The sequence below is a fragment of the Acanthopagrus latus genome, chromosome 1, assembly GCF_904848185.1.
Source record: "Acanthopagrus latus isolate v.2019 chromosome 1, fAcaLat1.1, whole genome shotgun sequence".
Lineage (NCBI taxonomy): Eukaryota > Metazoa > Chordata > Actinopteri > Spariformes > Sparidae > Acanthopagrus > Acanthopagrus latus.
The window spans coordinates 16,455,240-16,682,231 of record NC_051039.1 but is presented as its reverse complement, the minus strand read 5'-3'; the positions used below and the strand labels follow the sequence as shown (position 1 = coordinate 16,682,231).

The window sequence follows — 226,992 nt, the reverse complement described above, 5'->3', positions numbered from 1 at the left end:
AACTTCCAAAATGTGAAGTGACCTGCCTGTGCGAATGGAATGCACTAATACACTGCAAGTTGATGTGGCAACAAGATAACAACAGTTGCCAGCAATTCTGGAGCAACATTAGCATTTATTTGCAAATAAGTCCAATGTCGAGCTGTACTTTTAGCTATACGTTTGTCTCCATCAACTCCTATATCTGCTCCACTGTATCTTCACCAGCTAATGATCATGAATATTATATTCCATGTCTGCCAATAGATCCCCTAAATACAATCTTATTCACTGGATATTTACTAATAATGCACATATATTATGTATGCTGGTGTTTCTTTATAGATGTTCTCTTCCATTGTTTGTTCCTGTCAGAATGAGGAAGTAACACTGACAACACATCTATGGGGAAATATATTTATTGATACTTCTACTCAACTGCTCAACAGTCCCATATCAATTGTGCACACAATTTTACATTAATTTCATAAAAATAAAAATATATTTATGTCTCATCAGCAGCAGTGCATTAAAATAATAGAATAGCTCCAAAGACAGGGTGGTTCATGGATTGGAAAAGGCAGAGTAGGAGAGAGAATCAGAGGTCAGCCATTTTAGGAACAGTGATCAAACCTGTTCACAGGTTTAGTCCGGCCAAGTGCCAAGGATGGGGGAGGTAGCTGGGGTTGTTTTGCTTCAAGCAGAGACACCTCAGTGAAGCATATATAAATAATTAAAATATATAACTTTTTAAATGACATTTGCCAATTTTAAATTAGCTTTGGCGCAACATTTTCCCAAAACTCATATGCACACAACAAAGGACATCAGGTCAGATATTGTGGGAGGTGAGGGAGAACAGGACGAAAAAGGAAGACCGGGCAAGGAAAATCAGTACAGGGAGAAGACCTGCTGGGGTTTGTCTAGACAATTCCGTATTTCGCCAGGTCGCTGAGCTCCATGTCACCAAAGGCTTCCCATGGGCAAACCACTGTGATGTCTGTGCCAAGGCCCTCCATGCCGGGGATGTCGTCTCCGAATCTGAAACAGAAAAAATAAATAAATAAATAAATAAATAAATAAATAAATAAATATCCTGTGAATATTTCACTTGAGTTCTTTTATTTGATATGTTGCCGATGGGGTACTCTGATCCTTAAGTAAAATCACCAATACAAACAATGGGACCATTCAAATCCATCTTACCCCTTCTGGCCTGGCTTAGGGGCCTTGCTTTTGAAGGTACGTGCAGTCCTCTGCTTGAACTTGGGTGGTGCCTTCTTGTCGGCGGGAGCTGCGACGGCTGTGTCTGCCATTTCGATGAGTTACTGCAAGAGAAAAAGAGGAAAACAACATCCAATTAGCCTTCATATATAAGAACCTTCCTCCTCCTCCCCTAATAAGCCCCACTGCTCAGATGATACAACACCTGCAGGTGAGGTCAATTTATAGACTAAAGCTACTGCTCCTTAAGACCCAGTTACACAAACGGCTTTGACTATTTTTACTCTCTGGCTTTAAAGATTAATCTTGGCCAAGTTACAGACTGTACACCATGAGACCAGAACACCGCTAAGTTTACCTAATGCCAGATTTAGTCCAAAGTCAACACACTCACTGGACGTGTGAGATTTTCCCTCTGAACAACTAATTTTCAATCGTCCCTAATCCGACTTTTCTCTGACCTCTCTCTGGTCTTATTTTATGGGAAAGCTCAGCGGTACTTTGGACAGAAATAACCTCTGACCTCACTGATGGCCCCTTGGAACACGCAAACAAAACATGTTGACAAGCTCAGTTGATCTTTAATTTTCAAATCCTGATATATTTAAAAAAAAATAAATAAATAAATACAAAAATTCAAAGCCAGATATGACCAATGTACAACTACATCTGTGTAATATTCTTCTGGTGAGCATCGGCACAACTAATGGCATTCGTGTTATTTCAAAAACATTAAGTGGTAAAAGTCAAAATCTTCATTTATGAGGCACTGAATCACAAAAGAAGTGAACTTGTGGCAGCTTTCGGGTCTAAATAATGAAAGCCATCTTTTTAGAATATATTTTACCTTCATTAAACCAGGATTGTCTCTTGAGATCTAAATCTCAGCCCAATTATAAAACATAAACCAGGAGAGATTCAACATTTACTGACAGAAGAGTAGTTAAGATACAATGCACCAAACCACCGTAGGAGGAATAGTTTGATAAGTGCCCCATGGTAGTAAAGCTGCAGTACTGACATCGGACGTGTTGAAAAGGACAACAGTCACAGATCATCCCTCTACTTCAAACATTCACATTAAATCAGACTTTTCAAGCACCTCTCTCTCTCTCTCTCTCTCTCTATATATATATATATATATATATATATATATATATATAGCATCACAGTTTGTTTATCCTACAGATGATTCTGTCCTTCTGGACCTTCCCTCAGAGTATTTCTTTCAATTTTTTGAGGAAGGTCCAGTCATGTGCACAAACTTTAGTTTAAATATGCCTTAAACCTTCAGAATGATGGTGTTCTGAGGTGTCCCCAGCGCCCAAAAGTTAAAAAGTCTAAATTAATTCAGTACATCTTGTGTTAGAGAATTCGTATTCTATCTTAGAGAGGAAACTAAGGGTCAAAGAGACAACCAAGTTTGTGCACTGCATTAAAATATGTACACACCACAAATATATAGCGAAGAAACAGCTAGAGAATAAACCTGGCTCTTTGTCTGGAAGATAATTTATCTTTAAACAATTCAGAGATCACATTCCTGTCATGTGCATCTCACAGAATCATCTGAGCTCAGGTCTCTGGCCTCTCATGTTCTACGCTCTGTCCTTCCATTCGGCAGGTTTGGAAAGTCAACCGAAGTTTGCAGCAGAGTGAAGGTGTGAGTTGGATCTTACCTGTTCTTGCAGTTGCTTCTGCTTCTCTTGAAAGTCTCTGTTGGTCTGGGTGTTTCTGGTCTCCGCCCCGCTCCCTCCTTATATACTTACCCCTTCTAATCCCACTGACATGCTCATCCACAACTTTCTGTACTGTTTTTTTCTTTTAAGCCCCATCCTCTAATTGGCCTCTGGGCTCTATAAGACTAAGTAGAGGGCTCAAAGGAACGACTAATGTGTTTGGCCATGTGAGGATTTTTTTGTTTTGGAATTTACATAATGACAGCATGTCAGAGAAAAACGAAATTGGACTCAGTGAACAACATGACTTGTTTTTTGGACCTGAATCTGGACATGTTGTTTTCTGAACGGGTGCATTTTAGAGGAGTTTAATGTTACTGTGGAATATCTAAATGAATTCAATTCACAGTTTTGTTTAAAAAGTTTTTCTTGACCTTGCAAATAATGGTTTGATCGAAAAATCTTAACCCAAGGTCCACTTACTAGTTTTTGCCAGAGCTTTCCCAAATCTCACACGTCTTATCGGCTGATAAAAACATTCTGAAGCTCAAAAAAGGTAGAAATTGGGTTTAAAATTAAGCTTTTCTCTATCAAATAATACACATTCGGGTAGAGTCGGGTGCATGTTTTTTAGATTTTACCACCCTCAGACACATTTCTACATGTTCCACGTTGATAATCTTTCTCTTTAGTTGGCTGTTGATAACCCAGTATTGTCCCGCTGTTACCTGGGTCCAAGCCATGCGATGAGAGCTTAAGAGCTGAACCGATAAGTGCTCTTTAATTAGTGATCAATCACCTGCATGAAGCTCATGTCGCTGCTCTTACATCACATGCTCCAGATCCTCGTGCAGGCCGCTTTAGGACATATGCTTGTTTACAAATAATCTGAATGTATCACTCAATATGTCATAATCTATGACTATTGCTGCTTTCTTGAAGATACTGAAAACGTCCATCATGTTTGAACACAAAGACAAGAGAACAATGATCGTCAAAGTAAATCATTATATTTTGTGTGTGTAATGTACAATGCAAAATGAGGTCTGTATCTGAGAGCGCATGTATTATTGGGAGATTGCTCTTCTTATGTCTCTCATCAGAGGGATCTTTTTCAAGAACTGAAAAAATTAGTCTATTATGCCAAAAGTGTTTCTTGCTCCTACCGCTGAATGTTCCAGCTTCACAATGTAGAATGATGTGTGTGCAGAGTTTGACACTAGAAGGCTGTATTCAGATTTGTCAGCTAAAATGTACACTGTCTCTGAGCTCAATATAAAATCAGATTTGAAGATGGGGCCTAAGAGCATGATTTGTGACATCACAGATAGATTGAAAGACAATCTCTCAATGCACAAAACTAACTACTAAAAATGTTCTTTTCATTTTAAACATGCAATATGTGGCTGTTGGGGGGCTCTTGTTCCCAAATTTCTTTGTGGGCCCCCAGAAAAATGCTTGCTTTGTCTCTACTGACCTCCATCTCTGGGAACCTTTATATATTTATAAAACAAAAAAAAGGGTAAAATGATGTCAATTACATCTGTTAGAAATTACGGTGCATGACAGTAAATCTACTGTTCATCTCATCAGACATATGAAGTTTTACGGAATGCAGTGCTCGTGAGATGCAACAAATACATTAATTTACCAATTTACATAAAGTAAAACACAATTCTTATGACTAAACCAAGATGCAGTTACATGTGCTGTAAAAACATTGTTGAATTGAACGTGAGGCGTTCAAATCATGATTCAGAGGGTTGCAGCAGTGTGTGTGGTTAACACACACTGCTGCATGTGGTGGGCTGTGACAGATAGACACACAGACAATGAATATCTGTCAGCACATTTTTTGGCTTCAACTTGATCATCATGATAATTACTGTCACTCTCTCTGCTTCCAATAAATGACACCTCTGTAATTTAGTTGAATTCACAGGTTGGCAGACACACATCTGACTCGAAAAACACCTTTTATTTATATCTGGTTATCCCTTAACCCGTCTATTAGTGGCTGAGCTGGTACAGAAGTGGACAGAGCAGAGTTGGCACATGAATGAATGACTTAGTGACCATCTGACGGGATTAGCAGCTCTATATAAAGGGACTGTCGGACCGAGAGCGGAGTACCAGAAAGCGAGAAGCAAGCTCATCAGCAAAAGAAAGGACACTTTGAGACCTCAACAAAAGGTAAGATGAACTACCATTTTCTCAACTCTGGCACTGGAGGCTTTGATAACATGTTACCAACAGAAAGAAAAGACAGATAGAGTGATGGCTTTCTAGCATCTTTCTTGAATATTTCATTTGAAATGGAGCTGAAATGAGATATGAGATTGCTGCTGAGAAGATTTCAGACAATCTTCTTGTTGCTGCTGCTCGAGGCCACGTCACTACTTCTTTATCTCTTGATGGTTCTGGATGAGGCAAGAGGACTTTTGAACACGGCTTCTGCATGTTTTATCGATGCTTTTTGCATTTTAAACTTATGTGATATGTCAGATATTTTATCAGCTTGATGAAGGGTACGAGTGATGCAATTTTAAGAGTAACATGCTCACATTTTTGGCTGATGGTAGTGGAAGACTCTGAGGTGTATATTCATGTAGCAGGCCATTCAAAGTGCTGCATGCACAACGTAGCATGCATTACAAGACAACACAAAAGGGCAAATGTGAATTGGAAAGTAAAACTTGATAAAATGTCTGAATAAACACAAATTGAATACATAAACACAAAACAGTGACAAACAGAAAAGTTTAAAAGTGAGAGTTGCAGGGATCTCATGTATTTTGTCCCTTCATCTTTTTCTCTTGTAGTAAATCATCGAAATGGCAGACACAGCCGTCGCAGCTCCCGCCGACAAGAAGGCACCACCCAAGTTCAAGCAGAGGACTGCACGTACCTTCAAGAGCAAAGCCCCTAAGCCAGGCCAGAAGGGGTAAGATGGATTTGAATGGTCCCATTGTTTGTATTGGTGATTTTACTTAAGGATCAGAGTACCCCGTCTGCAACATATCAAATAAAAGAACTCAAGTGAAATATACACGGGAAATTGATTTTTTTCTTTTTTTTCTGTTTCAGATTCGGAGACGACATCCCTGGCATGGAGGGCCTTGGCACAGACATCACAGTGGTTTGCCCATGGGAAGCCTTTGGTGACATGGAGCTCAGCGACCTGGCAAAATACGGAATCGTCTAGAAAAACCCCACCTGGTCTTCTCCACAATGGTTTCCTCCCTGTGCTGTTTTCCTTCGCCCAGTCTTCCTCTCTCACCCTGTTCCAACTCTTGCCTGCTGAAGATGTTTTATCAGTACGCTCTCAAAGGAGGCAGCTTCTGAAAATTAAGAGGTTTGACCTGGAAAAAAAAAATAAAATCCAGCACACTCTCTTGTCTCATGCACTTTCTTCGCCCCTGCCTTCCCAGCCATCCTCCACAGTCCTTGTAACAAGGCGTGTGAGCAGCTCCGAGCTCGGAGCCTGAACTGTCCACTGAGGAAAAATATATATGTATTGAGTATATACAATGAATGACTGTTTGATATCTGTTGTTGTGATATCCCTTCCTCCACCTCTTCCCCTCAAAGTTGCTCATCCAGCATGCACAGATGTCTATTTTGTGTATTAGCAAAATCAAAATATATTTTTATGGGAAAGTCCATAATTCTGTTCACTCTGCAGTGAAAGAGATCAACTCTCTCTGTTTTGTCAGTACTCCATAAACACAATAAAGTTTCCTATTTTCCATAGAACTTCTGTTTTGCATCCTTCCTATCATCATTAACACATGCTGATGCTGTTGTTTGGACTCTTGATGTGCATAGTGACTAAGTGAAGCCGTAGCTAGATAGTTTTCAATCTTTTTGTGCCAAAAACACATAGATACATAAATATACAATAAATAATACTTTGATTTGTCATACATCGTCCTTCGTCCATTGTAGCAAGCAGACAAATCTCTCAACTCTCAGTATCACTGGCTGTCTCTACACTGACCGTTGTTGCCTGTCATTCATCTGCCTCCGTCCCTCCCACAACTTCCTGTTCCTCAACAACCAAACTTGCTGCTTGGACACTTTTGTGACAAAAGCCCGTTTGTACCGTTTCTTCCTGCACCAGACACAAAGCAAACGTAACGGCAAAAGCGTGGCAGACATTATTTACCCTAAGTCCAGTTTTGGACCTGCTGGTGCGTCCGTTGACTCGGGAGGTGGGCCTCATGGGTGGCCTAGCGGCTGGCGGCTAGCTTCTAGCTACACACGAACATCCACAGATTCCGATTCCACTTTGTTGTCCATGGGACCGAACCGCCGGCAAAATCCTGCTCCAGCTTGCACTGCTGCAGGTATAAATCTGCTTGTTTCTTAAGGTATGTTGTGGGTTTAAGCTCTGCAGTGATTGGCTCTGGTGCGCACATGACTGTGGTGGCTATGGTTAGCAATGCTAGCGGAATTGGTAAAGCATTTATGAAATAAATTATTAACGGTATTATTGCAGTCCAAACAAATGCGATGTTGCACATCCTTGAACCAAGCAGCAGCCATGTGGAAACTCTCAGGTCAGTCTGATCCTGATCCACAGAGTTATTTGAGGAACACATACACAGACAGACAGACAGTCAGACAGACAGACAGAGATTCCTTGCTTATATAGAGAGATTTGTGATAACCACACACACTTTGATTTTGAACGTCACTGTGCTTGCCCCCCGCCCCAAAGGTGGTTAGCTGTCTCCAGCAACCCAGGTGTTCATAACAAAGTCTCTGAGGTGTTGGGGAAGTCGACGTGGTAGCTGGTTTGACCACGTGGGCCCTCTCAGCGGCTGTTGGTTTGGACCACAATCGCCCTCCCGATTCTCCTTGTCTCCTTGTTGAAGGGGTGGACCCCTTGGTCTGAAGCCTCTGTTGTAGTTCTGCCTTACTGGTCTATTGCCCTGGTCTGGACCTTCCTGGTTCTCGTCACCCCCACGTCCAAAGTATGGCAGATAACGCCGTCATCCGGGTTGAGCGGGCCTGTGCTGCTCCCCAACGGGGGCACTCTCTCCCCCATCTCGACTGCCTTTGTAACGACTGCCGCTGCCTGGCTCATCCTCTCTGTCACTCCGGTAGTTATGTGGATATTCTCCACCACAGTGAGGGCCCCTTCTCCGGGGATAGTGCTTGTAGCGGTCAGGTCACTGATGTACTTATTTCCGTGGACTGCAGCGCCTCCTGGGTCAGTGACCTTTGCTGCCTTTGCCCCCTGCTCTCCCTCAACTACATCAAACTCCACAGTTCTCCCATGTCCAACACTGTGAAGGTATCTCTTTAGGCTGTTCTTTTTGATGGCTGTCAGGTGAACAAAAACATCCTCTTTTGTGTCATTCCTATTGATGAAACCGTATCCATTCCTGACGCTGAACCATTGTACTGTACCAAGGACTTTTTTTCGCAATTACCTTATCTCCCGCGGGAGCAGCGGCTGCTGGACTGGATGGGCTCTCCTCATCGGCAGCAGGCTGCGACGGCTGTTGACATGCCAGTGTAACAGGCCCCCTAACTGCAGGTGGTGGTGGCATGGCAGCAAATCACAGTCCTTCTTCCCCAGTGGTGTTTAGCTGAATGGCCTGGGAACCCAATTAGAGTATGGTCCTGGGTACATCCACCATGGCCTCCCACTTAGCGAGCAGATCCAGGTCATTGATGCAGGGGTCTTGCATGTCAGCTAACCTGAACTTGTTGTCAACAATGTGGTTAGCCGCAGTCACTTGTAGAAATCTGTCTTCTTGCATCCTGGCACGTTCACCAGTGATGGTGGACCCCGTATTCACCAGGGCTCTGCATGGGGTGCCATTAAGTTCGCAGTTAAGGTAGAGTCCATGTGTTCGACCAAGTCTACCCAGTTGTATTTGAGGTGTGGTCAAGGGGAAAGGGTTTGTTGTGGGTGGCTGAGGTGCTTGGCTCCCTGGGGTAGGGGCTGGGCAGTGGCGTGCAATGTGGCCTATATCCCCACAGTCTTCCAGGAACTGTCTGGGCAGCTTCCTGGTCCCACGCTGTAATCTTTGTGGGGCTGTGGTTGTAGTGTGACAAGAGCTCCCGTCCTCGTAACTTTCCCCATAATCAGTCCATCTCACCCAGTGTCTCATAGAGGAGGTATGATCCCCTGTGTTCAAGACATGTTCAACCCGCTAATCAAAACCCCACACTACACCTGGACTTAGCTATTGTTGCCACGGTTCTGTTGGAGTTTCTTGACGCAACAGGAGGTTCAATGCCAAAAATATCAGTTTGTCACTAATTTTAGTTATCTGCTGTTTTAAAGATGTTTTTAAAGAACAACTTCGCAAGAGACTTAACAATTATTCAAAAAATGTTTTGGTTATCTGGGGTTATTTCTAATTTATCTATCTAGTATATTGTATGGTGGAAGAAGAAGCAGTCATATCCCACACATGTGGAGAGGAAAAAATAGTTAAGATTTACAAGTAAGTTTTCATATTTTATTATATAATTGCAGTTATTATAACTGATGCATCACAATGTACAGGAAGTAGCATTTTGCAGTCGTAAACTGAGACAGACACACAGTCAATGAATGTCAGTCAGCACATGTTTTGGCTTTGACGTGATCATCGTGATAATTACTGTCATCCTCTCTGCTTCCAACAAATGACACAGGTTGACAGACACACATCTGACTCGAAAAGCACCTTGTATTTATATCTGGTTATCCCTTAACCAGTCTATTAGTGGCTGAGCTGGTACAGAAGTTGACAGAGCAGAATTGGCACATTAAAACATGACTTAGTGATCATCTAATGGGATTAACAGCTCTATGTAAAGGGACTGTCAGACCGAGAGCGGAGTACCAGAAAGTGAGAAGCAAGCTCATCAGCAAAAGAAAGGACACTTTGAGACCTCAACAAAAGGTAAGATGAACTACCATTTTCTCAGCTCTGGCACTGGAGGCTTTGATAACATGCTACCAACAGAGAGAAAAGACAGATAGAGTGATGGCTTTCTAGCATCTTTCTTGAATATTTCATTTGAAATGGAGCTGAAATGAGATATGAGATTCCTGCTGAGTAGACTTTAGACAATCCTCTTGTTGCTGCTGCTCGAGGCCCTGTCATTACTTCTTTACCTCTTGATGGTTGTGGATGAGGCAAGAGGACTTTTGAACGTGACTTCTGCAAGTTTTATCGATGCTAGTTGCATTTCATACTTTGGTGATATGTCTGGATATTTTATCAGCTTAATGAAGAGTATGAGTGATGCAATTTTATGTATATTCGTGTAGCAGGCCACTCAAAGTGCTGCAAATACAACGTGGCATGCATTACAAGACAACATAAAAGGGCACATGTGAATTGGATTTTAAGAAGTAAAACTTGATAAAATGTCTGAATAAACACAAATTGAATACATAAACACAAAATAGTGACAAAGTTTAAAAGAAGTGAGAGTTGCAGGGATCTCATGTATTTTGTCCCTTCATCTTTTTCTCTTGTAGTAAATCATCGAAATGGCAGACACAGCCGTTGCAGCTCCCGCCGACAGGAAGGCACCACCCAAGTTCAAGCAGAGGACTGCACGTACCTTCAAGAGCAAAGCCCCTAAGCCAGGCCAGAAGGGGTAAGATGAATTTTAATGTTCCCATTGTTTGTATTGGTGATTTTACTTTAGTGAAGGATCGAAGTATCCCATCTGCAACATGTAAAATTAAAGAACTCAAGTGAAACATTCACAGGAAATTAAAACATTATTTTGTTTTCTGTTTCAGATTCGGAGACGACATCCCTGGCATGGAGGGCCTTGGCACAGACATCACAGTGGTTTGCCCATGGGAAGCCTTTGGTGACATGGAGCTCAGCGACCTGGCAAAATATGGAATCGTCTAGAAAAACCCCACCTGGTCTTCTCCACAATGGTTTCCTCCCTGTGCTGGTTTTCCTTCGCCCAGTCTTCCTCTCTCACCCTGTTCCAACTCTTGCCTGCAGAAGATGTTTTATCAGTACGCTCTCAAAGGAGGCAGCTTCTGAAGATTAAGAGGTTTGACCTGGGAAAAAAAATAAAATTCAGCACTCTCTCTTGTCTCATGCACTTTATTCGCCCCTGCCTTCCCAGCCATCCTCCACAGTCCTTGTAATGAGGCGTGTGAGCAGCTCCGAGCTCGGAGCCTGAACTGTCCACTGAGGAAAAATATATATGTATTGAGTATATACAATGAATGACTGTTTGATATCTGTTGTTGTGATATCCCTTCCTTCACCTCTTCCCCTCAAAGTTGCTCATCCAGCATGCACAGATGTCTATTTTGTGTATTAGCAAAATCAAAATATATTTTTATGGGAAAGTCTATAATTCTGTTCACTCTGCAGTGAAAGAGATCAACTCTCTGTTTTGTCAGTACTCCATAAACACAATAAAGTTTCCTATTTTCCATAGAACTTCTGTGTTGCATCCTTCGTATCATCATCATCATCCTTCCACACATGCTGATGCTGTTGTTTGGACTCTTGATGTGCATAGTGACTAGGTGAAGCCGTAGTAGTAGACTTGTAAGAAAGGCTCTGTGGCATGTGTTGTCTAATCACTCTTTATTTGTATCTACTAGTCCTGAAAAGAAGTTAATGAATTCACTTGAAACTTTGTTAAATAACAGCTCTCACATTTAAACCAGGCAGGTCATAAAATGACAATGAACAGATAGATAGATAGATAGATAGATAGATAGATAGATAGATAGATAGATAGATAGAGACTTTATTGTCATTGCATAAAATACAATGGACTGGGCTCAAAACACACAAATAAAAGTAAATAAATAGATAAAATACCCTAATATACAATAAATAATGCTTTGATTTGTCACTCATTGTCCATCATCCATTGTAGCAATCAGCAGCAATAAGGAGTAGCTGACACTGACAAGTTGCAGCTCCAGAGTGCGACCAGGCTAGCAACATGCTAGCAACCTAGCAACATAACTTGAGTGACCTACCATTTAACTAATGGTGTGATAACCACACACACACTAAACCACACCCACTTTGATTTTGAATGTCCATGTGCTAACCGAAGTGGTTAGCTGTCCCCAGCAACCCACGTTGTCAGAACAAAGTCTCTGAGGTGTTGGGGAAGTCAGTGCGGTCACTGGTTTGACCGCGTGGGCCCTCTCAGCGGCTGTTGGTTCGGACCACCTTCGCCCTCCTGATTCTCCTTGTCCTCTTCACCATCCCAAACCGGTCTGGGATGGGGTGGACCTCTTGGTCTGAAGCCACTGTTGTTGTTCTGCCTCGCTGCTCTGTTGCCCTGGTCTGGATCTCCCTGGTTCTCATCACCCCCATGTCCAAAGTATGGCAGATAACGCTGTCATCTGGGTTGAGCAGGCCTGCTGCTCTCCTTCGGGGTCACTCTCTCCCCCATCTCAGCTGGCTTTGTCATGACTGCCGCTGCCTGGTTCACCCTCTCCGTCACTCCGGTAGTTATGTGGATATTCTCCACCACGGTGAGGGCCCCTTCTCTGGGGATAGCGCTATTAGCGGTTCCGGTCAATGGCGTACTTACTTCCCAGGACTGCAGCGCCTCCTGGGTCAGTGACCTTTGCTGCCTTCGCCCCCTGCTTTCCCTCAACTACATCAAACTCCATAGTTTCCCCATGTCCAACATGTGAAGGTATCTCTTCAGGCCGTTCTTTTTTATGGCTGTCAGGTGAACAAAAACATCCTCTTTTGTGTCATTCCTATTGATGAAACCGTATCCATTCCTGACGTTGAACAATTGTACTGTACCAAGGACTTTTGTTGCAATGACCTTCTTATATGCCATGGGAGAAGCGGCTGCGGGAATGGATGGGCTCTCCTCATCGGCAGCAGGCTGCGACGGCTGTTGGTATGCCAGCATGGCAGGCCCCCTAACTGCAGGTGGTGGTGGCGTGGCGACAAATCACAGTCCTTCTTCCCCAGTGATGTTCAGCTGAATGGCCTGGGAACCCAATTAGAGTGTGGTCCTGGGTACATCCACCCAATGGCGCCATCAGCCAGTGGCCTGGGGTGGCCGCGGCCACCCCTACAAATCTGCTGGCCACCGCACTGGCCACCCCACTTGCCAGTCACAAAAATATTGATTGCCAGTTAAACTCACACACCGCGGCAAGGACAAGGCTCAGATGGCGCACACTTAGCCAATCGGAGGCGACAAAGACGGTTCCTTCCCCCCAGATTGGCTCATTGTTTAATCATGTCAATCACTCATTCATTCCATTGGTTCTGAATAGGTTGCAAACTCCGCCAGCATCGTCATTCGTCATTGATCCGCATCGATCAGCAGCATCGACCAGAAGAGAGAAGACTATGAGTAAGTCATAATTTCTTTTGTAAAAAGAAGGGTGAGAAGTAATATTCTTCATGTCGTGTGCTTTTTAAGGGCCAAAAGGTGCTGCTACAGCAACCTGTTAGACCAGCACTGCTGTGCTTTTGAGTTAGCCTACGTAACGTTACAGTACGTAGCATAGTCAGCTAACGTTAGCTGCTGTTATTATTTCAATTTGCAGACCATGAAGAGAAAGTCAGAAGACATCGCTTCTTACTTTAAGAAGAAAATTAGCGCAGGAGGAGAGAGAGAGCCGACGGTTGAGCAGAGGCATAGTGATGAGGAGATGGAGGAGGAAGATGAGGGGGAGGAGCAGACAGAGCAGCATGAGCATGCTGGAGAGGGACAGTTAGCAGAGAGCACAGAGGCGAGGCAGGGGTCAGCAGCAGGTGTTCGATCTGCTCCTGGACCAACAGGTAAAATTATGACAGTGTGCCATTAATAATGAAATTTATTGCTAAGCTAGATGCTAACATCATCTGGAGAAATGTATGTTTAAAGAGTGTGTTTATAAGTTATTAACTATGATAAAATCATTTTTATTTTGTTTGATTAGTTTGAATATAAATGCATGTAGATTATTAAATAATTACTATAGAGCGGGGCCAAGTATTATTATTACTATCATGATAATTATTTTAATGTCAGCATAGCTGATTTTGCCTCTTGTTGCATCATAGATATCTCGCAGTCAAGAGCAGAACAGCCAAAACAGCCACATCTGCAAAACTTCCCGCGAACCCATCAAGGGGACAGAAGACGGTGTTTTTCAAAAGACTGGTACAGCAAACATAAATGGCTGGAATATTCTCAAAGTAAGGACTCTGCCTTCTGTTATGCCTGTCGCCATTTCAGTCTCCCCAACTCAGGGGATTCGGCGTTTACATCTGAAGAGGGTTTTAAAAATTGGAAAAAGGCAACCTTCAAAGATGGGGGACTTTTAGGCCATGCTAAATCCGAAGTACATACTAATGCAATGTTAGCATGGGCCGAATATCAAAAGTCTACAGAAAGCATGTCCTCTCTCTCAGCCTCCTTAAATGCTGAATATAACAAGTTAGTGAGGGAAAACCGAGAATACATAAAAATTGTCGGGGAAACCCTGCTCCTCACTGCTACACAAAACATCGCACAAAGAGCACATAAAGAATCAGAGGGTGAGAATAAAGGAAATTTTCTCTCCATCATGGAGCTGATGGCCAAACACAATCCCATGGTAAAAAAAAAAAAGGCAGGTCAAAGAAACGCAACGTACCTTGGGCATGAGACCCAAAATGAAATTCTTGATTGTCTTGCTGAAATGGTCCGCACCTCAATAACTACCGAAGTAGCCCAAAGTGAGGCTTTTAGTATTTTGGTTGACGAGACCAAAGACATGAGCAAGAAGGAACAGATGTCCTTTGTAATAAGATACTATGACAATGGGTCAGTATGTGAAAGCTTCCTTGCCTTTGAGGCAGCACAGCGCCTGGATGCTGCAGCACTTTCACAGAAAATAGTACAAATTTTGCAGAACCATGGCCTTGACTACAAAAACCATCTAGTAGGGCAAGCATATGACGGAGCCTCAGTCATGAGCGGAAAGAACACAGGTGTGCAAGCACGCATAAAATCAGAGGCCCCGTTAGCTTTTTATGTACACTGCAACGCACATTGTTTAAATTTAGTGTTAGTTGACAGTGTGAAATGCATCCCTGAAGCTAACTGCTTCTTTTCGCTTCTGCAGAAACTTTATGTCTTTGTGTCAGGGTCATATGTGCATCAAAGGTGGCTTGAGATACAGAGGGAGATGTTTCAGGGCCCCCCAAGAGAGTTACAAAGGCTGATAGACACACGGTGGGCATGTAGGTATAATGCTTGCAAGACAGTGAGAGACAGACTGCCAGCCATCATGCGTCTACTAAAAGAAATATCAGAAGAGCAAAATGGTGACAGAGCTACAGAGGCAAGAGGTTTATTAGCCCAAATAGATCTCAAGTTTGTTGCCCTCCTTGTAACATTTACCAGTGTTCTTGCTGAGATCAAATATCTGTCAGATATTTTGCAGTCCCCACAACTGGATTTGGGCACAGCTGTCACACTTGTTGACTCTCTTGTTGACACATTAGAGAGTTACAGAGAAGGCTCTCTCTTTAATGACATCTGGGACAATACTCTGACCCTTACTGACCAATGCAACATCAGTGTGACACATCCTCCAGGCCGTCAGGTCAGACCAAGCTCTCGGCTTGAAGGGCATTACACGTTCAATCCAATAGTCCAAAGACAAGTTAACACAGAGAAGGAGTCATTTCGGACAGGTTCATTTATTCCAGTTATTGATGTGCTTCTCTCTGAGGTGAGGAGAAGATTTTCCAAAGAAAACTGTGTCATAATGAAAGGGATACAAGCCATGAATCCTAGCAGTCCCACATTTTGTGAGAAAGATGTAGTGTTTCCATTTGCCTCACAATACAACTGCAGCACTGAGGATCTGCAATATGAGATCCCCCAGCTCAAGCGCATTCTTGAGAGGAAGCGAACTAGTAGTCAGGAAACACCAAAGAGTTTAATGGAGCTCACTGTCTTTCTGGAGCCATATAGGGAGGTATTCCATGAGATGTTTAAACTGTGCAAAATTGCACTTGCATTACCTGTGAGCACCGCATCCTGTGAGCGCAGTTTTTCTGTGCTAAAGCTAATCAAAACAGCCTTGAGAAGTACCATGACTGATGAGCGTTTAAGCAATTTGGGGGTGCTCAGTGTGGAATCAAGAAGGGCTAAGGCCATAAATCTTGATGAGTTTGTGGATCTGTTTGCCAAAAAACACAGCAACAGGCGAATAAAGTTGTTCTGAAAATACAACTGCAGCATTGAGGATCTGAAACAGGAGAAAAAGTTGTTCTGAAATGTAAGCCTGGTAATGAGAAAGATGATTGGAAATTTGTATGTTTACAAATAGCAAAGTTATGACTGTGTCTAAAACATGTCAGAATCAGAATAAAGGGTTTCTGTTTGTATCTGGTAGTACCTGCTGTTTCTGTTTTGATTGCAATAATTTACACTGTAAGTGAATAATGATAACATAACTAGCCAATTTGAAAAAGAATCACCTAACACATATACATAGCAAAATAAAACAGTTATTATGTTGTGAGACTCAAAATGTTAACTGTACTGTTATTAGTCTATGCACATTAGATCATTAGTGACATTAAATATAGCATAATAAAGACAACAAGTTTATCAATAGGCGCTTCCTCAGGTTTTTCTGATAGTTTTCTGCCAGCCTATGTACTACAGTATAATAAAAAGACAGTAATAATGGCACTAATAAAATAAAATTTCTTGAAATTATGACTTTTTAGTTTCGGTGTGCCACCCCAAGATTTTAAGTGGCCCCACCTGGCCACCCCTATGAAAAATTTCTGCAGGCGCCACTGCATCCACCATGGCCTCCCACTTAGCGAGCAGATCTAGGTCGTTGATGCAGGGGTCTTGGATATCGGCTAACCAGAACTTGTGGTCAACAATGTGGTTAGCCGCAGTCACTTGGAGAAATCTGTCTTCCTGCATCCTGGCACGTTCACCAGTGATGTTGGACCCCGTATTCACCAGGGCTCTGCATGGGGTGCCATTAAGTTCGCAGTTAAGGTAGAGTCCATGTGTTCGACCAAGTCTACCCAGTTGTATTTGAGGTGTGGTCAAGGGGAAAGGGTTTGTTGTGGGTGGCTGAGGTGCTTGGCTCCCTGGGGTAGGGGCTGGGCAGTGGCGTGCAATGTGGCCTATATCCCCACAGTCTTCCAGGAACTGTCTGGGCAGCTTCCTGGTCCCACACTGTAATCTTTGTGGGGCTGTGGTTGTAGTGTGACAAGAGCTCCCGTCCTCGTAACTTTCCCCATAATCAGTCCATCTCACCCAGTGTCTCATAGAGGAGGTATGATCCCCTGTGTTCAAGACATGTTCAACCCGCTAACCAAAACCCCACACTACACCTGGACTTAGCTATTGTTGCCACGGTTCTGTTGGAGTTTCTTGATGCAACAGGAGGTTCAATGCCAAAAATATCAGTTTGTCACTAATTTTAGTTATCTGCTGTTTTAAAGATGTTTTTAAAGAACAACTTCGCAAGAGACTTAACGATTATTCAAAAAATGTTTTGGTTATCTGGGGTTATTTCTAATTTATCTATCTAGTATATTGTATGGTGGAAGAAGAAGCAGTCATATCCCCCGCATGTGGAGAGGAAAAAATAGTTAAGATTTACAAGTAAGTTTTCATATTTTATTATATAATTGCAGTTATTATAACTGATGCATCACAATGTACAGGAAGTAGCATTTTGCAGTCGTAAACTGAGACAGACACACAGCCAATGAATATCAGTCAACACATGTTTTGGCTTCGACGTGATCATCGTGATAATTACTTTCATCCTCTTTGCTTCCAATAAATGACACAGGTTGACAGACACACATCTGACTCGAAAAGCACCTTGTATTTATATCTGGTTATCCCTTAACCAGTCTATTAGTGGCTGAGCTGGTACAGAAGTTGACAGAGCAGAATTGGCACATTAAAACATGACTTAGTGATCATCTAATGGGATTAACAGCTCTATGTAAAGGGACTGTCAGACCGAGAGCGGAGTACCAGAAAGTGAGAAGCAAGCTCATCAGCAAAAGAAAGGACACTTTGAGACCTCAACAAAAGGTAAGATGAACTACCATTTTCTCAGCTCTGGCACTGGAGGCTTTGATAACATGCTACCAACAGAGAGAAAAGACAGATAGAGTGATGGCTTTCTAGCATCTTTCTTGAATATTTCATTTGAAATGGAGCTGAAATGAGATATGAGATTCCTGCTGAGTAGACTTTAGACAATCCTCTTGTTGCTGCTGCTCGAGGCCCTGTCATTACTTCTTTACCTCTTGATGGTTGTGGATGAGGCAAGAGGACTTTTGAACGTGACTTCTGCAAGTTTTATCGATGCTAGTTGCATTTCATACTTTGGTGATATGTCTGGATATTTTATCAGCTTAATGAAGAGTATGAGTGATGCAATTTTATGTATATTCGTGTAGCAGGCCACTCAAAGTGCTGCAAATACAACGTGGCATGCATTACAAGACAACATAAAAGGGCACATGTGAATTGGATTTTAAGAAGTAAAACTTGATAAAATGTCTGAATAAACACAAATTGAATACATAAACACAAAATAGTGACAAAGTTTAAAAGAAGTGAGAGTTGCAGGGATCTCATGTATTTTGTCCCTTCATCTTTTTCTCTTGTAGTAAATCATCGAAATGGCAGACACAGCCGTTGCAGCTCCCGCCGACAGGAAGGCACCACCCAAGTTCAAGCAGAGGACTGCACGTACCTTCAAGAGCAAAGCCCCTAAGCCAGGCCAGAAGGGGTAAGATGAATTTTAATGTTCCCATTGTTTGTATTGGTGATTTTACTTTAGTGAAGGATTGAAGTATCCCATCTGCAACATGTAAAATTAAAGAACTCAAGTGAAACATTCACAGGAAATTAAAACATTATTTTGTTTTCTGTTTCAGATTCGGAGACGACATCCCTGGCATGGAGGGCCTTGGCACAGACATCACAGTGGTTTGCCCATGGGAAGCCTTTGGTGACATGGAGCTCAGCGACCTGGCAAAATATGGAATCGTCTAGAAAAGCCTACCAGGTCTTATCCACAATGGTTTCCTCCCTGTGCTGTTTTCCTTCGCCCAGTCTTCCTCTCTCACCCTGTTCCAGCTCTTGCCTGCTGAAGATGTTTTATCAGTACGCTCTCAAAGGAGGCAGCTTCTGAAGATTAAGAGGTTTGACCTGGGAAAAAAAATAAAATTCAGCACTCTCTCTTGTCTCATGCACTTTATTCGCCCCTGCCTTCCCAGCCATCCTCCACAGTCCTTGTAATGAGGCGTGTGAGCAGCTCCGAGCTCGGAGCCTGAACTGTCCACTGAGGAAAAATATATATGTATTGAGTATATACAATGAATGACTGTTTGATATCTGTTGTTGTGATATCCCTTCCTTCACCTCTTCCCCTCAAAGTTGCTCATCCAGCATGCACAGATGTCTATTTTGTGTATTAGCAAAATCAAAATATATTTTTATGGGAAAGTCTATAATTCTGTTCATTCTGCAGTGAAAGAGATCAACTCTCTGTTTTGTCAGTACTCCATAAACACAATAAAGTTTCCTATTTTCCATAGAACTTCTGTGTTGCATCCTTCCTATCATCATCATCATCCTTCCACACATGCTGATGCTGTTGTTTGGACTCTTGATGTGCATAGTGACTAGGTGAAGCCGTAGTAGTAGACTTGTAAGAAAGGCTCTGTGGCATGTGTTGTCTAATCACTCTTTATTTGTATCTATTAGTCCTGAAAAGAAGTTAATGAATTCACTTGAAACTTTGTTAAATAACAGCTCTCACATTTAAACCAGGCAGGTCATAAAATGACAATGAACAGATAGATAGATAGATAGATAGATAGATAGATAGATAGATAGATAGATAGAGACTTTATTGTCATTGCATAAAATACAATGGACTGGGCTCAAAACACACAAATAAAAGTAAATAAATAGATAAAATACCCTAATATACAATAAATAATGCTTTGATTTGTCATTCATTGTCCATCATCCATTGTAGCAATCAGCAGCAATAAGGAGTAGCTGACACTGACAAGTTGCAGCTCCAGAGTGCGACCAGGCTAGCAACATGCTAGCAACCTAGCAACATAACTTGAGTGACCTACCATTTAACTAATGGTGTGATAACCACACACACACTAAACCACACCCACTTTGATTTTGAATGTCCATGTGCTAACCGAAGTGGTTAGCTGTCCCCAGCAACCCACGTTGTCAGAACAAAGTCTCTGAGGTGTTGGGGAAGTCAGTGCGGTCACTGGTTTGACCGCGTGGGCCCTCTCAGCGGCTGTTGGTTCAGACCACCTTCGCCCTCCTGATTCTCCTTGTCCTCCTCACCATCCCAAACCGGTCTGGGATGGGGTGGACCTCTTGGTCTGAAGCCACTGTTGTTGTTCTGCCTCGCTGCTCTGTTGCCCTGGTCTGGATCTCCCTGGTTCTCATCACCCCCACGTCCAAAGTATGGCAGATAACGCTGTCATCTGGGTTGAGCAGGCCTGCTGCTCTCCTTCAGGGTCACTCTCTCCCCCATCTCAGCTGGCTTTTTCATGTCTGCCGCTGCCTGGTTCACCCTCTCCGTCACTCCGGTAGTTATGTGGATATTCTCCACCACGGTGAGGGCCCCTTCTCCAGGGATAGCGCTATTAGCGGTTCCGGTCAATGGCGTACTTACTTCCCAGGACTGCAGCACCTCCTGGGTCAGTGACCTTTGCTGCCTTCGCCCCCTGCTTTCCCTCAACTACATCAAACTCCATAGTTTCCCCATGTCCAACATGTGAAGGTATCTCTTCAGGCCGTTCTTTTTGATGGCTGTCAGGTGAACAAAAACATCCTCTTTTGTGTCATTCCTATTGATGAAACCATATCCATTCCTGACGTTGAACCATTGTACTGTATCAAGGACTTTTGTTGCAATGACCTTCTTATATGCCATGGGAGCAGCGGCTGCGGGACTGGATGGGCTCTCCTCATCGGCAGCAGGCTGCGACGGCTGTTGGTATGCCAGCATGGCAGGCCCCCTAACTGCAGGTGGTGGTGGCGTGGCGACAAATCACAGTCCTTCTTCCCCAGTGATGTTCAGCTGAATGGCCTGGGAACCCAATTAGAGTGTGGTCCTGGGTACATCCACCATGGCCTCTCACTTAGCGAGCAGATCTAGGTCGTTGATGCAGGGGTCTTGGATATCGGCTAACCAGAACTTGTGGTCAACAATGTGGTTAGCCGCAGTCACTTGGAGAAATCTGTCTTCCTGCATCCTGGCACGTTCACCAGTGATGGTGGACCCTGTATTCACCAGGGCTCTGCATGGGGTGCCATTAAGTTCGCAGTTAAGGTAGAGTCCATGTGTTCGACCAAGTCTACCCAGTTGTATTTGAGGTGTGGTCAAGGGGAAAGGGTTTGTTGTGGGTGGCTGAGGTGCTTGGCTCCCTGGGGTAGGGGCTGGGCAGTGGCGTGCAATGTGGCCTATATCCCCACAGTCTTCCAGGAACTGTCTGGGCAGCTTCCTGGTCTCACGCTGTAATCTTTGTGGGGCTGTGGTTGTAGTGTGACAAGAGCTCCCGTCCTCGTAACTTTCCCCATAATCAGTCCATCTCACCCAGTGTCTCATAGAGGAGGTATGATCCCCTGTGTTCAAGACATGTTCAACCCGCTTACCTTCCACTATGGCATCTGTCAGGGTCCTTGGAGCGTACAGGCGGAGATGTTCCCACAGTCGCTCTGGCTGCAGTCACCACGTGAAGGCTTGAAGGGAATGTTCTTCTTGGGCCCTTGTGTCAAATGTGGGATACCCCAGGTATGTGTGATGGAGGAGGTCTGCTGCGTAGAGACCAAGGCTCTCTCCATCCATCCTCCTACATCCAGCCAGCTTGTCTTGGGCCTCATCTGTATGAGTTTGGTGGCAAAATCAACGCTGCATCGCCCTTTCGATGGCCGGCCAGACAAAACGCTCTTTTGGCTGGAGATCTGTCAACACCTGCAGGGCCTTTCCTTCCAAAACGAGGGCAACTTGCACTGCTGCACGGACTTTTTATCTGCTGCAGAGCTGCCACCATACCACACCAGGTTGCCATATGTAAGGACACTCTCAATTGAACAGTGGTAGGAGGACTCCAAAAGCTGTTGTGACAGGTTTACCTTCTTTAGCTGGCCTAAGGCAGGAACACACCGGCCCAACCATTGGATGTCTGAAGAGTTTGGGGGGACTCGGACAAGGTCGGGAACAAATATGTTCAGTATGTTCAGCTGCGTTGGAAGCTTTTGGAGCCACGCGGACGTTGTGTGCTCCGATTCAACATGCGAAGTCTGAGGAGGTTGGCTGTCGGCCATCTGGGCCATTGGATTCTGTGATTGGAGGTATGCAAGCAAATCAGCATAGTGTGTGGGAGGGGCAGAATACTGTGTGCGCTTTGTTTTTCCATACACTCTGTTCTGTCATTCCCTGTTTTCATGTTTTGGAGTACTGGCACGAGACTAGCTGTTATGTCTGTTCAGGAGGAATGAATCTGTGTTTGTAATGCCTCACTGCATGTTTAGTATGCAGCTGTTTCTTTCAGAAATATTCAAGTTTCTTTTTGATCGAAGGTAAAGACAGTTGTGTGCATAAACCTCTCGTCCAGCGTCTTTTTTATACACTAGCGCCACCTGCATATTGCATCTCACGCAAGTGCAGAATGTACACGCTGCTGTGGAGCTTGCAGCACGTCGAAGCGGTCCATCAGCACCTTTGATGTGTCCCACCACGTGACTGTGACAAACTGGGGTTCCCTGAAAGGTTTTTTAAGGTATCAAAATTACTTCTGTATTCGGAAATGAATGCATAAAAAGCATGTCATGTCATTGTCCGTAACCGCTTGTCCCTTTCCAAGGGGTCGCAGGGTGTTGCTGCTGGAGCCAATCCCAGCCTTGTCTCAGGGCGAGGGCAGGGTACTCCCTGGTCAATTCGCCAGGTCATCGCACTGATGAGCAATGTGGGGTTCAGCATCTTGCTCAAGGACACTTCCACATGCAGCTCAGCCCTGCCGGGATTTGAACCAGTGACCTTCCAATCACATTTCGACCTGCTTTACCTGCTGAGCAACAGCCACCCCACATAAAAAGGATAAATATAGTAAATTATAAGCTCATTCATTACTTGTTATTGTATGTTGCAATACTAATGCGTGGTTGTAACAAAACCCCAGGCTACACCTGGACTTAGCTATTGTTGCTACATTTCTGTTGGCGTTTGTATAAAAGGAAACAGAGGACGATCAGTTTTAGTCTTGATGCAACAACTGGATATCTGCTGTTTTAAGGATGTTTTTAAAGAAGAACTTCACAAGAGATTTAGCAATTTTTTGGTCATCTGGGATTATTTTTAATTTATCTATCTAGTATATTGTATGGTGGAGGAAGAAGCAGTCATATCCCACACAATAGTTAAGATTTACAAGAAAGTTTATAAGTATTCATATTTTATTAATTATATAATTGCATTTATTATAACTGATCACCATGTACAGGAAGTAGCATTTTGCAGTCGTAAATTGAGACAGACACACAGCCAATGAATATCAGTCAGCACATGTTTTGGCTTCGACTTGATCATCATGATAATTACTGTCACTCTGCTTCCAATAAATGACACCTCTGTAATTTAGCTGAATTCACAGGTTGGCAGACACACATCTGACTCGAAAAACACCTTTTATTTATATCTGGTTATCCCTTAACCCGTCTATTAGCGGCTGAGCTGGTACAGAAGTGGACAGAGCAGAGTTGGCACATTAAAAAATGACTTAGTGACCATCTGACGGGATTAGCAGCTCTATGTAAAGGGACTGTCAGACTGAGAGAGGAGTACCAGCTAGTGAGAAGCAAGCTCATCAGCAAAAGAAAGGACACTTTGAGACCTCAACAAAAGGTAAGATGAACTACAATTTTCTCAGCTCTGGCACTGGAGGCTTTGATAACATGTTACCAACAGAAAGAAAAGACAGATAGAGTGATGGCTTTGTAGCATTTTTTTGTGGCTGAAATGGAGCTGAAATGAGATATGAGATTGCTGCTGAGAAGATTTCAGACAATCTTCTTGTTGCTGCTGCTTGAGGCCCCGTCTTTACTTCTGTATCTCTTGATGGTTCTGGATGAGGGAAGAGGACTTCTGAACACGGCTTCTGCATGTTTTATCAATGGTAGTGGAAGAATCTGAGGTGTATATTCATGTAGCAGGCCATTCAAAGTGCTGCATCCACAACGTAGCATGCATTACAGGACAACATAAAAGGGAAAAGGTGAATTGGATTTTAATAAAATGTATGATGTACAAATTGAATATATAAATACAACACAGTGATAAACAGAAAAGTTTAAAAGAAGTGAGAGTTGCAGGGATCTCATATATTTTGTCCCTTCATCCTTTTCTCTTGTAGTAACTCATCGAAATGGCAGACACAGCCGTCGCAGCTCCCGCAGACAAAAAGGCACCACCCAAGTTCAAGCAGAGGACTGCACGTACCTTCAAGAGCAAGGCCCCTAAGCCAGGCCAGAAGGGGTAAGATGGATTTGAATGGTCCCATTGTTTGTATTGGTGATTTCACTTAAGTGAGGGATCGAAGTATCCCATCTGCAACATGTCAGATTAAAGAACTCAAGTGAAACATTCACTGGAAATTAAATTTTCTTTTTTTTTTCTGCTTCAGATTCGGAGACGATATCCCTGGCATGGAGGGCCTTGGCACAGACATCACAGTGGTTTGCCCATGGGAAGCCTTTGGTGACATGGAGCTCAGCGACCTGGCAAAATACGGAATCGTCTAGAAAAACCCCACCAGGTCTTCTCCACAACGTTTTTTTTCTCCCTGTGCTGGTTTTCCTTCGCCTGCTCCAACTTGTGTCTGCTGAAGATGTTTTATCGGTAAGCTCTCAAAGGAGGCAGCTTTTGAAGATTAAGAGGTTTGACCTGTAAAAAAAATAAAATCCAGCACTCTCTCTTGTCTCATGCACTTTATTCACCCCTGCCTTCCCAGCCATCCTCCACAGTCCTTGTAACGAGACGTGTGAGCAGCTCCGAGCTCGGTGCCTGAACTGTCCACTGAGGAAAAATATATATGTATTAAGTATATACAATGAATGACTGTTTGATATCTGTTGTTGTGATATCCCTTCCTCCACCTCTTCTCCTCAACGTCGTTCATCCAGCATGCACACATGTCTGTTTTGTGTATTAGCAAAATCAAAATATATTTTTATGGGAAAGTCTATAATTCTGTTCACTCTGCAGTGAAAGAGATCAACTCTCTCTGTTTTGTCAGTACTCCATAAACACAATAAAGTTTCCTATTTTCCATAGAACTTATGTTTTCGCGTCCATACTATTATCATTAACACATGCTGATGCTGTTATAGTGATAAGTGAAGCTATGGCTAGATAGTTTTCAATCTTTTTGTGCCAAAAACACAACAAAGGGCACAACAAAATCTTACGGCACACTTGTATGAAAGGCTCTGTAGCATGTGTTATCTAATCACTCTGTATTTTTACCCACTGATCCTGAAATAATTTTGATAAATAACAATATTACTCATGAAAACTAACTAACTAAATTAACAAAATGATTAAAGAATGAATTTTGTTAAATGACACAAAAGGAGTAACACTCACATTTAAACCAGACAGGTCACAAAATGTAAAATGGGGGGAAGTGATCCTCTTGCTTGTTATCCTCCTTCACACCGACTGTCACACCTTCGCATCTTTGATGTTTCACACTAAAATAATTCCCACCACAAGACCGTTGCTCAAACTGTGACAAACTGGGGTTCCCTGGAAGGTTTTTAAAAGATTTTTTATGGTATGGAAAATTCCCTCCGTGTTAGGAAATGCATGCATAATAAGCACTGATATAGTAAATTACAAGCTCATTCATTACTTCTTGTTGTATGTTGCAATACTAGTGTGTGGTTGTAACAAAACCCCACACTACACCTGGACTATTGTTGTTTGTCCCAAAGGAAACGGAAGACAAACAGTTTTAGTGTCGATGCCACAGGAGGTTCAATGCCAAAAAACATCAATTTGTCATTATTATTATTTTAGATATCTGCTGTTTTAAAGAAGAACTTTACAGGAGACTTAACAAGAGAAAACCAAATTAGCAATAAATTTAAACAAATGTTTTTGTTATCTGGAGTTATTTTTAATGTATCTATCCAGTATATTATACAGTGGACAAAGAAGAAGTCACATCCCACACATCTGGAGAACGAAAAATAGTAAATATTTATAAAATTATTAATATTTTATTTATTATATAATTGCATTTATTGTAACAGATGCATCACCATGTACATGAAGTAGCATTTTGCAGTCGTATATGGAGAGCTCAAGACAATCTCAGCTAATTTTCCTACCGGCGGGTGGTTTCATCTGTGACACTGTCCCACATTTTGTATCAAGGTTTCATTTGCAAGTACAGGTAGCTCTACCTCTATTTATTCTCCTCAACAACATTTTCTTGTGAACTCAAGGGAGTATCAATGATGTGTTATAAGTGTTATAATCAAAATGTTTATTCATTTCACGAAGGGTGCTAATCTTGCTTTTGCAAATGAATTTGAGTTACCACAGCTGCTGTATAAATTTATTGGGGAGAAAAAATATTGCTTCTAAATAGTGATGTAGGTAGAAGTCTGAAGCAGCAGAAAAAGAAAATACTCTAGCACTTTACAACCGTTGTCAAGTACAGCATTTACAGCATTAAATCCACTTAATGAAATATTTAGCATAATTTGTGTTTGTACTGTTGGTACCAGTCTGTTTGTGAGTGTGTGTGTGTGTGTGTGTGTGTGTGTGTGTGTGGCCTCTGGATATCAATGTGCATTTGTGTCACTGCACCAATTAACTGCTGAAGCCTCTAAACAGTGAGCAGAGGATGTGTAATGTGGCATAAATATAACAAACATCAGCTCAAAACCTTTGGCCTCTTCATTAGTGAGGGCCGGAGGGGGAGACATGAGGGGGGAGACATGAGGAGAGAACACAGTGGAAGGAACATGATGATTGCAGTGTCTTGTTTGAAACAGAGGAAGAGAGTTTATTGTGAGGAATTTCACCAGACTGCTGTGCTTCACATCACTGAAGTCTGAAACCTCCATGGATTAACCTCTGTGATTTATGTATGAGGGATCCAAAAATAGAGGAAAGTCTAGATCACTGACAAAAACTTTGTGCATCAAAAAGCCTCTATTTTCCTTTCTGTGACCCCTCACAAGGATCCTGCAGATTCGGATTCCCAGCTAGAGATATTGGACACAATAATCACATATGAAGGGACTGGTATGCAGAATATTTTGAAGATCAGATGGTACATTTAAAAAAAAAAAAAGGTATGGGCAAGATAAAAGCATTCACTCGCCAGTGTTTATGGGTTAAGAATTACACACTTTCATGCGTAAAAGGATGAAAGACTTCCAATTTAGATAACTAAGCCTTTCTTGTGGTAACTGTGTTATAGTTTGTCAGTGTGTTTGCCGAGTCACATTAAAATGAGATTATCAGCCTGCCAGTCAGAGCAGTGGGGAGTTTTAAAAATGGGCACTTTGTTCTTTGGCTGCAACAGCTGCATCTGCTGGTTACTGAGGGAAAGAAGAGTCAGATCGCTGAGATGTTTGTTTTTAAAGCTGCAATGATTCATCAGTGAGTTGTCAACAACAATTTTGATAGTTGATGTATCATAAAAGTCCCAATTCTCTGATTCCAGATTCTTAAATGTGAATATTATCCATGTACTTTTCCCCTCTATGACAGTGAACTGAATATGTTTTGGTAGTGGACAAAGAATAAGGCTTTGGGAAACTCTGATCTACAGTTTTCTTTTTATGTGATCATTTTTTTCTTTTTACTGACAGTTAAACATACAATGATAGAAAAATAAAGAAAATCACTGTCATATGCGCAACAGTAGTGCCAAACATTATAGTCAGAAATGGGGGAAAAAATAAGATTACTCACTAGATGGAGGGAAAAACAAACAAAACAAACAAACAAAAAACTACAGATGCCCCATCATATGGTCAACATGTTTCTCGTTATCTGTTTTAAAGTGGACTGTGTTTACGGGTACCTGCTGGAGTGAAATGAACATCTAGTGTCTATTTTTACTCTGACTTCAGGATTAGACTTTGCAAAGTCACAAGCAGCACATGTACAGTAATCATCTTGACTAAATCACACGGCGCACATCATTTTGTGCCCTAATTTCACTCATTACATCCAGTTCCTTATTCTGAGGCTGTGAAGAGACATCTCTGGTGGTCTTACCAGTTTTTATTTTTACCAAATGTCAAATACATGAAAAATTCACAAGGTATGAGCAGAGGACTGAATACACCTGCTGTATTGTTTTCTTTGAGAGATGCTGCACAAGCAGAGAAAATTCTGCTGTCATGGTTTAGTGAAATCTTATATTTATGATTCAAATTACGCAGATATGAGTCACCACCCTGTCCCTCAAACTGCTGCCTACTTGTTTCTCTTCTTGCAAATTTCGAGATGACACACTTTAAATTTCTGTAGCAGGCACACAAGTGGTCATTATCTGTCCTTTTCAGGAACATCTCTCTGCAGGTAGCCAAAAACGGAACGCAAAAGCTCACTTTTTACCGGTGTGGGCAGAAACCCAAGCTGTCAGAAAAATCAGGCTGCATTCAGGACAATGCAGCACCAGCTCTCTTCTGTGTCACTGTCAGATCAGAGTAAGGGGAAGCCTGAAGGCGTCTGAGAGGCGATACAGCAATAACAAGCTGAAAGAGAAATGATGCACTCTTGGCTCAAAAGAAGTTTACTTTGGGGCTTGCTGTCTACAAAGCTTCGGCCACCAACCTGACATTTAAATCAATACTTTTAGCATGTGTCTGCACAGCACTGTAAAGTTGTATTACTGCCCCAAAATTGCAACTTATACATCCAAGAATCACCCACAAACAATAGCATGTGTATAAGGTTAAAAATACTGAGCCTAGAGGGAGAGAGCTGATCACTGAGGGTGTTTGTTTGTGACTTTGACACGTAGACTCATATTTTCTCTGATCAATTCTTAATGTTCTAATGTAAAAAGTGTTCCTTCTCAAAGCAGCAGCTCTGCACGGAAGAAAACAAAATAAATCTCTGAAGGCCGAGAGCTTGCGGGAAGCTCAGCGTTCAGATGTAAAAAGCTCACGATGCCTGTCAGGTTCTGACCGGTGCTCTGTTGTGTATCACTTTGTTCTTTGCTCTGACACGAAGGTACGACTCCTCACTCTGACAAGCCAACAGCTTACAGGTTTTAATAGGATTGGTGCTAGTCCATCTGGGTCAGTGTAGACAGACACACTGCCTGAGAGTTTTAATAGACTATCCTGCTAACCCTGAGCTGAAAGTGGTCATGACGGCAACAAACATGGACACATTTAGAGCGTTTTTTTTTCAAAGGTCATCTGGACTATTTCTTTACGTAGGTTAACAGGGCAGAATGTTTTGTTTCATGTAAGATTAATAATCATATTTCAGATGTTGCCCCTCAACACAGATGCATGCTCATGTGCACAGTGAAAAGGTGTCTGCATGTGGTTTTGTGTAAATTATAATTCATTTTTATCAACATATTTAAGATTATGTGCACTTACAGTTGCAGTGGATTAGTGATTTGCAGTTTACCCTGAGAGTTAGTATTTGACAACCTGTGAATGAGACTCAACTATCCACTGACTTACCTGAGAATTGCTTATTGCACCTTTAATGCACATCTTATATCTGCAGGAGTTCGTGTTAAGAAGCAGCTGCCATTTTGTTCCATTTCTCTGATTATAAAAAAGTTATACCCCACAGATTCCAAGCCCAAAGCACAAGCCTGTTCTGCTCTCATGTTTATTGTTAATGCTGTAATAAGAGCCCTGCCTCTGTTTATAGGCCTGTTAAAAAGTTGCATAGTGCACCTTTCAACTTTTTTCTGTTTTGATTGTGGCAATTCTAAAAAAATATTGAACACATCACGACTCATATATTACATAATATTGGCAGTTTGTTATTTTTCAAATAACATCAAATGAAGGTAATTTGCTTCTTCATCTAAGCTACAAAGCTGGCAAATCATGAGTATTTTTATTTGTCTATTATTTCTTAGTATTTTATTTATATAACACCGTTTCATTACAATTCCATTTTAGTAGTGCAGAAATTAGCAGGTACTTATTATTTGTAGTTTAAAATATTACTAGGTGCTTTTGTACTCTGTTCTCACACAGACCTGACTCAAATCCTGGAGAGATGACAGATTATGAAGTGTCATGAGGGTAGTTAATGTGTCAGAGGGCTTCCCCATCCTCTGTAGACCCCTGATGTAACCATCAGACAGACTGTAAGTTGTTTCCACACCACCCATGAAATCCATACCGCAAACTTTGACCCTCATCATATTAATCCTCCAGCAGAAGGTTTGAAACATTTTGGATTTACATTTTGGGTGAGGGTTAGAAATAGTTTTTGTTAATCAAATTTAAACATATTTTTTAGTTTTCACAAAAGTGGTGCTGCTGATATGTTTTTCTCTTCAGTCTTTTGCTGTTGTTGTTGTTGTTGTTACAGTATGGTTTGCAACGTGTTTCTTGTTTCTGGATCTCCTTGATGAATGCTGAAGTTTGCATGCACACATGGCATGGGTGAAATGTTGGCAGGTTGAGGAGAAGATCATCATCATCATCAGCAGCAGCAGCAGCAGCAGCAGCAGCAGCAGCAGCAGCAGCAGCAGGGTTTCAGGATTAATAGCACATGATGCGACACACGTAGGCTGTGGCAAAGCCTAAAGGTTGTGTAACTCATGTCTGAGAAAATAGTGACAGCTTTAACCTGGCCATAATCTAAATACCAGTAATCCATCAGCTTCGGGTTTACCTGCATTACATCACTGATCTCCCCACTAAACTCAGCTCTCCTGTACATTAAGTCTCACTGGGTCTTTTAGGGACACTCACACAATTATATTTCACAGTGGAGACCCAGACTCTGCCAAACTATATATCTAGCTACTGCCTGTGTGTTTAACAGATGAAGATTTTTGATGATTGATGGTAGTTTTCCTCAACAATGTAAATAGTGTTTTAGGAGTGTTTCCTGTGCCAGTATTTTGCATGGCACAGTAATGCACTCAACAAAAATCACGAAATAACTGCTTAAAGACTTATTGTACTTCGTTTTGTTCGTTTCCTGCTGCTTTTAGGACAGATAATAAGATTTTATGGTTATGTACAAAGCCCTGAGAGGCCTCCCTCCAACATAATAACAGACCTTTAATTACCATAAGTCCCTTCCCGCTCCCTGAAATCCTCAGCTGCATCACTCATTATTCCAAGGTCTGGATTGATAATTAAAGGCCAAAGAGCCTTTCCAGTGAGGCTTCTCCACTTTGGAGATCAGGGCTGCAAACTCAGTCTCATCCTTCAAATCAATTTTGCAAACTCACTGCGAAAAAAGAAAAGAAACAAGAAGCTTTTTGGTTATTTTATTTATCTTTTGCCTTTTTTTTTCCTTTTTACTCTCATTTGTGTTTTATGTATTTAGTGTTCTTCTGCTTTCGGCTTGTTTATTCAGTTTGGTGAAGCACTTTGTTACTATGTTTTGACAGGTGGTCTACAAATAAAGTGTAATATTATTAACGTTGTTTTGTTTTATTCATTTGGCCGCCCATTTCAAGACAAAAACAAGGAAACACAGTTATTCCTGTCTTTGTTTGCCTTGGTCAGATTGTTACTGCACAGACTGGGAAGCCCACTGAGGCAAAGTGATTTGTAATTGTCCTGATAGATTAACAGGTAACCTTGAAGTCAGCATATACATTTGTTTTATTTAATCTAATATCATATGTAAAACTATATTGATAAATAGGACATTTCTGTGCAGCATTTCATGTCTGCTCAGCATCAAATGAAACAGAACTAATTTTGATGAACCCGCTTCATGAACAGTTTCTCGCCTGCATTTTTTTGCGTCAGATTTTACGCAAACTTTTTTATTGACAAACGTAAGATATAAGTCTGCTCCTCGCTTGGCTGTCCATCTTTCACATTCAGGTTCGCACCTCTGACCGCTTGAATGTTTCCACCATCATACCACATCTTCCTTCATTCATTCAGCAGTGAAGCTCCATGATCATCACCATCATCATCATCATCATCATCACATGCGTCACGGTAAACACAGGCTGCAGCTGCTGTGCAGCACACCGCACCTGCTTCTGTCATCAGGTGATCATGTGACCTCATTAGCTGTTTTTCATTAGTGCTCTACAAAGGAGCGATGACAGCTAGAGGACACCTGGCTCAGTGAAGGCCCAAAGTTTATCTTCAGCTATCGTCCATGAAACATTTTCTTCCTGATGAACGTTAAGTTACTGTGTAAGTCTGTCAGGTTGTGTCATTTTTATTCATCGTCTTTCCTTCAAAATTAAAAAAGAGGGCAAAGTAAAAAAAGACCTGTTACATGTGACAATGTTCCAGACAGTGTATTTGCAAACTTCAGACTTTATAAAAGATCAAGTGTCACCACAATCCATTCAGCGAAAACACATCACTGAGTCCGCGCAAAAATTTGGATGTTTAAATTTCTGCCACTGTGTGTGTTGTAATGATCACTTGTGCTTTGTTTATTTGTAGCACCAACCATATGAGCGAGTGAGCCTGTAATTTTAGCCTAAACTGCATCTTCTCGGAGCCCGCTCATCACTAAACACTTGTCCACAAGAGGTCAAACATTTTTTTTAGATTTATTTCTTTCCTTCCTACTTTTGTTCTCTCTTAACTTTTTTTCTTTTTGTATCATTCTCTAGTATGTTTTTTTTTTTTTTGTGAATGGGAAGGCTATAAACACTTTACTGCAAAAACATACTATGGTTTATAACTTGAAGATGGTGAAATGGGGTTTGTTGCCTTTGTCAATAAAGCTAGAGAAATGAGTCTTAGAGCAGCAAATGAAATATTAAAAGAGACATTTTCGCCGAGACGCTATTTTGATTGAAATAAACTGAAGCTCGACTAGAAAACAGACGCAAACAGAGAAAACTTCAGGTCTGTACAACATTTAAGTCACCAAAAATTCTTTGTTTTTCTTTTCAGCTGGGTGCCAGAATGAAACGTGAGCATTGCATATTATAGACCACAAATACATTGTTTCATATTATATATATATACTATTATACTGTATCTGGACAGCTTCCAGCCATGTTTGTGATGCAGATGAAAAGTTTATATATGAATTCAAATTGTACTCAATTAAGATTTTAAATAGTGGATAACACGGTGTAATGCAGAATGCAAAATTATGGACTTGAAGAAAATAACCCCCAAAAATCAATACAATTTGTAGTGTATAGTACATTAAAAAGGTGTTGAGCAATGGGCCATTTCTTTTACCTTTAAAAGATCCTCTACAAAACACTTCCACTGCCATCTCTGTCCAAGTCCTTCTTAAAAACAAAGTTGTTATACTTATTCCCTGACCCATTGTCTTTTCTCCTGTATTTAATTCTAAGACATACTTTAAGAATACCTTGTAATAATAATAATAATAATAATAATAATAATAATAAGAAGAAGAAGAAGAAGAAGAAGAAGAAGAAGAAGAAGAAACAACTTTATTCATAGAGCACCTTTAAAAACAGATGTTACAAATTCTTCGGCAAAAAAGCAAAAGCCGGAAAATCAGGAAGACGGTGATGATGAAGACTCAACAGTCAAGCCAAACACAAGCAATTCCAGTCTAAGGTGAAGCTAAAACAAGAAGGCAGAAGAGAAAAAGTTAAAACACAAATAGATATGTGTCCTTAAATGTAAAAGGGGAAAAAAGGGCAACTTTCAAAAGTCACATAAAAAGAAAGAGACAGGAGAAGTAATGCAAAAAATAAAGATGAATAAAAGAATAATATCAATAAAGGACCATGAGAGGACGACATCACACCAGAGGAATTAAGAAAAGATTAAAAGGTCGAGAGCTGCTAAAAGAATAAAGGATGATAGATTGATAAAAACAACGGTATTTATCAACACAGTAAAGGACTGTAAAAAAACAAAACAAAAAAAGACATCAGATGATAGAAATTAAAAACATAAATAGACTGAGAGCAGACAAATCAATAAAAAGATAGAATACGAATATCAGATTAAAAGGGTGACGTCACATAAGAGGCGGTATATAAAAGTGGGTTTTAGGAAGTGATTTAAAAGAAGTTAATGATTCTGGGAGACTTATCTCCTCAGGTGGATCATTCCAAAGTCGAGGGGGCCCTGACGTCAAAACCACGGTCACCTCTCGACTTTGGAACTACCGGAAGGGCCCCGCCCGACGATCTAAGGCTGATTGTGCACCCTTAATCATTACACGGTAATTGTTATAGCTGTGATCTAAAGCCTTTCACTGCTGCTGTGACGCTACAGAGAGAGACAGAGTGTTTGTAAGGAGCTTTATTTTCTCGGGTCTTCGATCTGAGGAGAGATGCATGCTCATTCCACGTCTGCGCTGACGTCTGCGTGTCACAGAAGTCATAAGTCTGTGATGCTGGCTGTCGCTCTAATTCGTGGTATTAGTGTCGCCCTGTTGGCCCTAAACCCCATGAGAACATGCGTGCATCACACAGACCAGCCTTGTCAATAAGGTGAGAGTCCTCACAGCTTGGAAACCACATGTTCTTTAATCTCTGGAGGACTTTATTGGGGCTGTGATAATCTACGAGTCTATGATAATCACTCCTCTAAATGTGAACGCCTGTATTTCAGTATTATACAGTGTAAACTACCACAGTTGTGACTTAAGGGGCTTTTTATTCCAGGACCATAAACTTTTTAGGAGAAACAGGTTTAGGAGGCTGTTTTTTATAATCTATAATGTACATAAATGTTTTGGTTTTACCATCAGAGTAACCTTTTTTAAAACGTTTAATATTTTTAGAATTATATGAAGGTACTTGCATTCTTATTGATGTATAAGGCAACGTTTACAGAGTTCAGACCAAACCTGTCACAACCATCTTGTCCTTAAAGCTTCATTGTATTTTTGTGCTCTGTGGTCGACCAAACTGTGACTCGCCTGCATTTCCTGCGTTGTTGTTTTTTTTTCAGCAGATCCCTTCTCAGTGGTAAAAAATGTTTAGAATCACTGAAGGCGTCAGGCTTCATATAAATCTCACTTTTCAAGTTTAATTTAATATTTGCCATGGTGCTGTCTATAAATAAAATGAGCATTGTCCGAGGCTTTGAGTTTTTTAGATTTAACATCAGCACAGAAAACATTTCTGTGGTGGATGCGGGAGCTGCTGTAATTTTTGTGGACTTTCTCTGCGTCTCTAGCAAGACAACGTTTTATGTATTTTGTTTCTGGCTCGCATTTTTAGATTTCCTAGTAGTTTGGTCTTTCATAGGATTCTAGAGAATAATTTGGAGTCTAGTATTCAGTGGCAGAGGAACAAACTGTCTTTTGGCTGCGAGAAACCAGTGATGACTGAGTTCAAGGCAACGTGACAAAATTGTATACGTTTTCACAGCATTTCGACAATCTGTTAACGTGATGTCACATATCAAGCTTCCATTTTATGAACTGCCAGTCCCTGAAATGAAGATGTTTATAAATTGTGAGATCGTGAATTAATTTAAGTTATTCAGTTCATCTGATGAAATCTTGTTCACATTACATAGTTTGTTTTTTGGGAAGTTTACTGGGAATTCTTCAGGTATCTCGGTTTACATTCACCGACGCCCACCTGGGATTTGAAGACTTACTCATGATGATGAATAATCGGTTGTATATTGCACATTTTACTGTAATCAGTAACTCTTTACACGATAAAACATTTTTTTAAAGAATAAAAGGCCTCATACATCTTTAATAAATATGGTAAAATGAAGAAAATCAAAGTAATAACATCACCTTGTGTTTTGTAATGACACCAGTGCCTAAAAACTCCGTATTTTTCCTGCAGTGAGACTAAATTGACATCACAAAGGTACTTGTCTGCATGTTGATGAGGGAACTGGATGGAGGTTGTGTCCCTCCTGTGGTGAATAAACCAAAACGCAGCCCAGTTAATCCTTCACTGGTCACACAGGCCTCCTCACTGGCCGTCTGCAGCCTGCCTGGGCTTCAAGCATGATCATTAACATCAAAATGACGCTGCTAAGGAAGACACATGAAAAGCTCACTCTTCATACTTCATCAATGCTCATGATGTTTAATTGTCATGATGCGTCCCTCCAAACTTCAGACTGTCAACACAGCACGGTGCAGACACACACCGACACCTCTCTCCTGTTGCACAGTGACACGTACTCCAACGTCCCAGCACCCCCACTTATCAGCAACACCTGGCTGGTTCCCAAGAAGCCTCCAATCAGATCCCAGAGAAGTCGCAGCAGCCACAGCCAGCTGCCATGTGGCGAAACATCAGATGCACCGCAGAGGTGACACCACTCACCCACACTACCTACAGCTACAAAAGTTTTCTGAGCACTGCTCGGTGAGTCTCCAGTCTTCCCTCAGAGGAATCGTTTGAAACATGCTGGTCACTCTGCTCGTCTCCCTCCTGGTGTCTTCTGTGTTTGCCACAGAGAAAGGTAAATGGATGTAATGTGTCTGCCTGGTTTTACTCTAGATTTCTTCTCTCTGCTCTCATCGATTTGTCAAATAATTAGTGTCGACACTCCAAATGTTGTTTTTTCTCTTGTTCACATTTGATCATTAATAGTCCCCAGAGGATGAATCCTAATTATTTTGTTGATCTCAAGTGCCACCATAAAGTTGACATTTTTGGATACATTTCTTGACAATTGTTCTTTGTGCAGACATTCATGATACCCAGAGGAAACATCCTAACGACTCTGGTGATCTCCTGACCTTCCCTTAAGCTCCACCAGCGGTTCAAATTTCTCACTTATCTAGTGAAGAATCTCTACATTTCCTTGACAAAAGTAATATATCCTGGTATTCAAGGTTTCCAGATGATGAACCCTAGTGTACCAATCCCCTCAGTTTTGCTTTAATGCCAGCACAAGGTTCACATGTGTGGTTTGGGGTTAAAATTTTTCAATTACTGGACGGATTGCCATGAAATGTAGCTCATACATTCATCCCCCTCAGGATGAATTGTTGTACTTTAGTCATCACAAAGCTTTTCCACCAGACCACAGCTATCATCATGTCAGTGTTTTAAGTTGTTCAGTACTTTCATTCATGATCAAAACTTGCTAATTAACAAAGGTAAACGTGCTAACACCACAAACTAAGATGGTGAACACTGAGGAAAATACACCTCCTAAACTTCAGCATGTTAGCGTTTTCAAAGTTTTAACTTTGGCATTTAGCCCACAGTCGTTTTTAAGAACACACTGCAGCTAGCATTGTCGAGACTTAAGGACTGTAACACACAAACTATGCTGATTTTCGTGTCTCGTTTGTCTTGTTCACTTCTGTTTCAGACAGTGCCCTTCCCAGGCTGACCGACACCAAAGCCGTTGAGGCCTTCATCGACTCGGCTGATGTTGTGGTCATCGGATTCCTGGAGGTCAGTAAAAGTAATTGCATGCAGTGAAAAAAAAAACAAAAAAAAAAAACGCAGTCTGGACCATGGGCACAAATAAGCTCTCAGACATCTTATAAACAAGCCCACAGGAGCTGTTTTATGGCTTAGTTTATTATGCTAACATGCCGCGGGAAACCAGACATGATCGGACTAATTAGCTGAGTGAGTGAGACTGCCCAAAAATACAACATTTGTTTGCACCCCGGTCTCGGTGATGCTGCTGTCACGAATAGATTTTGAAGAAGAATGTACTTCCTGTGGCCACACCTTTGGCAGAGCTGGTGCTGTGAGGACGACGGGGTGGCTGGCTGTCCCACAGAGGCGAGCCCTTTGGCCAGACTCTCGTGTGCGGGGGAAGATGGCGGGCCACTTGACAGGAAATACATACGTATCTGAAGACTTGTGGGATTGGCTCCATTGACCTGCTTGTAAACAAGTGCACAGGGAGACGGTTCATGAGAGGAGAGTGGAGGAGAGCAGCAGAGAGCACATGAGGATAACGCATTGCTGGACCGTGATGCCGAGGGCTAAAAGAGACAAAAATATTGGTGCTGTGACTCACTGGGAATGAACACATATTACAGACTGCAAAATGATAAAATGGACTGCCAGAGCTCATGCAATACAGTCTCAGAAATAGACGTGATTCACCTTCCGCCGAGCCAGCTTCAGCTCTCTCTTCCTGCTACATGTCTTTGTTTCTCCACCTCTCTGACTTTCTCTCTCCCTCTGCCCTCTTCACTTTTTTCAAACTTTCTTTGAAAAAAAAAAGAGGAAAAGATGGCAACACACTAGTGGTGGTCTTTGAGGAGTGAAAAAAGTCATTTTAAAGTGAGAAACATGCACCCCAACTCAGAAATATGCCCTTTTATGTCTAACTCTGTATCCATGGGTAAGATGAAAGACAGATAAAAACAAAACATATTTTTCCGGAGGGGAAATTGTTGCGCAGCAGCGAGGAAGAGTACGGAAATGAAATATAAATCAAGTCAAAGTAAGCACACTGACAAAAATATAAACAGCTTAACGGTAAAGTGCAAAATGTGGATCGTTAAGAATCAAAACGTAACGTAACAATTATAGATGCTGATGATGACATTATTCAGGGTAATAATTAATATCCTGTATTTTTTTAAGGTAAGACTGTTGTATTGTCACATATCCCTTGTTTGTGTGAAATTGGAATAACATATTTTATCTACAAGTATGAATTGTAGTATGATCCAAGAAATTCTGAAACTTTAAAAATCATCATGTGTATCAGTTTGCTTCATCTTGTCTTGATTTTCCAAAAATATCTTAATTTGTCTTTTGAAAAGATTATGTTGACCCTAATTTTACTATATTTTACTTTAAGTGTGATCCAGTTTTCCTCAAATTGACTCAACATCACCTTTTATTTACAATCAAGGATTAAAATCCTTATAATGATATTAATTATTTAAAAGGACTAAAGCATGATAAAAATGTACCACTGGGCAAGATGACGATTCAAATGTTTTACTTAAAGGTAAGGTAAAAAAGATATTTAACACCTGACATTTGTTGGATTCAAAATGTTACTTAAGTAAAAGTAAAAAAAGAATTATCAGCTAAATGGACTTCAGGGGCTGGCTCCTGTCATTAGTATGTGTATTTATCATATAATAACATTATTATTACTGACGCAATAACATGACAGCAGCAGGTAAATGTTACACCTGGCTGTTGTTTTAATATACTGCTTGGAATGTTTGATAAAAAGCAAAACCTCATATTTATAAGGTCAACTTATAGTTTGTGTATAAAACCTTAAAAAAGTTTTCAATGTAATAGTTTTTTGAAGTTGTCGAATGAATGTAGTGTAGTAAAAAGGGAATTTTCCTCTAAGATTAAAAACCATTACCTGAGATGTAGTCCAAACAATCTCCCATCTGTAACTCTGTTTCCCTCTGTGTGTCAGGGAGAGGAGAGTCGAGGCTACCAGGAGCTCGTTGCAGCTGCAAAGCGAGTCGACTCGGTCCCTGTAGCCATTTGCACTGAGAAAGAGGTGTGGGCTGACCACAGCATCTCCTCAGACACCATCACCCTGTTCAGAAAGGTATTCTACACCATCATGAGTTTGTGTACATGAGACATATGTTTGGAATAATAAACACGATGGGTGCTGTAAGTTTTATGATGATGTCTTGTTGTGTGTTATGTGATCCAGGTGGATAACCACCAGGAGAACCTCGTACTTTCCGATGCTAAGAAGTTAGACACTGACGGTCTTGTGAACTTCATCACCATCAACGAGATCCGATTCATCACAGAATACAGCCAAGTGGTGGGTCTGACTCGTGTCCTCATCACCATCACGTTAATCTTTTCTGCATTTGTCTGTCAAACAGCCATTTGTTTCTGGTCATTTATCCCTGAAAGCTTCACTTCTTTCATTTAAAGAATATATTTTATTTAAGAGAAATGAAAAATTTAAAAAATAGCGAAAAGCACAAAAATTCACTTTTTATATTTTAATACTCTTCACTCACTCACACTTCACCAACAACAACTATATTACACATATATCTATGTATGAGGACCACCTAGACATGGGCAACTCAAAAAGCTTTACAGAGACATAGAAACGCATTCAAATAAGACATTTAGAAAATGTTAGAATTGCATTTAAAATACAATTAAGAAAAAGCAAGAAGCAAAAATAAATATTTTTAAGTACATGTCACTTCTCACCCTTTTAGCATTTATTGTCATTTTTTAAAGAATATTTTGTATCAAAGAAATAAATTAATTCTGGCCAATTTTACATTGTCTATTTTTTCCCCATCACTCCTTTTTAGCAATGCACATCACTCAAAGTATTCATTGAACTTAACGAACATGAATGTCAACACAAAGAAAAAAAACCCACCATGATTTGTATGAATTTAAAATAACCTGTTGGATCCTGTCAGGTGAGAGGCCTCTGACCAGTGTGAATATAACTTTTCCCATCTTCATCCTCGTTCTCTACATTTTTCTTTTCTTTTCGTGTGTTTCTCCTCAGAATGCAGTAGGCCTGTTCGGCTCAGAGGTGAAGACACATCTCCTGCTCTTTGTCAACAGAGGAACGAAACACTTTACAGAGCTCAAGGAGCGACTGGGAGCTCTGGCCCCCGAGTTCACAGGGAAGGTGAGAATGTATATCTCGTAAAGTAAATGCTAGGATCATGATGTGCTTTATTCATATCAGCCACAAGTCACAAACACCCAAGTTATTTTACATTTCCATGGTGACTTGAGCTGAAGCTAAGCGATTCAAAACTGTGTTCCAGTTCTTGTTTGTGCTGATTAATGGAGCGCTGAAGTCCAACGCCAAGGCAGTGGGCTATTTCGGCCTAAAGTCCAAGGACCTCCCACGTGTCGGTATCTATGACGCTCAGTCTGACATGAAGTGGCTCCTACCTGAGGGAGAGATCTCCACTGAGCGAGTACGAGACTTCTGCCAGTCCTTCCTGAAAGGGGAGCTGAAGGTGAGGACCTGAAATGGTCACTGCTGAAGATTAGACAAAGGTTGTTTATCTAAACTAAAACATTTAAACTAAGTGTGGAAAACATTTTAGTTAACTGAAATTAAAATAAAAACTAGACATAAAAAAATGAACACTAAATGAAACAAAATAAAAATGTGAAGGAAATGACTTTAGTTGTTGCGTTGGTTTAATTCAATTTAATCTGTCAACACATAGGCATGAGGACGTATGATTCATTTGTTTACTGAGGCTGGGAGGTCTACATGACTGTGAGAGTTGGCTGCTTCAAATGTTGTTTTTGAACCTGCTGCTGAAAAATCCCCCTCATAGAGTAACAAAAACATCGGAATAATAAAGGTAATATTAAAACCAATAGAAACTGCATTGAAACAGACAAACTCTAAACTGAATTTAAATGAAATAAAACATTTAAAAACAAAATAAAGAAATAAAAAAAACAAATGAAAAATACAAAACTATGATAACTCTGGATGCATTTAACCTGATCACAGCTCATTATGATCAAAGGATTTCTTGTAACATGGACATTTGAACAATTTGAAGCAAAAAAAATAAATAAAAAAAATAAATTGCAAAATTAAGAAATTGAAAAACAAGACAGGAACACTTTCTCACTCGTCGTGTTGGAAAAAGTGGTAACTTGGAGCACGGCCGCAATGTACAACGAGAGTAAAAGCACCTCTTGCCGTGTCGTAAAAGTACATGTGCCACACAGCAGACAGGAAACCTCACTCTGTGCACTAATTTGCTCTGTGACACGACACGGCGCTGCAGCTGGGTGTGACGCAGAGTCTGAAGCCTCACAACAAGACTGGGGGACCAGAGCTGTGCCAGGACATCAGCAAAGGGCCACGCTATCGGCACTGAAATCATACAAGTAGATGGAGGGATATAGCATCTGAAAATGACATTGAAGCAAACATTACAGCCATATGTGATGTATAATGACAGACAAGGACCCTCAGATGTCTGCAAAGGGGTTCCTGAAGGTCCTCAACACGTTTGAATATAATTTGTTGGCACTATGATTCCATCAATAAGCAACACAATGACAGGGTGTGTCACTGTTCTGGTCGTTTGTTTCATAAAGAGTGTAACCATGTAACCTCCACACATGTATCAAAACCAACCATCGCAGACACAGTAGGATTCGACATAACCAACAAAGCAGGGCACAGTGTAATCTGCAGAACGATATACCATATTAGTTAATAGGCACAAATAAGTCGTAGATGGATCAACTGGGAAAACGTCCTGAAAACATGCAAATGTATGAGCAGCATACAAGGGATCAATCCTCATAAGCAAGGTTCAGGTTACCCATGACATACAGATAAGCGCAATCATTTCTTGTTCATCATCATCATAGACCAATTATACGCTGATAAAAGCTTAATATCACATGTGAAAAATAGAAATGCATGTTATTATGTAATTAAGTCAATATTTAAGAGAGCCCTCAAATCCTCACAAATGATGTTTTCAAGGGAGCTTCATGTCTCACTCGCCAAAAGAAGTTCACACCCTGACTTGGAACACGTCTTACTAAACTGGGATCCATGTTCTAATTTGTGTCAATACAGCGGGTCCTCGACATGAAAAGATCTGAGAACCAAAAAACATCAAAAAAACACCAAAAAACAACTTAAACCTTGACTATGTCAAAGTACTCTCTCAGGCCCAATCACAATTTTCTTAAAGTTTTTTGTTTGACATTATTTCTGGAGAATGACTGCATGTCCACCCGGCATATGCAAGTCTTCACAAGTTATCTTTCCAGTCAGTACATCATGCGACACCAGCTGCTCTCAGCCCCTCATGCTTTTCCTTGTCTGTCATATTGCTTGTGCACTTCTGAAACTGGATAATTTAGAGACACAAATCGTGACAGATAAAACCTAGAAATGCAGCACATCCAAAATAGATAAAAGAACATCCCACAACGCACCAGACAGTGTTGTTGGCGTAGACAAAGTTAATTCCTAAATGAAGGCACATCTTTGAGCTTTGAGCCAACAGCAGACTTTTAATGTCTGTGTCTGTGAAATGCTGCATAAATAAACTCGAGGTAACCTTGATACAAGTGTCATATATTCCCTCTGTGCTGTATTTCACTTATCACACCCTTATGTCTTCTTCAGGAGGTGAAGCAGGCGGGAGCAGAAGCCAAATCAGAGCTGTAGGCCTCAGAGAAGGAATGTAAATGATCTCAGATTAAAACAAACATGGAAAACTACTGTCTGAGGTGAATTCTTTCTTCTCACCAATACAAAGGAAACTATGCAAAGTGGACATGTGCTTGTGTGCGTGTGCATATCATGTGTCCTCACTCCTTTACCCATATGTTGTGTTTTGTCTGTTTACGCGAGTGTGAGCCCGTCTGCGGTCCGGTTAGCAGACCACAGGTCACTGGCCGCACATCGCAGGGATTTGGCGGAGTTTGTCAGTCTGTCCACTAAGGTTATTGTCACAACCACAACACACCGACCTCAGAGAGAGTGACAGAGAGCAGGCTGGGAAGGTGCGGCAGTCGAGGCGCAGTCATTTTCTCGTATGATTCATCCCGGAGAGAAAAAGTGCTGTAAATAAAGTGAAAAACATCGTGTGCTCTGGACAAACTAACAAGAAAACCCCTGAACGAAAAAATGTCAGAGGCAGAGCAGGGCATCGAATCAAAACGGGGTTCAAGGGGATTAAACTCAAAGACATATCAGCTTCTAAATATGGATAAAAGAGAGAGTTTTTAACAGGAAAAGAGGCTATAAAAGCTCTATAAAGAACAACAGATGGGCTGCAGACATCAAGAGTGAAAAAGTTTGGGCCTGTCCCAAAAATATTCTCTCAAGCTAGAAGGGAATTTCAAGGCCCAGACTGGGATCAGTATAATTAGTGGTGCTGCATTGCCAAGCGGATGCATCCGGCGGAATTGGGATAGCCTGGCAGGTGGACGTTTCTCAGAGACCAGATGGAAATATACAGTGTGTGTTGCCTGCCATCTGAGTTTGTTTACGGCAGCAGTTGAGAGAGACAGTGTTACATAAAGCACAGAGGGGGGTCTGTGTGCGGCGGGGAGACGACCAAATCAAAAGGTAGAGTGTGAGATAACAACAAGAGCTGGAATCATTCTGATCCGAGTGTCAGCATCTATTATGAATATGGATATTGATAATTAAAAGAAATCTGATTTTAACACTTGGTTTGTTAATTAGTATCTTGTTTTAGTAATTTAAACAAACAAGTCCTTCAGATTTCACAATCATACTTAGTAAGAACAGCTTTCAAATCATTTCTTCTTCAGTCTCAATCTAAACATTAAACATTAAGGTTCAGGATCAAAAACAAGAAATGTATCATTTTTGTTTTCATGCTGTTCTGTGATTATATCAATAATTGGGGGGAAAAAAACGGCTGTCCAGGTGTAGAAAGAGCACTGGAGGGGCACCCAGAGGGCACGTTCTCATGTTTTATCTACCAAAGGGGCATCCGAGGCACTTTCACAGTGATTTTTCAAACACTAGGGCACCAACGTCCAGTTCATCACAGCCCCCTTGTTTGGACTGTGGGTGAAAGAACTTATAAGGTTTCAATCTGTCGTTCTATAAAATAGTGCTTATACTTAATATCATGTATGGTTTTTATTTCCTCTCTGAGCTTGTGAAAAAGATATGCGGTTCTCACAGGGCAGAGATGCTTCAAACGTCTGGCGATTTCATAGAATAAGATGGTTGTCTGTAGGTTGAACTACCCAACAGTGTATAAAGAAGTGAAATGAAATCTGCAACAGTAAGAATTTAACGTACACTCAAATATCAGTCCAGAATCATCACATGACAGGAACCATCTCACTCTAGAATGAGTATTTCCTTTTGAATAAAGGACGTAGTATCCCACCACTGGTGAGAAAACAAGCCCTGGTGCTTTCTCATGTCACATGTGATGTAACTCTCCTCCTCCATCGCTCAAATTAAACACAATCGTCTCTGTTCTCCAAAACACCAGTAAACCCTGGAGATCTCACGGTGCTGTTGGTCTAAACTGAGCAGTAACTTGGCTCCTGCAGACGCGCAGGAAATCTCATAAATCTCCTTCCAATTCTGGTCTCTGAACAAGACGAGTCTCTAATAAGTGAGCAGCAGGCATACGGAAGGTCTCGTCTCTAGTCAAGTCCCTAACCAGCTATTCAAAACACATTAACTTCTTTAAATGACACATGACACTGTTAATCCTCCCATGAGGTCATCCTGATGCATTTCAGTGAAAATCGAAACACTGTACAGTATATAGCTCATTATGTAGTATTAATTTCTTTTTTTTTTTTTTTTAGCTCTGTATTATCACTGACTAAAGTAAAAGCTTTCTGGTGGTGCAGGATCACATCTTCAGAGAACCAACAACACACGTCTCACAGGGTGGCGTTGTTGCTCTGGCTGCTACAAATCACTGATCAACACAGCTGATCTCTCTTCCAGGGGTTTCACAGTATTTGCACAGCAGATAATTATTTAGGAAAATATTAAATTTAAGGTCCAGTGCCCCTCGATATGTCTTTTCTGTCATGTGTACGACTGTGAAGAATCTTTCATTCGCATCCACTATTTGACATTGGATGCGCTTTTATTTACTCACTTTGAGAAGACAGCTGACTTTTTAAATCAACCTCTCGTTGTATCACAGCATGTTTTCCATAAGTCCCAGACACCTTGCTGGGGTTACACATGTGCTCACCTATGATGTTCTCTCTCAGTCACGAGCACCCACACGCACACTGAGGTAAGGGTTTAAATAGAAAAGTCTGAGTGCACGCCTGTAACTGGTCATTTGAAAGTTGTTTGTTACAACGATGTGCTGCATTTGTATCATGCAAGTGGAACAAAGCTGGCAGGGACAAAAGAAGGTAATTTACAATTTAGATTCTTTGACATTGCATATTGCATTTAAAACAGCTCCAGTTATACAGCGACCATAAGTGGGGCCGGCGGGCAAAAGTTAACACACCACCAGATGTTTATAGAGAAGAAAAAACACTATAAACACTGTAGCTACTCGTGCTTTATTTATATTTTTTGAGATGTAAAGTGTTCTTTAAATATGTAGGATCCCTATTTAAATAATAATAATAATGATATAACCAATTAAATAAAAATAATGTATTTTCTATTTGAGAACAGCAGGTAGCGTGATACTTTGCAAAGGAAGAGAGTCAATTAAGGAAACTTGGGATCCTGAATGAATTGCAGTACAATACAGTTTGCTTTTTTTTCCCTTTTGGACATAATTAACTTTCAGGTTAGCCCTCAAGAAGAAAAGTTTCGGCACCCAGGGTCATCTCAAAGTTATTTTGTTAAAACCGTGAAATTGTTTATACCAATATGTTGTATTTCCCTGCACAGATTCCCATAAATGTTATTTAGGGAGGAGATATGTGATGCAATTGTGTAAGAAATTGAATCATTCTGTTGAGTCTCATATAAAACCCTTTATCCTATTGTGAAATGCTACTGTAACAAAGTCAACTTTATGGCGGCAATTTGTGAAACAGAGTCAAATATACTTTTGTTATATGTTGTATTATCCATCCATCCATCCATCCATCCATCAAAATCTGTTGAAACCTGACATGAGAAGCTCCCAGGGTCAGTACGTGGAACATTTGAGACTTTTGTGCCCCTAATGTACATGAAAAACAGAAATGACAAAACAAGTAAGTAGAAAACCCGTTGAATAGATAAAAAAAGGCCATAAAACTTTTTTTTTCTTTTTATTCAAATCAACTAAAATGTAAACAAGGACCACAGGACATTCTAATCAAAGGCCAGTTTAAAGGAGTGCATTTAAAGTTTTAAGACATTAACCTCCCTCTGCTCCAAAGGTTTCTGCCCTGCAGTGTGGAACAACTAAAGGACCCATGCCAGAGGACAAGCCTCGGGGGAAGTGCTTTAAATTTTGAAAATCAATAAGCAAAACCGTCAAGAAACAAATGTTGCAATCTAATCACCAGCACGCTCTCTCTTCGTGGTCCTATAAATCCAGGACCTCCTCTTTAATCACAGTATCATATCTGACCTGTGAGGAGAACTGATCACCTAATGTAGAAGAAGACTGACTACCAAGATCGCACACACATTTGTCTCTATCATGCCGTGTTTGCACACCTGTGTATGTACCTTTTCCAGGCTCACAGACTAGAAATGTATGAAGCCTAAAAAAACAAAGATTTCAGAGCGAAGACCCACCAACAAAAAAACGAAATCGGTCCAAGTTCATTCTAGACGTTATACTTTCTGCCCTTTTAGGGATGTTGCGGCAATTGTTTTCTCCAACTGTGTCCCCCACGCACTGAAATGCATCCACAAAAATGGACGCTGAGACCAGACATTGAAATTACATGGCACGCGTTCCAAGACAAATCCCTGACACCAGGAATAACGCTCGGCTCTGAAACACGAAGGACACCAAGGTCACCCTGCAGCATTCAGCCCCTTGGTACATGACAGATTAAGCTGTTTGGAGGCCCTCTGAGAGATATATATATATATATATACATGAAGTGATACGTGTGGATAAACGTTTGGTTATCTAGACCACGAGACCCATTAAACTAACTAGAAGTTGCAATATGTTGTCTCCAAATACCCTTTTTTTTATCATAAACCACAGCTGAAGCCACACTTCATCTGTATCGCACAAACAGCGAGCTGCATCCAAACCCGTATGCATAACACTGTGCATCAACCGCATGGGGGCTGCCTATATTTAGTTGTATATATGTTATGAAATAGAAAAAGCGAAGCTGTGCGTCGGGCCGCTGGTTGGCATTGGTAAGCCGTGGAGCTGGACCGAGCTGGATCTGTAAATAGTGACTGACTGCGGTACTGGCGGGCCTCTGCAACACTCTAATTAAGCTCTGTCGCATAATGAGGCTCACTGCTGTTCCGTGTCACCCGATTAGTAGCCTGTGGCCGGCTCAGGCTATGGTTTGAGGTTTGTGGGGGTGGGAGATCACATCTGGGGCAAAGAGTATAGCAACATAACAGCAATGGCAGAACTGGCAACCCTGCAGCGGGTCTCCCTGATTAAAATCCAATCACATTCGAAGGGTATTTTATAGGGCTCAGCAACACCACTTGTTTGGATTTTAAGGCGTTTTGTTGTATTATTTATACTCCGGTGATGAGGGGTGAGGATTGAGAGGAACCTGAAGAGGATGGGGTATAAAAATGATGTGGTTTGACCTCAGAAAATGACTGACAGGGAAATGGTGGCATTTTTTTTTTTTTTTTTTTGGGGGGGGGGGGGGGGGGGGGGGGGTGTTCTGTTTGCTCCAAAATCAGAGAGAAAGAGGGGCTTCTGAAATGTCAAATGACTTATTCAATTTGACATTTTTCCATGCTTTGAAATTAAATGAGAATTATCTATGTATGTATGTTAGTGTATGCATGTGATTCACAGAGAAGGGGAATCCCCAGAAGTTTACAATTACCACCTTCGCCATGTTTTTGACTTGCTTTAAAGTGTACTTAAGGCTTACATACATATAGGTTTACATACAGCACATGCACTGCACTGTAAGTACAGTTGAACGCCAGGAATGTTGGGTTTTTTGCGCGGGTGAAAGAGTTTTTGGACCCGGTGCCAGGGCTGCGTGGGTGTTTATGGGAGTTTTCATGACAAGTGGAAGCGGAAACGTTGACATTTGATTCCCCAGCCAATCAGAGGGTTATCTCACGGTGTGGGTCTGGTCTGACAGAGGAGCCAGACTACAGTATATATTGACCTCGAGTCAGAGCAAAGAATCAGAACAAGCCTTCGAAGCAAAGCTAAGCGGAGCAAGAAAAGCAAAGAAAGTGTACAGCGAGACACCAACAACAAGCCACCATGAAGACTCTCGCGCTCCTCTCCATCTGTGCTCTACTGTCGGTGTGCTGGTCCATGGGAGGTAAGGACAAACTCAACTCAATGTTGCTGTGATTCCCAATGTTTCCCTCCATGCTGCAGGAGGTTAATGAAAGTGTTATGTACTGTGATCCTCAGCTGTTGAACCAGAGGTTGTCGTGGACACTGCTGCCGACACAACTGCTGATGCTGCCCCCGCTGACCCAGCCGCTGCTGCGGCCCCATCCTCCTCATCCTCCGAGTCTTCTGAGTCCTCAGAGTCTTCAGAGTCTTCCGAGTCTTCTGAGTCTTCTGAGTCTTCCGAGTCTTCTGAGTCTTCCGAGTCCAATTCGTCCTCTGCATCCGACTCCAACTCTTCCTCAGACTCCTCAGCATCTGATTCCAACTCCAGCTCAGATTCATCCTCTTCCTCATCCTCCTCGTCCTCGTCCTCCTCTTCATCCTCCTCCTCCTCCTCCTCTGAATCTAAAGAATCCTCTGAATCTTCTGAATCCTCTGAGTCCTCTGAATCCTCCTCCTCATCCTCCTCCTCTTCATCCTCCTCTTCTGAGTCCTCCTCCTCTGAGTCCAACTCTGCCGACTCCTCTGCCTCTGACTCTGCCTCTTCTTCTTCTTCTTCTTCATCCTCCTCGTCTTCATCAGAGTCCGCCAGCGATGAGGGTATGCAACATTTTTGCTCTGAGAAAGAATCTCTGCATGATTTTAGAATTGCCTAAAAGTTTTTGTTTGACTGTAGCAAGAAAGTCTGAGTTTGTGATGTTTGTCTGTGCAGCGGCTAAGGTGGTTGTGAAGAGAGACCTGGCTTCTGTCCTCCTGAGGAGAAGAAGAGCTGCTCCAGGAGGAGACCTCACCCCTCTGCAGCTGGAAAGGTACAGTTATTCACTCGAATTAAATAGACTCATTGACTCATGGGGTGCACTTCATTAGCTATTGAAATGTCAACATTGATTCCTTGATGCAAAGTTTCTACAAAAGGTCAAACAGTCATTTTAAGTGAAGTCTAAGGTGACCCCATCTAACTCATATTCTCTCCTCTACCATCCAGCCTGAGAGAGGTGTGTGAGCTGAACGTCGCCTGTGACGAGATGGCCGATACTGCAGGAATTGTCGCTGCGTACGTCGCCTACTACGGACCCGTCCCTTTCTAAATCGAAGGCTCCGCTGTCATCCACATGGGGACTGTTTTACTCTGTCATTTTTATAATCGAATGCCGCAACAACTCCCCTGAATCTATCTGAAGGAGCAGACAATCTAAACGAGCAATTGGCCCATGTTATGATGCTAGATGGAGATTTTTTTTTTTCCTTTTTTTCTTTTTAGGCACAAATCCTTGCACAAGTGACCAGCTTTAGTGGTCCTGTATGAAAAGGCCTCCTCCAGGCTTTCAGAGAGAGGCACATGGAAACGCAAGCCTGTGAAGTATGTAGTAGCCAACACAAGATTAAATTATTCTTCACGTCTGTAGATGAATGGTGCTACTCGTGCAGATGTATTGTATGTTAATGTATTGATGTTTGTATATCGTGCTTTAGTCTTACTTTAACTGGAAGTAGTAAAAATAATACGTAGTGGATGGAGTAGACTTCTTAGAGGTACTGTAGTTGTAGAAGTAGTTTATTGTTACTGGTAGTGTACAGTGTGTGTTAAATGCACATCAGTTATCTGTAATGACTGTAACCACACATTGCCTCTGGGTTTGAAAATAATAAATTATTTTGTTCTGTCGAACTGTTGTTTTGTCCTCAATTATTAGATGATGGTTTGATGGTGTCATTTGGTTTTTGCCCACTTGGGGGCAGTGGAAACAAGCTACACACATACAATGATATCTGTCATCTGCTGTGGTGAACAGAACACCATTATCTGTATTTGTTCAACCAACTATATTATCTGTATCAGTAGCCTGACTTGGAAAGGGCGGGGCTCTAACCATAAGTGAGTCATACTAACTGGAAGTTGTTAAAGGGTAACTCAACGAATTTTGTGTCTACAGATGTCTTGCGGAACAATAATACAATTTTTTAAAAAAAAAATGAGTTAGGAATTTTGTACCTAGAAGCTGCATGTAATCTGATAAACTGCCTCCAGTGATGTCAATCAGTGGCTCGGTTGCATTGTGGGTAATGTAGGCCACAGGTTATGAAAAGCAGTCCACTGATGGAGCATTGTATTCCTGTAACGCTGCTGGACTCATGGACAGTTTAAAAAACATAACATTATAAAACATTGTCACAGTAGGTATCAACTTTTTCATTCCATGCATTCTTCTTCCTGCTGCCTACATTACCCACAATGCAATTTAGCCACTGAGTGACATCACTGAAGGCAATTTATCAGATAAAATGCAGCTTTGGTCGGAGCTACAAAAAGCTTCATACAGCATTCCTCACATATGTAGTATGTATAGAACAGCCTCAGAATTGAGCTTCAGATCAATGTTTTTGATCATAGAGTGAGGCAACTATTTACAATGCAAAAAAGTTTTTTTTTTTAATGTAAACTTGAATTAATAAACTTCAGCTACCAAATAATATTCCTTCATGGTGATTACGGATATTGATACATTATACTCAGATGGTACTTATACTCGTAAAAAGTGGATATCAAGATATTAAGTCGCTTTAACATTCACTTGGAGTAGAATCTCTAACTACCTGATGAATCTGAGTCTGATATTCACCCTCCTTTTTCTCTGTTTAGCTCCTCACTAATGACCCAGGTGAATATCTTGCCATGTTTCTGCTTGTGACACAAGTTTTGCCCTCATGTGTCCTGTGTTGCTTTTCATTTGCTCCCTTTGTGTGAATTTCCCACCATTTTTCTGTGTCCACCTGTATCTTGTTAGTAAATCACCCCTTGTGTATTTAGTCAGGAGTACGTTATCCATCTGCGTCTGTTCCTGAGCCGTCCATTGTCTCACTGTAGAATGTCTCTGGATTTTTGTCCCTCGTGTTTTTACTGATCTGAACTTTGCTTTTGTATTGTTGGTACATGTTTTGGTTTGTTGGAATCTTCCTTTTTGGAGTTTCAGCTTTTCATTAAAAGCTTGTTTTTTGTGCCTGTTTCCCTCCTTGGTGTTTTTTTTTCATTTGGGTCCTCTCCAATTTTAGCCAAATGTAACATATCAGGCTTTTTAGAAGTCTTCTAAACACATTATGAAAGATTATTCCATCTGTTGCACAATGTTTCCAAAATCTTGACTCAATTGCCATCTTTTTTTTTTTGTTTTTGATTCAACAAGAGCAAATACTTTTCATCATTTAGCAGACAGAATTTTTTTTTATTTTATTTTTTCATCCAAGTGGTTTTAGAACAGTTTTGGGGATTCTAGGAATACCTACAGGACAGTGGTGTCTTTCAAACAACTCCCTAGGTTTTTCGATCAACACTGGTTACTCATTTTTTAGAAGGAAACCCATGGTGGCCAGAATATATGCTAATAGATGAGAGTCCAAACTGGGGAAAGCTCTTCAGCTGCAAAACACGCCACTATGTTCATAAGCTGGTCACTTTGCCTGTCAGGGCAGGTAGAAAACAGCCACCTTCTGTAGAACAAAGCCACAGAACGAGAGCGGCGAGAGTAAATGTCACACATGAACATAAACAACAGAAACAGCACCAGCAGTCTCTAGCTCCCCTTTCAGCTTTCAGTGTTCCTCACATGGCTTTGACTCCCTAATACTACGGCTTTTCACATTTTTAACACTAGATGACAGTGTTTGTCAGTCAGGCAGATTTGAGCAGAAGTTCTAATCTCCACATGTCAGCACATCATTTTGTGTTTAATAGGAAAACATGGAAAAAGTTCAGCACTCTCATCCAGCGGGACCAAGTGACCAAATGTTCAACTCTTCTTGGTATTTGGTGAAGACTTGTTTGAGACTCTGAGAAGACCACGAGCTGGAATTTACTGCTATGAGCTGAGACGTGAAAAAATACACAACCTTATTCTCTGATTGGCTGATATCATTGTCATATAATGGCTCTAGATCAGTTTGAACTCCTGACAACAGCATACTGCGTGGAAAGTTGTGCAGTGCAGTCAGAGCTCATTTGATTTCCAAAAACACCAGATATGTTAAGCTGAATTCTGGCAATATGTGTTTAAAATGGAGCAGAAGTAATCTGCTTTGAATTTCCACTGGTTGCAAACGTGTTGCCGTGATAAACATTTGATATTTCACGCATGTAATCACCATAAAGAATATTTCTGCCACATAAAAGCCACTTGAGGTTGACATGCTTGATGTGCTACAGTTTCTCTTTGTTCATATTGGTGAATGTCCAATGAAGCAAAGCTGCAGTAGTTTAGTTTTCTGCAAATGCAGACATGTCACAGCCTCATGTCTCAAATTCCATGAGCAAATTAAAATGATATACTGGAATGATTTGTTACTTAGTACATTGGTGATTATACTTCAGCTGGTCTACACTTCACTCTGTGCCCAATCCCATTTGTGACATCAGCATAATTCTTCAACCATGCACACGGGTGAGAAAGAAAAAATATTAGATAGCAACAGAAAGCCCCTTTGAAAATTGTGTATTTGGTCAAACTTGAAATGATTTTCTATTTGAAAGTTTAAACCAAAGTTTAAACCTCAGAGCCAATTACTTCTGGTTAAGAGGGAAGATACAATTACATGAAATAAGACCAGGGAAAGGGTTTCAATATGAAACTTATGAAAACAGTCTACATTAGGAGCTCAGATAAGATTAACAGTGATCAGCAAGTATGTTGTTTGCTTAATCACTGCGTGGTAATATTATATGATGTTGCAGCTGCGATACACCCTGTCACGTGCTGAGATGCCATGTATACCGCGGATGGGTGCACTGTATCAATGTTTTATTATCAACAGAAAGAGCAGAAAAGGCCAGCCTCTCCTCTTGAGGTCAACATCAGCCTAGTTATAGAAAATCAAGTGAAGACTGATGAATCGCCTGAATTAAAACAGATTGCACCATGTTAAGTTCTTCTTGTGTGGAGATTAGCGGCTATAGAATATTAGTAGTGAGTAACTGCCAAGTGTAACTGGCGCGTAGCAAACTGAACCAGTTGACAAACTAACATTAGCTCAGTATCATATGTCACAGTTAGAGTGAAGAGTAAACCAGGTGAGTAATACTAATGTGTAATTATGTGTTCAATAATTGTGAAAACTGGGAAGATTCTTCAGTGACTGAATATTAACTCCTGCTGTAGTTCAGACTAAGCAGATACTTCCCACACATTTTAAACAGTATTACAGTATTTCCTTATTAAATGTAGTGGAGTAGAAGTACACAATTTTAGGAGTACCTGAGAAATGTACTCAAGCACAGTATTAGAGTAAAAGTTATTATGTGTGAGTGTCCGCTGACCATGTGGAAAGTGTCTCGTGGTTGTTGGTGAGCTTTGGCACTGTAGTTCCCCTCGATATTGACATATTGATAATCCATCTCCTGTACTTTGCACATGGTTTACTGACATGTGACAGTATAACAATCATCACAGCAGTTTCCTGTACACCGACTGTGTTGCCCTAGACACTTAAAAAAAGAGAGAGAGAGAAAAAATCAAAATAAAAGAATCATTAACAAGACATTGATTAGAAATTAATATCACTGCCATTAATCGGTATGTTGATAATGTTTATGGTACTTTGACATACAGAACATGTTTGTTACTCTGAACTCTACACTGTTTTTTATCTTGTGTCATATGGTCACGTCCTTCTCTACTGAGAAAAATCATCTGATAACACTGATAGGGCTGCAATAAATACTCTGCTATCATAATACAGGGTCAGTAAAGCAATTGTCTAAACTTCTGAATCGATGACTCTGGTAGTTTCTCCCAGTTGAGTGGAATGAAGTGAAGCAAATCTTTCATAAAGGTATAATTTTTAATCTTTCCTTTTTAAATATTCAAACAGGTAATACTGAGACAAAGTCTAAAGAACATTTAAAGAATTAAAGGTTTAAAAATATTAAGTTAGATGTACATTCATCTAATTTCCATCTATATATTCCTTGAATACAATTACCCTCTTAATTACAAAATATTTTTTTACACCTTAAAACGATGTGTTGAGGTTTTCATTGTGTCTTCTATACACATTTCTTTTTTTAACAAAGAATCTTAATCTGTAAAAAAAAAAAAAAAAAAGGATGAAATTTGAAAAAACATAATGAGCATTTTTTCCTGTCGAGGAGTTTTTGTGCAGATCTTATCATGAGTGACTCTCGTAGTGCACAGAAGCCGTGGTATATTCAGAAGTCTTCACAGTTTAATAGCATGTGCTGACAAAATGCAGCCACCTGCTGGTCATAGATGTCTTATTTGTTCAGGTGATCTCATTGTAAAATGACATCCGGTAACAACATTTCGACCATTGTGATTCATCCCCTTTGCCATCTAAGTGACAGTTTTTAACCCATCAGAGCTAAAGTCAAACGTCATAGGATAAATCTGGTGATATCCTATATTTTTCTCATTATCCACAAATCCCATTAAAAGACCAAACCTAACAATTAATTGAGCCCTCCAACAAACATGTAGCAATGTCTAATTTTTCCTCTGTGGAACTGACAAAAGGGCTTTTCACACCACACGAAGCCCAGTTAGCCCAACGTTTTTTAAATGCAGGTCCACGATTAAGTAAATTTTTCCCCACTCAAGTTAGCCAGGCACTAGACGTTTTACGTTTAGATCAAAACCGAGATGAGCCAAGCCGAAAAGAATCAGGGTCTGCTGGCCAAGTCAATTGACCCGGGTGTGTATGCCTAGTTTAGCCATTCCCATTGCACACAAAAGCCTGATCTTGGTGGGTTTCAGTGGGATTTCTGACAAGTGGAAAAGAGGTAATAGATCCCTTTTAGCCCCAGACTGAGAACACTTTTAGTGTAACGTAATCCTGCCACAGCCAAAGGCACCCACCCCCACCTCAGTGCTTTTCACACACCTTATTCTTGTCGCAGGGATTAAAGCTAAGAATTAAGCCTTGGCTAACTAGCCCTGGGCTAGGATTAATATCTGCTGGCACACAGGACTGATTTTTGCAGTCTAGAATGATTTACAACTACTGTGTTTTATTTTACACTGGCAGATTTTAGCCCTGTGTTTAGTTTTTTTAAGCGATAGACCAGCAAACTTGGAGTTAACCCTGCTATGCTAGGAATCTACGGCCATGCTAGCAGCTTGGTGACACACAGGGTTGCCTTGAGATAAATGCTAACATTAACTTGCTAACATGCTCTCAATGACAATGCAAACGTTACTGACGTGCCCTCTTCACTATTGTGTTTGTGATGATAGCAAGGTGATGATGACATTTGCTACAAAGTAGTTCTGGGCAATGCCACCAAAAATCTCAAAAACATCACAAGTTATTTGCTTAACAAAAATATATCTTAAGCACAGGATCACCTGTTGTCACAGTAGAGCTATTTAGCCAATATATATCATATATTATCAACTCTTCGTATTGAACAATAAATAGAAATTCATGGAAAAAGTAGTTCTGAAAGCCAAAGGCGGGGTATGAAAAGTAAAAATCTGTTGAGAGATCTACTAACCCTTTGTTGATGTAGTTTTTTTCCGCAGGATACATTGACAATAACAAAACAAAGACTACTGCCAGCATTATCCTTTAAAGGCAACTTCAGTTAGCACCATACAGCTGAAAGACCAACGCTTTACTGTAGGTGTTATTATGTTAATGATACGCTGAGAGTTGGAATTTTTTAAATAACCGTTTCTTAAACTAAATCTACTAAATATAAACAAAAATGTTATGGAAATTTGGCCAAATGCATTTGGTCCTTGTGTCATGACCAATACACTTCTTTCTATCACACACATGGTCACACATTTATATATAACATCTCAGAGCCGAGTCATTTTCAGAATCTCTAGCTCTATCTTTATCTCACTCTCAACTTCCTTGTCTGCGCTCATTGCAGGGTTATCGTACACCTCTGCGTGTGGTTTGTTGTTATTCTCCGCAGATTCTCTCTCTGTTTGTTCCTGATCGTCAACAGCAATCTGGCAGCATTTACAGCAGCAGCAGCATTTGGCTGTACATGCGCCAACCACTTTGTCCCAGGGAGCCAGGGAGTGGGCCCAGAGAGGCAGGAAGTCCCAGGATCGCAGTGCTGCAGGCAGACACCCAGGTTTCCGTTTCTGCAGTACGTTGATCACGATGATGATGATCAGCATGAGAATCAGAGGTACACCAACGCCTACCAGGACCTGCCAGCCAGCCAGGGACAGGCTGAAGACAAGGAGGGGTAGGACGAAGAAGCAGACGATGATGTAGACAGCAGCAAACCAGCGGTAGGATGCGGTGATGTTGCCCAGGCCTTTAGCCAGCCGGATAGGGATTCTCGTGAAGGGGATAGGATACCATAGAATGATGCCACTGATGTTGAACAGGAAGTGCACGAGGGCAATCTGGAGCAATCATCAACAAACAACACATTTTACTGATTATTTATCAGTATTATTATTTTTCTCCTATTACATACCATTACATGCTAACAGCTCTGTAACTTCCTAACAGTTTCCCCATAAAACGATTTACTTCGCTTGCTATATTTGGTACTGAATAATTAAAGATAAAATAACATTTCACTGATGTCCTTCCAACAATTTATTCTGATAAGAGATTCCTTATCGTGATCATTTTCAGGTTCACACTTTTATTTTTGGTGCCCTCTAAAAGATGTTTACATACTTTAATTTTCAAAAAACAAAATTTTCTCACAGTGTCTATTCACCCTCTGTCTGAAGATTCTGTTTTAGTACCTGTCTCCTTAACGATCTTCTCCTAAAAAAGCCCAGTCTGTTCTGATTTGACAGCTTTAACAGGCCTGAGCAGGCACCAGCCATTGTTTCTGATCCAGCACTGTTGTTGTTTTTACAACCATGGCCTTGCTAGAGTTGTGGCTGAGGACAGTGACTGTACATCAAAACCTTACAGAAGTCCTGACTGCTCATCTAAAGCTAATCACAGTTTTTGACTGCTATAAGCATTTCTCTGTTGATTAAGCGATTATACAGCAAGTAGACCTGCTTTTTAATAAAAAAGACCTCACCGCTTATACATAAACTTGCTCCCCCTACGTTCCTCTACCCAATTCAGTAAACATAATATAAAACCTGTTAAAAGATCAATCCGTTTATTCTATATGTGTGTTTTTTTGTGTGAAAACTGACCTGTAGGGCATTACCCAGGGTGTCTCCTGGACTAGCCATAGCTGCCAGGATGGCTGTGGTGGTTGTGCCAATATTTGAACCCAGGGACAATGGGTATGCTCGCTCTATGCTTATGACACCAATACCTATTGAAAAAAGAACAAGATTGTCGGTTTATGGGAATTTCAAATGCTAAAGGGAAAAAAGAAGAAATGGATGGATGGATGGATGGATGGATGGATGGATGGATGGATGGCCAACCAACCAACCAGGATGTCCTCACCAACAAGTGGAGTAATGGCAGAAGTGAAAACTGAGCTGCTCTGCACAATGAAGGTCATTCCAGCGCCGACTAAAATGGCAATGTAACCTGTGACCCAACCGAATGGAAATGGGAAATCTGCAAACACAAACAAAACACACAATATCCATGTTTTACTAACAATGTAATCACATTTATATTTATTGCACGTATATATATATATATATATATATATATATATATATATATATATATATATATATATATATATATATATATATATATATATATATATATATATATATATATATATAATGTGTCCAGTGGTGTTCACCAGTGTTGAGGATCTTCTTGATGATGCCAGCCACCTGTCCCTTCAGCATGGAATTGAGCAGCTTGACGATAAGGATGAGGCAGGAGCAGAGCACCAGCAGAGAAAGAGCCAGCAGGATCAGACCCACTGCCAGGTCAGGCAGGTTCACATTCACAAACAGATGCGTACCTGAGGACACATGGAAACACATACATGGCATTTCCTAGAAAGAGACTATGGATTAAGAAGGTGATTACTTTTATCTTTGTTTTAAAGCTGCAATAAAAGAATAAAACAAATCTAATCACTCAGGAGGGAAGAACAACACAACAAACCTGAAAAACATTTATACTTCTTTATAGTATCATTGTATAAAGTTATGGTTGGTGTCAATGGGGTCAACACTTTTTCTACCAATAAAACCCAAAATGCTGAATTACAAAAGACTAGACGGCTCAATCAAGGCAAGGAGGAGGTTACAGTAACTGCATGTTAAGGCTGACAAGTTAAACACTACCACCACACTAAACAAAGCCACACATATCGTGAAGAGATTATGCAACACTGACTGTGTATGTACAGATGACATTTTTGACATGTTTTTTTTTTTTTATATATATATAAATTATGTGAATACTGGTCTTACATTTCTTGATATTGTACGTTTCAGAAATGTTCTTCAGTGTGGTGGTGATGTTGCCATCGACCCAGCAGAGCGACGCGGATGTGCAGTTCTCTGGACCAGGGACTGTAACATTCTTTAGGGTCTGAAACAAAATGGCAGTTTGACAATCAAGATTTCAATCTAGGATGTTTTTGTTTATTTGACAGGTAACTGCTTCGGCCTTACTGTGTTGGTGAACGTTAGGCACCATCTCTTGATGAGACTCTTGTTCCTGGCTTCTGGGTCTCCGGTGGCAATCCCACTAATGACAGACTGATCCAACTAAGTCGGAGGGGAAAGAGAGAACAAGTAGAAATCAACGACCTTGATGAAAAATATGTCCAGCACTGCTTCATGGATTCATGTGTCACATTTCTACTTCTACTTTCTGTTTTTTGTTTTTTGTCAGACAAGCTCCTGCAGAAATTCAGCATTGAGCCATATAGATAACATTAACAAGTGGCCAACCCCACTATTGTTAAAGTATGTTTGTTATCTGTCTCAGCTCAAGGACGTAACAGTTATACAATCAGTTGACTTTTGACATTATGCGGTTACCCATTGTCCTTTACAGATGGGTAAAATATGCAATCAGTACAGTGTTGCATGAAGCAGTTCTTCTACTACCGTATGTTAATTTTGCACTGACTGCATTGTCGCCTGAGGCCACTTATTGTCATTCACCCTGGATAGTTAACATCAAAACTAGAATAGCACCCAGTAGAGTGCATACCTCTGCCAAACAAAATATTTAAATCCACTGTATTCCTGATTTTTATTGCAATATGCAATATTCCCTAAGAAATGTTACATGTTGCAATGTTGAAGAGTGTATTTCTTAAGATTATTACGTTGTGTCACTTTGGGTTGGTAGATCAGGTCGGCCACCAGCCCAAAGCATCAGTATTGACAAGTATCTTACTAATTGGAATATTTTCTCACTTTCTTTATAGAATGTATTACACCCCTTTATCCTGATCTGCACCAATGATGCAATGTAACTAAAGAGCTGTACTTTAGTATGATTTTCAGGTGTTTATACTTTACTTTCGGATCTCAACAATGACACCAGAAATGTAATATTACCTGTACAATTGAGTCAGTTAGAGGATCCGTGATCACATTCAACAGGTCTGGGGCCTCTCCACTCTCAATGTTGAAGGAGTCGATGATGAGCTTGGTGACTGTGTACAAGTAGCCAGAGGCGACCTCCAGAGGCAGCAGCACCAGAACAGAGAGCCAGTTGAAGAAGTCGTGCACTGTAGCCCCTGCAAAAGCCCTACAGACGTTGTGAACGGAGGAAGATAAATGCAAAGTAAGTGAGTTTTAATCTTGAGATACATATTAATGTTGTCCAGGGAGAAGTCATCTGGTAATTAAGTCGATAAGTCAATGTATTACTTGTACAGTACAGTAACTACTTTCAGATAAACCTGAAGATCATGAATTAGTGATTAAAGATTACTTGTTGTGGATTTCGTTTTGTAAATTAAAGCTGCCACAAGGCACTTTCTTTTTGTGTTGATTCTGGCAGCCCCTGTGGACAGAAGTATTATGACCGCCACCTCTTTGTATCACAGCAAAACGGTGTTCTTAAGAAAAAACGGCAACATTTTGTGGGCTTTCTGAACTACAGAGAAGGGGGTTTAATTGAGGCTATCCATTAAATACAAAAAATGATTACCTGCGAAAGGTGCTGCGTTCACCGACCTGCGTCATGGCTACAAGTGTGTTGGTGACAGAGGTGCCGATGTTGGTGCCCATGATGATGGGAACCGCCAGCTGCACCGTTAGCACTGCCAAAGCACATGATTCTCCTTCATCATCAGTCCTACTTCACCTCCACACATCAAACATCATCATCAGTCGTGCAAATGAAATGATTCCATGGATTTGTGTGTGTGTGTGTGTGTGTGTGTGTGTGTGTGTGTGTGTGTGTGTGTGCATGAGTGTTATGCAAGCTCATACTCACGTCCAGAGGAGACCATGCTGACAACAATGGAGGAGGAGGTGGACGAGCTTTGGACCAGCAGGGTGACCAGAACCCCGATGACCAGACCAGCTAGAGGGTTGGACAAAACTGAGTTGTCCTGGAAGATGTCACCTGCTGCTTTACCTGGACGAGGAGAATGCAGGAAGATGTACAATTCAAAATCATTTCAAAAGGTTTTCATCCCTTCAAAACAGCATTTTGTAAAGTTGATGAATTGTAAATCACTTTGGGTTTTTTTCACTGTGCCATTGTATGTGTAGGAAACAAAATACGGGCATATTAGCACCATTATAGGCCCTTTTCACATAAAATGAATGATGGCTAAATTGCATTTAGCTGCTTCAGTTTCAGGCTTCTGATGCTGTTCATTCTGCCTCATTTTCAAGCTGTCATTACGTTTTAGGACACTTCTTTTTAGGGTCATCCTCTGCCAACTCATCCAGATTTTAAAACTTTCCGTAGTTTATGCCATTGATTTTCTTGAAAAAACAAAAAATCTGGATAAAACTTCTAGTAAAGTAACAAAATATAAATTTCTGGAGAAATGCAGTTGATTGTTGAGTCTCATGTCCAGATCTTCAAATTCTTTTTCATAGTCACGAATTTAATTTAATAATGTTTTGCAATTCTTTGAATTTGTATTCCAAACCATTATTATAAACATTATATAATCCCATCATCATTTTAAAAAAATGTTAATACACATATCTTACTACTCTTCACTGGGTGTAATATGACATTCAGTGGCTTTATTTCATAACAGTGTTTTTAAACTGTGTTGACTTCAGGGTCCTCTGTCCTGACTGGCCTCAAATGTCAGTGTATTTACCTCCAACGAGCTGGAAAGCTGAGCTGAGGATATCGAGGGAGCAGATGAACATGTAGAGGAAGCCCAGCAGCAGGACCAGCTTCCCCACCGACACCACCACTCTCAACACCTTCCCTTTGGTGTCCAGAGCTGCCACAGAGACAACAAACCAATGGGATTGAACACAGGGGGGGAAAAGTGAAAATGTTTGACACATTATCAGTTGTCTGGGCAGGAAAAGCCTTGGTGTAATTAATCCCATAAACGATTGGCACTGCTCCATCTGAGCGTATCAGTAGGTGATGTCAGACAACCCCACCCTGGAACTGGTAAAGGTAATGGAGTACAGCCCTTATTAAGATTATCATTAATAACACCTGTGGCTTCTGCTTCCACAGGTCAAAATATATGCCATGATAGAAGCTTATGAGTCAGTCCACAGAGCTGAAAATCATAGGAAACATGAGAACAAAACCATTTCGACTGTAGGATCTGAAACTTAGTTGAGTGTAAACTGTAAGTAAAACACACAGTTTACATCAAATCCTCTTGTAGATGATAGCAGAATATACAAATATAAACTAGATTATCCAAAAGAAAATGCCGGTGTACGTATGTACATTTGAAAATCACAAAATAAATGACTCACTCTCGCAGTGAGACACAGTGACAAGTAAAACTTTCAGAGTTGCTGACTTCTCTCAACAGTGAATGAAGTGACTCTTTAACATTGACGTCCTGTCCACAGTGTGCACTGGCACTGACTCAGCTGGCTGTCTGGCTACTGTCTGGATCACATCCATTAATTTTTTATGACCTCATTGCTTTCTATATAATCAGATCAGTAACGTTGATTTGATTTACTGTACGTCTAATTAGATAATGATGCCTTGGGAGTTCAGCCAACTATAATGTGTATATAAAAGTATCAACTGCCTTTGGAAATTTGGATGTTATTAAAACACTGAATCGAGACGGAATGTGTTGGGGGTTTTTTTTAGATTAAATATTTTCACGATGTAAAATGTAAAATGTGTGTAAGTATACACCAGCAAGGACACACTAAATATTTAATATGTATAGCTATGCGTTTTACTACACAAAGACAGTGGACATGACCACTCATGTGTGGTTATGTAACAATGAAATGTGGGACACTTTCATATCTACAGTAAGGCGATGTGTTATCCATCAGAAGCCTTGTCAACGTATTGAACACTGACCACCTTTATCTAAGAAGGATGCATGTTCCTATAAAAATACAGGGATGAGACAATACTGTACTAGTTACACAGAGACATTACAACTCCTCACCTGACCATGGGACCCCTGTGTCCTTCAGCTCGGGCAGGTCCCATGGGTCCACGTCCTCCAGCTCCTCATCAATCAAAGCCACAGTGGAGTGTGCCGGGCTCGCTATGACCTCTAAGATAGACGAAGGATAAATGATTTAAATTATTTAAAACTCTACAGCTAAACAATTTACATGTGACTGATACCTAGACTCATCACACAGTATGAAAATTACCTTTACTTTTATCTCCATGTCTCTCACTGGAGTCTTCCTTGCTTTTGTTTTGATCAGCCATCGGCTGCAAAGAATGAGAAGGAAGAAATATTAGAAAGGATTAAAATCCAAAATGCTGAATATGTATCATGAAAATATGAAATGAGATGAATATGAAAAATATGAATGTCAGAGAGGAGTTCTTGTTAGAACTGTATATACAGTAAGTAATGAAGGATGAGGTGTTCGCAGTAAAATAAAAATCAGGTGATGTCATGGTGTTTGGCATCATATTGTGTCATTATCTTTAAATGGAGTCCTCAGTTAGTTAAACCAAAGTATTACAAACAAAATGAAACTATCAAAAGTTCAGCTGTCGGGGCATTAAGTTCAGAAAAATCACACAAACACACACACACACACACACACACACACACACACACACACACACACACACACACACACACACTGCCCCTCACATGCCATGGTATTGATCTTATCGTCACATGGTCCCACTGCAGTAAAATTCCATTCACACAACAGTATGACACAGAGAGGAAGTTACCAGCTGAATCAATAAAGAAAAGTGTTACATTTCACAGTCTGCTACTTATATGTATTGTTTAACTAATAATAACATTCTCTTTCATAGAAATGTACTCGTATTATATCACATTATTCTCTTTTATTCATAATTTACCCCATAACCCCATCTGCTTATGTCTTCTACAAAAAAACCCTGTATGTTCAATATGTGAGTTTCAGCGGATGCCTCCAGGATAAATGTCAGTTTGTTCTGTTATCATACAATGAAACAATTTTATATCAATATTAATGATCTATATCAGTCTTCATTGGCCTGCATCCATTTTACCATGAGTCTAGAGTCCAGGCAGACACATACTTTATGGACCATGCGGTCCGCTTGCCAACTCATAAATTTCATCGAATATACTTAACTTAAACTTAACTTAACTTATACTTACTTGAAAAATATGACTTTATACATCAAGAACCATTCTGTAACGTGTAGTTCACTCCTCGATGTTTTTAATGTGACGTTTAATGAAATAGTTTCAATCATATCCTGGTGTGTGCTGGAATATTGATTTCTTTTGGTCCACTGTGCTCTGTACCGGCTGCACCCAGGGGTGAAGCACTGCTGTGCGCCGGGTAGCTTCTGTTTTTGTTTAACCATCAGATACCTTTTATGTGATCATACCGGTAGTGAAAAATACCAACAGAAATACTGACAATCATGTTAAAAAAAAAAAAAAAAGAAAAAAAGAAAGTCTTACAATAACATTGGAACAGTGGAGTAAAACCAAAAAACATTATATTTGTTAGTCTATTATTCAGGAATTAACAATGACCCAATTCATGATAAGAATAAGAATAACATAATTCAAACTAACATACACTAAATTTATTTCAAAATGAATATCCCGAAGCTTTCAGGTGACCGCAATTGTACAGCGTGCAGATCTATAGAAGCCATGCTTGTCCTCACCTCTGGCAGGCGCAGTGAGTCCATGCTCCCTGTGTGCTGAGCTCACCTGGGCTGCAGCTTTAGAAATAGTGCCTCCAGGTAGGCAGGTGGGAGCAGAAGGTTGGAGGAGGTGGGAGTGGGCGGGTGGGAGGAATCCTTGGAGGGCAGAGGAGAGCTTGATGTGCAGCACTCACATCACCAGGAACACCGCTGTGTCAGAGATAAAGGCGAACACACCTTTCAAACCTTGATTCATCTCGCCTGCTGTAATCTCTCTGCAGGGTGTGTGTCGCAATCCAGCTCACATGGTTCCTGATAAGTCTTAAGTTGGTGGTCTCTACACCTGAACCTACACCTGCTGTCACACCCCACTAGTTCTATGCCTCAGATTCACAAGAAGTGTTTTTATTTGTTCCGGTTGCAAATGTGTCCATCCTTTTAAAATCAAAGCTCCCGTGGAAAGAAAAAGTGCCCGTCACTCTTAAAAAAAATCCTCTATTTACTCCGTTATCTGCATCGCACAGCCCTGAGAGTGATGATACCTCCAGCTGGTGGAACTTAACCATGGGAGAGGAGTGGCAGAGAGAATGGCTCCCCTGGCAAAGGTCTATCCCACAACAACAGATAGACCACATGGGGGTGGGGGGTGTGCAGGATGTGCACTGTGTCATACAGTGTATGTGGGTGTGTTCTATTTTGGGCAACACAATGAGATTTTTCTGCAGCAATCTATTGATTCTCCTAATAAAGCTCCCCATTGTTCAATACTTCAAAATATCAATGACCTAAGTTTAGGCCTGTGAATCAGTTGATGGTGCCTGAGAGGACGTAGAGGAGAGTGAGTCAGGCCAGGCCACACTGATGCATTGACTTTCCATGGAAGTTGTGACCTGATAATATTAGGTGAGGGCAGGAAGGGGGGGCATTCACCATCCTCGTCGACAGCCTCTCTTTGGCTCACACACACACACACACACACAAACACACACACACACACACACACACACACACACACACACACACACACACACAGTCCCTACCACTGCACTTTTATGTCTGAATGCATAAGAGCCCCTGGTAATACTTTATTGCACAGGTCAATCATCATGTTTGTCTTTGAAATGAGCCCCAAACAACCACTAATTACCTCAAAATGTATTTAAAAAGTTGCCCCACATTTGCTAATAATAATATTCTGCAATTTTACAACAAGCAGTTGATTGATATCTGCTGATTTCTTAAATATATTTCCATTGAACTTCCAACTAGTTTCTGCATGACTTCTGCTGAACATGACTAGTTTCTTCTCGACTCCCCTTCAGCAGGCCGCTGAACTGAAGTCGGTTGGTGCAGCTTATCATTTCCAAGTAGTTTCATTCGAACTTCTGTAGGTCAGTATATTGAAGTACATGTTTTAACATTTACACTCTCCACAATCAGTAATCAACAATCAGAATCTCTCTCTCTTTTCTGTCAGGTGATGTCATGGTGTTTGGCATCATATTGTGTCATTATCTTTAAATGGAGTCCTCAGTTAGTTAAACCAAAGTATTACAAACAAAATAAAACTATCAAAAGTTCAGCTGTCGGGGCATTAAGTTCGGAAAAATCACACAAACAGACATGCACACAAACACACACGCACACACACACACACACACACACACACACACACACACACACACACACACACACAGTGAGATCACAATTTTTTTTTACAGTTATTGATGTAGTGTTGTCTCAAACTATAAAAGGAAACTTTTACCTACATTTACTGACCTACAGTAGTTAGACAGAAACAAGTTGGAAGTTCAGCTGCAACAACTCACTTCAATTTAGTGGCCTGCTGAAGGGAACCCAGAGGAAAATTTAACTGCTCAAAGCTTGCTCCTTTATGGCAATGGAGCCATAAAGGAGCCCAATGAGAGTTCTCATTTCAGTCTCGTTGTAGTCTTTTTTGGTCTCAAACATTTCTCATTTGTTTCTCCTAAAATTCCTTAGGAGCAATAGGTGAGACTTGGAACTTTACCGCTTAAACCTTGCTCCTTTCCAGCACTGGGGAGACATTCTAAAACTTCATTGAGAGCTTGATGAGATCTCCTTTGAAACTTACAGGGAGCCCAAATTGAGATTTTCTGCACCTGTTTCTCAGGTGAAACAATTGAGGAACAGGAAAAATCAGCCACAGCCTCACTTTGGTCTCACATAGATCTCATAGTTGTCTAGGAAATATGAATGAGACACTACTGAGATCTCTTTTCCAATTTTCGTTTACTCTGGGGAAGTTAGACAGAAACTAGTCAGAAGTTAAGATGGCATGATGAGCCAGGAAATGTATTTAAAATATGGTCAGCTATCTATTTACTGCTTACTGGAAAAATTGAATTGTAGAAAACAGAATTGTATTATTAAATTTGAAATTCAGATACGTTGCTTGGTAATTACCACCAACCATACCATGACATTAGCAGACCTCTAAAATGTAACGTCATTGTCAGTCATTCTACTACATATAAATAAAAACATGTTTTCCTGTGTGTGATGCTTAGGGAACGTTCCTATCAGTGCTGGATGATGGTGACATTCTATACATGCATGGTTCAGCAGTGGCTCTAAAGTCCTTGTTTCACCATTTATCATTCTGCACTAAGATTTATTACTGTTGGTTATAATATTCGTCATCGCAATCTGTGTGTTAAGGTTGGGTGGCACTCTCTTGTTTGACGTGCGCCCTTATCGAACACACTCACACGACCAAATGATGTTGCAGGTGCCAGCTGCTTGTACTGAACTTTGAAATCAAGTTTTCGTAGGGCATCTGCAACCCAGAACAAAATGCAGAGCAATCTAAAGCTTATCACATTTCTGGCCTCAGAATTCATTTTGTCATATTTCACTAACTGTTTCTAATGTATTTTCTTCTTCTTTTTTTTTTTTTTTTTTTTTTTTTACTAATTTAGCCTTTTTCTAATAGATTTTTTCCCCAAGATTCCTGTTGTTTATCACTCTACTTCAGTGACTTTTCCATATTAAATAAAGTATGAATGAATGTCTTGATCAAACACGTCCATGCTCCATACCATGATTTATACCCTTATATGTGATTTATTACACATAAACAGAGTACAGTCTAATCAAACAATCCTGCAATATAATTCAACAGCACCACAAACTGCAGCCTCCACAGCGACTCTCTAAAACCGCATTTGTTTTAGCAAGGTGTACCTAGTGAACTGGCAACTGAGAGACATGTATGTATGTTTACTTATATGCTTAAGCACACTAATAGACATTATGACATTTTGAAACATCAATGTAAATGTCTAAGGGTTAGGTCAGCAGGTGAACTGCAGCCATGATCCAACATGTCACACCAGAGGCACCCACAGAGTGGCCTAAGCACCCATCTGGTGAGATCAAGTGACCCCACACTGACTCAGCTGACACCCAATGTCCTGTAATGACTGTCCACAGGTGCCCCTCTGCATCCCAATTCAGACACGTAGCCATGTGATCGGCCAAATGGACCAAACTGCTCCCTGAGAGCTCTGGCCCACTGGTGCAAACTGAGGACAAAATTGAACCACCTGTCAGCGAACAGATCAGGCACAAATTAATTTTAGTTTTGTACCTCCTGTCATGTGAGGTCCCCAGTAAAAATTGAATGGATGATAAACTGGGGCAACATAGGAAAAAACACACATCTATTTTTAGCTTTACCAATACATTTTTGCCTGTTGATTGTGGTCTGGTCTCTTGGTCTCTCAAGCTGCTCTAGATAAACAGATGCACTGTGTCTTTAGTCTTCTGTGTCACCAAGTTTGGAGTAAAGCATTACAGATCTTCTATCTACTCCAGGAGACCACACGTTTTAAGCAAAGTCTTCTGAACATTGTGCAAGTGCAACAGCATCATCTAGGCATCATTAAGTGCAATTACAACATTGCACTATTTGAGACACAAAGAACCAACTTACTCATTTTCATTTATTTATTTATTTTTTACTTTTTGAACACTGATATATTGTTGTCAATCCTATAAGTACAAACCTAGACCTTTTATTTCTGACCATGACATGGCTGGAACAATCATTTTACATACTCCTTTCATTTAAACCAAACCCTCCTGCAGGTACTTAAAAAATACAGTGAACCTCATATGTTACGGCAGCATAGAAGCAGGCAATGAGGTATCTTATTAAACACATTTACTTCTTTATTTAATTACAGAAAGTGAGTGACGAATATAAAAAGCTATATAAAGTACAATATGATATACAATTTCATAGAACATATAAGTCAAGCATTGCAACTCTGCCAGCCAATGATGGTGGACTACATATCGGCCTCAATAAGGTACAGTATCTCAGTATAAGTCTGAATAAATACATCAGTAGAAATAAGAATATATTCAAGCATACAGTGTTGTGTAGTATATATCAAGTTTATGTTGGAGGCACACATTATACAGTAACTACACATTACTTCAATAAACATGTAATAAGACTAGAGAGGAATACTACCATAACATAACATACATCATGAAAACGCGATTAGAACAATATAACAATACTATAGTAATATTATGTAGTGTATAAGTAATATAATGCAATGTAATATAATGTGAAATACGTTACTACTGCTCTGTATTACCATCTGATGTAGTAAAAAGCTCATGTTTACAATATCATGCTTGGATTATTTGGCATAACCACTAGAGGGTGTAGTACGTCATTTTAAAACCTTAAGTCTGGGATTTTCAAAATAAAAGCTCAAGTTTAAAGCTCTGATGTAACTAATGTAATAGTTCCGGATTTGAACATCACTAAAACAGAAATTAATCACTAAGAAAATTATTGGTCCTGTCAGTGTGTCCAGTTGTTCTCTGGGGCAATAATAAGAAAAACAACAACATCTTTCTAGCTAACGTAAAAATAACGTATTGTTTATTTCCGGGTTACGTCAGGGTTAGCTGGAGCAATGACATTGTACCAAACAGAGGCGAAGTCGGACAGCCGAGTGGCTTCAAGTTTGTTATTTCACATACTTTGAAGGCTTTGACCAGCACCGCTATTGTCGTCAACATGTCCCCCGCCACCACAGGTTTAACGGAGGATCCACAGCAGGTAGGAGGACAGATAAACACCGATACACGCGCCTTATCAAACAAGATGCTAACGTGTTAGCTAGCTAGCGGTAACTTGGCTGAACTCTAGGTAACCGGTAAAAGGCGTTGTCTGCTGTTTAAATCTCATCAGTTTGTCTGTAAGGTTTGCCAAATCTCTTGTGTCAGTAAAGGGTAATGCTGGTGTTACGTGTGTTAACCTGCAGGTTCAAGTAGGCTACATCCCCACAGAGGAAGAGAAGAACGTGTTCCAGGAGTGCAACAACGAGAGCTTTTGGTACAGGTGTAAGTTACTGTCCGTCATATAGAGTAATGGTGTCATGTCAAAATCAAATCAAATAGGTGTGACGATGTCTCTCTTCTACAGCGCTGCCCTTCTCTACGATCAGCATGGTTGTCACTCAAGCCCTCGTTTCCAGAGGTAACATTAAGATAAATATCGAGGAGTAAGCATGATATCTGTAAGAGGATCAAATAGACATACTTTGACATTTAAAATTGATCTCATGCCGTTTTATTTTGCAGGGGTTCTGACTGCGTCTCCGAGGTTTGGATCTCTACCCAAATTGGCCTGTAAGTTCATGGATGTGAAGCTGAGAGAGGACACACTCAGCAGCCTCTCAACAAATGAGTCAAGCTTAGACGTTACAGACACCCCACACTATAATGCATTAATGTACAACGATGCCACAACACTCTCTCTCTCTCTCTCTGTGAAAAAAAGATCAAGTTGAATCAACAGATCTGTAACAGTCTCAACAAAAAATATGATCTATTAGTTGTAACTCTGTGTGCCTAATAAGCGTCCAGCCGAGTGTATATGTTATCATTAGTGTGCAAGAGACGGTACTATACGAAATGATGCAAATGTCTGAACTTTTGCCAGTCAAGGTCATGGTCAAAATGATGTCATATAATTGGTACTGGGGTATTAAAGGGACAGTTTACCCCCAAATCCAAAAAATATATATACACATTCCTACCTGTATTGCTATTTATCCATCTAAACTTTGGTGAGTTGCTGAATTTTATAGAGCTTGGCTGTAGAGATGTCTGCCTCCCCTCCAATCAATTGGAACTAAATGGCACTCCATGAAATACATTAGAGAAACGGATCTTGTTGTGAGCAGTTAATGTAGGAATTATTTTCTCTCTGTGGAACAACACCTGTCAACTGTGTCACCACCCAGAAGGAAATTTGTGTCTGCCCATGGCCAAGGGGCATCTGCTTGTGACAGCTCATGATGTAAACATTAATGGTGTAACATTAACTAGATCAGTTAGCTGGTCTCTACTCCATGACTAGATGCATGCTTCCCCTTGTGCGCAGTGATAATCAGCAGGTGTAGTTCTATGTCTAAATCTCATCAACTCACACCAAAACTGTGTGGCTAAATACCTACAGGTAAGAGGAAAATGTGTTGGGGTTTTTTTTGCTTTATTTCAGATGAACTGTCCCTTTTTAAAATATTGATATTTAAAATGTGTCACATGCCTGGGTAATCATTTCTTAGAGTTTGTTTTTCCTTTCAGTTGCTGGCTTCTGTGGCTACCTGTTTGGAAAAATTACGTACATGAAGGAGTGCCAGGAGAAGTTCAAGAGGCTGTCGAACTCCCCTCTGGGCGAGGCCCTCAGACAGAAGGAAGGGCTGCCTCAACAATTGTGAGCATTACACACCACTGATCGTGATACTCTATGTTTTTATCTACCAACCACCCCTTGACCGTTTTTCTTCTCTTTTCCGCAGTTCCAAAGGTGCTCAGTCAGAGATGAGTGACCCAGACGCCCCATCATTTGACACTATGTTCCAGCCTGCAGAAGCCCCTGGCCAGAAAGGCTACAATACAGAGCCACCCATGCAAATGGGTAGATCAGATGACTTCAGAGCACCAGGTAAGTTGTAGATGAAGTCAGTGGAGGCATGATGCCAGAACTAACGCTTTCTAGTGCTGTTATGTCCTATTATGATATGTGCTTCTTACAGCTGCTAAGTTGTTTTCACTTCGCCGCACAACACCTTGAATATACCCCTGATTGAAACTTACTTCAAAATAAAACTGCTACCCTATGTCACTAAGTAACTTTTCTGTCAGTGTTCCTATATAACCCTCTTTGTCACATTCCTTGTTCCTGTCGGCTTCAGTCGAGTCACGTTTTGACGAGGATGAGCCCAGGAGGAAGGCCATCCTCTATGAGGATTTGCGGATGAAGAACAGAGAGAACTACGAGGTCACGCTAACACACAAGTCTGAAACACTTCTCAAACCATCACCTGAGAAGGGGCCAACAAGACCCAAGAAAGAGAGTGAGTTGCTACTGCAAGGATGTGTTCAAAACTTGTGGGGTTGGGAACAGTTGAGGGGTTAATTTTCAGGTACATCTGTTTTCTTTATTTGAATCTGTAAAAGACTAACTCTTTCTCCCTTTATGTTGCAGTGAAGAACATTTATGGAGACACCTGGGAGGAATGAGTCCCTATTTGAAATTGAGATATGAGGCATCCATGACACTGTGGTGCAGGGGGCAGCTCAGTGACCATAGTGCTCCTGTGTGAATAAGTTTCTGGTCAATAAGTATGTCTTTGTTGTGAGTCAGTTAAACCAAACTACATGATGATTAAATCCGTCTCTCTGTGCTTTCTTTGACTCTGATTTCAATGCACTTTTTTCCAACTTTGTACTGACACAAAATTTAATTTACAAAGGAAAAAAATATTGAAGCAACACTCGACTGCTATTACAGCAGAACTTGAATGCACACAATATAGTGTATTTTTTATGATGTGATTATTATTATTTTGATTGATGGTTACACTGTTTTCTTGTCTTTGTTTGATCACTTGACTAGGACATAAGGCTATCAATTTAGTTTCAGGAGCTTTAATGCATCATTGCATTTGATCAATTCGCTATGAAAGCACACTTATAATATAGCACAGGACGTGCACAGAGCCCTACATGTGTAAAAGATTTTTTTTTGTCTGAAGACGGGGAAATGGTACAAAAAGAGTACATTTTTAAGTTTATGTACAAAAGTCAACCTGCATAAATATTATATTAAAAAAATCATATCCTTATACAGATTGTTACACAGGCTGTCAGAAATGCCACAAACACTTCAAGAAGCTGACTGTAAGATAATCTTAATGTGTCTGAGCTCTTTACATTGTATATGACACAATCCATCCTCAAAAGTTGCTGCAGGTGCCCACAAGTGTTTAACAGTAAAAATAATAATAATAAAAAAAATTGCACAACTGATAAAGAAGCCTTTTATGGAATGTTGTACAGCAGTCAAATACATAACCACAACTATTGTTGACCGTGACTATGGTTGTGGCTGCAGCTGTGTCCAGAGCTCAGCTCTGAACTGTGTCCATGACTTAGTCCAAAGCTATGTGCTGGGCCATGTCCATGCGGAATGAGAGGTGGTGTTGAAGTGGACAGAGGGGTGTTGGTGGAATTCTGCCAGCCTTCATAAAACTTGGCAGTGGGATCAGCAGTGTTTATGCTGGACAAAGGAGCGTAAGCCTGGACTGGGTAGGACCCTGGTGTTGGATTGATTTGTGGAAGCAGGGTCTTCCTCCGCTCTTCTGTGGAAGCAGGTACAAACATGACCCCGCTGATGCTCCTCAACAACTTGAAAGGCATTGTCTTCTCAAGAACACGAGCCCTGGCCTCAGTCAGGTCCGCAAGAGAGAGTCTTCCTTTCCCATACACCCACCCGACCAGGATGCCAATGATGTTGCAGGGGAGCACACTGTGAGGGGTGAGGGCGGTGGTGATGAGGAGCAACACCCAGGGGAGAGCCATGGTGGGGAAGCTGACTCCACACAGGAACCCTCTAGTCATTTTTGTGTGCATGGTGGTTACGGCCACACATGCCAGGGCCACAGGAAGCAGCCCGTCGGCGTGACTCTGGTCGCTGTCACTTTGCATGAGATCCACAAAGCTGTAAAACAAGCCTGTGGTGGTCGACAGCAGCAGGAACACGAACAGGAAGCGGACAGTGCCGAAACCTTTCTCCAAGCTGCCACCGAGAAGCACCAGGGTTGTAACGCTCAGGAGAAGCTGAGCCAAGTCTTTGTGGTAAAGAGGGTACGTCAGAAGTCTGTGGAGGTGTCCATTTTGAAAAACAGAGGCGCCAACGCTTAAGACACCCTGGGTGAAGTTGAAATACGTCTGGACGCCAAACAAAAGACACGATAAAAGCGTCACGGTCACAATACCGCTAGTGGGGACAGGAGCCAATTCTTTGAAAACCTGAAAGATTATTTTAAAGTGCTCATTTTGTGTCATCTTGCAAAGTAACGTCCTCTACAGATAAGTCAAAGTAAACTGTTTACCACATCTGTGTGAAAATCCACTGTGGGTCAATTGTCCTCACACTCCCTGAACAGGAAGTAAGTTACTCTCTGTTTTGAACAGACAAATTATCCGTCAACTGTAAACCTCTCGGGTTGATGCAGAACATAGAAATCTTGGATAAATACAAGGTTTTCAGTCGCTGAGAAATAAAACTGACCAGAATTCTGACACGACTACTATTTAATTGCAACTCCTGGAAGTCGTTTCATGTAAAATCAGGTTAGCTTGAGCGCTGAACGACAACTTCTGGTCAAACCCTTCAAAATAAAACATGTATTAAAGCCCAGTGGTATATTCTGTGCTGAAATGACATTTAACTGCGTGACAAATTGAACTTTGTAAGCTATATGCGAATGAGAACATTATTACTCAGATATCTTCTGTTTGTAGGATTAAAAGGAAGGCTAAATGTAACTTCTTACTAATGTCCATGTTGTAATATGAAAAAAAAAATAACTACACTTCCGGTTTAACGTTCATTTCTTCTTCTTCTTCTTGTTCTTGTTCTTCTTCTTGAGTCCAACTACTATATACATAGACATATAAAGATCTTTATATATAATCTTTATATGTCTATGACTATATATAGCATGTAGGAAGTAACTTACATTTACTCAAGTACTGTACTGAAGTACAATTTTAGGTTTTGCATATTTTGGTGATTCCATTTAGAAAAGCAATAAAAGGAGAACACGATTAAGGGAATGAATAATTGTATTATATATACAGTGCCTATAAAATAATAAACAAAATAAAATATACACATATTATTGACATTAGTGTACTAGTGTATTAGTGTTGTAATAGAAGCTAATAACCCCATTTCCAAGTTAGCTGTAAATAACTTGACATGTATGTTACATAGACACTCCTCTGTAAAATGTAAACTGTCTTCTTGCAAAAAGAAAAAAAAAAAAGTCAGACGTAAGCACGTCTGTCCCCCTTCCGGTGTCGTATGGTTACTGCGGCGGATGTTGATGTTTTGTTTCGGAGCTTGCTGAACGATGTGAACTGGATCGTCTCCGGGACGGGCTGATATTTCCGTGGCTGTCTTCACGGTTCTCTCTGTTCTCTTTTCTCGCTGAGGTTTCGCTGTTAGTCGGCATCGTGTCTCTCCCGGTGTCTCTCCCGGGAAGCGCGAGGCCGAGTCGTGCGATGATGGAGGACTTTGATGAGATCTACGAAGAGGAGGAGGAGGAAGAGGAGGACGAGGACAGGGCCGCGGAGGAGCAGCTCCTCAAGTACGCTCCGGACCCGGTGGTGGTGCGAGGGTCCGGCCACGTCACTGTGTAAGCAACTAGCGACGGTTACGGGCACCGGGAGAGGAGGTGACCGTCCCCGTGACACGATTAGCAGCGGCGGTCTTCGTGCATAACTGGCTGCTAGCTAACATAGCCTCCGCTGGTGACCTAGCGTAGCCAGCTAGCTAGTAAGTTAGCAACGGGCTAACTATGAACAGACGAGGAGTGGCTGATTCGACTTAACTTTCGATTTAGCTAAAGGTTATATGACCCGATATATATGCACTTTCTCTGTATTTACTACAGTATGTGTCACGCCACTGTGTTAACTATTTACAAGACAGTCTGTTGCAGAATTTGTCTCCAGGAATTTTATCAAGATTTTATCAGACTCTCCTTGATTAGATCAGATTCGGCTGAATTTGATTGCGTGCGAACAAGTTGTAGCCTCAGTAATGCCACTGTCAGGCTAACAATGTCCAGCAAACATGACATAAAGTTGTTGTATCAGTGGGAACTGAAGTCGCTGGATGTTGTGTCCAGTCAGGGTGTGATCTGCAGGACACCAGCAGCATTTTATTGTAATTTTGTGGTAAAAGTATTTCTGTTGTAAATCACTAAAAGTACCTTGCAGTGTAAGATTAATTACATTGATCCCCATCACCACTTTTTTCCTGCCACCTAATAGTACTGGGATGTTGCACACATTTGGCTTGAATCATGACAAAAGTACATGGACATTTTTGGTTTTAAACACAATTATGTATCATCTTTGACATCCCTGAAATATATTATATAACATCCCAGATTGCCTCCAATCTGTTATGATAATTCAAATGTAAACTTGATAATTATTATTGTGAAGTGCATGTCTGCGCATGTGTAACAGTCTGCTTTTTTCCGTCACCCCCGCAGGTTTGGGCTAAGTAACAAATTCGAGTCAGAATTTCCATCAGCACTTACAGGAAAGGTGAGTGTTTTGATGTTTTACATTTGCACATATTGACTATGATGAAATGACATCTCACAGTTGTGTCACTACAAGACTTACATTACATTCTAACCACCAGCCTACACGTGATTATATTAATGTTGAATTATTTTGTGGTGTAGTATGTTGTCTTGATGCTGACGTTCACGTGATGACCAACACCATCACAGATTACTAGGGGAGGCAGGATTTCAATTTGAAATTTAAAAAAAAAAAGAAGACCAAAATGAACGTTTAATTTTGGTCGTTTTACTCATATCAGTGATACTGCTCCACCAGCCACCCCTTACAACAGCTTGCATGCGTGTGTCCAAAAAGGATAGCTAACTGGTAGTTGAAAGCCATCTCCATAAGGGTCAGATGTTCCGAAGACCCTTTATCTATTTCTTTGAGATGAAGCTTTGACTCTGGAGGCTGAACTGAACTGAACATAACTGATAACGGTGCCAAAGATCCTTTACTGATTTACTTGGGAAGATGGTTTACTCAGGGACTCAAGTCAAATCAAATCGCGGATTTGTAGAATTGTGACAACCCTACAGATGTCATTTCTGTGGCATGGATATATTGGTGTGATCACTATTAAAGCATTCTAGCCTGCTATCTTCGAACAATCAGGCATTTCTGCATTAAATTAACAATGTATGTGCACTACCCTCAGGTGGCACCAGAGGAATTCAAAGCTAGTATCAACAGAGTAAACAGCTGCCTGAGAAAGACGCTTCCAGTGAATGTGCGGTGGCTCCTGTGTGGCTGCCTCTGCTGCTGCTGCACACTGGGCTTCAGTTTGTGGCCTGTCATCTGCCTCAGCAAGAGGGTGAGACACTCATCCAGGCTGCATTTGCAGCCTCTGTGAAAATGTGTTGATCTTTTTATGGGAATGGGGGAAAGAACTTAATCTAATGTATATGTTGCATTACAGACAAGAAGATCTATAGAGAAACTTCTGGAGTGGGAAAACAGCAGACTTTACCACAAGGTGAGTAGTGATATGCGTATTAATCATGAATCTGGGACATGCTGTAAAAATGTCTGATCTGTATTGCATTCTGTTTGCAGTTGTGTTTGCATTGGAGACTAAGCAAAAGGAAGTGTGAAACCAACAACATGATGGAATATGTAAGTATCTGTTGTCAAGCAATGACAAAACACAGGAAGGCTGGTTTGAGTAGTTGATCAACGCCTTTTAAAGGGTTATCAGAGATCAGTAACCCTACGTGGTATGTCATAATACTGTGAAGAATGATTTAGAATACATAGTGGCTGCTATCATGTAATCTTCTGTTGCAACATCTGCGTCAGAACTCTTGCAGAGTCAATGTAGTAGTCTCATTAAGAGTGAATGAGGAAGTGTTAGTGTTTGTTTGAAAACTGTCATTTCTACTACTCTTCTTATATTCACAGCTTCCATTGAGGTTTTTTCCAATAAAGCTTTGAATGTCTATCATTATATTTTAAGATGCCATCACCCTAAAATAAATCAGAAATCACTGAACAAAATTCTCAATTTGAATATACAGATTGATCAGATTTCAAGTGAATTAAGTCTTTTTCATATTTTCAGACAACTTGAAGATATGTTATATTTCTGAATCAAAACAGCCAGAAATGATTAGCAATTTCTTGTATATATTTTTTCAAGGTGTGTACTTGCATTACTCCAAATGTTTCCAGCAATGTTCAAACCCAGAGAAAAACTGTAAGTTTCTTCAAGGTGATGGTGTGATCCATTTTCACAATCGAGAGCAGGCACAAAGAACATTAATTTATATTGTACTCTATACTCAGTCAGTATAAGTACCTCAAAAATGAGGTAACAAATTAATTACAGTAATTTAAGTAGTTGTCATGAGTTACTTTCACCCCTGGGCCCGATGTGACATGAGATTTGAAAGTATTTACTACTTTGGTAGAAACACTGCGGCAAAATCTCAGCTACTTGAAAAATCTCTGTTGTCTATCAGTAACAGTCTTTTCTTATGCTCTTATGCTCTGCAGGTAATCCTAATAGAGTTCTTACCTAAGATCCCCATCTTCAGACCGGACTAGCCTGACTGCGGCTGAGCTTAAACCTCCACTGCTGCACCACAATGGCTGTCAAGCTCCTGAATAAACTACCCTTCCCCAAATACTCCCACTATTTTTGTTTACAGGGTAGCATCGATCCTCCCACGTTCTCCAACACATACGTTCTTTACACCCTTGTTTACAAATCCAGCAAATAGACACTCACATGATCTTGGAGTGAACTCACCATTGAACCATGACTTTCCGGGCGTGTTGGCACACTGTCAAGCCGCACTAACCGGCAGCACCAGCCTGTGGGATGTCAGGGGAGAACCAGCCATTTGCAGCATTATGGATTTTGGACCTAGAGCTGGAGACTGGACTCTCAAATTGAATTCTGTGAGCTACAACTGGAATTTTGTCACTTGTATGTTCCCTAACCGAAGCACATGGCACAGTCAGACCATGATAAAAAAGAACAAAAAAAAAAAAAACCTTCTTCACACGTTACCTTCCATCACCCCGCCAACTTCACCTGCAAAATAAAAAAAAAATAAAATACACCCCAGTGCTTTTGCAACAGTTGGTTTGGTGCTCTAGGTTGTTACGGGAGACCGATGAGACACCATAACATGGAACTCCAAAGGAACCTTCATCCAAATCAAGTCTGCAGCGGGCAGACAAGTCTTACAGGAAGATGTTGTGGCCAGTAGCCAGAACAGCGGAACTCAATAATATCACTCTTCTTTTCAACTACAAGGCATCCGTAACCCCTCGCCTCCTTTCATATCTCTGCACACTTTACTGTGCAGCACCCTAACCCAGTGACAATCACACACTCGTGACTGCACTCTCCATAGTATGAATGGGTCTTAACGCCACAGTTTACCTGGAACAGTTTGTTTTCAACGTTGTGTGCCCAGGGGATGGGCTTCTTGCCGAGCAACTGCATCTGAGTTGCAGTGGAACAAGTAACCTGGCCGCTGGTAATGAAGAGAAAAAAAAACTCCCCCCCCCCTTTTTATTTTTTTTAAGAAAATACCACACATTTTGTTAACTGTTTTGGTGAAGGAGAGGCTGGTAAAGCTGTTCACTGTTTTGTGTGTGAGTGTGTCTGAGAGAGAGAGAGAAAACCAAGCAAAAAAAGAGACAAATCAGACATGAAGAGATACTCTTTACTCTGTAAAGCAGGGTTCTTTTGTTTGATGCTTTTTCTTTTTGCCATTACCGATCTTTCATACTTTTGCTGTAGTTATTTATAAAAGCAAGAGTGCACATGTCAGTTGTTGTTAGGGTTTTTTTTTGCAAAGGTATGCCATGGTTATTTAGTGTTTTTGTCTTTGTGGTCATGTGTCAACACTAAAGCACACAATGGCTGTGTCCTTCACACGGTCACATGGCCCCTCTTCCTTATCTGCTGACATTGGCTGTTCAAGTTAAGGATGTGGCTCTTATGAGAGGGTTCCTCTGTTTTCACTATAATCTGACTCTTTGCATTCATTACTCTGGGGTGACAGAGAGTCTTCTTTACAAGGGAACTGTTAGCTGATACTGGGGTTCTGTATCATGAAGCAGGATTACTGGAGTTAGTTTGATACCTGTGCTGAGTAAAAAAATGCTGGCCGACTTAAAGGTGCAATATGTAAGAATTGGCCACATGTCGAAGAAGGGTCTCTCCAAACAGCATATCTGTAGAGTAACCGGTAACTAGTTACCTCAGTCAAAGACAGAGGTATCTACTTAAGTCAGCATGCTAACCAGCTAGCTCAAACCTGTCCTGCTGTACATTTGTGAAAATGACTTTAAATCCCAATTCTTACATAATGCAGTGTTAAAGTTGCACTAAACAATTAAGTTGTAATGTTAAAGGGGAAAATGATGATGCAGCCATGCAGTTCTAGCCATTTTAGTGTCTTTCAGCACACTTGTTTTGGTTGTGTTGCCTGTAGTTTTCAATTCTGGATTTGCATGAATCGGGGGTCCCAAAAGCATGACTCCAAATGAACAATGAACTGAACAATGAAATGAACAATAGCGTTGCTCTGTGTGTGTAAATGGGCAACTGTTTGCTGCCAAGTTTGCCATTATCAACTTAAAGCTGCTGTAATGGTCGTCCTCGTTTTAGCTAACTTCCTGTCTGTTTTGCAGTTAGTAATCCCCTCCCTCTGCTCAACGTCCCCACTTGAAGGCACAACGACATAGCAGCAAACAGGAGGATCCTATGGCGCTCTCTGTCCTGATTGGATACAGCGAGAGGGGAGACGGAAAGAAAATCTTTCCTGTTTCACTGCTTGAGCAGGGGGAGGAAAGACGTGGGTTACCGACCAAACACGCTGTAACTGTGATTGGTGTCGGAATATATAGCTATTTTACAATTATTTTAATGGGAATTTATCACTTACTGCAGCTTTAAGGTGATAATGTGTCAATTAATGCAAGTTTAGACAAAACACCTGTTCCCAAGGCTCTGTTTAGATCAGTTATCAAGCCAGCTAACAATCCTGCTTCTTGATGAAGGCCCATGACTATTTTATTATTTTATTTTTTTAACTGTCCACATGTTATAAATCACATTACAAAGCACATCTCAGTTTAATTAAACACATGGCCCTTTGCTAGCAAGTAGAAGAACAGGCAGAACAGAAGAAGATCTTTTTTGAATTTGGCATAGATTCAGTTTTTCCCTCTCAGCTCACATCTTGATTAATAAAAACATCCAGATACTGAGACTGAGAGAGAATGGATCCTCTTGGTTTGAGGTCACTCAGCTCTTAGTGATTGTATGGCTCACACTCAGGGGATTATACTAGATAAACAACAAAATGTAGCATCAACAAATTCAGCGTCCACCAGGGTCAAGCATACCATACAGTTGACACATTACTTGAATAACTGTAAAAGGATGCATTTGGCGTTTTGTTTTCAAATTGACAAATGTCCCAAGGAAAAATTCAGCTGACCTTTCTGAGGTCTTCCTACTTGGATAGTAAATGATGCACATATTCCACAGACCCACAAAGCTCAGATGTTGTGTTGGTTTATATGTTAAAACACCCAAATCCACTTGATTACCACTGGGTTGCCTATCGGTTCATCAGTCATTTTTCTATATATTTTGATTGTGGTCTGTTCTGTGTAAATCAAGGCATACGGCCATATGCAGATATTTGTGGTGTGCGTGTGTGTGTGTGAGAGCGACTATGTGCACGGTGATGCAGATGCAAATGTTCTTCGTAGATCTCAGACTGTGATTGGACCCTGCACAGAAAACGAGTCCTTTTTATATAATCTAGAGTGTTGTGTGTGTGTGTGTGTGTGTGTGTGTGTGTGTGTGTGTGTGTGTGTGTGTGTGTGTGTGTGTGTGTGTGTGTATGTTTGTGTGCGAGGGAGAGAAAGATATTATGTACATATGACTCATGAGCAGGTGTATGTACAGTAATAAACTACCAATAAACAAGGCTATGGGCATCCTCCTCTGTAAGTCACCGTCATTTTTATTTCTGCTCGTTGACATAAAGACTGTAAGACCTTCGAGGTCACGGGATATCTAGAAGCGCTTAGTGAAGGAAAACCTGAAACTTAACTCAAGTTACTGCATCAGTTACTGCCAAGATGGCATTGGTCAGCAACCTGTTCAGAAACCTGTGGGTGTGATGCATTATAGTTAAACCCATCACATTCTCGGAAGACACGTGTGTCCATGACCATGTGTCACTATTACAACAGAGCTACAAACCTGGTACTGGCAAATGAGCTAACTAGACCACTGGCAAGAATGATTGGTTCTGTATTTACTCATGTTGACGATGAAGCATTATGCTTTAATGTCCAGGAGACCCTCCGCGTTGAATTTTGGGGAGATTGAAACTCAAGTCAGACATCAGATTCATTTAGTATCTGTTTAATTGACAGATATCTCTCAGACACAGACTGTATACAGTTAGCTCAGTCTTGATTGTAATTTAGGGATCATAGCCAGGAAATTCTTTACTCCTTCATTCCTGGTCATGATCTCATTTACTCTTGTGAAGTTTCCAAAATCCAAATACTCTCCATCGAGGTACACACGTGGCAGATCTAAATTCTCTATGTCTTGAGAGGGAGGCTCTGTGCAAAGATCTGTAAAACGAAAGCACAAATTAATTAATTTTTACTTGAGAGACAAGGTCGACTGCATTGTTTTACGGTAGAAAACAATGGAGCCATGTGATGTAGTCATACCTGATTCTGAGTTAAACCTAAAAGGCTGTAGTAGGTTAAGACATTCTGCCTGCTTCTTTAAGTCCCCCAGCTCATCAGCAGTCACAGAACGTCTCTTACCTGCAGGACAAGACAAAGAGTTGGGTCTTAAGAATGATTTGTACGTGTATATAAAGCCAGTATTAATATGTCCTTTGTTGTTCCTGTATCTTCAATGTTATTATTGAAGATACAGATATAGTTACTTACTCAGCAACTGAAGGCCACTGAGTTCACGTCCTAACACGAGCTGTTTTGTTCGAAACAGCAGACAGTCCGAACAGCCAGTTTTCACAAAGTTCATTGTGGGTATAGACCCTGGAGGACACACACATGCACACACACAAACACACACACACACACACACATATTTCAAATGTCTTAGTGCTGATATGTCACCAAATATTAGCACAGCATCTTTCATTAATATTTGAACCTACTCACCTGATGGGTCAGTGTGTCTCCGTGTCACATTAGGTAGGACTGTTGCAAAGAAGTCAGAATTGACATTAGATTTGTAGAGTTCAGTGATGTGTCAAAACACTTCAACCTCCTCTCTTCAAACCTACAAAATGCTGAATATTATCAGTTCATCACTTTGCTTAATTCCAGGATTAAGACCTTCCTCAAAGATCATGGAATCTTTTTCTCCTACCGCTCTCTCCATGACAAAAAAATATTCAAGATTGAAAAATCAGCATTTTTTTCCCCTTTAGGTGATAGGAGCAGAGTTAAAACATTAAGTTGAATAAGAACTCTTTACAAAGAGTATTGTTGCTCGTCACAATGTTTCATATATTTGCACAGCACAATGTCTAAATTCTGTTAAGCTAGCCCACTCACCTATTTGGAAAGTGCCATTTTCCAAAGTCATCTTAAGGGCAGCCGTGAAACAAATGCCAAACCTTTCACAGGTAGAAACATATGTGTTATGAAGTTATGAACCAAAACCCAGAAAGGCAAAAGAGATTGGATCTGAATCATGGCGGTCTTGATTATTGGACTTGACTCAATTTAGAAACCAAACAAAAAAAAAAAAGATATTTGAATTTACGCTTTTACAGAAGTGATGACAGCGACAGCATCACTATTGTCAATAGCAGTGACTTTCAACCAGTAGTTTTCCAGAAATTCCTTTTTCAAGTCTTCAGCTTTTTGGAAGCTCGTGCTTTCCGCTGCAACTATCCACTTGCCCAGCACCTGAAACATTATATGTCTCGGTCAGCGGCTTAAGATGACAACTGGACACATTAGGTAACGCTTTTGTTTTCAATAAGGATGAAGGAAATTATCGTTTGAAGTGCATCGACAGATGAAAAGAGAGATTGTGAGAGACAGGTGGCATGTGAGATGCAGGTGTCTTACCTGCTCTTTTGTGATGTCCAGAGTTTGTGTCAGACTCTCACAGCTGGTCACAGGAGCTGACTGTCCCACGGACAGAAGGCCGAGCAGGGCCACGGCAGCGCGAATAAACCTCATCGTGGCTCGCCTGATGATAGTGGTCGCTTACAGCTGAACACCAGTGGATATAGACTCAGAGGCTCATCCCACATGAAACGACAGAGTCCAGAGTTGTTTACGCATGTGTTGTAATCTGGTCTCAAGGTTGATACAGAGTAAAGTTTATCGGCTTTTATCCGGAAATTGCACTGCCCACAGATATTTAACGAGTGACATGTGGTCACTTATTATCATGTTTATATGTATATACGAGTCTATTATATATTATATTGTTCATTTTTTACTATTGTATTATTTTTTTTTGTAATATTCTGTCCTTTGGCTGCTGTGGCAAACAAATGTTGCCGTGTGTGGCGCAATCAAGGAATACTGATTCTGATTCTGAATACTTGCCAAATAGTGTCAATCATTTCCTAAAGCACACAAACCAGGGGTCGGATGTACAAATGATGTGCTCCTGCAAAAAACAGGCGCTTCAGTGTGCAAACGCTGCAGGTGAAATGATGAGGTGGGCAGGTGGCGTAGGTTGTTCATCAGACTGACAGTCTCCACAGTTTTCCGTAAACCTGTTTTTTAAATATTCATGAGTACTGAATTGTGTCATTCTTTTCATTTGGTTTGTTCTTTTCATATGATCTTAAATCGTGAACTGTTTCGATATTCAACACTTTGTAAACTCTGGTTTTAAAGCTGTACTATAAATGAAGTTTATTTTTGTTATTATTAGTGCATTGCCTGTAGGAAGCATGTATTCCTGTAGAAAAGTGGGAGGTTAAGTAGTTTTTTCATGGATGGCCAAATGAGGCTGTGTTTGAAGGTGGGACGTCAGGGGTGTAATTGGCTGTTTTTGACTAATTTTGATTTTACCATTATACCATTTCACCTTAAAAACGGTTTACCTTGCCTTGTTTGGCATCATTATTTTCAGCACAACCTCACATGTGTAACTGTACAGTTATTTTTTTCATTTTGACATACTGTATTAACACTATGGACCTAAAATCACAAAAACACATAAAATCAGTAGGAAAAAGTTAGATGTTTTTCTGTGAAAACCACATAATATGTGTAATGAACCAATTAGCATTAGTTATAATGCAAATATAAATTGTTGTTTGCTAGATTTTTCAAAGTTTTTGAAAAAAGTTATATGTAACTATTTACATTTAAATGCAGGCAATGCCTCAGGCTCAGGGTTCCTCAGCTCGTTCCTGCCTGTTCCACATTCAGCAGTCTTCTCCTTGTTTTGATTCACAACACAAAAAACAACTACACTACACACTAAACACACTACACCAAACACTACATAACACACTAACTATACACTCTATATACACTAACACGCTATATGTCACAAATCTCTCAACTCTCAAAACTTATTATCTCTGTTGCTGTCTGTACCAAACTTGCTGCTTGCGGACACTTTCGTGACAGAAGTCCTTTTTTACCATTTCTTCCTGCACCAGACACGAACGTGACGGCAATGTTTGCGAAAAAGCGTGGCGGACATTGTTAATCATAAGTCCAGCTGCAGTTATAAATCCGTGTGTTTTTTAAGGTATGTTGTGGAAGTGAGCTCTGCAGTGATTGGCCCTGGTGCGTACTTGACTATGGTGGCGACGGTTGATAAGGCTAGTGGAATTCGTAAAGCATTAATGAAATAATTTATTAACGGTATTATTGCGGTCCAAACAAATCCAACGTTGCACACCCTTAAACCACGCAGCAGCCATGTTGAAACTCTCAGATCAGTCTGATCCTGATCTGCAGAGATATTTGAGGCACACAGCTACTGCTGCTCATTTGGACTGTGACAAGAACTCCCACCTGAGTCCTTCACGACTTCAGTCTTCCGCAGGATTGTTTAGGCAACCAAGTGAGACAGAGAAGGTCCCATATTTTACATCACTTTACAATCCGCTCACATATGGCTAGTAAAAATGTGATTAATACATGTAAGATACTGGAGATTGTTACATAGAGCACCTTTAAGGGCGTTTGTGCAACCATTTGTGATAACTGTGAGGGGAAATGAAGGTTGTGCATGTTTGCTCATTGGCACAATGATTGAAACAGCATAAGGCATAAGGCATTTTAATTTAATCAATATCTACTGGCAGGACAGGATGTGTGCAAACAAAAATGTATATATTTAAAAGAAAAAACAGAAAAAACACAGAAAAAAGTGAAAAATGGCAGACGTGTTGATATGGTCTGCTAAGTGGGCAAAAAAGATAAAAAAAAATAATAATAATAAAGTTAAGAATGTACAGAAACACAAATCTAGTCATTGTTGACTTTTTTTGATTGTTGTTAATTTACCATGTCTCATGTATTCAGTTAACAACATGACAGCGTAAGTATTACATTCTGCATTGGCATTTAAAAAAAAAAAAACTAACAATTTGACAGTCATTAAGCAGACACGTTTGTCCAAAAGTGCATGTAGAAAAACAAACAGTCCTACCAATCACAACATAACAAGCAAACTTAAACCCCCAAACTGTGTCATTAAAAACAAAATGTACCAGCTTATAACCTTATAGCTTTTGCTTTTTTTAATTCGGACTAAACAGGGAGAGGTGTTTTAGTATAATTCTACATACACTCCCAAGAATAAGAACAGGTTAACTAGTTTTAGTTTTCTCCTTATTGTTTTGTATTCGCCAGTAGTTTCACTTCAATTATCAGGTGGTTTACTGCCTGTTGCTGTCGACTATGGCTACTTTATTTCTCTTCGTTTTTTGTCAAAGGTCTAACAACAGATTGTCCATATACAGTATGTTATTCAGAGCTGTTTTTGAAATTGAAAAAGAATAAGGTGTAGGCCACATAAAGTGAGATATCAAACCCCCCGAAAAAATAATGATGACACTAATTACAAGATTAAGAAAGCTAGTCAGTTCCTCCATCTTAACTTTTTATTTTTGTTTCAAATGTCCATCAGGAGGAAAACGTTCTTTCTCATACAAAATTACCTAGGGCGAGAATTGAAATCTAATAATAAATCAGTTCACAAACATATCAAAAAGACTGTCCAGGATTCTTGCTACTCGATGTCCCATCTTGGCTTCGAACAGGGAGTTGAGAGCACTGAGCCCCTCGGAGGGCGAGATGTCGTCCGGGCAGATTTCTGCGTACATACACGTTAAAAATAAGTCACAATATAAAACAGCTCTGTACGACATTATGGAGGCACAGTATGTGGAGGTTGAAAACTATTCTAGTCAAAATTCTCACCAGCATTTGGGTTCATCATGATGGCCGACGGCATCTGAAAACATTCTACTTGGTTCCTGAACATCTCCAGTGCGGCAGGCGAGACATTGTTTGTTTTGCCTGGGAGTAAAGGATGTCGCAGTTCAGAACAGTGAGTTGCATGCTGGGTAAGACGACTAAACCATAAAGACTATGAAAGACAGGACACCTAACAAACAAAGATGCTTGTCCCTGGAGACACCCTATTGAGTACAAACATTCACTACATCTATCAGGCTCATCTTTTGCTGAGAAGTGAGTATTTTCTTACTGAAAAGCATCACACTGGTGAACGTGTCTTCGCCGGAGGTAATTTCTTCGTGGGCGACCAGACAGTCGGCGCAGTCAGTCGGCAGGTAGACTTCCTTGAGGTAGAAAGGTTGCTCTGTAAAAGTCACACACGTACAAAAACGGTATAGGAAATGTTAGAAGAGGAGTGTTTGAATGAATGCAGGTGTCTTCTCTGAAGAATCTCTCAGCATCGTGGCTCTTCTTTAACTCACCAATTACCATTGCGTTGTTTTCAAATGTCACATTGTATATCAGGCTGGAACACTTGCCATGTCTGTGGAGGAGAAAGTACAGATCAGAAAACAATATCATCAGTCATAATGGATTCATTAGCATTTCAGTGACTCCAAGTGTATGACAGGTGTTTAACGCCGTGATGAACGCACACAGGAGGATTCACTTCACCAATACTTTTAAGTTTCTTTGAGCTTGTTTTGGGTTTATGACCTGCAACTTTACTGTTTTCCCTTCACGCTTGTCCTCTGTCTCATCCGTGTTGAATCCGGACATATTTACTAGGTGGCCCGCCGCTTCTGCTGGGTGCTCTCTGCAGATAATGTGATTAATGTTTTCCTCATTAAAAACACATTATTTCACCCATCTTCCTTTAGCTGGAGTGGGAGACCACATATTTGTCTCTTAGTGAAGATGGGTGCTGCTGTCGAAGTAGCAATCCAGGCGCATTTGACTTTTAAGGGGGAATGTGAGATGACACTCTGGTTTAGTTCACGTTACGCCCAAAGCGCACCCATTATTAATTAAAGGACTGCCTACAATCCCTTGTGCCATGTGTTTTCCGTACTCTACACCCAGATTATGCACCTTTTAACTTGCAGAAAAGGAGTTGGACACACCCTAAATGCCCTTCAGACCATGTACCATAGATGGTTTAGGGCCCACAGACTTAAAAGACATAAGTTGTATTATTAAGAAATCAAGGCCCAGTTCTTGTGAAGTCATACAGAGTGTACAGAGTGTATACAGACTCAAACATATTCACCTTATCTCTACGAGCTCTACATCACGTTACAACAAAGAGAGTTTCTTAGTTTATTACGGTATCAGCTCCACATTGCTCTTGCCATTTTGAAATAACTGAAACCATCAGGATTCATCTTTAGAGATTCCTACGGGACACTTTTGAATGTTTGAAGGTTTGAAATGACTTATTCCCCTCTACGGAAACACGTAGCCTGCAGTGTTGTGGTGTAATAGCGTTGGTGGGGATTTACATTCTGTGAGTCTGGAAGAGACTGAGGATGTTGCTCTCGGCGGTTGCAGTGACATCCAGCCAGACGCTGGTCATGAGATGGCCCAGGGAGCGGCTTCCTGGGAGGTTAGAGCTCCCCCCGATGTACAGCCATTTCCCCAACATCTGGAGCAGAGAGGGAGGGAGAGAGAGAGACAGCGCAGAATAAGTGTCGGTGTTTCTCAGCCTCTGGGCCAGGACTTGTTGTGGGCTCGTGGGAGATTTGTTTGATATACTAGATCGAATATGTAGATGTTAAATATGGGGAATGATAGATGAAACCTTCCATGGAAATTCATGGAATGTTCCCCACTTATACTATAATAATGACATTAACTTATTTGGCAGCTCATCCTAACAATGTCTTAACAAAACCTTTGAGAAAAAAAAATGTAAAACATAAACAATGCATTGCATGCATATACATTCGTCCAGAAATATTGTTTACGGTTTACTGTGTGTGCTTCTTGTCATTTAGTTTTCTTTGAATTGCTCTTATTGTCTTCTTTTCTAAAAGGGAGGGGAGGTGCGTTGTATACACCCTATGGCTTCTTGACCTCTCCTGACACAGACATCAGACCCTCCACAACTCTTATCATTTCATCATCTGGATTTTATGCTTTAACTTATTTGTGTACAAATAAAACATGATACATTTGGCTCTCTGTGCTCCCAAAACCTAATCGCTGAATGATGCCATATTGAAATTTGGTAAACAGTTTGTTTTCACAGGTCTGTAATTTGAGGTCTGGACTGAAGATGTTTCTAAATATCTTAAGTAAAGTAAATCAGGTGCACACTCACCTCGTCTTTGCTGATTGTTATTGGTTTGATCAGACTCTCACAGCTGCTCAGAGGAGCAGAGCGTCCCCGCGAGAGAAGACTCAGCAACACAACAACAGCAACACACTTCATCCTCTAGATGGCTCTGATCTTGCTCTTAACAAGCTTTCCACCTCTGTCTGTGAAGCTCCCACTTCACTTGTCTTCCACACTCAGCTTTTTATTTTTATCTTCGGATGTCTCTCTCCACTGCCTGGCTGCTGCTGACTTTTTTCAGTCAGAGTCTCCCTCACCTGCATATATTCACTTTTCTGGGAGCTGATGTAACTAAAGTAAACAGACAGGGGAGACTTTGACCGGTGTGAGGGATCGATAGAGTCTTGATCCGATCACATGTAACAGTACAGGCTGGTAATTATGCTAATGTACTTCCTTAATCTCTGTTAATTCTCTCTGATGTGTCACGGAAACTCACAAACACAGTGAGTCAGTCCAAAAAAAGGTTAATCCTTTTTTTTTTTTTTTTTTTTGCACTTGTATTTCAACATATTTTAACATTCTTCTGTTTTCAATTGAAAACCACAGCTTTCCAATGAATTAAAGCCAATTAATGCAACATAACAGGCATTGTTTATTTCATTCTTTATAGCAGTCAAATAACTTACCTATTTATTTTAACTAATGTGTTCCTATTTATCTTGCCTTGAGATTATAAGGATTACTTTAAGGTCTCAGCTTCATAACTCTTTGTTTCATTTTATTGTGCGTACATTTGTGTGTGACTTTGTGCACATATCTTTTGAAGGAGTCGCATTTTTTAATTGCACAAAAAAATGAATGAGTGTTGAAAGTTTTTAAGTATGATATCATTAATGCAACTTGAGTGATACATTTTAAATTGTGTAAAAGGTAAAACGTCATATAGTTTTTCAAATGGTACTGACAGTTAGAGGGTGAATACTAAGAACAGTAAAATGGTAACAAAACCACACTAGTTTCAAAGGCAAAGAATTAACTTCCATGCTCAAGTTAGGTGAAGTATTGTTATTTTTGACATGTTAACATAAAAGAGGAATTTTAATGTTTCAGCTGATTTATGTGGAGCTCTTCAACTGTACAGTTATGTGCTGTTGTATCTTCTATAGTACTTTATGTTTTATAAGATGATCGTTTGACCAAAAGATCATAAACACTGAGAAACCCTGTTGCTGCTATGGACTACATCCAGGACAGCAATGTGAATAAAGCTCATCACGGCCAGCCTGATGATTGTGTTTGCTTCAAGCTTAACACTGGTGCGTTCAAGCTCAGAGGCTCGACCCACGTGAAATGACAGAGTCCAGAGTTGTTACGTGTTGTTATCTAGTCTCAAGGGTGAGGAGGTGAGGAGTTTATTTGCTTTTATTCAGAAGTTTCACTCCAAAGAGACATTTATGCTCACTGCCTCTTCTACAACTGCTCTTTACATAAGAGTTCTGTTCCAAAACAAAATATTGTGATATCGTAACTCGTACAGTTTGCAGGCACATCAGGACAGTTTTCGCCAGATTAATTTTCTTTCATTGCAGCCAAGCTGCTAGAGATCAGCTTGATGAGCTCATTCATGCCACCTTCAGTGCTGATCATTTGTTGGAACTGGTCGAATACTCCAGGGTCTAAGTCCAACATCGCATCGGATAGATCAGTGCTCTCGGTTTCTTGGGAGGGAGAGTCATCTGGGCAGATACCTGTGAGGCAGAAATTAGCAGTGTTGTAAAGAGTGCTAAAAATTCAGACTTGAGTAAAAGTACAGATTTCGTTGTCATACGTTGCTTTGGTAAAACAAGTGAAAGTCACCAATGTGAATAGTACTTGAGTACTATTAAAAGTAAATTACACAGATATTTAGCTTTGATGCAGTATGTAATCTGCAGTGTAACTAGTGACTGAAGTAATCATATAAATGTAGTTTATTAGTAGAAACACAATGTTTGCCTCCAAAATGTAGTGGAGTGGAAGTATGAGGCCCCGTTGAGCCACATTTTGTAATAAACATCCAAAATGTAATAACTTTTTCATTTCATTTTGTAATAAAGCCGCATTTTGTAATAAACTGCCCCAACGCATTTTGTAATAAATTTTGCCGCATTATGTAATAAGTTATTACATTTTGAGAAGATTATTACAAAATGCACTTGCAACTTTTTTATTCTCTAGAAAATGTGATAACATGGTGCATTACGTAATGACAATTCTAAAGCATAGTTTATTTGTTTGTTAATTGTATTTTATTTTACTTTAACGTATTTGTAAAAGCTAGGCCTATTATTAGTATCACTGTATTAGCCTAGTAGCAGTACTTAGCAATTACTATCAGTACACTATTCAAAGGTTGCATTAACAGAGAATATTCTGTAAATTCCAGATTTTTTTTATTGGATACCAAAACCACATCAAGAATAGTTATAAACATCCAACAAACCTTATTATGCTTCTTGTAATACAGAACAAAACTCTGGGTATCAAAATTTAATCCATTTGTAAACATTAACATATGCACATACGAAATAGAAACGCTGATGAATAGGTAAAGAACAGCTTTATTTATGCATTTATAGAACCTTTCAACAACAATAAATGCAACCAACACATGCAGGCTTGCGGCCAATTTAAAATAATAATGAACCAATGAATATAAGTTCTACCTTAAACAACGTAAGTGTCTTCTGCTTGTTTATAGAGCTGCTGTGACCAGCAAATTTCTCCACTAAGATTAATTTTAAACAAATATGAAATTGCCTCAAAAGGCTAAACAAACAACAAAATTTCTATTTCCAAAATATATCCGTAATTTCAAATTGTCCATGTCTAATATGTCTAATTACCAGCCAAGCCATAAACCACTTGGAATGTTTCCCAAACAGCTCCTTGAGTTTTAATGCCACACCACCAAAGCGCCCTGTTGCTTTGTACAACCTTTGTACACTAATTGTGTGCTTTCCAACGACGTCCAACCCAAGGCTTCGGCTTAATGTTTCCCTTAGATAGATTGATGGATGGAATCGATCTGCAATATCTTTAAAATGTTGAGACACTCTGTTAAACGTCCCAAGCATTGACATGTCATCCTCAAGGGTCATTTTGATAATAGACTTAAAGATTTCAGTTGGTAGGACAGGCTGAACAGGGGGTGTAGTCAGAACAGGGTCCTCAGGCTCATCAGGCTGGATAGGTGGGTCAGACTCATCTGGTGAGGCAGGCTGCAGTGGTGAAAGTGTGTTGTTGTCATATAACTGTCCTGCTTGAGCATCCAAAACATGCTCCATAAATGGTGTGACTGGTCCCTCCAAACTCAGATAATGTTCTCCATGCCCCTCTGCCACATGACCAAGTACTAGCACTGGATTGCTGTGACAATATATGTTTGACTCTGAAACAATAGTTGAGGCATTGATTCCCAGAGAGGAAATTACAAGAAACTGGACCTGGAAAATTTCAGATGCTCTCTGCAATGTAATGTGGTCACCATAGGTTCCAGTTTGGGTCATTCTTTCCAAGTATCCATCCCAGTCATTGCCCTCGACAAAGCTGAACAAGAGTGTTCCATTTCCATTGTATGGATAATTCCTGAGGTCTTGGACAATTTCATCTCTTAAGCTTTCTGGTGATCTAAATATTCCAAGGGTGGATAGCTGGTCAGCCATGGCTGCAAACTGACAATTTCCATCTGGGTCAGGGTCATAGCGAATGCTTAACTCCATGGACATAAATTCCTCTAGTCTGTCTGTGTGTGTGTACTGAAACAAAAGTGGGTTTAGGCCTCTCTTTGATGGTGCTGTCTTGGGTTTTTTAGAGTGTGTCTTTTTTCGCAGCCGGGTCGCACTAGTTATATCCGATACGAAGAACCATTTTTGTGTTTGTCGGAGGGTCTTTGGGTCCCTAAAACTCACTTTGTATTTTGAGAGCTTTCGATTTTTTTTCACAATTGTACCACGCCTTACGTGATACTTTTTGGAGACTCGATGGGCACCATCCCTCATTCTGACCAAAACAGCGTCCTTAACATTGTAGTGTTGTGATAGGTTTTGTTTGAATGCACGCTTGATCATTAGTTTAGCACAGTGCTCAGAGGCCTTCCGTGCCATTCTTCTCACCCTTTTTCGTTTAGTATCAAATTTTTCTCGATGTCTCAAGGATGGTAAAGTTGAATGTTGATTCCTCACAGACTCCTTACGAACAGACGATGGAGAACCGCATAAAGGATGCCTTATGCTGTTGCTTTTTCTTCCATAGTATACTTCAAATGGAGACCTCCAGCCTAAAACTTCTTTAAGATCCTCATTTAGCACTCTTGAATATACAGGTAGGTGCTTGACCCAGTTAACTCCGTTCCCTTGAAATTTCACCAGATCATACATGATCTTATTTCTTAGCCACCTATGTGTCCTCTCAACCTTCCCTTGGCTTTGTGGATGATATGCTGAACTTTCAATTATTTTCACTTGCAGAGATGTCATTAGAATTTTCACCGCCCCTTTAAACTCAGTCCCTTTGTCATGTTGTAATACTTTGGGTGGTCCATGTTCACGATAAATCTTGGTAAGGTGTTTGGCAATTTCAACACTACTTTTTCTTTTCAATGGTTTCAGCCACATGTAACGGCTGAACACATCCATCACTGTGAGAATGTAACAGTATAAAGCCTGACCATAACTAATTTTCATTTTTCCCATGTCCAATAGGTCAATTTGGTGTCGATCTTGCACTTCTTTGGCTTGAATGGTCATCAAAGGGGGCTTATTCAGAAACTTTGCATTTTGAAGTTGGTACCACTCAGTTTTGTTCAAGATTTCCTGCACCTTTCTTTCACTTATGCCACTATGATGCATTTTCAGTCGTTTGCTCAACTTTCTTGCTCCAGAACCCTTAGTATCATCTAGACCCTTTTTAACAACACAATCAACATTAGACTGTAGCGTGACTGGCTTGCCGGCACACAGCAGTGTCTGCCCATCCTCACTGAGAGAATAGACCCCTTGATTTCTCCAGAGACGCACCAAGGCATTTTGTTGAATTCTTGTGCGTTCAGCAACTGGAACATGAAACTCTCCTCTCAACTTGCGAACTATGACATTGTACATTTCCTCGGTCATTGCTTGCTTTTGTCCATGGCCTACAATGAGCCCCAGCAGGGTGCAGGTCAGGGTTATAATTAGCAGACCTACAAGGGTGACAAAAGAGGGAAAATATTTAACTCCCAAAACTAAACTGCATTTTGTGCCTTTTTTTTGCACTTTTATTTTATTTGTGGAATTTCATTTCAAGTACTAAAATATTTTATCTTGAATTAATATTTAAGAAGGTATTTTAATTATTACAATTTTGATAACCCACCACCACCTGCGGCATCACAGTACCATAATTCAAATTGCTTTATGAATGTTGATCTTATGTTATAGCCCTAGATTTGTCTCAATAAAGGATGCTATCATTAAAGAGGACGCTGCTTTTGTAGGAATACTGAAAAACAAGGTTATTGTTTTCACACCTGTTATAACATTTTTAGCCTTTTAATAGCTATTTCGATGCTTACTATTTATGACTGTGTGAATTCATTGCATGGAATGATAGGTATTCAGCTTCACTCATTCAGCCAATGGTTTTCAGTGACTTCACACAGGGAAGGTAATGCTCTCTTATCCAACATTCTCCATATGGCTAAACTAGGAAGAAGTGAATTAGTAAGTTAAACTACGTAATAAGACTTACAGTGAAGGGTGAAGCACAACTATCAAAGCTGTTGTTCACAATGAAGATCTACCCACGGAATAACACATGAGAGGGGCGAACAGAGAGGCAAGCTTTGAAACAGCTTGGAACTGTAAAGTTTGGCATTCATCTTAAACCATTTTAGAGCAAAACAGCAAGTTATTTGTTATCCAAATTAATTAAGATCTGCAAAGTACAGTTTATGTTCTTACAATGACAAAAAAAAAGTTCAACCCCAAAGTTTTATTGGCATTTAAAATATAGATGGTTCATAACTTTTCATTCCTTCTGTTAAAAAACCCTATAATGTACACTAGTCTACTCAAAATAATAAAAAAAAAATGAAGGGTTCCACCCAGTGTGCTGGTGCAGTGGGCCCTTCCTTCTGATGCACATAGTATTTTGTTTTGTTCATTCCACTATGTAAATAATATACATTATTAACCAGAATGCCTCATTCATTGTGATCTGGGATGTGTTGTTTAAATGTTCACTTTATTTTTTGAGCAGTGTACTATTGTGTGTGTGTGTGGGGGGGGGGCGTCATGTTGAACTCTGTTGAATGTCTCAATTAAGCATGCAAGCAGCACATGATCTTTGTAGAACTGATGCAGCAGCCAATCAGATTACAGCCCGCCCTCCCCTCCCTGGCTGAGTGACAGACCATGTAGAGCTTTGAATTTGGCCACAAGTTATTGGCCTATATAATTCCAAACTTCAAATAGGCAACTAAAGTTATATTTGGCGTATTCTGTCATACATAGATTTATTGGGCTAGATAGCTCTAAGGGAAATTGCATAAAAAACAACAAAAGTCACTCCTGTATAAATTCATTGCTTAACAAACAACAATAATAGGTATTATTACATAATGCACCATGTTATTACATTTCCTAGAAAATAAAAAAGTTGCAAGTGCATTTTGTAATAATCTTCTCAAAATGTAATAACTTATTACATAATGCGGCAAAATTTATTACAAAATGCGTTGGGGCAGTTTATTACAAAATGCGGCAGTTTATTACAAAATGCGGCTGTATTACAAAATGAAATGAAAAAGTTATTACATTTTGGACGTTTATTACAAAATGCACCGTTATTACAAAATGCGGCTCAACAGTTCAGAACTGTTTTTTAAAATCTTTTGTTAGGGTTAGTTTTTTTCTTATTTTGTAGTAGTTTAAACTAAAATTCTTCTGTTTTGTACTTTGATCATACCTTTCTCTGGGTCCAGGAAGGCAGGTGGTCGGAAGCCTTTACACTCCACCTGCTTGTTGAACTCGTCCATCTCAGCAGCAGTCAACTGGTTTCTCCTGCCTGACAGACAGAATAAGTGTAGACAAAGGAGCTGTGAAGTAGCGTATGAAAATAGAGAGCGTATAAAGAACGTATGCAAGGTCACAGTGTAGACAAGACTAGTCAGGCAATCAACTTCAGACACAAGAAGATGGACTCACTTTTATATCTAGAAGTGAAAACCGGAATTGAGTGTTGCAACTTAAACCTTTAAAGAACCCTAAAGAACTTTTTAATTGCGTGGGTATATTACAAAGAAAAAGTTGCCACATAATTTTAGATTCTATAATTTGTTTAATATTGGACCAGTTCCCATTTCAGTTATTTAAATAGAATCATATGGGAAGTTCAGAGGGCAAATGTCATTACGTTGAAAATGTCAACAACTCAAAGACATCTTAAAAGGATTAACTTGGCCCAAAATAGACTCTGTCCGTTGCAGTGGTGGTCCTAGCTTGCATGAAGCCCTGGGCGAACTTCATCTTCATTATTCACGTGCATGTCCTGACTTCTGATCAACAGTGAAGAAATACAGGTTCTCTTCAATTCTGATATGACTGATGTTATAGCAGAATCTATGTTAACCTGTATAGGAGCCACCAATGTCGAATCCAAATGTACAGTCTCTTCCAGCCCCTTGTCACCTCCATGGGTTTTACACCCGACTCAACCACAGCTGTAGCTGCCAGTAGTTCCTCAGTGGACCCTGAGTGGTCCCAACCACTGTTGTTAGCACACAAGCGCATAACTTGAAACTGACAAGATGGATTCTTGTGTGTGACCTTGCAATCTCGTCTCGGGTCATCATCACCAGACTGCTATTTACAGGGACTGCATCTCTCCAGGAGAGCAGCTGATCTCATCTTAATCTGGTCGTATGAAGGCAGTATGAATGATTTCACAGCTAACACATGGCATTCGGCACTAAGTTTCTTTGGGTACTATTTGACCAGACCTCATCAAGAATGGACAAACACAGATGGATCGTGTCGTCTCTGCAGAAACAAACTGTTCCAAACAAGGGCAGGTGGACTTGGCACACCAAACAGAAAAACTGTTTGTTGGAAAATGTTTGATTAGTGTGTCAGGGGCTTAAAGTCCAGAGGGAAAAGTCCTTGAATACTATAAATACAAAATAGCATGAAAGACAGTTACTCTAGTTAAGAACCCGAAAAGCCATACTAAAGAACAGTATATAAGTAAATGTACTTAACTACCTAATATGTTGTATTGGGTCAAGATTGCAGATTGACATTATTGTATTTCCCGGAGCAGCTCATCTTATCTATTCTTTTGAATGTTAAAGCAAGTCCCTTTATTTTACATTCACTTTATCAGACTGTGAGTCTTAAGTCTTACTCAGGAGCTGGAGACCACCAAACGTGCTTCCTCCAATGGTGTAGTTCGAGGAGATAACAAGGCAGTCGGCGCAGCTAGTTTTCAGTAAGACCTCAGAAGCCTTGGCAGGTTTCTCTGTGGACACATGCATAGACCAACACACATCAACACAAACACAAAGTGCCACTGCAGTGCTGGACTCTAAATCCAAATCTGTTTGCGCAGCATGTTTCACCGATACCACTCACCCATGAAGAGAGTGCCGTTTTCCAATTTCAGAGTAGTCGAGATTGTGAAGCAGGTGCCGAACCTTTCACCAGGAGAAAGGACACGTTAGACACACACATGTTTCAAGCCTGGAAAAAAACATCACTGAACACTCTGCGTCGAGATCTTGAGTTTGCGTTTCATGATTCCAGGCGAAAGTCCTGCCCAGTCATTAAATGTAGACTTGAAGTTACATTTTCTGGGACTGGAAGACACCCAAGACGCCGCTCTCGTTAGATGCAGTGATTTTCACCCAGGAGCTCTCCACGAAGATCTTCGTCAGCTTATTGGATGCCGGGATGTTTGTGCTTTCTGCCACGATCATCCACTTGCCCAGCAGCTGAAACAGACGGTATCTCCATCAGAAGAAGAAGAAGAAGAAGAAGAAGAAGAAGAAGAAGAAGAAGAAGAAGAAGAAGAAGAAGAAGAAATATCCCAGACGGTGTGTTACTCTGTGACAAGTGATATGACAGTTTCTTACCTGGTCTCTTTGGATTTCAATAAGTTTTGTTAGACTCTCACAGTTGTTTACAGGAAGAAGAAGAAGAAGAAGAAGAAGAAATATCCCAGACGGTGTGTTACTCTGTGACAAGTGATATGACAGTTTCTTACCTGGTCTCTTTGGATTTCAATAAGTTTTGTTAGACTCTCACAGTTGTTTACAGGAGCTGACTGTCCGATGGACAGGAGCCCGAGCACAGCCACTGCGACATGGACAAACCCCATCATGGCCTGCTTCTCACACAAAGAACCTCAATCTCTGTGTCCCTTTTAGCTTGAAGCTGATTGTGTCTTGTTCAACTCACGACTGGTGCAATGAAGTTCAGCGGCGTCGGCCTACAAAGGGCCCTGTGTTGTTTACATTTGTGTTGCAATCAGGAGGAGTGGTGGATAAAGTAAAAGATTTATTGGATGAAGAAATACAATAAATTCACTCATTATCTGCTTTCAAAACGTTTCTGGGGCTTCAAAGCAAGCCGCATTCTCTTAAACAACTGAGGAAGCTGGGGACTTGTCTGATTTGTGAAATACGTTATTTACAACCTTGACATGCAGGAGAGCTTGTGAGGCCAAATTCAAATGAGTTACATGCTCACATTTTTAGATGAGAGGCTAAAGTGAAGACTTTGGCCCATAACAGGGTTTAAATAACATCTTTTCAAATATATCTGGGATCTCTGGTTTCCAGACACTTGGACTACAGCAGAAGAGGTATATGGAGCCATTTTATGCGATTTTGTTTGTTGGTGTTTTTGTTTTCGCTCTAAAACAAGTGCCTATCTGCCTCAGTTGTTCAGGAGAATGCTGCAACGCGTTTTTGCCGTGAAGCTCTGCAAATTTTACGAAACTTCACTTGGCTTTCCTCCAGAATTGGTGTAGAGGATCTGTGCTTATTTGGCAACACAGTCTCTTAACATAAAATTGGGAGTTAAAGCAATAAACTACTCTGCCCCTTAGAGGAGCATGGCAAAAACTGTATATATTCAAACATGACTTGCATATTATTTAGCACATTTTTGTAATAATCAGCTTCATACTTTTTGACCCATTTAGATATAAATAGCATAACAAATGCTGAATTTTTATTACATTTTTAATCACTCTTGTACATATGAGAGAGAACACCCTTTATCATTTGTATGTATTTGCTTTTAACAGCTGTAAACATTTATCTCCTGTGGTCAGGCAGCAGTAGTTTCTACATAAAATTCAGTGTTGCAATATTGACATATTAAGCTTGTTTCATCAGTGTTTCTCCCTGATATGACTCTATCTGCAGCGATGTCACGTGTCATGTTTTCAGTTTGCAACTTCAGTTCAGTCACCCAATTTTGCCAAGTTGTTTCTTCCTCTTAGGAGAGATGAAAAACATGACATGACATGCTGGTGATCATGATGAAGGTGATCATGGCTTCGCTTCTGCTCACTTACTATACCTACAAATCTCTCCTGTTTTTGTGTTTAAAAGATTTTAAAATCCTCAAGCAGGACAGCTGGCAGACCTCATAAATAGAAGAAAACTTAATTTCCACAATCAAATTAGCTTATTAAGATGCAAAATAAATCAGGAACACACTTATCTCTTCTTAACTGATAGTGATTGCTTTTATCAGACTGTCACAGCTCAAAGGAGAAGAAAGTCCCTCACACACTTCATCCTCTAGGTGGCTCTAAACCCGTTTCTTTATCAAGCTCTCCTTTTTTATGAGCCTTCCAGTGTGGCTCCCGCATGAAGCTTTATTTTGTCTTCAGGTGACAGACTTTTAAATCAACTGTCTCCCTCACCAGCATATATTCACTTTTCTATGAGCTCATAAAACCAAAGCAAACAGACCAGGGGGAAGAGGCTTTGACCTGTTTGAAGAACATATGGGATCTCTATGGAATAATGGAGAGTTATATTGGTCTCCTGACACATTTTGTTCTAAGTATCTAAATGTAATGTGCAAAACGTTTGTATTAAAGCACTTATACGTGACCTGTACTTTGTGCAAGGATTATTAGGCAGGCCACCTGTCAATATACTATGTAATATACTATTTAATTTGCATTGAAAATGTTTTGAGATGTTTAAACACACACACAAAAAAAAACATTTGTGTTAATTTCTTTAGTACAAGGTGCATGGTGATTTTTAAACAATCCAAAATTATTCAGATTACATTTACTTTTACCAATAACAAAAAAATGGCCGCCTCCTCTATATTCAGTGACTAACTAGATCTCAGAGTAATTTCAAATACCCTCGAATATTATGTAAAGAGTTACTGGATTATTTATTCCAAGAAAGGAAGTCACAAAAACAAATCTTATCAAAAGTGTTTTTTTTAATTGAACTTAACAAACTGAGAGCTCTCTATAGATGTCTTCATACAGCACAAGAACAAAAGGACAACAAATAAACAAAAGACAGAAAAGGAGCAAAATCTGCTGCTCATCGTGATCACACAACCAAATCTCTCAGCATGACCTAATCGTTACAGCGGTGCTCAGAGAGGAGGGCTGAGGGGCCGAGGAGAGAGGGAGGAGGAGGAGGAGGAGGCCACAGACAGATCGCGCCCTGTCTGCTGTCAGCTAGTGATGGAAAGACAGATGAAGTAAAAAGGACGGCCATCCCCTCCTTCACCACCTCCTCTGCTCCATCCTTTCTCCATCTGAAGTGATGGTGAGGATGAACGACAGGAGGATGAAGGAGAATTGAGATTGATGGAGAGGGAAGTGACAGGACGCATCGATCACTGTGACTTCCTGGTTTTCTTGGTCTCATCTTCTCCCTTTTGCTTCTTTCTTATGTTGGTGGTTGGAGACGGACAGAGGAAGAGGACAAGCAGGAGGCGGTGATCGCTACTCCATGCCCTCCTGGTTCTCTTGGTCTGCTCCGATATCCTCACTGGCCTCTTTGCCTTCCTTGCTCCTCTTGCTTTTCTTGTGTTTGTGCCTCCGGTGGCTGTCGCCCTCTTCGCTGTCATGCCTCCTCCTGCTACTGCTGCTAATCAAAGGAGAAGGACAGAGGTGCAGACAGGACAGGGGAGATTGAGAGGTAGTGGGGAGAGATCGGAGGGGGAGTAAAGGGCAGGGAGGGAAGGCCATAAAGTGAAGAAGCAGGAGAAGGGCAAAGAGAGAAAGACGATCAATGAGTGAAGGAAAGACAATAGGAAGTTAAATGGAGCCAAAAGGATGGTGCAGCATGGAGTTCCTTTTTAAACAATGGGTCCTAAATTTCAGAGGTAGACGAAGGCAACTTGTCATTTCACTAACTGCCAACAAGACATGAGAAGTTGCTCTTGCACCTGTCAGATTTTACATGAACTGTATCTAGCGAGCTAAGAGAACACTGGCTCCTGATTCCAGCTGACTTTTTTTAAATGTTTCAAGCTAATCTGCTTTAAGATGATAGAAAGTTTTTAAATGTGCAATTCATGGCTACACCCATGATGTCATGCTAAATGCTTGAGGCTAAAGCTAAGATGTCTGCATCTTCACCAGTTTGTGCTTCATGTTAAAGATGAAACAATATTTCTTTTTATTTACAAGTATAACCAGAAAAGTTAAGATCATTCTCCAACTTATTTTTGTTCAGCCGCTTTGATCACATACTTGTTAGTATGTTATATATTCAGGGGATGATTTAATGAACAATCAACTGGTCTCAGAGAGAAGTTTTCCTTGTTCTTATATTTACCTGCGAGAGGACTTGTGGCGACCCTCCTCTTTCTCTCGATGCCGCCTCTCTCTGTGTCTTTCCTCCTTCTCTCGGCTTGCTCGCTCCCGATGTCTCTCTCCGTAAGCTCGCTCCTGGTACTCACGGTAACGATATCGCTCCTCCTCACTATCGAAGTTGAAGGTACAAGTTTTACTTAATGTAATGTTTGCATGCACACCAAATAATGTACATTCTCTGGCCAGAAATGCAGCTTTTAAATGTTGAAGTAAATTAACAAATATTTTATCAGTCTGATTCTGACTGAGTGCCTCACCCTACAACATGTGGAGCTAATGTGTGCTTGTACGAATGAGAGTGTGTGTGTGTGTGTGTGTGTGTGTGTGTGTGTGTGCCCCTCTCACCTGGTGTAGCCCATAGCTGAAGGGCTGTGTTCCCTCTCTCTCTCCCGCTCATGCGTCCTCTCTCGGGGCCGTTCCCTCTCCTTTTCTCTCTTGTCATCTCGGCGGGGATAGTAGTCCCAGGATTTGGAGTTGTCTATCATGGTGGGCCATGGAGGAGGCACACCTCCAGCCATGGGTGGGGGGTAGGCACCTGGAAAATATAAAGAAGAGCCGAGCCGAATTAGAAAACACTAACACCAGCTATGTGAATAACAAGGAATTCTCATTAGCTTCCTTCTGTAAAAATATCCTTGTTTGTCTTCTTTTACATATTTTTCCGGTCATTATTTTCCACATGTATCACAACAGATCTCTTATCAGTGGACTGAAAACAAGTAATGACATTTGTTGTGTTGTTGAGGTTTTAAAATCTGATTATGTTGTACGGCTTCCTACCTTGAGGGAACGGGTAAGGAGGGAGAGACCGTCCATCATAACCTCCAGGGTGACCACTGTGGAAACAAAAGAAAAGAAACATGTTACAGTGTGTGCATGCATGTGTGAACAAATCTAACTGCCGGAATGAAAACAAGTTATATTTATTTAGATAGGAAACTAACAGTGTTCAGATGAATGGATGAGAAACTATGGGAAACATCATGAAACATACAATAAACAATATAAATATCTTCCTTTTGGTTTCCTCAAGGAGTCACATTAATATGAGTTTTCATAAAAGACACTTTCTACAATTCTGTAAAAATGAAGAATAACCTTTGAGATGCATGCAGCTTGGGAATCACTTGGCTAGTAATCTTTTCAGATGGGTGAAAGATCTTTTTATTTGTAAAAGGACAATAATGTAGTTCAGCTATTTCAATTAAACACTCTGCAACCAGTAGAACTGGAATCTGACTGGAGGAAAAAAATGGAATCATAAAAATAAAATGCATTGAGTCTCAAGCAGGAACAACAGTAAAACACTCAGTCTGTCATTATCAATAAATTCACAGAAGTTATTATTACAGTAACTGTTGCTTTTTACTGCACTAAGATTTTACTCTTCTGGGCATTAAATCTCAGTGTTGCCATCTGAAGACAGCAGGACAGATCTTTGTTGACAATCTGCAGACCCAGATTCGAGATGTGCCGCTGTCCACTCAGTTTATCCTCATTAAATCACATGCAAGTGACAGCAGGCTGCTAGAAAGCAACACCTCACACATCCCTCCGACTGGTCTGCTGTAACTCGAGTTTATAACTTCATTTATTCATTCACGGAAGATATGGTGTTCCCATTTGCAGCGTGAAATATAGCAGAATTATTACTGAAAGACTGTCAGAATGATTGGATTGTATTAACAGCTTCATTAAACTATCATTTATGATTTGCTTCTATCATTGTACTGAATAACGGTTTATAAAAAAGCTGACCATCTGTCTCTAGCTTCAGATTTGTGGTGCCTCTCTGCACCTCCCAGACAACAACATGATTTCCTGAGGAAGCCAGCGCTGCCATGTTTCACTGTGATTGGCTCCGCTGTTTTCAGAGCGACAAGATCAGTGATGTGACTGGCTGAGCCCCTCAATCCGCCCTTTTGCACCTTGCACTGTTGCACCAACTTGATCAAAGATAGCAGGTGCATGTGGATTCACCCACACAGTCTGTGCAACCACGAGACACTGCTTTGCACTCAATGCTTAGTTTGTGAGATTAAAGACCCTTAGTGTGTGCAAGTGTGTTTAACGTGTGTTACCTGTCCATAGTGGGGATAATAGCAGGAGGGGGCCCACTAGGTGGAGGAGGAAAACCAGGAGGGGGGACAGTAATGGGCAATCCTACAATGGAGACAAAGAGAGGAGAGAGGATACAAATGTTATCAAGCAGAGCTCTTTAAAAAACATCCAGCTGACAAAAAAACAAAAAAAGAAAAGAAAGGAATGACGATTATGATGAGCTTACTGGGCGGAGGAATGAGTGGGGGTGCAGCGCTGACATTGGGTGGTGGAGGGAGGAAAGGAGGTGGCGGTATGTTTGGAGGAATTGGTCCAGGAGGGAAGAAGGTAGGGATCTTAGCTGGAGTCGGCTCAGCATCTGACTGTTCAGCAATCACCTGCACAACAAAAGACAGAGGGGTTGTGATGACAAAATACACGCAGACTTCTTTTAAATCAAAACAAAATAATTTGTTTGATTCAGAGCGACAGTCTTGTGTCTGCGTACCTGGATATTGTTGCCCTCCAGATTGTGTCTGCGTCGCCCTTCAACCCTGCTGATGGTGGCCGTCCCCCCACCGATAACATCTATAGTGCCGCTCGTCTTCCTGGAAACAGAATACAAAAAATAAAAAAACAGGGCACTGAGCAGTACTCAACACAAATGACACGTTCACATACACACCCTCTACTTCTGAACACACAACAACTATTGTGCTTAAAACTAATTCACATGAAAGTGTCTAACAATGCAGTCCTCATTCATTTCAGCAGACAGCACACTTTGACAGATATATGATGACAACTACAGGCCAACTGACACCAGACATTCTAAGTTGAATAACATTGTAAATCTACCTGTCAGAGCTCTCTACTGGCCAAAATATGTGATGACAGTAACGTTTTTTAATTACCTCAAATAAACTTTTTCATATCTCTATTGCAATTTCTTGATACATAACTGCCAACATACACGATATCAATATAATCTGCAATGAGATAATATCATCTGATACATGCCTGACTAGCCGATTTATTGTAGCTCTAACATGAACCATATTCAGTTACTTTTAGGTTTGGTCAATGATTCATTTAGCTCTCTAAACTTCAAATTCATTTCTATAAGTGCCAGAAAAAAATGTTAAATGGTGACTTAACCAGGTGAATCATGTAAGAAAAATATTAGTTAATAAAAGCATCTAATTTTTTTTAAAAACTTTTTTAAAACCCATCTGTGCATCACATCAAATCAAACCACCTCTAGCCTTCTCACGAAGACCAAAGTAAAGCCGGACCACTATGCAATAAAACATTAATTTCTAACTTGACATCTGTAAACTGCAACAACAGGCGACCAAAAAAATGAGCGGTGGATTCAGCTAACAATAACCCTCTACTTCACGACACATGCACATCAATCACCCCATTAGACAGAAACAACAGCAAAAAGAAAGAATCTTTGGAGCCTTGGAAGTAGCGCCGGGAGTTTTTCTGTGGTCACGTTTCATGGTCAAGAAAAACGCCAGGCCCCTCGATTTAACACATTTCCCCATCAGGCCCATTTTACTAAGTAGGGACAAGGCCATGACCACTTACGTATAATAGGACATGTCCTGAACAGGCGGGCCAGTCCACTGAGGGGGAGAGATCCTACCATTTTGAAACAAAGGACAGGGGTAAAGGAGATGAGAGTAACAACGGCTCTAACACACACAAACACTCACATACAGCCCACGGGATGGCGACCTATCTTAACCCCGGCCCTCTGGAGGTGACCAGGTGTGTTTTGCCTGTCACTGTAAGTTTAGATGGTGTCTGAGCATAGCACCAAAAAATGTTTTCACTGTGCAGCCTTCAACACAAACTGTTGCTGCCACACAGACCAGCCTTATTAAGATGGCTAGTTCACTGTATGAGGTGTGATCACTTCCCCTAAATCTCTTCCTCTAGTCCTCCCTTTTCTAGAAACATAACCTAAGTTTCCTCTCCAAATGTAGCACAGATCTTAAATGACTTTCCAGATAATCTGCAAAAGAAAATGAGAATTATTGCATGTTACACCATACAAGACTAAATATCTGAATAAACCATTGCAAAAGAAGACGAGGATCCAGCAGGATGACATATTAAAAAAATTTTAAAAAACATGCAGAAAAGAGGATATATGTAAATACAGCATTTATGTTCGTTTACAATCTCCTCATTGCTTCAAAGAGGTTTTCAAGTGGGAAGAGGGTGGAGCAGAGGGCTCAGTGGAAATTAAAATGACATGCTTCTTGTACATCATGACTTATGTTTATGTTAAGTGCATAAAAACAGGTGGATGGAACAAAATCTGTGGTTTGCAAATCAACGTGTCTGTATATGGACTTTGTAGGGGGTACAGCAGGACAACACTTCATTGCAGGACCAACTTGAACTAATCATCTGCACTCTCTCCTCCTGTCTGTCTGGTCTGTCACAGGATGCGAATGCCACAGCTTTGGACTGTAGGGATAATTAGAGGACCAGTTGGTGTCATCAAGAGTGCTGTTGTTTCCAGCCAGAAGTACAAGAGCGGGTGAGACGGAGGCTATGTTACTTTCTCAAAGTGGTATCACATTGTGGGGCGCTATTGTGATTTGTGATATGCAGCCAAGAGAATCCTGCTGCGTTGCAGCACATCTACTGAGTACAGTCAATTCAGCCTAGCTGCTTTCGGACACAATTTTGCAAATTGATTTGTCTAAATTTGGGTGGTTATCTTTTTGTTTTTGCGACCAACGCAGCTAAAATGGTTTACGACCCAGAAAAAAATACATAAAGTGAACATGACATCACATACAGTTGTGGTTCTTGCTTACCATCCCCTGCATCTGGCTTTTTATTTTTGCAATTATTGTGAGAATCTTTTTTCTGTACACATTACTTCTAGTGGTAACTGCTTGTGCATAATATTATCAGATATCTCATTGAATGGAGATTAAAACGGAAGTGTTACCTGGTGACCTGAGTGACAGCAGACTTGTACAGGTTGACAGGAGATGTGAAGTCTGGCTTAGAGGTGTGAACGGGCAAACTGGATATGTCCTTCTCATTACCTGTCCTTCCCTGCTGAACCTAAGAAAAAAAAATATGTTCATCAGTATAGTTCAATGTGTTAGTCACTGTAGAGAAACTCTCTTTATAACAATGTAGACATAGTGGAAACTGCTTGGGTCAGAGATGATTCTGTAAAACTTCTGTTTAAATAATTTGCTTATGGTAATCAAGCAGTCTGCTTACAGTTGGGTCTTTTCATTCATAACAAGCTGTCCGTTTCATAACTTCATAATCATGATAGAAATATACAAATGTGAGACAGATGGTAAACATGAGAAATAAAGGTCAGTTAAAAGATCCTCCACATCGATTTGACCCAGACAGACGGGATCGGCATTACAGGTTTCCACGTGTAGGAAATAAAAATATTTACTTTAGTTAATATTCCTCTTACTTAAAAAAGGGAGTTAAGTGATTCTTATGTATGAAGTTTCCAGTCAGACAAGGCAACAGACCTAAAAATATATTCAGGAAGTTGGCAAACTGCCTGCTTCCAACTATGTGATGAGTGAGAGTGAGACTGAGGAAGAAAACAGACAGGGGGTGAAAGGTAACACAATTATAGAAAGAGTAAACACTCGTATCTCACAGTGATCTTGCTCGTCACTGAGCCGACAGTCGACACCTCCAGGCCCATACGCAACCTCTTCTGTTTTTCACAGTAAGCCTTCCACGTGTCTTCATTGAAGCCGTAGTTAAAGTAGTCTGACAGATCCGCTCCTACACACACAGACATACAAAGTTGTGAAATACTGAACATGCCTAGAGGAGCAGTTACACATTTTGACAGTGTATTAGCCACACAAACACAAACCTGGCTTCCTCCAGGGTTTCTCTTCAAAGGACTCCATTTCCGCCTCCAGCACTGGAACCCCATTTATGTTCCCAGGAGCATCCAGATCCACTCCCTTCAGCTTTGCTGTTAATGAGAAAAGCTGCACAGATTAGTACGGGTAATGAAAAGCTGCTTTTCAGTCCGAGAAAAAAACTAAAGAAAAAGAAGGGACCAATACCTTGTCCATATGGTCTCGAGCCTGCTGTCTTAATATTGAGATTGACAGGTGGAGCTCCATAAGTTCTGGGAGGGAAAAAAATTATTGAAAGCTGCTCAGTGATACAGTTTCTCTCGAGATCGACTGTCGGATTCACCAGATGCGGTACTGTGTGCAAGCAACGAGCAAGAACAATTAATTAGGTGGCAATTGTTCCTCTTGGTCTACCAACTGTGTAGTCAACAAATCAGTGTTGGTCTCAGTTACTTTTATGTGTCACTCCATAACTCAACAAGCTATTTACTTTATGCCAAAGCATCAACAAGCTCATTTTGAAATCAAAACTCTTATTTGAAACAGAGACAAAAGACAATGAAAATAATCAATTTCCCTCTGTTTACAACTAACATTACAGACATTAAGTCAGTTTATATTTAAAGATGCCACTGTCTGTTAACATCCTAGTTTGACTTAAACTTACGTGTATTGTGGTGCTCCGGTTTTAATGTCTCCAATGGTGACGCGGACATCATCGTCGTCGTCATCACTGTCGCTGTCACTGTCAACATCCTCACCTGCAGCTTCACCTGTGGTCTAACATACCAAGGGGGGGAAAGGATGAGACAACCATTTCTCAGAGGGAAAGATAAAAACTAAGAGAGGAATAATGTCTGAGTACATAAAAAAAAGACAAAATATACAGCACATGTTGCAACTCAAACTTTGTCTATGTGCATGACAGCGGCCTACCTCAGAGGCCACTCCATTCCCTGTAGCGTGTGCAGCAGCATCCTCTGTCGAAGCGTCAGCAGGTGCACTGATGACAAGATGAAGCATTAAACATACAGATGGCAAATAACAACCAAATACTTGCTGTTTTGTTTGTCCCCAGCTCTGTGTGAAGTTACGTAATGCCCCAAAGAAGTATCCATTTCCAGTCTTTGAAGCCATCTTTACAATAACGATTTGCAGATGTTAAGGACTAAAAGGTAAACTTTGAGACAACTTAGTCCAATTATTTTTCCTACAGCATTTTTTTCCTGGTTGACCCGTTTGCTTGCATCTATATATCAGTTGGAAAATACTAAGAATGTTTTTAGTGGATCCATAGTAATTTAATTTACTTTCACGTGTCTTTACAACTGTAATGTGTATATTCTAAAAAAAAAAACATGCAGAGCTGGTCAACTGCCTATTTATCTTTACATTTTTTCTTGTAAAATCTCTGATTTCATTCCTGTGGAAGAGGATACTGAGAGGTGACTTTTGTGCTTCTTCAAACTGTATGTTTTATTTTGAGCTGCTGTGAGCAGCACCACCTCCCCCGGATCTAAACTTGTGTCCTCTGAGTATTTAAGTCACTTACACAAATCCAGGTTGATTATAAGGGTGAACGCAGGTGTTAAGTACCTGACTGCAGCATTCAGTTTGGCCTCTTCGTCTTCATCTTTGCTCTCAGACTCATCTGAAAAATGAAGGATGAATAACAGTTATTTTTAACAACAAATAGCCAAAGAGGCTAACCATTAGCTGTCCATGTTTATGCACATAATCTATTCCAGAGCGACCGAAGTTGTATTTACTACATTCTAAGGTTACATACTAAGTTAACATGTGACAGAGACATCTTTCGCCACGATTTGTGTGAAGTTATACGGCTGCAAAAAGGCCGTCAAAAGCAAATCAAACTGGCGCTGCTAGCTTAGCAACCAGGCTAAGTCTCAAGCAAGCTTCATATTGTCATTACATCACACAGCTAGCAGCTAGCAGCTCACGATTATATTAGAGCAGTCCACAAACACACACTGATCCACGTCTCTGACGGCCAAGAGGAATTGTGTTTGCAGGCACTGAATGTCTTTTTTGTTTGTACCTCCATACAGCCATTCCTCCTCCTCGTCTCCAGCGCTAGCATCAGTGGTGGTTGTTTTGTCCGCTTCCTCCGCAGACATGTTCAGCTAAACACGGAGCGATACGCCAGCAGCAAACAACGTTCAACAAACGCTCCTGAATGTAATTATAGTTACAATTTCTCCCTTCAGCGGGAGAAGCGCGGTTATGTAAAAATAAGTTATGCCTTCAGAGATTCATCTCGAGCCCTCTGCGAGTGTGTGCGAACCCGGAAGTGGTTGTTGGTGTCCCGCTAAGGTCGGAGTGGTGGTGCAGGAAACACAGCGCCCCCCGGTGGACGAGAAGACACACAGCGCTTCAGTCAGGTGGTGCTGGTTGGGTCAAAATCTTACTTATGTAAATTAAGCACAAATAGGTCAATTATAAGCACTGAAGTTCATAATTATGAAGAATGATCTATTTCAGACTAATGTAGCATTGTAGTATAAATAGTGATAGAGAGAGAGAGAGAGAAAGTTCGAGTACCTCAAAACTGTACTCAAGAACAGTACCTGAGTAAATATATATACATTGGTGTAAATTGAGTTAAATAAATTGACTTAAGTACTCAGCATATCATGTGTTTTTGTCATAATATAAGAAAAGCTGTGTTAAGTGAGAATGGTTCTCAGAAGGTGGTTTGACTGAATGCTGTGACTCTACTTTAAAAATGACAGTAGTCATATGACACAGAGGCTGAGGAGGTTTCTGACCCCCTTTGGACCTTGAGGCAAATAATGACTGGAACAACAGAACACAACAGTATGTGTTCATTTGTGTCCACATGCATTTGGCCAGAAAGTGTGAGAACATGCAGTAATGTGGAATTGTTATATAGCGATATAGATAATCAGAGAAGTTTTGGGTTTAATTGCTGGGCTGCCAAGGAAATGCATTTAGACTGCTCAGTGGACTTAATGAGCAGCTACAGGGTGTAATGATCAATAGCCTGTATAAGTAAAATTGTTGAGATGTAAAACAGGAGACATATAAATAGCTTTTAATTACTGTGTTTGTATACCACTTCTCTTACTGCACAAACTCTTAAAAAGCAATAAAGCAGAGGACACTAATACACATACAATGAAAAATAAGAAGATTAAGAGAGACTAAATAATGTATGAAAATGTATCATAATCCAGAAGATATTAAATAACCCAGGTCAACTAAAAGCCAATTTAAAACATATTTTGAGCTCAGGCTCCGTGGCGGTAAACCACAGTCACCTCTGGTCATAAATCCAGATTTAGAAGCTGTGAGAAGAGCTAATTCTATTGACCTAGGTGTGCACTCCTGCATGTATCAGCTTAGTAGGTCTTGGATCTTGGACACAATCCATGTAATGTCCTCAGAGTAATTCAGAATTTATATTCTCTATAAAAAAAACTGGACTGACATTCAAGCCGTCCTGCATGACGTGTCTTGGTCGTTCCAATATATAAAATCACATCTTTCCCAGCATTATCAACCACATTTATTATCAGTTATCATTCATGTACTTACACATGAACTCTGGCAGTATTTTGATTCACAAATACAGGTTTAAATGAATGACAGTTTTACTTGTAGCCATCCGCCTTCTTTCATACGTTTGCGAAACCGAGCAGCAGCTGCAGTCTCCTCATCAGTGGAATGTCTCTCGTGATTGATGGTGTGGTTCAGTTTGCGCAAGAAGTTAATGCATAGAGGATTGTTAATGCATTCATGGCCCATGACCAGTTAAGTGGAGGCTCTGTCCACTTAAGCTTTGTCAGTAAATGAAGAGGAAATCTGTGGATTCTCTCACTCTCTCTTCTCACCACCACTTTGGCTATTATCACTTCTGTGCAGTGGTGATTATACAGAGGTGTGGACAACAGTCATTCACACATACTTGGATGCATCTGATACTGGAATTAGACTGATAAAGGGAACATGTCGGTGCACGTACATGTGGATATAGACACACAAAGGACACGCACACTTACACAAAGTTAATTTTATATTTCTGAGTACATTGATTTGCTTCCCACTATTTGAGAACCACACAGGGGGTCATATGACAAGTACACCTAAAGTATCACATCACATGTGTGAGTTTTCATGTGAGTACACACACACACACACACACACACACACACACACACACACACACACACACACACACACACACAAAAGGATGAGGCGGTAGAGAGAGAGAGGGATGCCAATGGTCTCTCCGTTAAACTGATCATGGAAATTGCATTCACTCTGTCTCCCACAGTCTCATCTCTTCTCCAATCTCTGTTACTCATCTCTGGATCTGCCTCTGTGAATCTTTTGCTTGACTCCTCTTTTCCACCATTTGATGTTTCTCTTCCCCTCTGAATATTCAAATTTTTCAAATTCAAATTTGCTTGATTTACATCAACATATTTAGATACTTTTGCTCTCGTACAAGTTTTACATTGCCAGTATAAAAAAAATTCACACAACTCGCTACACAAGACTATTATTGGTGTCCAGTGAACATTGTGCTTTCCTGCAATTTGAGGATGGACCGATTTAAAAAGAAAGAAAGATTTCTTTAATGCATTCCTAAAACATTAATATATTTCAAAACAAAACAAACTAAAGGAAAAGTTGACATCTCTCTATCTTTTATTTGCTCCCTCCCTCCCTGCGTCCATCCCTCTCTCCTTACAGTGGATTAAGGAGCTTTATAGCCTCGTCGATGCTAATCAGGTTTATCCAGACAGAGGGCGATCATTGGGCTATCAGTAATTACGCACGCCGATATTAGCTTACTCAGATATGTGCCCTGGCACATTTTCAATCCACATCATCTCTTTGGATCAAACATATGGTCGTCTGAACAGTGTGATGCCATGTATAACAGCTTAACACGGCAGTTTCTACTCCTTTGTTGTGCAACACAAAGACCCATCTGCTGTGACAATAAATGCGTGTTTGTTTCAAGCTAAAGGCTGACATTATGAGATCAGTTGTTTCAAATGTGATTAGAGACGCTGTCACGCTTTATACTAATGCGCAATTAAGATTTGAGATTAATAATTTACTTTGCTCTGATGTTTCGCTTCAGAGGTTCAGTGCAAAACAACAGTGTGCAGCTACAGTAACATAGAATTTCTATGGGGATTTCTATAGGGAACAGGTTACGTTTTCTTTCTGATACATGTACGGTACAATGTATGTGAAGCCACAGCTAGCAGCCAGATAGCTTAGCTTAGCCACAGTTTATTGCAGGGCCCCTGAAAAGATCCAATAATGGGCCCCTCCACAAATCTGCTATGCTCATATCAACACATGCTCTCTCTCTCCCTCCTACATGAACACATGTAGATAATCTTTGCTATTATCAACATCATCTGCTGTCCAGCAGGTCGTGGAGGCTCATACACTGATGCCAGCTATATCTCTTGGCTATTGTCCACCTTTTCAGCCTTAATGGGAGCAGCATTCCCATGAGGTGACTATAAGAATATTGGATCATGACATTATCATTTGGGTATCACTCAACATTAGCGAGTTGTTAATTTGGATCAGTAATTATCTCAGGTTGTGTAGCCGGCTGCCCGCAGCGCTCTTCTGACATTGTGTACAAAAAAAACAATAGGCAAGAGGGGTTTTTTTCACAGCCCTGTCTCCAGGATATACTGTTAGCAATTAACCTTTTTGCAAACCACAGGGTTTTTCAAAAGGGGACACTTGTACCAAAAGCGGCATATCAGGGTCACATTATATTGGCTAACTTATTAGTTAGCTGTCACATCAGCATCATGGGGTAGCGCAGACAGAGGTGGCATTATCACAACCAACAAGGCTGGCAAACAGCCGACCACAGTTCAAGTCACACCAATGGATATTTGTAGGGACACCTGGGGGTATTTCTGGCTGTTTTATGACAACCAAAAAAGCAGATCGTATTGCCATGGGAAGTCAGACCAGGTGTTTTATGTCAAACCACGATGTTTTCCAAACCCTGACCCAGTGTCTATTGTGCCTAAACCTGCGCAGAGCACAAGCACAGTGCTGTGGCGAGAGAGAAATAGAAGATTCAACCTAAACAAATGTAAAGTTGTGACATAAAGGCATTCAGTTTTAACTTGTGTGTGTTTTTGAAGTTGCATTTTTCTTCCAGTGTAGAAATGACACTGGTATCACTCTTCAATCTAACTCACAGAAAGTAGATAAACATGTCACAAAATGTCGACCTCCGCAACACACCGTACATCACAGGATTCAGTCAGAGTGGATCTAAGGCCGTACCTTGTTTCTCTGAGGATATCTTATATATATATATTTATTTATTTATTTATTTATTTATTTATTTTCTTCTCCCACCTCTTTGTCCGATCTGTTAGATGGGTCATAATTGATATGTGCAGCACCACAATTGAACCAAGGATGGACACTTAGCAACCACATGGAGTGGGGTAAAAAAAAAAAAAGAAAAAAAAACCCCTCCACTGCACTGACTGTATTAAAGCAGAGGAAAGACAAATGGACACAGATATCAGGTTTATAATGTCCAGTCAGCAGACAGAGAACAGTGTTGGGTTGCATGAGAGAAAAAAAAAAAAAGGTAACGCCGAGCTTTCAGCCAATCACTGAGAGAGGAAACAATGAGATATTCTCCGAGTTGAGACGTGTATGTGTCCAGTTGTGTGAGCGTGTGTGTGTTCTCCTGTCAGTCTCATGTGGGGTTTGTGCAAACAGTCAAAAAAAAAAAAAAACAAGGTGTGTGTATGTGCCCGCCGTAGGGTGTGAAGATTGCTCCATTTGGAGGTGATTGAGTTATTATGTGTGTGCGTGCGTGTGTGTGTGTGCGTCACTAAAACAGAGAGAAGGACAGGACAGAGGAGGGAGGAGGGAGGAGGAAGGAGAGAGGAGGGAGAAGGGTAAGGTGATAGAGAAAGGAAAGAGAGAGAGAGGTACTGAGGAGAGAGGGAGAGAGAATGTTTTTCATTACGTAATCCAATCGAAGTGGCTATTTTTCTTGTATAAAACCTCTGCTGCCCTCTGCGAGACCGCTGTCCTCATCTGTCTAAAAGCACTGAGTGAGTCATGCTGTGGATCCACACACACACACACACACACACACACACACACACACACACACACACACACACACCAAGTCACAGTGAGTCAGCCTCGATCTGCTATAGCCGCTCACCTCAGTAATGAATAATGTAATAGGGAGAGGCATATAAACTGCTCAAATGACATGTGAACTCATTGGGCAGGTGGACATATGGATGATCCCGATGGACGCACACTCACACACACACACACATACACACACGCACAGTGACATCTTCGTAGGCAGCTGGACTATGACCTGGTGAACAGGTGGACTGTACTTTGACACCTTGAGGTGCAGGTTTCCATTGTCTCTGTTGGTCCCGTAGTCTGCGTTAGTTTGCCTGTTTTGTTCCCACATCGGTCCCGTTCTCTGTGTATGTCTTGTTCCTGGTGTCCTTCAAGAAGCTTGGGCCTGACTGTGGTGCAGCTTGTACTGAAGTCAGTGGAAGACCACACTTCAGAGAGGAGGTTAAAGACATAATTTTTTCCCCCAAACGACTGACAGGGCTGATGAATGGTGATGAAGCGGGATAGGTCCGAATGATTGCCGCTGGTGAGACTGCAATCACGCAGCGAACAAGAGCCTTTCCTGTCACAAACCCATGGAGCGAGCAACGAGACGATAAAGACAACAGTCATGAATCGGCTCTCTGAAGTGTGTTCTTTCATCTTCTGGAGGCATTTCGTCATCAGAAGTCATACGACATAGTTATGTTAGGTTTTAGTGTGTTTTCCATGCATCTCCCATCTCCCCAAGCAAGACTCACTGACCTGACGACCCTTCATCCTCGTTTAGGTTCCTTAGTGTCCATGAGTTTGCTCCTCGTGGTTTCTGCAACCCTGCCTGGTTCATCCTGATTTGTACTTCATTTAGTTTTTGTATTTCTCTTGCAGTGTTGGGGGGCATTACCTGTTTGCCTTTTGATACTAGTTACATTTTTGTCACCTGCTTTTGCAGACCTCATCATTTTGCAAACCCTGACCAAACAGCCAGCATGTCTTTGTCTGAAGGTAACGGAATCTGCCAGAGAACACCTCTGAAGCTCGCTAATTAACTTGAATCTCATTTGGTTAATTTGTGCACAAACAAAGGGATAATTTCCCCTTTCACAGTGGGGGATATTATTCCTTGGCTTTGAACAGTTGCCAGGCAATCAGTGGAGACTCCAGGAGGTTATTGGTCCCAATCAAGAAATAGTTAGACATAAAATCCCACATTAAACAGCAAATTGTGCTCTTCAACACTTTTTGTTGTGCTTTAAACCCGCAGGCAAAGCTTGGGTTGCTTGCTGAGTTTTTTCTCCACTCCTGGATGCCTATGGGATCCTGATTGTGTTGTTTGATCGTCACTCAGCATTTGAACCAAGAAAATTCCTGTTCAACATAACCTCAGATTTGCACCAAATAGATTTAAAAAAAAAAGTGTCTGTCCTGAGGCACTGATTCTTTTGTTCTTTTAATCTTCTATTTTCTATAGTCTATTTCTGACTCCTGGAAAGTAAAATTCCCCATTCTGTTAAACCAATCACACATATTGAGGCTTTTTCTATGCAATGCCCTGAAAGCTAATGTAACATTTTTTCACTTCCATTCCCTGAAAATGTGTGGGGCGCCCTGGGGAGGCCGTCCACCTCCCACTCTGAAACCCTCATGATTAAACAAACGAGCGTGTTAACCGGTAGGCTTGATGGTTGTTGTTAGGCAGATTTTGTTATGTGTCCCACGTTTCATGTCTTTGTGCTAAACCAAGCAAACCACCGGAGCCTCACATACATTTAGCAGACAGTGATACAGATCGTCTCATCCGGCACTCGGAGGGAACACAAAAATTTGCCCATTTTTCAAAATGCCGAGCTATTCCTGCAGTGTTCGTTTTACTGAGACCTTGACTATGTCGGCTGTGTGAACAGATTGTGGTGTCAGCCCTGTTTTGCTTGAGGAACAACAAAACTTGTTGTGCCACAAATATGCCCCTTTATAATAATACCCCTTTAAGGCATCACTGTCTTACAAAAAAACTTCTTTCTCAAGCACATGGTTGGGCTGCTACTGCCCTCTGTCACCCCAGGCTCCGGAGTCAAAAGCCTCCTCCCCTCCCCTCTACCATCGTCACTGTCTCTCATTATGTGATCAATATTCCTGCTTCAAACAGTCCCCACAAACTGTCTACTTTGTGCAATGATATCCTTAGAAAGAAGAGATATCTAATCGGACTGTGGTTCCACTTAAAGAGCAGGCAGTTGGTCCTCTTTGCATAGATATCAGGAAGTGAAAAACTGAGCCCCAGTCTGGATTTTTGTGTGTGTGCAGAGGTTTACTCACAGTTATTCTTTCTGTTCTTATCAATCTGATAAAAGAAAAAAAAATTACATGCCACGTTATGTTCAAGAATGTGGTCCAGACTGTAAAAAACAAAGCGACTCATTTTAAAATCAATAAAGTGATGTCCTGCTTACTTGCTCTAATTTATTTAGCTCTGTCCTGACATCATGTGCTGAGAACGGCAGTAGGTTAGAAAATTAATCATGTGTCCAAAAAGAAAAAAGAAAAGAAAAGAGATAATGATCCCAGTGTCCTCTCATCCAAACACACGCACACGCTCTGAAACATGCAGAACCAGCCAGAGGCATGAAGCGAATTAAATGGCTTCTCATGGTTTCTTAGTGGCCAAAGGCCCTGAAAATGAATTTGAAATGCTTCTTGGAAAAGTGGTTTGTGTTTTCATTTATTTTGTCACAGTCCTCTACAAACCAAAGCCTGACCCTCTATGACCCTTCTGATCCCGCTGCTTGTTTTGCGACAATTTCTTTAATTAATCAGAAACTGGATTGGTTACATGCTTCCAGTTCTGCGCAAATAATCAATGAAATGGTCAAGGGCTTTTCGTGCCCAGGGGCCCTGCGACAGGTTTTTCCAGCTTCGCTCTTTAACTGATGAAAGTCTGCCAAACAAACACGGTGGTGAGTTCAACTGACCGAATAAAAAGAATTCAAATGAGTGACAGTGTGCAGCCTTTGTTTCCTTTCCAGCTCACACATCGTTTAGTCCTACCGGCCAGACTTAATGGTGTAGAAGAGAAGGTTTATGACAAAGACATTTGTGAAGAGCTATAATAAAAGGAGGGACACTGGGGGCTCCATCCATCCATCGACCCGTCCTGCAGGGTTGCAGCGGTGCTGGAGCTGATCCCAGCTGACACTGGGGGCTACAAACACAAAAACATAAGGGGATATAAAGAATGGTATATCGAAGAAGACATCTGACCTAATGGACAGGTTCACCCGAATGTGAAAAACCAGTCATTATCTCCTCGCCCCCTTGTTCACAGAAATTTCTGGAGCTTCAAGGCAAAACAGAGTTGCAGCATTCTTCTAAACAACTGAAGTAGATGGGGACTTGATTTAAAATGTTAAAAAAAAAATGTTTTAAAAACTATCATCAACATAAAATGGCGTCCTACAAAACATTTGGCATAATCCATTAGTCCATTGTTTTGAAAAGACAATATTTACACCCTTTTTATGAAGAGATCTTCCCAGGTTTCGAGACTCAAAGTTTTCAATAACTTATGGTCAAATCAATTTGGGGGCTTCCAGCTACTTATATATTTATCTGTATGTTCGCATAAGAATTAAGCTGTCCAAATCCCATCCTTTTAACAGGACAAAATGACTGATGATAACTGATATTTAACATACGTATTACTTGGGTGTACAGAGGCTGGGCTGCGGGAGATTAAGTTGAATATATGCGGACAGAGTGCAGATGGGAGCTGGGAAACGTGAGAGGTGCATCGCAAACTGTTGGAAGTGTGTCTGCAGGGAAACTCCTGCGCATTTGCACTCATCCTTTCTGTTTCTATGACATTCACCTCTTGTATTTTTGGGAATTTTTTTGGCCCCCCCCCCCCCCCCCACACACTTCGCCATGACTGTGTAAAAAGAAACTGCGAGGACGACTCCGGTAATAACCGACTCATCACCTTGGCCGGCCTCCAGCCAATGCGGGACAGAAAGGAGTGGCAGGGATCCAGAGCGCAGGGAGGAGGAGAGGCGCTGCTGCTGCTGCTGCTGCTGCTGCTCTGTGTCTTTAAGCTCCAGTCAGCTCCATCAGAGGGACGCTCAGCCTCGGATCATTGTGTCGGTGCGCAGGGGAGCCGCTCGGTGTTTCTGCGCTGGATGTGGATCTCGGACGATGGTTATTATTCCCGCACTTGAGACGCACGGAGCAGCGCGAAAGGCTTGAGAACCGCCTCATCATGAGACTCCACTGGGTCATTGTCGCGTCGTATTTCAATTTGCTGCCACTCGCAGGTAAGAGGACAACTCCGAAGCTTACAGATATGATTGAATTAACTGCTCGGATAGTGCTGGTGTTGTCGGGAGTGACCCTTTCCATCTCTTTACCTCACAACAGCGTCATACATTATTATATTTATTAACTTACACGAGGAGATGAGAGCAGTGATGAGTTTAAAATCTACATTCTTACATTTGTCTTGCGTTTGTACGATCTTTTCAGATGACTGAAGTGAGGCTCTGTTTTAAGAAAAACACTGTTTTTTTTGTTGTCTTGAATTAGACTTATACAGGTGTGAGCGGCGTGCAATTGAGCACACGCGCGTTTCCGTCACTGAAAAGCGTGGTTCAGCAACACAACATCGTTCCGGATAATGCGGTTGGCATTTACATAAAGTGGACTTTAATGGTACACATGCACAAGCCTGACAGCTCTAAGTGAACACAGATCTTATCTGGGTTCATTTGCGTAACCACCGCGCGTCGAGGTGAAGGGGATGCCTTCAGGTTGGGCTCTACTGGCCGGGCAACAGGTGTGTGCATGCATGTGTGCGTGCGTGCGTGCGTGGTTGTCTTGTCTGTGTGTGCGTTTGTGTGTGTGTGTGTGTGTGTGTGTGTGTGTGTGTGTGTGTGTGTGTGTGTGTGTGTGTGTGTGTGCGCGCTTGACGATCAATTATTCATCCCACCGAAATAAAAGGGATTGGGTTGTGCGCCCTGGCACCGGCAGCAGAGGGGAAACAAAGAAAGACAACCACAACATCTCCTCGCACAAACACACCCGGCAGCACCTTGACATCTCCTCGGCCCCTCACCATGAGAAAGCGCTCCGTGTTTGTAGTCGCACCACAGCCTCGGGTTCTGTGCGAAACCATCTCGCTCGCTCAGACAGCGCAGGGCTCGACTGCAAGGAGCGCAGGTACCCTCGCAGATACAGCGGCTTCCAACGCGCTGAACTCTCGGGCAGCCCCGCGGGAAACAACACTGATATTGACGTTTCAAGAAGCTGTGCCTATTTGCATCCACATGCTTCTTCCTTTTTCTTTCTTCTTTTTTTTTTTTTTTTCTAACTCTGGCCCGGAGGCACAACAGTCACATGAAAATCTTGTTCTTGAAAAGGCGCCTATCATGTGGAAAATCTGCACAAGGAAAGAAAGAAAGAAAGAAAGAAAGAAAGCAAACTGAGACGCAAGCTTAGTTTACTCATCTGAAGGGTATGGATTCAGGGGCCTTAATGCATGATTACTCAGCGGGTAGACAACACATAATTATTGATTGTTCAATCGAGCAACGGTGGTTTGATAGCACTCAGTCTTAGGGGGCTCTGTGCCAATCATAACATCCTATTTAACCATCACATTCCCCCGCAGAGCCGAAAGCGATCAGTCCATTAATCGATTAGTCGAGCGAAGGAAAAGTAATCAGCGACTGTTTCGATGGTCGATTTTATTGTTTTTAAGGGGCTCTGTGGAACTTCTCTGTCGTGCTGGAGGCCGGTTGTTAGTTCAGGTTAGCGCACTCGATTTTGTAAACTAAGACGAAGCATGAAGAACGAGTATAAAGTCACGTCCTTTCAACTGTCACAGAATATCTGACCCAAGTCCTTCACAGGGAAATCAACAGTCTATAGTCAATAGTCAGCTATTTACTATCCACTCACATGTGGCTGATAAAATGTGATTTATATAATTTAATTGCTACAAATTGTCACATAGAACGCCTTTGAGCAGAAATACCAAACAATATTTGTCACAGCTTTTCACACAGAGCTTTTCTTTGCCTTATTTGCTGATACCTTTGCGGTTTTGGAGAGTGGTCCACCACAGATAACCTATTTTTTCCCCCAGGAAATCAAGTATTTTCACTATTTACTGGCCTTTTATGAGCTGAACAATTAGTGGATTATCAATAAAATAATCTGAATACTGATGAGTCTTGAAAAAACCTTAACTTACAGCCCTGCTGCTTCTGCTTTGTGCTCTTTTTTTTTTTTTTTATTGATTTCCATCTCTTTCTTGCTGTTCGTCCTGGAGCTACCAATTCATCAACATTAGCCTCACTCAAAGCAGCAGTTTTTTTGTTTTTTTTCCCCATCTGTGCTGGATCTGGATCCGCCTTTAAAAATAGCATCCAGGTCCACAGCATACGTCAACCATACTGTTGTACGTGCTCTGTTCCAGTGTGGTGCGAGCCAGTCATCTCCCCCGGCGGGCCACACATAGTCGTTCCCAAGAGGGGGAGGCTGGAGCTGCATTGCCATGACAATGCAACGGCGTCTGGCGCCCCGTCCAAGCTGAGGTGGCAGAGGGAGAGGGCTCGCCGGCCGGAGGGGGAGGTGGAGGAGGGTGGAGTGGCCTACATCAGGGTGCCGGCGGTGCAGGTCTACCACATGGGTCGTTACGTGTGCGTCAACAACAGCACGCTGGAACACAGGTCCATCTACGTATATGTGAAAGGTGGGTGTTGGAGTTCAGGGGGAGAGGGCCCGTGTGGCTCTCTAATAACTTAAACCAATCCAAATCTCCCTCTCCCTTCCATTTCCCCAGACCCCCAGAATGCCTTCCAGCGCACCATGGTGAACGTCATCCTGGTGCGTGCTGGTGAGAACTGCACCATCCCCTGTCTTGTGACCGACCCCGAGGTCTCGCGCCTCGCTTTAGAGACCTGCGACGGGCGACCTTTGCCCTCTGGCATGAGTTTCCGCAGCCACCTCCAGCGAGGCGTCATCATCAGCAATGTGAGGAAGGAGTACGAGGGCTGTTACGTCTGTGTGGGGCAGCTCGACGGGGTCAAAGTGACATCGAGCCAATACACTGTGGATGTTCGACTAGGTAAGAGAGAGACAAGGTGATGGATAAAAGCGATTAGTTGTATTTCCCGCGTCTGAAAATGGCAAAAGGGTTTCATAACAGGGTTTAGTGTCTCTGCGTGTCGCATAGCTTTACTAGATTTGTCATCCTGGTGCTAATTAAGCAAAAAAAGGTAAGAAGAGGGATGGAGTGAATGATTCATGTGCAGCTGTTAACAGGAAGGCAGTGAAGGAGAGGCACCTGTCAGCTTCACAGAAAGCGTTTGAAGGCCAGATCCATCCCGACGCGCCAGATGGGTTGTTACACCGAACCATCTGGAAAGTCGTCCCTGGAAACTGTTTGAAAAAAGGGGCAGGCACTTTGAGAAAAAAAAAATGCTTGGCAAGTGTCTGGACGAACCATCTGTCATTCATATGGGCTAACTTCAATCAATCAGATCAACAGCAGGAGAGCACTACCCGGCGGAGCCCGTTGTTAGAGCAAACTTCTCGCTGGGCTCAGTCGGGAGAAGAGCGAAAACAATGTTTCAGTCGAGGAAAGCCTTCAGTGCTGTTCTTTGCTCTTCCTCCAGCGAAGAAGCACACCTGAGTTTAATGTACCTGATGCTGCAACAGCTGACCAAACCCCTTGAGGGGCTGCCAGTGTTGTTTTCAATCCGACAGTCGCTTCTCTTGCTGGTCATGACGCCCGAAGAATGCAAATATGCTCGTAGTTGTGAATGAATGTAAACAAATTTTTTACCTAGCTGTCCAAGATGGTGAATGTGCTCGAACATTCGCCTCTCTTATCAGTCGTCACACCTAAACAGCACGGGTTTAGCTGCGAGTAGCTCCTGAGAGGACACTAACCGGTCCGAACCACTGTGGTCCAACTACAAGAACGTAGCATGAAAGCCTGGCGAGATGCATTCTCGACAAAGTAGATTAAAGTACACCAGCTAGTAAAACAGCTTAACTGGCCCTCTTGTAGCATACTTTTTCAGCTTAAAAGTGCCAGCGATTAGTCAGTGGAAGTGTCGAAGTGATTCACTGCCAGTGAGTTAAACCCTTGACCTCACAGCTGCTTGTTTAAAACAATAACAAACTTGGCCCGGGAAGTGTGACGAGAAAGTAGCCTGGCCTACATGTAATGATTAGTAGAATGTCCTCCTTTGATATCAGAAGATAAGTTTTCATATGAAGACATAGGAAAACATAGAAGTCGACTTAATTATGCTAATCGCACAGTAAAGTGACAAAATAAGTGAATAATGAAATATTTGGAATATAGAAATATGTGAGAAGTGAGAAGCAGCTCCTTTGTAGCAATAACTTGTGATTGATAGCCTTGTTTACGTGTGTATGCTAGCTGTGCCGTGATGTTGGTGCTAATGTCTCCATGCTAACATGCGCACTGTGACGACGCTAACTTGCTGTTGCACCTAAACAGGTATAATGTTTATCATGTTCACCGTCGTAGTCTAGTGTGTTAGCATGCTAACGCTTGCCAATTAGCTCTAAACATAAACTAGAGCTGATGTTGATGGCGGTGATGCTGGTTTTTGGTAACAAACCAAAGTGTCTGACATAACTCCGTGGCAATTCATTGAATAATTGTTTATACTCAGTCGAAATGGTGGACGGACCAACCATCCCATTTCTAGAGCGTCTAGCTATAAATCTACATAAAACATAATGGCACAATAATGCACCATAATGCATCCTGGCAGAGATCAGTGCTAATCGCAGCAATGAAAGACGCCTCCTCCACTATCCACTATGCAGATGTGTTTTCGCAAGAAAAGGTTTAGCACATAGTATTTCCTGTACGTTAAAATCATTGGAAATGTGCCATGAAAGCATTTTGAGTGTGCCTTATTTGTGCCTGCTTTGCATCAGCATTTTGTCCGGTCTGCAGTGGAAAGAAATCCAGACAGAGACGAGCTGCTGGGAGGAGCCGGGACGTGGTGTCCTTTTGACTGACGGAGAGAGGGAGTGAGAAAAGAGAGATGTGAGGAAGGGAGGAGCAGAGGGATTAGGAGTCCCATACTGAACAAAGCTTTGTAACGGCGCATGAAGGCCGTGTTTGGGGTAAATAGAATTACCGCAGTCTGTCGAACACGGCCACTGAAGTGACGTCAGCAGGCATTAGATGTCGGGAAATAACGATCTGGTTTATTTGCACACAAATGTCTTGTGTGCATTGGCACTGATATGTGTTTGTCCTCTAAAGTATTCCCTGTCACACGTCCTTAAGTATACTTTATGATAGGACACAGATAGTTTTCTTTTCAGCAGCTTTCTCAGGGGGACACTGTTTATAGATCATGATCGGCAATGATGAGTGATTTACAACACTGTATATATCATGCAATAGAATCATTTCAGCAGCCGAAAGGTCACGACCCAAGTGACCAAAGGGTCCTTGTGAATCTTATAGCTATGGGCGTGGACATAGCAGAAACAACAACATGCAGTGTGCGTGTGTCAGCTCTATCAATCATGAGAATGTTGATTTTGATCTCTTGATCCAGTACCGGAGGCGCCTCCCACGGTCACGCTGTCCCAGAGAGACCCTGTTATCCTGAGAAAAGGGGAGCAGTTTGAGATCACCTGCAGCTCCACCAACGTCAACCCGGACATCAGTCTTAAGTGGGATTTCCCTTCGACAGCGGTGAGATTGATGTAGAGAGTCACCTGCAGGACGGGCTGCCTCCCCTCTGTCTCTTTGCGAGGGTGATTGACTGTCAGGGTGTGAAACTGTTTGTGTTTCTAACTGGCTTTTCTTTTCAAAGGAAACGACCCATGCCAAAAGGCTTGAGCTACTGAAGTCATATTTCTGGGAATTGAATGGTTTTAATGCCATGGCGAGGCATTTACAATTACACACATATTATGCAGTTTCAGTTTTGTAAGACTGACAGCGCAGGGAACGTTTTTGAACAACATTTGAGGAGATATGATTGAATGTAACGAGATGAGTTAAATGGATAAATAATATGAGAAATATTATAATATGTTTGAATATTGATCTATTTTTTAAAATCCTGGCTGCAGCCCTTGGTGTTTTGAATGTTAGAACAGGTGTTGCAGAACACAACGTGGGAAACATTTGTCTGAGCTCACCTTTGCTCGATTGTCCTGCAGCATCCTGACGAGTCCCACAACTCACACATCCTGCCCGGCTCCCGTGGTTACCAACGCGCCACCTCCCTCTTGATCAGAGCCGTCAACCAGTCAGACTCAGGCTCGTACCGCTGCTTCGCCCTCAACGAGAGGGGCACCAGTGCCACGGCGCTCCAGCTGGATGTCCGCGGTGAGTGAGGACAAGATAGAGTTTTTTGTAAATGCTTGTGTGCAATGTAGGCAGTCAGCACATGTGGGAGCAAGTCATCGTTTCGCAAGCCATGCCCAAGTTTTTTGTTGATCACAGCATAGTTTTTTGTCATGTATAAAATTATCTTTGGGCTTATTTTTTCCAACTGGAGTTCCTCATGGTCCTCTCCTGCAGTTTGATTGGATACTGTTGGAGTGGTTCAAGCTAGGTTTGGGGAATTAGGTGTCGTCTTGCTGGGAATAAACAGTGTTAATGTTAGTTGAGTCAGAAAATGAAGGGAAGTACAGAAGTTCAGGGCAAATAACCAACCTAATATTTGGGCTTTGGGGAAGATATCAAGCATTTTCAAGTCAAAAGGTTCAAGTCAAGAGTCATTTTGGAATAGAAGTTGAGTCTGAAGCCAACCCCTCCTCCTCTACGTTATTCACAGGAATGTTCACAGTTGACACAAGTATCACTGTTTAAACATTTTTCTAGGATTTATAATTTCTTATTTGCACAATATGCAAATTACCAGGTACATGCTACCATCAGTCAAAGTGTGTTATTACTGTACATCCCAGTTGGAATGTCTAAACCAAGTTTAGTCTTGACAGCCATGACTTAGGGCAGCAAAAGAGAAGACTGTTGCAGAAGTCGTATTTGTCGTATTCTCCCCGTCCTGCCTTTGTTTTGGATGTATGTCTTCTTTCCAGTAATGTTACACAAATGTTCAATAACTATTTTGTTGTACTTACCTTTGTGAATATGGAATGATACAGGCACAGATAATGGTGTACTCACTCATATCTCATTAATTAATATGTTTGTTTTAATGCAGATTTTGAATATTCACTGATTAGACTGCTCACATGCTGTAGCATCTACATTTTAGCCTTTGCATGTAAAACACTCGCGCTTACGTTAGATGGACTACAGTGTAAAGTGAACAAGTGGAGTTTTGTCCTTTAACTCTGTGTATCTCTGTTGTCCTCCAGACCAGGGGTTCATTACGATGTTAGGAGACCCCAGTCCAGTCCAGGCTGATGTTAAAGAGGGGGAGAGCCTGAGCCTCAGGGCAGAATTTGATGCCTATCCTAAACCCGACTCGCTGTCCTGGTCTTACAACGGCAAACAGCTCCTGAACACAACGGAGCACGTTATCACTATCCACCGCCACAAGTACAGGTAACCTGAGTCTGTAGCATATCGGCTGCAGGTAGACATGCATGTCAACACACACAGGATTTAAAGTGTACATTCGCTTCGTCAGGTACGTCAGCGAGCTCAGACTGGTGAGAGTCCTCGGCTCTGAGGGAGGGATCTACAAGTTCGCAGCCAGTCACAAGGATGCTTTTGTCGAGCATTCGTTCCACGTGTACGTCAACAGTAAGCCGGTCATCATTGCCCAGGAGGGGCCGGTTGATGGACAGGTGCGCTGCATTGCCGCAGGTTACCCGGTCCCTAAAATCAGCTGGTACTTCTGCAAGCTGCCCCACACAAGGTACGCCTGACATATATTGCACTACTTTCATCAAGAGTGTTCTCACGTTCCTGTATTTGCTTTATTATGTCACTTACCTCAGAACAGGGCTGGATAGATAAATGATACACAGCTACTGAATTATCACGAGCTTGATCTTTTGACATGTTGACTGTTTTATCTCACTGTTCCATCTGCAGCTCTGCTTCCGTGTTTTATTTATTTTTGGAGATACTGACAGACTGTCTTTAATCACAACTAATATATTAGAAGTCTATCTGGTTAAAGTAGAAAGAGGAGAGATCAGAAGAGTTGTAGTGAAGTCACTACATTATGAATTATTAATTGATACACATGAATGACATTACCCGATGTCAAAATACCAGTTTTGCAACATGAAATATAAGATGTAGAAATTAAAAATTAATATTTTTTGGTATTTGAATTTACCTTTCAATGTACAATGAGAAAGTTTGGACTTTGGTTTTCTGCTGCTCGTATCACAGCCTGTAACTGAACAGCAGTGTGTGACTTCAGATCATTTTACTCGCGAAACATGACTCATCTCTCCTGGTGTTTAGTCTGGCAGTTCCTCTGAGAGCAGGAGATGCTCGTGGGAGCTGAAAAAGTTGGTTAACAGGTTTATGTCTCATCTCATATTCTCATTAGCATTCAGACAAATAAGCCATCTGGATCCTGACTGCTGGTCAGCACAGCACAAGTGTTTTAAGGCATTTCGAGCCCTTGTAAAGAGGCTTTTGAGGCTTTTTGTTTGATCCTATAGACTGGACAGTTCATTCATTTACTGGTCAAATAAATTGTTCAGCACAGAACATGAGAATGGTTTCATGATAAATATCTCATTAAGATGTATTTTTTATGTTAGGACATTAATTTACAAATGAGATAACAGATAAAATAAGATTAGTGTGACCACACAATTCTTGGCTTTAGTCTTTCATGATGTATTCTGATTTCAATCATCTATGACACCCAGTTTTAAAAGGAAAGCTCAAGTGGAGACTGAGACTGAACAATAGGATTGCAAAGATGTTTTTTTTTTTAAATTAACAGTACAATATATACACTTTTTAAGCTGTATACAAGATTTGTACACATCACAATCAAGTATTAAGCAAACAAAACAGAAAACTCAACAGAAATATCTACTTAGAATATATGTAATATGTAAATAAATCCATTAAAAATAATAATACTAAAAAATACATGTAAAAATGCAGGCACAGTATTTACTTTGAGAAAAGATGGCACTATGTATGGAATATAAAAGTATAAATGTATGAAAATAGACCTTCCTGTGCAGTGATGGTTTAAGAAATGCATCTGAGGACTCAACGAATTTGGGAAGAAATCGTCAAAATGGTGATGCCAGAATAAGCGAGAGAAAAAATTTTGAAATTTTAGGAGACAACAGATGTGACAGAGGAAGGGAAAAAAATGGCAAAATTTCACCAGTAAAAGGAGTGAAGGTGACATGTGAGCAAAAACACTGATGCAGCATTCAAAGTAACTTGTCACTGAAGTGATCAAATAATTTTGCAGATACAATAATTTAAAGATACAATATCAAAGTAGTGGAGTGGAAGTATAATGCAGCAGTAAACGGGAAATACTGAAGTAAGGTCCAAGAGTGAAGGGATATGGACAAGTTGCACTGGAGTCCATCTACTGCTGTCATGTCTCTGCTGAAGTATAAATGCTAAAACTTTATTTGATGTTTAAAGGATAAACACCCTAAGCAAATTTATGACCCCTCAACAGGTGCTCACACCTGCCCAATGCCACCCAATGGGAGACCCCGGAGGTCTCCATGGTTACGGAGTCTGCCTTCGGCAGGAGCGAGGTGGAGAGCCGGCTGAACGTGAGCAGCAAGGAGCACGCCCACTATCACACCCTGGAGTGTGTGGCGAGCACGGAGGGGGAGGAGGCCTACACGCTGTTCTCCATCAGCGGTACTACCACAGAGATGCTGTATTAGCACACGCACATAGTGACCTGAGATGCACAAACGCACAAACCCCTTGACCCCTGTGTCTGCCGGGGCCAGGTGTGTTGTTACTGGGTGCAGATTGAATAAGATTAGTGAATGCTGACTATGCAGGCTGGGATTATATGGTATAGACTCGCTAATCCTTCACACAAACAAACACCACTGCTGCAGCTGTCCGTCTTACCGCCAGAGGAAGACTCAGTGTGTGTCTGTGTGTGTGCATGTGTGCCTCACTGCAATCCATGTAATGTCTGATTACTCTGGTGTATGTGTGTGTGTGTGTGTCTTCTCAGAACGCGTCGTCCCCCATAAACTCTTCACTCCTCTTCTGACGGGCATGGTGGCCACAGGTATCTTCCTCAGCCTTGTTCTGGTGGTGCTGCTCTATAAATACATGCAGGTGAGATGTGATGTAAATCATGCATTGCAGTGCCATTAGTGCAATGAAGAAATATTTAATCTGAGCGAGAGGGTCATAAATCTCATAAATCCATGGCCATCAGTCGCCTGGATTAGTATCAGAATGTGTTTAAATATGCTCCGACATCAATGTTAAATCAAGTGCATCGAGCGCCATTGATATGCAGTTTGCGGCACAGAAAAATAAGTGGATTAAATAGCCTCTGGAAAAAGGCCCACTCTCATTTTCTAATGACTCATGCCCCCATCATGATTGTGGTTAAAGTTAGAAGCATCTTTCTGAGATCAGACTGTTTTTTTCTTTTTTTTTCTTTTTTGCTGTATTTGGTAGCAATATTCAGCGGATAAGAGTGGAAGTATTCCCTTTTAATCAATATGAATGTCTCCTAATGAAACTGAAATGAATCAATCAGCCATTCAGAGCGCAGACCTGCTGTAGTTAAAGGCTTTTTTGACACCCAGTCATGCCTCAGGGCCATTAACGTGCCCCCACAGGGTGCTGCTCTCATTGCACTCGGATGAGTCAGACTCCTTGAGAACTAGTTTATGAATTCACAGTGGGATCGTCACAGGGATCGTCTAGACACGGGCTGACATCTAAAGTGCACCGAGTAATCCAAGAATTGAATGGTAGAGTGATGAGAGAGCATGTGGGCTGTACGATAACGCAGTCACACACAAACAATATCAGGAAGCATCACTCTCTCTCCATGTTCTCTCCAAACTGCAACAGAAACCAAAGTTCCAAATCCAGTGGAAGGTGATCGAGAGTATCCGTGGCAACAACTACATATATATTGACCCTACCCAGCTGCCGTATGACTCAAAATGGGAGTTTCCTCGACAGAAACTACGCTTCGGTATGTGTTAATTTACTGTATGTTTATCTGCAGGCATGCTAGTTCGGTTACTGCTGATTAATATTTAAAGTAAAATGTGTTTTTCTTATTGTTGCGTCACACTGCCTCCAGCGTTAAAACGTCTTGAACGAAACTTTGTGGAAAAGTATATGAGTCCGGCAGGTATTTTAAAGGAATTGCTAAGTGTTAAAGGTGTGTGTTTGTGTGTGTTTCCGCAGGTAAAACCCTGGGCTCTGGGGCGTTTGGAAAGGTAGTGAGGGCCACAGCGTATGGACTCTGCTCTGCTGATACTGTTACAACCGTTGCCGTTAAGATGCTCAAACGTAAGTGTGTGTGTGTGTGTGTGTGTGTGTGTGTGTGTGTGTGTGTGTGTGTGTGTGTGTGTGTGTGTGTGTGTGTTGGTCTGTTTTTCTCAATAGCCACTGAAACCACTCCTCAATCTCTCATTCCCTGTTCCCCCTGTTCATCGCTGTGCCATGTCACAGTTATATCAGACATGATCCATGGCGTTTTTTGCAGTTGTCAGAAGGGACTAGCGTACCGCCATGCACGCCATTGCAGGAAATATGTATTGCATAAATGTCATACTCAATTTGGACACTAATAAGATGGCTGACAGTGAACATAGAGCGCTATGCAGCAAACATGGAGAGATTACAGACACAAATGGCATCTGCATGTTGTAGCAACACATGAGACACTGCAACACTTTATGTGTATTGATTTTTTGATTGATTTTTTAATGATTGTTTCCATCATGGGGACAAAGAAAAAGACGAAACAGCACAAGACATTCAACATAAATGCTAAATAACACAATCCTGAAATACAAAAAACACATCTCAACAGTATCAGTCAAGTAACGAGGACAACTAAAGAAACAATGTCATTGTTTTCCTATTGTTCCATAAAACGTCCAACGTCTAGTGTCGCAACATGGCACCAGTGTAAAAAAAAAAAAGAAGGAACTTCAGGCTTCATTATTCACTTAGGGCACTTTATAGGACCACACACTGGCCCTGGAATTATTGTTATGCTGAGTATGGACCATTGTTATCTGAGAACAAAGGTACTGAGGAAGATACTGAACCTATTACAGTACAGTATTACACATATAATGCAGCCTCTGTTGTTCTTCCCTGAGCTGTGCTGGCAGCCGTCCTGTCAGTCTGAATTCGTCTCGACCAAAATGTGTTCGGGGAAATGCATTTGATGAATGCAGGACGGCATTACTTTGCATCACAGGCAGATTTTTCCTTCAGAGTTTCTGTCTATGCTGTCAAGCCACTGCGCCAAGCAAAATGCACAGTGTCATCTATAAATGTCCTGATGATGTCATCGCAGCCAATGCCCACTCGACGGAGAAGGAGGCGCTGATGTCAGAGCTGAAGGTCCTCACTTACCTCGGAAACCACGTGAACATCGTGAACCTCCTGGGGGCCTGCACTGTCGGAGGTGAGAGGCCTTTCCGTTGCTCGACAGACTTAGTTCATCCTTGAGGACATTTTGACTGCAGCTAACTGTGGTCTGGACACTTAAACCTTGTTGCGTTTGCACATGTTCATTATATATGTATTGACTGATTTTGTTTTATGGTAATAGGTATTGTTTGGAGAGGCTGTGCTGACTTGCTGCTGCGCCCAGCAAATGTAGGCCTCTTATTAGAAATCAGATATTGGGCAGTCAGTACCGGCCGGCTTCGACATGAAAGCGTGATGCAGTTTGACTTGTCACAAATTTACCGTGCAGTTGATCAATAATATGTACCTGACTGGCCCTCAGCATGGATTATAAGACAGCCTTTAGATTAGATTCCACACAAGTAGGCACGAGTGAGTTATTAGGAAAAGAAACACAGATTTTCGTCTTGGGGTTGGGTGTGCAAAATACTAATTTTGTTTATTGACACCAATTTGTTCAGTGTGTTTCACCGCAAACTTATTGATATCAGCTTTAAGCACACACATCATTCAAACCTATCTGCATGCGCTTCACATGTCCTGCCTTGTTTCAGTCTAATGAAACAAATTCCTCTCAACCTGAGCGATGCAGCATCTCCTTCTGGTCCATTGTTGTAGCTTTGGCTCCCTGCTTCTGTTCCATTGTTATTCGCTGTCATATGCTTCAAGAACCAGTGAGCGAGGTTTTGTTTTATCTCTGCATATCGCCAGGCCCGATTCTGGTGATCACAGAGTACTGTTGCTATGGCGACCTCCTCAACTTCCTGCGCCGAAAAAGAGAGTCGTTCCTAAATTCCCAAGTTGGCGACGGTTACTATCGCAACGTCTCGAACCGAACGGAGCCCGTGAGGTGTGTATGTGCGTGTCTTTGAGATTCTGCAAAATGGTTGTCAACATTTGATGCTTACATGTGTGAGTTTGTGTGTGTGTGTCTGTGTGTGTGTGTGTGTGTGTGTGTGTGTGTGTGACCCTGCAGCAGAGATGAGCCTGGTACAGGATATATGCCCATGCGTCCCTCTGAGAAAGAGAGGTCCTCCCAGTCAGGTAGGAAGTCTCTCGCTCTCCTTATCAGATGTTTCATGACACACTGAGCGCTCTCACTCTGCAGCAAAGTCTGTGTTAATCCACTAAAGCAATGTAATCAATATGTAGAAGACATAGACGAGATGTCCCTGGACGCCGAAGATCTCCTCAGCTTTTCCTACCAGGTGGCCAAAGGAATGGAGTACATAACTTCCAAGAACGTAAGTGTTTTACAGACCGTGGGCCTTTATTTATAGAGTCGTTACAGAAAGAGATGTAGAACTGCTGCCGCTAGTTTATACATCACATCATGGCTCAGAGCCAACATGCTTTGAAATGCTGTCAGCTGATTGTGCCCATAAAGGGCAGTCAGACATCAACATGGTGAAGCTGCATTTACATATCCTACAGATCCTAAACCGCACACAGTTTACTGATAAGCTTAAATAAGTTCCAACTGTTGTTTCTTTCTTGGTGCAGTTTTTTTTCTTACTGCACTTTTGTTGCTTTTATTAGATTAAGCTTTCTTTATCCATTTAAGTCTAGACTTCAACACATTATTCCACGGCATATTTTTAGTTGAACAGGTTTAATTGTATTTTCTTTAGCAAATGTATCCTTTTAGTGCATTTAGGTCTCCTGTAAAGTGCTGTCAATTTGCTTTTTGTGTTAGTGAGGTTTGCAGTGTAGCCTCGCCGCACCACATTTGTATGTGTGTGCCCTGTGTCAGTCGTTCACAGCAGAAACTGGTTACAGTGTCAGTACTCATTTCCGTGTTTGTGTTTTCTTATGTGTGTGTGTGTGTGTGCAGTGCATACACAGAGACCTTGCAGCCAGAAACATTCTGCTGACTCACGGCAGGGTGGCAAAGATCTGTGACTTCGGGTTGGCACGAGACATCACAACTGATGCCAGCTATGTGCTCCGAGGCAATGTGAGTCTCTCTGAGCTGTCTTTCTTTCATTCTTTCTTTCTTTCTTTCTTTCTTTCTTTCTCTTTTCTTCCTTCCTTCCCTCTTTTTTCTCTCTTCTTCCTTCCTTCCTTCCTTCCTACCGTCCATCCTTCCATCACAACTGATGCCAGCTATGTGCTCCGAGGCAATGTGAGGATCTCTGAGCCTTCCTTCCTACCTTTATTCCTTCCTTTACTCCTTCCTTCCTTCCTTTTCCCTTTCTTTCTCTCTTCTCTCTTCCTCTCATTCTCTCAAATTGTAGTTTTTGTTTGTTTTCTGTACACTGTTTTGTTCTACATCTTGACACCCTTGTAAACGAGGCTACGTCCTTGATGATTTTTTAGATTAAAATAAAAGTTGATGAACTTTTGCACCTGTAGAAACACTTTACTTTTCAACAGCCTATTTTGAAAGATTAAGATTTTCTAATGAGGGAAAAAATAAAAACAAGCGAACATGATCCAAACTGCGCCTGTAACCGTGGCTCTCCCTTCTGCAGGCTCGCCTGCCGGTCAAGTGGATGTCTCCTGAGAGTATCTTCGACTGTGTCTACACTTTCGAGAGTGATGTGTGGTCCTACGGCATCCTGCTCTGGGAAATCTTCTCTCTGGGTAACGTTTCCAGTTAGAGCTGTGCTGTTGCCTCTATTTCGTAACGTCTGAGTCGTCATTATCCTCCATTTGAGCTGACCGGGGCCTTATTAGATGCTCTGATGATGCTCCCGAGCAGCAGCATCACTTAGTTGGGTGAATCATACAGACACATATTGATTGTGATGCATAATGTTGCTACAGAAGCCAGCATTACGATATTAATCTGTGATTTTTGACAAGAATAACATTAAATTATAGATAGAGTGTGCATATTGTACGTGTGTGTTGCAGGTAACAGCCCGTACCCTGGGATGCAGGTGGGCTCAGCTTTTTATAGGATGATTCAGGAGGGCCACAGGATGAGCAGGCCGGAGTTCGCTCCCATCGAGATGTAAGTTTATATCTGTGTGAGGGAGTAATATTATAACAAGTGCTGCAACCATTGATCCTTTTTTTATTGTTGATTCATCTGCGGATAATTTTTTTTGCTGTTTTTTTAATACCACATTTTAATTGGTTTACCTTTTTAACCACTAACATTAATTATGGAAGAGACATTACGCATGAAAATCAATTGAACTGAAATATTATGTTGACATTGCATAACACATTCACCAAAGTAATCAATTCACACAGTTACATGAAACCCAAATGTAAATAAATGAATAATACATGAAAACAATGTTAATCCAGGAGATGTCAAGATGAGCTGTGCCCTGCGCAAGATCAAATACAACTTGATTGCTCTTTATGATTTTTTATAAACATGGCAATAATTTTTGTTTTTTAATTTATGCGTCTGTGTGTGTGTGTGTGTGTGTGTGTGTGTGTGTGTGTGTGTGTGTGTGTGTGTGTGTGTGTGTGTTTCACCTCTGTAGGTACGACATGATGTTGTCCTGTTGGAGCCACGATCCTTTAAAAAGACCTTCCTTCAGGAAACTGGTGGAGAGGACAGAGCTGCTGTTGTCAGAAAATACCAAGAATGTAGGTTGAAGGAACCGTGACTTTACAAACATGTTATTTCTTGTGTTATTGTTTTGTAGATACAGGTGGGAAAAAAAGGGAACTAGAAATAAGTAATATGTGCAAAAAAAAAAAACCAACAAACACATCCATTTACACTGATGCTTTATGGTACATTTTTTTCTATGATGCCCTCTACTGATTTTACACTGCAAGTTCAGTTTATGTGTAACACCTTTCTGAAGCTGTGGTCAAGCTTTTGTCATGTTTCAGAAAATATAACCCCTTATAATGTCATCAGGGTCATCTTAGCTGGAGTTTGGGGGATTACTAATGTACCAAATAAAAGCTTGTATTACCAACCAGCAGCATGAAGTTGGAGAGGCATTCACCAGGTTCAGGCAAAAGTTGCTGTCAGGTTAAATGATGGGAGATGTCAGATGCAGTGTTTTTTGAGCCTGATCCAAAATATAAACTAAAGTGGTTCTGAACCACTGCCACTGACTAAAAGCTAAGATAATGCCAGCTCTCCTCTATTGATTTTTACCAAATCCCTCCCAAATTACAGGTCTTGTCAAACAGGCATTCTACTCACAACTACAATAACAGCCTGACTAAACTAAACTAAACTAAACTAAACTAAACTAAACTAAACTAAACTAAACTACACTAAACTGAACTAGAGACATTTGGTACATTTATTTGTAAACAGAAAGAGGATTGTGATTTGGCTCGTTAAATATGTCAGTACGCTTTCATACTTTTCAGATATTTTCTTTGAGAAAAACAGTGTAATCAGATGTATTAACCAGCAGATGTGTGTTGTTCGTCAGGTGTACCTGAGACTCAGCAACAATCCAGGTCATCCAGAGCAGCAGAGGGCGCCATCGCGGAGGCTGAGTTCAGTCTGCAGCACAACGGCCCCCACTCAGCCCCTACTGCAAAGCACTGCTGATGTCTTCCTGGACTACGTCTGACACACACACACACACACACACACACACACACACACACACACACACACACACACACGTGCACATACACACTGCTGTAAAACATAAATCCCCCTCCCTACCTCCCTGATCATTCTCTCCACGGAACGCACAAAGTACAGGAGTGAAATGCACTCTGTAAACTACTAACAAAAGATTCACTCAGACTAACTCAAACTCTGGCCTTCCTGCATCACACACATATCACACTCAAACTCACACACAGATATAGATACTGTATATATACGACCCTGCACTGGGCTCTCAGTATTGGCCCCTGTCTACCCTCCCCATCGGTGTATTGATCTCTGTGGTAGGTATTTCAGGTGCACGTCTATAGAAAGCAGACTGCGGCACTAACCGCCCATCAGACACAACATCTCCCATCAGCAACAGGAGGAGTTTTGGCTCCGACTTGATTACATCTTAAAAATTCTTTAGGGAAAAAAACACAGACTGCAAGTACGAGTAAACACCTTGGACTGAAAAACAGATGAGCAGAGTTTTTCCTCTGATAACTGCATTGCAAGATATTTTTCTTTGTCAGATTTGTCTCCCGTTTAATGGGAATTACAAGACATTTTGAAAAATATACTTGCTGAGAGATAGATTGAGAAGGTTGATACCACTTTAACATCTGCGCGTTAAGTATGGAGGTAAAGCCACCTGCTAGCTCCTCTCAGTTCTAATTAAAATATTTCTTGTTAGAAAAATCTATTACAATTTGTGATTTTAATGGGGAGTTATGTGTGGAATTATTTCTTGGCTGGAAGCAGTGACTGATGCTGATGCACATCTTGTGTTGAGGTTTCAGAAAAGAGTTTGGTTGGGTTTATTTTCCACCTGTGATTTACTAAAAAATAGAGAAAGCATAGTGTATGAGCCCTTTCTGCTGGTGTGCTATTGTCTTACCTAAATAACCTGATATCTTTCATCAGGGCAATAACTGACAGGCGCCCCCATAGAAAGACAATTCCTCAATTTAAATTTTTTCTCTGGGGGCTGGTGGTCAGATTTTGTCGACAGACCTAAATAAGCTAACTGAGTGCAGGCTGTGTCTTCATATCCACTGTACAGATATGACAGTGGTATCTCTCATCTCATCGCAATCTCGGCATGAAGCTCACTTCCCAAAATGTCAAACTGCGACCTTAAAAATGTATTAACTTACTGCAAGTGTCACTTGGTTAACAGATACTGTCAGGTTGTCATCCAGCCTGCCTTGAAAAAAAAATAACCTTATGCTACCCTCTTTTATGAAACGAGCCATGGCGAGGTGGCATGCAAGTGATAATCTCAAATGAAAAAAATAAAGCCATAAGTGACAGAAACACTGACTCCCACCTGTGAGTTAAAGCTTTGAATACTGTGACTTGACTGACTGGTGTATCGCTGTTATGTATTTTAGGGCTAGCTTTAGTTTAGTCTCATTAGCAAAGCCACTGTGGCCAGGTGTTTAGGACTGATTGTGTGCTCTTTTTACATGATTTCTTGTATGTCCAACATGTATGCAATGTAAATACAATAGAGATGTGCCTTTAGATTCTTTTTTTTTTTTTTTTTAACTGAATCCATTTGGTTGTGATATTGTTATTGGAGAGGGGATGACAAAAGAAGGGGGTCTTCTGTATTCTGATTTTGAGGATCATGTGGTTTTGATACAGTGGGTTGACTTGTAATAATAAAGAAAGTACCTGTGATGGTAGAACCAACTGGAAAGTGTCCATTCCCATTGTCGTTTTCCCATTTCTGTGACACACGAGGGAGTTCACGTGCTAGCAGCTCTGTGAAACTGTAAAACTGCCAAGATGCTGAAAGTGACAATGCTAAGATGCTGATGTTTAGCAGTAAAAATATCTGCCATGTGCATCATCTTGGTAGGACCATGAATATATCTGCAAATCTATATGCCAGTCCATCTAGAAGGTGACTTTGACCTGCTGGTGGTGCTGGATGTAAGTCAGTGGATCACCAAAATCATTCTGACTCCTCCTTTTCGGCACCACAAATATCCTTCACCAAAAAACAAAAATGTCATTGTCATGGTGGCAACAGAGGAAGACCAGATTCATCATCTGGCGACCACTAATGTCAGGAGAAAATTGTTTCCCAATCCACCAAGTAGATGCTGAGAAATTTCACTGGGTAACTGGAAACTTTGACCTGCTGTTGGTGTTACATAGAAGTCAGAGGATCAACAACATCAGAGGGATTCGTCCTCTAGGGACCACAGATACCTGTCCAAATGCAATGACAAGTCCATCCAATAGTTGTGGGGGCATTATACTAATAAAAGAATATGTCATCCCCATGGTAGCTCGAGAGGAAAAAGTCAAAGGGGTCACCTAAGTCAGTGGGAGTCATCCTTTGGGGATCCATCCAACAAATGGTTATTTCAGTCTGGAACATAACAAAGTGGTTTGAATGACACTCTCCACCACACACTGTCAATAACAGACCAAAAGACAGCAAACAAAATTGCAGCAGACATGTCACACAGAATATTTGAAACTGTTTTATTTTCAAATTGACCAAGAGGGGAGAGGGGGGGTTATAGTAATAGCAAACAGTTTGCTTCAAAATATTGATTATTATTACATTTGACTTTGGGGTAGATAAAGGAGCACAGTTCAAGAGCAGAATAAGGGGATATACATACTGTACATACAGTACAGGTAAGCATAGCACTGTTTTACACTGAATACTGGTGTTCTTAGCTTTGTGTATGTGTACAGTATTATACTAGAACTAGGACTCTTTAGAACCAAATTGTGGTAGAAAGGTGATCTGTGTATCTCTGTGGGGGGGGGTGGGTGGGCCCTCGCTGTCTTGTCTATGGTGTGCCATTTCAAATATCCTACACCTAACCTTTCAACAGCTTCAAACTCTTCCAACCGGAAATTATTGTTGCAAAAAAAACATAACAAACAGAAACATAAATGGTGAAACATTCAGAGGTTCTTGTACAATGCGAAGCCTGTAAATTAGATTGTGTTTCAGATTCTCTGTGGATCTGAGCAGTGGCAAACATGATTTCCATTCACACCCCTTGTTTTTCCTTCATTACAAAGCCTGTCAAAAGGTTCTCCAGAATCAACAGTTACAACATCCATTTGTCTCTTTATAACACCTTTACATTCTTTGGGCTGGGTATCAGTGACACAAACTATAAACATTTCAACATTACCCTTTACAGTGATGCTTTAAACACAAACTAGTGTATAGAGGATCTAAATTTTGCTATGTGATGGGTGGAAGACAGTAAGACCCTCCTGTAAATCCTCTCCTCTATTCTTTATTTGTGGATAAAGTCAAGAAGAGGATTTGTCACCGTTTAGTCACACACATACACACACACACAGCCAACCTAAATCAAAAACATTATCTCAGAGGGTTACCATTTAGGGAAGGTCTGATGTAGAGTTGTTGTGATAAGTGTTTGATGAGCAGTCGGTCCACAGTGCCTAACACATCCATTCTGTTTTTCAGTCACACATCTGTTTCCATATGAAAATAAAATGGGTTACAGTGACGGTGAACATGCATACAAACTCTCTCTCTCTTTAACACACAACATGTATTCAAGTTGAGCTGTCCCACACACGGGCTTTACAGAATACTGAGCCCAACTGGAGAGGAAGTTTCTTGAATATTACAATTATCTTTTTTTATACTGCAACGCAAGAACTGATTGGCTATCGCCAGGGGAAACCAATACTGACCCCCGAGAGATACAAGAAGTAGGATCAAGAAGAGGAGACGCTATATTCACATATTCACACACACACGCACGCACGCACACACATATACACACACGCTCAGGCTTTACTACACTCGGAGACAAAACAACACATTCTAAAAGCTCCTTTGCCAACCATCACACTTCCCCCAATCCAAGGCTTTTCTGTTTGATATGGCTTACAACTGTAGTAGAGGGGCTGAGTACATTACCATCTGTATCTAGAATGGCCATGAGCACAGCCCTGGTTTTAACTGCTGTTTGAGAACTGAGAGAGATTAACTAAACTGCATGAGGGTTTCTGAGGCCTAGGTAGAGAAAGAAGGATGAAACACTGATGAGACAGAAGACCATGGTTCGCTGGTACAATGAGGTCAATCCATTCCAAAAATTAGTTTTCTATATTTTCATTCATTTCATCTAAACAACCCCTCCCCCTTTATGGAAAAAAATGCATATTTGTATTCTCTTCGGAGGCTGAACCCTCCCTGCGTACTATTTTGATAAAGAAACAACAGTGACGTCTCTAAAAAATCTGGGTCAAATGTGATTCAATCACCACACCCTGTATGACACTTTGGTCTCTGCATCATCACTGTCTAATCCTTCCTGGTCTGATTCCAGACTGAGGCAGAAGCAAAAAACTTTCCACATTCCTGAGAATACAAGTACCGTCCAGCAACTCCAAACTCTTACTAAGTCAATTATTGTAAGACACAAGGGGCAACAAGCACACACACACACACACACACCCACAACAGACACTCTCATGCACACAAAAGATTGTACTCCCAAAAACACACACTAGCTCACAGAATCACACCACAGATTACAAACAACTAGGTCTTGACAGTGATTTACTGTACACAACCACATCAAGTGCTAAAGTTTCATTGGGATTGAGGATATACTGTTTGTTACGTATAGGGCTCTCTGACTGTTAAAAAATAATCCCTACTATATACACACGCATTAACTTTATTATTAGGGGTAATATCTTGTTGGAAAATATATATACGCCTTTGAATAGTCTGCTCAAAATAAAAACAACATAACTGACTATGTTATTGGCACTTGGAATCACTAAACCCGTTACACGTACAGTGATCATCCTGTGTAGAATTCAGTTAAGCTGCAATCTAGTTTTTTTGCCAAACATAATGTGTACTTACAAAGTTAAAAAGAGCCATTTTCCTCTCAGAGACAGTGTTTAAAAACACAACTTCCACAAAAAAAAACAACCCCAAGCCCAACCATTTTTTTTAAAAACAAACTGAAAGAACTTTAAAGCCTTACTCTGGACTTTCTTTTTTTTTAGAGAGAGACAGAAATGGGGAGGGGGGGGTTCTGAGAGAGCATGTCACTGCTCTGTCTTTGACCATAAAACACTTGAACAAAGTAAAAATTCATTTTTCAAAAGCGACTAATAAAAGCTTACACAGTTATTCTTTCCATGCAATCATATAAAATACTACATTTCTGTTTCCTGTTAGGCTATATTGGATATTTACACGTTTTTCTTTATCATACAGTAAATCTGTACAAGGTCAGTCATCTTTGACACGCCTTAAAAAAAAAAAGAAAGTCTGTTGTTACCGTGTTCCGTGGATTATTGTCTTGTTTCTAAGAAGACTACAGCACCCTCACACTTCCTCCTCTGCTGAGGGAAAAGGGGATTTTAATCCATCCTGTTGCCATGCTGACAATCCTTGATGAGTTCCTTGGGGACTCACAGGCTTTCCTCTTTCCTATGATTCGTTTCTTTCGGATGGAGGAAGGGAGGGCAGCGATTTTGGGAGAAAATTAAGTTCGTTGACAGCCACACAACCAAAACAAATGTATGCAGCAATCCTGTAAGAGTTTCACACGTTTTCCTCCAGACTTTACTGGGGTTGGCTGCTGACACTGTCAGTCCTGTGTGATGTGGCTTTCTGCTGTTTCTGGGGCTGTGGTTTCAGCTGCTGCTGGTGCCTCTGATGATGAGATTGTTGCTGCTGTTGTTGTTGCTGCTGTTGTTGCCGTTGCTGCTGCTGCTGTTGTTGTTGCTGCTGCTGTTGTGGTTGCTGTTGGTGCGTTGCCTGGGTGAAGGTGCCCTGTTGTTGGAGAGGGAAAGCCGCCTGGAGAATTAGCTGGGTAGACTGGTTACTGTGGAGAAGACGAGTGCCCTAAAAGGAAAACAGTGCAGGAATATTATTACTACATAAATGAAACATATGAATAACTAGATATTTTGTCAGGATGACTAGTTGAATAAATGATGTTTGCTGTCCTCTACTGATACCTGTAGGAATTGCTGTTGTTGCTGCTGCCCCTGCTGGGCACTCTGAGCCACAACAGTTGTCTGGTTCTGGCCATCGGGCTGACCTTGGGGTGGCTGGGCTGCTTGCAAAGTCAGGGTCTGGGTTTGTCCTCCCTGCTGAATTGACACAGGAGTTAACAGAGAACAACACAGAAGGGGGATACAAAAATTTAGATTTGAGTTCTAAGAATTCGCTAAATAAAAGGGAGCAACTGTATACACCAAAGGTACAACACAGCAGTTGATTTCATGACAAAAACATCTTCTAGTCTTCTGACCTGTTTCAGTCAACTTTAAGATTAATGGACTTTTCTGCTAAAATTGAGTCAAATTTGTTTTTCATTTTAACCTTTCTGTGACTGCTTTCAGACCTTGACTTTAAAAATGTATTGCTGTTTTCTTTAAAAGGACTAAATCTCTATTGTCTTCTTTTCACAGCTAAATATCAGCACCAAATACAAAAAAATGGTTCTTTCAAGACCTAAAAATGGGGAATTTGTTTAGTAAAAAATCTAATTTTCCCCGACAATGCCATGCTCATTATTCCATTTTATCTAACACCTTCACACTATAAGCACACTCTGTCAGCAGTGAGCAGCTGGCTGGTTATGTGCCTCACACATGGTCGTTTGGATCGACTCAAGTGTGTTGGCTTTTATTTCTGATCTTAGATACAGTTTGATTAGTTGCTGTATGACTCATACGGCTTTGTATTTACCTGCTGACCACCGAAGGGGTTGTACGCAGTGACCACCTGTCCCATGAACATGGAGGTGGGCACCATGACTGCTCCGCATGCCATTGGAGCCGTCACAAGCTTAGTCACCAGCTGCTGCCCTGCCGGGAACCTGGAGAGAGTGAAAAGGAGAAAGGGGAAAAGAAACAGAAGGAATAAATACTTCATATATCATATTAGATAACCACTATTCAGATGTTCCTTAACAGCTTGGTTTCATTTACAAATTCTGTTCACTAAGGTGCAGTATTTCTCCATATATCAGTTTAGGTTGTCTGCCTACCTGATCTGTCGGTCCTGGGTGAAAGTGGCCACGGCGGTGCCTTGCTGTGTGTTGTTCTGCGGCAGGGTGGTGCTGATCTGCAGCACGTTAGGCTGCCCTGGCTGGGAAATCATCATGGTGTTGTATAGTGGAGCGGATACAGAACCCTGGTTCTGGGGCTGAGCCTGTGGCTGAGGTTGCTGGGGTTGCTGGGGTTGCTGGGGTTGCCGTTGGGCCTGGAGAGTGGCAAGGAGGGAGAGACATGACATCAATTTCTTTAAAACAAACTTTCATGTGTATTTTGCTGAACCAGATGAATACAAGTTAAAAACAAAAATGACCATACTTTTTTATCAAATTAATATTAAAACTTTATAAACACCTGGATCCCAATATACTTAATGAACAATATTTTCACAATTATGAAAAACTATTTCAAATACACACAAGTGCACTAACATCCTTTCGGCTCAAAACTGTTAAGTGTTATGTGTTTTGGTTTATGAATAATAGCAGAAGGAACAACGCGAGAGCTTTGATAACTTGTTTTTGCCCAATATATCCACTGCCAAAGTTCTCACCCCTTGTTATCTACAATTTGAACAGAGTCCAGCTATCATTTACCAGATCTCAATCCCTCAAATATCCAGAAAAATCTAATAAATCCAAAGTTGAAGCTCCAGCACATAAGGTAGATCGGGCCAGCAGATTGCAATGAGGGCTTGAAGTCTTGCTAAATGTTATAGTATGTGTGCTTTTGATTCATGAAAATACACACAAGGTGATCTATCTGCAAGTTGTCATGCAATAATGGAGCAAGGAGGATGTCTATAACCATTTACCCTGAAAACAGTACTCAATACTCCGCTGTTACAGATACTATTATGTGTAATCTCTCACATGTTTGAACACAAACAACACGCCCTGTGGCTCTTCCTGCCGACTCAATGGGATGTAAGCATTACAACTTCAAACAACAATACTGTGTTTGTGAAATCTTTCACATGTGTTGCCACATGTGACCGATGGTGTCAAAAGTTCACACAAGATTACATGATCACAAGATCCAACCTGCGAGAGTTGCACGTTCGTCGCTCCACCCTGCTGCTGCAGCAACATCTGTTGGTGATAAACAGTAAATGTCAGGCCTCAGTTGTTCACACAGCATGCAGTTATTTTTGTGTATTTCCTCATCCAGTTCAAGGTGTCATTGAATTAATAATAGAAAAGCATAATTTACTCAGGGTTTTTTTTGTCATGGTACATATTCAGGCAGTTAAATTACTGTTTCCTCTGAATTGCCTAAAAATAATGCATAATGCATGATTCTAGTCCTGATCTAGGTCAGGCAGAGCCAGGTAGAACATAGCAGACAAAGACAAGTACAGCACACCTACTGAGCTTTTCAAAAAGAGGAGAGGTTGCGTGCTAGTTTGTTCAAATAAGCAATATTCCGAATTTTGAAAAACATCAGGGGAGAAACCTGAATGCTACTGCTAGGCTCTTCATTGTTTTCATATGAAAGGGACTTTTTTTAAAAAAGGTAAGCGTGCAGTTATTCCTAGTGAGTGAAAAGACGTTTCAGTGAACAGAGGTAGCTCTCTGGTTTAATGTTTGAATGATGATTGTTTTCTTTTGCTGCAAAAGGTCAGGTGCGGTGTACATACTTTTATACTTGTGAGGAGTTGGTGCACTGCATTATAAATATCCCATTTGAGACAATGTGCTATAAACTGAATCTAATAAATATATAATGAGCCAACACCCTACACGCAACATTTTACACATTAAAGTCCTTGGTCTTACCTGTATGCCCTGTCCCTGGACTCTCTGCAGCTGCTCTTGGATGTGTCTCAGCTCATCCTGCTGCCGCTGGATGTTGGCCTGGATCATTCTGGTCCTCTGTTCCAGCTGATCCTTTAGATGCTGCATGGCATTCACCTGGGCTGAGAACTCCATCACCGGCTGCGGGTTGGAGACAGAAACAAAGAGGTTCACCTACTTCAGCAGCACTGACTAATGTTCATTAAGCAAACCATGGCAAAATAACCAACATGTCCACAGTAAGGCTGCAGCTTTTGATTAGCTTTATTTTATTCAGTCCAACTATTATTTTCTCTATGAATTTATTTATATGAAGTACTACAAAAACAAGCAGTTTTTTGCCTTTTCAACCACCATTCTCACCTGTACGTTTGTCTGTAGCTGCTGTGGTTGTTGTTGCTGTTGTTGTTGTGGTTGTTGTTGTTGTTGTTGTTGTTGTTGCTGCTGCTGCTGCTGTTGCTGTTGTTGTTGTTGTTGTTGTTGCTGTTGTTGCTGTTGTTGCTGTTGTTGTTGCTGCTGTTGCTGTTGTTGTTGCTGCTGCTGTTGTTGCTGCTGCTGGGTGATCATATTGGGGGTCGCACTCTGGTTTGTGGTCTGAGAGCTCATAGACTGTAAGCATACACATAATCAAGAGAATCATGACAACTGGAGTGTACGGATTTGTGGTATTACATTTCCTTAACCACAATGTGTTGCAAATCAGAATTAACTAAATAAATTGCAACCTCGATTTGTGTTACTCGTGGTAAAAAAACAAAAACAAATGTCAAAACAGAAAGCCAATCAAATCTCACCTGGCTGCTGATGGATGAGCGACGCTGTGATGTCATCTCCATGGTGGAGGCCAGTGACTGCCGAGGAGGCGTGGCCGTGTCTATGTGTATCTTGGAGGCCGTTGCTGCAGATACAGAATAATTGATGAGCAGGAGAGACGATGATGGATCACCTTACCACAGAGCCTTGTGAACCAATGCGTCACCGACTCATCTTTAAAGTTTTATGCCAGGCTATCAGTGATTAACATAATGACTGTGCATGTGAATGTGTTTGTGTGTGTCCTTACAAGTGCAAGTGTTGTCGGAGACATGCGATGAGGACTTGCGGGAACTCCGTGAGGAGGTTGAGGGTGTTCTGCTGCGGTCAAATCGCTCCAGAGCCTCCTTGAGGCTAGATGTGTTCAGCTGTGACTCGGAGCCAGAGTCCTGACTCTGAAAGAAATGAGCAGTAGAAAAATACACTTGACAGCCGATCCTTTAAAAAAGGTCAAAGGCAGGTGAAAGTGAAAGGACTGAGCAATACTATTAATATTAAAGTTTGAACCAGCAGAAATATATAGTAAATACATTACTTGTGCTTTATTTACAATACAAACAATACATAGCAATTCTAAGCTACAAGATGGATAACCCACAAGAGACATATTTTTACTTTATAACTTAATCAACGCGAGATCAACAACCATACTCGTAGAGTTGTATGTGTTTGTGAATTCCATCCAAAGTTTGATTTATGGTACATTTGTTTTCTTATCTTGATGTAATCACTGACTAAAGGGATTTAGATAAGATCAGAGAACAACGGTCAAATTATCAGAGATTTTTAGCGGGAGAAATGTAAGTAGACAGTAGCAACTCATTGACAGAAATGAGTGGATAATACATTCGGGCAAAACAAGCTTTAGACTTCCTGATGTATGAGACATATTTTAATGTATTTAATAAAATGATTGCTCCTTATGAGGCCAAATGTATCATTTCATGTATTGAATAAATTGTCAAAATTTCAGTAAATCAATTAATCTAAGTACAGTTACATGCAATGGTTCTCAATCTTGGGTCAATGATGCCCGGGAGAAAAGCATGAAGCTTGAAGCTAAGCTGATCAACTCAATACGATTTATATGGGGAAAACAAACAAACAAACAAGATTTTGCTGATGCCATAATGCTGACCTTAATAGCAATATATACAACTTGGACCTGTTTTTTTATAAGCTGCTTCCTCTATCATTGTTAATAATTAATGAAAATTGTGGGACGTGGGGCATTAACTACTTTTTGCTTCTGAGGAACCATGGCACTACTGATAATTAAGTTTGTGTGCTAGTCAGGCTTCAACAACAATCTGCAGATTCACGCAGGACATGTTTTTATACTTTCTTCTCCATAATTGGCATATTGTGATTCCTCTGGGATTCTCATCATGGGGATTGTGCATTTATGAAAACAAAGACCATTTCTACAAGTAATGACTCACCTTATCTGCAGTAACTTCTGGATTAGACTCTTCAATGCCAAGCTCTCTGCGCTGCTCTGCCCTCACCTCTGCATAACTACATTTAGACAAAACAAGGGACACTTTAGGAACAACTAGTGAAAAAGCAAGAAGATGGAGGCTATGGGGACAATTTCTAAATGCTGGACCATCAGTAGCAATATCATTGGTATACAAGAAGCTTAATAATAATAGTCTGAAAATGTCTAATCAAGATAACGGATAAAAAGCGAAGATGAGTGAGCGTTCAGCTTCAGTACCTGACTACTGTGTGTGTGCAAACAATAAACTCAGGCCGAGAGTTCCACTGATGATAGGTGATGTAGTAGTGCGTCTGAAGCCAGATCCACTGTTGACCTTTAGTCAGGAAACGGTAGTAACAAGACTTCCCTTTACCATACTGCATCACTAAACAGGAGAGAGACAGACACAGAGAAGACATGTTAGAGATGAGTTTTCAAAAAAAAAAAAAAAAAGCTTTTACAAAAATATCTTAACTTAAAGCATATAAATCTGAGCCCTCACAGTGTTCGTGACACTTTGCCAGAGTCTCCAGGTCATCCACATGGTAATAGTCGTACCCTGATGTTCCCAGCACCTCGAAAGGCAGGTAACCTATGATTGGTGGAGCTCTGGAAAACAGAAATGGCCTCCTTATAAATCACACTAACACACACAAAAAGAAAGCAGGTCCTTGTGCTCAAACGTGGAAGTGACAACAAAAAAGACAACTGTGAAAACTTGATGCAATTTCTTATATCTCAAAGAAATACTATATTAATGTAAAGTATTCATAACTACTCTGAACGGCCAACAACGATGCAGATTATGTCTTGATGCAGAAAAGTCAACTATCAATTATTTGAAACCCAATTATTTGCAGCAAGTACTCACACAATTTTAAAAAAATGTGTAAAGAATTCAAAAAATATTATGCATCAAGAATTATTTTCAACCATTTTAGAATATTATGTTTACCTATGGTCTAAAAAGAGAAACTTCCATTCTAGACTGTGCCTAGAGGTGAATTCTTCATTGGGCTCCTCCACTGTACACATCTCCTATGAACATAAAAAGAAAAACAATGTATATTAGATAAAATGTTTGATTAATCACCGAGTGTGAATTCACTTTCATGTTTAATTGTGAGTGTGCGTCTGTGTAGAACAATACCTTAATAAATTGAGGTTTGGCCAGCCGAACGGTGGCTACAAAGCACACCTGGTCATCAAACGCAGGTTGTAGTGAACGCTGTAACACCCCTGCTAGACCATTCCTCGTCGTGTTGGGAACTACACAACACAGAGCAGAGTTCGTCATTGAAAAGCTTGTTAACTCAAAGCTTGTGAGTCAAGGAGTTTATATTGTGGCTCTGTAGTTGGGGCGTGTCATCACTACTCTCAAGGAGTGTTTGTTTGACTGTTGACACAAAGAGCATGTACATTATCCAGTTCATACTGGTGCACTTTCCCATGAATATGTAAGCTAGTTGTGTGAAATAGTAAAGAAATTAAAATGTTAACTTTCAAGTGATTGTTGCCTCTCTTTATTACTATTAAGCTATACATTCTCAGAGGAAGTGATGTTTAAATAACTAAAATAAATAAACATTGCTATTTTACTGACATACCATTATTGAGGGACTTGAAGTTGCCTATGAATTTAACATATTCATAGACAGGGGGTTCTTTGGGGTCAATTGCCCCTCGCAGCATATGGCAGCAAAACTCCATGTGGTTCTTAGCTGGAGACGAAGGCAAGAGAAATACAAGTTAGGTCAAAAGTCATAGTCAAGTGAACATGGGTCATGTTTCATGGAGGTGGAAGGAAGTCAAGACAAAACAGTGATAATGATACACAAACAACATGCAATAAGCAAGCCAGTATTTTCAAACTTGAACTTCTTATGTTGCTGCATTATTCTGTACTAAAAATTAGTTTCACTATTCCAGTCTAAATACAAAATAAGCTGATCATCGGGACATAAACTAAACCAACAAAATTAGCCATAGAGCTATGAAGCCTTAACACTATATTTACTTTCATTGAAATTCATCAGAGGTAAATTCAATGTTTTATTACAATAAATTGGATAAACATGTTTATAATTCCAGAAAGAAACAAAAGAAGTAATTTTCTTTGTATATTAAGGCTCCAAAACACATTTACATAAATAGAAACATCAGATAACAGCTGAAGGTACAGAGGTAAATGTTAAATTGAATGATATTCCCATTTAACCACAAGTACACAATATGATATTGGTGTAATATGACTCTTGTGTTACTGACTCTTCAAGAAGTCTGTGCTAAGGCTCTCTGGGTCAGTGGGGTGCGTGGACAGAGCCTTGTACACATCGGAGTGTTCCCCAATTGGCAGGAAGTTCAACATATTCTGGTCCACCAAGTCCGTCTGTGGAAACAAACACACACACAAATCAGAAGAATGGCCAAACCCTTTTTTCTGCACACAAAGGTCATCACAACATGTTTGATCTGAACCACAGACACGCATAAACCCCTTTCTAAAACTTGTTCTACAATACAGTAGATGACTAACACATACCAGGGGAAAGACTGAACCAATACCACTCACCGGTAAGTGTTCTAGCAGGGAGGTGACACTCTCAGAGACATAGAGAATGTTACCATCGGTCATTATTGCTATAAAGAACCCATCCAGAGCCTGAAAAGCAAGAAGAAAATAAAGTAAACATCTGTCACAATTATACACTTTTAAATTTTAGAAACAAAATGTATAATTCAATTAGATCTGTTGAGGTAAATTTTGAATTAATCTTGACCCTGTTCATGAAAAATCTACCACAAGGGTAAAAAGACACACCTAGGTTGTCACCTTACAGAAAGATTTACAGTGTAAAATGTGACATGTCTGACCTCCAGCATGAGCTGGGTGAACTCCTCATTGCTAAGAAATGGAGGCTTCCAGTCCTGTCTGATCTCACTCGATTCCGACTGGGCTGCGATCTCTGATGGTCGAAAGAAGAAAGCAAATGGCATTTTTAAAGAAGAACCTCAATTCTTTACAGAAAAAGTCAAGTGAGAGAAACCTAGTGAGGCAACAAGACATGAAGGATTCAACATGGAGTCAAAGCAGGCAATAACAGAGGACAACATGGTGCAAAAACAAATTAACAGCACAAGGCTCAGAATAAAAACAAGGTAGTTAAACAGAATACGAGATAACACAGTGCACCATGGAAGTGGCAGCTGACAGTTAATTATCCCGGACAACACTGATAAGAGCTTGGATTAAAAGGCAGGGTAACCCACGCGCAGTAATTAAATGTTTCAGCATAGGAGAATCCATGATCCATTAAGAATATGAGGGGAAAGAAGGTAGAGAATGTAGGTATAAAGTAGCTCAATCACAGAAGTATAAATCATCATAAATTACATCAACATTTCCGTCAAAAGGTTAAAATTAATTAAAGTCTAACAGTCTTATTAAAAAGGTGTTATAAAACAGGGTACCTGTTCCTTTTAGCAAACTAAAATAATGAGTGTAAACAAACACTGACAACAGTGTAAACAAGGGTGAATGATAAAACTAAATATAAACATGTGTCCACCATTTGAGGTGGTCAAAACAGGAAGTCAGGTGAGGATTGTAGAGAGCCCTGACCTTTGTGTTTACACAGGAAGTCGATGCTTTTCTGCAGGATGGTGGACTTGTCCATCTTCCTGGTGTTGCCAGGCAACATCGTGCCGAGTTCCTTGATGAGGACATTGAACTGGTCTCTCCGTTTCTTCTCAGACTTGTTACGGGATACACTACAATCAAAACCACAGTCTGAAATTAGATTCTAAATGATCCAATAAACGCAACATTCACTAAAGTAAGTTATGACACAGTACGTTCTCTCTAACATATGCAAACCCATCTTTAAATTGAATGTTGTTAATTCAACATGCTTGGGCCTATTCAAGATACAATCCGTCAAATACCACATAATGTTTTATGAAAAGTGAATTGAAATTGTATACATATATTACAAGTGGTATCAATGTAGCATCTTTATATCCTGCTTACCGTTTTGCTTTGTCCTTTTCATCTTCTTCCATCAACCCATCGAAGATGCTACAATCATCCCTAAGGAGGAGAGAAAAACATTAACTTTGTGTTTTCCTGTGTGTGCACGTTTGTTGGCAGCTTGAAAGCAGATATGTATTGTTTATAATAGTCAATGACGGATGTTGGCTAATTAGAGGATTCCTACATGCCAGGAGCGGGTTTATTTTTGGGTCACACAAAAAGAGAGACAGAGAAGGAATGTGTTGCGCTTGCCAAGAAGGTTACGAGTGCATTTGTGTAACAGGGCTTGATCATGCATACGTTTCAGTAAATATGGGTCAATACAAATAGGCCTACTTTCATTAGTGTTATTATGGAATGGCCACTGATGATAATAATAATAATAATAATAATAATAATAATAATAATAATAATAATAATAATAATAATAATAATACTAGCAGTAGTAAGTTAGTGAGTGCGTTAGTGTGAGTGTGTTTGTGTGCATTGTGGCATACCCTATGCTTGATGTCATGGTGGCTGCTGATCAGGGCTGTGGTTGCAGTGATTTGCTCTTTAGGCGTGAGGTAGGCATTTGGAAGACCACCTGGAGGGACAGAAAAATGATTGGCTATAACTGTATTGGGTTATCATTATTAAGAACAGTTATGTGCATTTCAGCACCAAAGACTGACATTAAAATGAAGATTCCCATTCCTAATTAGTTGCTTTCATTTTAACACAATTGTAACTGCATGCATGTGCACGCACAAAAATATCTTGACAAACAGGTTAATTGGTCAGGGTGGAAACCAGCCAAGCTTTATCTAATTGTGTGAACTTGACAGTTCTTGTTGATACATGCAATAAAAAGTATGTCTGTGTTCGTAAATAGCCAGACATTTGTAATGTTTTTAATCGAAATTATCAGCGTTCCTACTTGGTTAAACTGGCTTATTATGGTGGCTTCTTCAAGACACAACTGATGTCAACATAACTGAATGTGAGTTATAGAACATAGGTCTGAAAAAGACCATATCTGTGGTCAGTGGAACATCATAACATATGTTTCAACACGTGCTATAGGACATACATATGTCTAAATAGAGCGTTATTAGATTGACTCAATTCGAAAGAACAATCTGCTGGGAAAAACTTAAAATGTATCTAAAACGCACTTTATCTGTTTTTTCTGTTTTTCTTTCCTGCTACATGCCATCAAACTGTACAATAATAGTTATATAATCTGGTCATCTAATGTTTTTCTTATGCCCACCGGTCCACTGCTGATTATTTATCTGTTTCACTGCACCTTATATTTTATTTTATTTTTTGCACTATAATAACTACCTCATTTTATACATTATCTATACTGTGTATATTTGTACATTGCATTTTATACTGTAATTAATATGTTATTTCTTCTTTTTATTTCAGTGTGTTGCTTATATCTTTTATATCTCTGCTGCTACGCCAAAATTTCCCAGTTTGGGATTAATAAAGTATATCTATCTATCTGTCTATCTGTCTATCTATCTATCTTTCTATCTTTCTATCTATCTATCGATCTATCTATCTAAAAATGTATCTAAATTAAGTGCATCACAACCGAGCTCTGTGTGTATGCATGTGTGGTCGTTACTCACCCCAATGCAGCTTAAGCACGCGGTCAATTGACGTCTTTTCTCTGGGGTCATAGAAGGGACTTGGGGTCAGAGAGGACTCTATGGTCAACTGACGTTGAGGTCATTGGGGTCACGAGGGGGCACCAGGCCACGGGAAAGACATGGTGTTCAACCAATCCTACAGGACAGACAAGAGCAGAAAACCTGGGTCATGTGGGGTCATCAAGACAATTTTTCATTTTTACAGCCATGGAGAGTGTCTTTTTATGAGCTACCAAGTCCAATTACACAAACACTGTACACTGTAGCCTCAATTACTGCAAGAAAAACTCAAACATTAATTTTCTTCTAATTTTCTGAGAAATCTCTCCACCTACCAATTTTTTTTACTGCTGTTACATATACCGTCATATACTGTGTGTTAAAAATTGCTCACTTACATACACAATCAAGTTTATATTTTCATGTCAGTGTAGCAGGTCTTGTTTACTTAAGCTTAAAAGCAGCTTCAGTAACAGACTAATTCAACCCTGCTGCCTTAAGGAACGGCACAGAAAATCATTCCTACCTGGTGCCATCAGACTATACAACACTCACAGAACAAAACACAAAAAACACACATAACTATTGCGCTTTATATTATTTCTGTACATAAACCTGCACCTTTTTCTCTTGCACCTTATGTTCCCTTCAACATTTAACTTGATTAACCTCAATATTTTTATTTTATTTCATAACTACTTAAGCATTTTACTGTATATAGAATGGAATAGAATAGAATTACTTTAATGATCCAAGACTGGGAAATTATTTAAGTATTTAATAGTATTCTATTATTAGGAAAGTACTATTCTACTGTTTTTGTTGCATATTGTATGTAGTATTTTATTGTTTCTTATTGCTTCTATATTTCCCCTTATATTTTTATTGCATATGTACTGAATGTACCTGCTATCTATCTATCTACCTATCTATCTATCTATGAAAATCTTACATTTTTTTTAAACAAACTTTAGTGAGTCGATTAACATATATTCAATTGGACAGTGCTGTGAAAAAGATATTACACCACAAAGTCTTTTCAGTCCAAATAAAATACATCAGTGAAGCAAGGCCAACCTGGACTAAATCAATTATCATGCATACATTATCAATGCAACAGAAACTCTTTTGGAGCACAGTGACCCAGTTATGGAAAAAGTGGTGATCAAGTATTTTTTTAAACTTACTTTCTGGAATGTGTCTTTGCAGGGAAAACGAACCGTTTCAAAGCCAAGCCTTCCAGGCACTGAGAAAATGTGCACGTGAGGGCCACACCTCACCTGAAACACAAAAAACCCACACTCATTTACAAATGCACCACGGGCCGTGTGTGCACTATTTAGCATGCATGCAAATTGTAGAGATCCAGTAGGAATCTAATATGTTGGTTGGTGCAAGTTAAAAACAGGAAATAATGGTTTCAATTAATAATAGTTTGGTCAATTAATACTAAAATAAAGCTTGTTTTGCCCAAATCCACAATCCAAAACCTATAGATAATCAATACTACTGTCAGATTAGGCCTGCATCTGGAAATTATTTTCATCCCTAATTAATGTTTTCTAATTTAACAATCGATCATTTGTTTTAAATGCCAGAAAATGAAATGTCAGAAAATTGTGTAAAATGGCTGTCACAATTTCTTGAAGCTCAAGATGATGTCAGAATAGGGTCCAAAAGATATTTAATTTATAATTACATAAATTCATCCCTAATTAATGTTTTCTAATTTAACAATCTATCATTTGTTTTAAATGCCAGAAAATGAAATGTCAGAAAATTGTGTAAAATGGCTGTCACAATTTCTTGAAGCTCAAGATGATGTCAGAATAGGGTCGAAAGATATTCAGTTTATAATTACATAAATTAATCGAAATACAGTTAAAATTACACTGTGGCTAATTGCAATATCCAAAATTGCAAGAAGCTGCTTGATAGAGGTATCAGCACAGACAAAACAGCATTATAATGAAGTTCTATAGAAACAGTTTACAAATCTTGTTATCCAGATGTAAGAAAAACTTTTTTTTTTTTTGGCCCTATAGTGCAGCCCTTATTATTTATTTTTTTTTCTCATCATCTATTCATCAACCAATTACTTTCTCAGTTTAGCATTTGGGCTATAAAATCATCTGAAAATACAGTCCAAACACTCATCACTCTCAAAAAAGCAGCAAATTCTCACAAATGACAAACTCAATATAGATCATTTTCACTGATTTATCTTTTGACAATTTTCTTGATTAATCAATTAGTCTTAAAAAGTTGCTCAAACCCATTAACTGATTATAAAAACAGCTGGCGATGAATTTCATAGATGACAACTAAATGTGTTGATCAATCTGGTAACAATCTTAGGTGAACACTTTGACTATGAATTCAACCAACGCCAGTCATACAATGGCCTACGTAGTATGCCTAAAAACCCAATGTTACAGGATGTTCAGTAAAATATGACAGTATACAGGAAGGTCACTGGGTACAGGAAAACCTCTGGATAACATTATCACCAGGCTAGGATATCTTATTCTACTAACTCATGTGGAGAACATGGTGACATTTATGCATTTTGTTAAACCACCGTCAGGACCCCACAGTGATCCTGGTTCTATACTTGGGAAAACACTGGCCTGATCTACAGTCTTGTATTCCTCCTGATGGCTCGTAAGTGAAGCCTCGTTACAGAGCTTCTTCAGTGGTCGATTCTACTCACTGCAACTACACCATTGCTAATGAATCAACACCGATATGAGCCATATGGGCCGGCGGAGACCATACAATACATTCGACCTAAATATACATAAGCTATCAGATGAGGCTCGGTAACATTTTAATATACCTTTTAGTGCCACAGGTGTTCGTTATACAACCGTAGGAGAGCAACCCATATAGCTAGCTAGCAGGCTAACTAAGCTTGCTACCGAAAACTGGCCGTTTAACCCAGATTTAATGCCGTTACTGTCCTCGTTTCCTCCCGCTACACTCGCCAGCACCGAGTGACACACTTATGGCAGGTAGAGCATTTCGCGGTTTGTGAGCCAAAGGAGAGGAATATCAGCCTCTTATAACGGCGAGCTGGCGACGAGCCTCAAGCTGTCACGCAACAACTGACATTGAAGACAAAATAATCCCTAAAAAATGTTACCGTTTGGTGCTGAAACACCGCGAGAGAGCTCAGCCTTTAACATCCGCGCGGGGCTCGAAGCCTGGCGAAATCCCACAGAAACACAAATGTCGGTCGCGGGGAAATGTCTTTAAAAAAACAGCGACGGTGGAAACATTTTCGCGGCAGATGTATGTACACATACACACACACACATACACACCGAAGAGAGAGTCCCCGGGGCGCACACATACACACACACTGACAGGGATACGCGCGCACGCTCGCCCACTCATACACATAGACACAGGCTGCTCTGAATGTGGGTCACTGGGCCTTGCTCTCCCTCAAGCGTGCGGAAACAGTCCCGAAGCCTCCTCTGCAGTCCGACCGCTTCCGCACGCTAAAAAAAAAACAACAAAAAACAAAAACACCGTATAACGACCGAAAGGACCGTGCTATTTCACCACCCGCGACCACTACGGCTTCGGATATGCATTAAATAATCCTTACCTTTCCGAATAATCGACAGTAGCCCCCGTGTTTTGCGTACTTGAACGTTGCATCGAGGTGGTGGGGGCCAGGAGGGCTGGGGAGAAAAACAGGAGGCCTACTTCATATTACGACGTACAGTCATGCGCAATGGAGGCAGTGGGGCGCACTATTTTGCAAGTACAGTAGCAGCGGGGGAAAAAAAATGAGGGGATCGCAGAGTGATCTTCAGAAGGGGAGATGACTCCGCGGGTTTTTTGTGGCTTTTCCAGACGGACCGGTCCACTGACTGTCGCTGACACCTAGTGTTTGATAAGATCGAGAATAAACAACATTTAAAAAAAAAAAAATGACAATGTAGCATAGCCGCGTCCCGACTTGCAAAATAATGGATACTACACCGGATATCCATTTAAATCGTATTTTTTATTTAAGTCTTGGCTTAATACTTTGGGTTGAAATGTTAAAAGGCAAAGTGGCTAAATGTTGTCAGCATTATATTCATTTGCATTGCTGACATCACCATATTGTTTTCAGGAGAGCAGAGTTTAGGTTGCGGTGAATGGACTGTGAATGTGACATTGGACGGCCGCCAGGACGGTGCAGAGCAGGGTAGGGATGGCCCTGCCTGATGGTAGGGGGTTTCCCCTTTAATCGACATCCAATCAGAAGCTTTATAGACCGTGACGTTGTATCTATACAACGTCGAGGTTCCCCTAAAATCTCAATATGGTGACTTTTTACATTAAAAACAGTTATTATTTTTTATGAGGCATGATGTTGGATTACATGTTTGATTAAGTTGTTTTTTAACATAATATTATTGGCGTGATAATAAAAACAGTCTCTCAAATAAGATTTAAAAAAGCAGCAAATCTTCACATGAAGTTCCATCTAGGTTATTTTCACTGATTCATCTTTTTATTATTTTCTTTATCAATTGATAAGTCTTAAATAGTTGCTCAAACCGATTAATTGATCAAAACAGCTGGCAATGAATTTCATGATGACAACTAATCACGGCAGTCCTTGAGTGAAGGCATTTCTCTTTAGACATGTGTTGATTAACCTGGTAACCTCTGGATGACATTATCACCAAGCTAGGATATCTTATTCTAATAAATTGTGTGGAGAACATGGTGACATTTATGCATTTTGTCAGACCATCTTCAGGACCACATAGTTATCCTGGGTCTATACCTGGGGAAGCACTGGCCTGATCTACAGTCCTGTATTCCCGATGGACACCAAATCTTTCCTACCTGGTGCCATCAGACTTTATAACACTCGCTCCAAAACACACACATAATTTTAAATTATTATTACTGTAAAAAAAAAAAAAAAACTACATCTTATTCTCTTGCACCTTATGTTCCACTTACCTTTACTCCACAATACCTCAGCTTTTTATTTTATATTATTTATTTCAATATTCTATTGTATTTCATAATTAATTAAGTATTAAATTGTATATAGTACTTTATTGTTTGTTATTGTTTATATATTTGCCCTTATATTTTTATTGTATTTGTGCTATGATGACCTAATTTCCCCTCTGTGAATAATAAAGCTATCTATCTATCTGTCTATCTATCTATCTATCTATCTATCTATCTATCTATCTATCTATCTATCTATCTATCTATCTATCTATCTATCTATCTATCTATCAACACTGATATAAGTAATATCAGCCAGCGGAGACCATATAGTACATTAGACTTAAATAGCTGTTAGCTGTCAGGCTCAGTAACATTTTAACATAAAATCCCCCTGACATATACATCATATACTATAATATAATTAATGTGTTATTGCTCCAAACAAAGTTTACAGCCCTGTTCAAAGTACATACAACATTCATACGTAAGTTAACATAAGAGGAGAGACTACAGGCTGCAGTAATATTCACTTGTACCACATTGTCCATTGTCTGTGTGGACAAGAGGGCTTTATATTATCAGGAATTGCATGAATCATATTTATATTTGAGGAGAAAATAAACAAGCTACTGTCTAAGTGTTGCTGAGTTACAGCCCTCCAGTTAGAACTACACCACTGTTAGCACTTATACCTTTATTCAAATCATTCACGATCACAAATATGCTGATCATAGATAACTATGTGTTGTGCCTTCTTAAATCCATAAAAAATAAAAACACAACAATAACTTGATAGTCACCAAAGTCAAAAGTCAAATTTTTATTACTGTCCAATATCACAAGGCAAGCCTCAAAAGGATTTAAATATATCAAAAACATCAAATAGACAATATCAGGCAAGACACACAAAAAATATGAGAAACAAAACATCTGGAGATTATCATTTTTTGGCTTTGGCATCTCTGTAGCACCACAATACCTTTTCATGGTCTTTTGTGACACATTTGAACTTGAACACACAAAACCAAAGCTCCTGTGATTTGGATGTTGCATCTGGCTATACTGCTATTTCGATGATATTCTGATTGATCGTTCATTTCTACAACATAATATTACATAATATTTATAATAAATAATACTAATATAAGAAGAGGGACATTTTATGTTCTGCGTGTTTCATAATCCTTGTTGTTTCAAGATTTATTTTGAAACATGATGTTAGTGCCATATTTCTTATAAGCCTTGTTTCCTGTGTGAAACCCAGTCAGCTCATTTTATGTCATGTCTTACAAAAATGGCTGCTGGAATTTAACCATGACTTATTAGCAAACTACATGCAATGGTCCTACAAAGATGGGGTACAGGTCTATTCCCCATGATAAGCTGTTGGCTGCATGAAGCGTGACTGTCTTCACCTCCGTTCTCTGCCGTCATAGCCAGTTCAAAGCTACGCAATGCAAATCAAACAAAGTGCATGATAAGATGCCACCAAAAATGCATTTCTTGCAATACAAACATACTTACAATGGCATCGCAACGCAAGCAAGCAGTGCTGCGTGTGTGGTACATCTGTTATGATCGATGCATCACAAAATCGGTGTAACTTTTGGCAAATTCCTTTACATAAACTGTCCAAAAACACAGCTTTTCAAATCCAAAGTAGCCACAAACACCAATTGTCAAATACATCCATGTTTTAACACTCTTTATTCCAGCCATGGACATTTTTTTATAATGAGCTCTGTTCTGGTTATCTTAAAATATAGCAGTAATAACCTCATTAATTCTTGTTTGGACTCATTATACCTCTGCACCGTCTTAAGAGTTTCTCTCTGCCTCTGATTTCTTCCCTCAGCCTCCTTCTTCTCTGTGAACTCCACATGCCCCCGCATTTTTCCTCTATTCCTCCATCATCGTTTTCAGGTCTCTCCCGCTTTTTCCGGATTAACCGCTATCTGCTTCTAAAGGATTCTCCCCCCTTTTTCCTATCCATTATTTTCTCCTCTGTCTAATCTTTCCTCCACTCAGCAGTCCTTCCTGCATAATCTGCGTTACTCATTCTGTAATTCATCTCCACACACTCGTCCTTTTCCACTTGACACCTTCTCTTCACATCTTCTGTTGGTTTGCTCCTGCCTTTTGCATTTCTTCTTCCTTTGCTTCCTCTGCTTTTTTCCGTTGTTGATCATCCGCATCCTCTATGTCTTCCCTCCTCTCCTGTTTCTCGATAACGTTTCAATAATTCTATGAGACAATTCTTCTCACATCTTCATATTTTTCTCCCCCAACTTCATCAGTCGTTGCAGTATTATCTAGACATTCTCCTCATCCTTGCTGCAAGGTGACCTGACTTTATTCCTGAACTCTGTACAACTCCTCTTAATCCTCTTTAATCATGCATCCCTCTCTTTTCAAACTCCTCCCATCTTGTCTTATAACAGTATTATAGTTGCTTTGTGTGTGTGTGTGTGTGTGTGTGTGTGTGTGTGTGTGTGCATTGTATTGGCTTTCAGAGCTGCTCTCCTGCATGTGTCCACAGACTGCAAAGTCAGGCATAACCGTTGTGCTCACATAAATCATCACAAGAATATTTTCTTACAAATTCAGATGACATGAAATTGGAAATGTTGGGATTCCTCCACTTAATGTACAGAGAAGATTCCTTTCAACACACATGATGGACAATTCTGGGGTTAAAGTGTATGATAAGTAAGTACAACCAAACCTCATATGTTATTAATGAGATTCAACACTTCTATGTTTCCTTCCCTCTCTACTTCCTGCCCACCCGCTTGTCTTTCCATCTCAGATGCAAAGAGCCTTTCAAGTCAACACCCACAGAAACCATCAACAACAAAAACAACAACAACTATAAAGCACTTAGCCGTGGAACAACCCATCTTTGTTTTCATAAATGTGACAAATCCAATGGAGCCACACTCTTTCCTGCAAACAAATCAGATCAGAGCCGTGGTCTGGTTAATTTTTTACAGAAAAAAAAGTCCTCCCGCGCTTCTGACCTGCCTCAGAGATATAATATAATGTTCTTTATGCTTTCTCAGCACATCTATGGCAAATTGTCTTCTGGAGTCACGATCGCTAAAGAAGTGTAGCATCCATTTATGTGCTTGTAAAATCCCTCTATTTAAGTGCTTCACCCCGCTCGTACCTGTTCTCAGAGATTGAATTATAACAGGGTAATGGAAATCTTGCAGAGTGCTGTGGGACATCCTTTTCCCTCACAACAACCGTTTAATCACAGTCAGGGCACTGTGCCACATTATATATCAACATCTATATGTGAGTGAGTGGAGACAGAAAGACCATGGAAAGAAAAAAAAAAAGAGAGTCAGTGTGAGGGGAACATATGACCATATACAGGACAACTGAATGTGTATATGCTTTGAGTCAGACCCACTCCAGTGTGGTAAATAGAAATTAATGAGTGAAATCCATATTTGCAGGAAACCTGGGCATCATAATGGATCTTAATTGAAGCAATAAAAAGGGCAAAATGATGAAGACATTGGCCTTTAATTGCCCCTCTCCAACTAAATCCCTCCAGAGCAAGTTGGCATGACGGCAGTACTTTAATGAAGGATTAACAGTGATCATCAAACATTACTGCTGCAGAAGGGAGTGTGTGGTTGTGTGTGGTACAGTAAGGGCTCATTTCACGACAACCACACATTTTATGTGGTCTGACCAGCGGAAACATCAGCACATCCTTCCCCACCTCTGCCAGGTCTCAGTGTCATCCAGTGTCAGATCCCAATTACCTTTTTTTTTTCTCACCTCTTTCTCTCCTGGTCCAGGGATGTCGTCTCTTCTGAGGGAGGAGATGCAGAGAGTTTTATTCCGACCTGGAAAACAGAGACTGGTGGAGTTTATCGAGATCGAAGAGCCGACACATGGAAGGCATTTTCTCTGCGCCTCAGGTAAACAGCTGTTTTGTTGATGTGTTTTGTTGCAGTTATTTCATAACATTTTTGTATATTTAATCAAATTTAGGCAGTTTTTTAGGCATTCACATCTATTTTGTATGTAACATTTCTAAGCTTTATAAAGCATTTTTTATTTATTTTGGTGTGTATAGAATCTGAATATGCCCCTGTGAGGCTTGAAATTAGTGAATTTTCACTGCGGATGAAATGCCTGTCGACCTTACTTGGGGGGAAAAAAAAACACTTTTGTTACTTCCCTTTTTTCTGCAGTTGCGAAAAACAAAGTGGTGCAGCTGAGTATAGTTCGATGTCAGATATCTCAGACAACCTTAAAGTCTGGATCCAAGAAGTCTCGCACCAAACGCTCATGCATACAGGAGTGCTACAGGAGGGCGGAGGTCTGGTCCCTGCAGGACCTGACTCTTATTGACGGACGGGACCCTGATGTGGTAATTAACCAAATCTTGTTGCGATTTCCATTGCTTATTATTGCATAATTCCCAAGTGTTTTATACACAGAAAACACAAAAAATTGATAACTGGTAAATAGCATAAGATTTTAAAATCTGATCCTTTCTAATGACTAAAATGGTATCTTTGTCACACCTTTACTGTGTATAATTCTGAAAGCCTTGAATTAGTGTAATTTACTTCAAAGTAAATTGTAATTTGTGCATTCATTTTTTTCTTACATGTTACTCTCATATTGTCTTGTGGGGAATATCAATGGTCTTTCATCGAGTACCAATATAAAACCAAATAAATGAAATGTAGGAGGATAAAAATAGAGTTACAACTAAGTTTATACCTACAGCACAGTGCAAATTTGTTGTGTACAACCACCTCAATTACCTATTTTGATAATATGACAATATGACCAGTAATTATGACTAATAAAAAAAAGAATCTAATTTAGGAGGGTCCATAGAACTTCATCTGAAGCTTTCAACAAAATTCATCTCACTAAAAATACAGTTTTCTCAGTTGCAGATCAACCACTGAGAAGTTGTAGCAGATATTTTGTGTGCTGGAGAAATTAATTCACGTATTTCATCAACGGTATTATTCCATATTTATGCTTTCATCTCTCGTAAACCCATTGGCTTCGATACATCTTGATCTCTCTGAGAGTTTTCTGTCAGATTTGGAATTAATTCTAATAAACTGAGTGGACATTGTGTTGAATGGTGTCTCTTTTTTTCTCCCTTTGTATAAGTCATGCTATCTCTTTTTCCTCTGGCCCCAGGATGACCCCTGTTTCTTGCTGCACTTTGACAAGGTGCGTACAGTGAAGGCCGTCAGCTGCTCAGCCAAATACGCCTTTGTGCGTGCCCTGGTTGCTCTCAGCGATCAGCACTGTCAGAGGTCACTGAACCTGCAGAACTTTGACTGGGCCTACATAAAGCCCACTTCTTTCTACTCCAACAGAGGAGACTGTGTAGTTCTGTCACAGATATGCTTCTATGCACTCAATTTAGTGTGTCTGTCCATGTGTCCTGTGCCCCTGGATGCATAATGGTATGACACAACAATTGTGTGTGCGTGTGTTTGTGTGTGTCAATTTAGGTGTGTGTATTTATAAAACTATTGTGAGTCAGAGATGCGGAAGTGAATGTAAGCTTGTGGCTTCCTTAACACTAATAAGGCTTTAATGAGTCACACACCATGAAAATGTCTTTTGCATTTGTACTCCGCTAAATGTATCTCAAATAAAACAACTAAAAAAATGTCTTGCCTTCCTCTGCCTTCAGTCTTCTCAAAAGTAGAATTATCATGTGGTGTTAATCAAGTCATATACTTCGTAAAATAATGTAGATTATTCCTATCGGAGCTTTTCTGTTGTCCTCTCGGCTTATCAGTGGTAGCGTGAGCCTTCAGTGTGGACACCAACCGTACCAGAGAGCAGGAGAAATTCAGGGTTCAAATAATACAATCATATCAACACACAGAGTAAATTTTATGGGCTGATTTCAATATATGTTGAACTCAACATATTAAAGGAGCACTGTGCAGTTTCAGGAAATACATTTTAATCAGAAAAGAAAGATGCCTTTTTTCCCAAACTTCTAAATTAACAAAGTCTCTTAATTGTCATGACAGAATAAATTGAATAAACAAACTGACTTTAAAGGACAACTCAATTTCATACTGTTTTACTTACTGTTACTGTTTATATGTGGCGGACCCTGCCACCTTTCTAGCTTCAAACTGTGTTCTGGGGACCTTATTTTCCTCTGAGAACAGCTTGTTTATTTAGTTATAGAAAAAAATATCTCAGAGTATGTTTTTACTGCCTCATCACCACTGGAATTATTCAAATTCTTAGGTTTGAATTTCTTCTCTAAAACTACATGGTCCACCCTCGGTGATCTTTAGGCAACAAGATTTCTAATTCTTGCTTTAATGAGGAAGTTTGAAAACTGAAGGCCCATTGATGCATTCAGGCCTTCATACAGACAACATACAACTAAAAATAGTCAGGTTATTTTTGTATCTGGTCAACTTTAAAGGAGCACAGGAGGCATTAGAAACTTAATACATATTAATGCTTGGCTCTTAATGATGAGTACGGTTTCATATTAAGTTATTAATTATTCAATATGATAGAATCAACACCACTAAAATTAGGGCTATGAGTAGGATATGGTACATGCTACTATCATTAAAACAGGCGCATTAGCGAACTGCAAATCTTACCCATCGCTGATGAGAAAGTTTTTCTGTATCCTTCCTAAATCTACCCACAGTTGACAATATTTTCTTCTACTGATGGTTCAGCTTTTTTCCTGCAGATGGCGCCAAAACATCGGCACAGGCAAGCCAGGGTCCTTTAGTAGCCTTAAAATCTGCCTGACTCAAATATATAAGCATAAACCTAAACGTTTCTCATGTGACGTTCTTTGCATTTATGCTTGCTATTTCAAATAATTGAATGTTTTGATTCATACATATATTATGTAATGTACTAATAACTGCGCACCTATCGAGTTAATATATTTAAAATTACTTCGTCCTGTCCCCGGCACGGAGCGGACAGCTAAGCGGCTCCACACCTGCCGCCAAAATTCAAGTTAGAAGGGAGGAGAGCAAGTTTACCAGTTTTCCGTTGTAAACAGTGGGCTGCAGCGCTCCGCTTTCTCAGTCACCGATTCCGATTTAAACAGCAGAAATCTTGCCTCCGGAATCTGCCGAGAGAGGACAGCCCAAAGATGCACATCAAGTCGATCATTGTTGAAGGATTCAAATCCTACGCACAGAGGACGGAGATCAACGGCTTCGACCCGCTGTTCAACGCCATCACAGGACTGAACGGCAGCGGCAAGTCCAATATTTTGGACTCGATATGTTTCCTTTTGGGCATTTCCAACCTCAGCCACGTAAGTGTTCTAATCGCAATGAGGTAATTAAGCTCTAAAATTAAATTTACCCAGTTGCTGGTCTCAAATTGATGAGTTTGTTGGTATTTTTTCCCATGGTTAACCTAGCTAACAACACAACTTTAGCTAGGAGCATCATAACTCTTTATTAGCTATCTTGACTAATTCTCAACAAAACGTTGTATGTCTTCAGTTGTATGACTTCATTTCGTTTTCACTTGAAAGGTGCGAGCCTCCAACCTCCAGGATTTGGTTTACAAAAATGGACAGGGTGGTATCACCAAAGCCACGGTGTCTATTACCTTTGACAACTCCAACAAAAGCCAGAGTCCACTGGGTTTTGAAACCCATGATGAGATCACCGTCACCAGACAGGTTGGCAGACAAGTCATGATTTTATAAAGCTCTAACTGTTTTGTGTACAAGGTTATTTGTGCAATGCTAACACTAAAACTGTTATTACCGTTTTTCTGTAAGGTGGTAATTGGTGGTAGGAACAAGTACCTCATCAATGGAGTCAATGCCAACAACACCAGGGTGCAGGACTTGTTCTGCTCTGTTGGCCTCAACGTCAACAACCCACACTTTCTCATCATGCAGGTCAGTCTTGTGTCTGCAGCAGTGTGTACGGATGTGGTTTTATCCCTTGACAGTATTTTGAATCATGTGATGTTTCTAATATTTTAGGGGAGGATCACCAAAGTTCTCAACATGAAGCCACCTGAGGTAAAACATACGCGCACTGTCGTACATCTCACCATCAGTGCTTTTTCATACAACATTTTCCAGACTATCTAGGTCTCTCGGTGACCACCTCTTTCCTCTCCAGATCCTTGCCATGATTGAGGAGGCAGCAGGAACCAGGATGTATGAGTGTAAAAAACTCAGCGCTCAGAAAACCATTGAGAAGAAGGAGGCCAAGCTGAAGGAGATTCAGACAGTATGTCAGACATCCTAACTCCTTTCTGACAAATGTATATGTCTATTCTACAGTGGGGAGATCTTAGAAATACCACTGCAGCTAATGTTGAAATGTTTAATTGTTTCTCTTTGTTTTCTTTTTCAGATTTTGGATGAGGAAATTACTCCCACCATGCAAAAACTACAAGAGGTGCGGTCACTGCTAAATCAAAGCTTCTCAATTTCCTGTTGTGACTTAAACATGATAGCAAGAATGATCCGGCTTCCATTTCATACACACTTTAATCATTAACTGCCTTTCTTTCCAGGAACGATCATCATACTTGGAGTACCAAAAGCTGATGCGAGAGATCCAGCACTTATCCCGGCTGTACGTGGCCTGGCTGTTTGTGTGCGCAGAGGAAACCAAGGCGAAGTCAGCAGAGAATCTGAAGGTGATGCAGGATAACATCACCAAGATGCAAGCCAGCATGGCTGAGAATGAGAGCAAAGTTCAGGAGCTCTCAGCCCAGATTCAGGAGCTTCAGAGGAAAAAAGACCAGGTACGCTTAAAGACGGAGGAGAAAGAAGATTCTGGTGCTGTTCAAACTGTATTGGAAACCTTTTCTCTCAGAATTTGTGAGCTCTTATGTAATTCTTTGCACTTTTATTTACTAACCATTTAATGCTTTTAAAAATATTCTTTGGAAACGCAGTTTGCTGCTAGTATTGAATGAATTGGATGATGTATTTGTAGTCTTGTTGTCCCTTATTCATTTAAATTCATTCATTCTTTTTTCCCAAACTAAAAACAAAAAATAGGTATCTTGAGTCATATTGTCTTGTCCTTCACATTTATCTGTTATTTGTAGGAGGTGAACGGAGTATTAAAATCCCTGGAGGAAACTCTCGCTGATGTGCAACGTGTGGACGCTAAAGCTCAGAGTGCGCTAGACCTGAAAAAACAGAATCTCAAGGATGAAACCAAGAAAAGAAAGGAGCTTGTTAAGAGTATGGAAGAGGTAACAGGACAATACATTTACTTAACATGCACGTATATAAATTGTAATTGTGTCGAAGCAGAAACATAGATTTGTTTTCCTGCATCCTTAGGACAAGAAAATGCTTGTGGTGAAAGAAAAGGAGGTTTCTAAGTTGAGTGAGCAGCTTCAGGCTCTTCAGGAGGAAGGACAGAAAGACAGCACAGCCCTCGAGGCAGCCGAGCAACATTTTAAGGCTGTGTCAGCAGGCCTTTCCACCAATGAGGATGGAGAGGAGGCCACTCTGGCTGGACAGATGATGACCTGCAAGAATGACATGAGCAAGGCAGACACTGAGGCCAAGCAGGTGAGGAAATGACATAAATATTTCTGCTGGTGATGCTATTCAGGTTGAGCGTTTATATTTAGTAGTAAGTCCCGTCCAGATATCTATGCTCTGTAGCATTAATATACCAGTAGCGTTAGTATGCCTGTTCCATGTTTAGAAAATACTCTGCTTCTGTCTTGACAATATCAAAAATGGTTCATCTGTCTTTTCTCTGTCCTCTTGTCTGTCCAGGCCCAGATGACCCTGAAGCATGCCCAGGCCGAGCTCAAGACGAAACAGGCTGAGGTGAAAAAGATGGACGGTGGCTACAAAAAGGACCAGGACACCCTGCAGGCTGTCAAAAGCAGCAAAGAGAAACTGGAGGCTGAGCTGGCTAAACTCAACTATGAAGGTACGGCCGCACCTAATCGCTTATACTCATAGAGACAGCCTTCCCCAATGTCATATATATTTTGTAATAACGTTCGGGTTCTGCGTGTGTCTGTCTGTCTGCAGATGGGAAAGAGGAGAATCTGCTGGACAGAAGAAGGCAGCTGTCCAGAGAGGTCGCTAATCTTAAAGAGACCTATGAGAGACTCGTGTCTCGTTTCCCCAACTTGCGCTTCGACTACAAGTAAGGATTTGCCAAATTGAATTGTTCATCTCTTTTAACTGTACTAAATGTTTTTGTTTTTTTTGTTTTTTTTTTAATGGATACTTTCCCATATGTTTAAAAACACATGTGTCCACATGACCAGTATCCCTGTACACACAAGAATGTAAAAATTGTTCTTGACCTCAAACAAGAATGCTGGACCAGTCCTATCCCATCATTTTTCCTTAGGCCCTGAGAAGAGTTTCAGCAACATGTACAACGTGTTTTTGTGTTTTCTGCCGCCTTTACAGGGACCCAGAGAGAGGATGGGACCGTAGCAAAGTGAAGGGGCTGCTAGCTAACCTCATCACAGTCCAAGATGTCTCCTACGCAACAGGCCTGGAGGTTGTTGCAGGAGGACGGCTCTATAACATTGTAGTCGACACAGAGGTAGGTGTGCTAGTGGGCACTGTCCATGTTATCTTAGTGCAACTTATGTTAAGGTGTTTCAATGTTCTTATTTTATTAGCAGGCCAGTGAGACAGTGTTAATTGAGGAGCTGATGGGGATTTTTATCTCTGAACAGGTAACTGGTAAAAAGCTGTTGGAGAAGGGCGAGCTGCAGCGGAGGTACACCATCATTCCCCTGAACAAGATCTCTGCCAAGACACTCAGCGATAGAGTCGTCAGCGCTGCCAAGAGCCTGGTGAGAGATCTCAGTATTAGCCCAGTTTGGAAATTTTGATTCTTGTTCTTTTGATTTGAAACACAACGCACTCTCTCTGACTCTCCACATCTTGCTCATCTTGTTCGTTCGCCTCCTTCGGTCAGGTTGGAGAGGACAATGTCCATACGGCTCTGTCCCTGGTCGGCTATGAATCTGACCTGCGGAAGGCCATGGAGTACGTCTTTGGCTCCACACTGGTGTGTGATACCCTGGATAACGCCAAAAAAGTGGCTTTTGATAAGCAGGTGATGACTAAGACCGTCACTCTTGGAGGGGACATCTTCGACCCACAGGGAACTCTAAGTGGAGGTGAGAACATCTACGAGATTGTGTTTATGATGTATCGGCTTTTACTTGCATGAATAAATTGATCATTCCCACACAAGCATTTAAAAACTGTCAGTCAAACGCTGCAAATTCCTGCTTCTTCTCTTCCAGGTGCTCGTTCCCAGTCAGCATCAGTTCTGACCAGCCTGCAGGAGGTGAAGGACGTTCGGGACAACTTGAATGAAAAGGAGGCCCAGCTGCAGGATACTGAACGACAACTGGCCGGCCTTAAAGGAACCGCAGAGAAGTACGCAGACAAACACGCAAAAAATACCTTCAGATAAATTATTCATTGTGATTATGAGCTAATATGAGTTGATGACACATATACTGTCTTTTATATATTGTGAATATGTTGGCTGTTAAGTAACAAGAAATTGCAGAAATGCCACACCACAGGGTTTGTTTTTAAATGTTTTGAAAATGCTTCATTTTGACTGTTGTGCTTTTTCGGAAGGAAAGTATCTTGGTTAAATTTCCTTTTAGAAATCACTCAAAGTGTGCTACTTGTATTAGAATTAGAATCTTAATTGTGGTTTAAGAACAATATAATCTGTTTTTTAAGTCATCTTGCAGCTTGTTGCTTTGACATAATTTCTCCTTTTTATTTAAAAAATAAATCCCATCACGGTCATCAGCAACTCAATGTCGCAACTTGCTCTCATATCTTCTCTGTACAGTTTAGCTTTCACTTTTCTCGTATTTGTTCAACCTATATATAACCTATACCAATATTTGAACATTCTGTCCCTCAGGTACCGTCAGCTGAAGCAACAGTACGAGCTGAAGGTAGAAGAAGAACAGATTCTGCAGGCCAAGCTGCAGCAGAGCTCCTTCCACCAGCAGCAAGAGGAGCTGGAGAGGCTGCGCAAGGCTATTGGTCAGAACACAATTCAAAATAACCGAATCGCACAGATAGAAAATTGCAGTGAAAACCCATCGAACCTGCTTTAATCATTTGCTAACTTAGCTGTGTGCGATTTGTTTGCTCAACCAGAGGAGAGCGAGGAAACCCTGCGTGTCACCAAGGATGTGCAGAAACGGGCCGAGGAAAAGTACAAAGTGCTGGAGAACAAGATGAAGAACGCTGAAGCAGAGAGGGAGAAGGAGCTGAAAGCTGCACAGCAGAAACTCAATGCAGCCAAGGCCAAAGCTGATGCATTCAATAAGAAGCTGAAGCAGAAGCAGCAGGTACACCAACAGAGACATTAATATAATAGTTTGTCTTTCTCTCTCAAGAGTAAGCCGTTATCTGTTGATGCTTCTGGTGGATTGATCAAATGCGCTTCCTCTCATTTCTGCACGTGTGCGTAGGAGTCCGACGCCGTGGCCCTGGAGCTGGAGGAGCTTCAGAGGGAGCAGACTGGTTATGAGCAGCAGATTCAGGCTGTGGACGAAGCCATGACGGCCATCCAGGAGCAGATCGACAGCATGGCTTGCACTGTGTCACAGAACAAGGTATGTTTTGTTGTTGCTGTTAAAGTTTGTACTTCTGAGGACAACTCTCCCTAAAAAGTTTAGGCATAGATGATAATTGAATTATAGTTTTGGGGAATGACTGGTTTATATTTCAGTCGATTTTTATAGTCAGTTAAAATTAACTGTCCAGTGATTAACACTCAAGTCACTGCTCGAAACAAGCTGTCGTGTACTATTACCATATGCTTTTACTCTTCCACCGTAACTCATTCTCATTCTCGCCTTTCTTTACAGGAGGCCGTGCGTAAAGCTCAGGAGGAGCTTGCCAAACAGAAAGAAGTGATCATGGCGCAGGACAAAGAACTCAAGGTAGATACAATTTAGCCTTTCAGTACTTTGTTTTTTGACCCCTATTTGAGAGTATTAACTTCTGGACGTGCACTGTTTAATTTAACAGCTCAAACTATTTGTTGATCATTTATATGCAATTGAATATTAAAGGGGAAAAGCACAGAGGCCAATAAAATAAGGGAGCAGAACAACGAGGTCCAGCTGAAGATCAAGGAACTGGAGCATAACATTAGTAAGCACCGCAAGGACAGCCAGGATGCTGCCGATAAGGTACACACACACACACACACTTCATTCAGTCACTAAGTTCTGTACTACAATAATATATTTCCATTGCCTCTCAAAGTTGCGTCTGATATAGTATAACTACTATTGTCTGAACATCCATCCACCTGTCTCCTCCTTGTCATACTGTCTTCCCCCCAGGTGTCTCGGATGCTGGAGGAACACGACTGGATCCACTCTGAGCGTCAGTTCTTCGGCCAGCCCAACACTTCTTACGACTTTAAGACGAACAACCCCCGCGAGGCCGGTCAGCGGCTGAAGAAGCTGGAGGAGACCACCACCAAGCTGGAGAGGAACGTCAACAAGAGGGCCATGAACATGCTGAACGAGGCAGAGGAGAGGGTGAGGACGGAGACACGGAGAGGGTCTGGGAGAGTGTTCGGTTACAGTGTCTACAGCTATCTCACACAGTTGTCTTCTGTCTTGCAGTACAATGACCTGATGAAGAAGAAGAGGATCGTGGAGAACGACAAAGCTAAAATCTTGCAGACCATTGAGGAGCTGGACCAGAAGAAGAACGAGGCCCTCAACCTGGCATGGCAGAAGGTCTGTACAATTGCAGCAATTTTTTTGGTCTAAATTGTTATTTGTCTCTTGTATTCAACGTTGGACAACATAATTATGTATACTGAGAAACAGTATGTACACTCAGTTGCCAGTTTATTATGTACACGTAATTAAACCAGTGAAGCCTAATACAACAGTCCTGCAATAAAGGTGTAACCTGTGTTTCTATTATTTTGTCCACCCCATTTATATCAATGAGGCAAGACTAACCTGTCAACTGTTCCTCTTTATGCTTTCCTATACATTTGCAGTAAAAAATGAAAGTCAAAATTTTGAACAACCACTGACAGAATGTAATTATGTACAGTTTTGAAGCATTTAATGTGAGTATTTGCACTACTATTATCACTACTTTAATACTACTGTATACTTTTCCTCTACTACATTTTGGAAGCAAGTATTGTACTGTTAAATCCATTACATTTCTTTCTTTACAAATGTAGTTACTTAGCAAATTCAGACTACTCAGTGTTTATTGGCCATTACTCAAGACATGTCATCAATCAGATGGTGTTGTGGGCGGGACACTGAGTGAGAGTGGGTGGCTGTGGCTGCAATCAACGTACATTTTAATTAGTTTTATCATCAGTTAGGCAACAAATGAAACAAATATAAATCAATGATTCAGATTATCAGAAAAATTAGTATAAGATCTGATAATTATCAGGATACCGCTACTTTAAATCAGTTTGAAGCTTATATTTCATTGTAGTATCTGTAGTTTCAACTTCTATTGAAGCTGCCTTTCATTCTTCTACAGGTAAACAAGGACTTTGGCTCCATTTTCTCCACTCTGCTGCCAGGGGCCACTGCTAAGCTGGCTCCTCCACAGGGCGGTGGTGTCTTGGAGGGCCTTGAGTTCAAAGTGGCCTTGGGCAACACCTGGAAGGAGAACCTCAGTGAGCTGAGCGGTGGGCAGAGGTCAGGAAAAACTCTTATGTGTATATACAACGAGCATCAACCATGTCGTTTGTGTTGTGTTCAAGCTTAAGTGTTGATGTTTTTTTGATTGAGTTCCCCTTTTCTGTCTGTGTTTTCAGATCACTGGTGGCCTTGTCTCTCATTCTGGCCATGCTGCTGTTCAAACCTGCTCCCATCTACATCTTGGACGAGGTGGATGCCGCCCTGGATCTGTCGCACACACAGAACATTGGACAGATGCTGCGCACACATTTTAGACACTCGCAGGTATGTTGAAACACATGCACATGTTCCTGTACCCTTACATTGTAACACAGATGTTAAAGGTTTTTAAAATGTTCAGGTTCACTACATTCCCTGTTCTCAGAGACAAACTTGTACTCAGTTACCTTCTTACTCTCTCTGCAGTTTGTGGTGGTGTCCCTGAAGGACGGCATGTTCACCAACGCCAACGTACTGTTCAAGACCAAGTTTGTTGACGGCATGTCCACAGTTTCACGGACCGCGCTCAGCCAGAGTGACACCAACGTTCCCCAGAAAGGCCAAGACAAGGCTCGTCAGAAAGACAAGAGGAGCAAACCGCTCATCAGCTAGTCATTACACTGACTATATCACTTAACACAACAAAATGTTGCATTTGTTAATAATGTGTGGCAGTCAGTTGTGTATACACTTATTTCCTGTGTCGGTAGGCATTGCACTTCATAATCTGAGGAGTTATGTTTACGTTAACGTTTTATTCTCAAGGTGGCACCAAGCTTTTTATGTTGAATTTGTCTTGCGTGGCATATATCTTGTCTTTGTTCAACTGCAGAGCTTCTTCATATATTTGTGTATTTTAAAACTTTTAAAACTGTAAATATTCCCCCTCCATTATTCTGTCTCTTTTCTGGTCTGTGTTCATGCTCCTCTTCTTCTTATGATCAGTTTTATTCTCAGCTAATGTGTCCATATATTTTAGTAAATAAAGCAGGTCAAATATTAACATTTTTATCTGGGTTTGGCTTTTTGTTTCCTGTTCCTAGTGTGTTGAAGCTGCTTCTGAACCTGTAACCATTAACATTGGTGCCCCCTAGTGGTAGGACCAAGTACAGTGAAAAATGAAAAATGTATCCATTAGTTCCAGGTTTTTCTTTCTCTTCAATTTTACAAGATTATTGCATATATGATAATATAATGATGGACCACAACATTTTAAAATAAGTAATCCATTAGCTGATGTTTTTTTAGGTTGAGCCTCTCCTAATAACTTTTACTAGATGATCTGTTTTAATTGACGTTACAAGTTTCAGTAATCTCAGCTCAGTTTCTGCAATAATCAAGTCATTTTATCGGCTGTTAAATGAGCATAGATGCAAAATTCCAACTTTCATTTGACTGCAGCTTGGTGGTATGCATTGAAAAGGAGTGAGTTAGAGCTCATCCTGTGTTAAGCAAGTCTCTGGAAGTCCTGAGATACCAAACTGATTTGAGATGTCATAATTTACACCCTCACTGTGTGTTGGAGTTTGTTGCTCACTTCAAATTGAGTGTGCACCAAAGCTTTTAGTTTAGAAGCTAAAGTGACTTTTTGGGCCAAGAACAGATTGTAAACAAAGTCTCTAAAATCAATTCTGGACATAAGGGCTTTCAGAGCCTTGGATTACATTGGGAGAGCTGTAAATGGAGCCATTTCAAAATAAATTAATAAATCTGTTAGATGACAAAATGTTTGGCTTCTCAAGCACCTCAGACTTGACATTATCTTGTCACTTTGATGTAAAACTATAAATGTAAAACTATCTCTGTATTAAGACAAAAAGAAAGTCACTTTCCAAATTGTCAAGTTTTATTTCATCAGGGACAAATGCAAACAACAAGAGTATCACTTTGACACTTGAACAGCAGGGTTTGTTTTTTCATTTATTCTCAAGACATCACAAAGGTGGCTGCTGTCTTGCTCATTCACCTTGCTAACAGGAGAAGACACCATTTACAGGACACACATGGATATTATCTCCAATTCCTCAGTCAATCACCGCAGATCAGCGACAGTGATAAAACTGAGGCTGTGTCCACACCTCTGAAAAGTGCAACTCCACTAAGGTGTACAACCTGCTGCTGTTCTCATATTTAATAAGTAGGCAAACCCACAACAGTAGTAAAAGTCCCCATTTTGGGGCTATAGGTATACAGCGTCCACAAACCCAACACATTGGTTTATATAGTATTTATTATCATTATCTTACTGTCCATTTAAATGAACCAAATAAAACACATTACAATAATAGCCTTGCCCTTCACCACTTGTCACCGTGAGTTGAGTGAGACTCAGAGCAAGTTGTGTTATTGTATTCTCTTCAAGCTTCAGAGTCGAGCTTTGTCAGCCATACATGAAAGTGAATCAGTCAGTCAGCAAGAGTGGAACAGTCTTCTGCACAAAGCCAGTCTGAACAGCTCACACATAATATGGATTAGTAATGCAGTTATTTGAGAGATTTGTGATTATGTCAAAGAGAATATAAAGACGTCTGACAGAGGGGTGTGCGATGTTTTACTGATAAACAAGTAATAAGATGTTGCTCTATTTTGTTGTACTGTGTGACTGCGTATGCCTGGCTGATTGGGTGAGCAGTGTGTGAGCGTGTGTGTGCGTGTGTGAGTTCAGGGCTGGCTCTGGATGTGTCTGCGCAGCTCCTGGGCCTTATCCCTCAGGTCTGGTCTGCTGTCGGACTGCAGCGTTGACAGGGAGCGCTGCAGCTGCTCCCGGCTCTTCACCAACACACAGTCCCACTGTTCACTCTCTGTTAACATCACACAGGCAAAACAGTATTTCATCAGTGACACATTAATCTATCTAAAAAAAGACCCCCAAAAAAGCAGTTTTGTGTTGAAATTCAAAGTATTTGCAGAGGAGTATTGTCAAAACCCTGTGGTAAGATCTTTGCATAAATAAATACTCACCTCCAGTTCTCTTTACGATCAGATCCACAACTGACAAGGCCTCTGTCCTCACAGAGGAGTAGCTTTTGTTTTCTGGAATGGAAAAAAAACACAAATATGGTGGAAAATGCTGCATTCATATCAAGACTATGGTTGAATGAGACTGTGAGGTCCTTACCTAAAGGGTAAGTGAGAGCAGCACAGGTGTCTGTGAGGATCTGTGACAATGCATTGACGTCTTTGTTGCCTTTATCTAGCAGCAATAACCTGCGGAGAGAAAACAGTGTGTTGAGTCAAAAAACTTAGAAGAAGTAGTAGAAATTAAAACTAAGTACACTTTGACTAATTCAAGATTCGACAATAATTACAAAATACAAGAAAATTCTGGTAAAGCTCTTGCTTGTCTGTTCCTTACCCCTGGAAGTATGCCTTCATGGACTGTAGAACAGCAAGCTGGACTTTCCAGGTGCTCAGCTTGAGCTTCTCACACATCATACTGCACACCTCCATCTGGAAACGAGCTACACACACACACACACACACACACACACACACACACACACACACACACACACACACACACACACACACACACACACACACACACACACACACAGACGCAGACACACAGTGTTCAGAACATTACTTGGTAGAGGCCACATCTCAGCTTTCCCGCAGCCCACCCACCTGTTGTTTTAAAGGTGGTGGAGTGAGTGGGAGAAATGCTGCCTTGGTATTCGAGTGATATCATGCAGCGTATAATTTTGTTCACATGACATTCGGCAAATTATGAATGGCTCATTTGACATATCCAGTGAACAACAACAATATTTAGAGAACGTAAAATGTCAAAATCATAGTACCAGTGCTTCTATGTCTGAGTGAAAAATTGTAAGTATTTCAATCCTTCTGTTGCACTGTAAAATGTCTCTAAGTGTAAAGAAAGATAAGCTTTGTATCTGTGCATCCATCCTCCTACCTCTACTGGGGTCAGGCAGAAATAACAGTTTGATTATGATTTTGCATGCTACTACTGAACATGAGGATCATCACTACGGTCAAGGCTCAAAGGAGCAACTGTGGTCTGCAACATGAGCAGCAGCTGGCAGAGGGAGTCAAAAACTGTACCAGTTTTCATCTCCAAAAAAAGAGAGTAAGGAAATGAAAATAAATCCTTGCTGCATTATATTGTTGTGGGAATGTTACTCAGTGTCAAGGATTAATATTAGTCACCACACAGTCACACACACAATGCAATATGTAAAACAGTGTATTAGTGTTTATAGGTTTCCCTGAAGCAATGGACTTATTCTATCCAAACAGTGGTCCAGTTGTGTCTGTTCTAAAGAAAAACTCACCCTGAGTCTGTGAGTTTCTTGGCCAAGCCTTTCCAAGAGTCTCAAAAGCACAGAGCAGAGCTTCTGTCTGCAGCTCTTTCTCCTTTACATCTCTGTCATCATCATCATCGTTGTCCAATGACCTCGGTGATGCACCACCACTCTCTGGGCAGCTCTGTTGAGAATCAGAAAGATAGATTTAGCCAAGTTGTAATGCAGTTATATCCTCAAATATGGTGCCACAGTCACAAACGTGCGATATAAAACAATTATATGTGATTGAACCTTCTTGATCAAAGGGAAAAGGATCTCCGCCAAGACGCTGAAACGGTCTTCCTGGCTGCTGTGAAGCACGTCTCCAGCACAGCGCAAAGCAGCCATTTTGTACACTAGACTCTCCTTACGACATTCCTTCAGCACGAGCTCCAGCACCTCAGAGATGGTGGGCTGGCCTGCACAAGGCTTCTGCAGCTCCGCACTAAAAGTGAGAAAGAAAGGAAAAACAGAATAAAAACAAATAAACAGCATTTTATGAGGAAAAAAGTTCTGCAAGGAGCCTCACCTGCATTTCGAGACCACGGATCCAATGGCTTTCAACAGCTCCTCCTGAAAGAACAAAAAAAATTGATAAACAAAAATCATTTTCTTTAAAAACATTTTTATTTTTTTATTTATTAATTGTTTTTTACTGTTGTGGTTTAATCATTACCTTTCCAGCCCATGTGCGTCCAGACAGTCCCTGCATTAGAGCCATTAACACCATGCCAAGGTGTGGTGCCACCAATGAGCCGGTCTGTTCCTTGGCAACGGTTGCCATGGCAGCAGCACCCTGAGCCTTCATCTTCCAGGACTGGGACTGCAGCGCCGTCTGCGTGAGAGCAATCAGCTCCGTCATGTAGAGTCTGATGCCTCCAAAGCTTCCTAGAGTCAAAGTAAAGTGTGAAGAGTAAAAGGTTACGTTATCACAATAAAAAAAAAAAAAAAAAGCTACAGATGTAATGATTGGTGTTGAATCAGCTGGTTCTCTGAGTGTTTCTCACCTGGAACGTTCTCCTGCCACACCTCACCCCACAGTGTGGCGTCGTGGCTCTCCCCCTTCTCCTCGTCAGGGCCTGGCGCCTGATGCATTCCCAAGAATGCCAGCGGCAGAGCCACCCCGGCATGGCCCTTCAGCACATCAGGACTATAGTGGCTGATGGCGTGCACGGTCAATGCGCATGAGGACTTGTACACTGGCTCTGAGAGTAAGACAGTTTGTTTACCATTCAGTTAAATGCACAAAGATATCATCATATTCTGAGGAAAATGGTGAATTCCTTACCTTCTTTCTCCAAGTACCAGCTGTTGAGCTTCAGCAGGAGTTTCTCTACACTGCTGTCTTTTGCTGTCTGACGGAAAAACAAGTAACAACCCATGCTTAGTCACTGAGAGCAACCTATGGTGTAATTAATGTAATAAGACTGCTTAACAGATGTGTTGCTCACTCTGACTAGATGTCCCAGAGCAAAGGCATATTGTTTCTGTACGACGGTGCTTCTGTCATGGATACCACTCAGCAGGGCACTCATCAGTTTACCTTAAGACACCATAACATCTTTATTATTAGTTCACTTGCTTTAAACAGTAAACATATCTGAGAAATAGTTAAGGTATATCTACATCTTACCTGAGTATGGGGTGAGGTCCTGGGGGCACTGCACTGTGAGTGAAACAATGACACTAGCACAGCCTCCCTAACACCAAGAAAAGAGATCAATATAAAAACAATGATAAGATAGCTTTAAGTACAAACAAGTGTACTCAAAAGACAAAATCCACCATTTACACAAAATCTAAGAATTACACAAGTATTTGTCTACCTTGGTGCCCAAGCCCACTCCACTCTTGAGCAGCTCACAGAGCCTGGGAACCAGTTCTCCCAGTACAGAAACATCGAGGTGCTGCAGGCACTGAGCACAGAGAAAACACAACACAGATCTTACTGGGTTTTTGTTATGTTTAATAAAGTAGGAACCTTACATTTTTTCCTGTGACACCTAAAAACAGGTTCCAATACCCTCAAGCGACTCAGCAGTTGCTAAGCAGTCTTTTTCTTACCATGTTGATAGTCTCCATCATGGGAGATGACTTGGCAGCACTCAGCCTGGCAGCATCCATGGCACTCTGTAGAGACAGAACAAACACAACATTCATATAGGGTCGAACCTGTGAACAAAACTTAACGCTTTGGTTCCCAGACAATGTAGAGAATGCAGCAGACGGCTAAGATTACCTTTTCTTGCTCTGTGGCTCTGAGACTGAGGTAGTTGAGGACCTGAGGCTCCAGGGTGCTGAGGGCCTCCAGCAGGGCTGGGATCAACCGGGAAGCATGGGGCTTTAGTCTGGCACCGGCTGTCTTACTGATCTTCACCAAAGTTTGGATACTGGATGACAAAACATAAAATAGATTGGTGGGGTGAAAATGAGGCAGAAAATTACAGCCTGCTAATGTGATGACTGGAAGAAGAACAAAAGAGCCATGACATATTAGAAAACTGCATCTGTACATTTCTCCTTGCCATGGCAGTCTTAATGAACCACAGTTCACCACTTGATCTTTCCAGGATCATATTTAGGTAAAATGTACTTTGAGAAGAATCTGGTTTGATTTTACAATTGTTTAACAAAAACAGTGGAAAACATTCAACATCTTTCAACATGGGCTGAGTTTTATCCTGTCATACTCCAAAAGGCATCCACATCCTGTTTGCCATCTACTCCCACAACCAAAATGCTACTGTAACTAACAGACATACAGCACAAATGTCCTCAGAGTGAGCTGTTACCTTAGTGAGCGGACCTCTGATACATTGCTAACGATGCCTTTCTCCAGCAGGGTTGGTAACATCACTGCCACAGTTCTCTGGGCTGCAGATCCTGTAGACTCACACATACGAGTACAGACCTGGACAGAGAGAGAAAGAGATGTACTGACCCTTGGACGTGCTCATTTATAGAAAAGATTCAACTCAAAGCCCAACTCTGTAACAACCAACTTTACCTTACTGAGTGTCTTCAGTGTTAGGTCTGCCGCCTTCCTCACAGATTCCTGAAATGCAAAAATGTCAACGTCAGAATCACATTACAAAATCATGAAAGAAATCATCCCTACCTGTGACATGTCTATAGTAATGCACTGTGTGTAAGTAATGGCTGCTCCCCATGATATCTTCTAGTTTATTTCGATGGTGTCAGAATTATTTACAAATACCATCTGTTGCTTTTGTGATAATTTTAGGCTAACCTTGATGTCATCAAGGACTCTGAAGAGTGTCTCCCATATTTCTGCTAGGTGATCAATGAGGTCATCAGCTTGGCGGCCGCGAATCAGGTCATTTAGGGCCAGGCAGCTGGAAGGAAAATTCATTAATCAAAAACACATTTCTTTCTGACATTTACATTACAGTGTAGGCTTCCAGCTGACATTCTTTTGCTGAACAGGTTGCAATTACTGTAAGAGGAGAAAGAACTACTCTTGCTGCATAAAGATAATTACAAGGATCATATTGGTTAGTATGATAACACAAGTTACAATGCTTAGAATGTGCAGGGCCATTACAATGTTCCTAGGCCAGAGAAGAAAAGGGATAAGAAACAAAAAAACCTTTTGGAGTGATATGAAGCGAATTGCTGTTTTATCACTTTACACCCGGAAAAGCATCCCAAATAAACACATGGCACAAGACAAAAATCTCTTTAGAAATTGTTGCAGGCAAAACCTCCAAACAAAGACACCTGGAGTGCCATTGTCAGTAAAACCAATTGTGTGGAGAAACAAATTTTTACCTTGAGACACAAAATATTGATTATTTGTACGTACATTTATGTGTATTTTTAAAATGTAACACTTAATAATAAATTATCACATTTATCAAATAATAGAAAAGTGGATATCAATATTCTTAATGATCTTCATTTTTAGAGTTTGAAGTTTAGTGTGTGTATTGTTATTGTACCTGGACTCGCGCACTCTCCAGGTGTTACTGGTCAAGTTGGAAATTACATCTTGCAGAATCTCCTTCAAATACTTGTCCACCTAAAACACAGTAGAACAAACATGCATGCTCACATTACCTCTAATGACAGTAGATTATTACATCTTGTGTCTTTTTGTGAGTGCACGCCTACCAGGGTTTTATCAGTGACCAGGGCATCCCAGATGCTAGTCATGGCCTGGCGAATGCTCAGGTTGGGGTCAAACTGGTAGCGGTAAAGACGGGGTATGAGCTGGGGCAGGAATGGAGCCAGCTGCTCTCCGGCTTTAGCTGCGATCATGTGGAAACCAAAAGCTGCTCCCTGAAAGGAGGAGAGGTCAGGTGGAAGGAAAGATTTAACAGATGGAGGGAAAACTGGCACGTGTGTTGGCCAGGAAAGAGGTTCGTGAGTATGATGCATGAGCAGGATACCTTGCGGGAGTTCCACATGGCATGATGATTGGCCAAGTTCATGAACTTGTAGACGAGATCTGGTTGGTTCAGGTCACTTGCCAAAGAACAGAGCTCCTTGTATGTGGTCAGTCCATGACTGCCAGGAGCCATCGAGGTAAGAAGTAGAAGAAGGTCAATTTGAGCACACAGAACCCACATAGACATTTTTAGCATTTTCATCTAGACAATCAAAAGAGCAAAAAAAATGTCTTAATGCAGTGACATATGACTTACCCATCAGGTGTTTTCCCCAAACCTTCTCCTTGGAACACCTCTGTTTCATCTGAAACAGCATGTTTCACCCTGTTTGCAAAGATGAAGAAGAATTTTACAATATCTTTACACAATGAAAATATTTTGGTCTTATTTATTCTTCCCCTACAGACAGGACGTTTCGACTTCAACCATCTCTCTTTTCATTCCTTTCTCCTTTACTCAACCATCCAGTCACCTTTTGCCAGTCATTAGTGTTTCCACCAGGGTGGACACCAGTTTCTGCTGGTCACCCTCTCCTCCCATCTCATAGACGAGGCCCAGGCCTTTAGACGCCACATCCTGACTCAACTCTAGGTGAAAGAAGAAAAAAAACGATGGATGAGGACTTAGGAAAGACAGAGAGCAAGCAAGTGTTTCTGTTCGTTTTGTAATGTTGAACAGATACATTTGAAAAGCACTGGCTGGTGTCAGTAATGAACAGACCGATCTAACCATCTGGTTAGACAGAACTCTCTTCTTACCATCAGGGTCTGAGAGAACAGAGATGAACGCCACTTGAATCTCCTTCAAATGGGACTGTAGGAGCAAAGGGAGGAGAAGAGAATTATTCACATTACAAACAAAAGTGACTCAACATATGTAGTTAACGAGTAAATTCTACCTTCAGGCAGTCAGGATTATCTTTGACTAGGGGTGTCACAATTCTCCAAATCCTCGATTTGATTAAATTTTCGATTCTAAGGTCAAAGTTTGATTTGTTTCTTGATTTTTGCATCTATTTTTTTTAAAGCACAGGTTGCTATGCCATTTTTAGACTAGACTTTTATGCAATATAATATCTGACCTTGCAATGTACCACAGTACACTACAAATTTAAAACATTTATCAACAACATAATGTAACAATAACTTATATATTCAGTCAATTGGAAACTTAAACAAAATAACCTGCCATCTAGTTTCTGGAAAGTTTGCAAACTGTCAACAACGCGAACACTGTCAACATAACTCAGTGGAAATCCAAAATAGTGCCTTCAGTGAAAGTGCATCTGCGGTTGCCATTGTTGTAAGAGTGGCGTAGCCCCTTTTAGGAATAGGGCGGTGTGTGAGGTTTGTGTGCGTAAAGTGTGAGTGGGCAAGAGTAAGAGAGTAAGAGAGCATACATACGTGCAGGCAGTGAATGAATAGGAGAGGAAGGAGAAGCGAAAGGAGTAGCAGCAGTAGCAACAGCAATAAAGTGTACAATATAATCTGCAGTTTGGCAGTGAATAAAGGCGACAGCTCCTCAAGATACAGCAAAGCTTGCTGGTATTGTTTCCCGACCAGCTTAACACATGAAAGGCGTTCACCCCGAAGGTAAACATATACCTCGGCCCTGGAGGAAATCATCGACGAACAGTGATGGTTTAACACCATGCTATCGTTTGGCTGGCTGTAGCATCGACGATTCCATTTTTTAAATTCGAAGTTCGAGATTGTGACTTGATTTCGCTCAATTTAAAAAAACAAAACAAAACTATGTTGTAATACCCTTAACTTTGACATTAAATTACATTAATAAATACAATATATTATACTTTACACTGCAATGAAACTGTGAAACCAATTTGTCTTTAGATTCAGACGTATGTTGTTGCACAATAGACCCACCGTGATTTCCTTGTGTTGGCTGAGTTTCTTGACCAGGGAGAGCAGCCATATGCAGGATGCCTGTCGGACATGGGGGTTCTGACTGGGTATGTACTTGGACAGGATGGACTTGAGGACCCAAGGAACCACATCATTGTTTTTCACATCTAGCAGGGAAAGGAGGAGAATTGACGGACAGCAATTCACGTCTAGTTTTGCTGAGGCAGCATCTGAGGTTTAGATAAAAATTAACTATTGTATGTAAACGTACAATGAGGAAAAGTAATATCTGATAACTAGTAAAGACAGAAATGGTGTTTTTCATCAGCAAACATTTTAATGTGACAATCACTGTCATCATGCAAGAAACAGTCTGAAAAATCTGATCATTTGATTACAGCAATGCGGACAGTCAGCCTCAAAACATACTAAAACAAAAATCAGATATGCATTATCATTTGAGTAATTCATTTTTGTACATGAACAAATATGTACATCAACTGTCTGAAGGGCTTTTCGAATACTACAGGACAGCTGAAAGTACGTACTTTGTGGTGGGCTGTACTGGTCCTCGGTGCAGGTCCATGGGTCTCTGGCAGCTCCTGAGCTGGTGCCCACTGCAGCACTGGTTATAGCCTCTCCAACTGTAAACTGCAGCTCCACCTGCTTGGCCTAAAGAGAGAAAATGTGAGATTTTTCTACTACTGAGCCTCTCAGAAAACTTCACAGAGACTAGATCAAAGATATGAAGAAATCTGCAAAACAAGTAGACTTCTTCAATAGTTTTTTAAAAGACTACTTGTGTTTCAGGGAACATACATCATTTTACAGCTTTTACTCGGGTAGCTTGTTCCTACTAACTCTAACACTCCCAAATAATGTGTTAGTTCTGACTGCTTTTGCTGTCTGTTTGAAGCCCTGCATTGCTGCCATCAGTCAGTCATGTTTCATACCTCTACAGAATCCATGAGACCCTGCAGCAGCTTCTTCTGATGGGGGAAGTCTCCATCTCCCACAGGCAGGTAACCCAATGTTTGGATTGATCGCTCCTTCATCTGGGGGAGGCAGAAACAAACAACATGATGCAAGTTGCAAATATTTTAGTTGAAGATCTGAGTTGCCATTAATACATTGAGCAGGAATGGAGTATAGCAATGTGTCATCGCAAAGGAAATATCACAGCAAGTGCTTCCTTTTGTTGAGTCCCAGGTTACCTTTGTACTTTCCTTGCCAGAGGGGATGCGAGCCAGCAGGTTCTCCACAGCTGACAGTTTGGTGAAGCCATCCCCCTCAGCAGGTATCAGCAGGGGGCCATTCCGCCCAATTTCTCCTAGAGCTGTGCATGCTGCTACAGCCAGCAGTGCACTACTGCTGTCTAGGAAGGAACCTAGATGGAAACACATACAGGTTGATAAACCCATAATGAGCAGATGGAATCATTTGTGTTGACATAAAAAGTTTAATGGTAAAAAAAAAAAAAAAAAAGGAAAAATCTTTTGTAATGGGAAGAAGATTAACAATTCCCTTTACATCTCCTTCTCAGAATCCAGGGAAATAAATAGAAACTTAACACCAATTTAATGAACTCTAAACCTACTAGAGTCAATAAACAGTGCCCATGATAAAACCAAAATAATTACATACCAATTGTCTTGGTGGCCATGGCAACAAGTTCATCATCTTCTTGGGAAGTGATGCTCATTGGCTGCTCCATGTTGTGCGTCGAGTCACTCGAGGTGAGAGCTTTCTTCCTGCTCATGTATCTTCCCACCATATAGCCGAGAGCTAAGATGGCGCCATGCTGAGTCTCAGGGCTCTGTGGGTCAACAAAACCAAAAATATTTACTTTAGGGAAAAAAGCACACTTTGAAAGTACAAAAAACTTCATAGAGACAAAGTGGCTTACATGGTTGTCTTTGGTGATTTTGACCAGGTTGTGAACAGCCATCTGCAGCTCGTTGCCAGTCATGGTGGAAATCACTAAAGCGTACAGCTGTGCTGCGAGCTCTCTCATGTCCTCCTTATTTGTGTTCATCAGACTCTGGAGAAGAGAGAAACAGCTGTGATTTGAGAATTAGGCTCCAATATCATAGGATGCTAAATAATGGGGCTAACTGTTTAGTGGTGCCGATATTCAGCTCTAATTTGAGCACAATAAAAGTTAACAGAGAGTTGCCTCCATCTAACATCTAATTAAACACATCAATAGATAAAATACTCACTTTAATCCAATCAATTTTATCAGCATATCTGGGGGCCAGTTTCTCTGGGCAGACAGACACCACCTCTAGCAGACAGTACATAACTGGGATTCCTGTTGAGAACATAGACATTACCACAATTATGATCACAAAAAACTCCACAACACTGTGCATACATTATTTCTAATAAGTTCAATAAACAATGACACCCTAGCTTTTTCTGTACCACTTTATTGAACTTCACTGAAGACACAATTGTGACTCAGAGCAATAAACATAAGCTATATGAAATTATCGCAAGGAAACCCATACTAACAAAGTAGACCTGATTTAATTCTGTAGTATAATAGAATGGCCCCAAGAATAGAGCAAGTTTAACTTCGCTCACCCCCGACAGCAGACAGCAGCTGCTGCAGTAGATCCATGTACACATGAACAGGATTAGCCTCAGAACCCTTTGATACTGACGACTGATGCTCAGAGGTCAGCAGTGTGTGGATGTAGTGGCCGATGGCTGGTGCATCATCCTGCATGTCTGTCAGGCGTGCGGACATAGGCGTGGCCCCAGCGCTGTAGGCCAAACACATCCGCAGATAGAGCACAATCTGGAGACAATCGAACAGAAAAATTAGGTGCCTGCAGTGAAAAAAAGGTGAAAATCATCCATGTCTCAGATTAATATTTACCTCCCCAAATGCAGATGGGTTGAAAGGAATAGTGGAGGTTCCAACAATATACTTAGCTGGAGTCTTGATCCTCTGAGCTGCCTGATAACAACATTACCAATATGCAATGAGAGTCATGATTTCTTTCTTTCTGGTATCTGTAATCTGGGTGTATCACCTCCAAGATGATGACAAATATGGACTGAGCCTCACCTTTTCTTGGACATAGGCCACCATGTCAGGAAATGATGGCATTGGCTTTGGTCCTTCCTTCTCTGAGCTCTTGGTAGAAAAAGCTCTCAGAGCTTTCTGGGCCTCCCCAGACACTTCCTCCCTCCTAAAACATAGTTTTGAAAAAAAATTAGTTTTGAAATAATACGTGCTTTCAAGATTCAAAAATGCTGATGGTATATTGATGCTGCAATCTGTTGACCATTATGTTGAATATTTGTGTTTTGGGACTTACGGATCACCAGCTGCCAGGAGCAGCAGGTATCTTGATGGCACGTGATCAGGAGCAAACACTGTGCTGGCAAACTTCATGGCCACCTGACGAACTTGCACCTCCGGCTGAAGAAGAAGAAGAAGATCAAGAGTGTTTTATTTGCCTCATGCCTAGTTATCGATTTAGTCAACATTAATGATTTTTAAATTCAATGTCCAACATACATTTTGCCTGTGTACACTCACCTTTCCAATGTATGCAGCCACCAGGGCCTCCATCAAGTTCAGCAGTGCCCCCTGTAGGTTGGCATAAGCTCCAACCATCATAGACAAAGCTTCTTGGATGGCAAGACGGACATCCGCTTCCTCCTGAAGAAGATGCAGAATTATGGAAATGTCAATATCAGATGCACCGCTGTGGTCTCTTATAAGCTTAGAAAAACATTATACAATAAACCAGTACTGTTGGTTTACTTTTAATATTGTGTTGTGTGCTGCTGAGTTTCATGTGAATGTAATGTCCTTTTTTCTAGAGCTCTTTTACCTACCTTGCACATGGACTCAAAAAACTGCTGTACAAGTGCAATATCCTTTGTGAAGAGCTGTGGCATGCGGCTGGAAAAGAGGATATAAAGGTAGAATAGTATTCATTTCTAAAATTCCACACCAAGCTGGAAGTGTTTAAAGGGAAATGAGAGGTATTTTATTTTACCTTGACAGCTTTCCAACAGCAGAGTAGGCAACACATAGCAACTTAGGATCCTGCAAGGACAAATGTTGAGATGGTATTAGTCATATTAATGACTGGGCTGCAGTTTAAATGTGTGTTGCCATTAGTAGTTTTACCTCCTTGTATTCATTGATTAGCTTGGTAAGACCATTAAGCAGCATTAGTCCCAACGGTTTATTAGTGTCAGGACATCTGGAAAACATAAAGAGCCCAAACTAAATTAAAATAACAACAACACAGAAATTCAAAATAGCTCAAACCACAAAAGGAAAAAGTGCACTTTGCTTACACCATGCAGATGTGATGGACAAACTGCAAGGTGAGAGACAGCAGTTTGTTGTTGGTGTTGGCTCCAAACAGACCATCATAGACAACCTGTGGAAGAGAAAAATGATTGAACCATACACTGCCTGATGACACTTACTCCAACTTGTGTTTTCAAAATTTAAGCCATGAAATTGAGATTACAGAAATTCACCTGCAAACATCAAGCAAAAAGTCTACCTGAATATTAGCTGGAAAGCACTCTGCAGCTAGTCGTGACCGCAGAAGATGTGGCAGGATCTTCAGTTTGACCCTTGTGCTTACTGGCTCATGTTTCAGCTCTTGCTTCATATTGCCACCCTGGGTGCGCATGCAGAACAATGTTATTTATTTATTTATTTATTTATTTAAACATATGAAAACTATTTGATTAAATGTGAAAATCAAATGAATGAGTTCACAAACCTTTGTTTTAAGAGGAACATCCCCCAGATACACCTTGTACATCTTGTTGATAATTTGAGGATTGTTCCAATCGATGATGCTGTAAGGTGATAAAACAAGTAAATTAACATATATGTGAATTGAAATTTATACTCTAAGCATTGCTTTCTGATTTAAATAGATATCAGCCACAGCCTGAAGTAAATGTTGGCAACAAATGGCAAAGACTCAATCAGAGATTAATGATTTTAATAGGATTAAAAGGGTGTGGTAATTTAGTAATTCCTTGTGTGATTTACTAAGTTCAAGGAAAGATTACAGAGTAGACGACTTGATAATTCATCAGAACATATGAACCAAAGATGATTCAATCTCCTTCACCTACCTCTGTTTGCTCCTCAACTCCAGATCAGCTGCAGTGGCCACACTGTGTCGGGTGTCGCTTGAGGCCACCACCAGATGCACCACTGTCTCCACCTCTGGGACTTGCTTTGCCTCAATGAACTTCACTATGCCCAGTTTACACTGTTGATACGAATACACAAGAAAAGGAAGCTGATTAGCTGATAATCAAACAAAATAAAATGTGTACACCTACATGTACCCTAAAAATCTGTAAACAGCCCTTTAAGTACAGGCCTCACAATTAAACTTGCCTTGTCCAAAAACTGTGTTAAATTTTTGATATATCTTGAACTGACGAAGAATAGCTTTTGGGATATACTCTAGATTTAACTAGTAAGTATACACAAACCTGTAAACCGACTGAACTGACAAAAACATGACCACTACTGACCCTCCAGCTTCAGTTATCGTACCTGCTCTAGCTGCTCAGCACTCCACTGAGCCTCTCCAATCACCCTCTTGGCAGCATAGACACTCATCCCTGGGGGAGGCTGGGGGAGACCCTGGCCACCCGCAGCAACTGTCCCATCTGCAGAACCTCCCTGGGAGGAGGAGGGAGCTGGACGAGTCGGGGATTCGTTTAGCACAAACCTAGGTGAGCCGAAGAAAAAAAAAAAGATCTAGTTTAAAAGCTAAAATGCTTTTGCGCGAACAACTAATAAACTAATTTCAATGGAGCAAGGCCACAAAATAACCTCACCACACAGCAGGACCTCACCCATAAGGCATCAGTAAAACATCTAACATGAACTCCTGCAGCAGCTGCACGGTCTTTGGCCTCTCGGTTAGGTTAAATGGAGTAGCATTCTTGGAGGTGTCTGCAGGGTACTTCATGTGGTAAAGAGTCGGAATCAGCAGATGCATCAGGCTGAGAAGACAGAGAGAGTGAAGTGAAATCCAGAGTCCAACAGTGAATTGAAAGGGTCAACCTCATGTTGAAAGGACAGAGTATCTGTGCTCAACTTTATAGGCGTGTCACTTGTGTCTAAAAAAACCAAACAAACCTTACTTTTAACTGGGTATTGCAATAATAGTAAATATCATTGAGCATCAGAAGGTGGGTATTTGTCCCCCTCACCTGTCCTGCTGTGGTTGTGGCTTGCCTTCCATGGCAGTGAGAAGGGTAGGGGCTAGCTCACACTGCTTCCCCACCTCCAGACGTGGGTAGCCCATTTTGATGTAGATGATCGTGAAATTCTACAAAATACAGAAATTATTACCACACCTGTCTCAAACAATGGACTGATACTTAAAACAACAATAAAAATCAAGATTCAATCAGTATTGCTGCACCTGTATATAATCAACATCAGTGACAACCTACCTCAATAAGTCACCTCTCCATAAACAGAATGATAAATGGCCTGTATATAAATAGCACTTCTCTGATCTTAGCTTCACAAGAAAAGTCAGAATTCACCCATTCACAGACACATCCGTACACTGGTGGCGGAGACTACCATGCAAGGCACCACCTGCTCCTCAGGAGCGATAACCATTGATACACACTCACACACTGATGGAAGAAATCGACACAGCAGGGGCCAGGACTCGAACCATCGACCCTCTGACTGGTGGACAACTGCCTCCTGAGCTGCAGCCACCCATTATGGCTTGAATGAATCTTAATCATTTTGAAATCACCCTGATCGGATTACCAGTCAAGCATTATAAGACCAAACCTGTCAAATTTAATTCTTACCGTCACAAAGGAGGCGGCTGCAGGGTCCTGGTACTGTACCAGCAAAGTTTCTACTGGTAACTGAATCTTGGGTCGGCTTTTTATCCTCTTGTTCAGGTGGACCAACAACTCCATTACCTAAGAGAGGTGGCATGGAAAGTAATTAAGTGGTTTACTTAAAATGAATGCATAACCACCAAATCTATCACTGACACTCACTAGCAAAATAGAATATATCCAAGCTCCATAAGAGCATACTTACATTAGCAAGAGGTGACTCAGTATATATACATCTGAAGTTATATGGGCTTATGTTAAACATTTGGTTAAAATTAAGCAAATATTTGAGGCGAAGGATCTGCTGATGGCATTAGGCTGTAATATATTCACATTTTTCTGAGGTGTAGCTAAAGAGCACCGACTAAAGTGTCAAAGTAATCTCTTCTGGCACAGAGATAGGCAACACCCGTCTTACTTTCTTCCGCACACCCTCCTGAACGCTGGAGAGTTTGAGGAGCACAGGGGGTAAGAACTTGGAGATAATGTCCTGTAGCTGCTCATCTGTTTCTGCATGGCCCAGGCGGAGGAACACACGCTCCAGTTGATCTGTCAAAAAAAAAACAAAAAAAAACACATTGAATACCTTGATAAACCTCTTACATCTCATGTTTATATACTGAGAGTAGACGCATCTACAAAATGCAATACATCTACTAGAGTTAATTTACCAATAGATTTTCATTCAGATATTAAAGTACAACCATTTTCCAAATTGGGTGTGTGCATCTAGAAGGGGGAAGCAGGCTGTGCGACCTTCAAAACAAAACACTATGAACTAAAAGCAGACAGTCCCTCATGCATGTTGCTCCAGTTTTGGCTAGTAACTCGCCCTGCCAGCTGCTGTGTTGGTGCAACCATCACCCAGCCCTGCCTTCTTTCTCTCGGCATGGCTCACCAACCAGCTAGCTACCACCGCTGACAGACTACCAACGTATTTCTATGTCACTATACCGGCTTCTCACAACCAGTGACACCAGACGCAATTAATCACGGATGCCCTCCACATTGAGGTTTTAAATCCACACCTTAAATGTGTGACTGATGAAGATATATTTACAGCCTGCGTGATAGTTTCATTTTGACCATGACTGGGCAAACGGCCTCCTCCTGCCTGACGTTAGCATTCTAGCTAGCAGTGTAGCAGAGCAGCTAGCTCCCGTTCGTGTCCCAGTTTTTTTTAAAAAACAAACGAGCTTCGCCGTGACTTTAAAAACACCACAGTCGTTAGAATGAAGCTGGTCCGTTGTCCCGTATGTGTTTGGCGGACACCAGCGCGACATTTTTAAGAGATATTAAACACAAATAGCGCAGAGAGAAACTTACTGAGTTCATCCTGGGCAGCCATGTTTGCAGAGAGTCATTTAGCGACCCTCCCAGTTAGCAGAGTGTCACTGCAGCCACCAGAGCCACTCCTCGGCAGCTGCCTCATCACACACACTCACACACCCATGGCACGAACATAACTAATAGATATAAAATAGGTTTGTGAGTGTAACATAACTGATAGTAATAACCCTTGTTTAAATTCCATACATGCTCCATTACAGTAATTCACCATGGTATCATTGTTATGCTCTGTGCTGCTGTATTCTGATATGTCACGCCTGCATATAAATATAAAGTTTACTTAAGTTGTTTTTATTAGGCTGCCTCTCCCCTTGTGTTTTATTAAATTATGCATTGAGGTATGGCCAACAACAGTAACTGGCTCTATCTACATTTAATCAGCAGTTCATTGGGTTATTATTACTGTGCTGTGTCACTGTATTGTTCACTTCATTGTTTTACTCAAAATACAACACTCAGTACAAAACGAACAATAAAACAGACATAGACAGGTAGCTACTTAAGACTGATTATTTTACATCCACAGTTAATAACAGTGTTTTATTGTAACAAATGCAGTGGTAGTTACATACTGCACGTTATACAGCTACTCTGTAATATAAATTACAACAACATTTGGGTATCACTTACTTCTAAATAAAAGGGTGTTTAAGTTGTAAGTTGTTTTTCACAACTGTCAGTGAATCAGTTAGCCTAAAAGAAGTACAATAAAACCTTTTGTGACTCCAGAGTAAGCTGCATTAATCTAATAGCATGACACTCAGAAGCTAAGTTGCATTGTGAGTGATGTAGGCACCAGATTTAGTTACAATTTATAACATGTACCTTAGCAAGCAGTGCCACTACTTGTTAGTTATTTGCAATGATGTAATATTACTAATAACATTTACTTAAGTACAGTGCTTATGTATAATTTGGGGTACTTTGTGTTTCCACTTTTCTGTTTCAGCTTGACTTTCGGTGCATATTAATGTATTTATTGAGACAGCTATTCATTTATTTTTGATTTTGGCACCTCAGTCTTCCATAGTACCAGAGCCAACATAGCACACTTTTGAATCATTAAATTTGATCTGCAATTGGACACAAACAAACAAACAAACAAAAAAGTGTGATTTTTATACTCATTAAACAGCTAAAAAATTGTGTGCTCGTTTTTATCTTTTCATTAACGATTCAGTTAGTTGCAATTGGTGTTTATTAGTCTCTAAACTCGTTTTAAAGCCACGTTCTTTATTCATTTAGCTTGAATTGACCTGTGATTTGTTTGAAATGTGCTTTATGAATAAAGTTTGATTGAAAATCAATATGCAACAACTTCTCCTCCGGATCAGAGTATAAAACTGATGAGACAGAAACATAAAACATTTAGAGGATGTGTGTGAATTTAAACAGTTAGTGTACACGCCGGAGATGCAGGTGCACTTTCAGCCAGCACTGGCTGCGTTCCAGTCCCTCGGCTCTGCTGCTGCTGACCCGCAGATCTCACAGTGCCCGGATAAGGTCTGCCCCACAGCCCGCCTCTGTCCACTGCCGTGCCTGTTAGCACGTTGACACACAGGAGCTGGAGTGGAAGCGGTACCGGACGCGGCCCCGACTCACGATCGCGGCGGTAGTAGCAGCAGCCAGCAGCTGTCATGTGAATCAGCTGGACGAACAAGGAAGGGGATAAACAACAACACGAACCCGTCTTTCTCTATCAAGGTAAAAGCATTCACGTTGTACACTTTCACGAAAACCACGCGCGGTATGCTGTCTGAAATTGTGCACGGTAGCTCAGTATTGTGCCGGTTTCTCACACAGCAGTGTGAATTTCGTGACTCTTGTGCAGAATTAGCCACAGCTATCAACAGCTAACCGTTAGCCCTGCCAACCAGAGAAGTTGGCACGCGTTCGTGCCAGTGTGAATCTCACACCGTGTGCTTTGTCATTGTTCGTCTATCTACTGCTAAACTTGTGGGATACCGATACTGAACATATACAGTAGATACACACCACAAAGTATCATCTATACCACACAAAGTCACACAGCGAAGTAGCCACGGGCCTATCTCCAGCCACCTTGCGAGGGGCATTTAAACCCCATTGACTCGTGCATGAAAGAAGTTAGCTAATGTGGTAGCTAGCTAGGTTAGCTTCACTATTAGCAGTGCCTTCCTCCTCCTAACTGCTATCCTCAAAGTGTTTTTGAGACCGGCACCATGAACACATATCAGATTCGAGTTAAAGAGCGCCGACTGAGTCCATCATCTGAATATGTGTTAGCTTATCGGCTGAGCTAGCAAGCCGCGCTAACTGTGCAGCCATTACTTTGCATCAAAACAAAACGTAGGCTAGTTGGCTAGTTAGCTGGCTGGGCAGACAACAAAGATGTGCCAAGCTACAGACACTCTGGTTGTGTTACAAGCGAAACTATAATTCAGCCGAGATTTATTTGAGTTTTTCTTATTTTAAACAGGTTTGTTTTTATTAAAATAGGCCGAGTTTGCCCCGCTAAGGTTACCCACGTTTTGAATTGTTAATTTAAATAGCCGAACAAAGAGTTAGGCTTCAAATACATCGTGTCTAAACACTGTGGCTGGTTTCTTTTTTTAAATAAACTTGTTCAGCCTGCAAATGCCTGTTACATAACCGGGTCGCACGCCATTGCCATTGGTGTGCAGTTAAATCGCGGTGTGGAGAAATACAAGGCTGGATATCAGAATAGGTTAACTCGGGGTAAATGATCCTTTGTCTGAATGCACCCAGTAAAGTCAGAGTTGGGAGTGGGATGGGTGGATGGGACAAAAATCTGAAAAGGGTTGTTGGCATCAGCAAGGATCAAAGGATCAAATCGACATTTGTTGAATCTCTACCTCCATCTGGTGGTGAACCTGTCACTAGCACACAAAGCTATTCCCTCTCAGGTCCACGTAACACACCTGTGAATTCATTTGATTGGCACATATTTGATCATGTTTGAAATAAAATGCATAACAAGAAATTAGAAATATAGGCAAAGAGAAAATAAATATAAACACTTGTATAAAATATGTCACATTCGCACTAGTTTTAAATTGTACTGATTCAGTGCCACACTGAATGTATCACTGCAACAGGTGCAAAAAAAGGTGAACTAAGTTATTAAAAGTAGTGATCTTGTTATTAGTTTGGATTTAATTCTGTCATAAAACACTCAGCAACCAAAAACAACTGAGAGGTTAAGCTAATTAACAACCATCAAGAGTTCAAACAAACCAATATTTATTACTTTTCACACGTTTTCCTTTGGCCAGACTTTTAAAGCTTACGGTATCTAAAACCTCCATTCACCATCTGAATAGGGGATATTATACCTTTTTAAAAAACAGATTTAGCAGATTAAGTTTAAACCTTTCTGTCCACATCTAAATCACTCATCAGACTCCACCTGTTGAGGTGGAATTCTTGTCTATGTTTTCAATGTTTTGGTTTCCTTTTTTAATTTTGTTTTGTAAAGTGATTTTGAGTATCATGAAACTATAGATCTATTTAAATGAAATGGTTAATTATTAGTTATAATTGTTGTTATCAAATATTATTGGCTGATAACGGCCTATCACAGGTATTTTGGTATTGACGCATATGTTGTGCGATTTTTGTTGGAAAAAAATATGTTTGGGGTAAGTTATGATTATTAAATTACAAATGAGGTTTAATGTTTCAAAACCCTGAAGTCATGTCATGTCATTATCCGTAACCGCTTATCCCTTTCCATGGGGTCGCGGGATGTTGCGGCTGGAGCCAATCCCAGCCTTGTCTCAGGGCGAGGGCAGGGTACTCCCTGGACAAGTCGCCAGCTCATCGCAGGGCCCTTACTGATGTGCAATGTGGGGTTCAGTATCTTGCTCAAGGACACTTCGACATGCAGCTCAGCCTTGCCCGGAGCCGGGATTTGAACCAGCAACCTAACCCTGATGTCATTTTGCTAAATAAAGTTTATTGTTGCACTGATAATATCCTGCTGTTTAACCATCACATTTGAGGGATCATTGCAAAGAGATGTGTGTTAATGTATAGTTTATATACATATACAGTAGATATTCTGTATATTGAGAATATCAGCCGATATATTGATATCAGGATTTTGTGCTCCCTCATATCAGTATTGGCATCTACCCTAAAATTTGAGTATCATTCCGGCTGGAGTACACATTATTTATCTTCCTCCACAACATGATTTTCCGTCTAATTTACAGTTAAATACCAATTATGAAATATGTTGATGTCCCCCCCCATCCCAGGTCACATCTGGTGAGGCAGCAGGATGGCGGGAGCAGAGGTGTTCACCCCTGCGAACCCCTCCTGCAAGATCATGACCTTCAGGCCCACCATGGAAGAGTTCAAGGACTTCAACCAGTACCTGGTTTACATGGAGTCTCAGGGTGCACACCGTGCGGGGCTTGCTAAGGTAGGTAGCATTTCAGCTTTGACAGGATGTTCAGGATCACAGTGATAGAATATATATAAATGAATAATCAGCTAGGAACCCTATTGAACATGGCAGGTTAACTAATGCTTATTCCCAATGATGAAATGTTTTTATTGTACAAAGTGACTCTGTTCCTGCTTTATATTCAACAGCAGTGATTTCCCCCTCCATTTGTCCCTCAGGTGATTCCTCCTAAAGGCTGGAAGCCCCGTCGTACCTATGATGACATTGATGATCTGATGATTGATGCTCCAATCCAGCAAATGGTGGCGGGTCAATCGGGGCTCTTCACTCAATATAACATCCAGAAGAAGCCTCTTAGTGTGCAGGAGTTCAGGCGATTAGCTAACAGTGACATGTGAGTACTATGGAGTCATTTAATTGTTTTCAGTGCCTGATTGATTCTTTTGCGGAGGCAGACGGTTCTTACTCACAGATATACATCAGTGTTGTGGTGCTAGAGCAGGAATCTAGGTTTTCTAGTCCACAGGGTACGTGACTGATGTATTACACCATTTAACAATGTTAAACCAATATACTTTTAGCATACATGATTATATCTACAAGACCTTCACTAATGTGTGGTTTTTCAGAGCAAATATTTCCATGAGTTGAATGAGCATTTAAGAAGTGCCAGAGCAATATATGCTTAGGCTATAAATTATAGCTGATAGTCATTTTGTACTTAAAAGGTCTTCATTCTTTGATTACAAAGGGCTTTTCACACCACCAAATCTAATGGTTTTCTCTTCTGAAGGTACTGTACACCTCGCTACCTGAATTACGAAGACCTTGAGAGGAAATACTGGAAGAACCTCACCTTTGTTTCACCCATCTATGGTGCTGATGTCAGTGGCAGCCTTTATGATGAGGTAGATTACTTTTTCCTCTGCTTTTGTTGCTTTCTTCCTGTCTGCATTCCCTTATTTTTATACATGTGTTTATTTTAGCCACCTGTTATTCAGTGCCTATATGGTATTTGTTTCATTTTCATTAATTTCTTTAGAGGCCATTTTTTTAAATATTTGCTCTCCCAGGAGGAGGCATGATAGTGGAAATCACTTTGGTGGATTTTACATAGTTTAACTTAGTTCACCTTGTTATTTTGGCTGGCAAAATGTGGCTTTAGATTGGATTTTTGCAATGAAAATAAAACTAAAATAAAACATATTAATCTGGTTTTTTGCTCCCAATTCTACTCTGAGTGATTTTAAGCTCTTCCAAATCCAGTGTGAGGACACACAAAGCAACATGTAGTCCACACTAACGCTGGAATTTTTCCATGTAACTACCAAAGAAACGTACACCATCAGAATAACTAACTTAAAGATTTTACACACAGCAACTTTAATTGTGTCACTGAGGTCCAATCTGTTATTCAGCAATTGTCCTTCATAACAGGTTCGGAGTGCACTCTTCCCAAAGTAGACCTATGTTACTTAAAAATCAGAAAAGCTAGCTTTAGATAATTTGATGGTAAAATGTAGCCTTCATCACAGCTTTTCATTGGTCGTTAAGCATTCTGTGTGTGTTGTGTAGTTTCTGTAAAAACATGAGTGTCGATGTGGCAGAAAACTTGAACAACCTTACATACCCTGCTTGAAGAAATTAGGGCACTCAAGTTCAAATCCAGTTTTCAAACCCAAGCAACCTCTCTAAGCTGCAACACTATAGAGGTTCAGTACACTTAACTTTGTCACTTAAATAGAAGCAGCGTGACTGTGTTCACCCCAACGTGGCGCTGCTTGCATTGCTCACTGCTCCCACTCTCTAAATATTATTTTTTCAGACTGCGGATTTTTTTTTTTTGCTTCACCTTTTACTTGTGTACAGTGCCTCTTGTTAGGTAATGGTCCTAGTTTTTAGCAGAGAGTGGGAGATTTGACAACTAGCCAACCGGGAGTACAGTCAGTTAAATTATATTTTTATATAGCTGAGGCTGATTAGATTTAAAAAATGCCATTCTGAACCAGATTACTAATCTGCAGGATTGATTTTGGACATCCCTAAACCCATCTCACTGCTGTTTCTAATGTTCTAGGATGTGGAAGAGTGGAACATTGGACACCTTAACTCTATCTTGGATGTTATCGAGGAGGACTGCGGTGTATCCATCCAAGGGGTTAACACTCCATATCTCTACTTTGGCATGTGGAAGACAACCTTTTCCTGGCACACTGAAGATATGGACCTATACAGCATCAACTACCTCCACTTTGGAGAGCCCAAGTCCTGGTTAGTGTGGGACGGGGGATAAACACAGAATGATGCTAGAATTGTGCGACATAATGTCATTTGTTACTGCACCATGAAAACAGCCATAAAAGTAATCACAATGTTGAATTAACACCATATAACGGTGAAAATGTACTGTATTATCTTCATTATGGAGTTTAAATGATTAGTCAATTAGTTGTTAGTTATGAATCCCAAATATTGTGATGGTGGATTCATCAGTTTGAGCAGTTTTTTAAGAAAAAAAAAAAGGTAAACTTCTCTGATTTCCGGTTAAATGTGATTTATTTTCTGATTTATTTACTCCTCTATCATATTCAACTGCAGATATTTGGCTTGTGGACAAAACAAGACACTTGGGGGTGTCATTTGACTTTTTCCACCATTTTTTGACATTTTGTGGACCAAACCATTCCACCCAGCCACCTTCTTCTGTATATCTGGGGCCGGGTCGCAGGGGCAGTGGACCAAACCACTTATTGATTAACCTGAAGAAAAATCAACAGATTTACCAGCAACAAACATAATTTTAAACTGCAACTACTTTTAATTAAGCATTTGTGGGGTAGCATTACTAGATACAGACTTACTTTACTTATTTTTATGATCACATCCTCTTACTTTTCTGTGGTTTCCAATGATGCTTGTTGCCATAGATACCCTTAATTGCTCCAACACTGCAAGTTAAGTACAGTTAAACTGGGATTAATGGAGGTGTCACCCTGTGGAATTTTTTTCGTCTTCCCTTCCCACGGGACTAGAATAAAAGTAAGCCTTGTGGCTTTTTTCTCGTTTCCCTGACTATTTAACCTTTTTAAAAGTTTGTGCTGTCATAACAGAGCTAGAATTTTTTAAATGGCAAGCATCACGTCAAATCAAATTGAATAAAATCATTGGTTGTGTAGTTAAGTCGGTGTGCAGGCAGTTGGAGTGATGCAACAGTATTTAATCTGTCATTCGCTAAATTTAGCAGCTGCAGTGTTCTTAAATGTGGTGCACATTGACATGATAGCTTTCCCATTTAAGGATCTATTCATTTTAATTCTATTGTGGCACTTGTCTTGTTAGGACTGTGACTTATTTCTGATCACATCAGTTGTTCAGTGTGGCATCTTAAGGAAATATGAGGCAGAATATACAGCACAGTAAATGTGGCAAACATCTACAGATGTCCTTGTCGTTCCATATATTCCATAACTTTTGCGCTCTCCATTTAAATCTTTCTCATGATTGAAGTAGATTTAAATGGTGAATCACATAGATCCTCATAGCTTTCATTTGATTAACCCAACCATTCTATTGCATACAGCTTGGGGGTTTGGTTCCCTTAGTGCACATTTTCACACTGATGAGGTGGTTACCTGCGATAAGTGACTGAGTGTACTTAGGCATGTCAAAATACTTGTGAGAATAGAAAAGGTACAACATGTGGAGCAGAAAAGACTAGATGAGGCATCCGTGGATGTGAAATTTCTACGGGGCTTTGTTATTCTCCAAGGGCTATAGCATATGGTTAGATTTCTTGGAAGCTGTCATGCGTCAGTGTAAAATTGAAGTTTAACCAGTCAATCAAATACTGTATGTCATTTTATTTATAAATTTTAACTAAATATGTCAACATGTAACACCCATTAGTGCTGTAAACAACCAGCTTACTAGTTCTACCAGTCAAATGGTCCCAATCTCGTAAATCCTATGCTATGTACATTGAAGACACTTTCTGTGTCTGTATCGTGCTATAATATTAACTCACCCCACTAACAGTAAAGACGCTCCCTGTCGTTTGGTCCTAGTCTGGCTGGGCCCACTGACAGGCGGCTGAGCCCAGTTGTGTTGCCCCCTTTCCCGGCTCTGATGCATATTCCTCGAAACCTCCTCCCTCTGGTGGTCCACAGCTCCTGTGCCAGTTAGCGGCTACAGTTTGCAGCAGTTTGCAACATCCATATTGCAAGAGAAGCAGTCCGTGTTGCAACCGTCCCCTAGACTCTTTCGTCTCAGCCCTAATGACAAGGCGCAGCTCTGAAATATAGTGTGAAGGGGTTCTTTTTTTCTGTGAGACTGAGACCTCTTCTCTACATTTATGTGATTACACGTTTTTACCAACTTAGAAAATTGGATCTAGTGTTACGTTAATAGAATTAAAAAATTACGTACATTCAAGTCAGTAAACTATCTTACAAAAATTCAGTATCAACTAGAGCACATGGTTACACGATCAAGTCAGTCGCAGAATGTGTCTTGCACTGGACTAATTAGTATTAGTCAAAGCATACACGCTCTTTAATATGAAAGGAGCTGTTTTTTAAGGAGGTTCTGGTTATAATGACATTGTGAAAGAAGAGGTGAAGAATGCAGGTAGATCAAAATGGAGTTTGCTTTTTATTTCTTTGTCAGCTTGGCTTGTTCCATTTCTCTTTCCCTCTTGCCCTGGAGGGAGTTCTGCTCATTAGAGCAGTGAGCCCTGCAACCCCACAGGGATCAGTGTCACAGCCAGACAGTGACACACATATACACAGTCCCACACACACACACACGCACAAGGAACAGCCTAATGCGGCAAGTACCCACACACATCCATACCCTTATCATGTGGCACACACCACACACACTCAAACACTGACATACACTCTTTCATCTTGCTGCTATTTTGACATCTTGTCCCTGGAGGGGAGCGGCTTAAAGATTCAACTCTCTCTCTCCCCTCTCCTCAATCCCCTCCAACTCCCTGTGTCACCTCTACCTGAGGTTGCCTCTCCCTCTCACCCTGTCTGTCACTGCTCTGTTAAGCTGACAGGTGATATGATGATAGAAATGCCACAGACCTGAGGGCGGATGGTGCTAGTCAAATGGAATGCCTTGTCAAACCTTGGGGGAATTCTGTCACGCTCCTGAGGTTTCTCTACCGGGAACTTTTGGAACAGTTTAAATTCAGATTGCGTCAGCAGTGTGATGTAAGAAAATGCAGAATAAGGTCAAAGTAAGATTCTCTTAACGGCAATTAGTGATGGTTATTTTGTCAGAGACAGAACAAGGCTCCATATTTTAGATGCATTATTGTTATTTCACAGACAAATTACAAGCTTCTTAATTACAAAGTATCAACCTGTGCATTAAAGAAGCTAGTGGCAAGTTATTTGAGGGGTTTAACAGTGAATTTGAATATACATATAACACAAGGGATTACTGTGTTTCTTTGTGTTGTAATCTTGATGTGTTTATCAATAGTGCAGTGCTGGAAAGGGTCTATCAGCCTTCATGCATTTATTCATTTATCCACCACTTGATGGCAGTCTGCAACCACCAGAGTATGATACATTCCAGCCATAATGCACAAAACATGTTTAGAGTATTTACATACACAGTCAAAAATAATATCTATCTGGTGTCTCGTAACAGGTATGCCATCCCCCCTGAGCACGGGAAGAGACTGGAGCGTCTGGCCACAGGTAAAATGGATGGATCATTTATATTCTCTTTGTATTCTCTGTCTAAATGGAGCCGAGAGAAGTAATTAAATAATTATTAATAACAATCGCAGCATACAGAAGCAGGTCTGCATTAAACAACAAAGTACAGCACATAAATTAAACTCGGCTACGAGAGGGCACGAGAGGTAATGGCGCAGCTTAAGGTGCAGAATGCTAATGAGCTCTGAACACAAACAAGCAAAAAGTGCTACTAGTAGAGACGTAAAGTGGACAGAGATGCTTAATGTATCGACAAACCACTTTAAAATCCATGCTATAAGGCAGCAGTGGGCTAAATGAACCCTACCGTATATGATTAAGTTTAGAACTAAATAAATGTTAAAGTGTTTCAAGTGAAGAATCTCAATTCATGCCTACATAGGTAAGACCTTAGACAGTTAATCTAAAATGAGGCTAATGGGTCTAAGCCTGCAGTGCTGAAACTTTTCTTTGTCGAATTCTCAGGTGAATTTGTAAAAGTTCAAGATGGTATAATGACAGATCTTAACAAACTCTGCTTAGTCAGCTTTTTTGTCGTGTGTTTTTTTTTTTTGTATGTCTGATATTTTGGTTTACTTAGACTTTATGTTAATGGTGTGTGTATGTGCGCGTTTGTTTCAGGTTTCTTTCCCAACAGCTTCAAGGGGTGTGAGGCTTTTCTTCGTCACAAGATGACTCTAATCTCTCCTTCTATACTGAAGAAGTATGGCATTCCCTTTGATAAGGTAGGCTCTCACCCCTGTGAAAAACGACTCTGTCCTCCTTCTTGCCATTTATACTGCTTTTTATTTACCAACTTTCTGAAAACAGCTTTTCTTGCCACCGAAATTAGCAGTGCTCATTTTGACTGGTTTATTTTGGTTCTTTCGCTTTTTTAGAAACCCAAAAGTTTCCACTAAAGTGTTTCAACATTTGTCTGCTGGATGCTTATGACATAATACCTCTGTCTGCATCTTTTCCCTATCCCTAGATTACTCAGGAAGCTGGAGAGTTCATGATCACCTTCCCTTATGGCTATCATGCAGGCTTTAATCATGGCTTCAACTGTGCGGAGTCCACCAACTTTGCCACTCTGCGTTGGATAGACTATGGAAAAGTGGCCACACAGGTAACATTCAGCTCAATTTTCCCTTAAATCTGCGCACCACATTTTGACTATACAGTGTCAAACTGAACAGAATGGATTGTCATTTAGGCTTAATGGTGAACACTGCACGGTGTCTTCATGTTTTAGCATAGCAGAGAGATTATTTTGTTCTGCTTCTCTTTCTTTCATCTAGTGCACATGTAGCAGGGACATGGTGAAGATATCCATGGAACCCTTTGTTAAACGTTTCCAACCTGACCGCTACCCTAACTGGATGCTGGGAAAAGATTCTGCTCCTCTTGACCACACACATGCCACTCCCAGTTCAACACCCGAGCTGCAAAGCTGGTTGCAGAGCCGACGCAAGACCAAACCTGCTAATAAAGGGTAATGTACTGGAATAGGATTGCTGCTAAAAGAATATTTATAACATATAAAGTGATTACTATAAAAATACTTTTTGAATGTTAATAAAGACAGGCTAATTTCATTTTGTAATCAGGTAAGAAAATTTATTTAGAAACCATTACAAATCCTAAGCATTAGATTGTGTTGATGATGAAGACTTGGTGGCTCAGATGGTGGCCACCAATGGCTAGTGGCCTAATTTATGCGGCCAAAAATATTTGGCAGCTGCAAAAGCCAAATGCCCTTGTCTCTTAAGTCAGAAATTTCCATACTGGCTCTCATTGCTTATGGGTATTAATCAGGGTGTTTGAGTTTCAATCCTCTTTGATCTGTCTCCCTTCCAACAGCAGCAGCCACTCTCGTATGCGCTCCAAGCGCCTCAGAACCACGGAGGAGCCTGTTGGCCTAGATGGCAGCTCAGCATTGAGCAACGGCAAGAGGAAAGGTCTTGGTGGTCCACCTGGGCCCAAGGTGCGAAGGTCCGTGGCAGGGACAACCAGCAGGGAGGATGAGAAGGAGAAGAAAAAGGAGCCTGACTCAAAGCACAACCCGAATCAGAACTCTGTCCAGCTTCCTGGTAAGTGTCTGACCCCGTCACTGGAGGCTTTTCGTGACTTAAGGTATCATTTTGATGTGAAGAGTGCTGAAAACTGGCCTGGTAGGAAGTGTGCAGTATGTATGTGTTGATGTGTATATGAGTGATACAGTTTGCGTGTATACCTGTTTTCCTATATTTATGAGATGTCTCTTCTTACAAAAATATTGTTGCCGCTCTTGTTTACCTGATGATAGATTTTTCTTCAACAGGTCCTTGCAGACAGATGTGTGTGGTCAAAGTAAATCGTGTGGAGAGTAACAGTTTGGGATTTTCCAAGAAGGAGCCATCCCAAAACTCTTCCTGCGGAACATTTCCCTCCCCTGCCTTACCGGTGAAGAATGACCTAAAGGCAGAGACAGACACTCATATTGACCCTCATCACCTCTCAGGGTCAGGGGTCACGAGCAGGACTCCTGAAGGACTCAGACAATGGCCTGAGGCCACACAGATGCATCCTGAAAATAATGAGTCAAGGTGTTGTACTCCTGAACCACAACACCTCCCAACTTCTCAGGACTGCTCTATCAGGGTTCCTCCCCTGGAGGACAACAAACATTCATCTTCTCACATAACAAGCACTTCTCTTGTGACCGAGGCAAGCTTGTGTCCTCCTGACTCAAAAACTCAGACAGCTATTTCCTCATGTAGAGAAGACACTTTAAGCATAACACCAAACACTGACAGCAGCATGGACACAGATGCCGAGAAATACACTAACAGCACTGCTAAAGCAGATAAAATGGACACAGTTTGTGATCCAAAACATATCAATCCACACTCCACTACAGAAGCACTTTATGATAGCAAAATTGAGCCAGTAGAGGGGGATAGTTACACATCATGTGGCTCCTTCTCCCCTGCAGGACACAATTGCAGTTTAGAAAAAAGCAGCACTGAGGAAAATCTTCCCCCTCCTCTGCTACAGAGGAATGCAGTGGATATGCCACAACTCACTCCAGAGCCAGAAGATAAGGCTGGAATCTGCCCTCTGCCACCTGTACTGACGCAAGAGATGCCCTCCCTCACCCTGGCAAATGATGGGATAACTGAGGTCCCAAAAACAACTTTGTGCTGTCACCAGGTTGCACCTGTCCTCCAACGAGAGACGCCAACTGGCTCGCCGTCCTCACAAGAAGCCAAACAGGAAGAGGGCGAAACTGACTTAATGTCAAAAGAACCCCTCACTGTAGAACATGCCAACAACTGGCATTTAGATTCTGCGTATAATTGCGAAGGGGCAGCGGTGTCTGGTTTAGAAGGAAACACGGCTCATTTAACTGCCAGTGCTCTGCACAAAATAACATCTGGTGGTGTCCATGAAATGCTAATAATGCCAGAAATTGCTGTAGAAAATGATCGCACAAAGCTGGAAAATGTTACTACTGGACAGAGCGATGCCTCCCCTTGCCAGCTAGTTCAGAACACTGCACGGCAAACAGAGCAGCAATACGGCCTAACAGAGTTAGCAAGTAAAGTTAGCTCCGAGGACTCAGCTCAGAGAGACTGTGTGTTGAGTCTAAGCACTGCTGATTCTCTTTTAACTGGTACCTCAAACAATAATCCCCCAGCCCCTTCCCCTCCTTTATGCACTCACAGTGACAGTCACACAGCATTACAACTCCACCACAACACTACATACTCCCCCTCACATTGTACGTCCCAGAACCCATACATAGAGCCCAAACCATTCTCCAGCAGCATCTGGAAAAACTTAAATTCCCAGAGTTCTGCAGTACTCATCCAGAGTCTGAACCCTGAACTCCCTTCTGACTTTACCCATGACCCCCTACCTTACACCATGTGGACTGAGCCTCAGTGCAAACAGGTCACAGACCTGGAGGACCCAGAACAAGACCTCCGTGAGTCAGTAAACCAGGAGGAGGATGGTGGGCCTCTCACCTGGGCCCAGCTCGAGCCCACCTCCTTAGTTTCAGTCGGTGCTGTCGAGCCCCTTGGGCTTTGTGGAGATTATGAGCTTCACAGAGGGGAAGCAGATACGTCTGAAGCCCTTTCCTTGTGCAGGGAGCTTGGGAGACAAAGGGAGGCAGAGGAGAGTCTCCACTCAGACACCGCTGTTTCACCTCTCGCAATGGGAGGAGGTGAACAGGACGGTGTGTCCGACATGGAAGAAGGGGGATCTGATGGCGAAGAGGCGGAGCAGCAAAGTAGTGCCAAGGGAGAGAACAGCAGCGACTCGTCTGAAGAGGAGGAAGAAGAGGAGGAAAATGATACCAGTAACTACAAGTGTTATGAATCAGGCCTGGAACCGGGAGAGGTTTGTGCCGTGAGTGCTCTTTTACACACAATCATACACATTCAGTCTTTTGCTAAAGTTTTATACGAATGCAGATTATTTGCACTCTAATGCCTCTCAATGATGCCTGTTTCTGCCGCCAGTACCCTGCACTTTCAGTGAAGAGGACCACTAAGAGCTGGCGTCACCCACTCAGGAAACCTACTGCAAGGGCTGTACCCACTGCAGTGAAACAGCAGGCTGCCAGTGATGATGGTGGGCACACACATGCACGCACACGATTGTCATGCATTACTTGTGAGGACCCTCATTTACAGCAGTATCCTAGCCCCTAACAATAACCATCAAACTAAATGCCCAACCTTAACCTTAACCCTAAAACCATGTCTTAACCCTCAAACAGCCTGGCCAAAATGTATTTACAATGCTGGTTTGAAGCAAAAAACTTTGTCCAGTCAAAGCATGCACTCACACATGCAGTTTATTGACAGGAATCGTGAAGATTTAGCCTTGAAAAGACTCCCACCATACGGAAAGTGACACATGAACTTACTGTAAGCCAAGAGCTATGCTCATTTCAATAAAAATCTAAAAAACAGGGACATTTCCTGTTGTGGTCAGTGCTGTATTGTGGTTGGCACCAAGCCAGAAACCATGATGCTTTGACTTCTGCTGGTTGCATTGCAGTGAAGCAGAATCCCGTTTCTATTACTTTTTGTTTTTTAAACCAAAAGCCAATTTAAAGTGTTCTTTAAAAACATTTTCTTTGTTTCTAGCAAGAAAGTCAGCTCAGATGGAATAGAGTTAATTATTTTAATGAGAAACTTTTAAATATTAAGTAATGTCAGGTAACATTTGTGTTATTCCCACTGAGTAGTTTAAAACCATTGAACCATTTCACTGTGTGGTCCCCACTTCCCCCATCTCATTTTTCACATTTAATGTCCCCACCAAATGATTCCTCTGACATCAGTGCACGCATAACCCAAACAGATTTAACTCTCAGGCTTACCACAGTAAAATGGCCTCGTGATAGATACTTTATTTGTTTTCATGGTTACAACAGTGTGGGTGGGAGGGCCCACAATTAACAACAACTAATGCACATATACATACACGGTCACATTCATCATCTCCATGGTTGTGAAAAAGGATGAATAATTCAGCAGTCATTTAGTTGTTTATCCCTGAGTAAGAAATGACCATGAAATGACCATGGCTGCGAGAGACATATTTTATGATGATGAGGGCTGTTAATCATTTTGGGCCATTTCATGAACAGGAATTGTTTGAGGAGATTGTCACCACAGTAGTTGGATTAGATCTGACTTAGCAGCAAGTCTCTTAATACTGCTGAAGTCAATTGTGAGAATGATGCATGCTGCTGTTTTGATATTCAGGTCACACAACTGTCTCAGACTCAGAATAGGCTTAATTAACAAACTAGCAAAGACAGAGGTCTGCACTCTGTTTTGCATGAATCATCATTTGGGTGAAAGAGGCACCAGTTGAATAGATAAGTGATTGCAGTCTTGTGAGGCTTTGTTTTGTCTCCACTTAGAGCCCCCTGAAGCAAACCTGGCAGAGGAGGAGGAGCAGGAAATGGAAGCGTGGGCAAAGCCCCTCATCTACCTTTGGCAGAACAGGAAGAGCTGCTTCACAGCAGAGAGGGAGTACAATGCACATGCTGCCACCATGCAGCCATACTGCGCGGTGTGCACACTCTTCATGCCCTATTATCAGGTAAAGGAGGGTTTAACTCAAATATACAAGCAGTGCATTACAGTTTTCACTGGCACCGAGATGTGAGCACACTGTTTAGATAGGACTGCCACCAAGCTGAGGATGGAGAAATCAATATGAACAGATCACATACAGCTGGACTCTTTGCTTTTGCCCCTCAGGCCATAATCCTACAGGAACTATTTATGTGGGGTGATTTAACTTTTATCTGTGCTGGTCAGTGATTCTAATCTCACCTGGAACGCATATGTGTTCTTCTTTTTCACAGTGTAATACTTACATCAACAATTTTCTATTGTTTTTGTTGCCAAAATTGCAGGTTAATAAGATTTCTTTATTATCGCCACTCTGCAGCGATACGTTGTATGTTTGAGATTGTATCTATACATTTAAAATAAATAGAGCTGTGTTTCCTGAATATTATTAGCTCAGTGTGACAACTAAAGACACACCGGGTCAACGGCCAGTCATCAGGCGTTTTGGGGTGCTTATTGAAAATCCATGGTGCTGCTCTTTGGCTGACTGAGCATGTAGAATTAGCAACGGCTCATCTTTGAGAGAAATCACTGTGATTGGCTGTTCAGGTAACTGGATCAGTGCACATAATGGGAAAAAGAAAGGGAAAAGCCCCTCAGGTCTGTCGTTGTAGTATCCAAAATTTCACCCGTTTAGCGAGGTTCCATTTGTATATCTGCAGAGAGGGTTTTCCTTGTGTGCAAGTGCCGAACGCACAGGCTTGTTGGCCGTCTGCTATAATCTTTGCGGAGTTAAGGTGCAGCTCTTTGGCCAAGACACAGGAGACATGTAGCAGCACATAATGGCCTTTGATGCAGCTTGTTCCTTGATGTTAGTTAGTTAGTTAGTCAGGGCCTTGAAAAAAGGAATTCCCTAACCTGATGATTCTCTCTGTAACCCCCAATTTCCACTGGATCCGCTGCGTTGCAGCTCCGATCCGGATTTGCTCCGCCGTCCGCCATCCGGCAGTCCCCACCGGTTGCGGTCTGAGTCCGCCACGGCGCAGTATGGTAGACAGCTGGCGTCACGAGGCCAAAGAGTTCCGGTAACCGGAAGTTTGTTATTTCGGCGCTTGACTTCCTGTCTGCTCCATGCTAAATTCATCTGCATTTCTGCATCGTGCTCCAGCATCCGCCAGAAATAGAAGTCCTGCGTATCTGTTCCGGAGGGCTCCGGACTGCTGGAGCTGGGACGGAGCTGATACACAGCGCAGCGGACCTGGTGGGGATTGACACAGTGACTAAAGTGAAACGTATCAGCTCCGCTGGCGTGGCGGAGACGCAACGCAGCGGAGACGTATCCAGTGGAAATTGGGGGTAACTCATAGATCTGAATCAACAATTGCACCAGTAAATACCGTCCAGACTTATCAAATGGGTTGTGGTGATGATAAGTTAGATGTAGTTGTAGTTTTCCTGCAGATGACACACAAATCAATCAGTTTTTTTTCCCAGGCTGAAGACAAAGCAGAGGACAACATGGCTCCTGTACCTACGGACACCTCCAAACCTCCCTCTCCAGCGGAGGCCCCGACACGTCCGTGTAGAGGTCTGAGAAGAACCAAGCCCCTTGTTCCAGAGATCTGCTTTTCCTTCCGGGAGCAGAACTGCCCCCCAACCCCCACGAACCCTCTGCTGCAGGAAGATGGCACCTCTCCTCTGCTCTACTGTGAGGGCTGTTGCCTGCAAGTCCATGCAAGTACGTACACACAGGGAAAGAGCAGTGTGTTCATGTGAGGAGAGTGTTGTGCTTCCAAAGGTAGAAATACTGCTGTTGTGAGTATAGTTTCTAAACCTCATAGCATTTATTTACCACCTACCTCACCCAGGCCACAGTGTTTGTTTGACATGTTGTGCTTGTCCCCCTGATGTCATTCTAAGAGGGTGAGTGAGTTTAAGTCCTGACTCACTCTGTTACAATGTTCCACCCCCTCTCTGTTTCCCTTTCTCCCCCTCTCTCTCTCTCTCTTTGTGGTTTGGTATATTTTATTTCCCTCGTCAGCCGAATGAGGGTGAATCCTCTGTCTTCACCACACATACTTCCTGTCCAAAAAGCCCCAAGCGAGTGCAACAGGCCCTCACACAGACTCTTAAAAACCCCCTAGAGCCTTTCTGTTCCCCTGGACATACAGATACGATACACTATGCTTTATCTCAATCCCTCATTCAGAGACTTTAACAGCTCTAGATCTCCTTTCCAATCCGTACACATTTTCACCAATATCTTAAGCTTTCAGACAGTCCCCTGCAGGCGTGCACACACGGACACACACACACTTCCAGAGAGTCTTGCGCACCGTCCCGAATCCACAGCTTTAAAATGACATTGCTTCTCCTTAAGTCAGTTTCAATCCCTCACTCTCCTGCCACTAGTGTTGATCCCACCTCATTTTCTACTCTGGAGTGTCTAGGTGTTATGTATGTACAGAGTGTGCTTAACTGCTGCACACACTATATGTACCACTACTGCTCAGTGTGCGTGTGTGGGAGTACCAGATGAAATGTATGTCATTTGACACTGATGAAAAAGCCACAAGTTTGGTTTTTGGGACCCAACAATAAGTACAGTTGATGTTACTTTCCCTCTCTCCTGTTATTTGAACTTGAGAAAGGAAGGAGAGTTGAGCTTAGATTTTATGTTTGGTTTGGTGATGGATAGTGAGGGAAAAGAACAGAGACATGCACACATATACAGACTTTAAGTGGTTTTTTTACAGATAACCCCTCCCCACCAGCTTATGTGTCTAAAACCTCGAGCCCATGGATTTCAACCAACTGTCAGCGTCGAAAAGAAACACATTTGTCTTACTTTCAAATTCAAAATGTTTTTCTGTCCGAGGCCAACAGCGTTTTCTTCTCCTAAAACATTTGTGCTGTTCTGCCTCACCAAGGACACAGACCCAAACTGGGCAAAATTACGGTATTTACACTAAGTGACTGTTGTTTTTCATACTGCTGTTGGTTTTGCTGTGTCAGTAATGCCACATTGTCTGGGTTACAAAGGTCCAGAGGCACAAGTGTCAGAGCCTGCTGTCACATCAGTGCAGGTCTGTCTGTAATTCTTGGATGCATAGATGAACACACAGACACTCCAAACAAAGAGGCGTAAATGTCCCTCTTCCTCCTGTGTTGTCGGCTTTGCACGTGCGCACACACGCACACACACACACACACCATAGAGCTCTCCATTTCCACATAGTCAGCAATATTGTACATGTCTGCATGGAACAATACCATCCTTCTGTTAAAAATCTGTGGAAACTATGCAGACGCGGTATTTCCTCCATTCCCTGTAAAAGATGATAGACTTACCATTTGCTGTCAAGTTTGCTGTTTTCTGTGAATGGTTTTGTTGACATTGTGCCACCAGGTTAGCAGTTTAACAGTACTTTTGACTGCTTTTTATAGAGTTGTATCTTTGCCTCTAATCTTCATCAAATCACTTCCTCCCTCAGGTTGCTACGGTGTCGCTGCAGATGATGTCAGCGAACAGTGGTCGTGTGATCGCTGTACGGAAGGAAGCTTTACAGCTGTAAGACAATTTTTCTCCCTTTTGTGAAAGCTTTCTTTTTGCTTACTACATGTAGGAGCAGGACAACCCAGATCAGTCGCTCTGAGCTAGAACTGTTACTAGTGCTGATGTTTCTTCAATCAGCAGTGCGTTTCCCAATATCCTCACTGTCCCATAGATCTTTTTGCAGCTACTTTGTGATATCGCCCTGCCTGAAGGAGTATTACGATCTGTATATTATACAACACCCTTTGTCCTCAGACCCTAGATTTAGATAAGGAAAAACTTAAAAAAGAATTCCCCCCCTAAAAAACTTTAACAACAAGGAAATGGAAGAAACCTCAGGAAACAGACATACAATAAATGTCGTGTGTAGAGAATAAATAAGGAGGAAGTCACAGGATATACACATTTTGATTGGAAACAAGCAGTGAATTGTAAAACATTTAAGATAAATACGACTCCTTTTCGACACCAGTGCAGCAGATTTCCTACAAATTTGTCCTAGTGCCACACACAATCAAGTTGTTATGCATAAGCATGTTTAAGGACTTTACTGAAGAGAACAAAAATGTGTTCTTTCTCTCTCATTCTGTTGTCTCTCTTTATGTTTTTTCAGGAATGTTGTCTCTGTAACCTCAGAGGTGGAGCCCTGAAGAAAACCCAAAACGACAAGTGAGACAGGCTTTTGTTGTGCGATTATATCTGCATACTCATCTCTGATCTCCAGAGCTCCGACAAATTCATTGTCTGTGCATCTTAATCATCGAAATGTATTAATTTGTTTGTGTGTGTGTGTGTGTGTGTGTCTTTATAGATGGGCCCATGTGATGTGTGCAGTAGCGCTGCCAGAGGCGAGGTTCAGTGATGAAGCCAAGAGGAGTCCCATTGATACCAGTAGGATCCCCATGCAGCGATATAAACTGGTGAGCACACACACACACACACACACACACACACACACACACACACACACACACACACACACACACACAAAGATGCAGCGCTGGAATTCCCCAGGTCCTTGAGGACCGGCTCGGTCTAATTAATGAAGTGTTCACAGTTCTAATTAACAATGTGAGACGAACATGCCCGCAATCAAAGCTAGATAATTAACCACTAGTGGGTGGGAGTGGGGGTTTGTGTGCGTTGGGGGCTGTCTGTGTGCGGGTGTTGGTCTATACATGTGTGGTTATGTGTGTGTGTGTGTGTGTGTGTGTGTGCGTGCATGTGTGCGTTTGCTTAATGAGAGAGCTGGAGTGCGTCTCAACGGACCTGACATGTTGTCACTATAGTTAGCTCTCTACTGTGGGCACCATGATAGCTCAGCAAAAAGCAAAGTGTTGGCGAGGTATACCTTAACACTAGATGGATCACAGAGATGAATTCTGCTTGTACATTCGCTGCTTACATTGTGTTTGAGCAGTTATGTACTGCACGTAAATGAAATGCATCTGTGATTGATCAGGGCATGGGTTATAACTCCCTGAAACGATTTGAACGATTTGTATTAGTATCAGTTTGATGTTAAAACCTAGACATAAAAGAGCTGAGAGTGATGACAATGATGACATGAAAAGATACAATTCGATATATGCAGTTTGTTTCATCTACTCAAAACCATTGCAGACAAATGGACAGCCCTGGGATAATTGCTACCTTCATCAATGTTAAAATATTCAGGTTTTTTGAACAGTTTGAACTTTATGCTAATTGTGGAAACTGCAGTTTGTGGTGCCATCACAGTCCTTTTAGGTAAGTTTTGCCATTTGGCCGCCATCTTGGCAATGGACCAGTGCAGTTATTTCAGTTAGTTATACTTAACGGCACAGGGAGAGAACCATAACTTCCTTTTCAATGGTCAATGGGACGTAAAACCCTTCATGTGAGGAATCACCTGTCTGATAATCTGATAAAAAACATGGCAAAAGTTTGGTGACTTTACCCCAAAATAAGGGCTAAAATGCTTTTTTCAGGCAACTCGGAAGCCCAGTTGGTAAAGCATTCGCCCCATGTACAGGGGTTGTGTCCTCGCCGCAGCAGTCCAGGATTAGAATCTGACCTGTGGCTCTGTATGTCATACCTATTCTCGCTACCAATTTCCTGTCTTTCTTTGACTGTCCTATACATATAAAGCCATGAAAAAGCGCCCACCCCCAAATAATCAGTACGTTTACATGCACAGCTTAGTTGGATTACAGCCATAGTTCGACTATGCTACTTAATCGGACAACTGCAACTGTTCGAGTATACATGCCGGTGAGAAAATTGAATTACTGGCCGAAGCATGTCATACCACGGTACAATAGGTGGTATTTCAATTAGTGGTAATAGAGCCACCTCCGGCTGACCTCTTCACGTCACCAGCACAAACAAACTCTTCCTCGGCATTCAAGAAAGATGGCGTACGAAGAGCGATACAAAGCTACATCTTTGTACATTTCATCTCTGGTGTACATGATAATTGCACAAACTAGATGCACAGTGGCGCTCTTGCTTGCGGTGAAAAGACGCTGCCGTCATCCTTCTTTTTTTGACTCATGGCCCTGGTAAAAAATGTTTAGCCTGCGCAGATCGCAAAATTTGAATCCAATCTGATGGAACGTATCCATGCACGAGTAATGCGACTGTCAATTGAATAATCTAGGTGTTTTAATCTGACTGTGAGAAATCCAATCCGGTCCAATTTTAGACAAACTAAGGTGTATACATGCACAGTCAGACTAACCCAATAATTTGGTTTTCTTGAGTGTCATGTAAACGCACTGAATGTTTGAAACACCTCCCTGGATAAAGGAATACTATCAAACTGAATTTGTGTTCCTAATAAACTGGCAACTGAGTGTATAGAGGCTTCAGAGTTGTAACACCAGCGTGTGACTCCACCATAAAGGAACCAACCAAACCACCTACATGGGTGCCTTACCCGAAAATAGTTGGAGGGATACGACTGAACTGACGCTAACTTTGTGGACACAGTGACATTACTCACAGGGTATTTACAGGGATATGGTTCATATCTACTCACACCACATTGAAATTAAGCTCATTTGGATATGAAAAGCACAAACCACAAAGTCAGGCTCCATATCCACCGGCCAAAATCTCAACAAAATGAAATGTGTAGTCCAGACGGGAAAGGGTGGGGCACTCATAAAAAATGCCTCTGACATGATCCCAATGGTGGCCAAAATGTTTCAGATCTTGCAATGATCTGAATTCTTTTTTTGAGGTCATGAAACAATACTTACTTTCTTTTGGCTGTTAAATGATGTTAAGGTATAGATGATAAGGTTTGTCACTGTGCCAATTTGTGCTTGACACCACAGATTAGAGATTTAAAGACACGCTTTCATCAGGTGTAAGTATTAAAAGTTTCTCCCATTTGGAAGATGTATCTGATCTGAGGATATATCTATTACCACAGTCATTTTACTCACACTACATAAAGACACCCAATCTTAACTTTCTGCTGCCAATTTCTGACTAATTAGCATGCTGACACAAGCGCTTTTTTGGATGATACCATGCTTCAGTTGATGATAAAACAGATGGGCCTCTTTAAACAACCTCTTTGAGTTCTAAATTAAGGTAAAATATGAAAAGCAGCACAGCATGCTTGAATAAATAATAAGCCCTTCACACATGCTGCAGCAGGAGGAAAAAAGAAAATGTGTTATGATGACACAGACCTTATCCTCATCGACATTTGACATGAAACCTTTATCTTCTGTTCACTTTGTCGATTGTGCGTTCGCTCCGCAAGCCACGTGTTTTTAAAGCTTACATTGGACTCGTTGCCCCTGCAGCATCCAGTACATTCATAATTTACTATCACACAACACACACGCGCGCAAACACACACATTCATAATTTACTGTGGGAATGTTCTTAACGCATGGCTCAACACAGGCACCCAAATACACCCCGGAGAAGACGCAGACATGGGGAAAAGTGGGTTAGGCTCACTCACACTCACACAAACTCAGACCTATATAAACAGATTTCCACTACACAAATATTTTTTTTTACACCAAAAATGTGTAGTAATACTAGTTTAGACACACACACACCTTCCCCTACACACATGAGGCATGTCAGTCAGACTCTTGTCGTGCTGGCCTCAATAGGTGGACGAGACAGGCCAGGCCAGTTCATCAGCACACCGCTGTCCATAATTGAGGAGGTATGGGAAAAGGCTTTATGAAATGTAGGCCAAGTTAGTCACCGAGAAAAGCGCTGAGTAAAAGTCCCTCAGTTTAGAAACAGAGGAGCTATGAAGCAGCAGAGGCGTCGTTAATTTAAAAAAAAAAAAAAAAAAAAGGGATAACGTTGTGGAATTTCATCACCCTCTTTTTTTGAATTAAGCATTCACATTGCCTTTTGCGGTCCCTTGCAAGAGGAAAAGAGGACTTCTCTGAGCGTCTCTCCGTACACAATAGCTCCTGATCCTCAATTGATATCTGAATTAAGCAGGCTAAGCTGATAATTGTAATGGTGAGGCCAGGCCTGCTGTAGAGGTTAAATTTAATTAAAGTTGTCTAGGTTAACTAATTAGATTAGCTATTGATTTTTCAAAGAAATGAACAAAGGGCATTTATATGGGAGGCTTAGCTTGTGAGGACTATAAAAGTTTTAATTTGCACAGCATCACCTTTTCAACCACCTGTCAGTGCTGCGTTATACTTCCAAGGGCAATTGATATTCCTCATGATATGCACCAGGGAAATAAAAGATCGTAAGATCAATTTTTGTGCTGTCCTGACACACCATGTTCTTCCACGGAAATAATAAAATGGTATGACAATTTACATGTCGTCAGACCCTTTTATATAAGCTGAAATTCATTTCCCAACCAGCTAATTCCCAATTGAGCTCACTTACCGCTGATACATATTCTCTGAGGGGTTTGTCTATATATAGAAATATTATCTGTCAACATGTATGGATATTCCAGTATGGATTCCCAGGAATTAGATTAATGAATAAATTACCTTCAAAGAGATGTGAGAAACGCAGCGCGCGCAAGAGAGGAAGACAGGCAGGGAAGTGAAGCGAAAAGAGGAGAGCGTAGATGGGTGTTTTAATAGGAGAGTGGAGGAAATGGAGTGAAATGGGAGGCATGTGAAAGGGTTGAGAGAGGAACGGGGAGCGGGTAGAGTTATAATGGGAGGATGTTGTCATTCTTTCCCTTTAGTGGAAGAGCCGGGGATTTGTGGGCGGGGAGGAGAGGGGAGATGCCACAGTAAAAGGAAATGGACTTGATGGGCTGTTTGGTGCAGAAAACCGAGGAACAGTCTTAAAAATTGTAGGTGCGAGTGTGCTTGTGCATGGATGCATGGCGATGTTTGTGCGGGAAGCGCTGTGTATATGTATTACGTCCTCAATTGTGCAGTTGTGTACTGATCGCAGACCTCAAACGGGGGGGAAAAAAAGACCACAACACAGGCATCGCAGCACTGGTTTGTTGTGGAAACGTTGAATGATGTCATCTGAACGATCTCATTTGAGGCTTTCCTGGTATTGTAGTGGTGAAATAGCATGTTTATGTCGACTATTACTACTGGGATCTCTCTCCTTCTCCTCATTTATTCTCTCGGATCTGTGTTTTGTTTACACCACCGTTTCCAATAACAGGGCACTGAGGAGATCTCAGAGATATGTTTATTTGGAGCGCACAATGGTTTTGAAATGATGTACGAGGTTCGTGGCTCAACCGAGCGATGATTCACTTGGTGTGCTTTTGTATTTAATTCACCGCCGTTTTCCCATAGTCAGAGTCTCTCAAGCGAAAATACAGAGTTTGAATGACTCTTTCTGTTCCAAAGGCTTCACTGAATACAGTCAGGGCTCCTTTAATGCAATAAAGCCACTCATTGACGGTTGCTTTGATATAGTTTTCAACTGATAGGAAAGATGGGGAAAGAAAGACAAGATGTGACAGATGATCTTATTTATTGATGTTTGCTCTTTACATACATAAAGGACAGGCTGAGAATGTAAAATTTTGATTTACAGTCACCCCAGCTGTGGCCAAATTGTTAATCTCCTCTGTATGCCTGCAAACTGTATGTGCTTCCTTTAACATTTTACGTCATTTCTCATTTGCAGCATTGCATCACAAGCTACCCTTTTCATCACTGGAAGCTATTTCCATTAGAATCTGTTCTTGTCTTTATCAAATCAGAAGTATTTACTGGAATTGACCAATGGGGCTGCTTGTTATCACTGATTGTCAGACTATTTATAAACTTGAAATACACGCCACTGCCTGCTACTAGTCAATCAGCAACATTTCGCTCCTCTCTCTCATGCAAACGTGTCTTTAGTCGCGGAAGATAAGGCCGGCGATATTTCCTTTATGTTTCTCATTGTCGTCAAATCTCATTCCGAAAAATGCTCACCCTGCTGCTATCTGAAAAAAGATAGAGAAAAGTACAGAAGTTGCGCCGCCAGACTATGGTGCAGCTTCTTTCCCTGAGCTGTGAGACTCCTCAATTAATCTTTTACTCCCTTTTCTAAAATAGATGTACTCAAACATAGTTCTGTTTTTTTAAACCCTTGTGTATTAAAGAGATGAACAAATTTGAAGTGAAATGTGCCTTAATTATGTTGAACATTGGCACTGTTGATTTTATTTTATCCCCCCATATATACATAAAGTAATATTGAGATGGGGAAACTAACAGTTGCATCCTAGACATACATTTTTAGCTGAAAGACTCTCAGTCGATACTTTATCACTCTTGCTCAGAAGTCTCACCACTCAGGCTCTCCTAGCTTAAGTCTTTGTAATGGAAGGAATCACCCCCCCATCTAAAATTTAAAATCATCCCATGGTTTATGTTTGTGTTCTATAATCACATTGTGATAATGAAGTGGTTCATATGTTAAGTGGACTGACTTTGCTGTTGTTATCGAGCTATTTTAAAAAAAAAACTATGTAATTGTGGCCCGTTTTTTTTTTTAAGATTGATGTCTTCAGTGCAAAAGCCTGGACTTGGTGCTGAGTGCTGGCCTGACCTTTTTAAAGAACTACGAGATAAAGCCAGCCTTGTCTTCAAAAGAAATTGGACCCGTCTGGCTCTTGTCAGTGTTTCGTGTTGACGGTTTGTTCTGGTCTGTGTGTTTACAGAGGTGCATCTATTGTCGTAAGCGTTGCGCGGGGAAGCGGCAGGCAGGCGCTTGTATCCAGTGCTCATGCGGCCGCTGTCCCACCTCCTTTCACGTGACCTGCGCTCATGCTGCCGGTGTGACCATGGAGCCTGATGATTGGCCGTATGTGGTGTCAATCACCTGCCATAGACACCAGTCACGGAGTTCGTCAGCTGTAAGTTAAAGGACCAATTAATAGGGATAATTGTAGACACCTGATGATTGGTGTTACTTTCATTTTCTGCATTCGAAGTAGGTCTATAAATGTTGGTCAAATAATGTAAGTGGAGGAAAGATGCCACTGGGGGCTGAGCGTAGGATTATAAATAGGCATTTTGATGGAATTTATTTTGAAAAGATTTTCTGGCTTACTCTTAGTGGCATCTATCCATGCAAATAGTGGATTTTTCTTCAGTTGAAGTCGTGGCTGAAATAAAAAAGATGCTCAGTATCTGGACAGATCAAAACTATCTGCATGGCTGGATGCCACCTGATGTAACAAAGAAGTCTTTTAAAATGCAGCTAAATCGAACTGTGCTTGATGATGCCTCGTCATGATGTAGTATCATAGAAGTTTAAGTTTGAAATGATTCTCTATATATTGTCTTACAGCAGCCTAATTGCTGCTTTGTGCTCTCTGTGTATACTAGAAGCAGCGAGCGTGCCAAGCGTCCATCTCATTGGGCCAGACGGTGATCTCCAAACACAAGAACCTGCGCTACTACAGCTCAAAGGTCACCGAGATCAGCTCCCAGATGTTCTACGAGGTCATGTTTGATGACGGCTCGTTCTCCAATGATACCTACCCCGAGGATATAGTGGTGAGATTATGTTGAATTACTGACATGCTCAAGAGGTCACATCCCAGTTGTTTGAGGTCATGTCAAATATTAAATCCTCCTTGCTATGAAAGTAGGCTTCCACTTTTCAAGGGATATTATTGGTTCTCAAATGGTCATTGCAAGAGGGATTACTTCGATGCTTGTGTTAATAACTTGGTGTAAGTTGTGAATCTGTAAAAACCAATGAGCTCAGGAGTAGTTCTGAATAATTTCCACTATTCTGCAGTTGAACAGTAACAGTGATTTCTGGAAACGTTTGTCAGATTTAACGAGAAATGGGCAAGTTTTCTCGCTTTAAGGTTTTTATTATGAAGTAAATGTTGATTACACAATGTAATGCCTAGAGAATAATGAAACCATCCGCTGTTTAGATTGGTGCCCCATAAACTTCGCTTTTACTGTGCTATTTTGTCTGCCCCCGGACATGAAATCTCCTGGGAAAATTAAGGCAGACTGTTGATCCAGTCTGGCAGGCAGCCTGGCACTTTCTCTATCTGCTTTCACGTCTCCATTATAGACTAAATGAATAAATAAACTCCTTTGCTGTTGGTAGTTGCTACTGTGAGGATAAAGACTATACAGTTGTCTCCACTTTTAAACAGAATACATTAAGAAAGCTGAGGTGTCAGCGTAGAAGCAAACAATCACTGGCATGACGGGTCCTGATGAGTCAAAATTCATTTCTGTTCACATGATTATTGTAATAGATGGAAGTCTCATTCAGTGTTCTCGACACTGTTAAAGAGAACCACAGAAGCTGTGACTGAACACTACGCACAATTAATGCTCTCTGCCTTAATTAACCTTTCCTTATTTAGATAAAAAAGCAATTTGTACACCAGAGGTCGCACTAACCAAATAATTTCAGTGATTGGCTGATTTTTTTTAAACTAAATGATGGAAAATCTGAAGGCTGTCTGCCCTTTTGACACATGAGAACACAGAGAGCAGTCTACTGTTAAGGTTTTAGTTCTCACTCACCTGTACTCACAGCTATGCTGCCGGTACAGAAGGAGTGCATGCTGCAGGATTTCCTCCTTCACTTCAAAGCTCTGGCTGAAGTGGCTCTGGCAATTCCGGTGTATAGTGTGGAAGAAGAGCGCAGGTTCAGAACAAAATCAAAACAGCCGCGAGAAGTCGTCTGTCCAAGGCGAAGATACGAAACCTAATAACCTCATTGCCTCTGATTCATATGGTTCAGTGTAATGTCTTCTGAATGGTTTGATGATATTTTAATTGTAATTGTCTCATTCTGTGTAACTGCATAGTTCATGTTTACCTGTTGGAAGTGTTGGTGCCCTCCACACTTCACTGCTGGGAGAAAAAAAAATCCACTTCATGTGGTGTTATTGTGATTGAGTTGTTTTTTCAGTTTCACTGCTGTAAAATACGCTTTGCTCATTATCACAGGAAAAAAAAAATAAAAAAGGCTGGTAAAAAGAATAAGATGGAATTTTTCACAAATCTCTCAAAATGACAGCAAGAAAGTCTAACCCAACATCTGTTGTACACCCCTTCAATTATTGTAAAAGAAAATAACCACCTTGACTTATTTTTATCTGTAAAACTATTCTGATATTGTGCACTGCACCAAAGTAATAATTGAGATGTATAAATAGATGGAAATTCATGTTTATATTAGACATGATGAAATCCAAGTACATATTTTTCTTTCTCGGGGCTGGAAAATACTCAAATTTGAAATGAAAACCATATTTCATAAAGACTATGAGAGGCTGCTCATAAACAAATGAGGACTGTGCTTCTTTTGAATGTCTTCCCACATACGTTACCAACACGTAGTGTGAAAAATAAGCTGTTGAAATGATGGTGGGTCGGAAACGTTCCCAGCAGAAGTACATACCCGGTTTGCTTACAGCTCAGACAAATCATTTGGAAGGCAATTTTGTGTTTTCAACAGCCGGATACAAGGCTAGGTCTGAATCGAGTCCAACCATGACATTAACCTCGTAAAACTAAAAAGGGCTCTATTCAACATCAAACCACTCACTTTGAATGACTTTTCTTTTTGAGAACGTTTTGAAACACACTCCGGCACTTACGCGGACCGACCATTATTCTCTTGTACTTTCAGAGCAGAGATTGTGTGAACTTGGGTCCTCCTGAAGTCGGGGAGGCTGTTCAAGTGAAATGGCCTGATGGGCTGTTCTATGGTGCCAAATACCTGGGATCTAATGTCTCCTACATGTACCAGGTAGGTAGACACACATGCGCGCGCACACACACACACACACACACACACACACACACACACACACACACACACACACACACACACTCACGCACACAGTGCTATAGACATACACAATCATGAGAAACGTATGACCCAGTTCTGCAGATTTAATCCCTTTCCTGTGAATGTTGAATTAACTCAGTTGTTGGTCAGAGTGGACCGCAGTAAACTTGCTGAACTCCCCGAACGTCAGAATCATCGTGACTTCTCTGACGTTGTCAGAATCCTCAGGTCTGTGTATGGAGGGCGAGAAAAAGGAAGGACACTTGAGACAGAGATTGAGGGAGGTGCTGAAAGTCGTGGTGACTAAAGAGGGGGAGTGGAGATGAGATGGAAGATGATGGGAGGATGAAAAGATAGATACATATGAAGCAAAAGCCATTCACACAGAGTGGAGGCAGATGGGTGGAGAGAAAGAGAGATGGCAAGAGTGAGAAGAGGAGGATGAGAAGGAGGTGACAATCTGCATTATTCAAACTCACTAAAATATTCACTAGGCTTAGAGTCATGCGGTTTCCACTTAAAGCTTTATTTAGTTGAGCTGGGCGTCAACCATTAGTTATGCACAAATGCATCTGTGACGCACAGACTTGGTCTAAGATGGGTCCTTCTTTAGAATAAGGCTGAACAAGAACTTTTCATTGTCAAGGTAAGATATAAGGCACGGAATAGTTTAGGGCAGGATAAAAAAGATAAGATAAAGATTAAAAAAAAACCCAAAACAACAACTTGATCTTCTTGAGCAGAAAATATTTGATTTCTACAGCAAATACAACATGAAAATGTTATGTTTACATTTCACCATTTAGACTTGAAGTATTGAGACACTGTTTTTTAGTTTTTTTATGATGATGAAGAAATTGGCTGATGTGCTTTCTGTAATGGGGAGGATGAAAAAAATCAAAATCCAAAGTGAACCTATAATGGTAATGCACTAAAAGCTGTTTAAAATCATGTTTAGTCACCCTTATAGAGACTAAGTTTGTACTTTATAAAAGAAAATGGTGTATTAGTGTCTTTACCACAGATATCATAAACTTACCTTTGACTGATATTCAGTTGTAGTGTATTTTAAGCAGATAAGGAAATATTGGATTGAATGTAAGATTTTGAAGATTACCACCCGGAAACAATACAGTTACTGAAGCTTGCATGCTAACCAGCTAGCCCTGGCCATGAAAACTTTCACCTAGCAGTCTAAAGCTCCTGTGTAAACACCAACACTCTCCTGGTAGTATTACTAACTGAGCTAACAAGCTAACGGTAGCAACAGTCATGGATGTATAATAAAGAATACAGTTGGCGGGTACTGTGGAGATTTGCTGGCACTTGTATGAATTCAGGGTGGCCCAATCTTGCTTATTGCACCTTAAAGTTTGTGTATGCATGTGTACAATAAAACAGAGAGCATTCATTTCATAAATTGGATAAATGTTTGAATGCAGACAATTAGTTTAAAACTGCTGAATCTTTTCATGTAATCTCAGGTGGAGTTTGAAGACGGTTCTCAGGTGCTGGCCAAAAGAGAAGACGTCTATACATTAGATGAAGACCTGCCCAAAAAGGTGAAACGTAGACTTGTAAGTATTAGACTTACTGGGAAACGCATAAACTTGAAACCATAAGTTTGATACGTTAATGGCATGAAAGCAAAACATTCTTGTGCCACCTTGGACGTGTTCTCATTCACTCATTGCCGTTTTCTCACATCTCCTTGTAGTCCACGGCCTCGAGCATGCGTTTCCAGGACGCCTTCTTCACCACGCAGGGGGAGAGGAAACGACAGAGGACACCCAACTCACGCTTCCAGAAAGACTATGTGGCCCTGCCAGGCCTCCGTACAACTGCCAAAAGCACATGGGAGCAACGCAGCCACAAAGGGAAATGAAGTCATGGAGAAGGATCGATGACAAATGAATGCACTGAGTTAACAGTGGATGTAGAGGGGAGGTTGTCTGTGTGAGTGGATGTATGAGTATGCTTGTGTGTAAGTTATTGGATCTACTTCCATCTTAACCACTCACCTTCCCCTTGTTTGGATCAGAGGATGTAAGGGAACCGGTGATTTGGGCTTAGATGGATGTTAACTTGCGTGTGCTTGTACATAGATCAGCGATTGGTGATTGGATGTTGCGACAGGCTGGAGAAGAATTTTGATTGGACAGCTGGACTCTAATGAAAGGGTTAACCGAGGGCACCGTTGCCTCAGCTGCCTCGTGCTTTCACATCCGTCAGGGAAAATAAAAGTGACTGACATTTGTCACAACACCCTTTTTGAAATAAACAAACTTTTTTTTCTTTGTACATGAAAAATTCACAGGTGAGATTTTTCTAAATAGCCTGCGGTAGCTTTTTGGGCACCTGTTATTTCCAGTTTTGATTTTGAATATTTATGCACTTTTGCTTGTAGTATTTTGTTCATGTCTTACTGTTTCTCCCCGCATGTTAAACATCGTCTCCTAACTGCTTCTGCTGGGCTGAGTCCAATCACACTACAGTGGCTTCCTCTCTGCATTGTAATTTACACGGGGCAACAATCAGTTGTTTAATCGCTTCTGAATAAAAAAAAAAAAAGAAAAGAACCAACCATGTTAATCACTTCTTTAGGTGACAGAGTCAGACGGGAAGTCACGTCTGTGTGTCTTGGACTCTGTGTCCCAATTAACGTGAAATGCTACTGTTGCTCTGTTGAATGAAACACATTGTTGAAATTATTTAAAATTTGTATTTATTTTTGGCTTGCTATAGTTAAACTATTGCTAACTGCTGTAAGGAAAACAATAAAAAATTACCTATGTTTTTTTTATTAAATGGTCTTTTTTTTATTAAAGGTTAATTAATAGGAATGATATGACTTTATAAATGTGACTGTTAGATGTTGAATTTGAGTGATGAGCATGTAAAGTCCAAGTGTGTGGGATTCAGATAAATTATAAATATACATTCAATAAATGCCTTAAAGTTTTCCAAAATATATAAACACAAACTGAGAACTGTTTTTGGGTTACCTTAGAATGAGCCCTTTATATTTAGAGAAATCCTACACACTGGACATTTAATGCCAAAAATGAAAACTGAAACAAGAATTTGGCAAAAATCACACATTTGATTGGTCTGTGAAGTGAAACACACACTAGACTGTGATGTTCAGAGATGGCAATAGTACACATGTCGTACACAAGTAAAAGAAAGTAAGTACAGGCTCTGAAATGTACTCCAGTGTATTCTTGAAGCCAACGCCTTCAGACAGTTCACATGAATAAGGCAGTGAATGGGGAACGATTTGCTCCTCACAATCTTCCCCATGACAGTGTTGCCTGGTTCAGTATCATCCATGTTCCTCCCACTCTGTCTGTGTACTTCGTTCACATAGATACAGAAACGTGTATGTGTCTGTGTCTGTTTTTTTTTGTTTTTTTTTACATAGATTCATCTTGCCAGGTCTCCAGGTTGAAATCAGTCTTGTGACGTTGGGTCGGTGGCGTGCAACGATGCAGAATAAAAACTGGCCATTCCCACCACAAATTCCTTAAAAACTAATGTGACAAGCATGTTTGGAAAATGTAAGGAGTAGAAAGTCCAGATATGTTTGTTTTAAATATAGGGAGGAAAAGTACAGATTCAGTAACGAACAAAGTATTCGTATTTGTTACTTCCTCCACTGATAATGTTTGATCATCTTGTAGAAAAATTGCATTTCAGCTAATGACCTTGCAGAAGTCAGATTGAAGATATACTGTAATAGAGCATTTCCTATTAAAACTAGCATTTTGAAATCAGGTCTGTTGTGGTTTTAAAGACAACATTATTTATAAAAAGATATCCAGTTATGTAGCTCACCTTCATTTTTTGCATAACCGCTACAATATCTTCATAAATAAAAGGAATGTATCACATTTGTACCAGGATCTTTTATTGGAGGTCCAAAGTAATTTAACAAATATCTTTTTTTTTTTTCCATCAGATTGAGATTGCCATTTTAAAACAGTCCTTTTTTTCCTTTTCCAACCATTCCTGTTGGAATTGTGCTTTGGGTCTTTGTCTTGCTGGAGGACCTGTGATCCTTGACTCAAACCAAGTTTTCTTACACTGGATGGACATTTCACTCTAAAGTCTCTTGATAATTCTCTGATTTCATGATTCCTGTGATACAGTCAAGGCCTCCAGTACCAGATGCAGCAAAGCAGCCCCACAGCATTATGGGTCCTCCACCATGCTTTACTGTTGTTCTTTTCCTTGTAGGCTTCATTGCACCGTCTGTAAACAAACTGTTGGTGTGCATTGCCAAAAAGCTCTATTTATGTTTCATCTGTCCACAGAACATTTTCTCAGAAGGATTGGGGTTTGCCCTGGTACTCTTTGGCAAAGATGAGTTTGTCCTTATTGTGACTTTTCCTCAGCAATGGTGTCCTCTTTGGCCTTCGCCCATGAG

At 41.0% G+C, this 226,992-nt stretch overlaps 23 protein-coding genes and 2 pseudogenes across 48 annotated transcripts; 13 read left to right on the top strand and 12 right to left on the bottom strand.

Moving 5' to 3' along the window:
• Positions 1 to 391: 391 nt before the first annotated feature.
• Positions 392 to 2,922, bottom strand: LOC119023087 (retinal cone rhodopsin-sensitive cGMP 3',5'-cyclic phosphodiesterase subunit gamma-like). Its single transcript, XM_037104744.1, has 3 exons — positions 2,883 to 2,922; positions 1,186 to 1,307; positions 392 to 1,020 (listed from the first exon to the last, which is right to left on the bottom strand). The coding sequence occupies exons 2-3, from the start codon at positions 1,293 to 1,295 to the stop codon at positions 903 to 905; spliced, it is 228 nt and encodes a 75-aa protein (XP_036960639.1). The 5' UTR covers positions 1,296 to 1,307; positions 2,883 to 2,922; the 3' UTR covers positions 392 to 902.
• On the top strand, positions 2,787 to 6,280 carry LOC119023081 (retinal cone rhodopsin-sensitive cGMP 3',5'-cyclic phosphodiesterase subunit gamma-like). Of its 2 annotated transcripts, XM_037104732.1 has the most exons (4): positions 2,787 to 2,864; positions 4,897 to 5,075; positions 5,705 to 5,826; positions 5,970 to 6,280. In XM_037104732.1, the coding sequence occupies exons 3-4, from the start codon at positions 5,717 to 5,719 to the stop codon at positions 6,085 to 6,087; spliced, it is 228 nt and encodes a 75-aa protein (XP_036960627.1). In that variant the 5' UTR covers positions 2,787 to 2,864; positions 4,897 to 5,075; positions 5,705 to 5,716; the 3' UTR covers positions 6,088 to 6,280. The 2 variants fall into 2 exon arrangements, with proteins under 2 accessions (XP_036960627.1, XP_036960616.1); XM_037104721.1 differs by lacking the exon at positions 2,787 to 2,864 and having other exon boundaries at positions 4,840 to 5,075.
• A 760-nt stretch (positions 6,281 to 7,040) lies between these two features.
• Positions 7,041 to 10,953, top strand: LOC119022883 (retinal cone rhodopsin-sensitive cGMP 3',5'-cyclic phosphodiesterase subunit gamma-like). Of its 5 annotated transcripts, none has more exons than XM_037104310.1 (4): positions 7,041 to 7,231; positions 9,543 to 9,793; positions 10,378 to 10,499; positions 10,648 to 10,953. In XM_037104310.1, exons 3-4 carry the CDS (start codon positions 10,390 to 10,392, stop codon positions 10,763 to 10,765), a joined length of 228 nt encoding a protein of 75 aa, XP_036960205.1. In that variant the 5' UTR covers positions 7,041 to 7,231; positions 9,543 to 9,793; positions 10,378 to 10,389; the 3' UTR covers positions 10,766 to 10,953. The 5 variants fall into 5 exon arrangements, with proteins under 5 accessions (XP_036960205.1, XP_036960212.1, XP_036960197.1 ...); XM_037104317.1 differs by lacking the exon at positions 7,041 to 7,231 and adding an exon at positions 9,128 to 9,349 and having other exon boundaries at positions 9,696 to 9,793; XM_037104302.1 differs by lacking the exon at positions 7,041 to 7,231 and adding an exon at positions 9,128 to 9,349.
• On the bottom strand, positions 7,536 to 8,598 carry LOC119022874 (annotated as a pseudogene).
• A 1,064-nt stretch (positions 10,954 to 12,017) lies between the features above and the next one.
• Positions 12,018 to 12,770, bottom strand: LOC119028919 (annotated as a pseudogene).
• Positions 12,771 to 13,132: 362 nt separating this feature from the next.
• Positions 13,133 to 16,697, top strand: LOC119028860 (zinc finger MYM-type protein 1-like). The gene is made up of 4 exons (XM_037115287.1): positions 13,133 to 13,223; positions 13,420 to 13,654; positions 13,919 to 14,830; positions 16,606 to 16,697. The coding sequence occupies exons 2-4, from the start codon at positions 13,423 to 13,425 to the stop codon at positions 16,695 to 16,697; spliced, it is 1,236 nt and encodes a 411-aa protein (XP_036971182.1). The 5' UTR covers positions 13,133 to 13,223; positions 13,420 to 13,422.
• Positions 16,698 to 17,454: 757 nt separating this feature from the next.
• On the top strand, positions 17,455 to 19,332 carry LOC119024344 (retinal cone rhodopsin-sensitive cGMP 3',5'-cyclic phosphodiesterase subunit gamma-like). Of its 2 annotated transcripts, none has more exons than XM_037107065.1 (4): positions 17,455 to 17,486; positions 17,833 to 17,930; positions 18,515 to 18,636; positions 18,785 to 19,332. In XM_037107065.1, exons 3-4 carry the CDS (start codon positions 18,527 to 18,529, stop codon positions 18,900 to 18,902), a joined length of 228 nt encoding a protein of 75 aa, XP_036962960.1. In that variant the 5' UTR covers positions 17,455 to 17,486; positions 17,833 to 17,930; positions 18,515 to 18,526; the 3' UTR covers positions 18,903 to 19,332. The 2 variants fall into 2 exon arrangements, with proteins under 2 accessions (XP_036962960.1, XP_036962951.1); XM_037107056.1 differs by having other exon boundaries at positions 17,462 to 17,486; positions 17,680 to 17,930.
• An 816-nt stretch (positions 19,333 to 20,148) lies between these two features.
• LOC119028822 (Y-box-binding protein 1-like) lies at positions 20,149 to 20,901 on the bottom strand. Its single transcript, XM_037115160.1, has 2 exons — positions 20,651 to 20,901; positions 20,149 to 20,341 (listed from the first exon to the last, which is right to left on the bottom strand). The coding sequence occupies exons 1-2, from the start codon at positions 20,899 to 20,901 to the stop codon at positions 20,149 to 20,151; spliced, it is 444 nt and encodes a 147-aa protein (XP_036971055.1).
• A 2,673-nt stretch (positions 20,902 to 23,574) lies between these two features.
• On the top strand, positions 23,575 to 25,043 carry LOC119024539 (retinal cone rhodopsin-sensitive cGMP 3',5'-cyclic phosphodiesterase subunit gamma-like). 2 transcript variants are annotated; one of them, XR_005076496.1, is made up of 4 exons: positions 23,575 to 23,796; positions 24,305 to 24,426; positions 24,575 to 24,789; positions 24,902 to 25,043. XR_005076496.1 is itself a non-coding variant. In XM_037107437.1 (3 exons), exons 2-3 carry the CDS (start codon positions 24,317 to 24,319, stop codon positions 24,690 to 24,692), a joined length of 228 nt encoding a protein of 75 aa, XP_036963332.1. In that variant the 5' UTR covers positions 23,575 to 23,796; positions 24,305 to 24,316; the 3' UTR covers positions 24,693 to 24,986. The 2 variants fall into 2 exon arrangements, 1 of the variants encoding a protein (XP_036963332.1); XM_037107437.1 differs by having other exon boundaries at positions 24,575 to 24,986.
• A 9,458-nt stretch (positions 25,044 to 34,501) lies between these two features.
• On the top strand, positions 34,502 to 43,219 carry LOC119024547 (endoplasmic reticulum resident protein 27). The gene is made up of 8 exons (XM_037107450.1): positions 34,502 to 34,552; positions 36,210 to 36,503; positions 37,365 to 37,450; positions 39,411 to 39,548; positions 39,660 to 39,776; positions 40,497 to 40,622; positions 40,765 to 40,962; positions 43,125 to 43,219. The coding sequence occupies exons 2-8, from the start codon at positions 36,446 to 36,448 to the stop codon at positions 43,164 to 43,166; spliced, it is 765 nt and encodes a 254-aa protein (XP_036963345.1). The 5' UTR covers positions 34,502 to 34,552; positions 36,210 to 36,445; the 3' UTR covers positions 43,167 to 43,219.
• Positions 43,220 to 48,855: 5,636 nt separating this feature from the next.
• Positions 48,856 to 50,597, top strand: bglapl (bone gamma-carboxyglutamate (gla) protein, like). The gene is made up of 4 exons (XM_037107596.1): positions 48,856 to 48,919; positions 49,015 to 49,536; positions 49,649 to 49,745; positions 49,922 to 50,597. The coding sequence occupies exons 1-4, from the start codon at positions 48,859 to 48,861 to the stop codon at positions 50,022 to 50,024; spliced, it is 783 nt and encodes a 260-aa protein (XP_036963491.1). The 5' UTR covers positions 48,856 to 48,858; the 3' UTR covers positions 50,025 to 50,597.
• A 4,149-nt stretch (positions 50,598 to 54,746) lies between these two features.
• LOC119028292 (sodium-dependent phosphate transport protein 2B-like) lies at positions 54,747 to 65,209 on the bottom strand. Its single transcript, XM_037114106.1, has 13 exons — positions 65,116 to 65,209; positions 63,627 to 63,690; positions 63,413 to 63,523; positions 62,120 to 62,248; positions 61,270 to 61,413; positions 60,982 to 61,093; positions 60,384 to 60,576; positions 59,484 to 59,579; positions 59,280 to 59,400; positions 58,655 to 58,822; positions 58,342 to 58,458; positions 58,080 to 58,204; positions 54,747 to 57,314 (listed from the first exon to the last, which is right to left on the bottom strand). The coding sequence occupies exons 1-13, from the start codon at positions 65,137 to 65,139 to the stop codon at positions 56,748 to 56,750; spliced, it is 1,971 nt and encodes a 656-aa protein (XP_036970001.1). The 5' UTR covers positions 65,140 to 65,209; the 3' UTR covers positions 54,747 to 56,747.
• A 4,827-nt stretch (positions 65,210 to 70,036) lies between these two features.
• LOC119018581 (OCIA domain-containing protein 1) lies at positions 70,037 to 72,864 on the top strand. The gene is made up of 8 exons (XM_037096371.1): positions 70,037 to 70,219; positions 70,425 to 70,503; positions 70,586 to 70,639; positions 70,744 to 70,791; positions 71,752 to 71,881; positions 71,967 to 72,112; positions 72,363 to 72,524; positions 72,656 to 72,864. Exons 1-8 carry the CDS (start codon positions 70,178 to 70,180, stop codon positions 72,688 to 72,690), a joined length of 696 nt encoding a protein of 231 aa, XP_036952266.1. The 5' UTR covers positions 70,037 to 70,177; the 3' UTR covers positions 72,691 to 72,864.
• Positions 72,865 to 73,239: 375 nt separating this feature from the next.
• rhbdd2 (rhomboid domain containing 2) lies at positions 73,240 to 75,054 on the bottom strand. The gene has a single exon (XM_037096348.1). It carries the CDS (start codon positions 74,515 to 74,517, stop codon positions 73,531 to 73,533), a length of 987 nt encoding a protein of 328 aa, XP_036952243.1. The 5' UTR covers positions 74,518 to 75,054; the 3' UTR covers positions 73,240 to 73,530.
• Positions 74,190 to 81,940, top strand: chic2 (cysteine-rich hydrophobic domain 2). Its single transcript, XM_037096384.1, has 7 exons — positions 74,190 to 74,316; positions 75,673 to 75,875; positions 76,743 to 76,797; positions 77,480 to 77,635; positions 77,741 to 77,797; positions 77,878 to 77,937; positions 78,817 to 81,940. Exons 2-7 carry the CDS (start codon positions 75,742 to 75,744, stop codon positions 78,865 to 78,867), a joined length of 513 nt encoding a protein of 170 aa, XP_036952279.1. The 5' UTR covers positions 74,190 to 74,316; positions 75,673 to 75,741; the 3' UTR covers positions 78,868 to 81,940.
• Positions 81,941 to 82,710: 770 nt separating this feature from the next.
• On the bottom strand, positions 82,711 to 84,598 carry LOC119018574. Its single transcript, XM_037096359.1, has 7 exons — positions 84,430 to 84,598; positions 84,119 to 84,264; positions 83,908 to 83,969; positions 83,509 to 83,547; positions 83,275 to 83,382; positions 83,047 to 83,145; positions 82,711 to 82,944 (listed from the first exon to the last, which is right to left on the bottom strand). Exons 1-7 carry the CDS (start codon positions 84,541 to 84,543, stop codon positions 82,766 to 82,768), a joined length of 747 nt encoding a protein of 248 aa, XP_036952254.1. The 5' UTR covers positions 84,544 to 84,598; the 3' UTR covers positions 82,711 to 82,765.
• A 1,781-nt stretch (positions 84,599 to 86,379) lies between these two features.
• LOC119024290 lies at positions 86,380 to 90,399 on the bottom strand. The gene is made up of 6 exons (XM_037106916.1): positions 90,128 to 90,399; positions 89,307 to 89,449; positions 88,287 to 88,348; positions 88,055 to 88,168; positions 87,766 to 87,864; positions 86,380 to 87,658 (listed from the first exon to the last, which is right to left on the bottom strand). The coding sequence occupies exons 1-6, from the start codon at positions 90,236 to 90,238 to the stop codon at positions 87,534 to 87,536; spliced, it is 654 nt and encodes a 217-aa protein (XP_036962811.1). The 5' UTR covers positions 90,239 to 90,399; the 3' UTR covers positions 86,380 to 87,533.
• A 1,060-nt stretch (positions 90,400 to 91,459) lies between these two features.
• On the bottom strand, positions 91,460 to 99,576 carry LOC119021691. Its single transcript, XM_037102167.1, has 6 exons — positions 99,368 to 99,576; positions 98,950 to 99,095; positions 98,737 to 98,798; positions 98,510 to 98,623; positions 97,073 to 97,171; positions 91,460 to 91,833 (listed from the first exon to the last, which is right to left on the bottom strand). The coding sequence occupies exons 1-6, from the start codon at positions 99,482 to 99,484 to the stop codon at positions 91,655 to 91,657; spliced, it is 717 nt and encodes a 238-aa protein (XP_036958062.1). The 5' UTR covers positions 99,485 to 99,576; the 3' UTR covers positions 91,460 to 91,654.
• A 1,987-nt stretch (positions 99,577 to 101,563) lies between these two features.
• fip1l1b (FIP1 like 1b (S. cerevisiae)) lies at positions 101,564 to 111,245 on the bottom strand. 4 transcript variants are annotated; one of them, XM_037108357.1, is made up of 16 exons: positions 110,963 to 111,244; positions 110,500 to 110,554; positions 109,840 to 109,906; positions 109,571 to 109,683; positions 109,111 to 109,175; positions 108,912 to 109,016; positions 108,687 to 108,817; positions 107,997 to 108,115; positions 106,613 to 106,666; positions 105,525 to 105,624; positions 105,264 to 105,414; positions 105,058 to 105,139; positions 103,757 to 103,812; positions 103,322 to 103,511; positions 102,939 to 103,085; positions 101,564 to 102,245 (listed from the first exon to the last, which is right to left on the bottom strand). In XM_037108357.1, exons 1-16 carry the CDS (start codon positions 111,039 to 111,041, stop codon positions 102,101 to 102,103), a joined length of 1,659 nt encoding a protein of 552 aa, XP_036964252.1. In that variant the 5' UTR covers positions 111,042 to 111,244; the 3' UTR covers positions 101,564 to 102,100. The 4 variants fall into 4 exon arrangements, with proteins under 4 accessions (XP_036964252.1, XP_036964259.1, XP_036964266.1 ...); XM_037108364.1 differs by having other exon boundaries at positions 101,564 to 102,242; XM_037108371.1 differs by lacking the exon at positions 106,613 to 106,666 and having other exon boundaries at positions 110,963 to 111,245.
• Positions 111,246 to 120,167: 8,922 nt separating this feature from the next.
• On the top strand, positions 120,168 to 138,911 carry kitb (KIT proto-oncogene, receptor tyrosine kinase b). 2 transcript variants are annotated; one of them, XM_037116253.1, is made up of 20 exons: positions 120,168 to 120,356; positions 122,519 to 122,794; positions 122,885 to 123,169; positions 125,661 to 125,800; positions 126,274 to 126,442; positions 127,441 to 127,630; positions 127,716 to 127,946; positions 129,708 to 129,898; positions 130,230 to 130,336; positions 131,090 to 131,216; positions 131,435 to 131,539; positions 132,561 to 132,671; positions 133,388 to 133,526; positions 133,656 to 133,720; positions 133,829 to 133,920; positions 134,511 to 134,633; positions 135,151 to 135,262; positions 135,536 to 135,635; positions 136,123 to 136,228; positions 137,041 to 138,911. In XM_037116253.1, the coding sequence occupies exons 1-20, from the start codon at positions 120,302 to 120,304 to the stop codon at positions 137,182 to 137,184; spliced, it is 2,868 nt and encodes a 955-aa protein (XP_036972148.1). In that variant the 5' UTR covers positions 120,168 to 120,301; the 3' UTR covers positions 137,185 to 138,911. The 2 variants fall into 2 exon arrangements, with proteins under 2 accessions (XP_036972148.1, XP_036972141.1); XM_037116246.1 differs by having other exon boundaries at positions 133,653 to 133,720.
• Positions 138,912 to 139,696: 785 nt separating this feature from the next.
• clockb (clock circadian regulator b) lies at positions 139,697 to 157,865 on the bottom strand. Of its 5 annotated transcripts, none has more exons than XM_037100185.1 (24): positions 157,651 to 157,859; positions 155,222 to 155,314; positions 154,014 to 154,170; positions 152,886 to 152,974; positions 152,386 to 152,445; positions 151,978 to 152,126; positions 151,230 to 151,321; positions 150,928 to 151,017; positions 150,624 to 150,744; positions 149,963 to 150,076; positions 149,506 to 149,624; positions 149,311 to 149,393; positions 148,858 to 148,964; positions 148,593 to 148,740; positions 148,315 to 148,390; positions 147,123 to 147,267; positions 146,854 to 146,957; positions 146,423 to 146,668; positions 146,042 to 146,200; positions 145,307 to 145,354; positions 144,257 to 144,471; positions 143,956 to 144,085; positions 143,220 to 143,354; positions 139,697 to 143,103 (listed from the first exon to the last, which is right to left on the bottom strand). In XM_037100185.1, the coding sequence occupies exons 4-24, from the start codon at positions 152,900 to 152,902 to the stop codon at positions 142,822 to 142,824; spliced, it is 2,640 nt and encodes an 879-aa protein (XP_036956080.1). In that variant the 5' UTR covers positions 152,903 to 152,974; positions 154,014 to 154,170; positions 155,222 to 155,314; positions 157,651 to 157,859; the 3' UTR covers positions 139,697 to 142,821. The 5 variants fall into 5 exon arrangements, with proteins under 5 accessions (XP_036956080.1, XP_036956083.1, XP_036956078.1 ...); XM_037100188.1 differs by having other exon boundaries at positions 142,822 to 143,103; positions 143,220 to 143,351; positions 157,651 to 157,865; XM_037100183.1 differs by lacking the exon at positions 157,651 to 157,859 and adding an exon at positions 157,361 to 157,517 and having other exon boundaries at positions 142,822 to 143,103.
• si:dkey-245p14.4 (uncharacterized protein LOC563576 homolog) lies at positions 157,210 to 164,684 on the top strand. Of its 4 annotated transcripts, XM_037100231.1 has the most exons (5): positions 157,268 to 157,328; positions 158,167 to 158,241; positions 162,827 to 162,949; positions 163,226 to 163,404; positions 164,202 to 164,684. In XM_037100231.1, exons 3-5 carry the CDS (start codon positions 162,829 to 162,831, stop codon positions 164,469 to 164,471), a joined length of 570 nt encoding a protein of 189 aa, XP_036956126.1. In that variant the 5' UTR covers positions 157,268 to 157,328; positions 158,167 to 158,241; positions 162,827 to 162,828; the 3' UTR covers positions 164,472 to 164,684. The 4 variants fall into 4 exon arrangements, with proteins under 4 accessions (XP_036956107.1, XP_036956126.1, XP_036956117.1 ...); XM_037100212.1 differs by lacking the exon at positions 158,167 to 158,241 and having other exon boundaries at positions 157,210 to 157,328; XM_037100222.1 differs by lacking the exons at positions 157,268 to 157,328; positions 158,167 to 158,241 and adding an exon at positions 161,624 to 161,720.
• A 1,480-nt stretch (positions 164,685 to 166,164) lies between these two features.
• Positions 166,165 to 174,723, top strand: smc2 (structural maintenance of chromosomes 2). Of its 2 annotated transcripts, XR_005075102.1 has the most exons (26): positions 166,165 to 166,332; positions 166,558 to 166,707; positions 166,810 to 166,932; positions 167,020 to 167,058; positions 167,162 to 167,272; positions 167,399 to 167,443; positions 167,562 to 167,795; positions 168,105 to 168,254; positions 168,346 to 168,579; positions 168,793 to 168,952; positions 169,057 to 169,174; positions 169,447 to 169,585; positions 169,722 to 169,841; positions 169,967 to 170,171; positions 170,301 to 170,436; positions 170,945 to 171,069; positions 171,187 to 171,380; positions 171,504 to 171,647; positions 171,903 to 171,977; positions 172,110 to 172,229; positions 172,386 to 172,586; positions 172,674 to 172,790; positions 173,572 to 173,732; positions 173,852 to 173,999; positions 174,141 to 174,385; positions 174,462 to 174,723. XR_005075102.1 is itself a non-coding variant. In XM_037098363.1 (25 exons), the coding sequence occupies exons 1-25, from the start codon at positions 166,165 to 166,167 to the stop codon at positions 174,324 to 174,326; spliced, it is 3,603 nt and encodes a 1,200-aa protein (XP_036954258.1). In that variant the 3' UTR covers positions 174,327 to 174,723. The 2 variants fall into 2 exon arrangements, 1 of the variants encoding a protein (XP_036954258.1); XM_037098363.1 differs by having other exon boundaries at positions 174,141 to 174,723.
• An 815-nt stretch (positions 174,724 to 175,538) lies between these two features.
• Positions 175,539 to 192,673, bottom strand: ecpas (Ecm29 proteasome adaptor and scaffold). Of its 2 annotated transcripts, none has more exons than XM_037098340.1 (49): positions 191,897 to 191,936; positions 191,611 to 191,741; positions 191,157 to 191,273; positions 190,533 to 190,651; positions 190,173 to 190,322; positions 189,868 to 190,045; positions 189,435 to 189,574; positions 189,071 to 189,149; positions 188,846 to 188,965; positions 188,631 to 188,716; positions 188,458 to 188,533; positions 188,324 to 188,373; positions 188,160 to 188,226; positions 187,858 to 187,980; positions 187,634 to 187,737; positions 187,381 to 187,504; positions 187,189 to 187,269; positions 186,891 to 187,107; positions 186,524 to 186,615; positions 186,208 to 186,342; positions 185,946 to 186,117; positions 185,516 to 185,688; positions 185,255 to 185,356; positions 184,850 to 184,973; positions 184,323 to 184,468; positions 183,195 to 183,249; positions 182,909 to 183,023; positions 182,692 to 182,760; positions 182,437 to 182,554; positions 182,159 to 182,326; positions 181,987 to 182,066; positions 181,275 to 181,380; positions 181,032 to 181,079; positions 180,817 to 180,935; positions 180,264 to 180,414; positions 180,089 to 180,154; positions 179,851 to 179,940; positions 179,658 to 179,724; positions 179,476 to 179,567; positions 179,313 to 179,379; positions 179,032 to 179,229; positions 178,701 to 178,912; positions 178,554 to 178,597; positions 178,277 to 178,469; positions 178,013 to 178,166; positions 177,070 to 177,175; positions 176,833 to 176,921; positions 176,676 to 176,747; positions 175,539 to 176,515 (listed from the first exon to the last, which is right to left on the bottom strand). In XM_037098340.1, exons 1-49 carry the CDS (start codon positions 191,919 to 191,921, stop codon positions 176,376 to 176,378), a joined length of 5,550 nt encoding a protein of 1,849 aa, XP_036954235.1. In that variant the 5' UTR covers positions 191,922 to 191,936; the 3' UTR covers positions 175,539 to 176,375. The 2 variants fall into 2 exon arrangements, with proteins under 2 accessions (XP_036954235.1, XP_036954245.1); XM_037098350.1 differs by lacking the exon at positions 191,897 to 191,936 and adding an exon at positions 192,519 to 192,673 and having other exon boundaries at positions 176,376 to 176,515.
• A 1,262-nt stretch (positions 192,674 to 193,935) lies between these two features.
• Positions 193,936 to 225,371, top strand: kdm4c (lysine (K)-specific demethylase 4C). Of its 6 annotated transcripts, XM_037097998.1 has the most exons (22): positions 193,936 to 194,246; positions 196,805 to 196,971; positions 197,175 to 197,350; positions 197,750 to 197,864; positions 199,034 to 199,227; positions 202,624 to 202,673; positions 203,316 to 203,419; positions 203,665 to 203,802; positions 203,975 to 204,168; positions 204,537 to 204,766; positions 204,997 to 207,071; positions 207,185 to 207,296; positions 208,603 to 208,784; positions 210,254 to 210,497; positions 212,254 to 212,330; positions 212,929 to 212,984; positions 213,127 to 213,235; positions 219,445 to 219,639; positions 220,115 to 220,285; positions 222,402 to 222,521; positions 224,048 to 224,140; positions 224,281 to 225,371. In XM_037097998.1, the coding sequence occupies exons 2-22, from the start codon at positions 196,828 to 196,830 to the stop codon at positions 224,446 to 224,448; spliced, it is 4,947 nt and encodes a 1,648-aa protein (XP_036953893.1). In that variant the 5' UTR covers positions 193,936 to 194,246; positions 196,805 to 196,827; the 3' UTR covers positions 224,449 to 225,371. The 6 variants fall into 6 exon arrangements, with proteins under 6 accessions (XP_036953893.1, XP_036953898.1, XP_036953913.1 ...); XM_037098003.1 differs by lacking the exon at positions 193,936 to 194,246 and having other exon boundaries at positions 196,828 to 196,971; positions 204,540 to 204,766; XM_037098018.1 differs by lacking the exon at positions 193,936 to 194,246 and having other exon boundaries at positions 196,828 to 196,971; positions 204,997 to 207,062.
• Positions 225,372 to 226,992: the final 1,621 nt, after the last annotated feature.

Excerpts from the sequence above, each read along its gene's own strand:
- LOC119023087 (XM_037104744.1), bottom strand. The coding sequence starts at position 1,295 with ATGGCAGACACAGCCGTCGCAGCTCCCGCCGACAAGAAGGCACCACCC. Across the intron at positions 1,021-1,185 it reads CCTAAGCCAGGCCAGAAGGG|ATTCGGAGACGACATCCCCG; the intron begins GTAAGATGGATT and ends TTTCTGTTTCAG.
- LOC119023081 (XM_037104732.1), top strand. The coding sequence starts at position 5,717 with ATGGCAGACACAGCCGTCGCAGCTCCCGCCGACAAGAAGGCACCACCC. Across the intron at positions 5,827-5,969 it reads CCTAAGCCAGGCCAGAAGGG|ATTCGGAGACGACATCCCTG; the intron begins GTAAGATGGATT and ends TTTCTGTTTCAG.
- LOC119022883 (XM_037104310.1), top strand. The coding sequence starts at position 10,390 with ATGGCAGACACAGCCGTTGCAGCTCCCGCCGACAGGAAGGCACCACCC. Across the intron at positions 10,500-10,647 it reads CCTAAGCCAGGCCAGAAGGG|ATTCGGAGACGACATCCCTG; the intron begins GTAAGATGAATT and ends TTTCTGTTTCAG.
- LOC119028860 (XM_037115287.1), top strand. The coding sequence starts at position 13,423 with ATGAAGAGAAAGTCAGAAGACATCGCTTCTTACTTTAAGAAGAAAATT. Across the intron at positions 13,655-13,918 it reads ATCTGCTCCTGGACCAACAG|ATATCTCGCAGTCAAGAGCA; the intron begins GTAAAATTATGA and ends GTTGCATCATAG. Across the intron at positions 14,831-16,605 it reads CATGAGCGGAAAGAACACAG|ATTTTAAGTGGCCCCACCTG; the intron begins GTGTGCAAGCAC and ends TGCCACCCCAAG.
- LOC119024344 (XM_037107065.1), top strand. The coding sequence starts at position 18,527 with ATGGCAGACACAGCCGTTGCAGCTCCCGCCGACAGGAAGGCACCACCC. Across the intron at positions 18,637-18,784 it reads CCTAAGCCAGGCCAGAAGGG|ATTCGGAGACGACATCCCTG; the intron begins GTAAGATGAATT and ends TTTCTGTTTCAG.
- LOC119028822 (XM_037115160.1), bottom strand. The coding sequence starts at position 20,901 with ATGCTGGCATACCAACAGCCGTCGCAGCCTGCTGCCGATGAGGAGAGC. Across the intron at positions 20,342-20,650 it reads CACATGTTGGACATGGGGAA|GGGTGATGAGAACCAGGGAG; the intron begins ACTATGGAGTTT and ends CTTTGGACGTGG.
- LOC119024539 (XM_037107437.1), top strand. The coding sequence starts at position 24,317 with ATGGCAGACACAGCCGTCGCAGCTCCCGCAGACAAAAAGGCACCACCC. Across the intron at positions 24,427-24,574 it reads CCTAAGCCAGGCCAGAAGGG|ATTCGGAGACGATATCCCTG; the intron begins GTAAGATGGATT and ends TTTCTGCTTCAG.
- LOC119024547 (XM_037107450.1), top strand. The coding sequence starts at position 36,446 with ATGCTGGTCACTCTGCTCGTCTCCCTCCTGGTGTCTTCTGTGTTTGCC. Across the intron at positions 36,504-37,364 it reads TGTGTTTGCCACAGAGAAAG|ACAGTGCCCTTCCCAGGCTG; the intron begins GTAAATGGATGT and ends CTTCTGTTTCAG. Across the intron at positions 40,623-40,764 it reads CCCCCGAGTTCACAGGGAAG|TTCTTGTTTGTGCTGATTAA; the intron begins GTGAGAATGTAT and ends ACTGTGTTCCAG.
- bglapl (XM_037107596.1), top strand. The coding sequence starts at position 48,859 with ATGAAGACTCTCGCGCTCCTCTCCATCTGTGCTCTACTGTCGGTGTGC. Across the intron at positions 48,920-49,014 it reads GGTGTGCTGGTCCATGGGAG|CTGTTGAACCAGAGGTTGTC; the intron begins GTAAGGACAAAC and ends TGTGATCCTCAG. Across the intron at positions 49,746-49,921 it reads ACCCCTCTGCAGCTGGAAAG|CCTGAGAGAGGTGTGTGAGC; the intron begins GTACAGTTATTC and ends TCTACCATCCAG.
- LOC119028292 (XM_037114106.1), bottom strand. The coding sequence starts at position 65,139 with ATGGACTCACTGCGCCTGCCAGAG. Across the intron at positions 63,691-65,115 it reads ACTCACTGCGCCTGCCAGAG|CCGATGGCTGATCAAAACAA; the intron begins GTGAGGACAAGC and ends CATTCTTTGCAG. Across the intron at positions 58,205-58,341 it reads TGCCATTACTCCACTTGTTG|GTATTGGTGTCATAAGCATA; the intron begins GTGAGGACATCC and ends TTTTTTCAATAG.
- LOC119018581 (XM_037096371.1), top strand. The coding sequence starts at position 70,178 with ATGTCCCCCGCCACCACAGGTTTAACGGAGGATCCACAGCAG. Across the intron at positions 70,504-70,585 it reads CGAGAGCTTTTGGTACAGGT|CGCTGCCCTTCTCTACGATC; the intron begins GTAAGTTACTGT and ends TCTCTTCTACAG. Across the intron at positions 70,792-71,751 it reads ATCTCTACCCAAATTGGCCT|TTGCTGGCTTCTGTGGCTAC; the intron begins GTAAGTTCATGG and ends TTTTCCTTTCAG.
- rhbdd2 (XM_037096348.1), bottom strand. The coding sequence starts at position 74,517 with ATGACACAAAATGAGCACTTTAAAATAATCTTTCAGGTTTTCAAAGAA.
- chic2 (XM_037096384.1), top strand. The coding sequence starts at position 75,742 with ATGATGGAGGACTTTGATGAGATCTACGAAGAGGAGGAGGAGGAAGAG. Across the intron at positions 76,798-77,479 it reads CATCAGCACTTACAGGAAAG|GTGGCACCAGAGGAATTCAA; the intron begins GTGAGTGTTTTG and ends CACTACCCTCAG. Across the intron at positions 77,938-78,816 it reads CCAACAACATGATGGAATAT|GTAATCCTAATAGAGTTCTT; the intron begins GTAAGTATCTGT and ends TATGCTCTGCAG.
- LOC119018574 (XM_037096359.1), bottom strand. The coding sequence starts at position 84,543 with ATGAGGTTTATTCGCGCTGCCGTGGCCCTGCTCGGCCTTCTGTCCGTG. Across the intron at positions 83,548-83,907 it reads AAATGGCACTTTCCAAATAG|TCCTACCTAATGTGACACGG; the intron begins GTGAGTGGGCTA and ends TCTTTGCAACAG. Across the intron at positions 83,383-83,508 it reads GAGACACACTGACCCATCAG|GGTCTATACCCACAATGAAC; the intron begins GTGAGTAGGTTC and ends TGTGTCCTCCAG.
- LOC119024290 (XM_037106916.1), bottom strand. The coding sequence starts at position 90,238 with ATGAAGTGTGTTGCTGTTGTTGTGTTGCTGAGTCTTCTCTCGCGGGGA. Across the intron at positions 89,450-90,127 it reads TAACAATCAGCAAAGACGAG|ATGTTGGGGAAATGGCTGTA; the intron begins GTGAGTGTGCAC and ends TCTCTGCTCCAG. Across the intron at positions 88,169-88,286 it reads AAACAACGCAATGGTAATTG|AGCAACCTTTCTACCTCAAG; the intron begins GTGAGTTAAAGA and ends TGACTTTTACAG.
- LOC119021691 (XM_037102167.1), bottom strand. The coding sequence starts at position 99,484 with ATGATGGGGTTTGTCCATGTCGCAGTGGCTGTGCTCGGGCTCCTGTCC. Across the intron at positions 98,624-98,736 it reads AAACGGCACTCTCTTCATGG|AGAAACCTGCCAAGGCTTCT; the intron begins GTGAGTGGTATC and ends ATGTGTCCACAG. Across the intron at positions 91,834-97,072 it reads CTTCCTGGACCCAGAGAAAG|GTATCTGCCCAGATGACTCT; the intron begins GTATGATCAAAG and ends TCTGCCTCACAG.
- fip1l1b (XM_037108357.1), bottom strand. The coding sequence starts at position 111,041 with ATGTCTGCGGAGGAAGCGGACAAAACAACCACCACTGATGCTAGCGCT. Across the intron at positions 108,818-108,911 it reads GAAACCCTGGAGGAAGCCAG|GAGCGGATCTGTCAGACTAC; the intron begins GTTTGTGTTTGT and ends CTGTGTGTGTAG. Across the intron at positions 102,246-102,938 it reads CGCCACAAGTCCTCTCGCAG|CAGCAGTAGCAGGAGGAGGC; the intron begins GTAAATATAAGA and ends TCCTTTGATTAG.
- kitb (XM_037116246.1), top strand. The coding sequence starts at position 120,302 with ATGAGACTCCACTGGGTCATTGTCGCGTCGTATTTCAATTTGCTGCCA. Across the intron at positions 133,527-133,652 it reads AACCGAACGGAGCCCGTGAG|CAGAGATGAGCCTGGTACAG; the intron begins GTGTGTATGTGC and ends GTGACCCTGCAG. Across the intron at positions 136,229-137,040 it reads TGTCAGAAAATACCAAGAAT|GTGTACCTGAGACTCAGCAA; the intron begins GTAGGTTGAAGG and ends GTTGTTCGTCAG.
- clockb (XM_037100185.1), bottom strand. Across the intron at positions 147,268-148,314 it reads CAGAAGTTACTGCAGATAAG|AGTCAGGACTCTGGCTCCGA; the intron begins GTGAGTCATTAC and ends CATTTCTTTCAG. Across the intron at positions 144,086-144,256 it reads ACCCAGGACCGACAGATCAG|GTTCCCGGCAGGGCAGCAGC; the intron begins GTAGGCAGACAA and ends CACTCTCTCCAG.
- si:dkey-245p14.4 (XM_037100204.1), top strand. The coding sequence starts at position 162,706 with ATGTGGTCTGACCAGCGGAAACATCAGCACATCCTTCCCCACCTCTGC. Across the intron at positions 162,950-163,225 it reads GCATTTTCTCTGCGCCTCAG|TTGCGAAAAACAAAGTGGTG; the intron begins GTAAACAGCTGT and ends TTTTTTCTGCAG. Across the intron at positions 163,405-164,201 it reads ACGGACGGGACCCTGATGTG|GATGACCCCTGTTTCTTGCT; the intron begins GTAATTAACCAA and ends CTCTGGCCCCAG.
- smc2 (XM_037098363.1), top strand. The coding sequence starts at position 166,165 with ATGCACATCAAGTCGATCATTGTTGAAGGATTCAAATCCTACGCACAG. Across the intron at positions 170,172-170,300 it reads ACAGGGAACTCTAAGTGGAG|GTGCTCGTTCCCAGTCAGCA; the intron begins GTGAGAACATCT and ends CTTCTCTTCCAG. Across the intron at positions 174,000-174,140 it reads CACATTTTAGACACTCGCAG|TTTGTGGTGGTGTCCCTGAA; the intron begins GTATGTTGAAAC and ends CTCTCTCTGCAG.
- ecpas (XM_037098340.1), bottom strand. The coding sequence starts at position 191,921 with ATGCACACACCCAATTTGGAAAATG. Across the intron at positions 182,327-182,436 it reads CCATGTGGAACTCCCGCAAG|GGAGCAGCTTTTGGTTTCCA; the intron begins GTATCCTGCTCA and ends TCCTCCTTTCAG. Across the intron at positions 178,167-178,276 it reads TTTTCCCTTTGATCAAGAAG|AGCTGCCCAGAGAGTGGTGG; the intron begins GTTCAATCACAT and ends GATTCTCAACAG.
- kdm4c (XM_037097998.1), top strand. The coding sequence starts at position 196,828 with ATGGCGGGAGCAGAGGTGTTCACCCCTGCGAACCCCTCCTGCAAGATC. Across the intron at positions 197,351-197,749 it reads CGATTAGCTAACAGTGACAT|GTACTGTACACCTCGCTACC; the intron begins GTGAGTACTATG and ends TCTCTTCTGAAG. Across the intron at positions 213,236-219,444 it reads CCATGCAGCGATATAAACTG|AGGTGCATCTATTGTCGTAA; the intron begins GTGAGCACACAC and ends GTGTGTTTACAG.